Below are 284,677 nucleotides of genomic sequence, written 5' to 3'. Positions count from 1 at the left end.
AATAATAATTATTATTTATATTTTCTTAATTTTATAATAAAATTTAAATATATCTTTGTTTATAATATAATTTAATATAAATTGAAGTAATCTAGGTAAGATTGCTTTAATATTTATATTATAAAGAATTCTATTAATCATTCTGAATTTAAGCTTTTATTATTTAATATTAGTTTGGTTTAAGAATAAAAGCTTTTCTGATTGAATAATATTGTTTTCTTTATTGTATAAAAGCTAGGTAGATGATATTAATTATTATAGAATTATTTTTTAATATTACTTTTTTTATTTATTAAATATATTATTTAGAGTTTATTCTACTTCCTTCTTTATAATTTCTTTAATTAATTTCTTAGACTTTTATTATTTTAATAATCTTTTCTTTTTTACTTATTATTCCTTTTTTGAAGTTATTTGAATTAATTCTGCTTCATTATCTATTTCATCCTTTATTATTCCTACATCTACATTTGTACGCTCTTCCTTTATAACATTTGTATTTGTAACATTTATATCTGTATTATCTATATCTGTATTATCTATATCTGCATTATCTATATTTATATCTCCTTCCTCTTTATAATTATTGTTTTAAATAATTTTAATATATCTATTACTTTTATTATCAATTTTATTTACTATTTATTTATAATATATTTTCAATTCTTTCTTTTTTTGTTAGCTTTAAAAAGAATCATTTAATTCTTCCTATATTTATCAATATTGCTTATAAATAATAACACATTGACCATAAGCATCAAATCAATAAAAATTGGTTTATTAAGATCTTTAATTTAATCAAATAGAATTCAATTATTATTACTATTATTATCTAATTCTTTATTAGAATTATAATTAAAGTTAAATCTGGTTTTATTATTATTAATATTATTTAGATTTAATTGAAAATTAATCGAATTTGATTAAGAATTGATTAAATCTGATTAAGAATTTGATTAAAAATCTGATTTAAAATTTGATTGAGAATTTAATAAAGTATTATCTTTATTTTAATAATTTCGAATTTGATAATCTCTAATATATTAAGCTTTATTATTAATAATAAACTCAAAAGAATAAATCTAACTATTATAATCTAATTTAATACTATAAGAATCATATATATTATTTATACAAATAGAATCTTTTCTTTTGTTTTTTCGAATTTGTTTCTTTTTTAAATAATCTATTATACAAAATTATAAAAAAGAAAGAACTATAGGATCTTTAACTAATTCGTTATATTATAAAATTGAATCGAACATTTATAAATAAATATAATACTATGTTTTTGTAATAAATATATTATAATATTATAATATTAGTTCCTCTTATATATAATAAAGCATAGTATATATATATATATATATAGAGTGCTTTAGTATCTTGAAATTTTAAATATATATAAATAATACTCTCAAGATTAATTAAAAATCGTTTTTTATTTAATATATACTTAATTAATAACTATTTTTTTTAATTGAAATAATTTTTGTTTTTATAGTTTAATATTTCATTTTCTTATATTAATAAGTTCTAAATTAAGTACTTTAAAGTTTTAATATTTTTCGAATTTTTATATAAAATAATCCTAAATACTATCCAACATTAATAAAATTGAAAGGTTTCGAAATAAACTTTATTTATTATTAATAAATTTATTAATATTAGAAATATAATATTCATAACAAATAATATTAATATTTATATATAAAAAATATTAGTAAATAATAAAAGGAATCTTTTTAATACATTTCTATATTAAAAAATAATACTCTTTTATAATAAATATAATAATATCAAATCTTTCTTTAATATTTATTATAATAATAATTCATTAAATACACTTACATTCCTTACTTTTACTTTTAGCTTGAATATAAATATTATCGATAATATATTAAGTATAATGTAAATATATAATTTGTAAAAGTTGAATCAAATTATTAATTAAATCCTTTTATTTATCAGAAATATATATATATTTATTCTCTTAATCTAATTGATTAAATATTAAAAAGACTTTTTTTATTTGAAAATAATATTATTTTCATCATTTTTTTTTTGAAATAATAATTTAACAAATAAAAAGAATATATTTATTAGTATTAATACAAATTATAATAGTTAATATTAACTTATAAATTATTTAAATATATATATCATTAATAATAAAGAATTTTTAGAAATACTTAAAAATGTTATAAAAAGATATAAATATTATAAATATTATTTGGAATCGATTATATTCATTTATTTTGATATTATAATAATTCTTAAAATTAATATCTTAAATTACTTATATATATCAATAGCTTTCGAAAACCAGCCTTTTTGTTATCATATTATTGAAATTATATATACTTTTTAATTCAATTTATTCAACAAATATTAATCTTCTAGTCGAAAAAGACTAGTATATTATTCTATAATTGTTTGTTGGAGATTAATAGATTGAAAAGGATTGAAAGATTATACTAATATTGAATTCATTTGGAACTTTGCTATTGTTTTTATTGTTGATAAATTGTTGATAAATAAGTATAAGGTTTTATAAGAATTTTATTAACAATATATACATTTTCCTTATTATTCTTTAATATATAATAATAAAATTTATATTTATATTACTTTATTAAACAATATACTAAAATATAATATTCATTTAAGCTTTATTTAATATAAAAAGATAATTTTTAATTTATATATTAAAACTTAACCTTTGTATATATAATATCTTTATTTATCTATGTTTTGTTTGTTAATTTATCCCACAAAATTGTATTATTCGCTACTATTATAATTGTAATTATAATAAAATCTAAATTGAAAATAAGAATTTAAATTAGATTCTAATATAGATTTATTATATAATAATTTTCGAATTAATTTCGAAAAATTTCTAATTAAACAATATATAACAATTAATATCATAATATAATTATATTTATTATTTTTCAAATAAAAACTCTATATTCATTTTAATTAATCATAATTTAATATCTAAAATCTATAAATATTATTTATACTTATTAATAACATTACTTTTTCCTAATATAAATCAAACAAAATAAATTTTAGTTTTATATTCAACCCTTTTTATAAATATATTATACAATCTTTAATTCTATCGAATTCAAATTACGAAATTATTAATAATATATTTAAAATGGCTTTTATTTCAAGAAATAGTAAGTTTAAATTCAATAAGATGATTAATAAAAGACTGCCGTATAATATTACTAATAAGTTTATAAGAGTAACTACTCTTATTATAATACTAGATCAATTATAATAAATAATATAATAAGTATAACAAACTATTATAAAAGGAATGCTTAATATAGTTTATATAGTTTATTCTTAAATTAGAAATTATATATTAATTCAAATTAATATTTAAAGCAATTATTCTTTTTATTATATGATTTAATATAATAGCAAACCTCTTATACTATATATTTCCCAAATTTAATAAACTTTTAATTCTTTATATAATAACTTTATTATATTAATTCCATTTACCTTCTTAATTATAAACATCAAAATATAAAAATCCGAATAATTAATATAGGAAATTTGAAAACATTTTTATAAAAAATAAGAAAATAAAAGAGTAGTTTTAATTATTAGTGTATAAAATATTAGATTATGTTTATTAAATATGGATTTGTTAATAATAATAGAAGACAATTGATTTATATTCAAAATAATTCTATTAATTTTATAAGACTGTTAAATATCCTTGGATTTAAATCAAGCTTTATTATATAATTCTAATAATATATAAATTATATTTGGCGATAATGATAGTAGTTTTAATCTTGATTTTAATGATAATTATACTTTATCTAAGGTTCCTAAAACACTAATCAATATCATTTATCAAGAGGAAAAGCTAGAAACGTATGGTTTTAATAATTTGAAATTAGAATTCAATTTCAAAAACATTAATCTTATTTGATTTAGTTTTAATTTAGATTATAATTATTTATTAGATTTTTATTAATAAATGATATTCCCAGTTTAGCTTTCAGTTAATCTTTTGTTAATAATGATAGTAATATATAAATTCTCTTTAGTATATAACTTGGAATATTGAAATTTTATTTGAAAAGTTGAATGATTTGATAAAGATAGAAAGTAATTGAATATTAATATAAATACTATTCTTATATAAAAGTGTGGTATTTTTATATTTGTATTATATAATATTTGTTTATTTATTGGTAAATTAGAAGAACTTTAGATTAAATATGTTATAATATTAGATTATAATAAAAATATATATATTGATTGCTTGGTCAATTATAAAGAATTATAATACAATTTCAAAGGTAATTGATACTTTTAAATAAAAAGATTACAATTAAATGTTTATAGGAAATAATAGAGCAAATGATTTTATTTACTATAAAATAATAATAATTAAGAAATCTTCGAAAAAGTATAATCGAAAGAATGAAATTAATAATATAAATAATTTTAGTAAAGACTTCAATTTTAAGAATGAGAGTTTTGAAAACGATTTGGGCTTAAAGAAGGTTGGTGAAGTTATTATAGTTGTTTTATAGTAAGTGATATTGATTTTAATTAAGAGTATAAATAAAGATAGAAAGAAGAAGAAGAAAAAGAAGAAGATTAAGAAAAGTAAGAAAGATAAGGAAGAAAAATACAAAAAGAAAAAGGGAAAAGAAAATATTTATAAATTTAAAAAATCAAAAAAAAGATTTTAAGTCTATAGATTTATAATTTATAATTATTCAATATACTTTACATTATATTACAATTAAAATATAACTTTTGGGATTAAAATAATATATAATTTTTAAAACCAAAATAATATATAATTTTTAATATTAAATTCATTTAAAATCAAAATATTATATATTTTTGAAATCAAAATATCAATTTTTTATTTAAATCAAATTGAAATCAGGATAGTAATATTATCAAAAGAAATCGAAATTGGAATATCAAAAATATTAGTTAAGATTATTTTAATTATATTTCTGATATTGAAGTTATTAATACATGGAATAATACTATATAGGGTTATTACCGTAGATTTAAAGTGATTTCGTTTTATTATTAAGTTATACTTCAATTTTATATATAAAAAAGGGAACAATATAAATAATTATAGCTTTTTATAAAGCTAAAATTGAAAAGCTATTAATTATTTTTATAAAATTGTAAATATAATATATGATTGTTTGAACTTTGATAGTCCTTATAATTATATACTTTTTGAAAATAAGTTTTTTATCAAATCAAATTTTTATTTATTTTACAATAAATTGAGCTTTATTTTCAATTGTGATAATTGATATAATAATAAACTTTTTATTAATAATATAAAAAGAATTTTTACAAAAATTTCAAAATTAATAATCAATATAATATAAATAGAAAATTAAATATAGGTATTAAAAGATATAAAAAAAGCTCTAGTGTTTATAAAGATAATAATAATAATAAAATCAATTATCAAGTTTATAAGTTCCTTTATAAAGACTATATTAAATATATTTATATAGAATATTATAGAGAAATCGAATAATATTGTAAAACCTATAATAATTATATATTTGTTTTTTATATTATTTTTGAAAATATCAAATTGTCTTTTAATAATATCTAATATATTCAAGATAATATTATAATTAGAATAATTAGTCTTAAAAAGAGATATATAAATATTCATTTTATTTTTTTATTTTTTATTATAAATAGTATATTGAAATCGATTAACGATTTTGAATTTGATATATATATAAACTTAAGGTTTAATAATCGAGATAAATGATTCAAAATTATAAATCTATTATTCAATGATATTATTATAAAAATAATTATTATATTAAATAAAAGGGTTTATAAGAAATATAAAAAGTTAATTTTGTATAACAAAGTCGAAAATGTAAAGATATTTCGATTTTTGAATGTTGTATTGATCTAAGCAATTATATTATGAAACTACGAATGAAGAAGTCTTCAATACATTTCTGAAATAACGATTATTGAAAAGAATAATTAGATAAGATTTATCCTTAAGTTTTTTAAACTAATCCAATACTTCCTTATCAATTAATTCATTTAAATACAATTAGTAGTAGTAGTAGTATTATTGATTCTCGTCTAGCGAATATAGGTTTAAGATTTATATCCTTTAACTTTTTAAGGGATATAAAAATGTATTAAATTAAGAATTTTTAAAATTAATAATTAGATAAGTATAAAAAGTATTTCTAATTTATAATAAGCTTTATAAGGGTATTTAAATATTATTTTCTATTCTATGTAAAATGAATATATATTGTTCTAAAATAAAGCTTATGTTTATTATAAAAAAGGAATGATCGAAAGATTTATTTTAATATTATTAAAAGACTAAAAAATAAGAAGATAATTAACCCTGGTTAGAAATATAAGTCTGGTAATAAGTAAATTGAAAGTAAAACCTAAAAAGTATTAAATATATTAAAAATTCAAAAATCTATTAATGTAAATACTTCAAAGAAAGTATAAAAATAAATAAAAAGAGAAATAAAAAGATATCTAAATAGAAAATATATCAAAATGATATAATAGCTGTTTGAAATAGATATTAATATAAAAGCTAATAAGAGAAAGGAATTTAATAAATTCAAATGATTTTTTTAAAAGCTATAAGAAGTATTTTATTTCTTTTGTAATTATAATTCAAATAATAAATAATCAAAATGATCATCTATTAAAGAATCATTAAGATTGAGTGTAATATATAATATAAAGGAAAGTCTTTTCTTATTTGTAAGAATATTTAAGATTAATATCTATATAATTAAATTTCTTATAATATTAAGCAAAATCCTTATAAAAAGATATAATGATAAGTAATCTATATAATTAATATTGAAAAAGATTAAGTTTAGGAAAAGAATTGATTTTGTATTCGAAATTTCACTTATAATAATTAGTAAAGAGTTTAAGGTTCTATTTAAGTTATTATAATTATTAAACAATTCAATATATTTCTAATAATATTGATAATAGATCATAAATCAAGCTCAAGATTAAATATATTATATAAAGTATTGATATTAGTTAGTATATTGATTACTTTATTGTCCTTAATATTTATATATCTTGATAATTATTTGATATAAATATTATAGATTTGTATTATATTCTAAATTATATAGAATACTTACTAAAAGGATTTTAATATATTATTAATATATAATCGGATACACTTTAAACTTATATCTGTAGTAGTAGTAGTAGTATTTATTAATATTCATTGAGCCAGTATAAGGCCGACCCTGGGAACCTCCTAAGAGATATGAGAACATATTAAACTATAAACTTATTTAAATACCTTAGAAAATAATTTATATATATAAAGATTAAAGCTTATTTAAATAACTTTTTATTTACTAATTGAAATGGAATTAATAGTATTTAAGATTTTAAAGAATTAAATATGATTTCTAAGAACAATAAGTATAAAGCTATAGGAATATATATTTAGAAAAATGTATTTAATATTATAAATCCCCTACTCTATTTCTAATTATTATTTTAAATTAAATATAAGAAGAAATAGAATTCTATTAAAAAAAAAAGAAAAAGAAAAAAAAGAATCAAAAAAGATAAGTATTCTTAATAAAGATAAATATTAGCATAAAATTAAATGATTTTAAGGAATTTGGCTAATACTAATAATTATAATATTAAAAATAAGAAGTAGCTAAAACCTTTTGTTAATAAGGGGGGAAATAGAAGTAATTGTTTAGATTATTTCTCGAATCGAATTAGAAATTTTTAATATAATATTAAATATTTTAGAATCTTTTAATAACTATAAAAGTATTTCAAATTAATATTTTAATATTTGAATTTCCTATAATATTATACAAAATCTCTATATTTTATATATAAAACTAAAATACAATATAATATAATTCTTAACAAATTTAATTTAAAAGAAAGCTTTATTATATAAATAAAATTCTATCTATTATAAATATTTGAAAATATGAATTATCATTTATTCCATTAAAATTACTTTATTTAATTATAAAACTTTTTAATAATAATATCTATTCTATTAATAATAGATTCTAAAACAGATTCTAAATCCCATACAGATTTGTAGACATTAAAGTCGATAAGCTTATCAGCAATCTTATTCCCCTTTATATTTATATATCTAAGGAATTAATAGACCTTAATATTAAAGATTTACATAATATTTTAATAAATGTGGAAGGTTTATTAAAAGAAGTTAAACATATTTCTATATAGATATTATATTATTAATATATTATTAATATAGAGCTAAAAATACTATCTATTGAATAAAGAGATTCTCAAGGTATATTTGAAATCTATATAAATGCTAATTACCTTTAAATCAAAAATATATAAAGTATTATTAATTAAGCCTAAGTTAATAACTATTTACTTTCTGTTTTAATATATTATATACTTATATTCAACAATCTTCTCTTTATCAATAACCTATTTCAAGTTATTTGAAAAAATTGAAACCTTATTAAAGAAAAGATAGGATTATTATTTTTTAAAACTAATAATTATAATTTCTTTATTTATACCTCCTATTAAATCTATTCAATACTTTAAAGAGAATTATAGAGCTTGTAATGTAAAATGAGTAATATAAAGGAGAATTATTCCTAAGTACTGAATTTTGATTTTAAGTTTCTATTATTGATCAATACTTTTATCTTTAATAATAAATAAGAATAAAATCCAACGAATTATAGAATAAAAGGTATTTATTAATTATATATATATAATAAAATGAAGTATAACTTTATTTAGTATAGTCTTGATAGATGGCATACCTATATTTCTGAAGAAAATAAAATAATCAGAATAGTCTTCTATATAGAAAGTATATTTTAAAGAATTAAAATGAATATTTATTTAAATAGATTAATATATTAATTTATTTAAAAGGAGATAATAAGATTATAGCTAATATATTAAATATAAAATAACTTTATTCTATTACCAGATTATATTTCAATTTTGTATATAAAAAAAGGAATAATATAAATGATTATAATTTTTTATAAAATTAAAGCTAGGGGATTGTTGATTATTTTTGTAAGACTGTAAATATAATATATTATTATTCAGGTTTTAATAGTTTTTATAGTTATATGTTTTGTAAAGATTAGCCTTCTATCAAATCAAATTCTCAATTATCTTAGAATAGATTAAACTTTACTTTTAATTATAATAATTAATATAATAATAAGTTTTTTATTAATAATATATAAAAAAGTATAAACCCTTCTTTTTTTAATTAAATAAATTATTTCAAGTTTTTTAAGAATAAAGGTAATCTTATTATTATTATTCTATTTAAGGATTTTATCTATATCATCTACTAAGGCAAGGATATTGGAATCTAGAGATTAAAAGGCTTAATATAAGTAAAGATTATTAATATATTCGAAATATAATGTTGTATCTTATGATATAAGTTTTACTAGATATAGTATACATAATACTGGGGAGAGGGGGGAGCTCTAGAGCATTCCATAGTCAACTCTATAATTAGATATAATTAAGTTCTCTAATTATATTTAAATAAACTAATTAATAAGGAAGGATTTAATTAGTTTTATTTAGTTATTCTTTTTAAAAGTTTTTATTTTAGAAATTTATTGAAGGTCTTTTAAATATTTATAATAATTATAATAATCTTTAGTTTGTAGACAAAAGTTGCTTCTATATTATAAATAAAGCAAATTATTAGGTCTATGATGACTCTTTTAAGAAGAGCTCCCTTATATTGTAGGCTAAGAATATCATTGGTTAATGTGATTCATATCAAATAATAGATTATAATTCTTTCTAGACCTTTTGAGATATAGGAAATAAGTATAATAGTGTTACGAGAGCTGCCTCTAGGATCATGTGGAAGTGTCTAGAGATCTCTCGAAGTGGTTTAGATTAGATTTCAAGTAGGAATTCAATAAGGTTATAATTGGTTGCAATTCTCGTAATTATAATAATAAAACTAATAATTATTCTTAAACACTAAGCTCTATATTATAATGAAATCTGTTCTCTTATATAGACCTTCTTGTTTAGTGTGATTAATATGACTTAATACTAATTTGTTTATACTTTCATAGCTTAGTGTCTATCCCGCTGAGGCAGACTGAGCCAACCACGTGACTTAGTGCCCCAGTCCCGTGCCTATGTTACGTCGTTCGTAACAAATAGATTATTAGGAATAAACTAAGGATTAATTCTTTTTATTTATCTTAAGTAATATAATTACTTTAATAAGCTTTCAGGCTTACAAAAAGAAATCAAGTATTAAATATTAATTGTAAAGTTTATATAAAGAGCAATCTATTACCAACTAGTAGGCCTTAAGTATTTGTATTATAATACAATTTGTACTTAATAAGATATTAAAAATCTTTATAATGTTTTATTCGATTTCTTTTATTGAAATAAATTGGAATTATTTTAGAGTGTTTAATTCAATTTAGTTTTCGAGGGGGTTATATTTAAGATCATTTGAAATATTGAAGTAGTTAAGGATCTTCTTATATAAAATCTCGGCCTTCTTTATAATATCTTTTATAAGGATTCTATTAATATATAATAGAGAAGACTTTAAACTAGGCCCTAGTTTATATTAATTAATAATCCTATAAAGCTTTTTATTATTTTTGATTCTATTTATAATATTCTTTTAATAATCATATTTTATATATCGAACTATTTTGTAAAAGGTTTATATTATTTAAAGGATATCTTCTTTTAAGATATTATATCCATAAAAATAAGCCTGATATATTTCTTTATATTTAGAGGTTTATTATAATGATATTTTATTGTTTCCTCTATTAAGCTTATTAATTATATAAATAATAAAATTCATTATCAAAATAAAGTTAGTTATATATATCTTAATTATTACCTCATTTACAAGAAAAAGAATATTAAAAAGATGAATTATACCAATATATATTAGATTAAAGAGTTTATTTAATTTTATTTTCAGGATTTTATGATAATATTATTCTAACAGAATTGTATCTTGTTCTAGGATAATAATGATCTGTGTTTTATAATTTAAATTATTATATATATTTACTCTAATAATAATATTAATAAAAGGGATATTTGAGAAGGTAAAGTTAATGATATGGTTGACCCTGTATATAAAATTGCTAGGAACATTAATGAAATTTATATTATTATTATTATTATTAGATCAATATACTAGATTCAAGTTTTTATATCTGGATTACATTTTTAGTTCAAATGTATAATATTAAGTATTGAAGTTGCTTTTTATTTAACATTAAAATAATAAAATCAAATAGAATATATAATCTATCGTTTTATTATTATCTAATTATTAATATAAATTAAATATAATGTTTTTATTTATATCAATTTAAAAAAGATCTTTATTATAAACAAGGCAGTATTATTATATACATAAGCCAATACCTTTATACATATATATCATAACCCAAGGGTAATCTAGTTTTTTAGAATTTGTAAGATTCTAAGAATTTATAAGAATATAACAATTATAACTTAAATAATTTTATATATATATATTAATAACAATTTAAAGTTTTTAAACACAAATGATATTAATTTATTGAATATTAAAGATTGTAAAGATTATTGTATATACAAAAATACTTTTATTAATATTAATTTATAATATTTAAAAATTATATTATTAAATTAATTAAATATAGATTCTATTATAAAATCTATAATATCATACTAATATTAACAAATTATCTTTTTAAAATTAAATATACTTAGTTTATCAAAGCTATATATATTATAAAGAGTATCCTTATTGCTTCCTCTTTTTGATTTTGAATATAACCTAGAATCCTTACCTTAAAAAAGAATAAATATCTAGGTTATAGTTGTGAAAGCTTGTATCTAGTTTTAGATTAAAATCTAGTTAATAATGAAAAGAGATTCAGTTTATTTATATTGAATAATAAACTCCTTATATTTATATTTATTAAAGAATATTATGTTTATAAGGGCATTCAATATCTCCGCTTTAAAGCCTTTAATAGCTATATTAACCACTGTATATTAAACTTTATCTACTTTTCAAATAATCTTAAGTTTATTTTTAATAAGGAGTATTATAACACCCTTTTTATATTAAGGAATAGTAAGACATTTATTATATTCCATTTTAAAAGGTCTATAATAATTAATATACTTGGGGAATATTATATAATTAATTTCTAATAATTCCTTATATATATTTATTCGATAATTATAATAAATGTAGAGGGGGAATCAATAATATGTAATGAAGGAACAATATCCTTAACAATTTAGATTATATTAAGCTATAATATACTTCTTCTTAATAAACCTGAAAGAATCATTAATATCAAAAAGAATAAAGGAATGAACTATTTCAATAAATAAAATAATTTAAATAATTTTACTAAAGTATTTGTTAATTTTATAACTAAAGGATTTGATTATAAATAAACGTTTCTTTATTTATACAAAGGTTTTATTAAAAATAAAAACCTTATCCACTACAATTGCACCATTATTTAGATTTATAAAGGAAACGAGGACTTTTATAACTATATAATTATATCAAACCTTAAAGATAATCAGAAATATAATATCTAATATTTATAAAACCTTTTATTAATTATATTTATCATAAAGTAGATTACAAATATTATTGTTTATTGGGGTAATAATTCAGTTTATAATTATAAGCGAAATTATTAGGATATTAATCAAAAAAAGATCTTTAATGATTTCTATAAGTTATTATTAAAAAGCGAAAATAGAGGATTAATTAAATAAAGTAGAGGGTTTATATTTAATAAGCAATTTGCAATCCTAGTATTGAATATAATTCAAAATGAAACTTCTTTTTAATATAAAACTATAAAAGGTTTTTTTGAATTATATATTTCTAAGCTTGAAGAATATAATGTTTTTAGTGTTATTTATATTATTGAACTTGATTATCTTTATAAAGGTTTTAGAACTAGTAATTAATATAATATAGGCTAAAGGTTGGGTGTAGGTATTAAGAGATATAAAGAAAACTATAATATCTATAAAGATGATAGTAGTTATAAAATTAATTATCAAGCTTGTAAGTTCCTTTATAAAAACTATATTAAGTATATTTATATAGAATATTATAAAAAAATTGAATAAGATTATAAGGCTTGTAATAATTATATATTTGTTTTTTATATTATATTTGGAAATGTTAAATTACTTTTTAATAATATTTAATATATTCAAAATAGTATTATAATTATAGTAATTAGATTTAATAAAAGGTATATAAGTATTTATTTTGCTTTTTTGTTTTTTAACTATAGATAATATATTAAGATTGATTAAGGATTATAGGTTTAATAAATATATAAATCTAAAGTTTAATAACTAAAAAGAATAATCTAAAGTTATAAACTTATTACTTAATAATGTTGTTATAGAAATAATTATTATAATGAGTAAGAAAGTTTATAGAGGATGTAAAGAGTTAATTCTATATAATAAAGTCGAAAATATAAAGATACCTCGATTTTAGAATGTTGTATCGATCTGAAACTTATATTTATTAATATTTGGACTATATATTAAAGACTTTATCACATATTAATAGTTTAATTATCGAAAATATAGAAGATTAAATTAATGAGTTTTGAGCTATATATATTTTTTTTATTTTTTTAAAAATAATACAATTATATCTAATATATTTGTTTCTATTAATATACTACTTTAATTTGTTTAAAAAGATTATAATCTTATTATTTTGAAGGAATGTTTATTACTTTTTGAATTCTTTAATAATAGTTTTCTTATTAATCCTTACTATGGGATTAGTATAATATTCGCATATAAAATATAATAATTGAAGTTCGAGTGAAAGGATTATAAATAAAAAAAGTATTGAATTGTTAAATCTTAGTTTTAAGGATTTATTTGCTTCTTATACCACAGCCCCTAATAATTATAAGGGGTAGAGTACAACTGACCAAAAGATATATAATATTAATAATATTAATAATATTAATGTACCCTCCAGCTTTAGTACTAATTATTACAACCTGGCCTATAAAATTCAATCTAAAAGTCCTAATCCTTTTTATATATCATAATTCTATATTATAGAGGGAAAAGGAAATTATTTAGATATTAATAGCTTTATATGATAGTAAGAATACTAGTAAATTATTAATAATCTTGACCAAGCTCTAAATATAATATATAATATATTAAGTCTTTATAGCTCTTTTTATCACATATCTATAAAATGTTAATTTTCTATTAAATTATATTTTAAGCTATTGAAGAGCTGATTATCAGTCAATTTTATTCATTATAATAATAAGGTTAATAATAAAATTATTGCTAATAATATATTCGGGGCTAATGTTGTTATATTTTTTAGATAAGTAAATCATTTTTAGCTTTTTTGATATAAAAAAGATTCTATATGCTTTAGTTTATAATATTCATGATTTTTATTATAAAAATAATGATATTCTCATTAAATAAGTTAAAGGTTTTGTATAAGTAAAAATTATTTGTATAGTTAAAATATGATATATAAAGAACAAAAAAAAACCTTTGTAATATGCTATCCATTATTTTATAATTAAATATAATAAAGTTTTCGAGATAAATTCTAATCAACCTATTGAATAGAAAAGAGTTTACTGATTTGAACAGAAATAATGATTAATTCTAATTAATTATTCAGTTGAAAAATCAATATTTAAATAAGGTATTGTAAACTCTTTATATATTTATTGTTATTATGATAATTAACAATCCCTATGATATTATTATCTTGACACTATAAACAAAATTAGTGATTATATTTATAATTACTTTATAAAAGAGAATATCATGATATTGAGAATTAAGAATATTCTAAGTGAGAGCTATTTATTCTATTCTTTATATAATAATGTATTCAAGTTCTTTAAACATATAGAAAATGAATACAATAGATCTCCAGAAATAGATGGAGAATTAGTTTTTCTTATTTATTTTAAAGAATATAATAATTTTTATTAACTTTTAGATTTATAAGAAAAAGAAAAGGAATAGATATTTATTATAAAGACTATAAATACTATATTTGATTGATATTTAAAATATCCTGGAAAATTGAATAATAATTTTGTTTATACTTAGGGATATATTGGAAATATTAATAGTATTCCTCTTTATCTTTTTTAAGAATATAGAATAGAATTATTCTAATATTATTATATTATATTAATTTATAAAGAATTTATTAATCAGATTATTATCTATAGAAAAGTAATTCAAGATAATAGTGTAAAGAACTTTTACTTCATTTATTATATTATTAGTTGTGATATTTTTTGTAAGTAGAAGAGGAGATTTAAAGCTAGAATCTAGTTAATACTAATTTATAATCTTATGTAATTCTTTATTATTTTTAATTCTGCTTATTATATATTTTCAATACCTATATTCCACTTTTCATATAATATCTTAAAAAATCTTATTGATAATAAAATTATCTTTATTCTATTCAGATTTAATATAATCCTTATAAACTTTAATAAAGACTTCAATTTATTAGAAAATTAAATGTCTATTCTTCTTATTAAACTTTTTAATCATTTAAATGACTAATTTAAGAATTATAATACATGCTTATATAAAGACTTCAATTATTATTATACTAAAAATAGATTATAAGTTCATAAAATTAACAACTTTGATATCAATAAAATCTGAAAACCTAATCAATAATTCTTTAAAAATTCAATAATAATATTATTTGAAGATGATAAAGTCTCTATTCGGGATAATTGTAATTTATATTTTATAATTCAAGTTAATATAAAGATCCTTTCTAATAGAAACTTGTATAAATAAAATATTAGAAAAAATTAAGTTTAGAATATTATCTATTTGATAAATAAACCCTTCTAATATCTTGATATAGTTTATATTATTAATTAATAACTATTTGGTTAGTTTATTATTATAATAAACAATATAGATATTAAATGTAAATATATTATATTATATACTCAAATCCTTTTTAATTTGATATTAATGAATAAATGTAAAATATATTATATAATTTATAATAATATTAATTGTAGGTTATTTGTACATATTTAGAATTATAATATTATTAATATTAATTCATAATGGATTTCTATTATAAATAGGTTTCTATTGTTATATATAAATTTTAATACTTTTACAAATGTATATAAAAATATAAAAATAAACTATCTTTTTATCTTTAATATCAAAGAAATTTCATAAATCGATTGAAATATAGTAATTAAATTTTAAATGATTTTGGATTTTATTATTAATTTAAATTTAGAGTTTTTAAATATAAATAATATCAATTAAGTTTAAATATATTAGTTCGAATAGTATAATATAAGTGGAAATTAGTTTATCTATATTGATCTTAGTAATTTGAAGATTTTATTATTAGTGTTTTTTATCATAATACTAATCATAATACTTTTCATAATATTTTATTATTAAAAGATAAAGAATATAAGATTAATAATAAATTTATTAATACTGTTCTTATTTATAAAAATATTATTTGGAATATTGAATAGTTTTTTCTATTTTGTTATAAAAAAGTAAATGAATTGAATAGTATAACTTTTAACTTTTTCCTATATTTGAAAATATTATAAATAGGATTATTAAATATACTAATAATAAGGTTATTAGATAATAAGAATATATTTGTAATGGAAGTTGATATGGCTACTATTTTACTATCTTGTTTATATTATATAATCATTTTATTATATTATTATTTAATAAAAAAAGGAATCAAAGTGTTTTTAATTAATTATATTGATTCAGGAATGATTTTTATAATAGCTAATATTTAATGAACAAGCTTAAAGACAACTACTTTATATTTATAAATAATATTGAATTCTTTCTTAATAGATTTAATTTATCTATTATTCTTATATTTTAAGATAATGAGATAATTAAAATGATTTATAAGGAAAGGTTTATATCAATTAACATAATAAAGATTATTAATATAATTAATATTAAATAGTTTTTTATGTAATTTATTTAAGTATTGTAATATCTATATTATAAGTATTTAATATATTATACTGAATTGTAATAGCTTTAATAATTAAAATTGTAATAGATAATCGCTATCTTTTTGTTAATGATTTTAGTTTTATTTTTGATATCAAAAAGCTAAAAGAAATGAAGAGGTTTAAGGAATAAGATAATTCAAATAATTTTACTAGTTTTTATATTAATCTTATGTTTTAAGAACTTATAACTAATAAATTTGATATTGGTTTATTTACAGACTTCTTTATAAACTAAAGCTTTATTAATCAGAGTATACCTATTATTAAGGTTTATATAACTTATTGGAATAATAATAATAACATAATAATATAATAATATTAGATTTTAAATAATTCAAGAGAATAAACTTTAAGGATTTGTTATAATATAGCTAAGTTCTTTTAGGAGGTTGATAAGTTATATATTATAATATCAATAGGGTTTATTATTCTATTGTTAATAATTAAAATGATAATAATAATCAAGAATAAAATGACATTATTCATATTATATATAATCTATTACTAGCAAAGAAAAGATATTAAATAATTCAAAAGGAATTGAAAATTATATTTAATTAGAATTTTATAATCGAATGAATTTCAATTATGATTAAAGGAATTACTATTTATTATAGAATTTTATAATAAAACTTCATTTAATATATAACTATGAAATTTCCTTAACTTTAATTACCTTATTAATTTCGAATAAAAAGAATTATAAGAAATAATTGATTTAAGAATATCTATAAAGAATACTGATTTATTTGTTTTCAATATAATTATAAAAATAAACCTATAACATCTAATTAAAAACAATATAATATCTTTAATCTCAATATAAAATGATATTATTAAAAATAGATTATATATTACCTTATACTTTAAGGGATTTTTTTAGAATAAGATATAACAAAGTTATTAATGAGTTATATTAATATTATATTATATACTTCCTTGGTTTTATATTTGTTTTGATTTATTAATGCTTTCACATAATTGATAATAAAGGATTCTTTATTAAATATATTTTTATTAAATATAAAACATAAAGAAATAAGATTATATATCCTATTTATTCTTTACTTTTTAAAGTCATATAGATTTATTAATAATTAGGGGTCTTGAAATTCTATAAACGGATTTCTAGGTTTAAAAAGATAATCTAGAATATACTTAATATTATTAATTATTATTATTATAAGAATAATAAAAATAAAGTGATATAGAAATATAGTGAATAATTTATAATTGATTTGGAATAGAAAGTATCAAGATATGATGACATCAATTTGAGATTCGTGCGTTGTTGAGCAATGAAAAATACAATTAATTCCATTATATTTAATTATAAAGTTGAATATAAAACACTCCGAAACTTCCCTCTTTTTTCAGTTCTATATATACTATATCTAGTACAGCTTATATTATAGAATATAGAGCTGCATTGTAAATATATTAACAATCTTTATTTATATCAAACCTTCTAATTCCTAAATTCCAATATTCTTGTTCTAATAAATGATATAAAAAGGATTTTTAAGTAAGATGATATAAACAAAATTACTTTGATTCTTAAAAAACTCGGAATGATTTATTTAAAAAAAAAAAGGGAATATATTTCATTTTATCTTATTAATAAGAAGCTTATTATTATATTAATCATTATAATCGAAAATAAAGTATAATTTACTCTAAAATGATTAGAAATCTGATTTAATAAAAAACTCATTTTCAAAAGATATATAATTATAAGGATTATTAAAGTTTAAATAATAATATATCATATTTATAATTTTATAAAGACAATTGATAGTTCTTTAGCTTTGATTTTATATAAAGTTATTATCATTTATATTGTTTCCTTTTTTATATATAAAATTATAGTATAATTTAATAATAAAATAAAACCATTTTATATTTAATATAGTAGATATAATTTTGCTGTTTCCTTTTGAGTTAATTAATATACTAATTTATTTAAACAAATATTTACTTTAATATTTAAGGATATACTTCCTATTTAAAAGATTATTTTAATTACTACTTTCTTTAGAAATATAGGTATTCTATTTACTAATATTATATTAAACAAAACTAAATTTTATTTCATTATATATATATAATTAATAAATACATTTTATTTTATCATTTATTGGATAATATTCTTATTTATTACTAAAGATAATAATATTAATTAATAGTAAAAAGCTAAAATCAAAATCCAATACTCAAAGATAATTCTTCTTAATATTATACACTTTATATTACAATCTTTACATTTCTTTTTGAATTGTTAAATTGATTTAATAAAAGGTATAAATAAAGGAATTTTAATTAACATGGTTTATTAATGAGCAGGTTATATTAATGAATAGATTACTTCTTTTTCAATTTACTTTTTTTTTTAATACATATTTTATTAATAATTCATCATGAATTTGAATAATAAAGAAGCTTGTATATTTTTTGTTATTAAAATTATTCAAAAAAATAAGAAAACAAGTATTCGAAAGATTGTAAAGATATATAATATCTTGAATATAATATTATAATAAAGAATAAAAGATTTCATTTTTTGTTTTAAATATTAATCTAGATCGTATAATTTTGTAAAATTAATAAAGGATATAAGTAGTAGTAGTAAATTCATAATCGATTCGATCTATATAGCTATACTAAGACCATGCGATGCGCCTGTATCTGTGTCTAATTGAATGAAGTAGATAGGAAAAAGATATTAAAGGATATTATTATTGAATATATATTTAATATAAATTCAAAAGGGTTTTTATCTAAATATAAAAATATAAAAGATATAGTGAATTATATTCTTGAATTAAAGAATATAAAGAATATTAGAAAGCTTTAGATGTATTAATTTATAAAGTATTAAATCGAATTGAAGATATGTTTTGATTATATTTATGATTTTTAAAAAGCTTTTTATAAAAACTCTAAGTTTATTGAAAAATAATTTCAATTAATTACAAATATATAAATGAAATATAATATTTTGAATAAAGATTGTTATAATTTTGATGGAATAGGTTTTATAATAAAGATTATATATATAGTAATAATTGTTATTAATACTAAAAGATATAATAAAAATAAACTAGTATAATTAGGTAATTGAGAATAGATTATAATAATAATATATGGAAATAAAGAGAATGAAATTCTTTCCTTGTTTCTAATAATTTAAGAATAGATTTATCTTTTCAATTAATATATTAAAATCAATTTTCCTATAACATAAGTTATTAAATCTATATCTAATAAATGAACAAATAATAAGATAAGTTTAGAATAATTAAAACATTTCAATAAGCATATTAAAAATTAAGGAAAGAACAAATATCAAATATTAATACTAAATAAATATAAAAACCATAAATCAATAGCTTTTCAAATATATTATAAAAATAATGATATTATATATCTAAATTTATTATTATACTTAAATTATTTAGCTTAACCATTTAATATTAATTGTTTTAATAATCTAAAATATTTATATAATACTCAAATCGATAAATTATCAAAATATATATTGATTATATTTCAAAGGTTGAATTCTTTATAATTTTAAAACTATATATTAAAAATCAATCGCTTTTCAAAATATGAAATTAAATTTTCAAAAAACAAACTTAATATTGTTTAACTCTAAAATTATACTTTTGAAATTGAATATTCAAATTTATACACCTATTACCTCTTTTTTCTTTTTTAATCTAGATTAATAAATCTTTTAGACCTTTTATGATTCAATAAAAGCTTTTTCTCAATTAATATTAATTAAATCTTGAATAACTTATTATCAAACAAACTCCCTTATACCTATATTTAAAACTATATTAACTTTAATTAAAAATATAAAGAAATCAATTTATAAACATACACTTTTGAATATAAAGATTTATATATTTCGAAAAGCAATTAAAATATTAAGTAAATATCTACATATAAAAAAAGCTCAATTATATTAAAAAGGAATACCCATTAAACAAAAAGCTTTTAATATATTATCTTGATAAAAAGTTGATATTCAAATTTAATATAACAAATATTAAAAAGAAAGAAATTTTAATAAAAAAGTCTCTTTTAATAAAGATTATAATAAATATAAAAAGATAGAATATAATACGAAAACTTATTAAAATAATATAATAGATTCTAGATTATTAGATTCTTCATAATTTTAATTAATTGATTCAATTATTATTAAATAATATTGTTTTGAAAATGTAAATTAAAATGAAAATGATTTGTTTACTAATATAACCTGTTCACTAATGAACCATGTTATTAGTTTTAGAAAATAATAATTTCACCTCCTTTTCAATAAGATTTCAATTTTCCTAAATGATTTTAAATAAGTCGCTAATGGAAAGAAGCTTATTAGATATAGATATATAATATATTAAAACGAGAAGCAAATAGCTATTGATTTAGATTTGATTAATAATAATTTATATATCTCTAATTTAAAGTAATTAGAATAGTTTTAATAGATCAAAAAATAATCTATATTTCCAAAAACATATAATAAATAAAACCATATTTACACAATAAAAGTTCCTTCTTAATTGAATTTATTAAGAAAAATATTATATTATATTCTAACTATATATAGAATATAAAGATTTTGTATAATATTATAAAAAGCTTAAATATTAAGACATTAATTTGGAATACTTTTATAATTATTAAAAGGCTTTTAAATATTTAATACTATATTAGAAATTACTAACTCAATTTAGAAAATAATTCAAATAATTATTTTTATTTCTTCTTTTATTAATAACAAAAGACCTTAACTATTCCTCATTTTTAATATTATAATCGTTAGTATCAATCACATTTCTTAAAACTATTTGATGTTATATTAATATTTGTTTTTATTAAAAATACCTATTCTCTTTTTCTTTCTTTTCTTCTTTTTCTTTTTTGAATAAGATTCTACTTTTTCTATATCTAATCTAGAATAATAATTAAGAATAGAATAGAAACCTATTTAATACTAATATATCTTATATAAATATATATTCTTATGACTTTGTATTTATTGCTTTTAAAAACTATATTTAGTTTTCAGAGTCTTAAATTTTATTGATTTTATTTCAATTGATGGAGAAGGAGTTATTTCATTAGGCTTTGATCTTTATATATATGAATTGCTTTTTGAGGTATTAAATAAGTTTATAATTTAATATATCCCTATACCCCTTAGAAGGTTCCTAGGGTCGACCTTATACTAGCTCGATGGATGTTAATAAATACTATTACTACTACTATTACTACAATGATTTTGAATCGTTGAAAGAATAGCAAATGATATTTTATGAATAAAATATATTACAAATTTTAAAACAAATTTTAAAAAGGCATTTCTTTTATTATAAATTGAAGAGATAATTCATTGATTTAATTTATATCAAATAATCAATTAAGGTAATTCTCATACTTTTTGAAATATAGAAAATGAATATATTCAATCTTTAGAAGTAGATAAAAGCTCTTTCTACATTTTGATTGTGAATAATAAGTATAATAGAAATTAGAATATATTACAATTGATATTAATTTCTTCATAATATTTAATATATTATCAATTATCTAAACAATAAACAATAATTATTGATATTTTAGAGTATCTGGTTTATCGAATATTAATAATAGAATATATTTAATATTTAATATACTTAGCATTTTGTAACTTAAAATAATAGTAATCTTATTAATACATTCTACATTTATTTTCAAAAAGATTTAGAATTTATATCTTTATTAATATTATATAACTTTTAAATTCCTAAAATTAAGAAAATGCATTTTCCTGGATTCTAGGAGTATAGAAATTTTGAAGTTATTGAAAGATTTGAAACTTTTTAAAAGAGTGATATGTATATTAGCTTGAATAAAGTAAATCTATTAACAATATTTATTAATAGATTTAATATTAATATATTCAACTATTTAATATAATTTGTTTGCCTTTCATTTATAACTCGAATAAAAACGTTCAAGATATTATTAAATTTGAAAACCTTAGAAAACTAATATATCAGATTAACATAATAAATATAATAAATCTAAGAAATTTAAAAAAATCTAAGCATTCTAATATATTAGATTTCTTAATAACTATATTATATTTGTAAAGTACAAAGACTTTGATTAGAAAAAATCTAAATGTATTCAAAAGAGATTTTATTAATCTTAAATATACAAACGAAATATAATAAATTTACAAGCAAGTTCGAGGCTTTCAATAATATAAGCTTTGTAATAGAAATTATCGATTTTATAATAAGTCTTATTACAATCGAATTCATTAATGAAAATAGATCAATATATTAGATACTCGAAAATGAACTGCAATAATAATAAATAAGAATTGGAAAAGTAAACCTATACTCGCATTTTTAATGATTCAAGAATAAATTTGTCTTTTCTTACCATATACTAATATTGAATCTCAAATAGATAAGATAATTAAATTTATATTTGAAAAATAGTAAATAATGAGATAAATTGAAAATGATTCAATAAGTTTGATTAATACATTTTAAGTTGAAATTATAGATATCGAATATTGATACTAAAGAAATATAATCAATAAATCTTTTCTCAATTATACTTCAAAAAGGAATATATTATGGAGCATTTTTTCTTTTAACATTTAATTCTTATTTCATATTATTTCATAACTTTAATAAAATAGAAAATTATACTAATAAAACTCGAATACTCTACTTTCTAATTGTTTTTCTTTTAAATGACTTATTTATATCAAAAATCGCTATTTAACTTATTGATATCTCTTATATTTTTGGATAGAATTTATTGAAAACTTATATATATATGATTGGAATTATTCGAAGCTTATTTTGAGAATTTAGGATTTTTAGAATTCTTTTAAGGTAAGTTTCAAAGCTTCAAATATCGGATTTTTAATTTATATAAGAATTATACTCAAACTTAAAATCAATTTTAAATGTTTCATAACTTTTCAATTAAAATTGATGAAAAGAACTCAATTTTCTTTCATAATCTTAAATTTAAATCTATAGAAAAAATATAAAGAAAAAAAAAATAATAATCAGAAAGATAAGATTTAAATAAGAAAAAATAATTTCTATAATTTCAAAACTATTTTCATAAATAATTATTAATGAAAATCTTTCTTGATGCTTTGAATCTTTTGAATAATAAATAGTATAAATTTATGATAAAGATTTTTAATTTAATTTTAATAGTCTTTATTGAAAAGTTATCAAAGATTTTTTTAAAAAAGTGAAACTTATATACAATTCTTATACAAATTAAAAAATCAATATTTTGAAGCTTTAGATCTTCATTCAAAAAAATACTAAAAATCAATTTTTTTCAAAATAAGCTTAAAATAATCTCAATTATATATGTGAGTTTTTAATAAGTTTTATTCATGAATAAAAAAAGGATTGATTTAAAATTATACATATAAGGAACAATTATATAAAAAATCTTTATTTTCAATAGTATCTTGAAATTTTTAAAATTGAAAATTTCTCAAAATTTATAACATGTAGTACTTTTCCCATACAAAAAAATCACTTTTTGAAGTTTTTTAATAATCTCAACTTTAATAATCTCAATTATAGTAATCTCAACTTTAAGAACCTAGAACTTTTTCAAAAAAAATACTAAAAATATTTCATTCATTTTTTTTTAAATTATTTCTCTAATTTTCAATTTTCTTTATTATTTTTATACATTTTTTTTGAAGATTGATTGAAGAATAATAGTATTATATTTAATGAATACAAAGAACCTTTATCATTCCTTAATATGAGTAGAGAAATATATACTTGGTCTGTTTCATGAATTTATAAGATTTTGAATTATATTAATAAAACCATATTACAAAAATCCTGAAAATGATTATCTTGAGATAGTTAATCAAAATGATAATTATAATCCTACTGATTCTATTATTCCAAATAATCTTATTAATTTCATTATTTCTAATAATTATATTGATTATATTTTCAATTGATTTGGAAAATACAAGATAATTTTGCTACAATCTAGTAAAATTAGATTATCCATACTATTCGTTTCTAATAAAACTATAATATAAGCTATAAACCTTAAAAACCCTTTTTTAAATTTATTCAAGAATAATCAAATACTTATATCAACAAGCTTTCCTCAAATAATATTACTCCAGATTCATATTTATATATAAAACTTTGATTATTTTGTTATTGATTTCCTAGATTCAATTATATAAGGAATTTAAAAAAAAGGAAATTGATAATTTCATAATTGAAGGTGTGTTTAAGATTATATTATTATTCAATATTCCTTTTAGTACATATATCCTCAAATTACATTTTATTAATGAAATCAAAAATAAAAGAGTAAATATTAAATTTCATAAGTTATAATTTATTATTTAAATATACAACAATATCAATATAGATATTGTTTTGATGCAATTACTAATCGTTTAATAATTATATTAATGTATTTTAATCTTTTTAATTATTAGTACTCAAAAGGAAAGCAAAACAGGTATGTATATTTGAGATATTATTTAAGTATAAATTTAGTCAATTTCGAATCTATATTATATCTTCTATATATATATTCTAAAGGAAATGAATCTATTAATTAATATGATTTTATCTATTATCAAACCATTATATAATGTTTCGGACATAAAAAACTATTAATTTAAGAAACTATTATATTTATTATTATAAGAAACTTAGAATATAATAATCTATATATAACCTTTACTTTTTATATATTAATAATTAAAACAAGTTATTAAATTCAATATTATAGATCTTTAAATAGATAACATATTTATTATTAGAATTAATAAGTTTATTTAAACTAAGAATAAATAATTTAAATAGATTAATTTTATAATTAAGGTTTATAAAGAACTTATTTTTAATTACCTATTGAAATTCAATTATATTATTCTTATACTTAAGGATAATATTATTTACCTTAATCAAAAGAAATAATGTAAATATCTATAGCTTATCTTAAAGAAATTAATAAATATTTATAATATACATAATAAGATTCGAAAGTATACTTCTATGTATAATTAGTATATTATACAACAAGTTTGTAATATATATATTATAATTATATATTAACCTAAAACATTTTTTAATTCATTAATAATAATATAGACAATATAATTTAAAAAAGAAATTATAATATTAAATAAACATATTGAATAATAAAAAGAAAATTCCATTAAAGAACTTAATTATATACCACTTAATTTAAATTCATTTAAGATTATTATTTTTATCCATACATCTTTCATTAATAATAAGGATTATTTATTCCAATTAGATTATATTATTTCTATAATAATTAAATATAATAATAATGATATTATTTATCAATTATTAATTAAGTGTAAGAGAGTTATATATAGTATTTTAGCTTTAGAATTATACAAATTAGTTTAAGAACTTGATATCAATATAACAATTACTTTTATAATTAGTACTATTGTTGACAAAGAAATTCCGTTAATTCTATATATTAATTTAAAGTTCTTATATAGTTTATTTATTGAGTTAAATATAATTAATATTATAGTATTATACTAATCTTATAAAAGAAAAGAGATTATCAAAGTTATATAAATTAATGAACTAATTAATCCAACTAATATAACGATAAAGAAAAAATTATATTAAAGATTCATTAATCTCATCAATATAAATAAGATTGATATTAAAGTAATAAAATAAGTTGAGAAAGAGTAGAATAATAAAGAAGACAACTTTATTAGATTTCAATAAAGTTATGAATTGAAATTATAAAAAAGAGTTTCTAATATATAAACATTAATTATCAGGATTTCATAAATAACTTTAATTTATGAATTATTATACTATACTTTTTAGTGAATACGGAATATAATAGTTCTAAGTAAGAATAAAAGAGATTAATTCTTTTTATAGTGTTTCTATAAGACCTATAGCTTTGTATATTTAGCTAGCATTTTAGATAAAATATAATATAGATATTTAGGATTTATGAGTACTATAGGTGCTACGTCTTCCGTATTCCTTTCGAATCAACAGTAATAAAGTAAATTGAGGAAAAATAGAATAATAAAGAAAACAACTTTATTAGATTTTGGTAAAATTATAAATTAAAATCATAAAAAAAGAGTTTTTAGTACATGAACATTGATTATTAGAATTTGATAAATAGTTTCAATTCATCAACTATTATATTATAGTCTTTAATAAATATGAAATATAATAGCTTTAAACAAAACCAGAAGAAACCAATTCTTCCTATAGTATTTATATAAAACCTATAATTTCCTATATTTAGTTAGCTCTTTAGACAGAATATAATATAGACATTTAGAATCTACAAATACCATGAAGGTGACGTCTTTCATATTCTTCTCGAACTAAAAACTGTATTAAATAAAAAGATTTATAAAGAATATAAAGAGTTAATTCTATATAACAAAATCGAAAATAAAAAGATAGCTTGATTTTAGGATGTTGTATTAATCTGATTGAAATTATTAAATTGATTCGAAAAGCACAAGACTTTTTATTTTTCTACTACTATTGATAATTCAATGAACATGATATTTTCAATATCAAAACTTACATATATTATCAAACAGAATCCCTACTTTTAAATAAATATATTGTTATTAAATTATATTCATGATTGAAAAGTTCACTGATTTATATTTGAATCTTTTTATTTAAAACTATCACTTTTGAAAAAGTGAATTTGCTTCTTAAAGAATTAAAGAATGCAAGTTTGAAATTCAAAATTTCAGTTTACTTTTTTGATTTCAATCTCTGATAAATTTTTTTTTAAAATTAAAAAATAAATAAAAAGCTCTTTCTCGAGTTAAAATCTATTGAATTTTTGATATAAATTAAAAATCTCAAAATATAAAGTTCAAAATTAAGGAACATGTAGAGTCCAAAATATAATATTAAGCTATACTTGTTGTTATCGAATCCTTTATCCTGAAATATCATCCCTTTGTCAATTTTTATTCGAAACTTGTAAAACTTTTTGCATATAGGAAGTATATAAAACAATCCTATCGTCGACTTTTGTATAAATCGATTTTTATCTGTAAAAATTATAATTATTTCTAATATATACCATATATCATCAATTATTTTACCGAGTAAAAGCCTATGAATTCTAATAACTTTTTATTTTTATCTATTAGAGCAGTAAGAAGCTATTATATTGATCAAAAGCTTGAAGTTTTGATTGAATTATAAATATTTTGATTGAAATTTAGAAAATTTTCTACAAACGAAAGATAGTTTTCTGGAAGAAAATATTTCAATATGTATAAATATAATAAGCCTATAAGACTTTTACTAAAGACTACATCAAGAGAAATCCATCAAGTAATATAGATGAGAGAAACATAGTATTGTTTGTACTAAAAAGAGAAAACTATATCAATATTCAGAATAAGATTATATAAATGAACTCTATTCACTTATTTTTCTTTTTCTTTTCAAAATTCCATGTTTATTGCATCATGTATCCTGAAAATTCTTTATTTGATGTATCTTATATCTAGACATTCAAGATTCATTGAAATGTAGGGTTTCTAGAAATAAATCATTAAGTTTGGTAAACAAGGAAAATTAGTCCTGTAGATGAAGCTGTAGAAACTTGTAAAACGGTGATAAAGATATATAAGGTTGAACATTTAATTGTTAAAGATAAATGCAACTATAAATAGAAAGAATCAGTTCTACAAACAACTTTTATAAAACAATTCATATTTTGCTTTATAAATCATACTTATATGAGCTTTCATTTCGTTTTGTTAACTTTCCAATCTATAAATCTATAAATCTATAAATCTACAAACTGTAACAGGACAAGCAGAAGTACAGATCAACACAACATTCCAAAATCAAGGTATCTTCGCATTTTCGACTTTATTATACAGAATTAACTCTCTATATCCTCCATGAATCCTCTTATTTATTATAACAATTACTTTTATAATGATATCATTAAATAACGAATTTATAACTTCAAATTGTTTCTTTTAATTATTAAACCTTAGATTTATATATTTATTAAATCTATAATCCCTAATAAATCTTAATATACTATTTATAATTAAAAAATAACAAAGCAGAATAAGTACTTATATATTTCCTTTTAAAGTTAATTACTATAATTATAATGCTATTTCAAATATATTAAATATTATTAAAAAATAACTTAATATTTTTAAATACAATATAAAAAAAATACATAATCATTACAAACCTTACAATCTTATTCAATTCCTTTATAATATTTTATATAAATATATTTAATATACTCTTTATAAAGGAATTTATAAGCTTAATAATTAGTTTTATAATAATTATTATTTTTATAAATATTATAGCTCTTTTTATATTCCTTAATATTTATATTTAATCTTAAATTTATATTATATTAATTATTAGTTTTAAGATTTTTATAAAGATAATCAAGTTTAATAATATAAATAATATCAAAAACATTATGTTTTTTAAACTTAAAAATATAAATCCAAGAAAATCTTTTATGATTTTATATTAGAAAATAACTTTATTTTGAATTATATTTAATATTAGAATTATAGATTACTTATTAAATATAAAAAATTTATTCTATTTAATTAACTCTTTATCTTTATTCTTTAATAATAACTTGTGAAAATTATTAAACACCTTTCTTTAATTAATATCCTAATAATTTTATTTATAACTATAAATTAAATTATTATTCCTATAAGCGATAATATTTAAAATCTACTTTATAATGAGTATAATTAATAAAAGGTTTCATAAATATTAAATACTATATTCCTAATTATTTTTAAGATTTAACATAATTATATGATTAAGAAAATTCCTATTCTCTCTATGAATTTAAATAAAAATGTATTTATAATAAATAAAACTCTTATCCTTAATAAAGCCATTATATAAATAAAAAAGCGACTAGTTATAATTAAATTCTTTAATTATAAAGTTAATAAATATTCTAGTAGAATTATTTTAATTATTTCATCTATTGAGATAATTCGTTCCTTTATTCTTTTCAATATTAACAATCCTTTTAGACTTATTAAAAAGGAGTATATTATAGCTTGATACAATTTAGGTTGTTAAGAATATTGTTCCCTTTTTAGGTGCTATCAATTCCCTCTTTATATTTAATATAATTGTTGAACAAATATATATAAGGGATTAATAGGAATTAATTATATAATACCTTCTAAGTATATCAATTATTATAAACCCTTGAAAATATAATATAGTAAATACTCTACTATTTTTTAATATAAGAAAAGCATTATAATACTCTTTATTAAAAATAAATTCAAGATTATTTAAAAGGTAAATAAGGTTTAGTAAAAAGCAATTAATATAACCATTAAAGGTTTTAAAGTGATAATGTTAAAAATTCTTATAATTATAATATTTTTTAATAAATATAAATATAATAAAATTATTATTTAATATAAACAAATTGAATCCCTTTTAATTATTGATTAAATCCTAATTCAAAACCAAATATAAACTCTTATAATAATATAAATACTTATTCTTTTTTAAGATAAAAGTTTTAATTTATATTTAAAATTAAAAAGAGAAAGTAATAAGAATGCTTTTTGTAATATATATAGTCCTAACAAATTCAATATATTTAATTCTAGAAAAATAATTTATTAATATTAATATAATATAGTAGACTTTATAATAAAATTCATACTTAATTAATTTGATAATAATTTTTTTTAGATACATTAAGCTAATATTAGTAGAAGTATTTCTATATATACGATAACTCTTGTAATCTAAGATATCTAATGAATTAACATTATCTATATTTAGAAACTCTAAAGTATTATTAATATATATTTATAAAACCATTCGAATCATAACTATTATATTCTTATAAATTGCTAAGATCTTATAAATCCCGAAAAACTAGATCACCTTTGAATTATAATATAGTAGTAGTAGTAAATTCATAATCGATTCGGTTTATATAGCTATATTAAGATTATGCGATATGTTTATATATGATTTTAATTGAAAAAAAAAAAAAAAAAAAAAAAACTTATCTCTTTTTAAACTTTTTTATTAAAACCTATCGGCAATCTTTTAAGTAATTCTTTTAAGTTATTTATATTATAGATTTATTATATTCAAAAACCTTTCTTTTATTAAATTCTTTAATATATTTATAAAAACCTTATACTTTTTATTCTATTATATTAATCCCTCTCTTTTTATTTAATTTCTTTTAAAATATTATAAAAGTTATAATTAATTATAATCTTATATTCCTCTTAAAGGATTGTTTTTACTCTTTAATATTTCAAGTCCTTTAAGAATTCTATTATAACCTTTAATTTATTACTTATAAGTCTTATATCCACTTTCTCCTATAATACATTGATAATATATAATTTCTTTTTAAAATTTAATATCTCTCATTCCCTTTTCTCCTACTGGATTATTCTATTAATATAGAATATAATATATTAGAATTTATTAGACCATTTTATTGATATAGGGGACAAGATTGTATTATAAGGCTAGGTGGTTAAATAAGATCGAAATAATAGGTATAATAGTATAGGATATTATTACTTTAGTGATATATACTCTATATTGAAGAGTTACTATTTCTTCAATTGTAATTAATAATATACTATTTATTATATAAGGTGATGTTGAAATTAGTATTTTGTAATAATGTTATATATTAATATAAAGTATTATACATCTAAATCAATATATTATAAATGTTTTTCGAAAGGTTTAGCTTTTTTTTTTCATTATATAAAGTAACTATAAGTATATTGATAGGATATCAAATGCTATATTGATATATTTTTTGTAAAATATTTCTTGAAAAAAAGAGGGCCTTTTGAAGAGTTTTCATTCTTCATTTTTCTATATCTAAAAACCTTCTTATAAGATCTTCGAGTACTGAAAAGTCTGAATTATTATAGGAATTTATAGTCTAATCTTTTCTATTAATCATATTCAATATGGTAAGCCTATTATTGATGGTGTTGATATTAATGATTTCAATATAAATACGCTGAATCTCCCTCCCCAATGTTAACAACAATATCTTCCCAACCCGGGTAGGTATCAATTCGGCGACTTCGGGAGGGAGTAGAGAATGATATTCTGATTCGAATGTAGTAAAGATTAATGGGTTTTTCCAAGAAAATCTTTCCTTAGTTTTTTTTTTCAATTATAATATATATATATAAAGATACTGGTTTATATATATAATAATGTCGTTCTATTTATAATAGGAATCTTTTCTGAATTAATATAAATAGAAATGTTATATTTAATTTATATCAATAATCGAGTAATAATAAGATAATAGATTATATATCCTATTTTATTTTATTATTTCAATATTTAGTAGAGGGTAATTTTAATATTTAATATCATATATTTGAATTAAAAATATAATTTAGATATAAGGGCTTAAATCTAGTATGTTAATTTAATAATAATAATATAGACTTTATTATTGTTCTTAGTAATTCTATATATAAGATTAATTATATTATTAATCTTACTTTTTTAAATATTCTTTTTTTTAATATTACTGTTAGAGAAGATATATATAATAACTCGAATTATAAGATATAATCTTATTAGAATAATATTATTATTAAATTTTAAAAACAAAACTAAATAAAATCTTTAATTTAATATATATTAATATAATCTATTTTTTTAATATCTTCTCTCTTATAAACAGGATAAAAATTAAGATATATATAGCTAACTTCACTTCAATAATGAACTCTATTATTTATATAATCGATAAGCCTAATAAAGAAAATAATAAAGTTATATTATAATAAATTCTTAAATATGAAGAGGTATATTAGGCTTATCTCTATAAATATAATATCTTAAATAACTTTGAATATGATTCTTTCAAAAACTAAATTAAATTGAATACTTTAGAATAATTCTAATCTATTTTAATAAAAAAAGTCAAATAAAACATTATTAAGATTTTTAATACCTTATTAAGTATAAATCACATTATAATATAAATACTTAAGATCTAATATTTAACAATAGATCGCCCTTTTTATAAACTTTATAATAAATACTTAATATTCAGTTTCTTTTTATAAGTCTAAAATTTTACTAAAATAGTTATATTATTTAAAATTAATAAAAGGAATAAATTCTTAATTTGTTTTTAACAATCTACTATATTTATTTCTTATAATTCAAAAAGTTTGAAGAGAATTGTAGCTTATTATTTGATATAAATTATGTTAATTAATAGTATTTCTAGTTTATAATATAAAAAAGTTTTTTTAAAAAATTATTATAAATTTAATAGCTTATTTTATTTATAAATTAAAAATCATAATCATTATTATAAATATTCAAAAGACCTTTAATATATTATTGAAATAATCATTATTAAAAAGAATAATGGAATTAAATTTATCTTTAGCTTTTTTAAAGGTAATCAAATCCTTTCTTATTAATTAATTTGTTTAAGTATAATGAAAGAATTCAATTATACTTAATTATAAAGTTAATTATAGGATATCTAAGGGCTTCCCTTTCTCCCTAGTTTTATATATATTATATCTAATAAAATTTATATTATAAAATGTAATATTATATTTCAAATATACTAATAATCTTTACCTATATTAAATCTTTTAGTTTCTAAACTTCAATATCATTATTCTAATAAATAATATAGAAAAGATTCTTGAATAAAGTAATAATAATAAAATTACATTTGTTTTTAAAAAACTCAAAATAATTTATTTAATTAAAAATAAAGTTCAATCTATTTTAAAATGATTAAAAATCCAATTTAATAAAAGGTTCATTTTGAAAAGATATATGATTATAAGAATTTTTAAAGCTTAAATAATAATATATTACATTCATAGCTTTATAAAAATAATCAATAGCTTCTCAACTTTAACTTTATAAAAGACTATAATTATCTATATAATTCTTTCTTTTATGTATAAATCTAAAATATAATCTGATCATAAAACAAAACAATTTTGTATTTAATATATTAGCTACAATTTTATTATTTTTTTTCTAAATAAACTCATATATTGATTTACTTAAACAAATATTTATTTTAACTTTTAAGAGTATATTTTCTATATAAAAAATTATTTTGATAATTATTTTCTTTAGAGATATAGGTATCTTATTTATTAAGGTTATACTAAATAAAGTTATATTCAATTTTGCTATATATATAATTAATAAACACTTTTTATTTTATAATTCATTAGATTTTATTTATATTTATTATTAAAGGTAGGGATACTGGTTAATGATAGAAATCTAAATCCAAAATTTAGTATTTAAAAATAATTATTTTTTGTATTATTTATTTTATATTATAATCTTTATACTTTTCTTTAAAATATCGAATAAATTTAATAAAAAGTTTAAACAAAGAAATGATAATTATTAGTTTTAATGAAGTAATATATTTTTTTTTAATAAGGTTTCAATCTTTTCAAACAATTCAAAACAAGTTATTAAAAAAAAAAGATTGTTGGATATAAGTATATCATATATTAAAGCGAAAAGTAAATAATTATTAATTTAAGCTTAATTCATAACATCTTATATATCTTTGATTTAAAGATAATTAAGATTTATATAAATTTTAAATATATCCCAAGAATTTCTTCATTTAATAAATAATATTTATAACTTTATACTAATAATATAATGATAATCTAATATCTACATGAAAATATATTCAATTTCTTTTAATAAGTCTTTTATATTTATTAAAATATCATATAAGTTTTTAATATTAGAGTTTATTAATCCTTTAGATATATAAGTATAAAGGAGAATAAGGCTATTAATAAGCTTATTAATTTCAATATTTATGAACCTAGTTAGAATTTAAAACTTACTTCAAAATTTATTAATAATAAAATAAATATTATTATTATAAAGCTTTATTTATATTAAGTAGACTAAATAAGATATATATATACAATATGTATAGGTAAAAGGATTGTTTATTTCTGTCTATTCTCTTTATATAAAGAGGGAATTACTATATCTATATATATGTACTACCCCTATTTACGCACTTCGTGTATATATAAGGTAAAGCGTGACATGTAATGTTACGTTGTTGGTCACGTGTTCCGACAATTTATAAGCTTTATATTCATTTTCTTTTATAATATATGAATAATATATAATTTCTTTTTAAAATCTAATATCTTTTAAACTTTTTCCTTCCATTAAATTATTCTATTAATATAGGATATAATATATTAGGACTTATTGAATTATTTTATTAATATAAAGAATAAAATTATATTATAAAACTAGATAATTAAATAAGATTGAAATAATAAATATGATAATATCAGAATACTATCACTTTAATAATATATACTTTATATTAAAAAATTATTATTTTTTCAATTATAATCAATAATGTATTGTTTACTATATAAAGTAATATTAAAATCAATATTTTATAATAATATTATATATTAATATAAAATATCATACACCAAATTAATATATTATAAATATTTTTCAAAAGGTTTAGCTTTTCTCTTCATTATATAAAGTAGCTATAAATATATTAATAGGATATTAAATATTATATTGATATATCTTTTATAAAATATTTCTTAAAAAAAGTAAAACCTTTTAAAAAGTTTTCATTTTTCATTTTCCTATATTTAAAAACCTTTTTCTTTATAATTAAATCTTTTTCATAAAGCCTTTAAATATCAAAAAGCCTAGATTATTATAGAAATTTATAATTTAACTTTTTCTATTAATTGTATTTAATATAATAAACTTATTATTAATAATATTAATATTAATGATTTTAATATGAATATATTAGACCCCTCATTTTAACATTAATAATAATATTTCTTTAATTCGGATAAATATTAATTTGATGATTTTGAGAAGAAATAAAGAATAATATTCTAATTTGAATGTAATAAAGATCAATGAGTTTTTTCAAGAAAGTGTTTTCTTAATTTTTTTGTGTTTTTTAATTTATTATTATAAATTGGAATTTTATTTTATAAATAATAATATTTATAAACTTTTTCTTAATAAATATAATTAATAAAAGATTCTATAAATATTAAAAGTTATATTTCTAATTATATTCGAGATTTAATATAATTATATAATTATAGAGGTCCTAATTTTCTTTATAAATGTGAATAATGAAATAATAATAGTAAATAAAGCTCTTATTTATCATAAAGCCTTTATATAAATTAAGAAATATTCAATTTGTATTAAATCCATTAATTATAGTATTAATAAATTTATTAATAAAATCATTTAGATTATCTTTTTCATTAAACTAAATCGCCCTTTTATATTCTTTAATATTCATAATTCTTTTAAGTTTATTAAAAAAAAGTATAGTATCATTCGATATAATTTAGATTATTAATATTAATATTTTTTAATTCAATATAATCATATGCCTCTTTATATTTATTATAATAACAGAATAAACAAGTATAAGGATTCGATTAAAATTAATCACAAGGTCTTATTATAATATATTAATTGTTATGGCCTCTTTGAGGTAGATTATAATAATTACTTTATAACTTTATAATATAAAAATAGTATGATAATAATTCTTATCAAAAATAAGTTCAAAACTATTTATAAAATAGAATAGATTTAATAGTAATAACCCTATATAGTATCATTTTATATATTGATATCTTAAATATTAGGAATATAATTAAAATAATCTCAACTAATATTTTTGATATTTCAATCTCAACTTTTTTTAGTAATATTATTCTTCTAATCTTAATTTGATTTAAATAAAAAATTGATATTTTGATTTCAAAAATAAATAATATTTTGATTTTAAATTGATTTAATATTCTAGTTTCAAATTGATTTGATATTCTAATTTCAAATTAATTTAATATTTTAATCTTAAAAATTATATATTATTTTGATTTCAAAAACTATATATCATTTTAATTTTAAAAGTTATATTCTAATTATAATATAATATAAAATATATTGAATAATTTTAAATTAAAGATTTTTTTTTAATTTCTTAAATCTATAAATATCTTTCTTTCCTTTTTTCTTTTTGTATTTTCTTTTCTTATCTTTCTTTCTTTTCTTAATCTTCTTCTTTTTCTTTTTCTCTTTCTTTTTATCCTTGTTTATATTCTTAATTAAAATTAGAATATTAATATTCCTATAAATTTGAATTGGATTAATAATTTTCAAATTGAAATTAGAATATTAATATTCTTATAAATTTGAATTATACTAATATTTCTAATTGAGGTTAGAATATTAATATTCTTATAAATTTGAATTATACTAATACTTTTCAAATTGAAATCAAAATAGCAATATTTTGAAAATCAAAACGATCTAAAATAGTATATATTAAACCTTAATCAGCACTTTTGATATTTGAGGTATTAATATATGAAATAATACTATATGAGGTTATTACCGTAGATTTAAATACGAAGTAATTAATATAATTATTATAATTCTAAAAATGAACATGTCTAATACTCCTTTAGTAATAAAACCATTTAGTAAATATAAGCATAGTAAGAATATTAGTATATATAAATAAGTTAGATTGAAATCTATTAATTAAATATTAGTCCGAAATTAGATATAAACTTTTATAGTATTGATATAAATATTCATTCTTTTCTTCAAGAACTAGACAAGCACCTCTTAATAAAGAAGCAAGAAGAAGTTCCCTTTTATAATGAATTCTAATAAACTCAATACTTTAATCATTAAAAATACTATTTATCAACATTAATATAACATTCCAAACTTTATAATGGAATTTATATTCGATTTATTTAATAATATAATCTTCAAATCTATTAGCTTAAGATTAATAAAAGTATTTCTATATATATAATAATCTTTACAATCTTTAATCTTTAATCAATAAATATTATATATATTCAGAAATCTTAAATAATTATTAATATATATATATATATATATAATTATTTGAATTATTTGAATTATATTTCTATTCATTTCTAGGATTTAGTAAATCCTAAGAAATTTAATTACTTTTGAGTTATAATATATAAAAGTGCATGTCAATGTATATAATAATGTTGATCTGTTTATAATAAGAATCTTCTTTCAATTGATACAAATAATAACTTTATATTTAATCTATAATATTAGTTAGATATAGATAAAGTAATAAATCATATGTCCTATCTTAAGTTATTAATATAATGTTTAATAGAAGGTGACTTCAATATCTAGTATTATACTTTTAAATTAGGGGTTTAATTGGAATATAAAGATTCGAATCTTATATATCAGTTTAGTAATAGTAATATACACTTCATAAGCACCCCTACTAAATTTATATACAAAGCCGACTATATTATTAGTTTTATTTTCTTAAATATTTTACTCATTAGAATTATTATTAGGAAAGATATATATTTTAGCTCAGATTATAAAATATAGTTATTATATTTAATTAAACTAATATTACAAAACATTAAGCTTTACTTTAATCATATAAATGATTTCTATTTCTATTGAATATTTCAATCCTTAAACTTCAATATTCTTATTTTAACAAATAATATAAAAAAGATTCCTAAATAAAAGAATAATAATAAGATTATTTTTACTTTAAAAAAACTCGAAATAATTTTTTTAATAAAAAGATAAGTGAACATATTCTTTTATATATTATTAATAACAATTTCATTATTATATTAATTATTATAATCAATAAAAAAGTATAATTAATTTTATAATAGTTTAATATTTAATTCAATTATTATTTTACCTTTAAAGAGCATACAATTATTAGAATTATAAAAGTCAAGATGATAATATATTATATTTATAGCTTTATAAAAATAATTAATAGCTTCTTAATCTTAATACTATATTAAACTATTATTACTTATATTATTTTCTTTTTTAATTATAAAATAAAGATATAATATAATAAAAAAACTAAATCTTCTTATATTCTATATACAAACTATTACATTATTATTTTTATATAAATAAATTAATATATTAATCTATTCGAACAAACACTTATACTCATAATCAAAAGAATACTTTCTATATAAAGAATTATTTCTATTACTATTCTTTTAGAAACTTCAATATCCCTTTAATGGATACTATATTAAACAAAATCATGCTTCATTTTACTATATATTTTTACATAATAAATACCAATTATCTAATAGTTTGTTAAATATAATGCTTATTTATCAATATAAATAGGGAAATCAAATATCAATAAATCTTTAAAACAGAAATTCAATATTTTAAACCTTTTTTTTTCAAATATTATACAATTTATATTAAAACCTTTTCATTTTTCTTTAAAATATAAAATCAATCTAACAAATAATGCTAATAAAAAAACTATTATAATCAACTTCAAAAAATAATAATTCCAATTTCCATTCAATAAGATTTCAATTCTTTTAAATGGTTTTGAAAAAATCGAAAATAAAACAAAACTTATCAAATATAAACATATAATATACTAAAGACAAAACTTTTCAAATATAAATATATAATATACTAAAATAAAAAGTAATTAGCTATAGGCTTCGATTTAATTAATCATATTTTCTATATCTTTAATATAGAAGTAATTAAGGCCTAAATAGATCTTTAATATACTTTTTGAATTCTTTTATTTTTACTTATAAATCTTAATACTTATAAATCTATTTGAAATCTAGAATTTATAATAGAATGTATTCTTAATAAAGTAGATATTATTATTAAGGAACTCAGCTTTTGTTGAAAACAATTCTAATAATAAAACAATTATTCATTTTCTTAAGAATATATAATAAATAAAACCTTTGTTATATAATAAAACTTTTCTTTAAATTATATCTTTTAAGAATAATATTATATTATATTTTTATCATATATTTAGAATATAAGCATTACATATAATACTATAAAAAATTCAAATATTAAAATACTAATCTAAAATACCTCTATAATTATCAAAGATCTCTTAAGTATTTAATATTATTTTACAAAACATTAATCTAATTCAGAAAATAGTTTAAACAATTATTCTTATTTTCATTTTCATTAATAATAAAAGGTTTTAATTATCTTTTATTTTTAATATTATAATTATGAATATTAATTGAATACCTTGAAATTATTTAATTCTATTTTAATATTCATTTATGTTAAAGAATATTCTCTTTTTTTTCAATAGTGTCTTATTCTCTTCATACCTTATTAAAACGGTAATTCAGAATATAACAATATTTTTTTTTTCTATATGTATTTACACCTAATCTCAATTATATTTACAAAAACTATTCCTTAAAAGTATATATTATATTATTCCTTGAAATTATATTTAACTTTTCAAAATTTTGAAAAATATCGACTTTATTTTAATTAATAAAAAAAGAATTATTTAAATAAACTGTTTTACTTTTATATATAGATTTTTTTTATGACACCAAAATAAGTTTATAGCTTAGTATATCCCCATACTCTCCAAAAGATTTCTAGGATTGATTTTATACTGAATTATTAAACGTTAATAAATACTACTATTATTACTACTATTTTGAAATCTTACAAGCTTCAAATTGCTATGCTCTTATTAAGAAGAATTCAATCATTTACTTTAGAATTTTGTAAAGGAATAAATGAATAGTTTACTTTTATTTATCTTTGTATAATAATTAATTACCTTTAAGGACTCTTTAATTCACTTCTTAATTCAAATTAAATATAATAATCCATTCAGAAAACAATTCAAGTCAATATTTCAATCACTTTACTCTAGTAAATAAGGCTCTTTCTTACTTATATACAACTTTCAATTTGATTTATTCTTTCCCTCCCCTTTCAACTTGATTATAAATTGAAGGCGATAAAAAGACAAGATATATTTAACTTAGATTTTAGATTTCAAAAAATGTAACTAATACAATTCGTTCTTTATATTATATATTTCAAGTTTTTATTAGAAATGAAAATTCTACTTATATCGGAACATATAATTACATACTTAAACAAATCATATGATTCTTTTCTTTCTTATAAGAAAGAAAAGAATTATGTTTATATATAAATCATTTTAATTATATTTATTTATTTTGTATAGACTTTTATAATACTTTATCTAGTAATACGAATTCAGACCCCCCCCCTCAAGTAATTCAAACATTTTTTAACCTAAAAAATAATAGTTTGAGTATTAATGATTATTAATATATGAGCTAAATATATTATATTTATAAAGGGTTTGATTTCTAAGAATAAAAGCTTTTATAGTTAATTTAATAAAGGGAGATGTATAAAAATAATCAATTATCGAATTCGATAGTTTGAAAGTGAATTCTTTATTATTAGTTGTAAAGAACCTAATGATAAATAAATTGAGTATCTATATAAACGTAAAAGCAATATTGTATTTCTATTTAATATTATATTTACTTATATTATAATATTGTATGATAATATCTATTATCGATATTATTTTGAAAATATTGTTGTCTATTATAATGATCAAAAAAGCATAAGTATTTGTATATTTTTATTGTCTTTTAATAGTATTTTTAAAAAAAGAATCGAATGATTCAGAGTTTTTCAATTATATAAAAATTAGATTTCGTATAAATAAGATAATCGAGAAGAAAAAGCTCAATGTATTATACTATTATTATTAAAGTGTTTAAGAATTATATAAAAGGCTTTTAATATATATAACTCAACTTATTATAAGTCTATAAATCAAAAAGATATCACGGAATTGAAATGTTGTATGGACACGAGAAAGAAGATTTAGAAAAAAGGCTCTATTAAAAGGTTTTATTTACTATAAGTATTTAAAAAAAGGATTTAGAAAGCTATTTTAACAAGAGAATTAGAAAGAAAATTAGAACGAGAATTAGAAGGAGAATTGAAGAAATTACTCTGATACTCTTCAAAAGCTGTATAATTACTTTCCTTCTTCTACAATCAAAAGACATTTTATTTTTATACTGCTTAGAGTTTCTAATAATCGTACACCAAGTAACAAAATTGATGAGGCTTTAAGTTAGCAAATTAACTTATATATTATATTGATTTTAGAAGCCTAGTAATTTTTTAACATTTTTAAAATACGACTTTTTGAAATGTTTAGTATATAGAATTTTCGAATAAAATTAGAAGATTGTTTTGATTTTTTTAAAAATTTCAAATTCTTTTCAAATTTGAAACTATATTAAATTATATAATCTAATTTACTCTTGATTCGAATTATAAAGTTACTGGATTTTTAAAGTTGGTGTAATGCATTAGTTAAGAACCTTAGAAGTTTTATTAATTCTATTACTTGATGTACGGTTAATATCTGTGATAAAAATTAATTGAATACAATAGCTCTAAGCGAAAGTAGTAGAGATTAATTCTTTTTATAGTATATATATAAGGCCTATAACTTCCTATATTTAATTAACTTTTTAAATAGAATATGATTAGATGTTTAAAACCTATAAATACTATAGATAATATATCTTTTATATTCTTCTTGAATTAACATTAGTTAATAATATTACAAATTACTTAATCAATCACTCGAAACCCCCTTTTACCCCTCTTTACTTTTTGATTCTTATTACTTTTTCTATATTTCATTAATTATATTAAAGAAATCTAATATCTTTAAAAAAGAAAAGAGTTTTAAGTTATTAAAGAAATTAAAGATTTTTAATATATATGAATTATTCATCTTAAATAATCATAATGAAGTATTTTATTAAAGATAATTCAAGAGATAAACTTGGAAAAAGGTTTTCAACTTTAATTAGATTTATTTATGAACTTTTAGTATTTATGTTTTCAAAGGACTTATTAAAAGCTAGGAATATATATAAAAGATTTAAGTCTTGTAATAATTATAAGAAATATATTGAAACTTTTGTTTAATATAAGATTACTAAATATATAGATAATAGACTTATAAATATTAATCTATAAGAACTTGTTCTACAGCAGCACGATACATATCGACGAACTGAGTGGAGGAGGATGTAATAGACTCCATAGCCTTAGTCTATCACACTCACATAACAGCTTCAATAATAATGACAGTATAATACAACCTCTTGACTATAATGTATATAATAATCTCAAATGTATTGAAGAGATTATAATACTTAAAAGGAACTTTAGTAGGCCAATCAATATTAATAATATTAACAACAATGAATAACTTTTTATAAGTATAAAGGTTATAAGTAGTTATAAAGGTATTAAGGTTTTAATTAATATTATAGATATTAGGATTATTTATACAGTAAAAACCCCAAATGTCATCATTCCATGTATTGATACCTCAAATGTCAGATTTATGACTAAAGTGATCTCAATTAGCATTTTGTAATGCTTATTAATCTTTCAATCTAATATACAATCTTTTAGGAATTAATGAAATAAAAAGAAATGAGATAAAATTATTAATTAGATTAGGAACTCTTAAAGTCAAGGTTTGGAAATAAGATCTTTATATTATAGTATATATTCTTTTCGATATAATAATGGGAGTATTTTCTATAAATATAAATATAGGTTATAGTAGGATTATAAATGAGTTGATATAAATATTCAATATAATAATTATAAAGTAGATATATAATAGAATGAAAATGAAAAAAAGAGTTTTTACTCTCTTTTTAAAAAGCATTTTGAAAAGATATTATTTCGAAAATGATAGGATAATGTTTGAGTTGATAGGGATAAAGAAATGATAGAAGAGATATAGGAAAAAGCATAATAGAATACTTAAAAGAATATAGAGGGATTTATATTTTATTATAAGGAATAAAATAAATAATAAATAAGAGATCAAATGAGATAAATAAAGAGAAAAAGATTAAGAAAGATAAAAAGCAAATAAAGAAATATAATTGTTATAAGGTAGAGATAGGTAATTGTAAAGTTATATTATTATAATGATAATATTAATAATAATAAAAATCGTTGTATTATAAAAGAAGAAAAGAGAGGAATTTATATTATTATATTAGATGGAAATAGACTATATATTATTGACTTATAGAATGAAAACGAAATAATTATAATAATATTATTTTCGAAAGTATAAGTATTAGTAGTAGTAGTAGTAGTAGTAGTAGTAGTAGTATTTATTAATATTTATTGAGCCAGTATAAGGTTGATCTTAGAAATTTTTTGAGGGGTATAGGGATATACTAAGCTATAGATTTATTTAAATATCTTAGAAAATAGTTTATATATATAAAGATCAAAGTTTATTTGAATAATTCCTTTTTTATTAATTAAAATAGAATTAATAATATTTAAGACTTTAAAGAATTAAATATAATTTCTAGGAATAATAAGTATAAAGCTATAAAAATATATATTTAAAGAAGTATATTTAATATTATAAATCCTTTACTTTATCTTTAATTATTATTTTAAATTAGATATAGGGGAAAGTGGGATTTTATTAAAAAAAGAAAAAAAGAGAAGAAAGAATTAAAAAAGATAAGTATTCTTAGTGGGAATAGATATTAATATAAAATCAAATGATTTTAAGGAATTCGATTAGTATTAATAATTATAATATTAGAAATAAAAGATAATTAAGGTTTTTTTATTATTGATGAAAGAGAAAGTAGAAGTAATTGTTTAAACTATTTCTAGAATTAAGCTAGTGATTTTCAATATAATATTAAATATTCTAAAATCTTTTAATAATTATAAAAACATTTTAAATTAATATTTTAATATTTGAATTCTCTATAATATTATATGAAATCTCTATATTCTATATATATAATAAGAATATAATATAATAGATTTCTTAATAGATTTAATTCAAAAGAAAGCTTTATTATATAAATAAGATTCTATTTATTATAAATATTTGAAAGTATAAATTATTATTTATTTTATTAGAATTATTTTATTAGAATTATTTTATTAGAATTATTTTATTAGAATTATTTTATTAGAATTATTTTATTAGAATTATTTTATTAGAATTATTTTATTAATAATAAATTCTAAAATAAACTTTAAATTCTATATAGATTTATAAATATTAAGATCAATAAACTTATTAATAGCCTTATTTTTCTTTCTACTTATATACTTAAGAGATTAATAAACTCTAATATCAAAGATTTATATAATATCTTGATAAATGTAAAAAGCTTATTAAAAAAAGTTGAATATAGTTTTATATAAATATTAAATTGTTAATATACTATTGATATAAAGTTATAAATATTATTTATTAAATGAAAAGGTTCTTAAGATATATTTGAGATTTATATAAGCCTTAATTACTTTTAAATTGAAAATATATAAAGTATTATTAATTGAGTTTAAATTAACAATTATTTACTTTTTGTTTTAGTATATTATATACTTATATTTAATAATCCTCTCTTTATTAACAATTTGTTTTAAATTATTTAAAAATATTAAAACCTTATTAAAAAGGAAATAGAATTATTATTTTTTAAAACTAATAATTGTAATTTCTTTATCTATATTCTTTATTAAATTTGTTTAATATTTTAAAAAGAAATATAAGGATTATAGTATAAAACGAATAATATAAGGAAGGATTATTCTTAGGTATTAAATTTTGATTTTAGGTTTTTATTATTGATTAGTATCTTTACTTTTAATAATGAATAGAAATAAAATCTAATAAATTATAGAATGAAAGGTATTTATTAATTGTATATATATAATAAAATAAAGTATGGTTTTGTTTAGTATAACCTTAGTAAATAAGATATTTATATTTTTGAAGAGAATAATAATTAGAATAATCTTTTATATAAGAAATATATTCTAAAGAACTAAAATAAGTTTTTATTCAAATAAATTAATATATTAATCTATTTGGGAAAAGATAGTAAGATTGTAGCTAATATATTGAATATAAAATAGCTTTATTTTATTATTAAATTATAATTTAATTTTATATATAAAAAAGAAAATGATATAGATAATCATAACTTTTTGTAAAGTTGAAATTAAAGAATTATTAATTATTTTTATAAAGTCATGAATATAATATATTATTATTTAGATCTTAATAGCTTTCATAATTATATACTTTTTAAAGGTTAGTCTTTTATTAAATTAAATTTCTAATTATTTTAAAGTAAATTAAGCTTTATATTCAATTATAATGATTAATATAATAATAAACTTTTTATTAATAATATAAAAGGAAGTATAAACCTCTTTCTTTTTAATTAAATAAATTATTTCGAGTTTTTTAAGGGTAAAGGTAATCTTATTGTTATCATTTTATTTAAGAATCTTTTCTATATTATCTATTAGAATAAGAATGTTGAAGTTTAAGAATTGGAAAGCTTAATATAGGTAAAAGTTATTAATATATTTGAAATGTAAAATTATATTTTATAATATAAACTTTATTAAATATAATATATATAATATTAAAAAGAGAAAAGAGTTTTAAAATATTTCATAATTAATTTTATAATTAAATATAATTAAGTTCTTTAATTATATTCAAATGAATTGATTAATAAGGAAGAATTCAATTAGCTTTAGAAAAGCTAAAGACTAATCTTGTTTAATTATTCTTTTCAAAAGTTTCTGTTTTAGAAATATATTGAAAGCCTTTTGAACATTCATAATGATTATAATGATCTTCAATTTATAAGTAAAGGCTATTTTTATATTAGAAATGAAATAGATTCTTAAATTTATAATAATTCTCTTAAAAAAAGTTTCTTTATATTATAAATTAAGAATATTATTGATTAATATAGTTTATATTAAATAATAAGCTATAATTCTCTTCAGGCCTTTTAAGATATAGGAAATAAATATAATAGATTATTAAAAGCGAGTTGAGAATCAACTCTTCTTATTAATCTTAAATAATATAATTATTTCAATAAGCTTTTAGGCTTACAAAAAGAAGCTAAGTATTAAACATTGATTATAAAGTTTATATAAAAAATAATCTATTATTAACTAATAAATTTTAAGTATTTATATTATAATATAATCTATATCTAATAAAATATTAAAAACGTCAATAATATTTCATTCGACTTTTTTTATTAAAATAAATTAAAACCATCTTAAAGTATTTAATCCGATTTAGTTTTCAAGGAAATTATATTTAAAGTATTAAAGTAACTAAGAATATTTTTATATAAAGCCTTAGCCTTCTTCATAATATCTTCTATAAGGATTCTATTAATATATAATAAAAAAGACTTTAAATTAAACTTTAATGTATACTAATTAATAATCCTATAAAACTCCTTATCATTTTTAATTCCATTTATAATATTCTTTCAATAATCATAATTTATATATCAAACTACTTCATAAAAGATTTATATTATTTAGAAAACATTCTCTCCTAAGATATTATATTTATAAAAATGAATTCAATATACTCTTTTATATTTAGAGATTTATTATAATATTATTTTACTATTTCCTTTATTAAACTTACTGATTATATAAATAACAGAATTCATTATTAAAATAAAGTCAATTATATATATCTCAATTACTGTTTCATTTATAAAGAAAAGAATACTAAGGATATAGACTATACTAATATATACTAAATTAGAGAGTTTATTCAATTCTATTTCTGGGATTCTGTAGTAATATTATTTTAATAGGATTATACTTTATCCTAAAATAATAATCATTTGTATTTTATAATCCAAATTATTATATATATTTTCTCTAATAATAATATTAATAAAAAGGATATTCAAGAAGATAAGATTAATAATATAACTAGCCTTATATATATTTATTTATTTATTTATTTATATTAATTAACGTCTGTCTTGAACCTCCCTAAGTGTATTTAGACGTGCTAAGATAAGGGACTATTTGAGCGGCGTGATCGTCGCAACCGAATTTAGCAATTTAACTTCAATGCCAGGGGCTGTTCGCTCCTCTGCAGGTGCGATCCACTTCTGTTTCCAGAAGGGTACGTCTGATCCGGGTTCTTGTTAGGGTAGAGCTTGGTTCCCGGGTGGATAGGCTCGTTGTGGGCTCCGATCCCTATGGTGAAGGAGAAGAAGTGGGAGTGGGTTGCTATTTGTTTAGCCGAGCGGCAAGGCTCTTATATTGTATATTGGGTTTGCGGTTTTTAGGGGTGTGGTATATTCGAGTGATCAGTTGAGTGGTAAGTTTATAAAAGGGGCGGCGGGCTTTGTTGAAAAGATAGCCTTATATATAAAGTTGTTAGAAATATTAATAAAATCTATATTACTATTATTAAACTAATATATTAGATCTAAGCTTTTATATCTAAATTACACTTCTAATTCAAATATATAATATCGAATATTAAAATTACCTCTTATTAAACATTAAAATAATAAAACTAAATAGAATATATAATTTATCATTTTATTGTTACTTAATTATTAATATAAATTAAGTATAATATTTTTATTTTTATTAATCTAAAGAAGGTCTCTATTATAAACAAAACGATATTATTATATATATAAGTCAACATCTTTATACATATATATTATAACTTAAAAGTGATCTGACTTTTTGAGATTTATAAGATCTTGAGAATATATAGAAATATAGTAATTATAACTTAAATGATTTTATATATATATATTAATAATAGTTCAAAGTTTCTGAATATAGATAATATTGATTCATTAAATATTAAAGATTATAAGAATTGTTATATATATAGAAGTACTTCTATTAATATTAATTCAATATATTTAAAGGTTATATTATTAAATTAATCAAATATGGATTTCATTATGAAGCTTATAATATTATACTAATATTAACAAATTGTCTTTCTAAAATCAAGTATATTCAATTCGTTAAGATTATGTATATTATAGGGAATATTCTTATCGTTTTTTCTTTTTGGTTTTGAATATAATCTAAAATTTCTATTTTAAAGAAAAATGAATATTTAGATTACAATTATAAAAGCTTATATCTAATTTCAAATTGAAATCTGATTAATAGTAAAGGGGAATTTAATTTGTTCATATTGAATAATAACCTTTTTATATTTATGCTTATTAAAGAGTATTATATTTATAAAAGTATTTAATATCTTTACTTTAAGACTTTTAATAATTATACTAACCACTTTGTATTAAATCTTATTTACCTTTTAAATAATCTTAAACTTATTTTTAATAATAAATATTATAATGCTCTTTTTATATTAAAAAACAATAGAATATTTATTATATTCTATTTTAAAAGGTTCATAATAATTAGCATATTTAAGGAATATTATATAATTAGCTTCTACTAATCCCTTATATATACCTATTTAATGATTACAATAAATATAAAAGGAAAGTTGGTAATATTTGAAAGGAAAGTAATATTCTTAACAGTCTAAATTATATTAAGCTATAATGTACTTCTTCTTAATAAATCTGAAAGAATTATTAATATTAAAAAGAATAAAGAAACAAATTGTTTTAATAAATAAAATAATCTAGAAAATTTTATTAGAGTATTTATTGACTTTATAATTAAAGAATTTAATTATAATTAAACGTTTCTTTATTTATATAAAGGCTTTTTTAAGAATAAGGGTCTTATTTATTATAATTATACTATTATTCAGGTTTATAAAGGAGATGGGAACTTCTATAATCATATAATTATATTAAATCATAAGGATAATTAAGAACATAGTATTTGATATTTATAAAACCTTTTATTGATTATACTTATTATAAAATAGATTATAAATATTATTATTTGTTAAAATAATAGTCTAATTTATGATTATAAACAAGATTATTAGAATATCAATAAAAAAAAGTCTTTAATGATTTTTATAAGTCATTAGCAAAAATAAAGGGTTGATTAAACAGAGCAGGAAGTTTATATTTAATAAGTAGTTCGTAATTCTAATATTAAATATAATTTAAAGTAAAAAAATTTCTTAATATAAAACTATAAAAGGTTTTCTTAAATTACACATTTTTAAGCTTAAAGAATATAAAGTTTTTGATATTATTTATATTATTAGACTTAATTGTCTTTATAAAGATTTTAGGGCTAATAATCAATATAATATAGATCAAAGATTGAATACAAATATTAAGAGGTATAAAAAAAGCTATAATATCTATAAAGATAATAGTAATCATGAAATTAATGATTGAGCCTATAAATTCCTTTATAAAAGCTATATTAAATATATTTATATAGAATATTATAAAGAAGTCAAATAAGATTATAAAATTTATAACAATTATACATTTATTCTTTATGTTATATTCAAAGATATCAAACTACTTTTTAATAATATCTAATATACTTGAAATAATATTATAATTATAGTAATCAGCTTTAATAAAAAGTATATAAATATTTATTTTACTTTTTTATCTTTTAATTACAAATAGTATATGAAGATTAGTTAAAGAGTATAGATTTGATAAGTATATAAACCCAAGATTTAATAACTAAAAGGGACAATCTAGAGTTATAAACTCACTACTTAATAATATTATTATAGAAATAATTACTATAATGAATGAAAGGATATATAGAAGATATAGAGAATTAATTCTACATAATAAAGTCGAAAATACGAAGATATCTTGATTTTGGAATGTTATATTGATGTGAAAGTATAAGTATTATAGACATAAGTATCAAATAAAATAGATATACAATATAAACAATTCAATAGAATATTAAAAAGGGGTAGGTTTTTATATCTTTTTTTTTATTTACTTTATTCAATTAGATATAGATATAGGTGTATTATATGGTTTTAGTATAGCTATATAGATCGAATTGATTATGAATTTACTACTACTACTAAGAACTTGTTTATAATAATCTTATATACTTTATTGAAAAACATTTAAACAATATATAGAAAAGAACATTACTTTGTTTTCATAAATTAGTTTATTAATATAACATATATTAAAATATTAAAATAAAAGTTAATAATACAATAATAAAGGGTTTTTTTATATTTTAAGTATTGTGAATGGATTAGAAATCAACTTGTAGAATATCAAATCAATGAAATATAGCCTTTTATGTCTACAAAATAAGCTATTCCGGAGGAGGAGTTACTCAAATGAGCTTTCTTGCTCCTGTACATAGATCTGTTTTCTACGACATCAAAATAAGTCTATAGCTTAGTACGTCCTTATACTCCTCGGGAGGTTCTCAGGGTCGGCCTTATACTGACTTTCTGGATGTTAATAAATACTACTACTATTACTACTACTAAATTAAGCTATTCTTCCTATTAGACTTGATTCGAAGTCATAAGCTAATAAGTTCTAGAAATATAAGGATATTATAAATATGATTAATCTCTCTAATAAATATTTAAATATAATTCTGAAAGAATCTATAGAATATTAAATTTAAATTAATAAGAAAATATAATATAACTTTACTGAAATTTAATAGAGTTATTTTATCAAATCTAAATGGTCTATTTAATAATGATTTTAACAATTTTAATAATAAATATAGAAATAATTAAGATAAAAAAAATAATAATAATAATAAAGATAATAGAAACTATAATCATTATTTTAATAATAACAAAAATATAAGTAATAATTATTATAATTAAAGTTATCATTTTATTAATCTTTTCAAGATCTATAGAAATAATAATTTATATAAAAATATCAACAATTCATTCAATTTAAAAATCTTTATATTTAGAGAATATTATTATAAAGTATTTATATTAATTGAAATGACTATAAATATTTTTTCAATTATATTTACAAGTATAATTAGAATCTATTATCAAATAAATCTTAATAATCTTTCTAATTCATGTTAAGATTTATATAATATAATAATTAACAACTTTAAGGGATTTAAACATTAAAGAAATATATTCTTAAAATAAAATAATATTTCATTTAAAAATATATATTAAAAAGAATCCTAATGTAAATCTTTAAAAAATATTTACTATAATAATTATAATCTTTGTTTTTTCGATATATTATTTCTATAGTAATGTATAAGTTTTAATTATATTATATTAAAATTTTATTTATATATAATAACATTCTGAAATATTATAATATAATTCAAAATTCTTATTTTAATATTACTAATTTCATTAATCAATTTAAATAAAATTTTAATTCTTATTAGAAAACATTTTCAAGACGAAATATACTAATAATCATGACTTTTCTTACAATTTAATATTTCTATAACAATGATTTTCCAAGCTTTTCTTTTTGAACACTTTATAATAAATATAATAGAGAATAATCCTTTATTATATTACTAAATAAAAACAAAAACAAATACTACTTTTTTAATTATAAGAAAAAGAGTTATAAATATTACAAATATAACTCAAAAGAGAAAGATTAATTCAAATCAAATTATTATATTAAATGTAATAATCTTAATAATGAGAACTTCAAGAAACAATATAATTAATTTGTTATAAATATCAAATAAAATAATAATCAAAAAGATAAGAATGCTAATAAGGATTGTTTTATTGATTAATATTTCATCGATAATAATAATATTAGAAAAGTTCTCAGAACATTCTTTATATTAATAAATACTTGTAATGATTTTTTAATAGCAATAATTCTCAATAATATAGTAAATTTTTTTTATTAATAATCGAAATATATATTATAAATAATAAGAGATATTATGTAAATAAATTCTTTAGAAATATAATTAATAAAAATATATTTTCAAGATTTATTGTTAAATATAATAAATATTTAATATAAAAGAAAATCAAGAATATTGAATTTAATTAGATAATAGTTTAGTATAATATTAGAGCAACTATTTCTATTAATTCCTTCTAAATAAACTTTCTATTTAATATTATAAAATAAAATATAATAAAAGTAAATATTTCATTTCTACTTTATTTAATAAATATAAATGGATTGAATTTTAAATATATTAAAGATTTTAAGATAATTAAGTAATTTATTAAGTTTTATTATTATTATCAGGTTTTATAATAAATCATCTAATAGATTTAAGTTTTCTTTTCTTAATAAGAATTATAGATTCAATTATATAATACTTATAAATGTTTTTTATATTAATAATAATTATATTCTATATATTATTAATAAAGCTATATATTTTTAGAGTATTAAATAATCAAGTAATATATCTATAAAGTATATGTGAGATAAGCTTCATGAATATTAGATTAATACACATATTAGTTTATTAAATTAAATTATTTATAATATAGATATCAATTTTATTGAAAAGGAATTTTAATAATATATTATATTAATGTTCATTTAGATAAAGATAATCCTTATAAAAGTATATTATGTAATCAATATTATTAAGAGATTTCACATGTTATTATATAGATTTTATAAAATTATTTGTAATGAATATTAATAAGCCTTTTTTATTGTAAATAATTATAAAATCTATTAATAATATTATTAGATTAAATAATTTAGTACCCACTTTACTTATTTTTAATATATTTCCTATATAATTAACAACGATCCTTCAATTCTTCTTATTTAATAATAAACTATTATAATCTCTAAAACTATAATAGAGATTTATAAGCTATATAGCTTTCTAAAAGTATCAAAAGTAATAAATATGTATAATAATTGAAAGATTATTATACTTTATAATTTATTATTAAATAATATTATTTTAATATGGAAAAAGAATAATAATATTATATATAATAAATAAAAATAATCTTTCTTACTTCTGAATATACACAAAATGATATATATACTTAATCTATTTTATAGATCTATAAGATTTCAATCTATATTAATAAAACTATATTATAAATAACATAATTTAACACTGAGTAGGCCACTTTCACCTTAATTTATACTTTTCATATTTAATATATGTTTTATTAATTATTTATTATGGAATCTATAAATAAAAAAGTACATTTACTTTTAGCTATTGAAGTTCTTCAAGAAGATAAAAAACTAAGTATTCAATATGTTGTTTAATTATATAATATACCTTATATAATAATCAGTTATAGAATAGATAGTTTACTTTTGTATACAGAAATTCAAGCGAATTATTATAAAATTACAGAATTGGAAAAGAAAATAATTATTTAATATATTCTTAATATAAATTCAAAAGATTTTTTATTTAAATTTAAGAATATAAAAGATATAACAAATTATATTTTCGAATTAAAAAATACAAAACGCATTAGAAAGCTTTAGATATATTGATTTATAAAATATTGAATCAAATTAAAAATATATTTTAATTATATTTATAACTTTCAAAAAGCTTTTTATAAGGATTTTAAGCTTTTTAAAGAATAGTTTCAATCAATTATGAATATATAAGTGAAATATAATATTTTAAACGAAGATTTCTATAATTTTAATAAAACAAATTTTATGATAAAGATTATATATATAATAATAATAATAATTAATATTGAATGAAATAATAGAAATAAGGTAATATAATTAGACAATCAAGAATGAGCTATAATAATAATATATGGAAATAAAGAGAATGAAATCATTCCCTTATTTCTAATAATTCAAGAACAGATTTATCTTTTTAATTAATATATCAAAACCGATCTTCTTATAGATTAGGCTATTAAATCTATATTTAATAAATGGATAAATAATGAAATAAGTTTAGAATAATTGAAATACTTTGATAAATATATTAAGAATTGAAAAAGGGTAAATATCGAATATTGATACTGGATAGATATAAAAGCTATAAATTAATAGTTTTTTAAGTATATTATAAAGAGAATGATATTATATATTTATATTTATTATTATATTCAAATCATTTAATTCAATTATTTGATATTGATTATTTTAGTAATCTAAAATATTTATATGGTAATTAAATTAATAGATTTATTAAGATATATATTAATTATATTTTAAAAATTGAATTCTTTATAGCTTTTAAAGCTATATATAAGAAATTAATTATTTTTCAGAATATAAAATCAGGATTTCAAGGAACAGGTTTAATTCTATTTAATTCTAAAGCTGTATTCTTGAAATTAGATATTCGAATTTATATATTTATCCTTCCCTTTTTCGATTTAGATTAATAGATCTTTCAAACTTCTTATAACCTAACTGAAGCTCTTTTTTAATCAATATTAGTTAAATCTTGAATAACTTGTTATCAATTAAGCTCCTTTATATTTATATTTGAAATTATATTAGTTTTAATTAAGAATACAAAAAGATTAATTTATAAAAAAACATTTTTAAATATAAAGATTTATATATTTCAAATAATAAATAAAGTATTAAGTAAATGTTGATATATGAAAAAAACTTAATTATATTAAGAAGGAGTACTTATTAAATAAAAGGCTTTTGATATATTATTTTAATAAGAGATTAATATTCAGATTTAATATGATGAATATTAAAAAGAGGGAAATTTTAATAAAGAAGTATTTTTTCATTAATGTTATAATAAATATGAAAAGACAGATTATAATATAAGAATTTGTTAAAACAATGTAATAGATTTTAAATTAACGTAACGTATGGGGAACTCGGACACTTTTTCAATTATTCTACACGCGATCTTGTTCTACGAGCCACACAATCCTCCAATTCCAATTCCGAATCACTTGAACTATTCTCTAGCTCTTCTTCTTCAATCTCTTCTTCTGATTCTTCAATTGGGCGTTTGCGTGGCCGTCCTCGTGGCTTTTTCTCCTTCGGTTTTTCCTCCGCCTCACGTACCATTTTCAATACTTCCTTGGTACTAAAGACAAATTGACCTTGTAATTTGACTCTTTTGCCTTTAGTTCTTTTCTTTCGAGTCTCAATTACCTCCTGAGCATCAGAGAGCTGTTTCCGAAGTAGGGCTATCTCAGCATTTTGAGATTCTACAAGCCTAGTCATTCTCTTGGCATATCGACGAGTTGGCGATGCAGGAGAACCACTGCTTGCTAGAGCTGTATTAAAGATCTGATTTGCTTGCCTTAGTTCTGTTCCATCTGGAGGAGAACTCCTGAGTATAGACAAGTCTAGGTCTTGATTGGGGGTTCTCATTTGTGGAGTAGAAGGTTGCTGGGAGGAGTTAAATGGTAATGAATCGAGTACTTTTCGTGGGGCAAAAGGTACTAAACCAGCTCCTCTCCAGCCAGCTTTAATATTAGAAGAATTCAATGCTTTTTTTCTAATATTTTGAAAGAGTTCTACCCATTCAGCTCTTTGGATTCGCTTTACACCAGCTCGAGAATATCGATCGACCTCTAAAGCATGATATCGTTTCATTGGCCCATACACCGCAATATCAAGTGGCTGAAGCAAGTGAGAGCAATGAGGAGGTAATATAAGTAAATCAATATCATTATCTATACAGAAAGCAATAAAGCTACCTGTAATATGGCTTGAATGGCCATCCATGATCAAAAGTCGAGGTCGGTCACCTGACACTTTCTTGGATTCTGGTTCGAAAACCCTTTTTAACCATTCTAATCCATGGCTATTTGAGGTCCATCCATTTGTACTAGTAGAGAACTGCCAGCTTTGAGGTGTGTCCTTTGGAATCCATGCAGAATTCGTATTCTGAGCCTTGAAAATGACCATAGGTGATAGAGCATTTCCAGCTGCATTGACACATTCAAATGCAGTTATCCATTCTTGCTTGCCAGCTGTAACTTTCCAATTCGATTTCTGAGTAGAATCGACTATAATGCGCGTACTTTGAGTACTTCCAACTCCAAATCCGGTTTCATCCATATTATACATATCATCTAATTCATACTTTCGCTCAATGAGACGCGTGCGAAACGCGTCAAACCAAGCCTGAATATTCTCCGGAGTTGCTTCTTTAGCCCGATTAGACTCTAATTGACGTGAATAGCATGTTTTAAGTTCTGGATGTCGTTTTTGGAATCTATAGATCCATTCGTGGCCTATAGGTGGAATTTCTGTCGAGGTAGGATTTCGAGATGACGCGACCCGAACGCGTCGAAGACGAATTTCGTCGGCCATTTCCTTCACCAACATAGGTGTAGCAGGGAATCCAGTGATGGTAAGTCGTGAAATCCATCGTACAAGAGTATTTTCTTCTGCGTTTGAAAGAATTTGAGCCATTTCGTGGGTTTGGGAACGTGTTTTCTTCCCAGCCAGCCTATCAGCTAGGGTAGACTTAGGGACTTCAAAATGCTCTGCAGCCTTTCTAATTGATTTAAATTCTTTCAATTGAAGTGAAATTATAGCCTTTTGAAGCTTCTCTTCAATTTGAGCAGATGCAGAAGGTGATTGGGTATGCATAATAAAAGTTATTGCGGTTTCAAGTTGGTGATGGGCTAAAAGTGTCCGAGTTCCCCATATGTCCGAGTTCCCCATACGTTACGTTATAGATAATCTTTATTTATAACAAATATCTTGATTCCTGGATTTCGATATTGTTATTTTAATAGATAATTTAAAGAAGATTTTCGAAAATAATAATAATAATAAGATTATTTTCAATTTCAAAAAACTTAAAATAGTTTATTTTATTACAAAAACAAACTAGTTCATTTCCCTTTATATTATTAATAAGGATTTTATCATTATATTAATTATTATAATTAATAAAGAACTTATCTTCAAAAGATATATGACTATTAGGATTATTAAAGTTAGAATAATTACATATTATATTTATAGCTTTATAAAGATAATTAATAGTCCTTTAGTCTTAGTGCCATATAAAGCTATTATTTTTTATACTGTATTTTTCTTTTTCTATAAAATCAAGGTATAATATAACGGAAAGACTAAATTTCTTTATATTTAATATTTAATATATGATTCATCATTTTAATATTTCTTTATAGATTGACTTATATATTAAATTCTTTTAATAAATATTTATATTTACAATTAAAGGAGTACTTTCTATATAAAGATTTGTTTCTATTATTATTCTTTTTAAAGATTTCAAGTTTTTTTTGATTAATGTTATATTAAACAAAACCAAGCTTTATTTTATTAAATATATTTAAATAATAAATATCATTTATTCGATAGTTTATTAAATATAATTCTTATTTATTAATTAAGATAAGAAAGCTGCTTATCAATAAACTTTTAAAATAATAACTCAATACTTTAAAATTCTCTTTTCAAATATTATTCAATTTATATCAAAACCTTCTTACCTTTTTTTATAATATAAAATTAATTCAACAAATGATATTAATAAAGAAATTAATATAATTAGCTTTAGGAAATAATGATTCAAACTTCTTTTCGATGAAGTTTTAATCTTTGTAGATAATTATAAAAAAATCGTAAACAAAAAATAATGTATTAAATATAAATATATAATATATCAAAACAAAAATTAATTAGTTATAAGCTTTAGTTTCATTGATTATGTCTTTTATATCCTCAATATAAAAGTAATTAGAATTTTAATAATTCTTTAATATATTATTAAAATCTTTTTAATTGATTAATATTATTTATAGCTTTGTATTAATAATACTTTAATAATGTAATATCTATATGATAATATATCACACTTATTTCAATGAATTTTTTATATTTATTAAAATGTTATATAAATTTTTAATATTAAAATTTATTAATTCTTTAATTATATTAAAATCAAAGGAAATAAAATAAATAATAAACTTATAAATCTTGACTTTTATAAACCTATTTAAAATATGTAATTTCTAATAAAACTTATTATTAATAAAATAAATATTATGATTAAAAAACGTAATTCTTATTCAAAGTAAATTTAATAATAAAGATAATGATTCATTTTCTCAAGAATATGTCTTAAATAAAACCTTATTCATATAATCAAATTCCTTTTCAAACTAAATCTATTAAAAGTAATACCATATTATATTCTTATTATATATTCAAAATATAAAGATTTTATATAATATTATAAAGATTAAAGTATTAGGATATTAATTCAAAATACTTTTATAATTATCAAAAAACTTTCTATTATTTTATATTATATTATAAACTATTAATTTAATTTAAAAGATAATTTAAATAATTATTTTCACTCTTATTTCTATTAATAACGAAAGATTTTAATCAACTTTTCTCTTTAATATTATAATTATTAATATTAATTGAATTCCTGAAAATAATTTATTTTATTTTAATATTTATTTATATTAAAAATATTCCCCTCTCTTTTTTTACTTTTCCTCTTTCTTCTTCTCTTTTTTTTTAAATAAAGCTTCATTCCTTTTATATTTTATTAAAAATAATAATTCATAATATAATAAACACCTTTTCATAAATATATTTATATTTAATCTTAATTATATTTATAAATACCCACTTTTAAGATATATATTCATCTATTTTTTAATATTTTATTTAATTTTTTAAAATCTTTAAAAAATAATAATTTTATTTTAACTCATAAAAAAGAATTATTTAAATAAGCTTTCTTATTCTTATATATGAATCTACTTTTTATAATATTAAATAAATCTATAGCTTAATATATCTGTCACGGGTTTAATATGGGTTCAATACGTAGTTATATGAATGTCTAAGGCATTCATCCTCTATATAATCAACACTTCTTCATCTCCTTCTTCATTTTTTATAGAATATTATATATTTTATTTAATATCTATTTCTTATATTATGATAATATATTTTATTCTATAAAAAAGTCTTGTTATAATAAAAATAATCTAATTTTGAAAAGAAATTCTTTATTTTTGTTTTTATTTGTTCAAAATAAATCCTTTTATAATTTTCATAATTTTTTATACCTTTTATATCTTTTTATTTTTATTTTTATTTTTATTCTTATTTTTGTTTTTATCTTATCCTTTTTATTTATTATAACTAATATATTAGACACTTTAAATATTAGTTTATTATCACCTATTTTGCCTAAGATATTTAAAGCTGAAATTAATAATGCTTTTAATTAATAGTAGTAAATTACAAAAGAGCTATCTAGCCTTCAGGATCATGAACTTTATAGCCCCTTTCTTTATTAATATTAATATAAAATCAATAGAATTACCTTAATTATTTATATAATATTATTAACTATATACTCGATTCACTCTTTATCATTTAATAAATACTTAAACGAAATTTAATTATAAAGTGTTTCCTTAAAATTACTATAAATAATCAATTAAACATTTAACTTTAACTAACTTAATTATTATAATCTCAAATTATACAAAACTCATTAGGTATTTTTATTCAGAATAAAGCTAGTTAATAATAAACTTTAAAGAACCCTAAACTTCTTTAAAAGGAAAAAATAGAATTGATATTTTAACAAAAGGAATATATTATTTAAAAGTAAGGCTTACGAATCTACTGAACAATTAATCTAATTGTTTTTAATATAAATAAAAAGAAGCTTTTATATTTAATCTCTTTTATTAATGATTATATATGTTAAGAGAGATTGATTAATATAAATAATATTATTAATGGAATTTCGATCTATATTATTAGTAATTCTTTTCTTAACAAGCTTAATGGGCTTTATATTTCAGTTAATATAATATATAAAACCTCAATTCGATTTAATAAACTTAAGATAACTGATAAGATATCTTTTTCGACTTTTTATATTTAATTAGAATACTTTAATATAATATATTATAAATAATTATATAAAATAATTATAATAATAAAAACGAAAATCTTCTATAATCTTTAACAACTACTTATACAAAATTCTAATTCTTATTCTCTTATTAATGTTAATAATTAGAAGTAGAAATTTAAAGTTTGGAATTAGAATCTATAAGAGAATAAATACCTTTTAGGATTAAAAACAAACTTGAGCTTTATATAATATTATATATCTCTAACTAATACATTATTTACTATATTAATATTATTTGATCCTATGAATCTCGATATTTTCAGAAAAAAAAATTAAAAAAAAAAAAGGAATATCAATTTAGTCTTTATTATTATTATAAGAAACCTGGTTATTTAATATAGGATTATAATATTAAGAAATAAGTGAATATATAACAAACAATTAAAAAAGGCTTAGAATTTACGGATTCTTGAGAAGGTTTTGATGGCCGTGGGTTGTATCAAGATACTCCCGCTGATTAAAACAATCAATATTTTAATTAATATTAAAGTGAATTTTATAATTGAAATAATTTCCAGAAATATGATTCTTGAAGTAGTTATAGTAATAACAATAATATTCATATTACATTCTATTCTAAGTAATAATTAAATATATTTCAGAAATTTATTGAAACTAAGTTTTTAATATTCTTAAAAAGTATATCTAATACTTCATTTTATAATATATTAATATTTTTAATTAATAATTATATAAAAAAAGCCCAATCTTTACATTAAATTGCTCATAAAGGTTATTAAGAGATATTAAATAAATAAGATAAACTATCGTTAATAAAGAGCCTTTATAGCTTAATACTATAAATATTAAATCTTTACTCATTAAAATTATTATATTTCTAGCATATAAATCTTCTTTTAATATAATTAGTCTAATTGATAGTGAATATTCCGGAAAAATATTCATAAATTGGTCTTTTGTTATTAATTATAAGATATATACTCAAATTCTATCTTATTAAAGAGAACTTTACTTAGTAAATAGTAAAGTTGTAGATATTATTACTGAATATTTTATTATAAATATAGCTATAAAATTATATTATAAAATCTAGCTATTTTTATTACCAAATTATTTTCTAACATATTAATCATTTTTAATTTACTATAACTTCAATACTATAATTTATATATAAACTAATTAAATATAACTCTTTTTTTTATATCATTCTATTATACTATACAATATTATTCTTAAAATACACCATATATCATTCGAATATTAACGATTCATTTATTACAACTGATTATAAATCTATTAATAATTTAGGAATAATTTTAAATAAAAAGGGTTTTGAATATATTACTATTAGTTAAGAAATTTCTTAAGAAAGTTTATTAATTATTATATATAAAAAACTAGTTCAAAAAGAATAAAGAATATAAGTTTGTTATTAGTAAAAATAAATTAAATATTAAAACAATATTTATATTGAATATAAATTATTATTATACAAGAATTTATAATGAAGGTTTTTATATATAAGCTTAAATAATAAATAATCTTTTGAATACATATATAATTTCAATAGAAAAAATAACTAATTAATATAAACAATAAATTAATCTAAAATGTAATTGTTTACTATTACTTTTAATATTAATATTAGAAATATAGCCATCTTTATTAAACCCAAATATAAAGAATATTTATTAATTATAGGCCTCAAGTTTTATTTCTTTTTATTAATAGAATAATATTCATGTAATAAGAGTTACTTAGAACGAACTTAATTAGGCAGTAGAATATCGAACTATAAACAATAGGGAATATTTTAATATAATTATTTTATTATAAATAATTCATTTTAATAAAGAAGAATACAAGGATATCCTATTTAATAAAAAGGATCTAATTAAAACCCTATCTTAACTATTATTATACTTATATAATTTTATTTATGATTATTATAAGCCGGTTCATTTATACAAGATCTTAGAGATAGATGTTTTTAAAATTTTAATTAGAAAATCTAAATGTAGTGATATGGAAATTTGATAAAAGCTTTCTTTCTAATTATAAGATAAGTTATTCACATTCCTTTTATATTATGCGGATATTTTTTTATTATGTTAAATATGGGATTATAAGATTAAACTAATGTCTGGAAAGAAACCATTATATTTTAAGAACCACTCATTATTATTATTAAAGCTCGAAATTGTATATAAGTGAATTAACGATAATCTTAATAAAAGTTTTATTTGAGAATTAAAATTATATAATATTATACTCTTACTTTTAGCTATTAAGTTAAATAGTAATATATACATATATTAAGATTATTAAGAATTAAATGATATTATAATAAAGAATTATTATTTACTCCCTATCATTCGCGAAATTTTAAATACTCTTTATAATACTATAATATATACAAAACTAAATATTATTATTACTTTTAATAAACTTTATATTATAAGAAATAACAAATGAAAAACAGCTGTTATTATTTATTTTAATCTTTTCAAATTACTTATTATACCCTTTAATCTTTATAATACATTAGTATCTTTTTAATATTATATTAATTATATTCTATTTAATAAATTAAATAAATATTATATAATATATTTGAACAATATTTTTATATACTCAATAAATAAATTGGAATATAAAGAGTATATTTGAATTATAATATAAAAATTAGCAAATACTAAACTATAAATTAATATAAATAAATACAAATTTGAAATTATTTTTATTTATTATTTAGAATTAATAATTATAATTAAAAATATATAGATAAATCCTGAAAAAGTTATTATAATTATATTATAAAAATAGCTACTTTTAATGAAAAATCTATAATACTTTTTAGGGTTTATTAATTTCTATTAATAATTTATAAAGAATTTTTCAAAGATTTATCGATCTTTTTATAATTTATTACAAAAGAATATTAGTTAATTTTAAAATATATTATATAAAAATGTTTTCATTATATTCAAGAATGTATTTATTATAATACTAGTTTTTATATATTTTGATTATAATAAGCGAACAATTTTAGAAATAAATACTTCAGATTGGGCATTAAAGGGAGTACTTTTTTAATACAATTTTAATAATCTTTTATAATTAATAGCTTATGTTTCAATAAAGTATTCTATAATAAAATATAATTATAAGATTTATAATAAAAAGCTTCTTATAATTATTAAGTCTATAGAGAAATAATAATCAAAGCTTTAAGGTTTATAATAGAAATTTGAGATTCTTATTAATTATAAAAATCTAAAATATTTCATTATAATAAAGACTTTGAATTAATAATAAGTTCATTAATCTAAGTTTCTTTTTTATTATAATTTCTATATAATCTATTGACCAGGGTTTAAAACTATTCAATCAAATATTTTAAACTGAAAGAAAAAGAATAAATCAAACTTTATAATTGAAGATAATGAATACTTAAAGAATAGGGAGCATATAGTTTTATTAGTAAATAAATTTAATATTAATCTTTATAATAAATTGAAAACTAATATTTACTTAGTATTAACAAATCTTATAGTATTTGTAAAAGATAAATTAATTGATAAACTAATTAATGATGCCTATAGAAGATTAAATATAATTCATTAATTTATTACAGTAATCGAGAATCAGCATATACATAAATAACTAGTAGAATTTAGAAAAATACTTCGAATTACTATATAAGATTGTTATACAGCAAATAATAAAATATATTATTTAAAAAGATTATAAATTCTATTAAATAATAAATTAAAAGTATAAATCATTTATAAAATGTATTCGTTTAATCTAATTAAGTATCCAGGTTGGATTAAGATAATCAATCTTGTTTTTCGTATATATTAATAATTACAAATACATCAAGAAATTACTTTATATATACAAATATATAATCTTTATATATATACAAAATTATTAAGATTAACCTCATTTGAATTCCTATACCTATTATTAATCCCTTTTTAAATCTAATCTAATATATTAATAGATTATATTACATTACTTTTAAATTATATATATTATAATTCTATATATAAATATATTCTAGTTATTATTTATTAATTAATTAAAATGAAATATTTTATAAAAATTAGAATATTTATAATAGAAAAGCTTATTAATATCTTTATTAATTATATTTATACCTTATATAACCTATTAAATAGTATTATCTTTAATTATAATATATAGTTTATATCCGATTTCTAATTTCAATTAGCTAAATAATTAGCTATAATTCTCTAATATTCTTTAATATTTTATTTATAAATAAATAAGTAAATAAAACGAATAAATTTTATTTTTAAATAATATTTATAAACCTTTATAAATTTTCATCAGAATGATTAAATATAATAATTACTTTTTACTGAATTTGTATTAAATAATATAACTTTGAAAACCACCGGCTATTTATTATTCTTTATTAATTATAAATTTAATCTATATATTAGTACGAAGCCTAATAAACCTTACCCATCAAATATAATTATAGTATAGAAACAGAAGTTTTTTAAGGGTAATAAAACAGTAAATAGAATAAAAAGAATTCTGTCATAATTATAAGTTTTTATTAAACAAACAATCACAATATGTAAAGAAAATATAAATTAATATTATACCGACTCATTACATTATTATATAAACCAAAAGGTATTTATAAATATTAAGAATATAAAAACCTTTCAAAAAGCAAAGAAATTAAATAATTAATGAATAGGGCCATATAAAATTATAAAGGTTTATCCTTATTTTTGTTTTATTCAATTATTAGATAATATTCAAATATTTCCTATTTTTCACTATTCATTATTCACTTTTATAATTAATAAAATATATTTCTTAATACAAATTATAATTAACAAATCAGAATTAATTACCATTAGAAATAGGATTCTTAAAAGAAAAAATAATAAGAATAAATTAGTATAAAAATGAATTTTTAAAGAAATTATAGATAATTATAATGAAGATAATCATTATTATCTAATTAAATGAAAGTATTATACTCCTATTTAGTAATTAATAATAAATTTGAAAGAACGAAAAACTATTAGTGGAGTATTATTATATATATTCTAAAAAGTTTGGTTTATTAAGATAAATATTAAATAATCTTAAAACTAAGACAATCTTATTATTTATATTAAAATACTTAGAGAAAATATAGGAAACTTAAAAATCAATTTATAAAAGAAAAGTCAAATTAATATAAAATATCTAAATTATTAATTCAATAAATTTGATTATTTAATTAATTTATATATAATAATAAATTATATAATGGATTTAGTTTGCTTGGGACAAGTAAGTCCTTAAGGGGGAGTACTGTTACGGGTTCAATATGGGTTTGATATGTAGTTATATGGATGCCTAAGGCATCCATCCTCTATATAGTCGACACCTCTCCACCTCCTTCTTCACTCTTTGTAGAATATCATGCATCTTACCTAGCACCTATCCCTTGCACCGTGATAATATCCTTATATCTTTCCGAAGGTTTCTAGAATTAATCTCATACTAACTTATTCAATATTAATAAATACTACTATTACTACTACTATTACTCAGTTCATATACAAAATTCATTTACAATAATCATACAGAAAACACGAAAAAGCGAGCATCCTGAATTTCTGAAAATTCAGGCTGTGTATATCATATAAAATATAAATAATACTTTCCTGATTATTATATATGAGTTTTCAAATCGATTCAAGTTATTATGAATTCGTTATCACTATTAAAAGAATACAGATTACTTTTACAAAATATTTTTTTAATTGAGATAATATTTAGAATACTTAAAATAATTTTTATTATTATATAATATGAAAAGAAGATTGAGAAATTGATATTTATGTCTTTAAAGATAATTCTATAACCTTTTAATTAATAAATAAATATATTGGATTTATTTAAAAAGTAGATTAAAGAAGTCTTTAATATTTAAATTATTTAGAAATATATTATTGAACAGACTTAATAAGGTGTATATATATAATATATATAAGTAAAAGGATTATTTTTTTTCTGTTTATTCTCTTTATATAAAGAGGGAATCACTATATCTATATATATGTACTATTCTCACTTATATACTTTATATATATGTAGGGTAAAGCGTAAGATTACATATCATGCTCCTAATTATGTGTTCCCACATATATCAATAAAAACTCTTTAAAATAATTTATAATAATAATAATAATAATAAAGTTTAAAATGGAATTTAAAATAGAAATAAACTATAACGTAACTTATGGTGAACCGGGTTATATGGGGAATCGGGTCATATTTAGCCCATCATTAACTTCAAACCCTAACAAATTTTGCTATATATATTAAATCACTTTTTATACCTTTTCAAATTGAAAAGAAGATATAGAATATTATTATTGTATTTCAATTAAAGGAATTTAAATCAATTAGAAAGGTTACAGAATATTTTGAAGTTTTTAAGTCAATTCTTATAATTAGGGTTGCTAAAAGGAAATTATATATTCAATTCTATAAAATAGCTCAAATTCTTTCAAATGTAAAAGAAAATACTCTTATACAATGGATTTCATAACTTATTATTATTGAATTCCTTATTATATTTATATTGGTAAAGAAAATAGTCAATGAAATTCGTTTTTGATATGTTTAGGTTATATCATCTCGAATTCCTATTTTAATAGAAATTCCATTTATAAACTACAAATAGATCTATAGATTCTAAAAACAATATTTAAAATTTAAGATATACTACTTATATCAATTAAAGTCTAATTGAATTAAAAATATAATACTAGAGAATATTCAGGTTTGGTTTGATATGTTTTATATATATTTTATTAAACGAAAATATAAATTAAATAATATATATAATATAAATGAAATCGGATTTGAAGTTGGAAGTATTCAAAGTATATGTATTATAATTGATTTTATTTAGAAATCGAATTGGAAAGTTATAGCTAGCAAGTAAGAATGGATAACTGTATTTGAATGTATTAATGTAGTTGAAAAGGCTTTATCACTTATGGTCATTTTTAAGGCTTAGAATACGAACTCTGTATAGATTCCAAAGGATATACCTTAAAGCTAGCAGTTTTCTATTAGTACGAATGAATGAATCTCAAACAATTATGGATTAGAATGGCTAAAAAGGGTTTTCGAATTAGAATTCAAGAAAGTGTTAAATAACCAATCTCGACTTTTAATTATAAATAGCTATTCAAGTTATATTATAGGCAGTTTTATTGCTTTTTTTATAAAGAAGGATATCGATTTATTTATATTACCTTTTCATTACTCCTATTTACTTTAATCATTTGATATTATAGTGTATAGGCCAATGAAACGATATTATGCTTTAAAGGTCGATCAATATTCTTGAACTAATGTAAAGCGAATTCAAAGAGCTGAATAGGTAGAACTCTTTCAAAATATTAGAAAAAAAGCACTGAATTCTTTGAATATTAAAGCTGGCTGGAGAGGAGCTGGTTTAGTACCTTTTGCCCCACGAAAAGTAAGTTCAGTACCCCACTTTTCGGCCACCCCTCTTTTCAGCCACCTCATAAATCTCACCGCTCTAACCAACCACCTCTCTTCAATCTTTAATAATTCAACAATCACTAAATCAATTGATTCAAAAATTTGATATATTATCAATTATATTATGAATAATAGTTATATCGAAGATAATATTATTATAGCACTTAATGTTATAATAGAAGATATAATTATCAGAAAAGCTAATTTGAATTATAGAATACTTTGTATTACTCTTTAATGCTGTATAAAAGGTCACCTTTCCCATCAAAAAGATGTTCAAAATATATAAAAGATAGCCTTGATACAGAAGAAAGCATTAATTAAACAAATATTAGTTCAAAAGGCTTTAAGTATTAGTCCTATATATCGGCAGATACGAGAAATTGGCAAAACCCTTTTCAAAGTGAAAGGGAATGAGCCTACACTTGGAAAATAATAGATACACAACTTTCTACTTAGAAACCCTAAAATTCGAACCAAAAGACAAATTAGAATCAATAATCAACATGTTTTAGGTGTTATTATCGAAATTATTAGCAAATTCTTCGAAAAGTTGAATTTGCTGGCTATTATCCATATTAAGCTGGAAAACAAATGGAATATGAATGAAGCTGGTATTATAAAAGGCCAGGGCTTGAATGATATAATATTTAAGAGTACTAAAAGATGCTTTATTCAAAAGAAACAGTTTGACATAAAAAGTTGAACCTTTTTTATTGAGTATATCTTTATTATAAGAAAAGCACTATTATCCTTTATTATATATAAGAGTAAAAGTATTCAACAATAATGATTTTCTATTAAGCTTGATATATATAAGGATTGGAAGTTCCATACTACAGAAAATAAGTGGATTATTAATGAAATAGATTTAGTATGGCTAAAAGAGGTTTTTATTCCTCAAATCGCCCCTTCTAATTTAAAAGAGATTAGATTACTTGTTTTGAACGGGCATAGAAGCCATAAAACCACTCAATTTATGCTTGAATGCTTTAAGAACAATATACACCTCTTATTCCTTTCTCTATATATATTATATATACTACAACCTTTTAATTTATCGATATTCTCTTTTCTAAAATATAAATATTAATATGAACTCAATAAATTAGGTTCACTATTTGATTCTATACCTATAGGCAAAAGGAATTTTCTTGTATACTATCAGAAAGTAAGATTAAAGAGTTTAACTCTGAATAATATCACTTTAGGATAAAGAGCTTCAAATTTATAACCTCAAAACTACATTAAGCCTCTTTTGTTCAGATTATTACTTGAAAATAGTAATAAAGAAGTTCAAAGTTTGAATTCGATTTTAGATAATGATTTCATACTTTAATAAAATATAGATTCATCTTTGATTCAATGGGAAACACTACAAAAAGCAAATGATTTACAAAAATATATATTAATATTAGAATCTAAAAAAGAAACAGATTTATACGCTTATTGATTACTTTTTTGAAAGATTCAAAAAGCATTTAATATTAAGAATTATAAAATTATAAAGTCTAAGCATCGAATAAAGGAATTAGAACACAAATTAGAATATATTATACCTAAAAAAAAGAGAAAGGTTAATACTAGTCTAAATTCGAAGTTTTCTAGGATTAAGGTTATATACTAGGCTCAAATCGAAGCCAATGATCATGAAATTGATAAAGTGGACTCCGATAGTATATATAAAATTGACACTATAGAAGATTGTATTGTAGTTGGATAGTTGTTGAATTATTGAAGTTTGAAAATTGTATATATATATTTTATAAGGTGGCCGAAAAGAGGGGTGGCCGAAAAGTGGGGTACTGAACTTACTCGATTCATTACCATTTAACTCCTCCTAGCAACCTTCCACTCCATAAATAAGAACCTCCAATTAAGATCTAGACTTATTTATACTTAAAAGCTTTTTTCCAAATAGAACAAAGTTAAGGCAAGTAAATCAGACCTTTAATAAAGCTTTAACAAATAATGATTCTCTTGTATCATTAATTTATCGATATATCAAAAGAATGATTAGACTTGTAGAATCTCAAAATACTGAGATAGCCCTATTTCGGAAATAGTTTGCTAATACTCAGGAGGTAATTGAAACTCGAAAGAAAAGAATTAAAGGTAAAAGAATCAAATTACAAAATCAATTTGTCTTTAATAATAAGGAAGTACTGAAAATAATATATAAGACAAAGGAAAAACCTAAGGAGAAAAAGCTATAAGGACAATTATATAAATATTTAATTGAAGAATTAAAAGAGGAGATTGAAAAAGAAGAGTTAGAGAGTAATTTAAGTGATTTAAAGTTGGAATTGAATGAATATATAGTTTGTAGAATAAGATTATATAAAAAGAATTGAATTTTATGACCCGGTTTCCCATATGACCCGGTTCATTATAAGTTACGTTACTATTATTAAGTTTAATATAAGAATATATATTAATATACTAAGCTTAAAAGTAATATTTATTTAATATATTAACATTAATAAACTTAGTAGAAAATCTATATCGACATATACACTATATAATATAAGAATTATATTAAACCTTATAAAGATAAAGAAATATAAATATATCAATAATAAAGATATCCTGGAATATATTAATCAAAAGGTAAAGTATATATATATTATAAGGATTAATAAAGTTATTAATACAAAGCTTATTATTATAATTAAGATATGAGAAGGGTATGATAGACTTGACTTATAAGTAATATAATATAAATCGAAATGGGGTTTTTTAATATAAGAGTAAAACATTCTACAGATTAAATTATAGTATATAGAATTAGAATTAAGGAAATTAAGCTAGAAAAGAGGGACGAATATAGGGCCTTTAAGGCCTCTTTTATAGCAAATAATTCAAGAATTAAGTTAGATATAAATTATTCTTTTTGGTTATAAACAAAGAATGTAATTAAAAAGAAGATATTATCTTAATAATAATTATAATTATATCAAAATCTGTGAATATGATACTTACAAATAAACTATTCTATAATAGTGTCTGATTTAAAACAAGTTTATATAATATTATTTATTCATTAAATAAATGCTTCAACTATTAGAAGCTAGATAATCATAAATCAATAATATATATTAAATAGACTAAGTATGAGAATTATATAGAACTCTATTATACTAAAGCCTACAGAAATAAAGAAATAGAGAATAAAATAAAATAAAAATATACAAACTATAAAGGTAATTATCAAATGTAGGACAAATGTAATTACTACAAATTAATGAAGAAATTTAAATATACAAAAAGAATGATATAATTTATTTCTAATACATTTATAATTAAAAATTATAATAATAATCTATTAACCTTAATATATATCTTCAAATATATAAACATTATCTCTAATAATTAATTCATATTTATTAATATATTAGGAATACTTTACAAACAACTTACTTTTATATAGTAATAAGAAGTTGTTTGAAACAAAAGGTTTAGAATCTTATCTTCAAAACACCCTAGTAGTATACTCTTCTTAAACCTGAATTAGATCTCTAATATATTCAATCAATCACTCTATAGCATTAGTAATAGTATTTCAACAATGATTTAATAATATTACAATATACATTATCTATGTTATAATATAATATCAAGAAAAAATGAATTATAATCGTATTCTTCTATCATTCAGAAGTTGTTCAATACTATATATTAACAGTTCAAAAAGCTTAGTATAATCTATTCAATAATTTAATTTATAATAATAAAAAGAGATAATATTTAATACATTAATACAAGAAGGATATAAGGGTTAATATTTTCATAAATAAAGATTTCGATATATATTATTGAACTTTAGGGAATTTAATAAGAAATCTATATTATATTGTCGGAACACATGACCAATAATGTAACATTATATATCACGCTTTACCCTATATATATATAAAGTATATAAATAGAGGTAGTATATATATATAGATATAGTAATTCCCTTTTCATATGAAGAGGGTAAATAGAAATAAACAATCCTTTTACCTATATATATTGTGTATACACACCTTATCAAGTCTGTCCAATATATATCAAATTAAATTTAAAGTTAGAAGAAATTTATATTAAGATCTGAATTATTAATATATATAAGTTTATTTTATTTATTAAATATTAAGTAATTAATCCTTTAGTCATATTCATCTATTAAAAACAATTGAAAAAATCAAATCAATAATATATTTCATTAAAGAATTTCAATCTTTATTATCTTTACTAAGGTAGATTAAAGATATGTCATACAAAAGTCTATACTGTCTATTTCCTTAATCTTTTTAACTAATTACAAATTTATCATTTTATATAAAATAATAATTTGAAGTAGGAGTATTTAAAATTTTATTCTTAATTTTATTTAAATTACAAAAGGATTATAACTATATATCCTAAAAAATGAAAAGGTTAAAGGATTGAATTTTAGATTAAATCACTATTTATTATTAACTATAATTGTGATATTAATATATATTTATATATTCCTAATAAAATCCTTATAAAAAGGTATTAATATATAATAATTTAAGAATAATATTCTCAAGAATCAATTTGATCTAATAGTAGTAATAGTAAATTCACAATCAATTCGGTCTATATAGCTATACTAAAACTATGTAATACATTTATATATGATTTTAATTAAATAAAATAAATGGAAAAAGGAAATAACAACCTATCCTTCTTTAAACTTCCTTATTAAAACCTATAAACAATCTTCCAAGTAATTCTTTCAAATCCTTTAATTTATTTATATTATAAATCTATTATATTCAAAAACCTTTTTCCTATTAGATTTTCTAATATATTTATAAAAATTCTATACTTTCTATTCTATTATAATAATCCTTCTCTTTTTATTCAACTCCTTTCAAAATATTATAAAAGTTATAATTAATTATAATATTATATTCCTTTTAAAAGGTTATCTTTGTTCTTTAATACTTCAAATCCTTTAGAAATTCTATTATAATCCTTAATTCATTATTTATAAACCTTATATCTACTTTTTCTTATAGTATATTGATAGTATATAATTTCTTTTTAAAACCTAATATTTTCTATTCCTTTTCCTTCTATTAGATTATTCTATCAATATAGAATATAATATATTAGAACCTATCGGATTATTCTATTAATATAAAGAATAAAATTATATTATAGAACTAGATGGTTGAATAAAATCGAAATAGTAGATATAATAATGTTAGAATACTATTACTTTAATAATATACATTTTATATTAAAAGGTTACTACTTCTTCAATTATAATTAATAATATATTATCTACTATATAAAATAATATTAAAATTAATATTTTATAGTAATATTATATATTAATATAAAATATTATATATCTGAATTGGTATATTATAAATGTTTTTCAAAATGTTTAACTTTTCTTTTTATTATATAAAATAACTATAGGTATACTAATAGAATATCAAATATTATATTAATATATTTCTTATAAAATATTTCTTAAAAAAAGCAAGGCTTTTTAAAGAATTTTCACTCTTTATTTTTCTATATCTAAAAACCTTTTTCTTTATAGTTAAAACTTTTCTATAAAATCTTTAAATATTAAAAAGCCCGAATTATTATAGAAATTTATAATTTAATTTTTTTATTAATTATATTCAATATAGTAAACTTATTATTAATAATATTGATATTAATGGTTTCAATATAGGTACATTAAACCCCCCTCCCTAATATCAACAATAATATCTTTTCAATTCAAATAAATATTAATTCGACAACTTTGAAAAGGAATAGAAAATAATATTCTAATTCAAATGTAACAAAGATTAATAAAAAAATTTAAGAAAATCTTTTCTTAATTTTTTTGTGTTTTCAATTTGATTTATATATTTATGATTTTGAAGGGAATAAAAATACCTTCATAATAGACTTGAATTATTATTATATTAAGGCTATTTTTAATAGTATTTTCTTTTGCTTTCCTTTTATATTCTAGATTATATTAAATAAATAAATATTTAATGTCAATAAAATATATATAATTATTTTATTACGATTACATTATTAATTTATTATTATAATTTTAAAAAAATTCAATAAAACTTAAAACTTAAAGAAAAAGACAATCAATAAAAAGACGATAAAATATTTTCGAAAATGAATTAATAAAGTAGCGAAGAAGAAAAATGAAATCTAAAAGTTAGAGAAACAAATAAAGAATAAAAGTTATCTTTCGAGAATGATTTTTTAATCTCTTAATCTTTAAATTGACAATAGTATAATTATAATTAAAGAGGGTAAGATAGAGATTCTAAATAATTATTTCTTTGTAATCTTATTAGAAATAAACCTATTCGATATTTGATACTTTCTTATAAATCCTATATAATATTTCCTTACAATTAATAAGCTTTTCATTATTAAGAAATTAAAATTAATAAGTATAATAATAAAATCGAATTTATATAAAGCTTTAGAATCTTTAAGAATATCTAATTTCATTTTTAAATTATTTCTTAAATTTGAGCTTTTAAACTTTTATTTGATTCGATTATATAATATATAGTAGTAGTAAATTCATAATCGATTCGGTCTATATAGCTATGTTAAGATTATGTAATACGCCTATATATAATCCTAATTGAATAAAGTAGATAGGAAAAGGAAATAAAAACTTATCCCTTTTGAAACTTCTTTATTAAAATTTATAAGTAATCTTTCAAATAATCCTTTTAAATTTTTCAAATCGCTTATATTATAGATCTATTATATTCAAAAACCTTCTTTCTATTAGATTTCTTAATATATCTATAAAAACCCTATACTTTCTATTCTATTATAATAATCTTTTCCTTTTTATTCAACTCCTTCTAAAAATTTATAAAAGTTATAATTAATTATAATATTATATTACTCTTAAAGGATTGTTTTTACCCTTTAATATTTCAAATCCTTTAGAAATCCTATTATAATCCTTCATCCATTACTTATAAGCCTTATATTCACCTTCTTCTATAATATATCAATAATATATAATTTCTTTTTAAAGCCTAATATCTCTCATTCCCTTTTCTCCCATTAAATTACCCTATTAATATAAAACATAATATATTAGGGCTTATCAGACCATCCTATTAATATAAAGAATGAAACTATATTATAGAATTAAATAATTAAATAAAATCGAAATAATAAGTATAATAATATTAGGATATTATTACTTTAATAATATATATTCTATATTAAAAAATCACTACTTTTTTAATTATAATTAATAATGTATTATCTGTTATATAAAGTGATATTGAAATCAATATTTTATAATAATATTATATACTAATATAAAATGCTATATACTTGAATTAATATATTATAAATGTTTTTCAAAAGGGTTAGCTTTTCTTTTTATTATATAAAGTAGCTATAAATATATTAATAGAATATTAAATATTATATTGATATATCTCTTATAAAATATTTCTTGAAAAAAGTAGAACCTTTTGAAGAGTTTTTATCTTTCATTTTCCTATACTTAAAACCTTCTTCTTTATAATTAAAATCCTTTTGTAAGGCTTTTAAGTACTGAAAAGTCTAGATTATTATAAGAATCTATAATTTAACCTTTTCTATTAATTATATTCGATATAGTAAGTTTATTATTAATGATATTGATATTAATAGTTCCAATATGAGTATACTAAACCCTCCTTTCTAATACTAATAATAATATCTCTCTAACCCAAGTAAATATCAATTTAATAACTTTAAAAAGGGGTAGAGAATGATATTCTGATTCGAATGTAATAAAGATTAATAGGTTTTTATTACGAACAATACAACATAGGCACGGGACTGAGATACTAAGTCACATGGTTGGCTCAATCTGTCTCAGTAGGATAGATATTGAGCTATAAAAGTACAAACAAACCAATACTAAACCATACTAATTACACTAAGTAAGAAGGTTTATATAAGGGAATGGGTTTTATTATAATATAAAGTTTTGTGTTTAAGAAAAATTATTAGTTTTATTATTATAGTTACGAGAATTGTAACTAGTTATTAATCTTATTGAATTCCTACTTAAAGTTTAATCTAAATTATTTCGAGAGATTTCTAAACACTTTTATGTGACCCTAAAGGTAGCTTCCGTAACACTTTGAGTATCCTTTCTACTTTAAGTATCAATTTAATATTAATTAATGTTATGGCATCTATTAATATATCTATAAATAATTAGGCACAAATACTCGATACCAACAATATTAAGATAATTAATACTCTCAAGGAAATTATTATTAACAAAACACTTAAAATTGTTTTATTAAACAAATATTAAGAAAATCAATAGAAATTTGATATCTTCTTTTTATAACTTGAAATCTACTTTAGATTCAATAAAGACAAATTCATTGAAAAGGAATCTAAGGGTGTATGGACTATATTATATCTTAAAGGAGAAGTAAGTAAGTGGATTCAATTATATTTATAAGACTATTTCGAGTATAATAACCAGAATTGTATACAATCTATTCGAACAATCTTCAACAGTTTTGAAGGATTTAAAACAGAGATTCGTAGAATCTTCAAGAACTCTAATAAGCTAGAGGTAGTGGAAGATAAGATCTTCAACCTCAAACAGACAGGATCAGCATTGAAGTATACTACAAAATTTCGAAGATATACTAGAATAATCAAGTGGGACGAAATTGCCATTATGAGTTACTATCGTAAAGGATTCAAATCAGAAGTCAAACTAAAGTTAAAAAGATCTGCCGAGAGTATAGACTTGAACGACCTAATCTAGGACTCTATCGAATCAAATGATCGTCTTTATCGATATCGATAAAATCAAAGATCATACAAATCCCAGGGAAATCAAAAGCAAGAACGTTATTGCAAGAATAAGGGAAGACTACATTACAATCCACAGAGATATAAAAACCCTATGAAACTCAACGCTATATATTATAAAGATGGGAATAATGATTCAAAAAAGAAACGAAGACAAGAAAATAACTTATACTTTGAATATAGGAAAGCAGGGCATTAAATAGTAGAATATCGAAGCAAAAGAATAGAGGACAAGAAGGGCAACTTTAAGAATAAGTTCGGTAAGGGCCAACTTAATGTCACCTTTACACCACAATTGTGTACTGTTAGTATGACAGGGCTAACCACGCCACCACCAGCTTACAAAGAAAAAGAAAAGGTTGAGTGCCTCTCATGAGTAAATAAAGACCTGTAGTTAGGAGAATCATAGTTTATTCGGGAAATTGACCAATGGAACCGTTGTATTTGGAAATTTGGAGATACAAACGAAGGAACTATAAACGAGGACCTCAGTGTAACAGATGTTGAAGAGAGTGAATCGTATGAGGTTCGGTATGTCGATCAGTATCGAATTCTATGGTTTGGAATTACTACGAACATATTATTTATAAAAAGGATTATTACCAATCATCTCCAATGGCCAGACAAAGGAGAGCTATGAGAAGTGTTTTATTATCATATATCTGAAAGAAATGAGGATCAGGTTTTATTTTTATGTAAAAAAATAAGGGAAGAATATTAAGTTTAAGCTCAAGCTATAATACCACCATCAATTGTGGGTACAATAATGAAAGTCACTTAAGAGAACTATCAATACACCCTATGGAGGGATTTACTTGATAATAGAGCTAAATCAGGGACAAGCACTATCTATTTAGAAGAGAAAGAGCCTCGATGTGTAACATTTGCTGATGAAATCATCCAGAATAGCGAGAATAAGCAAATTATACTATAGCTGAATGCTATAGAACAAGCAGAATAAATATACTATAGAGTCAAGATAAATGAACATATATAATAAGTCATAATAGATTCAAGAGCTATAGGAAATTTTATTGTATTAAAGGCTGCAAAGTACTTAGGAATTCTACTCTAGAAGAAACAAAACCTTTATTAATTGTAGTTAGTTAATAAATAATTAGTAGAATTTGATAGAAATGTTTTATAAGAGATACGATTAGTACGAATGAGTATAACCCAATACTCAGAGGTTATACAGCTTGATATTGTATTATTGAGCCAACAATAGATCATTTTAGATATATTATAATTAAAGGTATACAATTCTAGAATAGATTGGTTATAAGAAATAGTGACATTTGATTAATGTAAGAATGATTATAATAATATGTTCAAGGTGTTTGCGAGATGTAATATATATTAAGAAGAGTTGAATGCGAATAATATTAGTGATGTAGGACACTTAGTTCAGGGTTTTCTATTAAAAGTAAAGGATAGTATACTTCTTTTACAAATGCAGAAGCTAACGATACAGTATGAAATCGCAATTAAGGCAAAGGAGTCTATAATATTAGAACAGTATAAGAAATACAAATATGTTTTTAAAGAATTAGGAATCCATAAGGCTTTATCAGAATATAAGCTATGGGATTATGAGATAATATTAGAGGAAAGCAAAATGCCTGTGTATACTCCAATTTATTCAATATCAGCCAATAAGTTGAAGACGCTTAGGGAATATATCGATGACAATTTGGCCAAGGGATGGATTAGGGAATCCATGTTCTAAGTGGCAAGCCCAACTATGTGGGTATCCAAGAAAGATAATATTAAGAGATTAATTGTGGATTACAGAAAGTTTAATACACTTATAAAGAAAGATCGATATCCACTTTTATTAGCTATAGAATTAAGAGATCGATTAGATGGAGCGATAATATTTATCAAGATGGATTTACGAAACGGGTACCACTTGATTAGAATGAAGAAAGGCAAGGAATAAAAAACCGCTTTTAAGATAAGATATAGGCTATACGAATATCAAGTTATATTATTCGGGCTAATTAATGCACCAATTACTTTCATGAGACTTATAAATAATATGCTGTCACAATACTTGGACACCTGTTGTATATGCTATTTGAACGATATTCTAGTATATTCAAATAATGAGGTTTAATATATCAAAAATATCAGCAATATTCTTGAAAATTTAGTTAAAACCGATTTACTATGTAAACCAAGCAAATATGAATTCCATATTATGGAAACAAAATTCCTAAGATTTACTATGTCAAGCTAAGAGTTCAAGATAAATAAAGATAAGGTTAAGGTAGTGTTTGAATAAAAGCAGCCAAACATTATTAAAGAAGTATAATCCTTTTTGAGATTTGTCAACTTCTACTAAAGATTTATTAAGGGTTATTTAGGAATTATTACACCCTTGACTACATTAACCAGAAAAGATTAAGGAAGCTTCGAATAAACCGCTAAGGTATAGGAATTCTTCGAAACACTTAAATAAATAGTGACTGAGGAGCTAATACTATTGACATTCAATCCTGATAAGCAAATCATAATGGAAACAAACTCCTTAGATTTTGCTATAGACACAATGTTGAGCCAACCAGGTCAAAATAAGAAATAGTAATCAATTATATTCTACTTTTGAAAGCTATCACCAGCCGAATTGAACTACGAAATATATGATAAAGAATTACTGGTAATAGTCGACGTATTTAAAGAATGGTGAGTATATTTGGAAGGATCAAAATACACAGTATAGATGTATATGGATCATAAGAACTTGATTTACTTTATTACAACAAAGTAGTTAAATAAACGATAGGTCAGATGGTTGGAAACTATAGCCAACTACAATTTTAAGATTTCATATATCAAAGGATCAGAAAACGCTAGAGTCGATGCTTTTAGTCGAAAACCAGAATATCAAGAAAATAAGTCGTACGAATTGTACGCTATATTCAAGAAAGAAGGCGAATCACTGGTTTACAATGCACCACAGCTTGCAACTACTCATATATTGAAAGACAATCATCTCAGGAGTCAAATCCAATTACATTACGATAAGGATGCTATAGCTATACGTATACACAAGATAATAAAACCAGGATTCACGATAGAAAACAAGATTATATACTTCCATGGAAAAGTATACATTCCTAGTTGAATGATTAAGGAATTTGTGACGGAATAATACGGATTATTGGCATATGGATATCAGGGAATTGCAAGAACATTTGTAAAATTATAAGAAATCAGTTACTTTTTACGAATGAGAACAATAGTTAAAAAAGTTGTTGGAAATTGTGATACTTGTATACGGAATAAGTCCTTTAGATATGCTCTGTATGGTCAGCTTCAGACCCTAGATATACCTTCTCAGTTATAAAAGTTTATTACATGGGACTTTGTAGTCAAACTATTACTTTCGAAAGACTCTATTATAAAAGTTGAGTACAACACAATACTTAATGTAGTAGACAGATTGATAAAATTTGTATATATAATATTATTCAAAGAAACATGGATTATTGAGCAATTAGTATATATATTCTTTAGGGTTATAGTAAGTATATATAGAGTACTAGATAAAATAATCTTGGATAGAGATAAGCTTTTTATCTCGAAATTCTGGATTATTTTATTAGCATTAATAGGTGTTAAAAGAAAACTATCAACAGCCTTTCACTTACAAACTGATGGTCAGATAAAGAGGACCAATCAGACAATGGAGGCATATCTTGAATGCTATATAAATTATCGACAGGATAATTAGATAAAGCTATTACTTATGGTACAATTCGCATATAACACATTGGAAATGGAAACTACAAAGATTACACTAGTACATACAAACTTTAAGTTTAATCCTAAAGTATATTAAACACTGATACTATAGGAAGTTAATGCCGAATCAGTAATAATATAAGTCGAATAATTAAAGGATTTATAAAAGCAGTTTACTCTTGATCTAAGATTTATATCTTTTAGAACAATAGTGTACTATAATACGAAATGTAATATGAAATTTATGCTTAAAGAGGGGGATAAAGTTTATCTGTTACGACGAAACATCGAAACCAAGAGATCAAGTAATAAACTCGATTATAGGAAACTAGGACTATTCAAAATTAATAAGGTAATAGGAACCATCAATTATCGATTAAAACTACCAAACACAATGAATATTCACCTAGTATTCCATATATCCTTACTCGAACTAGTACCACCAAAAGCGCCGAATATACCATTAACGGAAATCGAACCAGTCAACCCAAACGCCATATACGATGTCGAAATAATACTAGATTATAAATACGTTAGAGATATAATCAAATATTTAATTAAATAGTTAGATTATTTATATATTGAAAATTTATAAAAATCAAAAACGAACCTTAACTACCCTGAAAAGTTGGAGGCGTTTTATTAGCAATATTCGGATTTGCTTAGAAGGAAGGAGAATCTATTAAAACTAGAATCAAAGAGTTTAAAAAAGAAGAGTCGAAAACAAAGGAACCATCACTAGAGCTAATAGTAAAGACAAACACCAACTCCTTTTTCTTCTCTACACACTCTTTTTCTAATAATTTATTTAGTTCATTCAATAAGCGAACATTACAATGAAGTATTTCAGAACCCCGATTACAAAGTGTCTTTTGTTTTTTGCAAATTTCCATACAACGATGGAAGGCTTCCTATTCTACAAAAGCAACAGCTTCCTCCTCGACCTCAAAACGAGCTTCCTCTTGAGATAAAACATCCCAATTAGAAAAAAAAAGACTAGTAATATTACATTTCATAAAACCAGAGCGAATACACTCTCTATAACATTTGGATTTAGAAAATATATGGCATTACAAACCATTCTTTTCACAACGAGAATAAGGTGTTATAATATTTTCTTTATCTTTGATTTTTTGACTTAAACAACAACAATTAAATATTAAGCAAGAATTATTAGTGATAGGTATAATAAAAGGAAATAAAGAATCATTATGATATGGCTATATGGGGAACATATGACTATATAACGCTCGGAACAAGTACTAGAATAAGAAGGGGATAGTGTTACAAACAATACAACATAAGCACAGGACTGAAGTATTAAGTCACATGGTTAGCTCAGTTTGCCTCAGCGAGATAAACATTGAGCTATAAAAGTATAAACAAATTAGTATTAAGCCATACTGATTATATTAAACAAAAAGATTTATATAAGGGAATAGATTTCATTACAATATAAAGCTTTATACTCAAGAACAATTATTAATTTCATTACTATAGTTATAAGAATTGCAACCAATTACCAACCTTATTGAATTCCTATTTGAAGTCTAATCTAAACCACCTCGAGAGATTTTTAGATACTTTCACGTGACTCTAGAGGCAGCTTCTGTAACAGTTTTTCCAAGAAAATCTTTTCTTAGTTTTTTCATGTTTTTAAAGCTAATATTTCAATAACAAATTATATTAAAATTTATAATATATATATAACTCAAAATTATTATTCAGAATTTTTTAAATAAATAAGAATCATTCTTCTTTTGAAATTAGAAAAAGATAAATAATAGATTAAATCCTATTGTTTAATAACTTTATCTAATATTCTGAAAACGCTTTTTGAAAAGGTTATTTCATTTTATTTATTTAATATAATAAAAGAAAATAATTTCCTTTCAATATTTCAAATAAAATTAAAACCTTATTACATAAACTTTAAAAGAAAATAGTTTCTTTTACTTTTTTGTACTATTTTTTTTTACTATTTTTTATATATAATTAGATATATTTAAATGTATTATATAGTTAATATAGCTTAGCTATAGATAGATTAAATCGATTAAGAATTTACTACTATAATTGTATATTTTCTTTATTAATCAATATAAGTTTCTAAAAAAAATCATATAAGACCTAATTTCTCAACTATTTCAAATATCTAATTTTTCTTTTAAGCTTTTAATTATATTAAAGTCATTAAAGAAAAAGAGTTTTTATAATTCAAAGTATAATAATTTCAACCTTAACTGAACATATTTTAAAAAAATCTAAACATTTTAAATGTTCTATTATTAATTTTTTATTTTTATTTTTATAAATAAAAATAATGATTGATTATTAAATTATAAATATTAAGAGAACCTTTATTTTAATTTATTTTCGAAGTAGTCTACATACTAATACAGTCTACGTACTAATAAACTACGTTATATATTTATATTTAATAGGGTTAATTTTTTTTTTATCTAAAATTACTTAAGAAAATCAAAACCATATATTAAAAAGATATTGAAATTATTATTCTTCAAAATGATTAATAATAATTTCTTTATTCAAATCATTTATTTAATTGATTCTATAGTTTAAAGAAAAATATAATTCTTTTAATATTAATTAGAAAACATTAAAAATAATGATTTATAAATATCGAATTTTAATTTTGAAAATTCATTAATAACTAGCACCCTTGTTTTTTAATAAGAAATAAACATAATATTTAATAGATTATTAAATCGAAGACATTTATTATTTGAATATATATAATTACGTAAAGCTTAATTTGATTTAATATAATTGAAGGTTTACCTTCTTAATAATCTTACTACCTATAAGGGTCAAAGCTATATATATACGGAAAATGAGAAACTCTTACCTAATAAGATTTAATTCAAGTAATCTAATTAATTTAACTTCCTTAATATTATAATATAATATAATAATCAAAATAGAAAGTATCTTTTCTAATAAAACTATTTTAATTAAATTGAATAAAAAATAACAAAATAGATAATCATATGGATAAAAATAAGAGCTTTTTAATGATCTACTTTTTAATTATTAATATTCTGTTATCAGGGGCCTGCGAGCCCTCAGACTCCTTACATTGATAGAATGTAAATTTAAGTTTAAAGAAAATATTTTAAAAATATAATTTTGAATAGTAATTAGATTAGAAGCTGACAGGCGAAATCGATTTACCTTCTTTTAAATTAATAATAATAATAATAATAATAATAATAATAATAATAATAATAATAATAAAGCATATGATTAATATTATATAATTTAGATTAGTAATATATCATGAATATAAGCTTATTAAGACTTAATTAATAATAGATTATTAATAGTATTATAAAAGGCTTATATAATTAGAAAAAGTAATAAACAATATAGTAATAGTAGTAAATTTATAATCGATTCGATCTATATAGCTATACTAAGATCATGTAATACGCCTATATCTATATCTAATTGAATAAAATAGATAGGAAAAAGATATAAAAACCTACCCCTTCTTAATATTTTATTAAATCACCTATATTATATACCTATCCTATTTAACACTTATAATTTATAATATTTATACTTTCGAAGATAATATTATTGTAATTGCTTCATTTTTATTCTACAAGTTAGTAATATATAATCTATTTTCATTCAATATAATAATATAAGCCCCCTTTCCTCTCTTTTATAATATAACGATTTTTATTATTGTTAATATTATTATCATTGTAATGATGTAATCTTGTGATTATTTGTCTTTGCCTTATAGTAATTATGTTTCTTTATTTGCTTTTTATCTTCCTTATTTTTTTCCTTTTTGTTTATCTTATTTAATCTTTTGTTTATTATTTGTTTTATCCTTTATAGTAAAATATAAATCCCTCTATTTTCTTTTGGATATTCTATTATACTTTGTTTTATATTTATCTTATTATTCCTTTATTCTTATGAACTCAAACCTTAATCTATTGCTTTTAAAGTAGTACTCTTTCAAAATGTCTTTTAAAAAGAGGGTAAATACCTAAAAACTTCCTTTTTACTTTTGTTCTATTGTGTGCCCATTTTATAGCTGTTATATTAAATATTTGTATCAATTTATTTATAATCTTGCTATAACCTGTATTTGTGCTTATAGGAAATACTTTTATTATCATATCGAGAGGGGTGTATGCCATAATATGAATATCTCGTTTCTAGATCTTGATTTTAAGAGTTCCTAATTGATAAAATATTTATTGGTATAGATTCCTGTAGATTATATGAATATTATAATGACTACTCTATATATCATTACCACCTATAAGAAGGATGTATAAAGGGTTATAGGTAATCCTGATATTTATAATAATGATTAGAACTTTGATATCTTTATGATCACTTATAATCTTTATACTTATAAAAAGTTGCCTATTATTATTAGTACCACTAATATTAATTGGCCCGCTAAGGTTCCTCCCGAGTATCGCGATCTATAAACAATATATATATATAATATTTATAGTAGTATTATAAAAACCTTAAAAATACTATATAAACTTCAATCCTTTATATAAGCTTTACATTTAAAGTTATTATTTTAAAAAATAAATGATTGAAAAGCTGTTATTTTAATCTATATGATTATCTATTTTGTTATTTTTTATTTAATTTAATTAAAATAGTTTTTATTTTGATTATTATATTATGTTATAATGTTAAGAAAGTCAAACCAATCAGATCGCTTGAATTAGGTCTCATTAAGTAAGAGTTTCTTATTTATATATATATATATAGCTTTAATTCTTATAGGCGATAAGATTATTAAGAAGGTAAACCTTTAATAAATAAATTGAATCTCAATAAGCTTACATTTATAATATATTACCAATCTAGATTATGTAATATTAATCACATGATTTATTATTATTATTATTATTATTCATTTAAAAGAAGGTAAACCGACTTCGCCTACAAGCTCTCAATTCAACTACTATTCAAAATTATATTTTTAAAACATTTTCTTCAAAATTAAATTTACGTCTGATCAATACAAAAGGTTTAAGGGCTTGTAGGCCCCTAGTATTAACTAAAGAAATACTTAAATCTTATAAGAGAATAATAATAAGCATGATTTTTAATATAGAAAGTATATCTTCAATTATAAATATAAATATTTATTCTAATAAATTAATATATTAGCTAATTCGGAAAAAGATAATAAGATTATAGTTTATATATTAATATAAAATCATTCAAATCTATTATTATATTATACTTTTATTCTATAGATAAGAAAGAATATAATATAGATAATAATAGCTTTATATAGTATTAAGATTAAATAATCATTTATTATTTTTATAAAATTATAAATATAATATATAATTACTTTAACTTTGATAGCCCTAACAGCTATATGCCTCTTGAAGGTAAGGTGTTAATTGAATCAGACTCAGGAGTATGAGTGTAATTTGTTATAAGATGTAAAATGTTCATATGATTTCAACATTCGTATACTTAATCAGTCTAATATAAGAATAGTTCGATTAACTATCTAGTTACTAAGTAATGAAATGAATAAGACTTCTAATCGATTCTCAACTCATATTGTATGAACACTGATCATTAGGATCTAGTGAACAGCTTCAATTTATTAGCTACTGTATTGTAGTTTTTAGCGAATGCGGGATATAATAGCCTTAAGCGAAAGCAGAAGAGACTAGCTCCTCTTATAGCGTCTATATAAGACCTACAATTTCCTATAACTTAGCTAGCTCTTTAGATAGAATACAATATAGACATTTGAGACCTACGAATACTATGAGTGCTACGTCTTCCGTATCCTTCTCGAACCAACACATATACTGTATTAACTTTAAAATCTTAATGACTCTATAATATTTTCGAAATACAATTTTTCGAAATACTTGATATAGTAGTAGTAGTAGTAAATTCATAATCGATTCGGTCTATATAGCTATACTAAGACCATGCGATGCGTCTTTACTTGATATATAAAACTGTAGAATTAGATTGAAAGATTATATTGATATTTTTAGAATTTTCAAATTCCTATTAGATTTAGAATTGTACTTGATGATGTAGTTCGATTTTTTTTCGATTAGAATTATAAAGTTATTAGCTTTCTAAAGTTTATATAATATACAAATTGGTTTACAGATTTGAAGTCTTATTAATTCTATTATTAGGTATATGATTATATTTATAAGAGTTTTTCACAGCTTAAATCTATAATATAAACTATTAATTCCCTTATTTACAGATTTTCATAATGATTAGCTACAAGAGTTGCATCACTCTATCGGCATTTTTACGATTAGGATGAGAGCAATACTCAATCCAGTAGTTTCAACCAAGTCTATTCACATCGACGTCGACTAAAAAAGTCCATCGAACGAGTACATAAAGTCATAGAGAACTAATAGAAGTCTGACATGTATTCAAGTAATGCTCTCCTGCAATGTATAAAGACGAGTGTGATTCTACATCTGATTTTACTCAGTACCATAAATCTGAGTAATTATTCCGCGATCTGTTCTAACAACAAACGAAGGAAAGGATCAAGAAGAGTGACATAATAATCATTGAGTATACATATCCAACTCTAGACACAGATGTAACAAAGAGACAGAAATATGCTTTTCCTAATTTTTTCTATCTTGTAGTTGTTTGCCCACTGATACACACGACTGCACCCGCAGCCATCGACAAACGGAAAAACGAAAGTCATTTCTGATTGTACTGTACTGCCCTTCCCAAGCTGCCCTTCAACCCATTACCACTCAAACTCCTGTTATGCCAAGAAAACTTAAATAAAAGAGTGCGATGCTAGCTTCTGCATCTTATCAATGCATGCCTGTTCAGACCTTTTCTATGCATTAACCGGAGTCTCCACTCCACGATTCCTTATCAACTCCCTTTCCCACAACAAAACTCCAATAACCACTAACCCGACTCCGCGACCCTTACAAAGAGGGAGACCTGGGTCGAACATTGGCCAATCTTTTTGACATGAAGTCAAAGAAAGCAAATTGACCAGGCGAGCTGCCGACTTCGTAAACGAATCGACTGGCAAGATAACTACCGAAGATAGCACGGAGGTAGTTGTCAGGTACCTATTCATATTAGCTGGGTGATTGTGTCAATGTGGTAAGGACAACTTACTCTCTCCATAATCGTGTCGAGGCCGATCTTAGACAATAGCAACTGCGGCAGGGCATCAAGCAACACTGATTTCCTCAATTTTGCATCTCTCCACAGATCAGATGTTTGAAGCTCCTCGTCAAGTTTAGTAATGGCAACACTGATTGTGTCACTCAAGGTGCTTCGAGGGATTCCGGTTTGTTCATGTTCTCGCCAGATGGCTTCGAATTCGAGCTCGGCGTTCATCTTTATAGTCTCCTGAACTTCTTCAACATATTGTTTGTAGAATTCCGGAGCCTGGCCGTTACTTCCCACACACATGTTTTCTACAAAACTCTCGTCATCAAAACTCAAGGATGCAAGGACTTCCAGAGACGAAGATGTTACACCACCCTTGTTCGCAGAAGCATCCTTGAATAGGATGCATCCTGCCTCTTCCAATCGTAGCTTTGCATCCTGGGTAATGAAAAGATTGGCACCCTCGACGATGTATGGGATGGTTGATTTTCCATCCTTGATGAGTTTGTTGACACTGGAAAGGTCGACGGCCGCTGGACGACCACCGCAGGGAACGAAGGCATCGGTGATGCCAGTGTCACGGAGATGGAATGTGTTCCGGAAAGTTGTACCATTGCTGACTTTATCTCCGTTAGGTAGGGTGACGTTTGTTTCATCAACAAGGACGCGATAGCCTTCGTTAGATAATTTCGAGAGATCGTACTCCGAGATCATAGCACGCTTCGTAGCCAAGCGCTTGAGCTCATCAATGTTGAGACCCTGTGGATCAACCAAAACCCCACTGCCATCGACGATCGATGTGTAAGTTTCGTTGCTCAACAGGATTTCATTGCTTCCCAAGTCACCATCCGGACCACCGGTCTGCATTTTTCGAACTTTGCTAGGGTCCAGTTCCAGTTTTCGATAGATGCCTTTGACGTATTCTCTGACCGACAATGACGTCATGCCGTAACTGTCATGAGGGATGCCGCCTAACTTGGGGGACTTTCCAGTGAAAAACGATTTCCACCACGGAGCATTTCGCTTGCGAGCGTGCTCAGTAGCCCAGTCAACAAGATCAGCAGTGTTTTCATCGGGACCCATGAAAAGAATTTCTTCCTTGCCATAAAGATCAACGATGGGATTCTTGATACCAGGGGACGAAGGCGGTAAGAGAAGATCCATGATACTGTCAATATACTTCTCGAAAGCCACACTGGCTTTGTCTTGCTGATTGGAATCTAAAAGAATGACACCCTTGGAGCCACCCTCCGGAATATCCTTGTTCTTGCGTTGTTGAGTATTGGCTAGACCATAATTTTCGTCAAACATCGAACGAGCATTGATAGAGTATGCTTCACGATTTCGAGATTTAACAATTCGAATACCACCTCTAGCAATATCCCTGAATCTGAGATGGAACCCACGTGATTCGGATGTAATAACCAAGAACATGCCATATAATGGCTGAGGATATTCAATTTCAGGAAGAAACGAAGGATCGAGACGGAAGCTCAATGCAACTTTTGTAGGAGTGTAAAAGTTGGTTTTCAACAGGGAGTTGTTGAAGATGCGGAACGCAGTCATAACCATGTCTTCGTGCTCATTATTGACAGTCCTCGAGATCAGCTCTTTGAGTTCCTTATCGTTGAGAACGTCCCCAGATGGTGAAGGTGGAATGGAGTCCTCACTGTATCCAGGGCCGATGGTAAGATGTGTGTTTGCGAACGAAGCGTATAGTGAACGGACAAGCTCCGGATGATTGCTGATAATCTCGAGAATGTAATCCGCAGTGAAAGTCTCGGTACGCAGTCTGCGCTTAATGGTAGATAGAATCTCGGCATGAGAGCTGTTGTTTGGATCCAATGCAGATACTAATGAGGAGTACTCAGAGCCCAAGCGGTTGAGAAAGTGCTGAACAAAAACCCAAACACAATGACCATAGATTGTTTCCTGAAGACTTAAGCGCCCACTGGCAAACAATGCCTGGAATTTGTTCTGTGGTATGCAGTAAAGCAGGGAAATCTCCTTGGTGATTTGATGAATAGATTGTTCAAGGGTAGGGAATTTCGTTGTCAAGTCGCTTGCAGGCTTGAGATAAAGACTCATGACAGTGATACCATTGCTGAACTGCTCAACATATTTTCTTGAGCTTGTTACACCGTATGAGTGATACAGGTCACTCAGAGCACTGAACAATCCGAGGGCTGTTCTACGTCTGAAAGCCACAACCAATCTCTTCTCCATTGAGTCTTCAATATCAAAGACCTCGATGACTGGCCCAGTACGAGAGACCGCAAGCTCAATGATCTCTTGATAAATTTGCTTCGTATTCTTGGTAGATTTTGCTAGAAACATTCTGTCACTGATGACTTCTAGGCGAGTTTCGCTGGGTGATGGGTTAGAGTCAACGAATTGACACTGATAGACGAAGTAACAGCGTATCGAGGACTTTGTTGGGACGGAACCACTATACAAGTTGCTGGTAGAGCGGAAGCTCTCGACCCGGAAGAGTTGATTCGAGGATGTATCCAAATATTTGGCCTCTAGTCTGTGCTCATATCGTGGGCCACCAATGGCACTAACACCGGGCTCGCTAGTATCAATATATATGGCGTGATCTGAAGATTCCATGTCCAATCTGATCTCTTGACGCTTGTCTTCGCGAGCAAATGCAGCAACCTTTGCAGCATAAAGCGAAGTTATATTGCTGACGACGGCTTCAACGCTCTCGGTCTGAAAGTAGACATCGTCGATCCCAAGCTCATTATAGAACCATTCCAATTGTGCGTCAATGAGTTCAGCTGGTATCCATTTCATTGCCTTGATCTGCTCTCTCACTTTGGAGGATTAGCGTTGTACATTCATCACAGCCAGAGTTGACTTACCTTTAACCATCTGTTCTGTCCTGCCTGCGAATTCTGGTGCAACATATCCAACAGTGGCGGAACGCAAGACGCGGTGACCATTTCCATTGCCATTTCTGTGGGGCATGTTGAAATGTGTTGGTTGTGGTGAAGGTTGTCGACCAGGAGTTCGGATGACCTGGTCCACCAACTTATGGGGAGAACGGGGTGTTGAACTACTGATAGTAGCCATGTTTTCTTCTGTGGAAAGAAAAAACTGTTCGTCGTATGCGGGAAACTGCTGAAGAGCACCCATTGAGTCAGCATTGATAGGGGAAAGAATCGTCGCCATTGTGACTGGTGGTTGTGATGTATCAATCAACACCGTCCGCTAAATGACCTGCACAAGGTATGTGAAAAAGGGAAAAGTAAGTGAAGATAGACCCAAAGGTGAAGCAGGTCATCAACGCCTATCTATATCGGCAAAGCCGGTAAGAAAGGGTCAATTGATGGATGGAAAAGGAGTCAGGAATCATGTTGACAATGCAACTCCTAGATTCCTTGACCGCTTCGTATCTTGGTATTACTTGCATTGCCTGCATTGCTTGGGAAGGAAGCTTATCAGTCGATTCCACTCCAAGAGCAACCTTGATCTCAGAACAGTCCGAGGGCGGTTGCTTGGGATAGAAATTTGGACTTAATTGATCTCCAAGTTGGTAAAAAGGGAACCTGATAGCGCCAAGCCTGTGTTTCCCAGGGCAATGGAGGCGTTTATTTTGATAGGAAGCGATAAGGAAAATTCATGTGGGTTTCAGAAAAAGGATTGGAAGATCTGCGCCACGGATTAAAAACGTACCTGAGAGATAAAAAGTTGTATCACATACACCAGTACCAATTATATGTGGCAAAGGGTTGGTGGTAGTGTGTACTTTCACAAAAGTGTATTTTACAAGAGATGTAAGTTGGTAAGTGATGTTGTAATTGCGTTGGATTTAAGAGTTACTGGAACCACGAAGTGTCGTCAAATGTATGGAAGGCTCCCGGTTAGGAACGGTTGGTTTCAAGAGATTTAGTGAAATTGAAGGCGGCTCAAGAGGTGGATACAAATGTAATTGGGCGATCTAGAAGCCGTATGGCGAATTGCGTGGTGCAAAGTATTGAATGAATAAAGACTTTTTTTTTGTTGGTCCGTATCGTCACGTCGCCGTAAACCTATTTGATCGAATTAGAGGGGATGTTGAACACCGTAGCGGGACTTGGGATACGTACTAAGCAGGGCTGATAATCTAGAAGACGATGAATGATGGGTGTCTTCAAGTTCCAGGGGGTGAAGATAGTCTTATCTTTTGCTCAACCACAGACAATCTGACAGGTAGACGACTCTGAGAGCGGTGACAGTGAAGAACTAAGAATAGGAGGATATGGATTGAAGATGCTTCTTTTCGTCTTGCATTCCTCGTATTGAGTGATGTATGCAGACACAATATGATTGTTGTTGCTGCTTGTTTCAAAGATAAGAAGAGAAAGGCAGAGGGCAAAGGGAAAAGAAAGGAGCAATCTGAGTCAGAGTTCGAGATAAGATGAGAAAGAACTGGAATGCTCTTGTTATTTATATCGTGATGAAGGATTGAGGTTTGATCTTGAGATTGATCTTGATCTTTGATATGCTCGCCCTTTCAAGGTTCCAAACGACAAAGTGGCAGCAGCAAGTGAATCAATTTATAATAAATCATAATTCTCCTACTTTCCCTACTGCCCGTACCTCAAACTCAAAAGTCTCAATTGAGTAATAAAAAACAGTTTCAAGAATGAGGGTTTTTTTTGGCTCGTTTTTTTTACTTCTCCCTCGCTCTTTTCCCCTCATACCTCTCATGCCTCATGCCTCCTGCCTCATGCCATGCCTCATGCGGTGGTTGCTTGCTTTGATTTGCCCTCTTCTGGAATCTTTTGGTCTGGTTTGACATATGTTCAGGTCAGGTTCCAATGCAACGATTACCTACCTAGTGGCTAGTCGCTCGTGTGGTTCGGACGGGAGTTTTGTTGTTGGTGGTACCTGACGATCTAGTAAGGTGTAAGGTACAGGAAGAAAAATCGATCAATTGATGTTTACCGCTCTTTAGCGTCTGTCCTCCCTGTCTCCTTCCCAATTAATGGGTAGGTGGCTCGAGTGGGTAAGCGGAAATCCATTTTTTTTTTTGGCTGGTCGTGCTGGTTCTGCTGGTTCTGCTGGTCGGTAAGCGGTTATTCGAGGCACATCTTAGATATTGCAACCCTGTGGCCAACCCTGTGGCCAACCCTGTGAGCCGATCGAGAGATAGCAGCGTAGGATAATTTATTAATTGACTTAACCGTCTTGAGGTATATTGCACCCCTACCCTGCCGTCTCGGGTGCCAATCTATATTCCATTCATCGAAACTCCAGTGCGGTGGCAGCGTGGCCTGTGTAAAGTCCAAACGTAGACAGACTTCAATTATCCGAATTATCCACTACGGACTACGAGGCACAAAGTACCTTTCCGTTGGGTATCGTCATGTTCCATGTTCCATATCTCTTCCAGAAGAATAGCTATTCTTATGAATCCTATCACTTGATCTTCCTAAAGGGGGTTGGTTTTCAACTTTTCCTTCTCCTTCGAAAGCAAGGAGGAAGGTCTAATTCCTATTCCCTATAAAGTTACTTCCCTCGTACATACTGGAAAGGGTTGAAAACGCATAGAGTTTTCCCAAAAATGATATTGCTGCTTGGGTAACCTCGATGTCAACGAAGCCTATCTCGTAAAAGTAACTGCATCCCGACTCCCGAGTAATCAAAAGGAAGATCTGAGGCAATTTTGGAATCTATTTTTGGGTGAATGCGAGAATGCTCAGTACCGGTCCGTCCGTATAAGCCCCAGTTTGCCCAGCCACGAATAGTTTCTGGAATATAGGTCATCACCAAGCCAAGGATATGCTGTACCCTGATATTTTATAGTATGCTTGGTGCATGTCGTACAATCTCTAGACAGTTTTTTGGGGGGGAAGGGGGGAAGGAAACCAAAAGCCATTCAGAAAGTCCCCCCCAGTGATAATATTTCCAATCAATCTGTCTCCTTGACACCGTCCTTCCGCAAGGCCAAAGGAATAACACTCAATGTGCAGTAGATTATTCATATTTAGAGGTTACCCAAGTAGGTTATTCTTCCACACGAGTCATCATTCACGTTTGGCTGCATGAAGCAAAATCTACCTCAACACTCGGACTACCCTAACTACATACTCCCTAAAAACAATAAGAACAATTACAACAATAACCAAAACAACAAGAAGAAGCCCTTGAAGCCTAAAACAACGGCTCATGGAGAATGAACAAAGTCCTCTTTCTCTCTCCACCACAATCCACAAATTCGCTGTCTAGATTTTGTCACTCCCCCAGTCTCACATGGCGGATCTCCAAAACACGAAGCCGAAATGACTAATTCCCTCACGGATCCCGTGATATTCGTTCTCATGACCATCAGACCTCCAAATTTGGCCAAAACGCCATAGAGTCGACAAGGATATTTCAAAACAAGTTCAAGAGATATTCCGACTAGATTGAACCATATTATTAAAATAGCAATAGTGAGACTCATACACCAACAACAATCACGAAAACGAGAAAGGACAATGAAAGCAGTGCAAATTCATGACCTAAGCGAATCAAAGGTTTGTGAGTAATGGGATATTAGCGCTCTCCATATGGCAGGTTTCAATTCAATCAATTCAGACAAGATTTTCCCATTCATTTCTCCATGTTTCGCCATTGTTCTCCATATTTCCCCATTCTTTTTTTTCCCAAATCACGCTTTCCTCTTTTCACTTTAGCTTAGAAGACTCTTTCGTCAACCCCGCCATTTACTATTCCCCAAATTGATTTCTCTTACCCCCAGGAAATCATTCTCCAACGTCAACCTTACTCAACCTTACTCAACCTTACCTCAACCGTACTCAAAACTTCATCTCCTACATCCAATAGAACATCCCTTTCCGCCCATCTGTCTCCTGACTGTGACAAACGCATCTCCTCATCCCTCATCACCTGTCGTCATTCGGGGTCTGGATTGTATGTTGAGAATTTGTTGGAATCTCATGACTAAGAGTTTGCATTTTTCATTACACATCAGTCCATGCCATTACTTGGGTCCAGAGGTTCAAACAAGGTCAAGAAGACAATATTCCACCATTGAGTCTCACACTTTCCCAGCTTCCCAAGGACCGTGTTGGTTTCTCTTACCCCAGATTGTGTCACCTGCCGCTAAAAACGACTCTTGATTCAATAAGCGCCGATTCACCGTGTTGGATCCTCACCCTAACCTCTTCACGGCACGCAATTTGATTCCCGAATTTCTTCATATAGTACTCCACAGTGTTCTATACTACACCGCTAGGTTAACGCAACCTTTCCATCGTTAAGTAATAGTGCAGTGAACCCGCATATTCAAATTACATTACGTTTCTCTTTGTCTCATGGCTTCCTCAGAGAATCATATTGGTCATGAGCAACAGGATCAGCACGGACATCGAGATCAGCACATGAACAGCAGAGAATATGCTGTGTCCCAAGATGCTCAGGATCCTCTTCGTCAGATCAGAAATGAATTTCTCATTCCTTCTACGGCTGATTTGCAAGCCAGGACTTTGTCAAGTTTAGGTACGAGATTCTACTCCAGGTAGTTGGAATATGTTGACTAAATGGCACCTTAGAGTCTCGAACTTCCTCTCTTGGCGATCCCTGTGTTTACCTTTGTGGAAACTCACTTGGCCTACAGCCGCGTACTACCTCTACTCGCATAGAACAATATCTCAAGACTTGGGCAACTCAAGGTGTATTTGGTCATTTCAAACCCCTTTCTGATTCACCTTTGCCAACATGGCTACATGCAGATTCAAGTGCTTCGGAGAACATTGCTCCTATTGTTGGTGCGGAACCTTCGGAGGTCAATGTAATGCAGACTTTGACTGCCAATTTACATCTTCTCATGTCTGCATTCTACAACCCTGATGCTAATGGCAGGCACAAAATCATATTGGAAAGCAAAGCATTTCCATCAGATCACGTGGGTAGCCCCTTTTGCGATAGTCACCAATCGTTTATGGCGGCTAAATTACATACAGTACGCCGTAGAGTCGCAGATCCGGCATCACAATCTCTCACCTGCCACATCGATGATTACCCTGGAGTCGCATTCAATTACCGAACCCACACTCTCCACAGATTACATACTCAAAGCCATTGAAACCCACGCTAAAGATACAGCGATTTTGATACTCCCAGGTATTCAATTCTATACAGGCCAGTTATTTGACATACCCCTCATCACACGCCGGGCTCGAGATCTCGGCATATTTGTCATTTGGGATCTCGCTCATGCAGTCGGAAATGTTCCACTGTACCTTCATGATTGGGACGTCGATGCAGCTGCCTGGTGTACTTACAAATACTTAAACTCAGGACCGGGTTGTATCGGTGGAATGTTCATTCATGAAAGGAACACTCAAGTGTCCGCTTCGTTACAGAGCACAGAAGCGGGGGCAGGATTTGTAAATAGATTAAGTGGCTGGTGGGGCAATGACAAAAATACGAGATTCGCCATGGAGAATCGATTCGTGCCGATAGCGGGCGCTGCGGGGTTTCAATTGAGTAATCCAAGCGTGCTGGACATCACGAGTCTAAATGCATCTTTGGAAATATTCAAGCTTGCCGGTGGGATGGAAATGTTGAGGGCGAAATCTGTGGAGCTGACTGCTTATTTGGAGGATTTGCTTTTAAATACAGCGATCTTTGAAAAGAGCAGGTTCTCAATCATTACCCCTCGAGACAGAGAGCAGAGGGGTGCTCAGCTGAGTCTCCAACTCGCTGATGGATTGTTGGATGTAGTCATGAAAGAACTGGAGTTGAGGGGAGTGGTCGTAGATGAAAGACAACCCAATGTGATAAGAGTGGCGCCGGCCCCTCTGTACAACAGCTTCGAGGATGTATGGAAGTTTGTGAGGGTATTCAAAGAAGCAATGGACATAGCTTGGAAGGCAAAGCTTGGAGAAATATCTGCCGAGGGCACACGGGAATTAGAATTGACCACCTGAAGAGATAATATGTCATCGCAATGGCAATCAAGTCGATCAAAACAATTACTTCCATGTGTCAAGTGCACGTAGTATAAGCTTTAAGTTATCTGAAAGTTTTTGTCGCACGTGATGCAGTGATGTGGAGTTCGATTTTCGATTTTCGTCCGACTTGATGATCTAATCTGAACCATCTAAATGCTGCTTACGTTTCTGTCAAGTTTACTGACTTCACAGGCAAAGATTTGACCTTGTTCACTAGACCATTCTGATGTGCATCAAGTATGGCGAACGGGCTTCCAAGTGGGTTTGAACCTTTCATATGAAGCTTTGAATAAAGTCTAGCCAATTCCAACCTCCCCATTTAGACCATTGCCTGTTATCTTTACGTCCGACTCATCATATTCAAAACTTGCATTGTCCAAGGCTGACCACTAGTCGTACAACATCTTTCGCCAAGAGTTCTGGGCAATCTGTACTACAGAGCTTGGCCGCTACCCTATGGATAAAAGGAAAATAGGAGAATATTCAAAAGGACACATGCATTACGCAACACTGAGCCAAAGGAATAAATCATCTCGCAAGGCGAATATGCGCTGGTGAGGAGAAAAAAAACTAGACGGTTTTTGCACCTGCACTTGTGTGGACTGTCTACGCTGCACAATGCGGAAAGCAGAAACTGTGCATGTATTTATCAGTTTTTTGAGTTGATTGTAGCACTTGATCATATCAAAGTCTTTACAGCACAGTAGAATATCAAATTAAAATACTAGGGGCTGGGGTTACAGATTCGTGTCTGCTGCATATTACACTAGTTCCTCGAGGGTAATGTAGATAAAGAAAACTTGCTATGGATATTTTGATCTTGCTATTTTGATCTTGACAATTTTCGGTATCGATTATTGATCATGATTAATGGGGGGGGGGGGTGGAACTTGTCCCGGACATACCAGACATGGCAACACTCCAGTATGTTTGAAGAACGTGGATATTAACTTTCAGTACCATGCAGTCCCTGTAACTCAGGCGTTTTGAATCCGCAATCACGTTTCTAACATGGCTTTGTACCTCGAATACCTAGATGAAAATGTGATTGTAAAATTTTGGTTCAAATTAACAGTCTTCACAGTGAGGACAATTGTCTACTTCAATAGCGACTTGAAATACAAGAACACTCAAATCATATGAATATACTGATTGTCCAACAGAGTGCTCTTGGATTTGAATGGTTGCCAATTGCCTCTCGATGTTTCACATATATCCAACTCTCCCCATCTCATCAGCTAGTTTGGAATCCTCTAGTCCCTAAGACATACATTTATTTTGTATCTTTCCCTTTGAACGAGTACAGGGTTTGCTGGGTTTCGATCGTAAAGACAATAGAGATAAGTGAAACTTGTACTTCAATGTCTAGTTTGTGCACATAGTATCATTACTGCGAACTACATCCAGATAGCTAATGGCTTTTGCCAGTAATCTACGCTTACAGCTTAAGTCGAATAAACAAACGAAATTACCATCGATCAAGTGATTTTGGTTCGTGCGGATTCGCAGGAATTTTTTTGATCTCAACCGCGTCAGTTAAAGGGATTCGTACTTTGCAACATTTCAGTCATTAAATTGAATATTATATATGAGCGCAAGAAATCCTTCGATTGTCAGATTTGAGGTAGAATGTTGAGAGATATTAGTATTACTATGATGTGCGTATTCTTTAAACACGATATTATTACTTCCTCATATGAAAGCAGGTCGACATGCAACTTATTGGGGACCCAAAACAGAAAATCATACGTCAGGGCTCATTCGAGCTTCATGAAAGGCTCATTGACATACTAACAAAAGATCAATCCAGACAAATGTTTGCTTATAGCAAAACGATGGATTATCTATGGACCCATGCGTACTCACCTAGCCTTTCCCTGGAGCCATCATGCCCTCTCCAAAGCTCTTTCCCAGACACGCACTGTGCTCTCCCAAACGATCTCTCCTGCATTTACCTTCCTGTAACTCGGAAAAACGTCACCATCAGGTGCACTCTCATCATCTGCCTTGAGCCTGTAAACCCCATTCAAATTCCCATTTTCGTCGACCACCGAACTCCTTGCAGTCTTTACACCCGCAGGTAGTTCTACGCCCGAACTAGCCCCCTCTCTTAATTCGGTAGTTGGACACCTCGCACTAGTTGCCAAAAATAATCCCCTTTCTCCCGCTTCCTCCACACTCATTGCAAATAAGTTGAGAAAAGGTAACATCACCCATCTAAAGAAAGTTGATGGAATGGCATAAAAACCCGTTGTAGAAGACATCAATCTACCAAGAGCCCCAGTATCCACAAATCCCGGACACTTGTGAATGGAACTTATGCATGACTTCGACTTCGCCAGTTCTTCGAAAGCTAGAGTTGTTTGGGTTGTTCCACTACTAGCCGCTTTAATCATGGTGAAATCTTGCTTTACTTCGAGATCGTCGAGATTAATCGATTTCTCTTGCCCCCCCCCCCCCCCCCCCCCCCCCGCTAAGATTGAAATAACTCGGGGGTTGGGGGAGGTTTGCAGCAGGGGAACCAAGTTGTAGGCGAAACGGGAGACGAGAATAGTAACGGAGGGATTGAGGGATGTCAATCCCTTCAGATGATTCTGGACAATATCAATACATGGTGGATAGAGAGGTGGCTATGACTAAATATACATTTCGACCATCGAAGGACAAATAGCCTGCACTCATGAATACGATATCGACCTTTTCTTCTTTCCTCTTAATCTCATCGCAAAGTCTATCCACTTCTCTGATTAAAGAAATCTCGCCTTCAAGGAAGTTTAGTGTTGCTGACGGATTTGAAAGTCTCAGATCGTTGAGTAGATGCCCTGCAGCTGATTCCGATCGTCCAATGATATACGCCTTGGGAGCATTTGCGTACTTGATGAATGCTTTTAATGTACCCATACCAATACCTGATGTTGCACCCGCAAACACGGCAACCATACCAGGAGTTCCTTTAGCTTTGAATGCCGCATTCGAGGCCTGAACAGCATTGATGGCGACCATAATGCTGTCAATTTGAATGGGGGCTGGATATTGAGACATTGTTTGAAATGTAGTAAGGCTCGAGCAAGGGTAGCAGAGCTCACGATCTTATGGAAACAACGGAAGGAGAGAAAATTGAGGGATGAATGATCTGAACGAATAACTTACATGTTAGAGTAGAGTCTTACCTGATATATATAGCCGGAAGCATCATACCATCACAGTCACTTATTATAAGTCTCAATTTGATGTCAAGCTGTATGCATCTCGGATTCATGAAAGTTGGAGGATGAATGCGAGTATGGGCCGAGCTTTATCTCCTAACTATTTATAGATGTCGCCGACAACAGAAAGAGAGAGGAGATCAGGGTACAAGTGCGTCGTGCTGACACACAACACAGGCCTCTTCCAAAGGAAGAGCAAAAGAGCAGATTAAATTGCTGACTAAGAAGAATTTGATCAAAAAAGTGCCAAGAATTTTCTCGGTGAAAAGTGCTTTTAATGCTTTTCAAAAGCCTTCTCCTCATACTTCGGAAGAGGCACACATCACGTAGCATGAATATGAATATGAATATGAATAGGAGTAAGTCTAGTTAGACTTCCAAAGATTGAATACAGTTCTGTTCATTGGATGGCACAAAATGTTATCAAATTATGTCATCAATTAAAGTCTATTCATAAGTTCTGTCGGAAAAACTGCGGTCGAATAAATATTGCCCATCTTGACCGCTATTGCTGAGCAATGTTTGTAACTTTTGATAATTACATTACCTAGCACCTACGAACTGTCGAACGTTGTAACTTTTTCCGTCTTCCACCTTCAAGCCAATACTCCGATTTTGGTTCCAGTTGAACATGGCGACCCATTCTCTTACACGCAGATGTGCTGGACTTACCTCTACAAGTCCCACATCAGTAGTTCAAGGATTTATAAAGACCGCCACAACAACCCGGTCATTCCACCACAACACCCCGCGTCCAGTCTTGGATTTTCTTGTTCCACGTTTGGGTATTCCCTTGCAGTCGGCATATGACCTCAAGCAGAATGAGATAATAAAGAATTCCTTGAGATGTTTCTCGACCACTAGGACACGAAAAGCTACCATGACCACATTCAATCCACAAAAGAACGAAGATGGCACAGAACAGAAGATTGAAATCACATCGCGTGCTGCAGATGTATGTATCATTGCCTTCCTATTTTATGTGCCTAATTTACAATGGAACAATATGCTAATAACTTGCTTACAGCGTTTGCAACAACTCCGCAAGAAAGAAAACAACCCTAATCTTGCCCTTCGAGTCGAAGTCCAGTCAGGGGGTTGCCACGGGTTCCAATATGTGATGTCTCTGTGCGACCTTCCCGCCAATATATCCCGAGATCTCTTCTCGAAGGATGATATCCAAGAAGAATCCTCCCCTGCTCTAAATACTTCATCCACAGATCCAAATGATATGCCTACATCATCGACTCCCTCGAAATCAAAAAATCCGACCACGTTGGATCTTCGCGAAGATGATACAGTATTCAGCTATATTAGTGACCAATCTCACGCTAGTGTAGTTATGGACGTGTTCAGCCTCGATGCCTTGAAGGGTAGCAGAATAGATTACGAAGTCAAGTTAATCGGTTCCGAGTTCAAGATTGTTGACAACCCGGCCGCGACTAGCAGTTGTGGTTGCGGAACAAGCTTCGATATCAAGTTTTGAGTCTGAAGAGGATCGATAAGTGTACTGTAAGTTACTAGATACGATATACCATTTGGGGTTTGGGTTTGGCGTGAATAGCATGGTTTGACACCACGCGGTGTTGAGCAACAGATTAGCGACCACAAGGGCATGCATGTCATAAAAGAATTCTTCCATTTTTAGATGGTCTTACCCACTGCTTCCGGGAGAGTCTTGTATGCGTTGGTAAAATCTCAGAAATATGGCATGTATCAACATGAGCTAAGCATGGGAAGCTTTGTTCTGTGCAAGAAGGGACCTGGGAGGTACCGGAGACAAAAGGTACTACGTAGTCAAATCAATGCTGGAAGACATGAAGAGCAACCAATTTGATAACAATGATTTACAATTTACAAGGAGTGGTGGTGATAGTGATAACGTACACATAGAATACAATAGCACAGGGACAGTACGCAGTACAAGTTGTTTTGCAATAAAATCAAAATGGTATCAATTAATTCATAGAAGTGTATCATTCATTTGGTTTCTTATACGCCATACATGCCAGTAAACGCTAAGCCAAAGAAAAATATCCCCAGTCCCATCACCTGCTTTAGTTCATTTGTCTGACCAAAGCGTTGATCTTCTCCTCACGGTTACCGAGGTCACCACCGAGAACGTAGTGGTTGAACTTTCTTGGGCGGAAACCACCAGTTGGGTTGCTGAGCTTGAATGGCCAGAGGAAGTTGGCAGCTTGCTTGAAGTTGGGGCCAACAGTGAAGATCTCGTGGATCAAATCTTCCATACAGACGATACCGTACTTGCCGAGGTTGGCCTCGATGATGGAGTTGTCGGTAAGAGCAATGCGTTGCTTATCGACCTTTCCGTAACCACGCTTGTAGACGAGCTCACGAACGGTCTTGAGGTTGGGGTAACCATAGGCGATCCATGGCTCGACGACCTTGAGCATCTCGAGGGTAGCCTTGGTCATGCGAACGAAGACACCGTTGTTGATTTGAAGAAGACGGAGGAGCTGGAGGATCTTGCGGGGCTTTGGTGCGATCTTGTTGATACCCTTGATACGGATAACGAAGACCAACTTAGGCTCAGCTGGGATGTAGAAAGAACCAGATTGCTTGGCGACACGAGCAAGACGGATCTTCTCACGCTCCTCATCACGGTACTCCTTAACGTACTTCTCAGCACGCTTGAAGATGACACCACGCTTCTCCTTGTTGGCCTATATGACGAGATAGATTAGCCTCAAGATCATGTAAAGTTTATAAGAACCAATGGCATGTGTTAAACTTTTGTCAGACCCGAAAGATGGTTAATTTGGACAACATCGACGTAAAGTCTAGTCGCAAACATGGTTGTTTATGCATCATATAGAGTAACACATGCCATGTAGTATTGGGGTTGGGTTGTAACACACCTTCTTGACCTTCTCGGTCTCAGCGGCTCTTGCCTCTCTCTCCTTGGCTTGACTCTTGCGCTTCTTCAAGAGAGTCTCAGGGATGAGAACCTGCTGGGCAGTTGGGGTGGTTCTATATCAAATATTAGTCTTGTGTCCCGCATACATATGTATGGAGAAGAGCGCCGAGAGGGAATTGCAGCTATAGCGCAGCATTCTCGCAAAAGGCAAACTCGACTGTAATGATTTTAATCGGTGAAAAATGAACCAGGCTCGACGACCCCTCTTCCCACGAAGGTAGAATCGCAGGACTCAGTTCACAAATATTCTCATCCAACAAAACCTTGGCAAAAAAACCAAGAAATATGCACAGCATAATTGAATGTTTTCATGGTCCTTAGAAGATACCATTGCATTTCCATCCTTGTGCGGCAATTATTTTAAGGGAGAAGATTTTCATCTTCAGCCCCAAGACCCCATACTGCATCTCTCGAAGTGCAAGTCCAAGAACCTGAATCAACGAGGGAGTAGCTTAGGACAGTTCGAGCTGGAAACCATTTTCAGTTTCCAGCTTTCGAGAGGAACGCGACCATATCTGAATCCAACACAATCGATTGACTCTTCGAAGGAGTTTTTGGGGAGATTCTTACGTGGCAGACATCGTGGCGGGTTGTCGGTTTTCGAGGTTGTCGTATCGAAGAGAAAAAAATACAATCCTGAACGCGAAAACTTTATTGCAAATCTGGATGTGTGAAAGTTTTCTCGCTTAAAATGGAGCTAGTAGAGCTAGCTTCGAATTCCAGTGACCGTGCTGACGCGGATATCACGTGGTGTTTCGATTCACGAGCGCCAGAGAACTTCAGCATCAAACTCTTTACTTATATTCTCCAAATCATCTATACAATACGTAAAGAAAAGTCTCAGGTCTTGTTCTAGAGTATTGAAATTTGGGAAATTTAGTCTAAATTAGTCTAAGAAAGTCAAGATTACTTCCAGGTATTTTGCATCACCAGAAACTCAGTATTCAATAATGTCCACGATATATGCCATTGGTTCAAATGGCTCAGGACAACTTGGAATAGGCCACAAGGAGGATGTATCAGTTCCAAAGCCAGTTCTATTCCACGACGATATACCCGAAGGAGTGCAGCAAATCAGAGCTGGAGGTAATCATACTCTCATTTTGTCGACTTCAGGTAAATTATATTGCTCGGGCGATTCATCCAACGGAGCTTGTGCGCTCACTCCTGATTCGCACTCTTCCCATTCGAGATTTCGACGTGTGAAACTCGCGGATGATCCGAAAATTAATGAAGCACCGGTAGTTTTATGTGCAGCAACTTGGGAAGCATCGATAATTGTCCAACAAGATGAAGATGGTCATGCGACTAAGATATATTCTTTTGGGACAGGAAATAAAGGGGAGCTGGGACTGGGAGAATTTTTATTTCGATCATCCAAACCTCAGATGATTGAGGACTTTCCACCCACTGGTTTGCAAGTCGTTGACCTTGCCTCTTCTGTCAGTCATGTGGTGGCCGTTCTAAGTAATGGGGACGTTTATGGTTGGGGAAGTGGCCGAAAAGGACAAATTGGTGAACCAGTCGGTATTGTGCATGCTCCTCGCATGATTGAAGATCTTAATTTTAATGTTGTTAGAGCTGTCTGCGGAAGGGAGTTCACATATCTTTTGGCGGAGTCCTCGAGTGGGCAACATAAAATTTTAGGGTCTGATAAATGGAACATTAGATCTTCAGCACCAGAGAAAATAATGGGTTGGACTGATGTTGGCAGTACATGGGGAAGTATCCTACTTCTACAAGAAAACAAAGCTCTTTTGTGCTGGGGAAGGAATGATCATGGGCAATTAGCCCCACCACAATTACCGCCCGCGCGTCAGATTGCGATTGGCAGTGAGCATGGCCTAGCACTCACAGTGGAAGGCGAAGTATGTGCATGGGGATGGGGTGAGCACGGGAACTGCGGACCAAAAACGAAGAATGGAGATGTGAAGGACACCTGGAATGTGGTGGCATCCTCTAGATACTTGCCACCGGGAGCAAATATCTCATATATTGGCACTGGCTGCGCTACTAGCTGGGTCTGCCTAAATGCATGATAGCCGAAATAAGATGGGCAAATCATTATCTTAACAAGCTACCTGCTTGTTCTTCTCGACCTGTTGATCTCGACGCCAAATTCTAATGTATCCTGGTAACTCACATGTGAGCATGGAAACGCACGCTATATGTCTTCGTATCATGCCTAGGCCTGACTCCGATCTGTACCCCATCTAAGCCACTTCTTATAAGAATCGATCTAAGAGATCACTCGTCAAATATACCGCGAAGCTAATGCTGTTAATAAACTATCAGACTGTGAGATTGGGCCACTTACTTGTGATAGTCGTTGAGTTGGCGCCACACGTTGTGTCGGCACAGTCATGTACTTTTCGTTGGGTTGAACCGAGTCTTCGGGATTACTCTTATTTTGAGTCCCGTGCAATCTACGGCTTGGGTCACCAGCTGACGATTCCTGTGAAGTGTTAGAGGTAGTCTCGGCAGATCTTGACCAAACTTACGTCCACAGTTACATCCCACAATAACATTTCATTGTCCTCATCCTCATAATCAACAGGATCCCATCTACGATCGTCATCGTTCGCCGGCATGAATAGCGCTTGTGATTGGATGCTAGGCTGTGGAGGCGGTGGAGAAGGTCTAGAAACCTTTCTCCTTGTGTTTTCGCGAAGTAGACTCGGGTTTGGACCAACCGGCGCAGCCATCTCGGAGCCTGATCTAGTTCTTTTCAGACTCGATGCGGCTTCTAGAGGCTGCCTTATAGCCGGTTTCTTTGAAACTGCTCGACTTCCGTTTGTGGCTGGCGTTGCCGACGCCGCCCTCGCTTCACCAGTTGTCATAAGGATAAATTCACATTGCATTCCGCCCTCACTATAGGTAAGCTGCATTGGACTAGAGGGGTTGGAGTATAGAGCTCTGATATTCGTGTTGGTTATCCCGGCATGCGCGATGATTGACTTAAAGTCTTTGACGCTGATGACAATATGCAGCTGCTCTTCGACAGTGAACTCGACGAACTCCAAAGTTTCCACGGCTATTGTAGTGCGCAAAGGCTGCTTCAATACTTCTACAGGAGAATCAGTGATTTGAACGATCTGTGGGATCGAGGTGAAACTTGCCATTCCCGGACATGATCTTTTCTGTGAAGCTGGTGAGACTCACGCGGCCATCAACCGAGAAAATATCGAGTTGTTCAGTGCCTGGTCCAAAATGCTCGGCAAGCTCGCGCAGGGTTTTGGAAGAGATCGACCAGCTGTTGTTTGCTGCTTCACTTGAAAATAAGGCATGCAGGGGAGGAACAGCTTCAAAGTTCAGTCGGTAAATCTTCAAGACCCCTAAGTGTGGTGTGTTGGTTAGCAAAAAGAGGTCTCATCGTTGTGGTTCTTGATTTACCATGTCTGCATAGAATCTTTACGACAAAACGACTTTTTGCTACCCTGTCTCCATCCTCAATCGAAACATCACACTTTTCTATGGCAGTATCCTTTTCCTTGAAAGCATCACCTCCGATGCGACCCTTGAAAACCGCGAGTAGAGCCTACCAAACAATCAACTAAAAATCTTTATACTACACAAAATGAAGACATACTTTGTTGTAGATTTTGCAGCTAAACTTTTCCGGTGTTTTGCGACCACTACGCAGTGGCGTATATTGATACTTAGAGAAGAACTTATTTCCCACCAATGTAAAGGAAGCATAAGCGGACTTTGTTGAATTGAGCGTCGTCAAGATAAGCTGCAAATGACATTAGCAATCATATACAATAATTAAATATCTAGACTTACCCTACTATGAGTAGCTTCAATAGATACTGTTTCGCTGAATTTCCCAAGACAAACGAGTGCATCATGAAATCTCCCTAAAGCATCTGGATTGAGTGTGAAAGTTAGGATCGCCATGATGAGTATCACTCGAATTTAATTTCTGCAGGATATTGTAAATGTGAATTGCCTCCCGATTTTATTGTGATATCTAGTATAAACTGGAAGTAAAGTGTAATGTTAATTGAACTGGATCTTCCCCAAGAGTCGACATCACGTGCTATTTATCGCGTCCTGCCTAATTACGCGATTTGCCCCGCGTCTCCATCCATCATCACAAGCACAAATGCTTGAGGATAAGCATCTACAATAGAAACTTACTTTACAAGCATTTAACTCTTATCTATCATTTTCCAGGTCAACATATTTCAAGGTACTAATAACAATCAAAATCAATTAACATTTAACCATCGTCTGTTTACCCGGAGGAGTTGGCCACCGTTCACTTCAGTGCTGCGATATAATGTCTGTGAAGCTCGAAATCGAGGAAAGCCCCAAAGATACCATCTCTAGTCCAGCACGCCACATTACACCTAACGAGCAGAGGAGCATGAACTTACCAGGAGACATACTTCTTCAGATTTGCGAAGAGTTAGCCACTCAACTAGAATTTGGAGTTCTTTTCAATTGTGCTATCTCCGGAAAACAATTGGTTGGCTCGGCGTTGCAGTGGTTATATAGGTAGGTATCTTGTCCAGAAGTCCATTTCCAATACCAAGCTCTTAGCTGATCCCTCAAGGACACATAATGAATACTTGAGAATTATTAGCAGTGAAGGGGAGGCTCCAGAGTGGTCAAAAATCCAAAAGCGCAATTCCAAACACAGCGCGGCTTCGAAGTGGGCAAAATTATGGCAATCCATTGTACGCTCTAGTCTAGGGACTACAGCCTATCCATACTGTCTATACATACGATCGCTCGATCTGACCAATCTTTCGAATCTTCTCGAGGATAGCACCTTCCGAATTGCTGCGATGGATAACTTCTTTGCTGATGAGATGGCAGAGTTTCTAAGTGTAGATGGGACACCCAGAAGACGATCCAAGAGAGGTCCTCAAGTACGACTCAATACTACAAATATTCTCAACCTGATAGGAGAATCTATCACAAGATATGTTAGCGAGCGCGCGGATGAAAATCAGACAACAGTTGCTTTAGAGAATCTTTCAGGGGATATTACATCAGTTGCATTACCAATATGGGCGGGACGCTTATCAAGGCTGAAATCCATGACGATTTGGGACGGGAAATCACTGAATGAGAACGTAGCGACGGTGATATCCAAAAGCTGTCCCAACTTTGACGAGATCCGTATATTCGTGTGTTCAGATGATACCGATCGCAATCCTGCATCATTCATAAAAGGCCTCGGACAGAACAGTCTTCTTTCACTAGAGGTTTTGTCTAACTGCAGGATTGGTCCTTCTTTTCTGACCGCTTTAAACCATCATTCCCAATCACTGAAAAGCTTGAGGCTACAGAGCCTCAATTCGGAAGCCATCAAGAATCTCAACATTCTTCAAAGATGTACTGCGCTTGAGACACTCGATCTAGAGGATAGTCAACATACTGTGGACTTGGAAGCTACAGAGAACGATGTATTTCTTGAAGTCATCGAATGGCTGGGGCGCTGCGAGAAGCTCCGAGATCTAGTTCTAAACAGAATTGTTTGTGCTCCAGCCATTTTAAAGCAGGTTTGTCTACGAAACGATATCCGACTGCAACGGTTGGTAGTCACTGGCCCTTCTCTTGTCAATGATACAGAATTTCATAGAGCGATCTCACACCAGACTGAACTCGAGGTCCTTGAACTCCGAGGTGGTTCGGACGAGGTATTTAGAGTCAGAGATGATATTGATAACCTTCTCACATCCATATGTCAACTTACTAAGCTCAAGGAACTTACCATCATGGAATCGTTTGAATATTTCAGTAGTAACGAAATCAAACGTCTCGCAACAAGCCTGCCGCTTCTCGAAAAGTTTCACTTTTCAGGTTATGGTATTGGAGATGAGATCTTGCCTTATTTATCAAAATTACATAATTTGCGGGATGTATCTATCGCTGCGATCTCTAGTTTCACTCTCGATGGCTTACTGGCCTATGTTTCGACTTTACGGGACACAAACCAAGGTCTTGTACTTTCAGTCATGAGTCAGAATTCCGACCAAGATCTCGCGCCCTTAGAGTTACAACTCATCCGGGAGGGAATGATCGCGAAAGTAGATGGAAAGTTTGACTTCGCACTGCTGAGAGAGGTGGCAGAATCGGAGTTTGATTCTGCATCCGATTAGATTGTATGTATTACCAACAGATGCGAAGAACGGTGTTTGGGGGCAAGTGGGTTTGGTAGGATGTCACCAAGGCGCCAATTGGGTGTTTTGCCTTTACTGCAACAAAGAATCAAGAGAACATGCTGCTAATACGGAAGGTTCATTTGGGAATGGCGCAAAGCTTATGCGGATTATTGCTGGCTATCGCATAATCTTTCTCATAATAGTCTATATAGATAGCAGAAACGTTTGAGAAGCATTTACAATAGCTGCTTTCTCTTCAGCAATGTCTCTAATGAACAGATACTAGATGTTTGAAGCTAAATTGTATCTCATTCGATAGCATTTATACAATAATTTCTAACATTCATTCATTGCATCCCCTGACAAATCACAGCATAGCACTATATCGAACAGCAAATTTGTCTCCAATTATGAATTTTACCAACCACATGCAAAATTCCGTCGACAAATTTTCCAATCTCATGACTCAGCATGTCCGGAGCCTCCAACATCATTAAGTGTCCAATTCCATCCAGGACTTATCAACGACTTTCTTTCCTCTGCCACCCCACTCAGGTCACGTAATGTTTTCTTCACTCTTTCTACCGTTTCAACCCTATCATCCCCACCAGCTAACACCTACGTCGGCAAAGCGATGTTCCTCGCCTCTTTCAATGTATTCTCTTGCATCCCATATTTCGGCCATGCTGCTTTCGCATCCTGGTTGCCAGCTAGCGCATTCGTAGCTAAACTACTAACCACATGTTCAGAAAGAGGTGAAGAGGACTGAACATGAGCAATGACGAAAGTAGCAGCTTCAATGCTATCATAGGCTGTCAACTGCTGCTTTGTCATTTCCTCGGGAAGAATCAGAGGCGTAGGAGGAGCAGGCGCAAGAAGTATGAGGGCTTGGAGTTTTGGAAAAGATTCTCGAGGAGGAATGGATTCCATGGTAGAAGAGAGATGCATAGCAACCTTTCCACCCATTGAGTGGCCGATCAGAATGAATGGGTGATTTGGTGGGAGAAGCTCGGCAATGAGAGTGAAGATATCGTTGGAGAGATCCGTGATGTGATACGCATCTGGATCTTGTGGGCAGAGGAGCCCCAGCCTCGGAAATCAAGAGCTAGGCAATAGTAGTTGGAGGAGAGTAGATTAATGAGAGTAGCATAAGTGCTAGAGGAACCACCCCAAAAATGTAGAAATATTGAGGCTGGCGAGGAGTGGAGCAGTTAATCTCGTAAAGACTTGAGTTTGTCATCATGATTATTGTGTCTGTAAAGAATGAGCTGCATTGAAAGTATTATACTGAGCGATGAATGAACGCCTAAGGTGAGTTGAATGTCTGGATTGAGCTAAAGGTCCGAATCCAATCGAGATGAGTGCTAGACCTGCAGCCAATGTAGATATATACTACCTCCAATGCATAAAGGGGGGCGGAAAGCGGATATAGCAACAATTTTTTGCGGATAAACATGTCCACCATCGGTAGTAGAACGGTTTACACGAACACCCGAGAAAGCGTCTTGGATGTTGGTGAAGACAACAATTCTGAAAGGATATTTTCAACATCAAGGACCACTCCCTCTACTTGGTGACTCTTGTATTGGAATTTCCATATTTTCCAGGGGTTTTCCGCCGTCCTCAAGATTCACCTCCTCAGATCCCTCCTCCTCGACTTCTTCCTCCTCGACTTCTTCCTCCTCGACTTCTTCCTCCTCGACTTCTTCCTCCTCGACCTCCTCCTCCTCAGCCTTGTCCTCACCTGCTTTCATAGCTTTCTCTTCTGCCAGCAGTCGATATTTTCTCTTACTTTTCTTTACAGCACTGCTTTTCCTCTTCTTTTTGGTCTCCCCTACAATCGCAACCCTGCTCTCCTTCCCTTTCTCCAACAACTCAAGCCTTTCTGCTAGCATTTGTCGAGCTATTTTACGATTCTGTGTACGGGAACGGGTGGCTTGAACTTTGAGAACCATACCTGTTGGGATATGTTTCAACTGCACTGCGGAAGAGGTTTTATTCTATGGAGTGGTGAGTTATAGTTCCCGACTTGAGACTCAATGGCAGATGTGCTTACGATTTTCTGACCTCCCGGCCCACTGCCATGCAAAAATACTTCAGTAAAATCCGCTTCATCAATGGGTGGTGGCCGGTCGGGCATCTTTTTCTTCCATAATGGCGTTGTATTGCAAATGCTGCGTTTAATCATTGAGTTTGAATTCACAGCAGTAACATTTTCAAGGCCGGTGCTTCTGGAAACTATTGAAAGTAATCCTCGCCGCATTGTACATGTTGACAACCTACTGATTGCCATAAAATACATTGTTGTAGTTGTAAATTATTTCCTGTATTGTAATTCCATCGCATTGATTAGCATAGTGATATAGTGAGCTTATCGTCACCCCGGAAATTTGATATTCAGGTACTTATTATATTATACTCCGTGCGGGCACTCAAAACCAAAAGTTCCACTTCCATTATTGCTGCATCGTTCCACTTCTTCCCTTCCCTCAACCTCAATTTCTCTCATATTCATCTTCACATCGTAATTTTCTTTGTGTACAATTGAACTCCCCTTCTCTAATTAATCAATTAAACAAGACTTAGAAATCTCAGCTCTTCTCACTGTCAATCAGACTCGAAGAAGCACGCGGTCAAACTACGAGAAACAGAGTCAATTGTACAAATCTCACAACGATAAGGGGTAAAGATGTCTATGTTCGCATCTACATTTCGATGGCTGCAGAGGAAGAGATATCAATATGAGGTATTTGGGCTCGTCAAAATCCAAACAGAATAGATTCTGACACATTCGAACAGGTCACATTCTCATTGTATATGTTGACACCCACAGAGAAATTTATATTTAGTATGTCTTGTAACCTCTCGGCCGGCAGCCTCTTATTCTTCCTCCATTGGTTGCATTGGTTGCATTTGTCCACCTTCTTCTCGAGTCTTCAATTTAAATGCATGTGTGGCTAATATCTTGTTCTGCAGATTCGTTCCTCTTTCTCTTCTTTAGCATGGTCATTATTGCCATGACACTTTATCTCCCACAACACATTACATTTCTTACCAACCGCGCCTGGTTCTACTACAATGGAGATGAATCCGCCAAGTCTGCCCTTACATCTGCGAGTCCGGTGATAGAAGTAGTGGCCAAGGAAACCATTGCAAAAGCTGCCGCGGTTGGAGTTGGGAAGGAATTATGATTTTGGACTCTCATGCAAGAACGTATATACCGGGGGCCGTGTACCAATATCAACGATGGGATGTGAGAAATGAAAAAACACGGCAGTGACGACTGAATTTATTTGTTTTCATACGGGAGTTAATGGTTGCGATGGGATAGAGTAGATGGACATACACCTAGCACTGTTGTAATACTTATTCACGAGGTGGGCATGGAACTTGAATAGATATTTTGTTCGGGAAGCTGCTATATCTGTCTTCATGCTGGTGCTTTATGAGGTCATTGTAAAACGTGTATTACATTCTTCTTGGCGGGTACTATGCGGAATTTTGTCTAGCTGCCATGAGATGCTTCATAGTGTTGTACATCAATTCTCCAACCCCAGGGAAACCTTTGCCCTCCAGATATCTCAAGACACCCAATCTATAGTCTTGCCACGATACAGACAACCCACCGTCATCTTGAAGCTTCTTCAAAGAAATTTGTGTTACTGGCCCAGCGTGTCTTACATCAATTTTATCTTCAGCTTGGTCCTCTAAATCCCTCACATATGTAATGGCAAGATGACATGTTGCTGGCGAGTACGAGATACTGAATAGGGGGTTGAGTGAAAGGGGGTTTTCTAGACTGCGAACGTACAAAGCCGAGGCTGCCATCGTCTGTTCTGGGAGTAAACAGCCAAGTGCATTCACATCTGATGTGAGGAAAGCCCGTGATCTCCACAAACAATTGCAGATATCCATTAGAAAACCATTGAAACGATTGACATATTCCTTGGGATATGACTGATTTCCAAGTACAGTCGAACCCGTGCGTGAAGCCATGGCCATCTCGAGAGATTTCTTGTAGAGGGCCAAGATGTTGCAAATGCGGGAGATGATCGATAAGTTGGAGCTGAAGAAGAGTGTGTAAACAAGTTGAGGCGGGGGGATAGCTATCCGGACTTTGGATGTTATAGCTGGGTGAGATATTAAGAATGCACTCGCTTCGTAAAAATCAAGAATGTTTGAGTGAGTGGAAACGCTTGAAGACTGTTCTAGTATTGCAAGGGCCAGCTGATTGGCGTGGTTTACCAGCGCGGCTAGATCTGTACCATAGTTTTTTGAAGGTAAAGTCTCCGAGAGTATGCTGAGATGCCACTGGCTGAGCAAAGCTTTGTAGAACTTGAGGAGAGCAAGCTGCGACTCATGAGTACCATCTATGACTGCATCTTCAACTAGGGTGAATATTTTTTCGTAGAGGTCTACTGCTTAGTTAGTATTGAAAAATGTTGTATGATTTGTGGCATACCGTTAAAGAAACCAATGGGAGTATAGCTTAACAAATCTAAGATCACATCACGGTTTGTGATACCGTTCCAACAAGGTAGCAAGGATTCTAGATATGAGAAGCATGCCGAAGGCAATATCTAATATTTGTTAGCAGATCGAAGCAACATCTTGTAATCCGACCAACCTTTGTGTATCTAGTGTATTGGAGTATAAGTTCGAGCATATCTGCTATCTGAGTCTCGGAGGATCGACCATTCTCTAAATGATCTTCGAAAAAAGCCAGAAGCCAATAGTCTATGCGTTGCAGCGTAGTCTCCGAAGACCTGAGATGCAGCAACTTCTGAAGCAACGGGTCATGAATACTAGCCACTAATTGGTTTGGGAGCTCAATCTTCTCAAGCTTTTGAACAAACTCATTGACATCTCCTACTTCCTCTAGTGTGATTGAAGTCTTGTAACTGGTTAGAACTGATCGGAAGCTTTGAAACGAGCACTTACATCTTGGGTATACGATGTATATACTTCAGGTAAAAACCCGTGCTTTCTCTCTTTGGTGGTCTTTCGGGATACACGGAACTTTTGATGAGTTGAGACAAGCTTGTCCTCTATTCTCTGAAGATGATGTTCTTGGATCCTGCCGAGCCTTTCCCTCCACTCACGATTTGGATGCTAATAATATCAAAACATGCGTTATGAATTAAAATTTGGTGAGAACTTACCGTAAACACTGAAGCCTTCCCCGAAGTCACATCACCTACGATGACCTCGGGATAGTAATCTTTGTATACCCTCATAAGTCCTACCAGAGCTGGGTCGTGACCCGCTTTTCTTGTCCATTGCATTCTGAAGGAAAATTAGCAGAGCCTTGTACAATATCTTGCTCTAACATACAATGCCTGTATCCTAAATGGTCGAACGTGTTTTCGACGAGTGATAAGGGACAACACGTGACACAGCTGTGACCTTGCGAATGTTAGCTGCGTTGCCATAGTCTAGCAATCTAGGTATGGGTAGACAGTACCTGAGGGCAATAGTATCAAGTAAATTAAACAGTACAGCATAAAGTTGTGACAAAATCTTTGGATTCTCCAAAGCATCATAGACCAGGACTATCCATTTCAACAATGCGGCCTGAGCTGCGTAAGAGGGTTTGGCTTTTCCATGACCCAGGGCTCCCACTAATTTGATGATTACTGCATCTGGAACTTTGCTCGCTGGATAAAGATGCTTGATCAGATTCCCAACACTCCCTTGATCGAGCTCGTTGGGCAGAGTGAGGATGTCAACAAGCTTTTCCAGCGACGCATTAGATAACCCTTCTTCATACGCTCTCGAGCATAGTCTATCCACGTGGATTGAAACCTTTACCGACCGTTGCTTGGCAGGAATACGTGATGCTATATTGATTGTCAGTATTGATCTTCGCTATCATAAATAAATCTTTGGTAGGTAATGTTTGTGGTCGCGTAAGACGCGTTTGGATCTTACCGTTCTGCAAATCATCAAGAATATCATCAACATCAACATTGTATTCGATCCCAGAAGGACTCTCCATAGCTTGTCAATATCTGAGTTGACACAATTTAGGTATAGTCTTATGGTTGTTCGTAAAGTTTTGTGTGTATATTTTTGATGTTCTTGCTTCTTGGAAGGGAATCAAAGAAGGGATGAATATTACCCGACTTACTTACATTGCTATGGATTCCATGGTTTCTTCTCCGAAAGAATTCACCAAGATCCTTTCAAATTTATCTATATAGATATATATGCATTATACATTCAATTCACTGTTTTGTATACTTATTGATATCCTCTTTTATCAATGATGTTTAGCTAATTAAGAACGTTACGAATCAAACTAGATGTCGACAATCAATACTTCTCCTCGAGTGTTTATTATACACAGAATATTCCTATATTTATAGCATATAATTTACTATTCTACATCATCATCATCAATTTGGGAGATTGTATTTATGCAAATAAGAAAGCTGGAAAGGAAAGTAGTACGTAAATAAAGGATTAGCATTACTCGATGTATATGTATGTAGATGGATACTTGGTACCTCGCATTGGGTATTGGCTATGCAGGCATTCCAAATATTTCTACATATACATATTTCGATCATCTGGAGCAATAGAAAAAATCCAAATCGATAGATCCAACCACCTACAGTATCTAGGTATATTCAAAATCGTCCGCATCGTTTCGTCTTGGTTCCTGTGTAACCATAAAATATGCGCAAAACCCAATAGATGGCATATCCCTGACGACTCCTTTCGCGTTCCTCAGTGACCGCCTCAACCTCGAAATTCTCACTCATTCGCAACCTACGCTTCTTTCACCGATATTTATGAATATCAACATTCCAAAAGATCTTCCACATTAGATAATTAGAGATCTTTCCTCCGTTCTACCTCAAAGACGCCAACGTCATTGGTAGTTAGGCCGTTGAGCCTGCACATCCAGGCAAATCTTATCCCAATCTAGCTATGATTACAATTCATACGACATCTTTTGATACTGGACGAGACTTCTCTGCCATACACATACAGTCTTCGGGCTTTAAGCTCTCGATGTATAATGTTGCTATTACATTGCACCGATTGTGAAGTCAATTTTCTTTGCTAGGAAATTTGCACCGCATACTCAAGAAGGCTTTATATGGGTATGGTCAAGAAGAACAACCCCTGCTGTCATTCGAGTGAACAGAATTGACGAAGCCACGCATGAAATGCGTGCCAGCAGATGAATGTACTCTTTGGCAGTCGATCGTTTGAAATCTGCGACCCCGTTCTGGTGCAAGGGGGGTGGTGAATGACAAGCATGTGTTGGTGTTCTACAAGTCTACTCCTTCGGAATGCCCGCGAGAAGCAGATGGGAGCTACTCAACTCCAGAGCACTTCTTTTTTTAATGCAGATGCATTGCGAATTTCTACTCGTGAGCAGAAGGGCTCCTGAGCGTCGACTTGCTGCGCTGGTGGTGTGGCCCCAGACCTCGTTTGTTGTTCTTGAATTCCCGCATTGTAAGGCATTCTGCTAGAACATGTGATGTATAGACGCCAGATCTATACATAGCCCATGAAAAACTCTTTGTCTTGTCAGGCTTGGCTATGTCTCTGCTTTGGGTATGCAAACCATTTTATGAAATTCAGTCAATCGTCGATTTGGGCGAGAACATGGCGTTCGACTAAGCATCGAATTATCGTCTTAGCATACATCTTCATGTTCCAGCTAGAAGCTAGGATGGAAAGATTGAATGAATGTACAAAATTGGCTGACCTTCCTGGTCTTAGTTTACCCTACTTGACATGCAATGCAGGCACTAGCCCTGATCACACACTAAGCATGCCCTGACTCTAAGTTGCCGAGATTTTTGATACCTGCGGAATACAAGACGGAGAACAACTTAAATGTTCTTCGGCAGTTCAACAGCCGGCAGAAATATGGCCTGAATTACAGGAGAAGAATTTTGGAGTCTTTCAATAGATTCTGGTTACTGAATCATTTACAACATCTTCGAATTATTGTTAACATTTGCTCTACGAGAGTAGTTTTGGTGCATCGCATTAATTCTTGTGGTTGCGGCTACTATTCCCTCTGCCAAACAAATTGGTAAATGTTGACAGTCGTTCCAAAGCTTCCATAGTATTAGCAGATGCACCGCGTAATGCCTCATTAGTAACAAAAGATCTCTTTTTGGACCTCCCAATGAATCAACCTTTCATTTATAGTGTGGTTTTGCTCTTCAGCCCAGCACGCGGATGACCCGGTTCGTGCGCCGCCTGCAAGGTTTATGGAGGGGGGGGGTCACACCAATTCGTCTTCATCCTATGATATCTCGTTTCTAGGCTCGATCGACTAGTTTATCCCTTCTTAGCAGGCGGCAGGGTATGGAACCCACACTCTTTTCGCATTGGCGGCAATCTAATTCGGTCAGAGTCAAAGGGAACGGTGTATTTGTGTACTTGTGTAAAAGTGGACTTTCGTCTATTGCTTGATCTTTGAACAATTTAAATGCTATGTTATCACCTTACAAGGAAATAACCGAAGATTAGGGATGTCATCAAACCAGCCATAGAAACGCTGAGCAACCAAGCTGTCGGTACATGCCTTCCTATATCTTCTTCTCTAGCTTTGGCTGTCACAATCTTGGAAACTTGAGGTAGTTGTGAAACGCTGATGAAAGGCCAAAATGTTGATTTCAAAACAGGTCTCAGCTACGCTATGTCGTCCTCACTTGCGGCATCAGGAAATATTACAGAATCAATGTATACGCCTTCACTTCTGTTTACAACATAGTTGCAGTGGGCAATCTAACTGTATATAGCGACACCGACGAAGATTTTATCTCTGCCTCATCAGATATATCAGAAGATCAATCAGATGATAGAAATACCTCAGCTACGATATTGAGAGATTCTGCGGATTTCTTGTCGAAAATACGATCGCTTCGCGAATCAGACGTCCTGGTACTTCTAACTCCAACTGTAGTGCCGATCGGTCAAGACATCACAGACACCAGTGATCCTTTTGAGTGTTTGGGACGGGCTCTGGCGAAGAGACACGCCAAAATCCGGCATATCCCCTATACACGAAGGTGACTGGAATATCCGATTTAGCAAGGTCCATACTAACCAACATAGAAACGGTATTACTTCAACTCATTTAGGTTTCATAAAAAGAAGCCATGTCATTATACTTTGTTTCGTGGATCATCCCGAACATCAGCATCAGTTCGAGATCGCAGAAGTCCTCTTTGCAGTCAGCGATCACAAGCCTTGGTATGCTTAATCTAGTATATTATGTCATTTTCCTGGAAGTTATACTTTGATTGAAGGGTTTCTTAATATTTCCTACGTATTTCCAAATACTGTCAATTCTCAATCCCCTTGGAAGTCTTCCTTTTGAACAACTACTAATTTCTGGGCACATTTTAGCCTCATCATGGTATGCAGTGATCAGGTAAATAAGCAAGATTCGATTCCGTTCCCTACAGTCATCTTAACGTCCGGATATACACCAGAAGATATGGAAGCCGCAGCTGCAGTGATCTTTGGGGAGCGGGAACCCAGTCCTATCATAGGGATAACTAGTTCTGCGTCCGGTATGATGGAGGTAGCTCGACCCAAGCTTTGGGCCGTTGACCAATGGAATGAATCTAGAGATGTACTGAGTGTTCTCAAGCTCTGGAGTGACAATTTTGATGTCCGGTTCTCCATTGACGTTGAAGCTTTCGCGTCTCTACTTCGTCGCCCAGGTTATGCAAGGCATTATGTAGTGCGGGACCCAAGAACTAGCGAAGTTTTAGGTTTCTGTGCTACATATCTTTCATACGTTGATCAAGAAGGTGAAAGACTCATCGCAGCACTGGCGATCATTGTCGTAGGAAAGACGTATCGACAACAGGGCATTGGTCTTAGTCTTCATAATCATGCTATTGCACAGTTCAGAGGCACACGAGGCGTTATTCGTCTTCACCTGGGGAGCATCTTTCCAAGGCTGCTGTACGGGCCACCCCTTTCTTCGTCCGCAGAATTGACTGCGAATGATGAGTGGTTCCACAGAAGAGGCTGGACACTCAACAAGGAGTTAAGAGGTCAGGGACAACGTGTGTACGATCTGATTCTTGAATTCACCAAGTGGAAATATCAGCAAAATCAACGACAAGAAAAATTTAAGTATCGGCAAAGTGTACAAGATGATATGGTTGAGGTGCTTCGTTTGGTCGAGGAAGCATCTATTAAACAGGGTAATATGGGATGGTTCGATCAATACTTTGCTCTAATGAACGGACCCAACGTGAAAGACATTATCATATGTCTGGAGGGAGATCAGATCATTGCAACGGCGCTCACATACACCCCATTCTGTGGCAGTTCCGTATCTTCTAATTTACCATGGGCAGGGCGAATTGGCCATGATGTTGGTGGTGTAACATGCATATGTGTTTCTCGTAAGTGATCTAAATTGCTTCACTATAATAAATCTTTTGATACTAAATGGTCCGAAGCGCAGAGAAACGAGCCACTAGGCCAGGAATTACTTGATGCTTGTATCAAAAAACTATACCAGCAAGGTATGAGGAGAATGTTTTATGACGGCGTAGTAAATGATGTAGACGAACTAAAACAACTAGGTGAGTGTCACTTTTATTCACATGCCTGGAAAGCGACTGACTTTTCAGGTTTTGAGGAATGGGCAAAGTACCGCGACGTTTGGAAGGACGCTTAGGTAAACGGACTAGCCTACAGGACAAGGGTATTTAAACATTGACTTCATTCATTCCTACTGGAAAGTCCACTGAGGGTGCCATAGAGACTCTCCTCTCATAGTGACGAGGGTTTAATTTCTCCGACTTTTTCCCATCAAGTCAAAGATAACAAGAATAACAATTATAGCTCCGTGTTTGTATTACGCATAATCCTCAAAATATCATATCCGACACATTGGGCATTAAAAGGATGACACTAGCATGGACCTGCTGCAGATTTGGAGCGTGTCATACACATGGGTGATAGGCGAGAGCTTGGATAAGTCATGGAACTATTCCTTAGCGATCAAAGCAAAACTGTTACTCGGCTGGGTTCGTACTACACTGAGGACGGGGATAACATTACGGTAAGCACAATAATGCTTGATCTTTAAACTCGAGGCATAGGATATTCAAAGTCCAGACACTCTCCGCGCTTGGTATTCTAATATTAATCATGGTAGATCAGTGAAGTTACAATCCAAGGACTCTCCAACATCGACGCCCAAAATTCTAGGTCACGTAGCACTAGTGTTTGCAATCTTTCGATCTGAAATTAGACTGCATGAACGGGGACATCGAAACGTCGCACAAGATTTTAGAACCTGTGTAACACGTTCAGAACGCCACGTCTGCATGAGATCTCCACTAAAGCCGCTCAAGAAAGTGCTGTGGTTGATCACACTCTTTCTAGGTATACGACCTGCCGAAAAAAGGTATGTGTGATACCACGTTAGTCAGACCTTGATGTACTTGATCAGCAAAAGTTAATTGTTACACAAGCTCCATCGTATCTACTGCTGCCTGACGGCTACGATACCTTAACAAAGAGCCTTCTTGATTTGAGCAGGTGCATAAGATGCGACATAGACTTTGTGGACCGACATTCTACGGTCTCACCTTCTCTTCTGGATCTTGGATGTGGCGTAAAATTCCAGTGATTATGATGATGACTTGCTATACCAACTGGTCTCAAGGCTCAATGTATGGTTACATGTCGGGCGAGGGCATTCCGGCTTGTCACCCGCAATGCTTCTGGAAATACATAACATCCATGTACAAATGTTGCGGCACTGAGATTAATTCTGCGCCGCAGATCGTCAATTCAGGTTATAGCTCCAGCTTCTCTTCAAGCTCAATGCTTATGTGAACATTTGTATGCATCATCTCATACATGGAATCCCATTTTAAAGATATATAGTGGATCGCATTTCGAGAAAAATTTCTTCGCGTCATTTCTCACTATCGGCCAGTCACAACATTTCTTTCTTAGTGGGGCTGCATATTTTATTTTGAGACCCTCGCCGCCCCCATGTTATTGTGGTTCGATGTTTGGTATACCCAAGAATTCAAACTGTAAGCCATGTGAGTAATTGATTCTTTGAGGAGGTTTTGACGCATGTTGCCTTTAAGAGGATTAAATGTCGCTGAGAGCTCTTCTTGGGATATACTTTGAATAGTTACTGTTTTTATGTCATTTGCAAAGCACTTCAAATGTGCGTTCAAGTGGCCAGTACAAGATCCCCATTTAACTATCTCCATAATTTCGATTTAATCTTGCCATTTCCAAGTAGGAATATGATGCCATCCGAAGAAGACAGAGCAAGTTTAATGCGCTATCATGCTAATATGCTAGCGTCACTCGGTATTTGATTCTCGTGCAATTATACTCGGAGGAAATGACAAATAATAATCATGGTAAATTCAATGTATCAGCGTCGATTGAAACGAATCCCGTCCTCCTTAAATTCTCGCTTGTTTAGCTTCCGCGCTACGGTACGGACCGCCGTTAGTCTGTGCGTATGGCAATAATTTCTGTCCATGTATAAGATAGAAAGAACACGGACCACTCTATCTTCCTCATTCACTTTCTTCCATTCCTCTCTTCTACTTCCATTAACTTGTGCTTTCAACTATTTGATTCGGTGCATGTTCACAAAGTTAAACTTGTCCCTTCACATTCCCACTTATGCTTATATTCGATCCACTCACGCTCCGTCTACTCGAACCATTATCTCGGATCTCTACTTCCACATTTACCATTCTAAATTTTCAGATCCTCTACCGTGAGGTCCCACTCATGCCCAGCCATGACCTTCCTAAATATCCATACAGCCTAACTGCAATGCAACCACAGCTCGCTGCCCCCCATACGCTAATGCGCTCCCCTTTCCCAGTCGCACATGTCACTCCATCTAATTTGTGATCTCCTGAAGGGTTGTTAAGAGAATTATTCATTCTTTTCGTTCGTTTACTTCCATTCTCAATTTTGACTCCACAAATTGCTAGGCCGATTTTCGATATGAGAATCCCGTATGTTTCATACGGACCTTCGAACAAACATATCTTGTGTTCTGCAGATTATTTTTAAAGTTTCTTTCCGTGCGATGATCGATTTGATATTAAGGAAGGAACCTGTAATGATCGCTGTCTCCTAGACGTAGCTCGTCTGCAGGGATTTTTCAATGGTCCGGGCTGCATTATAGATCCGAAACGCCGGCTCTGCTTTCCTCTCGAAGTTTCCAATGATTTTAATACTCTTAATATCATCAATATTCTAGAAGAACTCAGCGTTTGTCACAGCATAGGTGTCTCTGATATATTCGCAAATCTAAACATAATCATTGTTTGAATGTTACCCGGGTATTAAAATCTCCTATCCACGATAATGACAACTCATCGTCTGTATCTGCTGAAATTCCCCGCAGCTACCCCAGCACAGATATTCCTCATATAGATATCAAGTACAGTGTTGCAAATACAGCTGTAACTACCACCATTTAGATCTGAAACTAGTGAATCAATATAGCACAGTGTCTCTCAAATCCATATATTAAGCATTCATTGTGCCGAGCGTAGCTCGCAGAGCCAAGCATGCAGCCCGATATAAGAGATTAAGACTCATAGACTCAATATGGATGGATGAGACTTTATTGAACTATCCCCCGCTACCTCTGGAATGTCCGAATCGAATATCAGCACTTGTGTGTTCGAGTTTATGGAAATTTGTGTTGAAGCCTACAGGAGAGATATCATTGCTTTCGCTATTTCATTGTTATCTCTGCATCGTCTCCCATTAGTCATACACCTAAAGCTGCCATAGTATTAAGTTTGTGCAACTATGGCGGATTGATTGTATCATTTGTCATCATCTTGGACTGGCCGACCAGAGCTACGAAATTGTATTCATTAAAACTCTTTCACGGCGTAATGTTTGCAAAGTCGGTGAACACGTCTGTTAAGTTTGAAACTGAATCCGAAAAGGGGAAATTGTCAGTAAAAAAGATGGCCGATTGGTAGAACTATCCGACTACCACCTTGAATATATGGGCCTTGAAGCAAATATTGCAACACTAGCTGTATCCAATTCAGCAGCAGAAACTAGGCTTCAATATCATTGTTTACATATTGCAAAGGTCGAGATAAACGCCTTCAGCAGAATACCGACAAAGTACCGATGGCGCGGAGAGCATATGTGTGGGTATTTGAGATGAGGATATTCGTAATGGCTGCATGATAGCTTGGGAATTTCTTCATTATAGATTCTGCCCATGGTGTATGAAAGTAAACAGGGTATTGAAATGGACATGTCGGGCTAGATTACACACTTCATGTCAAAAAGTCATGTTGGTCGATTATCTCCTTGTGCCTGAGATTTACAGTGTACCCCTATCGCGTATCCATTCACACCCCGCCGACTTTGACCACTGGGAACATCCAATTATGTCACCCCTTATCAACGTTTGCACTTTACAATACTGCTAAACTTGGTGACCATATCTTGCTCACTCTTGTAAAACATCAATCTTCGTGCTTATTTACAATGCAATTAATATGCTGATCTTTTCCACAGCAGTTCTCAGCAATCGACGAGTCAATTCCAAACCCAAGGAGAAAACAACCGAGGACTACAGCACACGGAATGGCCAGGCTTTGATTGCCATTACAATCTCTCGCAGCCAACGCCGCGAAAGGCAGATGGATGATATAGAATAAGAACGAGGAAACAGTCATGACATGGAAGGAAATGAAGAAACGGCAATCGTTCGGCTGTTGCCGGTCCCCATGAGTGATTCCTGGAGCGACTGAAATGCTTCGAAAAATCTGTCCAGATCACCCATCCACCGAGCTTAAGTACCTACTACCAACTTAGAAGATCAACCCTCCATATTCTACTCTGACCTTTCCAACCCATTGACTTCGAGCCTCTGCAAAAGCCAAATTTCGAACCCGTCATGTTCTCGCAGGAAACACCTTACTATCGAAAATCAGCCCACGACCGGATCAATACAATAATATGCATACATTAGAGCCTCTTACCCACCGACGTCGTCCAAGTTCAAGTCAGGGCGCTATCTCATCATCATGCCGTGGTTTCTATCCCTTGTAGAGAGATTCTGCTTGGAGTTATATCCTTACCATACCTCAACCATCGACCTCGTCCACCGCCACCACTCTTCCTACTAAGATTCTATACATGTGTTCTCATTTTTATCCAATAGAAACACATAGGAGCATCACATAGTCAGCGTAGCATTTGGCTATAGATAGACTGAATCGATTATGAATCTCCTACTACTGCTACTATATACTCATTCCACCTCCCACAAAATCTCCCAATATTACCACGACCTCTCTACTTCTCAATCTTCTAGTATCTTAACCTCAACGCTCCACTCCTCAAGAGCAATCAGCCATTCAAAGCATTTGAACCCGAGCTTCTGTTTACATCTCCATCTCCATCTCAATATGAACACAGACCCCCCATCACTCCCCTCACATCCGATATACCTCAACATCAAAACCCACACTACCTATCTCTACAGTCTACACTATACCCTACCAAAGAACCCAGCGTCCCATTCCTATCATCCATCATCCTTATCTTCACTCAACCCAACCCGACGAGCAAGAAAATCAAACGAACAAAAATCCCAAGAACCAAGAACCAAGAACCAAGAATACCAACCCAAGGCGAAGGAGGACGCGCACAAGAAATCAAATCAATACACCCCATATACAAACCAACCAACCACCCAAACCACACAAACAAATTCCCCAGCCTTCAGCCTTCCCAATCCATCAAAACTGCAGTCCTACCTACCATGTAGTCGGTACTTCGTATATCCTTTCATCACTTCACCATTTAAAGCACAATACTCTTTGGATCATTAGTAAAAGTTCACGTACCGTGTTATACTACACAATATTCTGCGCATTTTGGACATTTGGATATTTGCAAATTATAGAATGTGTGGTGTGATGGGCTCACGATGTTCATTGATTTCTGAGAGTGAAAGATTCTTCCACATCTGATTGATCGGGTTGGGGATTTATGACTCTGAGTGCGGTGGTGATTTGAGGAGGGATGGATGGCGGGGGGGGAGGGGGGAGGGAGATGGGAAGAGATAGTTGTGGTGTGTGATGAATTTGTGAGGATGAGTGGCTAGTAGATGTATTTGGGAGAAGTGAAACATTCATTGAACATAGCATAACAGAAATTGCAGGATAGTGAATAGAGTACGGAGTTAGAGTACAATATAGATATTACGCACGAAAGGACAAACATCACGTGGGTAAAAATCAATGACATAGATGAAAGAGATTCTGATAGAAAGACTTTTGTTCCGTTATACATGATCGATGATCGATTTCATTTACCATCACCATCATGATCATGCTTTTTCGCCAGCAACCTCAACCCACTTCTCAACCTCTCCAAAACTTTCCACAAGAACCTGCCCCTCCCTCTCCTCTGCAGTAACCTCCGCATTCCCCTCTCTAACCACCACAAAACTTAGCATTCCAGCTTCCCTTGCGGCTCTCACCTCCTTGATATTGTCGCTCAAGAATAACCATTCACCCACCTCACCCAACACATTGTTCGCCTTGGCAATCTTCTCATAACTCGCCATATCCTGTTTCAGCCCCGCATTGACGGCATCCCAATATCCGCCTTCAAGCTCACTCCCATCATCTCCTTCGAGCCCATTCCAAATGCAACTCCTCAAATCTCCTTCGGTCGTATATCTCCACAACAACTTCTGCGCTGCCACGCTCCCACTACTATAGATACAAATCTTTGCCCCATTGTCTCTCCACTTCTTCATCGTTGGGTATACATCTGGAAGAAGTGGGCACTTCAATTCGCCCGATTCATAACCACGAAGCCAGAGATATCCTTGAAGGGATTTGAGGTATGGGATCTTAAGATCCTGAGCCATGAGATCGCGGACATGAGAAAGAAGTGCGTCAGGAGTAGAGGCGTGTTCAGGCGGGAAGGCAGAGCGATAAGGGAGGAAGGATGGAGAGTCCCATTGAGTTGAGAGTGTTTCTGGTAGAGTTGCGAGAGCGTATGGGAACTGATGGGGAGGTCAGTAATTGAGCATTGCTGTCTAAATTCGTGGCAAAAGGTGATGTGGAAAGTTTCCTGCCAGATAAGCTAATCCGACAAACGCATTGATACATAGAAGTACATGTTTCAAATGTCTCGGGCACCGGCATGCTAATGGCGGGGTAAAGCCAGTATCATGTATATGAGTGGGACTCCGGATTCAGGGGGGCTGGGGGCTTGCTTTGGCAGTAAAACAAAACGAAACAGAACGCTGATGCTATGGAGTGAGATTATTGATGGGACACGGTGCAACCAACCCATCATACATAGATAGGCACCTATAGGAGTTTGGCTCTTCCCCGCAAATGATATGAGCGCTGATCTGTACGTTGGATTGACCATACATATCCGTTTAGAACGTGGCAGACGACCATTTGCATTAGTGTCACGCCATCCTCTCCTCAGCGTAGATGCCATCACACTTGCGATTCAATTCACCCATCTCTTCTACCTTTCTCCACCACTATCCTCTGGTTTAACGTCAATGTTGCAAATAATGACGATCCTCCCCGTTGCTATCCCAACCAATGATAGCGAGGTAGAAGCATTGAAAGACAGAGCACTGGTAACACGACAGCACATCACAAGTCTCACATGACTATGCACAAATCAAATTTCCTGCCCCCAAGATATTTGTCTGCCGGAGCTTACGTAGTACAGCAGTTTTCCACAGTTGTGTAAAGACGTAAAGGCATATATCATCGAGACAGTGATTATCATCACAATCGGAACCGTTGAATGTGACTGGTAACTAGACCAACACAGTAACTACCTGTTTCGCGTAAAGCGCATCCATCGCAAGAGAGAAGGGAAAGAATATGCGACTCATGACTGAATATATAGACTACTGAAGATTGACCAGTAGGAATAATTAGGAAATTGTTGACCTACCAAGATATCCTTGACGAATGAAATCGGACACACCGTGCCCTCTGCAGAAGAAGAATGGATCCATCAGCCTTTTCCATCACACATTCATTTCCTCTCCGAGTTTACTTCACACCCATTTTCCAATCTCACCCACGTGATCCATTGCAATCCGAAGATTCCATTCCCGAGAAAATTCTGCGGACGGATGATGTGTAGAAAAGCAGGAACAGGAACAAATAGGAACCGTAAATCGCCGAGTTAAAATTTTTCATCACTCACCGATATCCAACAATACCACCTTAACTCGTGGTTTGCCTTCCATTTTATCAAGTTGGGAATCCTTCTGTATGAAATTTTACTTCTCCCTCGATACAGTATTTTGAAAAAAATAAAAAATCAGCCCCGAGGTCGAAGAGAGATAGCGGTGAACTCTCGCGAGCTTCTTTCGTAATCTTGGATGGATGGTAAAGACTTAGGCAATGCGTGGATGCGCGCTGGCAAAGATCGACCCCAGACTACCAAGTCTACTTGCTAGAAATCGCACGTTCCGTTCTTTATGCACGAGGGTGGAAGGGTGGAAGGGTCGAGGAAGAACTTGAGAATCTGATTCGTCAAGATGGCGATTTTGACTTCTCACCCGTCCGTCCTGCTTGAATCCCTCAGGCCAAAACTCTTGGTTCGTAAATCGTATGGATGAATTCAGGCTGTTTATGCAAGATGCAAGCCTATGCTGTAATATTCAGGAAAAGCTCTGTGGGCGAAGGTTTCCATGCAGTTAGTAAACGGGGATTTTCGGCAACGAGGTTTGGACTCTGGAGATAGGACCACGATGTGGGATAAGTAGCATGTATGTAGGTACGCAGAACGTGTTCTGTGTCTTGTTGATAATGTTCCGGGTTTGGCAGTGAGCATGAGGAGAATGAGGAGTAAGGTAAGGCAATCACCTTTTTTTTAATAATTTTTTATGATGGCGGTGAAGATATCATCAATTGCGAAGGGATGGGCTTCCTCTCTCTCGTGAATGGCCAGAGACCAAGACGACCGATGATCACATTCACATTTGGGGTTTGAACTGAGTGTTCAGTGTTCACTGTTGAACTTGGATACACCCCCCACTTACCAAAAACACAAAAAAATAAAAATGGTGGACGGTGGGTGTGAATCGATCAACTCTACTCAATAATCATTACTTAATGTTTGATTCAGTTTCATACGATGCACAGAGTACATACATACAATTCAATCGATCTATTCATTCAAGATCCACGAAAGAGCAAGTTTCAAGTTTCTAAAAACAAAATAAAATAAAAAATCCAACCGTGGTTGATTCCAAAGCATATTTATTAATCATCCATAGCTGCATACACTTTTGGGACTAAATCAAGTATGGTAAATCATCATTCATGTCCGTCCTACCCAGGGACTCACTCTCACGTTGGAGGCATGGCATGTACATATCCTTAGTTTCCCGTGATGCATTATGCATGCTAGATAGGCACATATGTATGGGACAAGTGACAGTAAAGATTGCTATCTAGACCCATCTTGGAGCTTCAAGTGTGTCGATGAAGCTCTGGTGGACTCTGGAGTGGTAGGTAGATAGGAACCGATACTATAGGTACGTATCCACGAAGAGTTATGTATGGCTTGGTGGGGGGGGGGGGGGGTTCCTCTGACGATGGATGTATGTCAAGTAGGTATCAGAAAAGATTGATGGTGGATTCTCAATCTGTACGGCATCTGTACGGCATCTGTACGGCGAGAGTCAGATAGGACTCTTTCAGTGATAGCTCCCCGATATGGGGGAGGAGACTCAGGAGAGAGATACGTAATATAGACTGTTCTCCGAGATATGAGTGTGTGTACACTGTACCGTGTCAGTCTGTATTCCTTCTCTCGTACCCAACGTTCTCATCTTGAAGGATTCTCTCGAAGAATTTTCATCATCTTCACACGCAAGTGCCCTTCACCGCTGCTTTCTCCGTCAGAAGGTTTTTAGGGTTATGACAGGTACCGTCATACTTTTCATTTCATCATCCTCTCTAGACTCTATCACCAGTGTGACCGTACCTTCATCTCTTTCTCTGGATTCTGGACGCGGTATCCAAATGCCGCTATTGGCGCAATCTGTGGGGTATATGAGGAACACTGGGACAGACTAGAAAACGATCATGTGATGCGATGCGATGCGATGTGATGGGGATAGATACATAGTAGTGAAAAAGTCGCGTGTTTACTGGGGGGAGGGGATGGAGGGGGTGAAGCAGTGGGAACCGAAAAAGTTAACCTACATTTATTTTGTGGGGGCGATAAGCAATGCGTGATAGCGATAATGATAAAGAAAATGATGGCAAATGGATGAATGGTTGAATGGTTTCCTATCTGAGCTGAGCGGAATTGAGAGCTTTATGACGTTCCAAAATGGGATATTCAGTAATGGAATATGAAGCTTCGAATTTGGAGTTTCCCATTTCATCACAGTACGAACACATCATCAACTATGAATATCTTGTACTATCATGTATGTTCATGTAGATAGCTATGTAAATGTATGTATATGCATTCCAATATATACCTATCTAGGTATGTATCCAATTACTCCAGTTCAGCGAATAAATCCCCAAGACATGCAATCAATATCCTTAACCACATAATTACCGCCCAGTTGTTTCAAACCATGTGGTCAGTATTTCATACAAATTAAATGTTTCAATCACAAATGAAAATCCAATCATTGGACTCCATTTTGCGCATCTCTCATCCTACAGCTGATGAAGCATCACAATGTGCGAGATTTCCAGTGTGGATTCCGGTTTCTCGGGAGGAATATCAAAAGAAATATGAGTCTGTCAAGCAAGTAGATCATACTATATCTGAGGGAAGGTTTTTGGATGGTATGACATGACATTCCCAATGAACGACAGCTTCCCTAGTGAGCAGTGACTAGTGAGATATGGAGAAATCGGCGGAAAGGGTCGTCGATCATAAGTCTCTTGAAGCAAACGGTAATTCATTTCGTGCAGGACTGTTGAGTAACAAGCTCTGCACAGGGCGCTCGATGTACGAATCGGCACGTCTGGAATGGGAAGGAATGCGAGGGTGCAGGGAAATGACTTAATCTTTCATGATAGGTAGGTTAAATGAAGATGTACCTTTTTCCACGAAACACGAAGGATAATAGATTACATGACGCTGTCAATCTCAAGGACAGATTGGATTTCCTCTGTTGATCACGACGGAGACAGATAGTTGAGTTGTCTAGATATCCAAATGAAACAACTCGTCTCTTACCATTCGAAGACTCGACAGTTGTAGTAGGTAACAAGCAGACATAAATCAAGTCACCCAACCCAACAGAGCCATTCTCCAGTCGAAGGAACAAAAAGCATGCCAGCTACTCGCCCTGTGCGACCCATCAGATTACCCCACGAAGACAAGAATGCTGTGTATTAATATACTTGTGACATCCCTACACATTCACATACATTTGCTTCAGCATGTACGATCTTAACTTTCCTGCGAATCATTGTGAAGAGGAAACAAGAAGAGTACGTGTATCAATTGATATTCGATGCACAAAGCATCCGAATTATGGAGTAGGTAACCTTACAAGCAAGGACATAAGCGCGAGTTTCAAGATCAATCAATGATCAATGAAAATTCCCAGGGAAAGAAGAAGAGGATCTTCAAACGAGAGGGTTTAGCATGCACTATTCTGTGGATTTTTCGAGTCTGCTGATTTGCTTGGAGAGTCATGTCATGTCATGTCGATTCGATTTTGGTTTTGGTTGCCAATAATGGATCTATGTGGTCGTGAATCTTGATGCAAAGATCCCATCTTCTCACAGTCTTGGATTGGTCTCATCAGGTTCAGAACGGGGAAGTCAATAGAAGAAGTGTAAACGGGGAGCTCCGTAAATATCGAAAACATTTTGACTACCTATGCAACAACAACAACAGAGGCCAATCCATCCGTATCACCAAGATGTTGTCTGGTGCTTCACATGGTTCGCAAATGGGGTGACTTTTCCACATCATCACGACACAATCGCCCCCTTTGTCGAACGTGATAAGGGTTGAAAGCAGCATCGGAATGTCCTACAAACTAAATTAAGAAATGAGCACCTTGCAAGTTACCTCTGGAGGTCAAACTAGGTAGTTGCGTGCAGAACGCAGTAGTGGAAAAGCATATCACTGGTTTAGAAAGTGTATGGTATGTAATCTGTATACGTGTAACATTATATCATATCACATCCAGATCTACTGGATGATGAAAGGAAAAACAACAGGCTGGGCCAAACCAAGGTCTTTCGCCTCTTCAATAACGTTTTCAATCGGGGTTTCGTTGATGGCAAATAAGGATAAGGACACCAACAACAACAACAACAACAACAACAGTGGTCAGAATCATTCTTTGTCCTTCCAAAAATCCAAATAGATGGTCACACGACCTTTGACCTCAGGTACTAGGTATGTCACACATTTTGGGAACATTGGAAGCAGCGGTATCTTACCGTAAAGAGATCAGAAATCATTATGAGGGCTTGGTAGGTAGTCTGTCTGACAGTGACGGGTTACCTAACTTGTTACTAAGCTTTTCGATTGAATGGATCGGAATTATCTGGAATTTGGATTATGTGTCCTGTTTGTTTGTTTCTGCTTTGTGAAATTACGATGAATCATTCAGAGGATCGCGAGTTTCGTTGTGACTTATGTGTTCTTATGATTATTACTGTTTCGAGCAAATTCCACAGGCGAGAAACCCCCGAATCGGGTTGTGTCATTCCAACACGAGTACATTGTACGGCTACAGTTAGGTGTCTTGTAGCCTTGTAGATACCTAATAAGTCAAGTCATAGTATCAATCTTGATGATGGATGATATCTATCCTTGCAGTGATTTCCGAAGTCATTGATCAATTCCTTGGAGAATCCTCAACAAATTTCAGAATTTATGTCATCTAGCTTCTTCCATGAGAGTCCAGACGTTCAAGTAAAAAACGTGTTTCGATTTAGTTTAGCTTCGCTATTGCCGACACAGCCTTCTCGAACCTCAACACGCGCCTTTGGAGCTTTCCTAGTAGTTAGAGACGGACTCCGGAGTTACATAAGAGATCGTTCATAGGCTTTGTAGCATCGCATGGAAATGTGAATGAATGGGAACAGCCAAGGCACTCACTCGCCATATTCGTCATTCTCTAGCCAAAGCCCAAGCTATAATCTATCTATTAATGCCAATCGAGAACCAGCACCACCAATGGTAACGAACGGTATTTTCCCCAGCTTGCAGGCGTAAAGATAGATAGACAGATAGCATTTGAGAGCGCCAAAGAAGGCACAGTAAAAGGCGGTAAAGTCCCTCTCTTTGACTGCTGGGGGGCAGACGACGGTAATGCAATGCATGCATTTCTTAGGGGCGTGCATAAAGGTAAGATTAGTTATTCATGGGCTTCGGTGTGATATTAATAAGATGATTGGCAGCCAATGGTATATCCATGAGGCGTTTCCAAGGAAAGAACCCGATCGAACCATGTAAGAGCAGCAACTATTAGTGATGAGAATCGTGAGATGTCTCCAATATTCTTAGAATGATTGGATAATCATGATCACTTTTGGTATAGCATTCACTGGATTAAGCGTCTTTTGGGTATGTGGTGGGCACTGGTGGCTGATAACAGCCGTTGCTGCTTTCCACTGATTCTTTGAAGGAGCCCTGGAATGTCGAGGATTTGTTTCCTTTGAAACTCCTTTGAGCGATCGATGATCAAGCTTGAATCAAATGTTATACCGGAGACGGCCAAGCAGTGAATCCTTAAAAAAGAAGGCTTGGGAAATGGTGTTACCATATTATTTACAGAAAGGCGTGGCTTGAAAGAAACAAGAGAGAGAGGAGAGAGAGAAAGAGAGAGAGAGAGAGTGTGTGTGTGAGAGAGAATGAAAGGGTGGGGTGTGAATTGAACGAATGAATGAATGACTGGTTAAATATTAGACTTGGAAAGCTTGGAGGCTTGAGCGTGTGAACACATCCATCCATCCCATTGAAAATCTGGGGGTGAAGTGAATAACAAGTTGACCCTCCGAGCCCCCTCCTTCTAATCATTTCTTTGTTGATATTTGATATCAAACGATAAGGGTCACTCCACACAGAGTATACGGCGTAGATAACTAGATAGAGGTACATATCAGACAGAGAGACAGAGAGCTTGAATCCAATCAGAAGTGAAAAGTAAAAATGATGACAGGAATACCGGTACCGGTACAGGAATATAGAATGATAGATATATGTAGATGCAATGCAACCCTTTGATTTATTTGATATTGTTCAACAGACGCCAGAGTCAAATAATTCATTCGATCCTCGATTCTTTTTCCTCTCCTTTCCTTTCCTTTCCTTTCCTCACTTCACTACACTTAACTTCAACTTCAACTTCACTTCACTCCACTTTCATTCCTCACCTCACCTCACCTCACCTCACCTCGCCTCGCCTCCCCTCCTGTCAGTCATCTCATACATTGTACCGTTTGAAATTTCGGTCACTTGAGCACATTTTCTGAATGTACTAGAAATTTTAAAAACCCAAGTGATTCAATTAGATTTCAAACCTTCACCCTGGAACCTCGCCAATCTTCGATTTACAATCACAATAGTCATCCAAAGTCCACGGCCGTCGAGGTCACCAAGCCTATTTCGAATATTTGGTTTCGTTTGGACTTGGAACTTATTTAGTTTATCTGTGGCCCTTCCCTTCCCTTTTCTGCCCGACGTCAAGCTCAACCAGACGGGTCTCCATCTTCAACACTACTTGACACATAATCTCGCACAAACCTATCTCGTCCAAGATTCCTCACGCTTGTCCTGTACTCATATCACGTATTATCAACTGAGAAAAAGATCTGCGACGGTTTCCCTATAATCATATGCCGCGGATTCTTACATACCGAAAAGGAAGGACAACAAGTTCTTGCAGGACCTACGCAGACAATCATAATATTTGACCATTATTTACGACCCATTTCATGAAAGACGACGAACAATTACGAATAATTACGAACGAAATATATCCATATACACAGACACACGAGATTGATTAATCCCTACCTAGGTACACTTATTATTGCCTCTCTATCCACGACTCACGAATTCACTCGGTACTAATTCACACCCAACCTAGTGAATAGTACTCTACTTATCTATCTACCTATTCATTCATTCAATTATATATACAACTACATCTACATCTACATCTACACTCACCCTCACACTCCCACTCCCACTCAACAACATAGACCTTCAACCTCATCACCACTCCTCTCTCTCAACCAATCACCTGACAGCTTTGAAACCTCAAGAACCCTTTTGCAAGCGTTTCTCATACCTAAGTCTTCAACTCTCCAGATCCACCGGTACAAGTGACAACTACACCTGAACCACCACCTGCGAGCCAAAAGCCACATCAACGCTCATCTGGTTCTAGCCCCAAGCTGATTTATTTTCTTTATTTCTTTATCTATCCAAACTGCAACAAGGTTCCTTCATTTTCCATTCCTTGGAGACCCCTGGCAGGAAACAGGCACTTATTAGACACCTCATCTCGATATCCCTACACCCCACTCCACCCACTCCAAAAACCGGCCTTTGCTTTCGCTTACTGTTCCCTTCCCTTCGACTCATCCTACTTACTCTTCTTCGCCTTTCCACCTGCCGACTCATCCACCTCACACCTTCAACTCCACATATGTGCGTACGATAATACTGGCTACAATCATCGTCGTTCGCAGTTAACTTCCTCCCTTCCCCCTCCCTCTCTTTTACCTCTTCTCCTCTTTCTACACTCTCGACTTCCATAACTCATCAACAAATAATCCCGACCGAGATACCCTTTCCAACTCTTGATCTTGACGAACCCTCTACCACCTTCTCTCCCTTTCCATCGCCCATTCCTTTGAACAAAGCAACAACCACAACCACTTATCTCGTTCTGCGTCACACTGCTTGCTACCACAGCAACAACTACATTCCCGAACATCCACAAAGCTTTGCAGATCCTGTTGTAATCGTCAACCTCAACAAAGGTCAACCGCATTCTTCTACCTCTTGATCAATCATCCTCCTCTCCTGATTTACTTCCCATCGAACTCCTATTGTCGTCAACCTACACTTTCGAACATTGGTAGAAGAAGAGTCATATCTTCTACTTCCTTGTTCTACAAATAAACCACAGTAAACACATGAGTTTCAAGTCAACATTGAAGCGTTTATCACGATAGCCAACTTGATCATCTCCGATCTGTGATACACACGCCGTCAAAGTCTTCCATTGCAAGATCATTCACTCCAGATCTGTGCGAGTCATCGATCACATCTGCTCTACCAGATTCTCACATCACCTCATCTCGATATTGCACAATTGATTGACTTCAATTGTGTGATTGCTCTCTTGATTCGACCCACCAAATCGACATCACACCTCAACTCACCCACACGTACGTTAAGTCGTACTACTCGAGGAACCTTCGAAACCTCAGACACTCGTTCTATCAACGTCTGACACATATGTCAGCATAACGATCTTCAACTCTTTCCTTATTCTATTTTATTACCAGACCTCGAGTCTCTCTTCTTTGTCCCATTTAACGAACAAATTCAATAAATCTCTTTTGTCAAAGCGTATTCGAAATACCCCCTATGAGCCTCTGAACACCCTACTTCTACGATCCGGAGTTATTCACCAGTTATCATTTTCTTTTTTCGGCGGTTAGGATACATTTATATAGCGTTGCGAGTTTGTTTTTATTGCCCATACACCTTTTATCGCCTTGCTTCATTCAGATCGAACTACAACCTCACTTATTCACTCCGACAATCTTCAAGAGCATAGCTCCCCTTGTGCCACCATCGACTTTGTTTAGAGAAGACAAAAGCTTTTACGAATTCCACTTGTATCTCTCGATTCTTTACCTCTCAGGGCCCAAAAACATTTCGGTTGTAACAGTATTCAAAGCTGCACTTTTGTTTTTAAGTTTATCTATTTAATTTGCACACTTCACTCCTATTCGACCTTCATACTTCTTTCTTTACTCACATCACACTTCCCTACTTCAACCCTTCATCACAACAATGGAGTGCTTAAGAGAGAAGTTTTACGACGGAGTCGTCCTTGATGGACGTTTTGAAACGATATCCCCCCTCAACCATGGTTCATTTGGAATGGTTTTCATGGCGAAGGACCTAATTACCAACGAAACCGTTGCTATCAAGTGTTTAACCAAGAAATCTGCCACGATGACAGATGCCGACTCGTCATTTGCCATCGATGAACACTCTGAAGAATTATCCTGCCATGCTCGACTTGGCTCCCACCCAAACATAGTCAACCTCATCCACTCCTTCGAGACCGAAGCCCATGTGTACATTGTTCTAGAGTTTTGCTCTAGGGGCGACCTCTACGAGGCTATTCGAACTGGCACTGGCCCACTCGAAACAGAACATGTCCGACAATTTATGCTACAACTTATCGATGCTGTTGCATACATTCACAGCAAGGGCATGTATCATCGTGATATCAAACCCGAAAACATTTTCCTTACCCAATCAGGAGAGATGAAGCTTGGTGACTTTGGCCTTGCAACCTCTGAGAAGTGGTCATATGAAACCACCGTAGGAAGCGACCGTTATATGTCTCCAGAACAATATGACTCTGCCGGCGCGGGATACTCTCCAGAGCAAGCCGATGTCTGGGCCATTGGCATTTGTCTGTTGAACATCTTGTTCTCTCGCAATCCTTTCACAACACCTACAGAGTCTGACCCACTTTTCCTCGACTTCACTCGAGACAAGCAATCACTCTTTGATGTCTTCCCAACAATGTCACAAGATACCTACGAAGTTATTGCTCAATGCATGAGCCTCGATCCTCGAAAGAGATCACTTGCCGCTGCTCGTGAAGCCATCGAGCGTGTACTTAGCTTCACAACATTTGATGAGTTCGCCGATGACTTCAGTTCTGCCGATCGACGCGGTATTCCCAGCTCAAACCGTGAGCCATTGCGTACACCTTCCATCCAAAGCCCTCAACTCGATGCGGGTGCATCTTTCCCTTGGGCCAAGGCATTGCACGCCAGCCCACCGTTCCGCCAGCTCTCTGCCATCCCAGATGAAGATTATGACTCCGAGGACCTCTTCCCCGGCTCCGAAGCAAGCAACAAGGATTGGTTCTCTATTGGAGAACAAACCCCTTCAATGGAATCAATTCTCGATTCTTCCCTTGGAACTTCGATGCAATCTCTAGCCATCCGCCGCCACATGAAGTCTAGTCCTCCAAAGGCTAGTCTAACCCCCATCTCTGGATCTCTACCAATCGCCATGGCAAAGCCAATCCCATTGCCATCTATGGCATCAGTCTTTGGCAAGAAGACCGACATGGTATCTAAGAGTTGGGGTGATCTCTGGGACGAAGAGATGGAGGAGGAGGAAGAGCTCGACAATCACTTCCAAGCCCGTCAAGAAGCTAACTCGCGAACTTGGAGCCACGAGAGCAAGACCAATGATGACAAGGCTGGCAGATCTCCATTGGAACCTCACACCTCATCATTTGTCAATATACCGAGAGTGGCACCCAGCCGTGCAGTGGCTCATGATATTGACGAGGATTTGGTGCCTGATGGCTTCTTTTTCCACGATACCCCTACTCAACAAAACTCACCTCGTTATTCACCACCCTCAAAGAGGACTGCTTTCGACAAGTGGTCTGCGCTCGGAGATCGTCGAAGGGCATTTGCAGGAGCATCACCCTCTGAAAGATCTATTGATACGTGGAAGACTCAAAGCACTCCACGTCGGGACGTTGGATTAGGGTTTACTGGTTTCGGTACAGGTGGTTGGGATACTAAATCGAATATTGTTAGTAAAGACAAGGGCAGAGAATGTCCATGGGCGCGGGCCAAGGGCCGAGACCATCATCATCAGGACAAGCGAAAGGACAAGCAGTCTGATCTCGGTGATTTGGAGTGGGTTGGAGGTTGGCATGACCTCCACTTGTAGTCATACGCTTTAGCTGTCTTTTTTATATTTTTCTCTCAGACATACTACTCACACAATTGCTTATGGAGGATCGAACATCATGGAAGAAGCTGTGTTCTTGAATATATCAACAAATATTACTATAGGAACGGAAAGGATGTGTCGATATTGGCTTATTGATGAGATAGCTGGTGGAAAGAGAAAAGTTGAGAAAGGACTTTTAGATAGGACTCGCTTTTCTGGTGGATTAGATAGATTATCATCTCAAAAAACTTTTGTTGCGGAGATGAATGGCTTGATAAATACCAGATAATTACCCACTCTATATTTTTGTTTCCTTTGTGGTGTATTTTGTGTGATCTGAAAGAGTTTGAGTCGTATGTTTTTAGATGTAGGTAGGTGCACAGGATGTGGGGGTGCAATAGGTAGGTGGGGGGTGGTTCTCGAGAGCTTTCGGTAGTCAAGTTCGTGGGTGGGCGAGCTTCTTTGTGCTGTGCTGTACTGACCACTTCCCCCCTTCACTCGGTACCATGTATGAGAATAAACGGGATGAGGAGCAGAAGAAGCGGGCGATTATACGTTTCTCAAAAGACTGAGATGAGAGGGATGTTGCGTTGCTATCAGTATCTAGCATGCATTCTCCTCTCTTCGTATGATATCGAAGGGGGCGTGGGATGGTAGGTCGGCGTAGGTAGGTAAGGCTTCTTCATATATGATGCAGATGAACATGTCGTGGCATGAGCAGCGATGTAGTGCAGGCGATGGGCCTCGTAGATGGAGATTGGTTCTAAGGATTAGTGTGAGGATGAAGGGGAGGAGAGGGGAAGGGGAGGGAGAGGGAGGAAAGGAGATGAGATGAAGGAGATGAAGAGGATGAAGATTTGCGGGGCACAGAAGTGAGGAGAGGAGGTGGGTTGACGTGCATGGTGTGGATGATGTGGGGATGGAGTAGAATTATATGGTGGATTCTGGGAGAGGATGAGGATGAGGATGAATGAGAATAGATGAGGATGCAGATGAGAGGAGAAGTTGCTAGTGCAATGTATATGTATTCATAACATGATATCGTATATCGTATATCGTAATATGAACCACTCAAAAACTCAAAAGGAGAAAGAAAGAAAGAAAGAAAGAAAGAAACAAAGAAAAACAATCTGAAAATCGAAAGATTGAAATATTTTTCCGTGTTATATTGTTTTGTTTTGTGTTGTGTTTATATTCTTTTCTTTTCCATTTTTTAATTTTAATCTCTTCGATTTTTGCATTTTCACAAATTATGGGATTTGTGCGAATTGGGGAAATCAATTGGGTGTGGATGGTTGATTTGGTGCTAAAATATTAGGTATGTATGACGGAATGGTAATTTTTTGAATTTGTACGGATGTATTCGACTCGGTTATTTTTGCGTGTTGTACAAGCACGGTGGATGGAGTGGATGGAGTATGGAGAGGGAAGCTAGAGGGTGGGGGAGGGAATGGGTTTGGGTTTGGGTTTGGAGTGAGTTGAGTTGAGGATGATTGAATATCTGTTGCGGTTTGTGGTTTGTGAATTGAAAATTGAGAATTGAGAATTGAGAATCCGGTACTGCTATATTAGAATGGACTGAGCTGAGAGAATTAAAGAGCTCGGTCGGTCGTCATGCTGAATCCAATTCAATCCAATCACTGTCTGTCCCTGCATCACTGATCGATAGATATGATATATATCAACACACAAAGAAGCAATGGTTATCTGTATCGGTCGTGATATTTCTACATCTAAAATATCTAAACTACAGAGAAGACCTGGAAGCCGATGGGGAATTCCCGGAGTAGGGGGATGAGAATGCAAGATTCCTATTCGAAGTAGATATTAGCATCATTGGTATCCATTCGTTTCTTTCTTCAAATCGAGTATATCTATCTACCTATCTACCTACCTATCTATCTATCTACCTATCTATCTATCTACCTACCTACCCCTTCTCACAAGCTCACATTCATTCATTCCTAGGGAAGTGCCTGCAGATAAAAATACAGATACACAATAGAATCTCTATGCTGGCGATCTAGAGATTCCCATTGGTTTGGATTGTTTGGAAGCTGGCTAAAACTAGGTAGCTAGGTAGCTTGGTGCTATCATAGGTACTTGTTCAGAAAAGGAAAGCAGGAGTTCATTATTTCCTTTCTCGGAAAACTATGCTATTCCAAGGTTCTGGAAATAAAAAGGTAGCGATTTCTCTTCCCTTTTCGTCGAAGGCTTTTCTTGATATTGGTAGCATGGTAGGTAGGTAGTTATCATACTTGTATTGTATTTCGGGCTTAAATGAAGTATGGGGCAGAATATCAATTTCATCGAAAGGCATGAGCATAATTTCTTTCTGTTTCGTCACTTTGTCGCCTCGAGAAGCTTCCGGTGTCTCTGCTTACTACTTCGGCTTTGGAACCTCTGGGTCTTGGTGGGGAAGCTGTGTTTCTTCGTGTAATCATCTTTACTCTAATTACAACCCTCTGAGAGAAGCAGAGAGATCCTGCATCTACCTACGCCTTCGGTCTAAGTTTGTAGCTCAACGAAACTAGTGTTAATAGGTAGTGACCCATGACTTATACCCAGCTATTTTTCAATGTCACCTCCCTTGAAAAATTACTCACTAGTATGATCTTCGAGGCCAACGTAGATTCGAAATTAGTATGCCTCCATTGTCGAGCGAGTTTCGAGCATTGTTTGTCACTGGTCGTCAGAGAGTGAGTCGTTGATATTCATTCCAACCAAATTATCATATTCACGCGGGACGTCGATTTCAAGTTGGAATCTGCGCTCTAACATTCGCAGTTCTCACATACCAAGCACTTGGATTTAATTCCAAGCTTCGCCCCGAGTAATTGACTGTCTGTTCTAGGCAATTTAATCATTGCCGCAGTTGTTGTATTGTTGTCACCGACTTTGATGCACGCTTGAATACGTCGGCTATATTCAGATTGAGAATATATGTATGTTTTTCTATGAATGGAGCTCACTGAATTTCAACTAGTAGCCTCCTAGTATCTATACACAGTGAAGTTCATTGCATTCCCGACCCATAACTTCCTAATTTTCTTACAGAGTAACGTCCCTTCATATATCCTTTAGATCCACAGTATTTACCCACCCAACCTTCCCCCAAACGCCATCGCCATGCATATCTATACATTTGGAACTTTTCAAATCATACCTCCCTCAACTTCACTCGCCACGTTCCGTTCTTCTCTCTTCCTAACCACTTCATCAAACATGTTGGCCTTTTGAACCGCCCTCGATCTCTCCCTTACAAAAGCCAACAATCTCAAACATCCACTCGGCGTCATCCCCTCAATCCTCCTCGCCTGTCCTACACTCTCGGGCCTGGTGATCTTTAACACCGATTTCTCATGCATAGAGATCCCATGAATAGAATCATAATCTAAATCTACAGGTAGTCTCAGCATCTCATCTTTTTCGAAGATTCTCTGCGCAGCTTTTTGTTGTATGACATATGGCGCATAGACGGCTTCGATGCCAACCCTATCTCGGATTCTTTGGGTATATGTTAGGATCTCCGGGACACGAGTCGAAAGATCGTTCATTGTGACATCTCGAATACGTAAAATGTCCAAGGCGTTTCGCATAGTGCTATCATTTGATACTTTGAAGCCATCGTTGATCCATACCGGAGCGCTGAATTTACTATTTTCGAGCGCTGATTTGAGACCATCCATCTGAGCGACCTCGTCATTGAAGGCGGACCAGCGTTTTTCTCCTACTACCCCTGCTAGTCGTCCCTTTTCCGTAAGTCGTAAATCGGCGTTGTCAGCTCGGGCACTCATACGGTATTCGCTGCGAGATGTGAACATGCGGTAAGGTTCAGAAACACCTTTGGTGATGAGATCATCGATCATGATTCCGATGTACCCATCACTGCGGGATAAAGTCAATTGTGGCAACGATTGTGATGCAAGTCCGGCGTTGATACCGGCTATAATACCTTGCGCGGCTGCTTCCTCGTAACCTGTAGTACCATTGATTTGACCTGCTAAGTAAAGACCCTGAATTGCCTTTGTTTCGAGTGTTGCTTTTAGACTTCGAGGGTCGACATAATCGTACTCTACACCGTAACCAGGGGCGGTCATTGTGACATTCTCTAGTCCTGGAATGGTTCTCAAGAGTTGTTCTTGGGCCTCCGCGGGTATTGTCATGGAGATACCATTAGGATAGATGACATCGCTGTCAAACCCTTCGGGCTCTAGCCATACAATGTGTCTATCTTTATCGAAAAATCGAACAACCTTGGATTCAAGCGATGGGCAGTACCTGGGGCCTTTCACGGTCTCTCTGATATGAATAGATTTGTCCAGATTTGCCCGGACCACAGCATGTGAAGCCTCATTCGTGTATGTAGCATGGCAGAGCAATTGGTCCTGGACAGACACAGCCTCGTTGAGATAACTGAAAGGTGTCGGTGGCTGATCTCCTGGCTGTACAGTAAGATTTCTAAAGTCGATGGAACCCTTTGCAAGGCGAGGAGGTGTTCCCGTTTTCAGTCTTCCCAGAGTAAAACCAGCGTCTTTCAGCGATTTGCTCAAACCAAATGTTGCAGCTTCTCCCATGCGCCCTGCAGGATAACACTCTAAGCCGATATGAATCTCCCCGCCCAAGAATGTGCCAGTCGTGATAACCACTTGTTTCGTAGGTATAATTTCGCCCGATTCCAGTCGCACGCCTGTAATCTTGCCACTTTGCGCCTCACCCTCCTCCTTCGAAACAATTATATCCGCTACACTCCCGGTAACGATTGAAAGATTCGGATACGCTTCTAGCTCTTCTCGCATATGCTTTTTGTATAGATCCCTATCGATTTGCGCTCTTGGACCCTGACAAACATTAGTCCACAATCTCGAAAAGCCGCCGCCACAATGACACCTACCCAAACCGCAGGGCCTTTCTTCCGATTCAACACCTTAAACTGCACTCCCGCTTTATCAATAATTCTTCCTGCAACTCCATCCAGTGCATCTACCTCCCTCAACATAGTCCCCTTCCCTATTCCTCCAAAACTAGGATTGCAAGAACAAACACCGATATTCTCGAGTTTCGGGGTAATCAATGCAGTCCTAGCCCCGGATCGCGCTGCTCCTGCACAAGCCTCTGCACCCGCATGACCTCCTCCAATAACGACGACATCGTATGGTCTGAAAATACAAAGTCAGTTATGAAGTAGAGGGTTGGAGGATGGAGTTGGGGGGCGCATTCAATACCTTGTATCTGCAGCTACGCTCGCAAAAGAATTTCTTTGGAGAAACCAGCTTCTAGTAAAATTCTGCAGTAAGGGGCGACGATATGCCACCGCAAGGCTTCTATTCATATTGGCATGTCGAATACGTCTTGTGCGATTCTTGAATCAGTGGGAAATTCATGGGCGGGGATTTATTTTTCTATAAGGCTTATCGGAGTTTTTTGGTCTTCGCCGATTGGCTGCACGCGTTTCGAAGGTAATCGATCACGACAACATTGAGCATGTCTAATTTGATATACTGTTACAGGTTGTTACTATCTGAATGTGCTTATCAGGTATGGATTGATTCCTTCGAATTAAATGGGGCAACGATTCAGGCATTTTGGTTTGAGGTCAATATCATAATGAGTTAGCATGTAAGTTTTCAAAAGCACACTTATCATGTATTTATTTTTCATATATTATCAGGTAGAGAAGTATTCAATGAGTTGATAGTGTATTCTAGGGAGCGTGTTTTTGAGAAGTCGATATCAAGATTCATTGTACAAAGGCACAAAAGGGGGGACCAGAAGTTAGTAAATTAAGCGATGAGCATTAGGAGGTGGTGCAATGGAAGATAGGTAAATGAGAAGATAGGAATATAAGCGTTGAAGAAGATAAAACAATACGACAGGATATATAGTTTTGGTAAATAGGTCGAATTAATCTATAACGTCAGAGAAACTTAACCATACTCGCTGTCGTGGAATGAATGCACAAATTCATGCATATCGATATACATATTCGTTACTCTTCGTCTAAATGTCACAGTTTCGACGGAAATCTTTCAATACATATCCGTCTAATTTTCTTCTAACATTGAATTTAGTGTTTCCGTCCCGTTTCATATCGAATCCGCATCAGTGAGGATAGCTAGGTAATTGCTCCAATCCAAGTATATCTTACACATAGCATCTCCCGTTCTTTAACAAATGCTTGCATCTGAATACTCTCATCCCACAAACCTCTTGTCAGACCTTCTTACACGTATTAGTAAGTCTCTTAAAACTCTAATGTGTAGGCAAAACCTGCTAACACCTATTCACACGTACGAGACACATGTACGAAACACTGCTCTGGCCATCAGTAAATTAATATATACCTTGACCTCCTCTCCCCCTCATCTTCGACAACCAAACTCAACTGCTAACTTGTAAACTATCATCTGACGGGAACTTAGGGGTGCAATTACTAAAGTCAAGACCTTCAAATCCATCTTTACATCAAAAGCACTCACCTGAACAGTTGAGATCAATGCTATCACTACCCAACATGAACCATCCCAGTAACAGAATGAGTGAAGGCAATAAGAACAACATTAGCAAAGTTACAATTGCGAAAGTATCATTAAAAAGCAGTTTTCTGAAGGTTACAGACATACAGCAAGAAATGTTCAGCAGGAAGGCGCAGAGAACCTAGAAGTAATATGTGCTATTCATCAATGTACGTAATAGCTATGTCGAATTGAAGCTTCGAGGAAGCAGAACAAGTTGCAAATTTCTCGTGGATGATATGCCTCTCATGTAGGATCACAAAATAACACATGGCTAGAATTGTCTCTCGGAGATGAGGTCTCAAACTACGATAGCTTGATACTGTATGAGGGAGTCAGAGGGACAATGCAAAATTTCATTTGACCACAATATATCGCAACTGACAGTCATCGAAATACATACAAACGAGATGATCGACATGGTTTCCGTTTGTTTTGCAATGTCTCTAGACAAACAGAGCAGCTGAAACCCAAGAAGACTCTTGCTGTGTATGAATCTGTATTGAAAAGGATGTATAGATGAAACAATCAACAAATTACTGTTTATCCTACCGTATCTCCAAGCAAAACATGTAGCAAGTGAGATGAAAGTAAATACAGGAATAGGTCTATAACAAAAGCAGAAGCAGAAGTGGATGGATGAGGTGATGGACGACCTACAACACAAGCGAGAGAACCCCCCCATTCATTTCCTCAAATCCTTCCTTGAAGCATTAATCTCCCTAAGCAATCTTGTAGATAAAATAATACCTATAGAGAACTTATCTGTAGAGTAGCAGCCTGTGATTCACAGGTTCACCTACCTATCTTTCTTGATTCATTTGATACAACGGCTTGAACTCGCGCGAATGACAGAATCCACATGAACTGATCAATGCACTTGAAGGGTTCCCAGTTCCGTTAATTTTCAAAACAAAACGAACAGGAAGAGCGTATCTCGAGAGGCTACTATACAAGATAGCCTGCCACGTATTATATCATAGCAACAAGCAACAAGCAACAAGCAACAAAGATTTATGGTTATTATAACGGATTCATTTCTGTTTAGCCATCAATGATAGCTCTGAGTAGAAGCTACTAACTACATGTATCTGCGACGATAAACTCTAGCGGCCAAGAAACACAATCTGAGATCCGAGTTTTTTTTGTTTTGTTTTATGTATTGCTGGTCCCTCCCACACAGCTGGGCTAACTGCTTCTCCTTCCCCCAGTAATCCAACTCAATTGCTGTAGTCCAGGCGGCCGAATCTTGCCTTAAGAAATGTAACAATATCAATCGTTATAGTACGAGATTTGAGGTATGACCATCAATCGTAAGAACATTTCCGAAATTGCTCCCCAATAATACAAGGCAAACCAGCCCTAACATTGCGAGAACTAACATGGGTATACCAAGCCATCATCTCTATAAAAATGCCACAAACCCTGAAAAGCCCATGCACCAAGTCGTAACCATAACGCTCTCACTGGAGGAAGAAAAAGTGTGCATGATAACCAGAACGCCAGTATTGGAACCCTATCTGTGATGCCATATAAGCCATCACCCGAACTCCATTTGCCATGAGAAAAAAGAAAAGTAGATTTGCACAGGAAGTTACCTTGCTGATCCAGCAAAGCCAGGCGAATCCAGTTTTAAGATCCGTCTTAAATCGTTTTCCATGCCTCGAAAATCGGGATTGCTAGTTCCAGGGAGGGTACCAGAGGAACCTTGTGGCACAGGTGAGGAATGTGTGACTTGGGTGGTATTATTAAGATTATTGCCAGCTGAGAAGTTATTTCCATAGATTTGAGAGAGATTTTGGGATGGCCCGTATGAATGAGCACGCTCAGGTGTTCTTGTGGGAGTTTTCGCTGGGGATACTTCTTGACGAAGACCTGATCGAGCGGATTTGGGGACTTCACCTGAGCTTCGGGAATCACCTCTGAATTTGTAGTTGGCCTGTGGGGATCTTCCAGGTAGACCGCCATTCCTTGGGCCAGTCGGAGAGCTGTGTCCGCAATGATTGGACATTGCGGAATTTGTCGTTAAGCTCAAAGCAGGCCCAAGGTTGCCATTGGTGGATGGCCCCTCAGAAAAAAGGTAAGCCTTGAGTTGTTCTGACTTGTCTAGTGGTGACTGAGAGTGACTTGGCGACACTTGATGTGGCTGCGAGGGACTCGAATTCTTGAGTGCTTTCATGATCCTTTCATTATAAGGAGTGGAGAACGCTGGCCCCAATGGTAATCCGGGACTGTTGGATCCATCCTCCTCCATGGAAAACATACTACTTGCCGAACCACGAGAAGCTGGTATGTTTTTATTACGGAATTGACTGTTGGGTTGCGATGGAGTTCTTGTGTTCCCCGGCGACTCGACTGGGGGATTAAAAGGCCCAGCAGAACCGGTGGCATTTGAGTTGGTACTTCGTGCTCGTATCTTTTCGGCCTTCTCCCGTTTATCTGCTTTGAAGAAAAGATCGAGGGGTGATTCCTCCCTATGTGACACATCCCTAAATATTTGTGCTGAAGATGGAGTTTGTGAGGATTCATCTGCCGAGGAATCTGGCTCTTTGATCGCACTTCCAGTCCTGATCGCTGGCGATTCTGGGACAGACTTTGAAAAGAAACTGGGCATAGGTAAAGCCGACGGGGCGGGAGATGCATGGAAAGTTGGGCCTGCATAGACTTGAGCTGCAGATGGTGTTTGAATAGGTCTAGGAGCAGTTGAGCCACTGGCAGATTGAGCACCGGTCAATGGTGGGGTAGTTCGATCACTCCTACTTGCAACAGGAGACGTCTGAACATTTTTTGGTCTTCTCTTGTTGGTAGACTTTCTGGAGCTATTGTCGGGTAGGGCTGAATTTGGTTTATTTTGAGAGGCTGGCTGGTTCTGCTGGACTCTTCGAGGAGTTCGAGGAGGGGTAGTAGGTTGCTGATCAGAATAAGTCATCGAGGGGCGCATGTTTTGTAAATATGCTTGGCTATTGTAATTATGCGGACTTTGAGGGGCGTTTCGAGGTGAGGCTGTTCCGAAGTCTGCAGTGAAGCTTTGGGGTTGACGTTGCCCTTTGTGGGGAGTCATCGAGGACATCTTAGATCGACGCCTGTGAATGTGTGATTGGGTTGATGAGAGCTGTTCTTTATACAATGAAACCCGAATGATTATGCTTGGTAGATAAGAGACGAAAGCTTCCGCGTGTCTGTGCTATTGCGTGTGTAGATCAGACGGTACGAAATGGTGGACTATAGGTAAGGAGGTGGTCGTTCGTTGGTTGTGTCTCGCAATCTCGTTGAAGAGTAGTATTTTTGGTTGAATCTGTTTAATTTTATGTGGTTGATTGATTGAAGTGAGTTATTCATTGTTTTCGGTATGATGGTTTTGTAATGTGTGATATGTTGTTTTCACAAGAGAAGGGGGAGAGAGAGAGGCTGAAGAAGGTAAATGCGATACAACGACCGATCGCCCTACTCCGTACCGTTTCACTGAACGATTTGTGGATTATTAGTCATCCTTCCAATCAAATCACCAAACCCTCAGACTCTTCAGACAGATACCGATACCGTGAGCAGGATGAAGGCAATGAAGGTAATTCAAAGACATTCTTTATTCATTCGACAGCCTTACAGCTATAGCTACAGCCACATCCCTACGGCTGAATAGTTCTATTTCTTAATCGAGGTCCAAGGAATTATAGTACATAGTACAGTATTAGCGCTCTCCTTTCAAGCTTTGTTTACACCAAGCCTGACAGCGGCCAACAACACACGTGACCAAAGACTGTCATGCCTAAACTAGGTACGGATAGGTAGTTCCAGAATATCAAAATACCATCATACGTCTACAGTAGATTGATATCTATCTGCGTTCAAAATCATACTTATTAAACAAGAAGTTCTTTCATTTTAGATGCTGAGATTAATAAACGTTCTTCCACTACAACAAACACCAACCTTCATTGAAGCCGATTAATACAATCATCAGCTTATCCATATTAAATTCGCAACCCAATTCGTTCGCATCTCATCCTGAAGTACCCCGCCAATACCAATAATTTAGATAACCATCGACACTACGGATATCCCCATCACCATGGCAGACGTAGAAATGGCAGATGCCCCACCAGCTACAGGAAAGAAGAACGGTCTTAAGAAGGCTGGAGGTGGTGAAGGTTCGGAAGGCAAAAAGCGCTTCGAAGTGAAGAAGGTATAGATGCCTCGATTGTTGTTGGTTTTCTGCACAGCTTTAATAAGATATCTAGTGGAACGCGGTAGCTTTGTGGGCATGGGACATTGTTGTTGATAACTGCGCTATCTGCAGAAATCACATTATGGATCTTTGTAAGTTCGAGGGTGCCAAACTGGATACCAACTGCTGACTTTTACAAAGGTATCGAATGTCAAGCAAACCAAGCCTCTGCCACAAGTGAGGAGTGCACTGTAGCTTGGGGAATTTGTAACGTCAGTAAATTCCTTTCCCCTAAAGGTATTTGTTCTAATATCAGACTACGAACAGCACGCTTTCCATTTTCATTGCATCTCGCGCTGGTTGAAGACACGCCAAGTTTGCCCACTTGATAATAGAGATTGGGAGTTCCAGAAGTATGGTCGTTAAGTTGGGGGTTTGGGATTGTATTTGGGATTGAATGGGATATTTGAGGAAGATGGTGAAGCTACGGACATGAATGAAGTATAATATACCAAAAAGAGCGGCACGAATCCCATCTGCGCGGTTCATCCGAGACCCAGTAGGAGACAAATGGAGAATTTCTGGCAGGAATGGCGTTAAGGACACAGAAGTAGAGCGAAACTTTTGGTACAATGTAGCTTTCAATGTGAAGCTTTTTATTTGTGCCAATATATTGTTTGCATTTTGAGGTATTCCCAATCCTGTGACGCCCCCAGATTAAATATCCCTTGAACATTTCTTCAACCAACCGTCTTTCCGTCCACAACAATCCCTTGTGTCGATGCATCCCGTCCACCTAAAGGTAACCATCTAACGGGATGTTTCTTGTAGAAGGGCCATGGAGGCACAACGATGGCGAAGGTAAATGCGGTTCCAAGTAAACCGAAAGCAAGCGCTAGTTTGATATCTTGTTTGAAGAAACCAACAAAGAAGGCAATGGCCTAGTACTATCGATCAGCTTATTTCGAATGGTCATGAATGGATGGAATGGTTTACTCCGGAGATTGCTAATAGAGCTGTTGTCAAGAATTCTGCCAATCTCTGACCTTCAAAGTCCTACACACGCAACCGGGAATCAGCATCAGACCCAGCTTTATGACCTTCAATAATATGATTGTATACGAACAATTTGCCCTTCGGCAAGATCCCGAACCTGGTCAAGAATTTGGTCTGTCATCTTCGTGATTTGTGTGCAAAGTTGGATGACCGATTTATTACAGAAGCAACGGATCAAGCCTTTTACTAGATAAGAACGTCGATTTTGTGAAATGTTACCAAGTTCTGAAGTGTCCCTTGAAGCTTAAGTTGAGGCCACACTTCAGCCTTGTCATGATTACAGGCACCCTTGACTACTAAACGCCTTGGCCGAGAATTGGTAACCAGGCTATTCATAGGAGAGAAAAGAGTCCAAATTGAATCACCTCATTAAATTCTATGATTAATCAATTGATAATAAAATATCAAAAATAAATAAGTTAACATTAAATAAATTCTTAAATAATCTTTAAAATGTAAAAACTATTTGAATATTTATCAATTCTCTAAAAGTTGGAATGGAATATTTGGATTATTGGAGGGCTTAAATTAGTGGTTAATTCCGGCCTGTTTTTCCTCCTACGAATTGCCCGGGGCTAAAAGCATATGGTTAGAGTTTGGGTGAGGGATGAGCGATTTTGGTTCAACAAGATGTACAATTCACTTGATTACCGTTACTCAAATGGGTTGATGTTAAAGTTATCCTATACATCATACTATTATAGATACCTAGGTATATGAGCTGGACGAAAGAAAACCTTCAAGTCTTGGCTAAATCGATAGTAGATAGGATGTGATTGGAGAAGATTCCAGTTCATGCATGGCGATAATCCACGACCAAAAAAGGCTTGGAAGATAATGAATGTATTCTAAGATGTCTGGATATACCAATGAAGATGTTCAATGTCACCAATTCACATTCCCAAATCAAGATCAATATGTCTTCTCGTGGGACCCAGGTCTCTTTTAGACAATTAGAACGCAGGCAACCCAATGAATCAATGCACCAATGCACCAATGCACCGATCCCGGATTTGAAAAGACAACTTGCGTCCTTGGGTCTGTTGAAGAATAGTATCAGGTCTTGGCCTTGGGATGATGATACACAATCATACCACACCAAATGCCTCGATGGCTCCGAGCAGAAGGATCTGCCATGAGGAAGTTGTTCATGTGGGAGAGATGATTGTGAAGAGAAGGAACGAATATCATCTCTTATGATCTAATCTAAAGAGACATGTAAGACTTAACAAGATACAATTGATACCTAACTACCTGACCACCTACCTAACCATACCATACCATATCTATCGAATGTCTGAGAACTGGACGTTGGTAGGTCAATTGTTCATCAACTGTTCATCAATTCTCTGTCAATTCTCCATCAACTCTCTGTCAATTCTCCACCAACTCCCCCCACCAAATTCACTTTTTTCCAATGAATGGAACTTGGAAGAAAATGTAGTAAGGAATAAGAAATTATTACTGTACACCTGGGAAACACACCTCAATACCAGCCATCGTATAAGATTCGTAACCCATATCCATATCCCATATCGTAACTCGTACCGACACTAAAACTAACAAGCGCCTCCACCAAGATTTTCTCTTTCAAGCTTTCTTCCTCCAACTCCACTTCTTGTCCTCCTTGAAAAATTACCTCTCAAACAATATCGGATTGGTTTCGACCTTTCAACTCCCTTTTTTATTTAAACACAACATCTACCATTTCAATTATTATCTTCACATATTCTTTGGCGACTAGCAACTTACCAAATATCATTTATTTGGCCGTTGGCTGTACCCTTAGCCATAAAGCAACCAAGTACGCTTTGGGTTCCCAACACTACATACAGCAGACCGACCTTTTCTTCAACTTCTTTGCCTCGAGAAAAACTTCAACTCAAGACCGGCCACCCATAAAACCTACTTTCCCACCCTTCCAACAACCTAAGCCACGATTAACTTCATTTAAATACTGTCCCATATCGAAATATTCAAATTGTCGCATAAAAGCGGTTATCGAACTCGAGCGTCAATTCATTTCGACTCAGAACGCCTCAACGGCTTCATAAACAACCAACCACCAAATTGGCGGGACTCGTATTCCAAGGCTTTTCCTTCATCCGTCCCCTCCTCGGTCCAGTGAAGATCTGGGCCTACTGCGGAGGCGACAAGAAACCCCCATAATTGCACTTTAAGCAACCCAAAAACAAAATACACAACTGCAGCTATACATACAAATCAAAAAGGGGTAGCGGGTGGACGAGTAGCCATTCTTCACTAGAAATCACACTGTACAGGGAGTACCTGTGCAAAGCCAACTATCAAATTGACGCCAAACAAGCGGTGGGCGCTCGTTGCGACCTGCCTGGACTCTGAAAGCTTTGGCTTCCTAGAAATCTGTATGCTGTTCTTGTTGTAAGCTCTGGAGTCAAATGGCTAATTCACATGCAGAAACCTAACTTAAATATATCTTATCTATAAAATTATAACTCAAAATGTCTGAACACGAAGACACCTCCCTCGATACCGGCTACAGCACGCCGGTGCCAGAATTAGATGACCACAGACATCAATCCCAAGCTCTACCAAAAGCTCGTTCTCGCAGCGGTACTATCGATAGTATGCAAGCCCCATCTCCTCGAGCTCCACAGAGTCCAGACTTAGCGCGTGTGAACAACACACTTCTTCAAACAATCGCAAGAGATTTCGAGGAAGCCATTGTCGACGAGGACTCGAGAGGTGTATCTCCAATGGCCATTCAAATGGCAGAAAGAAGTCGTAGAGGGACCGCGGCCACTGCCGATATCCGTTCTCTGTCGCCACCAAGCTCAGTGAAAGCATTTGCAGATGCAAGAAGGAGAGAACGAGAAATGTCTGTTTCGGACCCGAGCTCTGGAAACGCATTTGCAGATGCCAGACGGCTCGAAGATCATAATGCTCTTCATAGAACAGAATCACGCGCTAGTCACCGAAGCCATCGTACATTTCGTAGCAGACGTTACACTAACGAGAACGATGCAAAGAGCTTCGCAAGTTCGTGCAAGTCGGCAAAGGAGGATGTGTGCTTCCCTCTACATGCTTCTCCAGCCAAGAACACCCTACAAATCAATTTCGAAACCCTCGAGGATTTCATTTCGGAGGAGGAAAATCGTTCCAAGACTCCTGTAAACCACGCGCAACCTCGAATCTTTCACGATTTGAGAACCAATGGTGCGGTGCCCATGATTGTGACATCGGAAGGTACAGTTGTTGATATTCCTTCTGGTCCACCATCAATCAATGAGAAGTTGGATTCATCTAGCCTCGAAGAACTTACCCGACCAAAGCAATCGCACCCAGACACTAATAGGTTTGAATACTTTTCCTCGCACGGAGTAGATAGTATTCACGCATCAGAATTTGGTGATCTCATCCTGCCGGGAGAGGATATAAGAACCCTATTCACTCCTCCACAAGAAGAAGAACAACAAGGAGAGAGTGTTTGGTGGCTGAATATGAACAGCCCGACAGAGGATGAGGTTCGTGTGATTTGCGAGGCATTTGGCGTCCATCCCTTGACCATCGAGGATATCACAGCTCAAGAAACGCGAGAGAAGATCGAACTCTTTCCTTCGTACTACTTTGCTTGTTTCCGTTCCTTTAGCGTTGTAGAAATCGAGGACGGCCAGGAATACGATCCGTTCAACATTTATGTCATTGTATTCCGAGAGGGTCTACTCAGCTTTAGCTTTTCGCCAAACCCACATGCAGGCAGTGTTCGTAAGCGTATCACATTGCTGAAGGATTATTTGTCTTTGAACAGCGATTGGATTTGTTATGCGCTAATGTAAGTTCTCCTAACAAGCCACCGAGATTATGAACTAACAACTTCACAGTGATCATATCGTTGATACCTTCGGCCCTGTTATTCACAAGATCGATAATGAGACAGACATGATTGAGGATCAGGTCTTTATTGCCCGCAGTGATGACATGCATGCCTTTTTACGAAAAATCGGCATGGTTCGTAAGAATGTTATGGGTCTGATGAAACTTCTGGGTGGCAAGGCCGATGTCTTGAGAGGTTTCACCAAACGCTGTAATTCAAATTACCTTGTCACTCCTCATATGGATATTGGTATGTATCTTGGCGATATTCAAGATCACGTTGTCACTATGATGACCAGTTTGGGTCACTCTGAAAAGATGCTCTCAAGATCGCATAGCAATTATCTCGCACAGCTGTCAATCGACAACATCACCCAAGGGAACAACGCAAACAAGGTTCTCAGTAAGATTACTCTTCTCGCCTCCATCCTCGTTCCTCTTAACTTGGTATGTGGTATGTTTGGTATGAATGTTACTGTTCCTTTTGGGGGTGAGGACACTCTCATTCCGTTCTTTACAATTTTGGCTGTATTGGTGGTTTTCTCTCTGGCTTCCTTGGCCCTTGCAAGACGGTATAGATATATTTAGATGTTCGTGGGAAGAATAGTGCTTGAACTCATAATACTGTTCGGAGGGTTTGTAATTTTGGTAGATGTGGTACAGAAATTGGGCTATAATCATGGTGTTACTATTACGGATCTTTTGAATACATTGTAGATGTCTTTAGATTTTGATATTTTAATAATAAACCAGATGTTACCTAGAATATATAATGAGCTGCATGACTTCAGTGATGTGATGATTGATTTGCGCTTCTACATGTCTAGTCGTCCGTCATATTATTTTCCCAAATGTTGAAGCAGGCAAAAGGAATTTCCCACGTGACCCAATCAATGACGCTGATATCGATAATCTTTGAACTCGGCAAAATTTCTGAAGCTCTCTCAAGCTCTTGTATCAAACCATTGACTTTCAACCCCAGCAAACCACCAATTTCTCTGTCGCACACATAGGAACTTTTTCTTTTCCAAACAAAAGCTCAACACGCAACTGCGAATTTCTTCGATAAGCTAAACAGAAAATGGATTCCTCATCTCTTCAGCAAACCCCGGATCTCTCCAAGTTGTCGGATAGAGACAAGCAGGAATTGCAACAGTTTATTGTGAATGAGACGCAGAAGGCTAGGATTCAACAGTGTATGTTTTTCTTTTTCTTTTTTCTTTTTTCGGTTTTTGTTCCATCATGCAAGGGACAATTTTCCCATGCAAGAGCGAGGAGCGTTTGAAAACACAAACACAAACTAGAACAATCATAATAACAATAACAAGAAGAAGAAGAACAACAACAAGCTAATCCCCTCCCCAAACTAGCCGTCCACTCCCTAACCGACGTCTGCTGGAAGAAATGCGTCACAGGCAGTATCCGCAGCGGTAAACTGGATAAGAATGAAGAGAGCTGCACGATGAATTGTGTGGAGAGGTTTTTGGATAGTAGTATGGCGGTGATTACGCATTTGAATACTATGAGGGCGAATGGGGGGGCTTAGGTTGGAGGTATTGTGTCTGGGGGGGGGTGTGAGATGAGGGAAGGGGGATGTATGATTATAAGTTGGATGGGATGTGATGAGATACGGTGGGATGGGATGGGATGACGTTTTGAGGGAGGAGTCGTGTTGGAATAGACATGGCATGTATACTCTCTACTTCTTTGTGATATGATGAGATAAGGAGGAAGGGGATGGAGTGATACACAGGGTATATGTATATGGATATGAATGAGACATGCATGAATGATGTCTTTTGTATGAATAGAAAAATCTAGAGGGGTATGCTATGTGATATGGGATCAATGAGTAACATGATATCCCCCCTCTTGCAGGATCTTGATCTAGATGTGGAGGAAGTCGATGAATGGTGCTTGGCTGTGTTGATGTGTGGAGGGCAAAAGAGTGGCAAAGTCGATGGTACGACAGCACTTCTACATGAGAGGATGTTAGTCCAATATACGATTTGATAATCACTCTTAGGGGCTTGTGGATCTAGAAGTAAGAGCTCAATTCATTACCCATGATGTCCCTTGTGCAGACAAAACTCTTGGGCTTTCATACGGATCTTTTATCCAATTGCACGTCAAAATCATTCCCCTGTACGCAATGCCTCAAAAAACATGAATTTAGTGCAAGTGGCAGATGTAGATCATAAAGAGCCGTCACAAACAAAACACATAGTTCAAGTGTATCAAGAATTGTCATTGACAGGATAATACTGCATTGGTATACACATTTTGAAAATCATCTCATTACGCTAAATGGATGTGGGTATCGACCAATCGTAGAAAAAGCTGGTTGTTTTTTCCAACCATAAAACTTTTTATTTCCCTCAAATCCAGATTCCTAATTCCACTCCCAGTTTTGATAATTTAGACAATGGCGAGCTTGGTGGCAGCAATGTCAAGGGCATCAACATCAGCAGTAAGACGGGCGAAGGCCTTCTTGGATCCATCAGGTCTGTAATCGATATGTTAGCAAGTTCACATCATTGAAAAATTTGAATTGAGCCTACCTAATGAGGGTGTTGATCTTGACGGTGTCAATATCGTAAAGCTTCTTCAAGGCCTCCTTGATTTGAGCCTTGTTGGCCTTGATGTCGACAATGAAGACAAGGGTGTTGTTCTCCTCGATCTTCTTCATGGCGCTCTCGGTGTTCAATGGGTGGATGATGACCTTGTGCTCATCGAGACGGGGTTGGGAAACGATGGAAGTACGTGGGTACTTTGGTGCACGGGAGAGTTGGAGGGTCTTAGGTCTGTGGAAGGTGGTCGAGAGACGGACCTTGCGGACCTTGTGGGAGTGAACCTGATAGAACCATTAGTACCAAATATTAATCTCAAGAATGGACAGGAAAACTTACACCCTTCAAGGTAGCCTTAGCAGCGGCATTGGCCTTCTTGTTACCACCCTTGGCGGCGGCACCTATTAAAACTTACGCATCAGCAAGCGCTCTTGAAGAACTCGCAATATCTGCTACTGCTGGTGCGCATCTCTCGCATTCCTTCCCGTTGTATCTGGAAATATTTTCATATCTCGTAATTCCAATGCGGTCGCAATATTTTCCAAGGACGATATTGCGATTAAGAAATGCGATCAATGCGAGTTTGAGAGAAAGGAGACTGTACCTTTCTTTGCTACGGGAGCCATTTCGACGAATATACTTCCTGAGGGATTAGTATTGGAATTGAGTTGTCGAGGAGTTGATGGATTGCTTCAAGAAAACATTTCGAGAGAAAAAGTTGAATTCACAGATCGTGGGCGAAAATTTCGCTAATCGGACAATCGTTTTGCCGGATACCGAAGAATCGACTATGGACGCATTTTCCATCTAATTTTTCGAAGTAAATACTTTATGAACTAGTTGGGTTCAATCTTCTGTTATTACTTGATTAATCTTGTTTTTCTTACATTCGTGAAGATCTTCTGTTCTTTTCGCTCGTGAAGATTCACGCTGGTTTCAGCATTGATTTGAAGTTCTCAAATCTTTCACCATGGGCATCAACAAGAAAACAAAACTCAAGTCACTCTCACAAGGTCGACCCCCCACGCTGAAGAAACCAGCTCAACGTATTTCAAGCAAAGCTACGCGAACAATTATTCGTAAGCACCATACACTGGAAAAGCAAAAGGCCAAGGCGTTAGCAGAAGGTGATGAAGTTAAGGCGGCGTCACTAACACGTGAGATTGCTTCACAAGGGGGATTGGAAAGTTATCAACGTGCAAGTTTAATCGGGCAGGGCAATGATAGAGGTGGGGATAGTAGCAAGATCTTGATGGATTGGCTAGCGCCTCTATGTAAAGATCTTCGGGGCCTAGTTGAGAAAAAGTCGCCTGTCCGCATGTTAGAGGTTGGAGCTTTGAGTACTACAAATGCTTGTTCGAGAAGTCATACCTTTCATGTCGAGAGAATTGATCTAAATAGTCAATCGGATGGAATCACGCAGCAGGATTTTATGGAACGACCGCTACCGAAGGACGAAACTGAAAAATTCAACATTATCAGTCTTTCTCTAGTCTTGAACTACGTTCCGGATGGCGTAGGCAGAGGTAATATGCTACTCCGAACTCGCAAATTCTTGGAAACAATCTGTCCGGCTGGTGATGGCTTTAGCGAATGGTTTCCGGCATTGTTCTTGGTACTGCCATCGCCTTGTGTGAACAACTCACGTTATATGGATGAAGCGAGACTGGAAGCCATTATGGAGAGCTTGGGGTATGTCATGGTGAAGAAGAAGCTTTCGAATAAGCTGGTATATTATCTTTGGCGTCTACAGTCGCCAACGATGAAACCACGACAATGGAAGAAGAAAGAGATTCGAGCTGGAGGTAGCCGCAACAATTTCTCCATTGTGCTTAAGAATTGATCGCTATAGAGGGGGGAAGGCAGGCGGTCTACATTATACATTGTACGTTGATAGACCGGTTGCAACTGTTCACCACGAATGACTATTCAGAAAGAATTCTATCATAAGCAGCATAGATTCCGATACCGACCGGAATGTCCCGCTTGCTTCCGAATACTGAGGGGTTGTGTAATGCATGGAGCGATAGGCGCAAGATGCAGAACGGGCTCGGACTACAAATTTTATATGGTGGGTCAGCAGCACCCTTGACGAAGATTTCGGCCTCTCCTGATGAAAAAATAGACAGACGAAAGATCGCCAATCAGTTGATGAAAGGGTACTGGTTCGTAATGCGAAACAGTCAAAATCATGAATGGCATGGGGAGATTCGGGACAATTAGTTGAGGTCTTCGAAGGTGGGGGGACTTTTAAGTTTTTACACAAAAATACCATGTAAGGGATGGATAAGAATACGGTAGATATCAGATTCGCCGAGAATTGCAAAGGACCTGACGGGCAAGTGGGTGCACCAAGTTTCTATTCTAAAATAGTACACTGCTTGAAGAGTAAACTCGAAGATTGCAGTCTAGATGGTAAGTTGGAAAGTCTGGAAAACTTTGCTGGAAAGAACTTAACGAATGAGAATCAAAGTAATGGTTGCACCGAAATACAAGGCATGGTATAAAACATTTGTGTTGTGCTTAAAATTGAATCTCGCATGACACCGGCTTGAAAATCCGATAAGCGTTATCTATGGCTGGAGAAGCTTGCTTGGTTTTTAAAAAGGCGGACTAAAACCACCAAATATCAGTCTAGATAGATCTTAATATACAACCCACACACACCCAATTACACCTTATTCTTGATCCTGCCATATTAATTTGCTCGTGTGTCCATTCTCAAGAAACATCAGACGGGTAACAGTGATTTTTTTTCTTTAGATTAACTAAGGTTTACCAGATTTTCGAGTTTCGCCATACTCAGCTTCTGACTGTGGCATTTGATGATATCGCAATAACGAATAATCTATTGCCTCTTCATCATGGCGCCTCCTCCCAATCGAAATCCAACAACTTTCTATGAGTACGAGCATGGCACATCAGGATCCCCCAGAGGCTCTATTAGTAGCAATCGAAGTGTACGATTTGACTCGGGCAATTTCTCGCCATCTGCAGAATCTGATTATTTGGCCTCTGGAGACCAGAATGAACAGAATGAAGGTCTGAGGAGACGAAGGTATTTCGTCCTTCTGTTTCTTTGCGTGGATCATGGCTAATTTTTGTTTTCAAGGTCTTCGATTGCCATACGATTCAACTCCATTGCCAATGCTGGAGGTGTGAATAGTATCGAGAACTTTGCGCGAAGTTTAACACGAGCTACTGCCTTCCACGAAATTACTCCGCGCCGCCCGTCGTTCATACTTGCTGGGGACGGCAGCGGAGAGGGTGATGATCCAGATCTAGAATATGGAGGATTACAGGCGGACTATGGTAGAATACCTCGATCTTCCTTGATCAGAGATCACTTACGGAGATCAAATTCGGATGGTGTGGGTGATGACGAATCTGCAATTGGCGATGAGACAGAGAGCAACCTATCCCGGGTTGCCAGCCACATGAAGCCCGAAGGAGAACGACTTCTTGGAGGCGATCGGGCAAGCGTGCAAGGAAGTGTAAGAGGCAATCAATCCATCTTTGCCATTGCTCCGCATCTATCAACTCCTTTAGCAGGAAGCTATGGAACGTCTTATGGCACATTACGTTCAAGCTTAAACGAGTCATCGATGATCCATGCTGGTCAACTTTGGCGACAACAGCAAGCCACCGGTGCAAATGTTGCTGACGGGGAACACATGCCTTTGGTTGTCAAGGAGGTCGAAGAAGATGGAAAGATCGTACTTGTAGTTGAGGGACAGTCTACGCTTCCACAGACGATCCTTAATTCCACGAATGTTCTCATTGGAGTTGGACTACTCAGTCTTCCTATGGGCTTGAAGTACTCCGGACTGCTATGTGGCATGATATTACTCTTTCTATCGGCGCTTGTCACGTCGTACACGGCGAAATTGTTGGCTAAGTGTATGGATAGAGATCAGAGTCTTTTGAGTTTCGCAGACGTTGCTTATGCAACCTACGGTCGCAAGGCGAATATAGCAACTAGTATCCTATTTACTATGGAGCTTCTTGCAGCATGCGTTGCCTTGATTGTCCTTTTCGCAGATTCCCTTAACTCGCTGATTCCATCTGTCGGAGTCAATGAATGGAAAATCCTGTGCGGTCTTCTTTTGATACCACTCAATTTTGTCCCTCTGCGTTTATTGAGTTTTACCAGCATCCTTGGAATCGTCTCATGTTTTTCCAGTATGTAAATTTTTCCCCGAGTCCATCACATTGGCTAACCATGATAGTTGTGCTAATAATTCTCATTGATGGGTTCGTAACACCACGAACTCCTGGTTCTCTATTGGAACCGGCAACTCAATACATTTTTCCAGCCAATGTAAGTGTTCTAGATATCACTTGTCTCAGTATCATTCGTCATTCAATGTTATCACCAAAGATATTCAGGCTGTCAGGTCTATCGTATTTTCGTACACTTCTTGCTCAAATTGATGCATTCAGGGCGCGGTATTCAAATTCAGATGAAAGAATCATCTCCTCATCAGATGCTTCCGAGAATGAGATTAACATGACATGGTATCCACTACTATATACACTCTTTACTAATGCTATCCTGTCTAGTGGCTCACGCTCCCACTTTCGTTCGGCCTTATGATGTCGCCCTGGGGAGGACATTCGGTTTTCCCCAACATTTATCGTGACATGAGACACCCATATAAATTCGACAAGGCAGTCAAATACACATTCAGTTTCACAGTAAGTTTTGATTTATCTCCAACATCGCCTACATTGTGCTAAATGTTTTATAGTATGTGCTTGATGCTACAACAGCTCTAGCTGGTATATTGATGTTTGGAGGTAAGCCCCGCACTTCAAATTCAACGCTTCCCTTTTCCTCACATCTTAACCTTTGGGTCTATCCTTCTTACACCCAAAAACTACATCTCTCACAGTGAGCTTCGATGTCAGACAGCCACTAATATATCTGTAGATAACGTCATGGACGAAGTGACAGCCAACATTATTGGAAACTCAAGCTACCCTCGCAGCTTATCTCTCATGATTTGCATATTCATTGCCATAATTCCATTGACTAAAGTCCCCCTGAACGCCCGCCCTATTGTGTCTACAATCGAATTGCTCTGTGGGCTTGACTCTCGCGCCATGCCCGAATCACAGGCCCTTACCGGACTCCCAGGCTACACTCGCGGTATAATCAAAGTTGCCATTCGTATCATTATTCTCATCTTGTTTGTAATCATTGCTATTGTCTTCCCGGCTTTCGATAGTATTATGGCATTCATGGGTTCGGCTTTGTGCTTTACCATTTGTGTCATTCTACCGCTATTGTTCTACGTCAAGATGTTTGGAAAGGAAATCACTAGGAGAGAGCTGATATTGGATTACTGCTTAATTGCTATTAGTTCTGTAATGGCGATTGTGGGTACTGTCTGGGCTTTCTTGCCCAAAGAACTTATACGCGCTGAATAATGCGCGCATGGCAAACGACACATTTTTAATATTCTTAGGGAGGCAGCATACATGCTTTGGGAATGTGTTCGTTGCATGGTTCATAAGGATTGATATTGGAGTTCTGCATTATCTATTGATGGTGGTCGGTTGATACTTTCTATGCAGTCGCTCCATACCCAGCTTTTCTTTATCTTGTTTATACATATTTCTTATTCATTCTGAGGGTTGTCATGGAGAGGGATCGCCGGTTATTCTGTGCATATATATATGATGGGGATGAGATGAGATTACGTATATACTTAAGGTTAAATGAGAAATAGGATATACCATAACTTTTTTTTCGTGCAATTTCCTCGTGAATGTTATGTGTAACTGTTCTTTGACTATTTGGTTTCAGGGGGTTCACAGTCAGTAGTGAGCTTGCGGTGAGTAGCGGGGTTGTTGTAATGGAGATGTATGAGTGAGTACCTACTTGCCTGATTGAAGGAACAACACTCATGCTATTTCCGATTCAAGTCTTGGGGATACAAAATCGGCAGTTGTGATAATCTGAAGTCTCTCCTATTACTCTATAGAATTCAATAGAATTCAATAATATTACAACATCTTCTTTATCAAATCTTCCCATCTCATCTCATCTCATCTCCAATACCTGCCTTTCGTAATTGCATCTCTACAGTCTGCATCTTGACCAAAAAAAAAAATCTAATGTATATTTCCAATATATATATATACAGTCTGGATTCCTATTATTACATGCAATCCCATCATCATAATCACCTATTCGTATAATTTCCCTTTACTGTTTCTTGTCGGATTGTCCCTGTCCATATTCCTGTTTCTTTTCCTTTGCCTTTTCCTTCTTGGTAGCATCTGGTTGACCGACAATCTTAACGGCGTCTTTGGTGTAGATGTAGCTCATTCCGCTCCAGATGGTAGTTGTGGCTACGAGGTATCTAGGTCATTTGTTATTATTTTGTTTTTGTAGATTCGTTGGGGTTCTCGTTTCCGTGTAGTATTGAACCTCCTCATCTCGGTTCTTCATCTTGTGCTCCGAGCCCCACTGGTTACAAATACATTCTACGCAATATCTTGCCAAAGAAAGAGTCCAGTACAGGAAAAAGAAGAAAATAACTCACTTAAGCCCCGTCATAGCAATCCCAACATCCCACGTAATCAACGGCAAAGCCGTCGTCGCTCCAATCAATCCCAGCTGCAATGCCGTGTTATACTTACTAATAGTAGTTGGATGTACCTCGGCCGATGGAAGCGAGAAATCCCAATAACGAGAAAAGGTTTTGGGGGGAGGGAGAGAAATCCATCGCCAATAGATGGCGGAAATGGCGAGCCCGATGTCGCGACCGAGGATTATGGTTGCGAGCCAGACTATGACAAGAGGGGCAGTTTTAGTGATATTTTCTTTTCTTGAAGATTGGTGTTCGAAATATTGGGGAGAGATTAACATCATCATTATACAAAGGCACAATAAAAAAAGAAACCAAAAACGTACCAGGCAAACCCCCCTTAATCGCCAAACAAACCGTCAAAATCGTCATCAGCGTCTTATCCGCCATCGGATCAATAACCGTGCCCACCACCGTTTGCAAATTCCATTTCCTCGCAATCCATCCATCTACCAAATCCGTAATCCCGGCATAGGCAAAGAGTCCAACAGCCCACGCATGCTGATCATGCAGAACGAGGTATCCACAGACGGGCGCAGCAATGAGACGAGAAAAGGTGAGGATATTGGGGATGGTGTAGATGTTTTCGTGGGGAGTGAGCGATTTCATGGATTTCAGAACTTCGAGGGGTTTCTTAAGGGGCGTGGGCTGTTTGCTATGATTGCGTTTGCATTAGATCTCTTCATGTTTGAGAGAGGAGGGAAGGAATAGAATCAAATAAGAAATCCATCGTTGCGTATCCAAACAACTTTGAAATACCCCCCCCAACTCATTTCCTATCAATAAAAGTGTCACTCGACCCCTCACAGATCACGTGATATCAATCCCCTTTCCAAGAAAGTCTCAACCCAACTCCCACCCAAAGAGAAAACAATCACCATACCTTTCCTTCTCCCCGCCACTCTCCGTCGAATACCTCACCATCCCCCTCTCCCGTCGTGATCTGTAACCCATTAGCCCCATACCACTCCACTCCACGCGGCTATCACCACCCGCAAAATAAATAAATCCTCACATATCAGAAAAAAGCGCACCGCCATTCCTCCCCCTACACATCGATTTCGAAAGCGTGTGCATTGCAACCCGCGGCATCGACCGCGTAGAATTCATTCCCACCCCCATCCCCATCGCCGGCCTTCCCTTCCACAACGCGAAAAATTGTTGTCTAGCCATCACACTCGACATTCTCATCGCATCCTGATTTTCCCTGCAACCCTTGCGAAAGAGAAAACCTTACTCAAACCCAAACCGCAATAGACTCAATGCAAACGGGAAGTTTGTTTTGTCGAAAAGTCAAAAAGAATATGGTTTGAGTTTGTTTGGTGTTTGGCGTGGGGTGGGAAGAACCTTGATATTAATTCGGATGGAATCCAAAATACACTTTTCCAATCAATTATGGAATTGTCCGAGGGGAAGGTGGGGTGTCTACTCTTTCGGAAGCAAATAGCCGCCACGCGTTTATTGGCGGTAGGTGAGGTATCACAGTGTTTCATCACCATAAATCTACACAATATGAACATGAGCTTAAAGGAATGTTTTTTCTTACTTGCTCAAGTGCAGAAGGGTCTATTGGTAATTTTGTGCATTTTTTGCCTATGGGAAATCATTGAGAAGCATTGAAAATCATCTTGAAGTACAATAAATAGTAAATGTGGAAGAATTTACATCCATGAAAAAGGTGAATCAAAGTATCACTGAAAAAGATTGATTGTAACACGAATATCAAGTTTAAAGTCACTTCCATAAAAAAATTCCCCCAGTTTTTTTTAAGAATATCAATATTTAATTACAAATTCAAGCCTATTTAGGAGCTGCGCGCCCGATTGACCTCTATAAAACTGTTCAATATACAGTTGTAAAAACGGATAATTTCAACAACGCCTACAAAACCAAGAATCAATGACACCCATCGGGATCGTCGTTCAGTAATGGTATAACAATGGTATCCGCCCCGACAATCATTCCGAGAATATTGCTGCTAAATATCTGCAGTACACGTACGCCAGCGCCAGCGACCATGCGTAACCCATATGCACACACACGAACTTATATATACCCCGGCGCCGGCAGTCACCCGTAACCCATACATACGTACATACATGTATCTAAACGATTAAAAACAAAGTAAAAAAGGTTCAAGAACCGGCATTTTAACTGCCAAATGAAGAGACTTTGTCTCATAAGCCATTTTCGAATAACCAGAAGAAAGAAAAAGCTTCCTATCGATACAGAAAGGTTGCAATATGGTAACGATCATGAGAAGTCTCCTCTAAATCAAGAGGTTGAATGTATCGACAAAATATACAAAGAAGTTATGCTCACTCTCCAGCTTCGCGTCCGTTATTAGGATGAGCGTAGTGGCGTAAAGGAGATTTTTTTGACGTAGGAGGAAAGATAGGAGCCGGTTGATGAAGGACATCCGGTTCTGATGGTGGAAGACTAGGGATTCAAAGTTGGCATATTAATTTACCTGCCACTTTTTGAACCAACAGCTTTTAAAGACCGTTTGAGGAAGGCCAAGATTGATGGTCCACGTTGTAATGGGCATGGCCAGTGCTGACATTTCCCGGCGAGGTTTCCATGTTTTGAGGGTACTGATTGCCGGCTTGTGTGTTGTATGGTTGGTTAGATTGCGAAATGGTTCGTTGTGCCTGAGAATAAGCATGCGAAGGAGTGGTTGCATCTCTTGTTTGATAAAGATTTGGGGAAGCGTATGTACTCTCGTTAAAGTTTCTCGAGCCCATTTGGCTCTGGAACATCCCGGATGCTCCCGAATCGTGCGAACTCCTCGAGCTCATTTGGCCTTGGATCATGGCAGGCATCCCCGATACCATTTCGGATACTCCAGAACTGAGTCCTTGCTGACCATAACTCGAAGATCGATGAGCAAGCGGCGTTGCATTCATGTTAGAGATGGAACCATGTCGCTGCTGTCTATAGACATTGTTGTATGCATCAGCTCTTTGTGTATCATACGTGCTTGGAGCTGGTGAGTATTGATTGTAAGAAGAGCCATGCGAACTTGTCGCGGGTAGTCCTCCGGTGTAAGGACTCATGGTATTTGGGCTCCCAGAAAGAATGTTGTTGTAAGAGCTAGGACCTGAGCTTACTGCAGGGAAATTTCCGTTGAATGGAGCGAGACTATATGGTGCGGCTGACATACCCATTGCGTAGTTGTTATTGGAGAGGAGACCGTTAGGTTGGTAGGGCATGCCATGCGCAGATGGTGCGGGTAGTCGCGGCGCATTTCGATTCGAATAGTCGTAATTGCTTCGTCCTGAATTGTGTTGGTAGGCAAGGTGATTTTCATGTACGTCGTCTTCATTTAAGAGGGTGGAGTCGTTAGGAGAGTGCTTGTAGCTTTTGCTATAGATAATGTCCCTACGCGGCTTGACGTCTGGAAATGCATTTTGTGGGATTGAGAGTTTTCCGGAAACGACATCATCGATTGTGTAATATGACACAATGTGATGAGTGAGTTCTCCTACTTGGACAGTGATTGTCTTCTTAATGAGACAATTACCATCCTTCTTGAAGTCGTATGAATCAACTAGCGAACCGACCAATTCACGTTCCATCTCTTTGTTGAGTGGTCCATGCATGGAAGAGTAAACGTTGCCTCCGGGACTAGTGGAACCATTACCATTCTTTCGAATGCCTTGTCTCTTGTCTTTAGCCATGGCTCTCTTTTTCTCTCCTGGTGCAAATGGCTTATTCAACTCTCGGTAGACAAGGAAGTTTCCTACCATGCGACTTGGACTCCATGTTGTACCATCGGTCCACCGTTTTACTCCAGATGATTGTGCTTCGTGTATGAAAATGTTGCCGCTCTTGATGAGTTCAGATCTCTCCTTGTCATGGGGGCGACGGGCAATATGGTTAATCTTTCCAATAAAGGCAGCTTCGAGAAGGATCATTGCAGCTTTTGTGTCGGGGATATAGCCATACCAGGTTGGCTTAAGAGTACCATTTACCGCAACTGGTACAGGCATAGGCATAGAAGCACCTAACGATGCCATCTTGGAGACTGATGTGCTACTATATGGGGTGGGTAGGCTGTGATGTGTACTAACGACAGTTGACTGACAGAAGGAAGAAGGTTAAGTAAGAAAGGGACCGTCGGGAGAAGGTGGTGGATGTAGTAACGTAGTAGTGGTGATATACTCCTGGAGTTGGACGAGTAAGAATAGATTCAAGATCGAGGACGAATATCGAATAGTGAACAATGTATATTGGGAAATATCGAATTTTCGAGCCGAGATAATGTTAAGTGGGAAAAAAAGAAGAGACCCAATGATTGCTGGCACTCCACTGAGTGACAACAACGACTAATAAATATAAAGTTCGGTGGGAGAATAAGGCTGAAAAAAACAAAGTTCAATATTGAACTATGGAAAGTTATTATGTGGAATTGTCAAATTGGTGGAAAAGCTTTTTTTTTTTGTCTTTGGAATTAGGAGGATATTTGATGTTCTTGAGGTCGAAATGACGAGGTACGGGTATATATGTAAACGACGGGGTTTTGAGCTTGGGCTCTCGTTCGATACGTTCCGGTGGATGGATGTTCGAGGTCGATTTCAAGTCCGATTTCGATAGCTGATGGATGCTGAATTGGATGTTGATGTTGATTGATTTGATGTCAGGCTTGCTTGGCTGAGAAGAGCAACGATTCCATTCAAATGGACGATTGAAGAAGATAGTTGGATGAATTGGAAGAAAAAGAGTATAATCTTTTCTTTCGTTCCTTTCGCTTTTTGCTTTTGCTTTTGCTTTTGCTTTTTCTCATTTACGTGTGGGATGATATGGTAATAAGAAGATAGAAGTGATGAACCAAATCTCCAGGATAGAAAGAGCAAATTGGAAGAAAAGAGAGTTTGAGAGAAGTTGCGGGGGAGAAATCGAGCTAAAGTACTGGTCGATATACTAAGTCACGACTCACATGATGTAGTAACGATTTAGTATTTATTAACCATTTAGTAGCATTTTTACTATCATTTAAATAGTAAGAGCAAAAGCAAAAAGCAATGAATTTTATCTATCTATATCTACGCTTGACTTAAGGAGGGAAGGACTCAAGAGTAAACGTTTGAAAAGTGGAGTGGTGGTAATAGACAGACTCCCTAGTAGTATCAACGATTCCAGACTTTTACACTTTATTATTATTGTCCAGTTATGAGTTACGAGTTACGAGTTATGAGTTATGTTATCTTATGTTATTGGCTTGCTGCATTCACGGGTCAAGTCCAGTCCCGTAGAGTCGAGTCGAGTCTTGTCCCAAAGAGTTAGGAATGAGAACTCAGACCCAGGTATCCCGTTCAAAAAACTACTGCTCAGAACCTGTGTCCAGCGGACTTTTTGGATTTCCCGCGAAACCAATTGGTATTTTCTGCCCTCTGCACTCTGCACTCTGCACTCTCCACTCTGCAATCTATCATCTACAATCTGTAATCTGTAATGCATGTAGGTGTGTTATAACTTAAGTCGTGTTAGTCCTGTTAGTCGTCTTAGTCTTCTTAGTCCTCTTAGTCGTGTTAAAACTTATTAGTCGAGTGGGATCCATCTGGTAGGTGAGGTCAAGAAGTGGACATACCAAGACTTGACGAAAAGCAGTACCTAGGTAGTTAGCTATGTATTCATGTATGACTTGTGTATTTCCCGTTAATTAGTGATCAATGATCATATCTGTGCATCACTTCACTTAGTTCTCCAACTAACTCTACATGGGGTCCGGCTATTTTCTGAATGGTTCATCGCCGGTACTAGCATCTTGTTCAACTCTCAACTTGCAAGGGATGAGAAGCTGTATTGCGCCTAAGATGCAGGAACTGAACTCGAAGACTCTTGAGATTGAGAGTCAAAGACACAAGACTCAATTTATTCCAATGTTCAGGGCTATCCGTGGTCCAGGCGTCAAACCTTTAAATTTGAAGAACCTGAAAATAATACACCGTATATACCACACCGTACCCATACCCCCAGCATACACACCCATTAATAAATGAAGATAAAGCACGGTTGGTGAGTTGGTGAATCGTAACGTGTCGACACTACGACTGCTTGGGTCAATACTTGTCTGGGATATAGTCCTTACAAGCGTAGAACGAAATGCCTGTTTGATGGCGATGCATTGCGCTCCATCCTTCATGCCCGCCCTCACAACCAGGTGCTGGGATTTGTTCATTTGGAGGTGGGAAATCTCCGTACAATGCAGTTCTATGCCTGTAATCTAGATGCTCGCGATTTAATTTCATACATAATACAGCTGAGCAAATTATTTCCAATATTAGTTGACAAGGTGTGCTGCGGATTAGCTTTTGCTTTCGTATGTGCAACATGGATTCACAAGAGCCGAAATCATTATACGACATCCCTCTGAACACATGGAACATCACCGCAGAAGATATCGCAAAAGCGCTAGTATTCTATACGTGAATCCTAACCACTCCATAGATAACAATGATACAAACTTCACGCTTGAAAATGCTTAGCTCTTCGTGACATGGTCTTTGCAGGGAGGTGAAGAGCTGCCGCTTCTCGGGTAAGCATTAGTATGAAGAAAGCTTAATACTTATTATACTTATTATACTTATTATGATGCTACAAGGTGCGAGATAATTTAAGAAAGAAAGGCTCTTTCCATTGGTTTCGATTGATAGTCAAGTCGACGATTCAGAAATTCACATTTCGTAGAGTTCCTGTTGTATTTCCTTTGAGTTGCCATTAGGAAGTGTCAAAGATGCAGACGGGGCCACCTCCCGAAAGTTAATGTAGGGAGGAGCACGTTGCAGGCGGGTACCGGTATTCTGCTTATCTGGGATCTGTCCTGGCTTGGCTGTGATCAGAGTTTCTCATGGCAAGGAAGTAGTGGTGCCCTCCGTCGACAAGTTGGAAACTCCTCTTGGCTGTCAAATCTTCAAGGCGGACGACATTCTTAGCAGTGTATGTTCTATTATTACATTTTTTGGTGCAATTTGAAACATCTTGTGATGCTCCAATGGAACAGATGTCCGAACTGTATGAGAAAGACGTTTGTTTCTCGAAACTCTACAAAGAAATTCCACTCCTACGTCTGCACGGTTCGGTGTTCAAGATCGCGGCAGCTCCTACATCTTGAGAATCATTCTCGACCCTCCTGAGCATAACAAGGAGCAAAATGACCCGGTGGATTTTCGGTATTAGGTACCATACCAGGCCTAGTTTTTGATCCTCGAAACGATCTTCTAGGCCTCTTGTACTCTGAGAAACACTAGATAGCGACTGTGCACCCGAAGACGAACGACGTATACGGATTGGAGAGACATTGCGCACGATCCCTAATCGTTAGTGGCTAATGAGTGAGCAATTCCTTGCAAGCCGTTGTGTAAAGTCCTGGTTCGTCTGGTTCTCCCCCTCATTGTGTACCACGCAGTCTACAGTTCTGGGCGCGGTTGAAGTGGTGACTGTTCTGTGACACACAAGATGGTTCTATGATCCTTATATCGAAATAGAAAAAGGAGAGGCTATACGTATACAAACTCTGCGATGCTATTTCTGTGCTTTTAACAAAGATACAATAGCTCTCCATGATCGAATTAAAGTGACTCCACGGCCCTATCAGTCGGTTGCCACCGACCAGCGCATACACTGTAGCCTCATACATAGCACACCCAAAGTGTAATCGTTCTTGGGAATGTTTTATAGTTTTCGATCCCTCATGTTCCAGTGGGCTTCGAACCAGTATAGTACACAAACGGCCAGAAAACATCCGAGCACAAACTTTAACGGTGTATCTATTTGACTTTAGAGCTAACAACGAAGCACACGTTTACCATCCTCCTTATATGGACTTCTGCCCTTTCGCGATGAACCTTCACGGTGTTTTCGGAGACGACTGTGTGGTTTGGCCAGTACGGGTTTCAGCTGCGCACAAACATTGCAATATCTCTCCGCGTTGTTAAAACCGGGCCGTGATTCATATTATTTGCTGGGAATCCATAGATCTGAGTTGAGAGAGACCGAAGAAAGTTTAAGTAGCAAGGTAGTGGACGATGTAGCACAGTAAAGTGATCGATCGTCATTATCTAGTTGTTCGCCAGAATGGAAAGAATGGAATGTCAGTGACCATTGGCGTTACGAGGCTTAGACTATTTACCGCTCTTGGAACTCGTGAAGCGCCACCTACGTAGTGGGTGTGTACGCGAGATATCTAAGTGCAAAATGCTTCTGACTTACCGTGACGATTGACGAATCGGATTGGGTCCGAAACAACCTGAAAAGAATGGCCACTTTTGAAGGGCCCGAGTCCTTGCAAGTTGCAATCGTGAAGATGCCGTAGAAGTATTCCAGATGGTTTTGTGTGCTCTGCTCTACACCGATGTGTGTAACGTACGTTGTACACTGATGGCCCTCGACGATGGATTTTGGTAAATGGCAATCATACTCCGTGCTGTGTTCATGTGGTAAATGTCGATCCCCAATATTACCAAACTCTAATACCGTTTGGTGATTAGAGAATCGGAATTTTCACGATTGACATCAAAAATACGGTCTCAAGTGGAGGAAATGATGAAAGAATTATCAATTTGAAGAGATTAGCTTAACAGCTATATTTCCGATTTCACGATTGACATAAAAAATGGCCTCAAGTGATTTCTATCGACTTGAAGAGATTGGAGAGTAGTTAATTAATACTATCATTATTAATTCTCAAAACATTTACGGTGATTTAACTCAAAAACTCGGTTATTTCTAAATAGGTATAATTAGTCAGCTTATTGACAGTAGATCATAAACTTATTAGATATACATATATATAATTATTCTATAAAATAATACTTATGATATGAATGAATTCAAGACTCTAAAATTTAAATCTCTACTTTATTCAAATTTTTACTATCTTTATACTGAATTTTTACTGAAATCAACTCGAATTAGATATAGAATATAAAATATTACAATTCGAATCCATAGAGTATTATTCAGATGTTATCTTAGTAAGAGATCAGGTACATTCAATATAATCCAAAAACTCAATATCAGAATTCCATCGTTTATTAAGATTTCATCAAAAGATCGTCATTTCAATCTTCACTGTTCAACATCTATCGCTACGGTGATTACATAACACGCATTGCCAGCCCGTTAGGCCTTCGATGTATCTATTCCGTAAGTGTGTGTCGACACGACACGATACCGAGTAGAAGAAAGAACATACGTGGAATGTACGCTTTGTGGTAGATTGCATCGCTGTAGAAATATGAGATTTTGGGTTACTCTACTTTCCTCCCTCGAGCTTTTCTCTCTATTGAATGGACTAAGAAACTGGAGTGAACGAGAAAAGCTGTGATCAAATCTTCATTCGATCATATCTCCCAATAGTGTGTTGTAATGTGAGCAGGGAATTCGAGCTAGGAGATCGACAGACCAGTGGCCTCGAAGTGAAGGTTATCCGAGAGATCGTTTGAATCATTAGTGAAGAATTTGAGACTTCAAACTTCGATTCATCTCCGTCCGATCAACGGAGCAAAGGAGACAACAGTTGGGTACTTGGTTCATCACAGCCAATCAAGCCAAGCAAGCCAATCAGGCACATTTACCCATGATAGCATCGATCGAGTCCCCGCTTGACATAATCATAACCATAATCATCGTTGTATGTTGTAAGTTCTAAAAGTTGTAGGGTGTAGGGTGTAGGGTGTAGGGTGTACGTTGTACGTTGTACGGTGTAGAGTGTAGGGTGTAGGGTGTAGGGTGTAGGGTATAGGGTATAGGATATAGGGTGTACGATGTACGGTGTAGGTTGTAGGTTGTAGGTTGTAGATTGTGTGGCGTGGGTATTTCCCGATACTTGCTCATTTCATACATTTGCTTAATTATGCCCTTAATTATCTAATTACAGCAAAAGCTGCCGCCAAGGCTGGATTTGTAAGCAGGACGGAGTACGAAGTAATGATTGTGATGATATCGGGAAAGGGGGGGAGCGGGGGGTTATCCATCTGGAATTCTCTCGTTCTTTTGCGCCCCCCTGCCCTGCTTCAATCTTTGAAGATTGTAAAGATTATGTGAAGATTGGAAGCTTGGAAGATTGAAGATTCTATTGCACCCAAATTAACTCGAATGTCCACTGTCCACCTATGGTACGTCCTGCCTCCTCCAAATTAGTGTAAAACGTCCCGCGCCAAGTCGAGTAAATTAACGCGCATTTCTCGTGATTCTATTGGCGTACATAAGGCAACGTATAACTCGGCGAAAAGGTCGGAAATTGACCGAAGTTCCATGGACTAGCAAAACCATGATCTACTTGAGCCTAATCAAGATACTCGTGCAAGCAAGGAAGATGTGTGTATTTAGTGCTAACTATCAAGCTAGATGCACATACCACGATGTCATTAGACGATAAGAGGATTAGCCCCCTTTTCTCTTAGTGGTGGAGTTGCACACCAGGTATTTTGAGGCCGCACGAGTATTGGTCTCACACCTCCTTTCAAGGCAGATCCTAGATTAGCGGGGGGTTGTCCACATTCATTTTGCACCAGATTTCAGTACCGACTTCGAACTCCAACTACCGTACAGTGGCCTGGATACCCCCACCAAAGTGTTGTGTAACATCCATCCTCCTACATGGGCAATGGGCGTGTCACTGCAGATGCTCACTTGCTTCAGCTTACCTACTACCTACTACCTACTACCTACTACCTACTATCTGCTACCTACTACCTACTACCTACATCGTACTTCACTTGGAGTGGCCCTTGTCGGGAACCGCCTCCATCAAATAAAAAAAAATCCTCCCAATTTCACTGGGTAGCAGGCGCTTTTCTGCCTCAGTCTTCCATCAAGCGCTGTACCCTGGTGCATTCCGATCTGAGAGTGCACAGCTGCCCAATGGTCGAAGTGGGCAAAGAGGAAAAAAAAAAGTGGCACGAGCAGTATGGGTCGACGATCATGCCCGCGAAGATCCCCGAATCTGTAGGCGAAACTTTCGGTTTCGCCGTTTCGAAAGCTTCCAATTTGTTATCTCGCCATGTTGGCTCTGGGGAAGGAAGATGCCGTGTCCACGTTGTGCAGTTACTGTACAATCTTAGCAATTTTTCCACATGATGCTCCCAAAATTGTCTCAAGGTAATACGGTGTTTGAACATAATGTCCGTGACCTTAAGTGGGCTCAAGATCATGATTGTACAGAATGATGAGGAGAGCGGTCTGTGGGTTGACTGAAAAGGTCCTAAAAGCGAATTATACCAGAACAGGATGCAACACGCCTCGTCCATCTTGCCTGTTCTGACCGTTTTGTTATGGACATTGGTGTAAGTAAAACAATGGACGAACATTGCACAATCATGCCATAGCCATTTTCTTCTTTCAATTCTACATTCTCGCAAACGTTGCGACAATCTGATCCTTTCCAAACACAATGGAATCCTTCGAGACTGCTGGTCATTTGGAATTATCGCATGTTTTTTTTCTTCTCTCGTCGCGCATGATGAAACCTCATCTGGAAATGCCGTGCAAGGGATATGATGTCCACCACGAGGCTGTTTCAATGTGGCAATGCCTGCTGTGTTTACATCAATCAAATTAGACATCGATCTTCAGCAAGTGATGAGAAACTAATCATGAGAGGATCTCATTCATGTCGGGGTCAAATACGAGATGATGGCCCCATGGATTACGACGATGTCGGCATTACAGATCCAATACCGGTGCAGGTGTTATAGAGGGGGGCGCGCTTTGTTTCGCCCCGGACATGTTGTAGATGAGACTCGGGAGAAAGAGAGCCGTTTTCTTACATGAGCGGGTTCTACGAGAATTCTACGCGCATCTAAAATCACTTACTATCATTCCTCAAAATATTAATATGATCATGTGAAGTTTGGATTGAGAATAGTTACACACAAATTCGACAGAGCCTTGTTAATTAAGCGAATCTAATGAATCAATTGTAATATATTTCTACTTCAAATCAGATAAAACTTTATCAAAAAAGCAATGATGACAATTTTGAAATTACTAATCTAATGACAAATCAATCCTTACATCGTGGAATCCAATTTTCGAGAAGTGATTTTGGGATGGAGCGATTGTAATGAGAATAAAAATAAATCTAATTATTTTCACGGTAAGTTTGTGTACATTCACTAGGATACGTTATTTTTATCAGAATACTTCCATTGGTTAGAGTTCTTCATGTTAAATTCTAGAAGCATTATTATTCGAATGGTAAAAATCAAAGCATAGGCACGTTCGCTTTTCGAATGCGAGATGCAACACTCAAGCCGTCAATCATCGTATGTTACACCAAGTAAGATAGGTGAATACCGCGATGTAATTAGCAACCACTCAATCCTACTTCCCTACTGTCTGGCAACTGTGCATCTACTTTCACTGATTTAACATGACACAATCTCGATTCCTCGTTTTCTAATCAAGCATTATACTGGTTGAAAATTTCTCCGCATTGCCTTTAAGTCAGGGGCCTGCCTTCATGTTAAAATCATCGTGGACAGTGCCCTGACGACACGTTTCATGGTACCCTGAACCCCAGCGAGTGTGGATGTCACTGTCCACAGATCTGCATATTGGACTGCGTGCTTATCATAGGGGAGTAACATCCATGAAGTGCCAATACCCAAGCGCACGTGGTACACCGCAGTCGGAACTAAGACCCTCAGCTCATAACGCCAGCGCAGGCTATAGGAAGGTATCCGCAGCTGTGAATACCACCTTAGGCTTGACTTCCGGCAAGGCCAATAGGAAAATCATCGCATCGGAAGATTGACTTGATTAAGGGTATTCGCTGTAATACCAGGGGCGCTTCGATCCATACACATTACCCGGGAAAACCATGGGTACGGGGATAGACCCATCAAAAACCTCCATAATCGGCATGCCCGATTTAGGGACAGCGGCCGGCGCATTCAGATCGGTGAGGGGGACGGAGAACAAAACACCGCATTCCCAATTGCTGCAATTCAACTTGGGCTCCTTTGTTACTCTGTCCTTTACCATGCGGCCCCTTTATTGGTTAGGTTAGCTATTTTCTGCCCGAGCAGCACACCGCGATGGATAGAAAAAGTATCGTGTGAAAACGGAAGACTTGCCATGCACTTTCCGAGAGATTTGCACTTCCAACGTACGCCCATGCGATGGGCTGTGGACTTTTTTGACTTTTCTGGGATCTTACAAATAACATTTTGTTGTGCATCAATAATCCCTCTCTGCGACTTTGACTATCGCGCATGAGGTCCCTTGGAAAAGCACTTGCATTGTACCATTTTGATCGAAAGCAAATCGTGCCAGCAGCCTGTTGATCGTTAAGTTAATGACCTTTTGGAGCTCTTATCCTGGTAAACATCATGGACTCTTCTTACATTTGTGCCACCCTTGCTTTCTTTGACTGTGTGTTCGCTGTAAATGGGAATTTAACAACCAATTCTGACGTGCAAGGTTGAATGACATACCTGGGAAAATACACGCGAAACCTGCGCCCAATTTCTTCTGAAAGCTGAGTCTCCATCACAGTCTCCATTTTGGACCTTGCGGGCTTCTCTGTTCTCCACTTGTATTCCTTGAACCCATTATCGCCTAGTACAAAAAATTTAGTCTTGTTTATCGGCAAGAAGCGACAAGAATGGGTGCTCGTATTGATGACCCACTTCATCCCAGCGGATGCTATTATCCGCGTGATAAGGCAGGTAATGAATTAAAGTCTGGGGAAAGTTCGGAAATGATCCAGATGTCAGAATAGCATGCTTACCCTGTGCTGCCAAATACATTGTTCGGAGAAATCGGTCATCAAGATTGCCCATGGACGCTGTCTGTTGATGTTAGTGTCCGACTCCGATAACAGCCTCATATTTTGTTGAACGAGTGAGAGGCTGTGAGCTTACTACGTATTCAATCTCCAAGGGGTGGTCTGTATGCAGACCAAGGCTCTTTACACAACTACCTAACCCTGGATAGCCGGTTCTTCGTAATTCCGTGCCAAAATGGGAACCTCCTCTGACTATGGTTAAATATAATCAATTGAAGGGGGATTATGGAAAGGACAAACATCGAATGTACGAATGCTAAATGTTTCGTACTAGAGAAGTCAAACCTTCTGAGGCTTTCAATCGTCCGAGGTGCTAGAGTCATCGCATGAAGAAAGTACAGTAAATCCTGTGCAAATGGTGTTAACTGGTCATCGGAAGCTCTCCCGCCATTGGGTAACCTTGGGAGATCAATCAAGAACACGACCTGGTCATCTTTTATCAGTTTAATCCCGATATCAAAGGTAGGCGCTCACATTTTCCAAAATACCACCACTCTCTCCCCAATCATATGGGGTCAAATTTGCCGAGGGTATGACTAGTCGTAAATGCGTAGGATGTGCCAGGATTTGAAGTTTTGAGTGCATGATGTTGACATTGCCTTCCATTGGAGGAAAGCAAAATCGATAAGTCTCCGGTGCCAATGACCTGAAGTTCATTTTCTATAAGATGTCAGCGAAAAGTTTCATTCGAGGTGCAGTGCAGTGCACGACTTTCATCCCAAAGTTCGATAGTAGAGAAACACAAGCCGGAACAGACACTGATGGTCTTGATACTGGATCGCAGTTTCCAAAAGTCTTTACTGCAGCTCAGATCTGAAAACTTTTGCTATTTGTAAATCCACGAACTTCATAAATTGATATCATAATCAAGCTTCAACTTCAAAGCTAATTCGATACGTAAAATCATTCCACCGTATCGAGCGAGTTCATTGTTCCATTGCAGTTGAGTCACTGAGATTGTTGAAACATACAGTCGGCTTTCAAGCTGTCGTCAAGAAGTCCAAATAAACATCTGATAAATCTCTTTAGGAGCCAGGTGATTTTGATCAGCCAGAGAAGTCGGAACCGGCCTCTTTTGATGCCCGGGAAACTCTCTTGCTTCTGTCTACTAAAGTAGCCTTTTTCATCCTCGGTTCGTTGTACAAAAAAGAACTATGGACCACTTGATCACATCGATGCTATTGTCCCGGAAAAGAAGACAAAGATGAGATAGATAGAATGAGAACTAGAACAGAGACTGTTTTTTCGGGTGAACCTGCAAGATAAAGGAAACCCTACTTACTTCGGCTTCGGTCTTTGCTTGCAAGACCCAGATGACTTTTGTAGAAGGTTGGATCTTCGATCTGATCCAATCAGAATCTATCTGAAAAGCACCCAAGATAGCATGTTCAAGGGTTGAGCTTTGAAGAACCTCTTCAATTTTGATGTCATCCTCCCGGGGGAACCCTTGCGCCCAAGTCTTTTTTACAACCCCGAGAGGAAATTGAATACCAGTACCTGATACGTCACCTTCTGAATTGCGACTTCTAGGTAGCTTTCCTGGGATGATGGAAGCTTCAATGTCAGTCTCGGAATTTAGCTCTATAAGACTGGATGGCTGATCGAGTGTGTTATCTAGTCCTTTGTCGGTGGAGTTTCGAGTTGTAGACGCCACCTCCCCATCTTTGACTGTCATTTGATGGGGTATAGGTTCTGAGCGAGAGACTTTTAGGTGGCGACGATCACTTAGTGAAGTTGTCGGCGACGATATTGAAGCCTTTCTTTTCTTGGAAATGGCATCTGGCTCTTTGCTTCTTTGTCTAATTCTTGCTAAACGTTCTTCCTCCATTTGTTTGCGAGTCAGACCATTGAAAAACGTGCTGCTTGGCTGGCTGGACACTACAAGTGGAGTCAGTATTAAAATCACTGGACGCGTCATTTTAGGATGTGAGATTGATACCCACTTTGAGAACTGGTACCGGGTTCGGCATCGGTGTATGTGTTGAGAACAGAATTAGTTTTTGGGAATTTGAAACGAGTTGCGACAGGCGCATCAAGGTCATCGCCATCATCATCTGAATTGGTGAGGTCGACAACCTTCTTCTGATTGATTGGGGCCGGCGATAAGGTTTCTCTCGAGGAGAGAGCAATAGCTTTCTCTAAGTCTTCGTCGCTTTGGAAGTCGAACATAGTTGGTGCGCTCTTTGAGAGAGCAATAGCTTTCTTCAAGTCTTCGTCATTTTCTGTGTCAGCCATGGCTGTTGTACTTGCAGTGAGATCGACAACATTCTTCTCACGGATGAGAACCGGCGATAAAGTTTCTCCCAAAGAGAGAGCAATAGCTTTCTTTAGGTCTTCGTCATTTTCTGAGTCGGACATGGTTGTTCTACTTTTAGACGTGGTTGCAGAGATCGGTTGTGAACGCGCACTGTCGGGAAACGGATTATGAAGTAAAAATATCTTTGTACGGATAGCTGCTTTACCTGCCATAGACAATAGTAGCGAGTTTGTCAGTATCAGAAAGCTTCCTGGTCGCTTATAGCAACGAGCAGATACACGAGGAAAGCGTGAATAGATCAGGCAACGAGGCATGAAAGATATAGTTTGAAAAGTGTGGCCATATAGAAGATTTCACTAATAATTATCTCATATTCCAAATGTCTAGACTCATGGTGACATCGACAAATACCTTCAGAGTTTTGATATAAAAGATACAGATTGTCGATAACCTTGACTGTTTTGGTTTCGTTGATTTTCTCAGCACAGAGGTAAGATGTAGAGAAGTTGAGAATTTAATAAGAAGTAGTCAAGTTTCATACTTATTGATATTCATCTGTGGATATCGTAAATTGAATAAAGAGTACTAGATACTCGGTGTCGTTTTAAATGAATGCCGATCTAGATTTAGCTAGTGTATATCGCACTGAAAACTATTAAAACTTATCTATTTCAAAATTCGATGTTAATTCAACTAAAAAGATTAAGATTATTAAACTTTTTTTTCATATAATTATTCAATTAAATTTTATAAATCCTTTTTTATTAAAAATAATAATAATTAAAGGTTTATCTTCTTAATAATCTTACTATTTATAGAAATCGAAGTATTATTTATATATAAAAAAGTTAATTTACTAAGTCTAAGACTTAATTCAAGTAATTTGATTGATTTAAACCCCTGTATATGATATTCTTAATATTGTAATATTATGAAATTATAGTGTTATAACTTAAAATCGATTTTTTCTAATATTAAATTATCTTATTGAAGTTGGTTTTAATTGAAAGAAAAAAGAAAAAAGAATAATTATATAGAATAAGCTAAAGGCTTTCAATTAATTTAATTTTTATAATGTTAGCTTTAATATTAGGGTTTATATAATGAATTGAAGTTAAATTCTTTTCAAGGCTTTAAAATTTATATAATTAATATGAAAGGGAATATATTGAATATAATAGAGTTTATACTTATAATATTGTTTTAGTATTTAAAGCTTTTATAGTATAATAATATAATTATTGATTTGAATAAAAAAGAAAATATAACTCATTATTATTATACAATAAAAAACGTAATTCAAAATAAAATTATTAAATTATTAAATTTAAGAAGAATGAAAAGAGTAAATATAATGATAATAATAAAAATAATATAATAGTAAATCGACTTCGCCTGTGAGCTTTTAATAAATTACTTTTTAAATTTTTATAACAATAAAAATTATTATATTATACTTTCTTAAAACGTAAGGAGTTCAGGGGCTCGCAGGCCCCTAGTATTTAACCCTCAATTATTTATATAAAAAAATGAAATAATTAAAGATATGAAAATTAGATTCGCTAATTTCTAGACTTTAATTTCATGAAATTAAAGTCTAAAATGATGCTTTTTAAAGTAGATTTTCATTCTTTTATTATTTCTTTAATATTACTTATAAAAATCTAGAATCTTAATATATAATACTTTAATAAATTCTTTTTCTATTTAAAACAAATTGAACAAAATAATCATACTCATTCTATCGATATTGAATTTCGAAAAAACTAAATAATTATAAATTTAGATAATATTTTCGTCTAAAATTAAGATCGACATTCATTTAAAATAATACTAGGTTTATCTCATCCTTAGATCCTTTAATGACTATAAAATTTTGACCTTAATTTCGAGATACAAGCCTTCTTAGGATTATCGAAGAATCTAAAATAATTTAATTCCGGTTTTAGTATGAAATATAATGTTTCAAGCTTTTTATAATTCTTTATTTAAGGAATATAAATTAATATAATTGTATTATTTTTACATAGATTAATTATATAAAGTTTAGTTTTCATATTTATTATATATATCTATTAGAGTTCTCTAGTAGGGAATATGTCGAATAAACTCTAAGTTACTTAAAAAAATAAAAATTTAATTAGCAAATATATTCTAATTTATTTAAGAATAATTATATATCCTAATCAATTCTAAGTAGTAGTAGTAAATTCTTAATCGATTTAGTCTATTTATAGCTAAGCTATACTAACATACGATGCGAATTCATAAGTATATATTAGACTATATATATTATAATCTTTTTCTATAATGTCAAAACTCTTTTTTATCCTTTAAATCTATAATATCTATATATAATATTCTAAAGTAATAATTTTCTTTTCAGTATATATCAAGCCTCTAAATCGCTCGATACGAACCTTAATTCCTTAAACTATAGATCCTCTAATAGTTCCTCTTTATTAGCCCGGGCTCCACCCGGTGTTACAACGGATTAGTAACAGGCTGTAGAATCACTGACTTATAGGCTATAATGGTATTATAGGCCTCAGTGATTCAGCTGCAATATACCGGGGGACATTAGGCATTCAAGGAGAGCCTCAGGTATATATGTAGTATTAGTTATAAAATACTCTAGAAATCTAGAACATAGTTCCCAGGATAGTAGGTTCTAGGAAAGACAGAATATAATAAGCAAGAAGGCTTCATTAGGATTAGTAATGTCCTAGGGGATTAGTTCTAGGATAAAAGGACAAGCTAGGACAATAGGAATCATAGGACAAGTGTTATATGATCAAAAGCTGATCAACTTATTGATCGACTTCAGTACGAAGGTTTATATAGGGAATGAGTTTCATTATAATGTAGAGCTTTATGCTCAAAAATAATTATTAGTTTTATTATTATAATTACAAGAATTATAATTAGTTATAACCTTATTGAATTCCTATTTGAAGTTTAGTTTAAACTACTTCGAGAGATTTTTAGACACTTTTACGTGATTTTAGAGGTAGTTTCTATAATACCCGGCTTAATAAAGGTATCCTCGTAATAATAATATTATTATAACTTTGTTTAATTATATATATAATATACTACTTTAAAAGTTAAGAAATACTATGTTATTAGATCAAATATTTAATCTTTTCAAAATCAATTACTATAATTGTTTTAAATAAATCTATTAATACTTAAAAAATCTTCTAATCAATAATATTTTTAAAATAATAAATGAATTATTCATTTTGAAAAGATTAAATACTCCTAGTCTTTAATTTCTATTTTTATTTTGAAACTTGATATCTTAGATTTAAAATATTAAATTCGAATTAAATAGTAATTCGATTTCTATTAATATTAAAATTCTAATGCTAATAATATAATTAAAATAAAAACTTATAAGTTAATTAATTCGATAAAATGATTTAATTAATATTAGTTTGATTATTAGTAAAAAATATTTTGAAATAATTAGGAATATGTTACGGGAGCTACCTCTAGGGTTATGTGGAAGTGTTTAGAGATCTTTTGAGGTGGTTTAGATTAGATTTTAAATAGGAATTCAATAAGGTTATAATTGGTTACAATTTTTATAACTATAATAATGAAATTAATAATTGTTCTTGAGCATGAAGCTCTATATTATAATGAAACCCATTCCCTTATATAGACCTTCATTCTCTGTTATCCCACTGCTTTCTACTGTGTCCCATTAGACCTTACTCAATGAGACTCAGTGGGACACCTTGGTCAGGTGATATTTAGTTAATCTAGTCATGTAACGACATCGGTCGTAACAGAATAATTCAAATGATTTAAATTAGAATCTTTCTAATTGAATTATATAATAATCACAAATCGAATCAATTTAAAGCTAATTTATATAATAATATCAATTAAGCTTTTTTGAATAATATATTTATTTTTTAATAAACTAAATTAAATGAATGAAATATATTATTGAAATACTATTATCAAATAGATTTAATTCTTTAGCAAAAATATAATTGAAAGTTTTCAAAAAAAAAAAAAATTCTTTTATTTTTATTTTTTATTTTTTTAATATTTGATTAATTCGAATTACTAATAAGCATAACACTAAAAAAATGATATTATTTAGAACTCAATATATATTTATTAATTAGAAACGTTTTATTAATAAATAGAAGTATGAATATCAAGATAATACTAAGTATATTATTAAAGTAGCTAGTGGTTCGTTAGCTGATTAAGTTTTTACATGGACTCAAACGAATCACTAGATTATTAGTCTCTCCGACTGACTGCTCCCACGAGAAACCCCCGTCGGGATTTGATCTCTCAAATCAATTGTATGACAAAACAGCAACAAATGAAACATATAAACTGGAAAAGGTCAAAATCATCATTGGCTGTTTTTATTGGACAGAACATCGAACGATACGGCACTATGGTGTTCATCCAATGTCAAGATTATAATCGTGTCGGCTCAAACATTCAACATCTAATAGCCCTACTCAGCCTTGTTCAATTAATTAAAGTTCGATCAACATGCACCTCTTTCAAACACTTTAATAGACTTTCGATACCTAGCTAGTAACCTCAAAAGCTCCTAAAGAGGCAAGTGTGGCTAGGTAGGGAGTCTCGCAGGTCAGGAAAACAGGAACAACGAAAATCTACACTCATTTCAAAACTCGATATCAATTCAGATAATCATTATTGCTGCTTGAAATCTGATCAAGGATGCTTATAAGCGTCGAATCTATAAATATTATATATATCATCTTTATTTTGAACAGAACTTGATATTATTATGAAGTATCAAGACATACCAAAATATATCAAAATGCATCAAAACACAAGTGTTATCGATGGATAGTTCTCTCTGGTGGATTTGGTGTGCTGAGTTTTCCGTCCTCCCGGAGATAGTATCTCGGGCCTGTGGATTGAATGCGGATCATCGTGCGGAGATAAGAATTTCAGCGAGGTTAGATAAGACATTTATTAGAGAAGACATTTATCTCGATCCAGAAGTATTGCAATGGTAGCTGTTTTATGACCTGGGCCTTGATTTTTCTTCTCTTTGGAACAGGTGTTAACACGTCTTTATGTCATTACGTTTGTTTGGTAGGCCGGTTTGGCGTACTTCGTCTCTGCGTTATACTTTGCCCAATTCTCGGCATATTTCTCAAACTCACAAACCTCCGCCATTCCCTATCATACCAAAATGCCCCTCACCAACATGTTCTTGCGCAGAAAGCCCGGAGATGCCAGAGGGCTTCGAGATAGACCATTCGAAGCCACTCCATGGAACAATGGCCGCATATGCTGAACAAGTTCTGATATGCACGGGGAAGCCAGATTGGCCTTCTCGTATCGAGGAAGAAGATTCTGGGGATAATCTCGCTGCGGACATTAAGGAGTTGATGGGCCGTGGCGGAATGTATAGTGATGTATGATCAACAACAACCCACCTTTCTTCAGTTGAACCGCTGTTAACAGTGTTCTATATAGCCTTACAATAACGTTTCTATTACAAATTCATCCTTTCCTTCTACCGTTGCCTCACATCGACCCGAAATTATAACGAATTCTGCCTATATAGTTCCATCTTTCAAATATATACCATTTCTCCCACGAGTATCGTTCGATTCTGTACAAGCTCTGGTAAAAGGGTACTTACTCCCTACGAAATTACACCCCGCACACGATAATCTATCTCCGATACATAAAGACCGCTTGCTGCGAAGTAAAAAACAGGCAGATTTCCTACCCGCCGTGAAAGACGTGAGAGATATATTGGTATTGATCTGCGGACACGGAGGACGAGATGTGAGATGTGGTATCATAGCTCCAATCTTGCAAGCTGAATTTGAAAGAGCCCTATCCGCGAAAGAAGTACAGGTCTTGCATGGTGCGGTGGAAATAGGTGACGGAAGCTCTACAGAACGATTAGAAGGACCAATTAAACCCACTGGAAAGACTGCAAGAATTGGGTTAATAAGTCATATTGGAGGACATAAATTTGCTGGCAACGTTATATTATATATTCCACCTCATACGAAGGCGAAAGGTGGTGAAGCTCATCCATTAGCCGGGTGTGGGATCTGGTATGGAAGAGTAGAACCAAAACACGTGGAAGGGATTGTGCAGGCGACATTATTAGAAGGAAAGGTCGTAGAAGAGTTATATCGTGGTGGTATCAAACAAGGTGGTGAAATTTTGAGGATATAAACTTCTCTATCTTCCAATAGGAACCAGTGAACTTGTTAACGGAGTGGCAAAGCATCGACACAAACATAGGTGAGGATCGACAACGAACTGTAGCAAGAAGAATGAGACACAGGAAATACCTTCATGACAGGTGAAAAGTTCTAAGATAAAATTAAATCACGCAAATTGCAACGGAGACATGTGAGATCTCACCCCAGGGAGGCAACTCAGGGAGGCAAAGTGTCCACATTCTGATCATTTACCAATTTGATACAACGTACGAAAATCAGTCCTGCATTGACTGTACGATCAAAGATTCAAAGGTAATCGACACATATTGTTAGTAGCATAGTGCTACACATAGGTACTTTGCGAGTCAGAGCTGAAAGTTCTCAAGGCCGAGGCTAGCTCCAAAGCGATGCGTAGGTACTGGTATGCATTCAGTAATCACATGATAAAGTCAGTACGCAATGTATGCAGGTAAGAAGAATTCTTGGAAAATTGCGATCGAGATTGATCATCGAGAACAAGCATCGGTATCGGGGGTCTTGGAACATATGGAAAAGGGGCAGTATGGAATTTCCAATTTCCATTCCACCATTTTATTGATTTTGGTGAACACGAGATCAAGCAAAAGTGGAGTAAGCTTCAACATAGAGCGGTCCAGAAACCACTTCTCGACTCTCGAGCCACTTATTAGCATGAGTTCCCGAGGTCCCTTTTCAAAAAGCAAGTATTTGGTGCTTCATATGCACATCAAATTCTAGAATCAGTCTTCGTATCGTCGTATGAAGACTGCTATGAAGACTGCTATGAATCTATGATACAGCCTATGAACCTATTAGCCACTCATGGCGGGGGATCGCCCCTCCGACCCGAAGGTATCCGCACCGCATGGCCCATCCCTTTCAACTTGGTCAGTCAATTTTGGGGTGGAAAAAGTTGGTCAAGCCACAGAGGGTCACCAATCACAAGTCATTATAGTCACACTTGTATCATTTATAGCTTCCAAGGTTAGCTTCATAGAGATCCGGAATGGCTTGACCATTACCTACTTTAATTGATATAGGCAACGTCTCCGAGCTACGTACTATGTCATGAGGCTTGTGTTTTACAGATCTTGATTGGCTTACAGCTATGTGAGCTCCTACGTCATTGTAAACAATGGAAGCTCGGTTGCTGTAGCAGATGGAGCATGAGCTCTTTCTTCCTAGTACCTACAGTCAGAAGGTGAATCAACCTCCCTTTGTCTGCTAGCTGGAAACAACTGTCAACCAAGCAGATTCTAACTATGACGTACTAGAGCTATCCAGGTAAGGAGTGAATTTGGTCTTAGCTTCCTTTTGGAGAAAGGGACCAGCATATAAACCTCATCTTCTCCCCAACTTTTCAATTGCTTCTCCATCAACATTACATCTCTCAACTCTACACTACAACTTCAACAACACAAACAACTTCAAACCAAACCTTAAATCAACTCTTCAAACCCTTTCAAAATGGAGACTGTTAAGGTAAGTCTCTCTTGTCTACGACACAACATATGCCTACAATCTAACCCACCCTAAGAATACCGCAAATTATATTGCAGAGACCGTTCAAGGTGCCACTGCCACCACCTCCAAGGAGGCCAACAAGCAAGTCGCCAAGGACAGCGATGCCAGCCTCGGCACCCGCGCCAGCGCCGGTATCGATGCTGTTAAGGACAAGGCCGACGAGTCTGGACACAACACCAAGGCTGACGTCCACAAGGGTACGTTCTAGCCTTCCTGGCCTTTGCATCTTGAAGATCATATACTAACGGTTCCCACAGAGGCTGCCAAGCACTAAACTCCTCACCTCGATGGATTTCGCTCTCTGCATTCTATCATAATGACTTTGGCGTATGGGATGGATGGGAGGATTCCTGGGGAGGTGATGAGCCTGAAACTCATGTATTAGTGGTCTCAATACCCTCATAATAACGATGCTTTTATGATACTCAAACCAATCTGTCTTCTACCTTACCTTTGTGATGTGAATTTTAACTGGGCCATTGTCAGTCGGTTCAAATAAAGATGTCGACCACATTTCAGCCAACTACGCAGCTATTGTTCTGGCTAGAAGACCAAAAAAGTTGGTCACTACAGATTTTAACCTACCTCTTGGCTTCTCCACGCGATCGTTGAGGGAGGGTTTTGATGACGTCACATCATGGGAAGCTTCCGCTCCGACCATGTTTACGGATTAAAGTGCACCGCGTTCCGTAAAGTCGTGAAAATTGCCAAAGCTTCACCTTTAACTGGAGCATTCATTCGAACGTGTAGACCGACAGGGGGATCGAGTTGTCCATTGACTTCAATTGTCTTTACCTCTCATTTACAGGAACTCTCCAAATCTTGGCAGATCAGTGAGTTGAACTTGAGTCAATTAACTTTTGCACGCCTTCTACATCTACCATGTCTTCCATAATGGAGCACATCGATCAAACCACCATCCTCTCTCTCCTCGGCGTCGTCGCAATTCTCGTATCCTCCTACATTCTCTCCATCCGCGTTCTTGCACCCACTACCCCTTCCTCCCTTCGCATCCTCTTCATCTGGCACTTCTTTGATTTCCTCATCCACACTATCTTCGAAGGCTCCTTCCTCTACAACTGCTTTTTCTCTCGCATCCCCTTCGATTCATCAATTGCCCATCCAGTCGCTATCTCTAATTTCTTGGGCACAAGCGAATATGTATATGGAGCACAATATGCAGATAATTGGGCGAGTAAATTGTGGATGGTTTATGCGCAAGCAGATCGAAGATGGGCGGGTGCAGATTTGACAGTGGTTAGTTTGGAGTTGTTGACTGTGCTTGGGGCTGGACCTTTGGCACTTTGGATTTGTTGGGGGATTGTGAGGAAGGATTGGAGAGTCAACTTTTGGATGGTGGTGCTTGCTACGGGGGAATTGTATGGTGGTATGCTTATGGGATTCTTCTGTCTGTCAAATGATAAAAAAAGTATTTGCTAACTTTGTACGCGAATAATAGGTTTCATGACATTTGCACCAGAATGGTTAATCGGCTGTAAGAATTTGGATACGAGTAATTTTATGTTCAAATGGGTGTACTTGGTATTCTTCAACATGTTGTGGGTTTTCTTACCAATATATGCAATGTATGTGGCATTCTGTGATATTGGTAATGCGATGCAGTTGAGGAATAGCGTTATCAGTGCAAAGGTAGAGATGATGAAGCGAGAGAAGAAGAAGTGAGGTTAAAGGGAGTGAGTAATATGGGGAGACATCTTGGGCTTGTTAGGATACCTGGGTTTGGGAGTCGTTTAAGTTATATCATACCTCTTAAGACTATATGTTGTATCTACATCTGTTGTATCTACATATATTGTATCTACATATATTGTATCTACATATATTGATCTACATATATTGTATCTACAAGAACAATATAACATTCATCTCAATAGCGGTACCTAGCATCTAGTGAGCAGTTTGGAACGTTCTATAGAGGGTATATGTTTCAACGTAACGACATTATGGAAACCAGATTTTACGGCTAATACTTAAACGAACCAAAATACAACCATGCAGCAATCAGGGCTCAACTCGTTATATTTCATAGTTTGCACCTGAGTATGCAACTTCTATATGATTCTATGAGTGATGTACAAGTGTACGGAATGTAGGTATTGTTGAGTTCAACTGTAGATGCCAATGTAAGTGCTCAGAAGGGGTTTGGTTGACCCTGCGCTACCTATTTCCACGTCTTTTTGGGTTTGAATTCCCTCGGCCCATAAACATGCCGGTATGAAAGGCTACTGTCAATACCTAGGTACAGGTCATCGGCGATCAGGTCTCATTTAGAGATTGGAAGGTGCTGAGAGAACTCCTCCCATAGTGGCTGTGCTAGTATTTCACGTGATCAATTGATAAAGAACCTCCAGCTCTAGCTCTAGCTCTAGCTCTAGCTCCAGCTGTTTTCGAACATTGTGGCTTATCAGCTTCGTTTTTCCTCTCCGCCACTGACGAATCAGCAATCATGGTTGCAACCTCGATCCCTTGATCCCTTGATCTCGGCCGTTATCGTTTTGGCGGCAACTGAGAACAGCCACCAAAGTTACTCCAAACCTGCTTCGAAGAGAAGAGTGAAGACTCAAATAAACAAAGGAGGGCCGAGCGAAAACAACCAAAAACAGTAAAACAGTAAAACAGTAAAACAAAGAAAACTTATACGAAGAACTAGGCTTACTTAATGAAGGTTACCCCACCCACACCCCCTCATCTACTTGTTTATTATCATCATTGTTGGTTCCCCGCTGACGAATGGTTCGATTTATAGTTTATAGTTTATATCTTATAGTTTATAATCCAACCCCGGCTCCATTTGACGACATCATCTGCAGATCTTCATATACTTCATATACTTCATATACTTCATTCTTCTCTAAACTCCCATATTTCATTCTTTATTGTCCACAATTTCGACTTTGGATCGGATCTGATATTGTCCCCATCGACACCTACATATACCTACATATACCCACATATACCCACATATACCCACATATACCCAAAATAGTAACACAAACCTTCATATATTTATTTCATCATGAGAGGTGGCGGCGTAGCACTCAAAGCCCTTCAATGGTTCCTTCGCGGCGTGGAATTCTGCTGTTCGGTTATCATTCTTGGAATCTTTGCCTATTTCCTCGCCAAACTCTCCACCAATAATCTTCCGATCGCTACGTACATCAAAGCCGTCGAGGGTATTTCGGGTTCGGGTGCACTCTATACAGTTCTGGGACTCAGTCTTCTCTGTTGTGTCGCCGGTTTGATGTTCTTTTCCATCATCGCTATTATCCTCGATTTCTGCTTTACCGGCGCATTCATCTATGTAGCTTATGCCACTAGGCATGGTAGATCATGTTCCGGATATGTGAATACACCTTTGGGCAATGGAATCGCGGCCACGAATCAAAGACTTTCTGGAGTGGGAGCCTCGAGAGACACAACTCTACCCAGTTTGTCCGACAGCTGTAGATTGAACACAGCTTGTTTTGCTGTCTCGATTGTCGCTGCGTAAGTGTACCTTCTATTTTTATCCTTTCATTTTATGTGCAAAGAAGCAGTCAAGGAAACACGAGACATCACATTTAACATTAAAATTAGTGTTTTCTTCTTCATCTCACTCTTTGTCGAATTGGCCCTCATCAAGCACCACAAAAAAGAAAAGGCATTCGGTCCATCTCCCAGCAATGGCTATACAGCGGGTAGAACCCGTGGTAGATTCTGGCCAAAACGTCAACGAGTTCACGATGGTGAATACATGGCTGGAGGAGTTGTCTCGGAAAAGCCTGACGCATTACCCATCCACTCTACTCCTAATGATGTGAGAACCTCAAATGCTACAGATGCAACCATGGTGGCACGAACTCACGAAGGATATGGTTCACAAACTGGATATGGACATGCTCCTGTATCCCCAGTCGTTGGTACTCATGGTCATCAGGTTAATGGTGTGGACTATGGTACAGGCCCGGCCATGTATGCACCACCTCATGCAACAGAAATGCCAGCTGAGGGATACAGAGGAAGTCATCAATATCAAAATCCCAATGGTACTTTCTAGGTACTGTCGGAGCGATATTTAGATATATGAGATGGGGTGGGATGGAAAAATGATGCAGGCAAGGACCTGCACAACTCATTGCAATTTGGCCGATTATGTCTCCAAAACTGACAAAACTGTATATATGTTTGTAACGATACCACGATATTTTAATGCGTAATAATAAAATTTCTCATCAACAACATTGGTTTCCAATTTTCGTAATTGCAAGTGATCGCTCTCCTTTGCTCCTCGCTTGTGTTTTATCGTGCCGTATCTAGATACATGTCTCCACAAGATTCCAGATGAGTACTTCGAATATCCATACACCAACATTTTGAATCCGATCCTCAATGTCCTCTCCTTACAAATAGGCCTCTTGACCAATTCGCTTCTTCCATATGTTCGATATCTCATCTACATATTTATTCTGTTCCTTTACACCCATAGGTACCTACACTATTTACCATATCTGAAGTGTGTAATCCATCCAAAACATCCGGGATATCGAGAAAGATGATCGTATCCGAGTTGTCTAGATGATTTGTTTTCGAATATTTGTACGAGTTGGTTATTTCTATTGTTCTTGTTTGATATTGCAAGGTGAAACCTCAAAGTGCTATGGTGTATGATTCTTGAATATCTGGTTGTTTGGCATGTTTCCGACATCTCTGTGTCTATAAACAGCTACAGCCCATTACACGCCCGACCCATCGAGACCGACCATAAACAAATACAGCCCATTACACACCACTCCACTACGATATGAAATGTAAAACAAACATCCTAGCGACAGTGTCGCCCAAAATCCAACCTCAACCAAAGAACCCGACTTCTTTATGCCCACAAGGCCTCTCTGGTGACAGCCGCACTTGCGGTATTCACAACGAGACCATGTTGAATGACCTTGTTGGGTATATCTATATTGAGACGGGGTAAATGGAATGGGTGAAAAATAGAAAAGTCCATGTTATATGTGAAGTTTGTCCATATATCCGTCCCAATCAAAGCGGGATTTCCATCTCGCGAGAAATCTTTCCTGTATTCCCCCCCCGGAATCGAATGATACACTCTCCACTCTTCACTTTTCACATTGAACAATCTCAACACCCCCCCTCCCCCCGCCCTCTTCAAAAAATGACCAAAAACTCTCTACTCCCCAAACAACCATACATTTCTGCAAGAAAAATGCTCCCATCCGTACTAGCAGAAGTACTCAAACAGAGAACTCACGATTTCGCAAGAACAATCACCTCGAAAGGAAAATCAAAGCATCTAGATGAAGATGCACATCCGATGAATGGGGTTATCAATAGGAGGGTTGAGAGAGATGTAACAGATATCGATCATCATGGTTGTCGAGAAGTGGTGATGATGTTGTGGGTTTTTGTTGGTGTGAAATTTTGAGGACTAGGAGAGTTGAATGGGCAATGAGTGATGGGTAATGGAGGGAGCGGATGGAGTGATGAGAGGGGGAGAGGAATGAATGATATTCATACAATGCGACGATTCAGCATATAATTATAGTAACATGGTAATATAGAATACATTTATCCATTGTTTCTTCGCTCTTCAGAAACCACCTAAAACTCTAGACTAGTGTTTCTTGAAAAGAAAAGAAAAACACTTAAAAAAAACTGCACCATTATCGTCCATGGACAAAACACTCGAAGCGCAAATGACAATTGTTGGTTCCGTGGGCTAGGCTTCCTATCAACTAAACCAGACCTTTTGAGGCCATCCCATATCACTCAGCCCGATGATCCTATTAATGAATAAGCGAGGCCAACTTAAAGTACCTACCTAGACCAAGTTGGAAGCTTTACATCTCTCGGGTAGAGTGAATAACGGGGGCGAAGACGGAAGTGAAAATAAAGTTTTTAACAATCACAGACTTGAGAACATGATTCGACTTTAGCACATTCATTCAGAAAACAAAAAAAAGCAATATTTTGAACACGCACGGCTAATGATATTATAGTAACAGAAAAGATTTCAAGGTAAATGTTTTAGATATGTATAACTAAAATTATGTACAAGAAAGAACTTCGAATATGTACAGCGAGAAGTTCCAACAATATTATGTACATGATGAGTGGTACATTCAAGAATGAGCCCGTTTCAAAAGGTGAAAGAGGGCGAAAGTCATGAGCTCTACGAACAAATGAGTTCAAGAGTCTTCCTCTTTAGAGCTTGCCAACACCGGCATGGGCCACAACGTAAGCGGGGACCGAAGAAGCAGCAATCGCAGCAGGAACATAGCCACTTTCCTTGGCCTTGATGGTGGCCAAGAAGGCGGTGGTACCGTAACCTGGAAGAGTTCCCGAGCTTGAAACTGCATTTGTGACACAAGCACGGCCGAGGTATGCGGTACAAGATGATTCGGTTCTAGAAACGGTGGTGAAGATGGAACCTCTAGCTGAGGAAGAAGCAGCTGTGATAGGAGTTGTGACAGATTGGAAGTAGTTGCCCTCCAACAAGACTGCAGCGCCGACACCAATGTCGAAATCATCTCCTGCGATATTGTAGAAGTAGTTGTTGACGGCGTGCATGGTGATAGCATCGCCGGAGCTTCCACCGACCTTGGGGGCTCTGCCAGAGCAGTGGTGAATGTAGTTGTTTACGAGAGTAACGTAGTCTGCGGCACCATAGAAGAGCATTGTCTAGTAATGCTGGCCGTTGCAAGTGGCGGACCAGGAAGTTTGACCATCGAATTCATTGTTGGAGATCGTGAGTCTGCCGGCGGCGTTGTATCCAGTGACAAGCATTTGTCTACCGATGAGAGAGAATTTACAATGATCGATCCAGATCAAGTCTGTGCCAACCTAGAGATGATAGTTAGCATGCAGGCCTTTTGATCACTTTTACCTCAAGATACAAAGCTTACCAACGTGATAGCATCACCACCCCAAATCAATGAAGGGTTAAGGTTGGTGATATGAACATTTTGAATAATGATATTGGAAACACCAGAGAGATAGAGTCCTCGACCAATGATAACACCCGCGCTGCCTACACCAACAATACTCTTGTTGCTCTTGACCTGAATTGGGGTGGTACCAGCATTATCGTATTTGACCGTAGTTGCGGGAGCAGATCCACACCATCCATTCGCATTGATGGCATTTTGTCCACTAGATCCGCAGGTGTTGCTAGTTGGTACACAACCAGTTGCAGTGGTAGTTCCCAAAGTACCGCGGAAATCAAATGTCTTGGTGATAAGGATGACTCGTGGCGATGAGTCTGTAAGTTAAGAGACCAATCTAAACAAGTATATCAGTTGAGGCTCCTATGTCAATTATACACTTTGACTCACTCGGCAGTTGTAGTAGGTGTGACGGGGCTAGCACTTCCACCACCAGTTACCTAAACGAAGTCAGTATGCAAGAAAGGAGCAGTAAACCAATGAATACTAACTCCGTGAGCAGCACCTGAAGCTGATCCAGTAACACCTGCACTATGAGCGAAAGGCAGCAGTGCGGCTGTAAACCAAAACAAGAGAGAATGCATGATTGTGCTCGGTGTGATATTATTGAATGTTGACTTCACAATCTAGGAATTGGTTGCAATGTTGTGTAGTTAGATTTCGTTATTCGGAGGGGCATCTCTTTATATATTGTTGATCCTTCTGCCCCGCATCAACAGATGAGACGGAGGTCTCTCCCGATCCAGCATATTGTAACACCGAGAAACTCACGATGCCTGGTGGATAATTTTTACCATTAATCTTCCTTATTGAAATGCAGGACCATCTGTATGCCGGATGTTAATGAATTAGGAATCCAACAGTCAGGGCCCAGTAAGCCTAGGTATACCTCAGCGGTGCTCAGCATCCTGATGGCCACTGTAAATATTGGCATTTAACTAATCGCCGGTGGTTTCTGGAGCGTATAAAGAGTACAATGTCATCGGAGTCTTATGCCTGCGTGCTATAAGCGCCAACTACACCGGATCAAACCCCCAATCTAGAGTGCCAAGGTGATACCAAGATATGGGTTCAGCACTATGTGGTAGCGGGAAAATCTCTTGTATGATGGAAAAATCCAAATTTCCGCCGAGATCCGTGGGAGGAATTATCTATAGACTAGATGGAGGACAAAAGCTTGCGCACCAATGATATAGGCATTGCTGTTGAAGATAGAGGGCCTGAGTACGTGTATTATTTTCGGCCAATTGCCTAAATTGAATTTCAACACGTCGACTTGATGCCTGAAGATCACTTGACCTCTTTTGTAGGAAAATGGAAATGTGATTGTATATCACTTTCCTCTTTAGAACAGAATGAATCCGTATTACCGTCCTGATAAGAACAACATGAGTACAGAAAATCTAGAAGAGCCAAATTGGTAAACAAGAGTACTAGAATAGTCGGCGCAGGCTTCATAAAAAAGATTAACATATGGGCCATAAACCATTGAAACTGTAGTAATTTTCGACAGTAAATTATTTGTCGTGTATGTTCCCCAGATATGCAGATAGAAATTCTCCGACCGGTACCAATGCTGTCCTACAGTACTACTGGTACCACAGCACGTATTGACACCATGGGATTGGACTTGAGTGGGGGAAGGATGGCAAGTTGCCAAGATGGAATAATTACCCATTGTGCAGAAAAAGGTAAGCATCGTGACCTATAGTGGCACAGCTATTGCTTCAGATAAATCATCACGGGGAGTCTGTACAACGATGGGAATGTCACCGTTTTTGGATTTTCGAGGTCGATTCTCCCGAGTATACTTGTTTTGACGGGAGAAAAGTAATGAGTACCCGGGATTTGATCTCCGGATACGACATTTGACAGCGTAGAACTGATAGACGGAGGAGGGCTGTATTGTTGGCATACCCGTCGAAAAGTTCAACCCCCTTGGCTACTTTCGGGTCATGAAGCCAAGTCTAGGTCGAAATTACACACAGTTTCGTGTGAAGTGATTCCAGAAACATCGTAGGTCGTTTTTTCGGAAAATCATGCATCTCGTTCGAAAACTTAATTGTGTGATGCTGGAATAGTCTTAGAAAGGGTTTCTCCTGCAGATGGTCGAAGTTTTCGAAAGTATGAATGAAGTACTCGGTATAACAAGGTGACTAATTTAAGGCTTTACAAGCCCGAGTTATATCGACAAGAATGGGGGAGAAGCATTCGAAGTCAAAGCAGTATGGTTGATTTTGTACTTCTTCCCCCTTTGATTCTTGGTATTCCAAAGAGGAAAAGGGGTCCATATAAACGCTTGGTATGTATTTCCACATTGAGCGACGGCAGTCTAGACACCTGGGTAGGGATTCCAGCGACTCCTTTGCTGCTGTCAATGCTATTCAATTGTAAATCAAAAGTTTAGCAAAGCGTTGTTTTCCAGTAAATTCCTCAAGTCAGTCATAAATGTTCTGACGCTGATCGAATGATAAAAAGGTTTGCGTTGCAGCAGCGACAGAGTGGAAAGGGTGAACAGTTGGAGCTGCAAGCATCAAGACCAACCACAACCAGCCACAGTACTGCACGTGACGTGGCTAGGGAGCTCAAGCCTCAATTCTTTCTCAGTAGTAACCTCATGAGCTCGAGCTTCTTGAAATCGATCTCTCCTTTTAGTGAAGTTGCTCCTCACTTGTTCGCGCGAGATGATGGAGCAGTCCTGTCGCTCACCTGCTCATTGAGTGACCTTCTAAAAGACGTTTTTGCGATGAAGAAGGCACCTGTACCTTTGAGAGCCTTTCCAGCACTTGAAATCTACTTGCGGTGTTTCTCGTGAATACGCCCACTGAAATCTGATTTGAGCTTGCAGACACTGATGCTTGTGGTTCGCGAATTTTCTCTCTCATACTTCACGGTCGTGTTGCAGGACAATCCAAAAACAAACCAACGCGGTCGGTGATCTGGCCTCCAGACCAAAACCCAAGAATCAATACAATACCCTCTGTCCATTGAATGAGGATGTATGCTCTTATGTGCTTGGCCTCGGTTTCCGTCCCATACTCAAACAATTTAATCTCGTTATTTTAAATGACCCTGAAGTCGAAACTTCATTGTGGTCTGAATTGGCACTGCATAGTAGGTGTCTGCTTTGGAAACATCACATGGACCTAATGGAACATAGAAAATCAATGATACCAAAACTTCTATTATCGTCGAGGCAGATTTTCTCAGTAAATGCGCAAGTGTGCATTTAATCACAGCACATTGTCGGCCATGCAGACCGAACATGTTGGCCCTGATGAGTTTGTAACGAATGAACAAGGATTTGCGGATATTTAATTGGCCTACAACGACTATGCCTGACACATTATTGGCCAGCTTCCTTGATCATTGAAGAAATGGCGTGGTATCAGTTTCCGAACGAAGGTACAACTTTATTGTTCAGCCCCAAATCAAACGTTTAAGTAGGTAGACAGAATACCTCCGAGAAGCTAAGTTGTGTGGCAATAGAATCTGAAATCTACATATACATACTACATTCTTTACTAACCGATTGATCATGTCGAGTCCCGGGTATTCGCAGACCCATCTCTCTTCAAGTAACCGATCCCCCTCCATCTCGGCAAACCGGGCATCCAGTCTACCATCCCGGCCACGCCTCAATCCTTACAAAACACCCGATCGACCAACGTTGAGCAAGTTCCCTACCTCTTCATCTTCGGTCTCAAGCATCAGTACGATGTCGACTGCTCATAGTACATTTTCGATTAGATCTTTTAGACGTGATTCGTTGCCAATCACTCCACCGAATGATTTCAAGGAATCAATGGATCAGTGGGCAACTGCACGACCCCGAAATCTTTATGATTCCCCCATAAGAACGTCAAGGAATTCAAGATCTAGATATCAAGCAGCAGCTTTGCAATCCAAAGTTGCTGAGGGTCGAGATCGAATCGAGAGTAAAGGAGATGATGGTGAAGTTGACTATCAAGATGACGATGATGAAAAAGACCAAGCTGAAATGGTATTGAAGATGCCTGGGGCCTTTCCAACTGACATGGAAGAAATAGTTGTTAACAGGCATATGAGCTCGGGCTTTGCTAATGCCTACAATTCCATGCCTGTTCAGTATCCTATTCTTCCAGCGATACTTCCACAACGTCCAAAGTTTTGTTCTTATGGATCCTCTCGCAAAAGTACCCGAGCAATAAATGACGCTATTCGATCACTTCTCCAGAAACCGTTCAAGCATCATTGCGACCTTACTGCTGGTTACATATATGCATTTGAATCTCACAGGTATGCTCCTTGTCACATAAAGATCGGCCAATCGAGCAGAGCTCCAGAAACTCGCATGCGAGAGTGGTCGAAATGTGGAATGCCAATTTCCGAAATCTCCAGATCTGCATCCATCGTTCCATTCGAAACACCCAGCAGCAATGGCGAAGACGCTTTCTATCATTACACGTTAGTTAAGTCTATCATTTTCGAAGAGTTCTATAATCAACGCAAGTGGTTTGAATGTGAGGTTGGCAAAAATTACCAGCGCGGACCTAGAAGGCATACAGAATGGTTGGAAATTGATGTATAAACTGCAACTCATGCAATAAGGCGCTGGCGTACTTGGGTCGAAAGAGAGAAGCCATTCACATCGCTGGGGAGGCTAATGGCCTATTGGCAGTGGAGAGTCCCTCTTCTCCCTCTTTACCTCCTCTTTCTCATCCACCCCATCAACCCCATCTACCCCCACAATTCTCCTCCGTCTCATCCCATCCCATCCACTCTTCAGATTTCCTCTCTTCTAACTCCTTTCCTTTCCTTTCACATCAAATCATTGACTCCCTCTTGAATATCACATGGATGAATTACCGAAGAATTCATCGAGTATAAACTGGGATGATTGGACACGACCTGGGCTGTGGGAGTATTGGGGGTTCCGGCTAAATCAGCTTTTCCTTCAGGCTTCGAAGTTAAAACCACATGTTGCGAGGAGAGATAAGCAATTTTGGACCATGGGTTGCTTCTTCAAAAAAAAAAAAATCATTCTTTATATATACTCCCGGGTTTACCATATCCTTTGCAATAGTTTTATTCGCTCTGTGATTTTGCTTTTGGTGCGGGCATCATTTTTCTTGGGGAGAATTTGGAGTTGATGGTTGGCGTTTGCAAATGGACTTGTGATTGGCGAATGTCAAGTTTGAGGTGCGTGGTGGCAAGTGATCTAATCTTGTTATGATTCTCTTACATTTTTCTTCATGTGTCTTATTATACTTTTAAAAGGTTCGCTATCGCATCGTTCATCCAAATATAATCAATAACTTTGGTAAATTGACTTCAACAGGTGCCGAAGTATTCCTTTCAGCCGATAATCAGGGTAGGGGAGAAACGTGACCTTTTTGTTTCACCTCGGCAATCATACTTGGGTAGGCACGAACACTGTGGATGTGGACGGAATTGTAGGTACGCACATCAAAGCCGTACCATTTTCAGAACTCAATCATTAATCAATCGATCGATATGCCTGTTTCAAATCCAAGCAGAATTTTTTAGTAGCCTTTAATTTACATGACTGTGAAGTTTCTTCATATTTCAGGAAGATTTGCTAACACGAGTGTTTTTGAGGGCTTGTATGGATATAATTCGCGTCCACATCGAGCCGTCCACAAAGACTTTACACGTCGTATAATATTTGAATTTATAAAACAGTAGGATCACCCATAAACTATACTTGTGTATTTACAACTCTAGATACTACTCAAAGCCCAATCCTCAGATCAACGATGGCTCTACCACCTCCGCTTCCCCAAGGGCCAATCTACCACCCAACGCTGCCGGTATAGAAACGCATGACTCTTTGGCTCAAATTACACATCATCAGAACCCTTACCAAGATTTTCACCACGATACTCATATCGCCCTATGTACGCGGACGAGCAACCCTCCCTACATTCACCAAAACCTACCCCATCCACTCCTCGCTCACCCATAGAATCTTCATTCCCCCCACCTCTCCCCTTCAACCCAACATCCACGGCTGAGGATTCGTCTTCGGTATCCCTGCCATCGACGATGAATTCTGTTCCTATTTCTCCTCCAAACACAATATCCTAGTCATCTCCCTCGACTACTTCAAAGCTCCCAACGCCAAATTCCCTCAACTCATCAACGAATTAACCGATATCGTGACCTCCATCCTCGAAGACGATTCTCTCCCATTCGTCCGCTCTAAAGTAGCTATTGGCGGTTTCAGCGCTGGCGGATGTTGTTCTCTCGCAGTTCCACAAGCTTCCTCTCTTCAAGGCAAAATCCAGAGCGTATGTGCATTCTACCCCGTGTGTGGATTTGTGACGCCGCAATTCGTCTCGATTGCAGCGAGACCTTCTTATGCGCCTAAAGATGGTCTGGAACATATGAGTCCACTATTCAAATATGCGTATATACGTCCTGGAACGGATTTGTGTGATTCGAGACTTGGTGTTACGTATGTGGATAGAAAGATGTTGCCGGAGAAAATTTGTATGGTAGGGTGTGAGTTGGATATGTTGTGGTATGATGCTGAGTTCATGGCGGAGAGGTTTGTGGGAAGGAGAGGATGGAGGGCGAGACCGTTTGGGAGAAGGATGGGGTGAGATGGGAGAAGGTTAGGGTGTTGAGCATGGCATGTTGAGTAAACTTCTCTTTGTTGATCCCATGAGTATAAGGATGAAGGATCCAGGCTATCCAATAGTTTGAGCTGCATTTCGATAATGAGAGGCTTCAAATTTCTGGATTCAACTTGATAATTCAGAAGATTTAAAACGTTGAGATCATATCGAATGTTGGACTGCGCTTGGAGTTTGAAGACTTCCATCGAGTCTACTAGTCTAAACTAGTAGATATTGGTACTCTGAAAGTAAATATTGACATACTAACATTTATCTAGGATTCGAGAATTTTGGGGGACGCTAGCAAAGAGATAAAGTAAAGAGAGAGAAGTTAATGGCAACAGGGAGGAAAATGTATGATGCCGCTGCAGAGTGGTTATTCAGAGAAGTATACCATTAAAGTACCGCCTTCTTACCCTTATACTCTGCAATTCGATTCGTTGCGTTCCATCTACTAGATATAACCAATCTAGGTGTTTTTCGGGTCTTTGGGAGACCTGAGAGAACAGGAAGACACTCGAGATTAAGATTGGATATAAACCATCGAAATTAACTGCTCAAAAATATAGTCTTCCAAGCCTGAAGGACTCTGAGCAATATTAATTATTTATATTTAGATGCTATATTGCCTATCATCCTTTGAGCATTTGATGAGAACTTCCACAGTCCCAAACACGAAATAGTCCTTAGATATTATTGTCTCAATCTATCGTGATGAGAATCTTCATGCCTCTATTCAAGATACTCATACCGTGAAGAACTTTCTATGACGCGAGGATATGATTTTTGAGGACCCTAAACAGAAACAGAAAGTGGATAAAATACATCCTCGAAACCAACATCTTACCCTCCCTCGCTTCACCATAACTACCCCCGTCCGCCGATCCCCTCACCGGCTCAAAATTCTCCGCCCAAGTCCAAGTCCACATACATCTCCATCTACCTATATGTCCACCTATCAATTTTTTACACCACCACAGTCTACAGTCCAAAGTCCCCTCGTATACATATCCCCATCTCCATACCCCCAATATCGCCACCAGAGACATATTCAAAGTGTATTATCATTGTGCCAGCCAAGAAAACCCCGTTGTTTCAAATTCTCGATCCTGGCTTGGCGATCATTCGGGAATCATGCGTTTCCCAAACGAGGTTTGGGTAGCCAGAGCATTGACGCTTCGGCTTGCGGGCACTGCCGAGGGGTGGAAGGCTCTTGGACCTTGGCTTTGACACTGGAAAGTTGTGGGTCAGATCTAAATCTCTAGATCGTGGCGTTGGTGGGAATTTCCCTTTATTTTGGATTCATTCTAGAAGGGGAAGAGGAGAGTGAGAATTGGACTTGAGAGGAAAAGAGTCGGTGAGAATATGAGTAAGAACGAGGCAGAATTCAAGTGAGTGACAACAAAAGGTGGATTTGAATTTGAATTTCTCTTATATTGATATATCTATAGATATATGAATTGCTTTATCTTGCTTTTCTGCCCATCATTGATACCCCCTAAGATTCCATCCTCACATTCAAATTATAATGTAGTAGCTGTGTGCTATACTTCCAGCTTGACCCAAGCCATGAAAACGCCACCATAAGAACCAAAGAAAAAGAAGAAGAGAAGAACACACTCACAGCTACTATGCCGTGTAAATAATAAGAAATGATCTCTTAATCTTTTTGACGCTTGTAAATTACATATCCAATCCATCCCCATTCATATCCATTCATTACACAAAAGCGAGATGGGAAATCTATTCCTCATCGTCTGCACTCCTTGTCTCCACAAAAGTGAGCTCGGCAACTGATCCCTCGATCATATTGAGGTTAACACCATCAATACCTGGGCTTGGCTCACGCTTAGTGACTGCTGAACCGTTGATATCTTCGACGTTGCGGACTGTGGAGATGGAGTTTGTTTGTCCAACTATTGTACTGACATGTTAGTGTTACATTCTATGATTGAGAATGAATAAATAGGAGAGTAACTAACCAGATGGTCCACCACGAATAAACATAGTAGTGACAGTAGTCTTGATCTTGGGGTCGGCAACGCCGTCCTCACGTTTACCCATCTTAGTCTTTGCGGCAGTACCAGCAGCGGCAGCCGTGTTTCCAGTGCCTCCAGCTTTAATGAGGATACCAACACCAGCGTCTTCGGTTCCGAGTTGGACTTCGGGGCTGGTCTTGATGGCACCGGCAGCATAGTTGAGAGCGGCCGTCAAAGTTTGGATATCACGTTTTGCGGCTCTGTCTACATCCGATCTTTCGAGCTTGACAACACGGGGTGCGATTTCCTTGCCCATTCCTTGGAGAGCTGTTACTTGAGCTTCGGTCTTGCCTTCAGTACCTCCCTGAACGGCGGCGGGGGCGGCGGGTGCGGCTGGTGCTGCTTGTGCTTGTGTTGGGGTTGTGGCAGCGGCTGCACCACCGTTTGCTGCGGCACCATTGTTTGCTGTGGCACCACCAACGGCAGCTCCTTCGAGCGCGTTCATGAGGTTCGATACATCTGCTTTCCCTCCGAATGATATTTCACCATCACCGACTACCAAGGCAGGTGAATAGGCGCCAAGGTTGATGTTCAAAGGGAGTGCCGAGATGCTAGTGGCGATCATGGCTATAAGAAGATAGTTGCTCAACATTTTGAAAGTGGGTTGCGAAGGGGTGCTTGCGTTGAAGGCGGGCTGTGAAATAAGGGTAAGTGGGATAAATTAAGTGAACGAATATCTTGAGCGTCAAGCTTAGATGTGTAAATGAAGATCAAGAAGAGTCAAATGGAGCACAGCTGAGGAATTAAAACTCTTGGGTGCATGAGGACAAGACTTCTTATATCAAGAATTCATACTGAAAATGCGTTGCCAATAATTTCAGAGGCCGTGCAATGTAGCTCTAGCCAACCCCACACCACACCCACGGTTCCCAATATTGAGGTTCTGGCCAATCGAATAATTTTCCTATTCAGAGATGCTAACAGTTCCCAGGTTTTGATTGTGAACCTTTTTCGCGTAGGATGAATGCCAATACTTCGTCAAACGCCAAGTGACACCATAACGCGATGCACAGGAATGGTATCAAGCTCTCGAGAGACTCAGCACAGACCAAATGCGAGGAAGCAATTATCTTGGCTATGAGTGTGAAGTCACGGCGATGTTTGGAAATAGCTTTGGTAAGTCTGGCTATGCTTCTTTGACGTTAGCTTTCTGATAATTCCAGTTCTTGGCAGGTTCTAGCGTCGTATGAGAATCCCTTAAAGGTCACAGCGTAAACCCCGAAATCTCTGGAAACGAGTTGCATCTCCAGACATTTCACAATTTGACATAGTATAAACAGATTAAGTTTCCTCAGAAATTCCATTTTGACAAATCTCCCCCAACGTTTGACGTTTTTCATCGCAAGTCTTGGCTGACATTCTGCAAAACCCTGCATATGTGTGTTCTCCCAAGTTCCAACCGCGGATCAACCTCAAAATGATCCAAATTCCGGTCAAAGGAAGCAAGTATAGGTAGATAAAATGGTAGTAGGAACTTTCCTTTCAAGGGGCTAAAGTTTGAAGACGACATTAAGGAAATGAGATGAAAGCAATTCTGTTTTAGTCGACGCCACATTGTTTGGACGTAGTCTTGCGGTCGTTTTTCATACCTAGAAACTAGATATCAAATGTATCTACGTGACTAAGAGTTGGAAAGCCATATCGAGCTTTTTGAACTAGTAATGGCTCAAAAATTGAATGCATGAATTGAACTTACATCCCCTTCCCAAAAATGAACCAAAGCACTGTGGCCCATCACAATCTCAATAATTTAGAGTAGGCACGCGAAGTGCTTAATCTTCCATATCATACCTGATCTGAGGAATCCATCTTTGTTGCTTCATTCTGATACAAAGGGCTTGCCTCAACTTCTCGCACCCATAATTGCCAAGGTCTTTCTACGGTATCATCATTAAATTTTTCGGAATCAGAAGCTTGTTCGGCATTCAAAAACCTAAGAGGGCCAAGGTCAGCAACTCTTTCCTCGGCATTCCTGAGCATAACAGCTTTTGCTTGGAGACCCGCGTTGACTTGAGTATAAATGGCACGGTAGATGGCTTGCTTGATACTTGATCCTACCGTCGTGAAACCGTGATTCGCCATTAAGACGACGTTATAGTCTTGGGTGCTTGATTCCGGCTTGGAGAATTTCTCGGCCAAGGCACTGCCAAACCGTCCAGAGTTCACCAAGAAGTCTTGTCTATCGTTCGAGGTGTATAGCTCCGTGATATCAAAATTAGGTACGTGGTCACCTATAAGTATTCATTATATACATATTCATGCATCGTTCCCGGAAGAGTATCATACCTAGGAACCCAGCCATGTGAAATATCGGTCTCATCTGGACTCCGTTCATCGTGTAGGGTATTACAGCTTCGGCATGACTGTGGATAACGCAATTGATTTCTGAAAATCTCTTGTAAATTTCGCTGTGGATAAACCGTTCTTGATACCCTTTCTTCGCCTTCGGATCTACTGGAGCACCATCGGATACATTATAATGTACCAGGTCGGAGATTGAAGAGACCAATGCTGGCGCGGTCGATGCCGACATGATAAAGATACCTGGGTTGTCCGGATGACGAACAGACACATGACCATAAGCATCGACAACATTTTGATGATGCAAAATATGATTCGCGTGGATGAGGGTTTGAATCTGAAGGGGCTATTGATTAACCTAGGTCAACAATCTTACACCATTCTTGATCATCCAATCTTTGGAGTTTCGAAGAGCCCTCCTCCCAATATCAAGATAGCACCGATTGTCCACGCACTCCTCAGACTATTTGGGAAGTTATGTTCTCGACAGCAAGAGCTTGCCAGCGCCCCATGTCTTTATCCGAAATGTTTGGATGAGTACATTGAGTAGATGCATGAGGACACACAAACTGGGCCAAAACTTACAATTGAGTTTTTCATTTTCAATGGGTCTCACAATGTCCCAAAGTATTACGACCAATCGATACGACTTGACATGAAATTGTGATTTTGTAAGACGATGTTGATGTGATGACAGTGATTGTGTCAACAGCGTTGGGAAATATACACGATATTATTATTTAGTTGTTGATAGTCCATCGGATGGAATCACCCGTGGCAGGATGATAGGTCGGTCACCTGCTTTCAATTCTCCAAACCTCGGTGTCTCCACAATCCGATCTATCTATCTTGTAGATAGCGCGCACCGATTTACTGCAGACCAGGTCAACATGTCACATGTAATGACTTAATAGGGTTAACGGGACCGAAATTGCCGCCCAGCAATATTTCACGTCTTCGTATCTTCATATCTTCAGGTCGTGGTAGAATCGTGAGAGTGCAGAAGCGACAGTATGATGATAATAATCATTGATGGACGACGGCGAGGTGCGAAATGTGTGAGGTCGCTTGGCGTTCTTATTTTAGAAGGTCGCACCAATAAATTCCAGCAATCTGTGTGGCTACCTTCCAAAAACTACTTAAAGAGCCACGACAACAACCATCAGAATCATTACAAGGGAGGATGGGAACTTTTTACTTTTTCTATCATTATCTTCAGGGGATTTCGAGCCTGCACAACATCTCACCTCCTGTCGTTGCTCTAGGAGAAAATCTTTTCTCGGCGAATGATAACCGAGTGGTAGGGAAGTTTATCATCTATCATCTATCATTCGCTACACGGTAGGAATACGTAATGTACCTGACTATCGATTAGCCTTATTAACTTTCTTCATTGACTGCTTGGGGAATCATGTCCTTTCATTTGACTGCCGAACAGGGGATAAGCATAAGATGGGGATCAATATAGTATCAAGCCTCGGTTCTAGCCCATTTAGGAACCTTGAAAACATCGTAGTTCGATACCACAATTGACCTATGAGCATGGAATGTTACCATTTCTTCCAGCCGTTCCTTTCTTATACACCTTCTTCTCTTAGATAATGTCTCTAATACAACCCCAACACCAATGGAGGGTGACACGTTTTGGTGAAGATTGCTTATCACCCATGGCGAATGAGTGCAATTTGGAAATGTTATATCTATGGCTTCGGCGGAAGTCGTGAATCTTCTTTGCATGAAATAGAAGCATCGCTTTCCCTCGCTTTCCCTTGGTATTGAAACTTCGTGCAACAATGACGCCCTCAATTTCTAAAGTTCTTTTGCCATTTGTGCTTCTGGCACCAGCTGCACGTGCAGCCAGTCTGGCTGCAACTCCGTTGGTATGTTCGAATCCAGCATTGAGCTGTAGCGGTTCCAGTACCAATACTTGTTGCTTCAATACTCCTGGTGGCCAAATGGTTCAGACCCAATTCTGGGACTCCAATCCTAGCACAGGTATACAAATTTTCTTTTCCTCCCAACCTCGCTTCACAAGTCAGAAACTAATCATACTCAAGGTCCTTCCAACTCCTGGACAATCCACGGTTTATGGCCCGATCACTGTGATGGTACCTATGATTCAAACTGCGATACCAGTCGTCAGTATTCAAGTATAACCAACATCCTTTCTGCTGCCGGCCAAACATCCTTGCTCTCGTATATGAATACCTACTGGGTCAGTGATGACTCTACCAATGAGGTATTCTGGGAGCACGAGTGGAACAAGCACGGAACTTGTATCAGTACTCTTGAGCCTTCCTGCTACAGTGGCTACACCACCGGTGCAGAAGTCGTAGATTTTTTCAACGTTGCTGTTGATCTTTTCAAGATTCTTCCTACCTACACTGTAAGTAGCTTTCCACTTAAGCGAAAGAAAGAAGTAACTAACATCGCCACAGTGGTTAGCCAATGCTGGCATCGTGCCTTCCACCACCAAAACCTACACCTCTGCTCAAATCCAAGCAGCCATCACCGCCGGTTTCGGATACCCTGCCACCATTCAATGTACTTCTTCCTCTCTCAACGAGATTTGGTACTCCTTTGAGGTACGCGGTTCCGTTGCTACCGGAACCTTCGTTCCCATTGCTCCCGTTGGTCAATCTGGAGATTGCCCCTCTACCGGCATCAAATATGTTCCCAAGTCCGGCTCTGCTATCCCAACTACCACAGCTGGAGGTGGTGGATCCACTACCACCACCGCGACTGCTCCTGGTGGCACTGGTAGCTTCTCTGGATCTGGTTATTTGGAGGCGTATGTTGGAAGCACCAATAATGGATGTTTGATTAGTGCAGGTACCTGGTACACTAGCGGAACTTGTGCTACATACACTGCCACTGCTTCTGGTAAGACTCTTTATTCCCACTCCTGATGAGAAAATGATTGTCAAAAGACCTACCTCAACTCTTCATCTACCATCAAACGAACACCACTAACTCTCCTCCTAGGTACCGGCTTCACCCTGAAGTCCTCTAAGGGAACGTGCGGTATCTCCGGCAGTACATTTTCCTGCGGCTCCGGCGTCTCTACCGTTTTCGGAGTAAGTTTTCTTCCTCCCTTTCCCCTCATTTCCTCTCCCCTTCCCTTCCCCTCCCATGACAAATCCCAACCACCTAACTAACACCCCTCCAGTCCTCCGGTGGCTACCTAACCTACGGCGGCTCATCTACCTTCTACGCCACCGCCACCCCATCCGGTTCTACCCAAGCAACCGTCTACACCTCCAGCCAAAGCGTTTCTGTAAAATTCGCTTGGAGCGCTGTCTAAGTGCATTTTCTTTACTCATCGCGTTGGTTTACTTTGTCACGAAAAAAGAACACGGTCAAGGTGGTGAAAAAGGGAGCGGCTCGAAATTATCAAGGCCGTGAACAAGTGTTGTAGCATAGAACGGCAAGCGCATGACAGGAATCGGTTGTATTTAGGGGACAATTGAAATTTACACGAGAACTGAATCTGATCTAAATTTACACATGAACTTTTGCTTGCCGAATTAAAAAAATTCCCAAAATCTAAAACTAGTAGGAAAGTCTTACCATACAAACCCCCATCCAAGTCTTACACGTACACCTCTTACCACCCTTCTTCACCCCATCCCACATCCTTCTGTGCCCAATCCTTATATACGATAACCGCCTGCTACACAACTCACAACTCACCATTACACCCCGCCGCTTCCTATAAAACCCACAAAGCGCATTCATACATACATATGTACTTTTTTTTTTTTTTTTTCAAACGTCAAAGCCTGTGCCTCCCTCCTGCCGCGCCGCATCGTATCGTATAATATGACCACTCCAATCCAATCATGAGTCACGGAATGCACTGCGCCGCGCCGCATTCACGTCTTCGTACACAATTGCGCTTATATCCAAGCAAACTTCAATTACTAGGAAGCGCTTGTGCCGCACCAGCATTTATCTTATTTTCCACTCCCCGTCCTTACTTTTCGCTTGCTACTTCTCCCCATACAACTTGTATGTAGAGTGGTACATCACACCGAATTCGCCCATAATGTATTATTATTTCTTCGCTGTACATATGGAGAGCCTGACGAGCAGCACATGACCCCTGTAAAAACTTGTTGTCTCCTCTACTCTATCAAGTCTCTGTATCCCTCACATCTCATTTCTCAGAACTGATAGTCTGACTATGTATTGTGTTGGATATTCGAATTCGCATACAAAGTTAACAAAGCAAAATGTCAACATTAGCAATACCAGATATCGATCAGCAGCCCTTTAACCTTAAGCTTAATCGGCGACTACAAAGCAGCTCTTGCATCTAACCCCCAAAGATAATGCTTGCCCCATGCATCTCAATTTTTGAAAAGCGTTTAGAGTTCTTTAATTCGGCATCAGCGCCAACATCACTCCAACGCCAAGCATCCCCCTCCGCCGCCAACATTTATGAAAACCCATAAATTGCCCATTTCCGACCTTTTGCCCCGTAACATATCACCCCGACCTTACTATTTACCCTATGCTCAGTTATCACAATCTATAAAGAGAAGGAAGCTCGGACGTGAATGTGACATACCTAGTATCCTTAATCTACGAACTTTTTATTCTTCAGTAAATTCGATGCAGGGCTGGAATTCTGTGCCATATTGGTGGATCCATATGTGACGTTTGAATTCATGTTTATGAGGCTGATTGGGGACCTCGTGGTCTTGGTAAACGCTGACGAAGTGAAATCTTTCAGAAACACTCAATGTCAACAAGTTTTTCCAGTCACATTTCGCTGGAAATTCCCTTCCTAGACCCTTGCTTATCAAGTCCAGCTTGCAGAATTGAGTGAAAGAAGCGTGAATGAACGGGCTTTTTCTTAGGGCAATAAAGTTATTCAATGTAATTCTGCTGCTGGACTGCCCAGTGAATGTGTTATTTCAACTCACAATGTACTGGCGTAGCTGTATCCGCCGCTTCCCAACTAAAGTATTCGAGATGGAGTCTGAATGTGTAGTGATCTATATAAGAGGCTCTCGTCGTTCAGCTTGAGATGCTATCGTGGTATCAATACGTTTCTTTCCAGATCACATAGATAGCTCGACTTTACTCACCTATTTATTGTGCTTTTTTAATACCACAACCATTTCTCTGTACACTCCATCTTACGCAGCACTAGTTGCGAACCTTTAAATATGGCATCTCCTTCCGGCAAGAATGTGCACTTCGTGGGAAGTGTTTGTCTCCCTGACACAACCACGGTTTATCGTACACTCAATGCTACCTTTCCCACCCAATTAAAGCGTATGCCCGATGGTGAGCCCGGAAACCGAGGGGACTTTGTCCTCTGGCAAAGAAGCGTGTTCTATAGATACCCTTATCTACTTCGCTCTTTATATTTTTCCCTGGCTAAGGATCCAGGCCCGATTCCCATTTCTCCTGAGAAGATCCAACTCATGCCTGTTGGATATGATGATGCTGCCATAGACTCGTATGCTACTTTTTGTAGACTTCGGGATGATGGTATTATACCGAACAGGGTAAAATTTCAGGTTTCACTTCCTACACCCATCAATGTCCTTCACGTAGCAATCGAGCCAGCTTATCAAGAAGCAATACAGCCAGTCTATACGAAAGCTTTACTGAAAGCAGTTCGTCGTATCCAATATGAGATTCCCGCAGAAGATTTAGCTATACAATGGGACGTTGCTGTGGAATTCGCATTTTTGGAAGGAATCGTGTTGCCTCCACCGCACGTAAGTATTGTTAAAATTTAGTGGCATCTCTATAATCTCCTATCTCAAACTCCCGGACGAATACTAACTCGGCATTTTAGTGGATTATGGCTCTGAAAGACAGTATTGTAAACCAGGTCCTTGAACTAGCAGATGCTATAGACCCATCCGTCGAACTGGGGTTCCATTTCTGCTACGGTGATCTCGGGCATCAACACTTCACACAGCCAAAAGACATGAGCTTGTTAGTCGATATTGCGAATCGAGTCCTGACTGCAACAAGAAGGAGAAGATCTGTCAATTGGATTCATATGCCTGTACCAAAAGATCGAATTGATCGAGCGTACTTTGAACCATTGAAGGACTTGGAGAAGAATGATACAGAGTTGTATTTGGGAGTCTTACATCAGGATGACCTTGAAGGAACGAAATTGAGAATTCGAACCGCGAGTGAAGTTGTGGCAGATTTTGGTATTGCAACAGAGTGCGGTCTAGGCCGCGCGGATGCAAGAGAGTTGGAGAGCGTCTTGGAAATTGCAAAGAAGATTACGGAAGAGTCGTAGGAAAGAATGGAAGGGTGTAACAGACATGAGAATCAGTGAAGGATGATCATTTTGGTACTTCAACGTTGCGTCTTAACAATATCTAGTCAATACAAATAGCAGGCCTGACTTCAAACACTGCGTCTTTCGTTGCTTGACCATGGATAGGTTCCAATTATTAGTAGAAATGTATGTGAGATTAATAACCTGTGTGTCAGACAGATCATTGTTGAATCTGTTTCTTCCTTTCTAGGCATGACATGAGTGGGGTCCAAGAATGTCTTGTCTCATATTGTATCGAGTAGAACAATCATCCTCTGATCACCGGTTCTCAACTGCATTCCCCAAGAGTGGTGATTACGATCAAGTAATGGTTAATTGTGGTTGTGGTTGTGGTTTTATGTTTGTGTTTGTGTTTTCCTGGCGAATTTCACTTGAACAAGATTCATGTGCATTATGGTGGACCATTACCCCTGTCAATAGAGGGGTGTAGTGAATTATAAGCTTACAGAAACTACCCCCCGCTATGAAGGAGTAACGCTCAGCTGCTCTTCCACCTCCCGACTACAATACCCCAATACTCCTATACCCCAGATTCAAATTGAAAGCTCCAGTTACTTTCATACCCAATTCAAAATGGCAACTCACGAACAAAAAGAATCTACATCCTCCCGCTCCGTTCTCGACCCCACTACCAGTACCCAAGAAAAGTCCTCCAAAGGCGCTACACCCCTCCGCGCTCTCGATCACCAATCCGAACGCGAGACATCCCAAAATGAAAAGCCAGCTACTATTCACATTGGCACACGCAAATCTGCACTCGCCATGGTGCAAACCGAGCAAGTAAAAGCTGCGCTCGAAAAAGCTCATCCCCTTTTAAACTTCGAGATTACCAAATTGGAAACGATGGGCGACAAGAATCAAGTAACTGCTCTGCACGATTTCGGCGCAAAGAGTTTATGGACACATGAACTTGAGGCTTTGTTATTGGACAGGAAGTTGGATATTGTGGTTCACTGTCTTAAAGATATGCCGACGCAATTACCGACTAAATGTATAATTGGTGCAATTCTTGAACGAGAGGATCCTCGAGATGCGTTGATTATGAAGGCAGGAAGCAAATATAAGAGCTTGTCAGAGCTGCCAGCAGGGAGCGTTGTGGGAACGAGTAGTGTGAGAAGAAGCGCGCAGATAGCTATGAAGTACCCCGAGTTAAAGTTTGAGAACGCGAGAGGCAACATTGGAACTAGATTGAACAAATTGGATGCGGATGATGGAAAGTATTCATGTTTGATTTTAGCTGCCGCGGGTTTGTTAAGAATGGGTTGGGGAGAGAGGATTACGCAGTATCTGGATAGCAAAACAGAGGGTGGCGGTATGTTGCATGCAGTGGGACAAGGTGCCTTGGCTTTGGAGGTTAGAGATGGCGACGAAGAAATCAGCACGATGATCTCTGCGTTACAACATGAACCGACTCAATTGGCCGGGTTAGCGGAAAGAAGTTTGATGAGAACTCTGGAGGGTGGATGCAGTGTGCCGATTGGAGTTGAGACGACCTGGATCGAAAAGGGAAAATTGTTAATGAAGGCTATCGTTGTCAGTCTTGATGGCACAGAGAGTGTGGAATCAGAGAGGTTAGAGGAGATCCTAACACCAAAGGATGCTGATGAGTTTGGATGGTCTCTTGCTCAAGATTTGGTTAGCAAGGGTGCTGCCAAAATACTGGAGGCCATCAATCTTAATCGTCCCGTCATTAAGGAGGGTGGTAACGCATAAATGAAGCGCCGAATGATCTCTTTTTGCACAGACACATAGGCTACAAAAGTAAACTTTTCCTTCACATAGATTTACTGGCTGGACCACCCATAGCTTTCAGGTATGTTCCAAGAAGGCTAAAAGCTGCATACATATATAAATGTAGCTAATACAGTGTCATTGCCCTCCAACCCTTATGTTTGTTGAATAAACTCCATTCCCAAATACACATCCATCAATGTTGAGTTGAATCCCCCGTCTATGCTATGCCCAGCCCGTCCATGCAATCATGCCCTCATTTCTCGTCATGTACTAACTCCCATCGCGCTGCTTATTCCTCAATAAATGCCTTGTAAGCACTCTCGTCCATCAACCCTTCTAGATCCTTAACTCCCTTTTCTCCAACTTCAACCTTGGCAACCCAGCCTCCAGCACTCGTTTCGTCTTCGGGACCCTTATTGATAGTGCTTGGTGCTTCCTCCAACATCTGGTTAGCCTGCACAATCTTGCAGGTGATTGGACTGTTGATATCGGATGCGCTCTTGACAGACTCTACGGCACCAATGGCATCGCCAGCGCCGACCTCCAATGGGACGGTGGGAAGCTCAACATAAACGACGTCACCGAGAGCATGTGCGGCATAATCACTGATACCGATTGTGCCAGTTTTGTTATCGGAAGAAAGGAGAATCCATTCGTGGTCCTTGGTATACCTCTTGTTGAAAGCTGCGGTTGGAGAGAGAAAGTGTCAGTATTGGTGGGATGACTGGTATGAAATGGGTAGAATCGGACTCCAATAAACATTCCCGATAAGAAGGCGAGTATCCTAAAGGCTCCTCCATACTTCGTAGACCACATTGGCTCCGTCTCTTCACTCTGCGCATAGAATCTCTATGACATAGGCCGGGGATCGGAGCACCTTGGATAAGAAGATGAACTCACCAGCTCTAGATACTGAGAAAGCTCGAACAGCTCCAAAAGATGAGGATCTCCATGATGGAACCGTCTTGAATGCGCTGGATGTAATTTTTGAGGCACATGGCCTTAAACTCCTTGCGATTGATTCCATTATCGTATATGTAAATGGTGTTTGAGGGGTAGAGTTTTGGGGTGGAGTTGAGCTTTAGTCAGAGAATCATTAATTCAACGGAGTGAAAGAGAGGTGTGAGATAATAAACTTGAGGATTGTTGATATAGATCAGAAGAGATTGGGCCAATCAGAAGAAATGTCCCAAAATAAAGCCGACAAAAATCCAGGCGGTCTCTTGTCTCTTGTCTCTGTCTCTGTCTCTGCCTCCAAAGACGGGGAGGAGGACAACGAGAGAACCCAATGGCAAGCAAGCTATTGAACTGAATGGAACCCCCACCTGAGGAAAAGGAATCCAAATATCAATAGGAGCAAGAATATCATCAATTGGCTAATAATAATATGTATAAGTTATATGTTTCGATTTAATGTATAAAATGACCATATATTTAATACAGATGTAAGTACTAGGTACACAACAATAACAATAACAATAACAAACACAAACACAAAATAAAAACAAACACAGTATAAATACCCAATTTGAAGACGAAGCACTGGTCGAAGTGTATCTAGGAATAAAGTCTTTTCCCCCTTCTTCTCCTTCAATACTTTGACGATAATATCAAATCAATGATAAACAAACAAACACAACTTCATTCTTTTCTCCTATCCTGTCCTATCCTATCCTATCCTATCCTATCAACAACAAACTCAAAGAACTCGCAGAGGAAGACGCGTCGAAGAAAAGGGAATCCCTCCCCAACTCCCTACCTCCCCTACCTCCCTACCCAGAAACCTTTCTTACCGAGTATAAAGTGTCTCTGGTGTCTCTGGTCGCCCTGCCCGAGTTGCCTTTTGCACGCCCAAGCGCCGAACCACCGCTTGACAATTATTTGCCTTGCCTTGTCTTCTTGCCTTGTACCAAAGCTTGTAAGAAACCCCCTGGATATTCCTCATCAGGTATAACTTCAATCGTCCAAACCAAAATACAATTCAGATCTTTCCGTGAATCTTATTAGTCATTCATCCCTTGACTTCCCCATCGTGGTGGTTTTCATCTACGGCGCTTGTAGATTCATCAACAACTTTTGATACCAAGATAACTTACAAACTACACTACATTACATTACACTACTCTACAATCAGCCGTGAATGATCTACCATAACATCCCAGTGTTGATCTCCTTCTTCCAGCCGCCAATTCGAGATCTCACCCTTATAAAGAATCATAGGTAACCTTACACATTCATCCATCTCTATAATTACCCATAAATCAGTCAACCTGGATCCTACGACTTTACCAGTGAGCTCTCCCGCTCAATTTCACGACGCAGTAGATTCGATGGACGCCGAAATCGCATACGAGAATCAGGGAGCCGACCCACCTCAGGACAATGCTATGGGCGGAATGGAGGAGAGAGCACATACGCCAACGCATAACAGTCGACACTCTGCGTCTGCATCTGCAGATTTCCAAACCCCATCACAATATCCACAAGAATATCCTGCGTCACCTCCACAAGAAGAACCTACAAATGGTCGATATGCTACCCCTCCCACAACTTTTCCCGCGTCACTTTCGCGCCCGGCTTCGGGTTTGTCAGGTCAAGGCAACTATGGCAACGCATATCAAGAACAAAATTCACGGGGTTCAGGCGCGAGTACAGATCAGCAACAGCAGCAACAACGGGGCTCGAAGAATAGTGTCGTCATCAAAGTCGGCATGGTAGGGGATGCTCAAATTGGCAAAACCTCCTTAATGGTCAAATATGTAGAAGGTAGTTGGGACGAAGATTACATTCAAACCTTGGGTGTTAACTTCATGGAGAAGACCATATCTATACGCAATACTGAGATTACATTTTCAATATGGGATTTGGGAGGACAGAGAGAGTTCGTGAATATGTTACCGCTCGTTTGCAACGATGCAGTAGCTATATTGTTCATGTTTGATTTGACGCGAAAGAGTACTTTGAATAGTATCAAGGAGTGGTATAGGCAGGGGAGAGGTTTTAATAAGACCGCGATTCCGTTCCTGGTCGGCACAAAATACGATCATTTTGTGAACTTTCCGAGAGAGGATCAAGAGGAGATCTCAAATCAGGTTAGTTTTACCAATTCTTCGATTTTGTTTCGTTTTGAGGCGTGCTAACAGATGCGACATTAGGCTCGAAGATTCGCAAAAGCAATGCGCGCAAGTCTGATTTTTAGTAGTACAAGCCATAGTATCAACGTTCAAAAGGTAAGAACATCTATATTTCATTCTTACATACTTGCTTGCGGTCTACGCCATATTGTTTATATACCAAACCAACAACTAACAAACCACCCACTTGCAGATTTTCAAGATTGTCCTCTCAAAAGCCTTCGACCTCAAATGCACAATCCCCGAAATCGAAAATGTTGGCGAACCTCTTCTCCTTTACCAATCCGTCGGTTAAATTGCCGTTATAACTTACGATTTGAATCGAATACCTTGTTTCTTCACACCCCTAACAATCTCTCCATCAATTTCAATCCTCGATTTCGCGACCATCATTCATTCTCCTTCTACATTGTGTAAACTCCATCTTGAAACTACCCAATACCAACATTAACATCTCCCACAATTCCAATCGAAATGCACAATGCAAAGGAGAGAATACAAAACCTTCAACACAGGAAAAACGAAGAAATCTTCACATACCACATCATACCAGATCATTCTAGAAATCTGGCAATTTTTCACATCACACACATCTCCAACCAATGGGCATTCGGGCAAGGCGCGCGGGGGAATTGGAAGGGAAAGGGGAAGAAATTCTTGTAATTTTATCTCTCCTACTTTCTATCAAAGTCCATTCTCGTCTTATCTTGATCTGGCACTGCATTCGCTGTATCGCCAGTTCATCTTCATCAAAGAAGGGGAAAGCATAGTATTCATCGGTTTCATAAAAACAGACAGATACAGGCGGGCAGGCATGCAGGCAGGAAGTAAGGAAGGGAGGGAGGCAAGAAATCAAATCTTTAAATGTAATAAGAAAATCTTCGTGTTTCATGTTAGAATGAATCCATCCATACATTCAGTCAGTCAGTAGCGAGTGAAGCAAGCAAGCAAGCAAAGACTTGCAAAATATATCTTGGGCGAGTGTTTTTGAGACGATGATCAAGTGAGATGAATATGAATGTGAATGTAATTGCGCGACGCATTCTCTAGATTATGGGGTATATATGGAGTACGATGCAGGGCATATGCTTGTGTGACCTGCAGATGGGTCTGGACTGCGTGTATATGTATGTCGTGCATAAGTTTTTTTCTTGGAATTTTTCAACTCCTCTATAAATTACCAGCCTCCTTGTCGACACACACACACGTATTACATATATCCACTTTCCCGATCTTCTACTGCCCAAGTGAGCCGGACGAATGTATTATGATAACGAATGAATTTATTAAAGTATACGTTTCCTTTCACTCACCTCTACTCTAGTATTCAAATGCAATGTTGCGAATTCGAAGCTACGTTTGTATGTATGAATGGCATTTTGGAAAACCACAAAAGAATGTAATGGAATGAATATTATACACATCCCTATCACCAATAATATCACCCATAGCACCACTACTAATAACGATAATCTTCCCTGTACACCCTTAACAATATGGTCGCTCCAATTCTTCCAATCTCCGAATCAGCTCAACTCAGAAACTCCTCCAGCTCCAATTCCTCAACTGATACCGGCTCGACAACCCCCAAGCCCATACTCCTAACCCTACTTGCACTTCCACTCTCGACTCTTCTACCGGTATTACTATCAACATCATCGATTCTTATAAGCATGTCAGCGCCGTCGCAATCTCTACAAGATCAAGAGTGGCCACTCACAACCCTGATGACGGCTTCTTCGGGCCACCGAATCCAAAATAACTAGCAAGCCCACTCCCTGCCGAACTTTGATCCGAAGGAAATCTCCTCTTATCTTTCCTTAGGCTCGAAGGCGCGATAGATGGCGGATAGGCGCCAGAAATATGCAAAGGCGTGACTGGCGAGGGATAAGGTTCAGCGGGTGATGGAAATGGTGCTGGAGGTGCGATGCTGCCTTTTCGGCTCGCCATACTCATGGTTCCATCTCCGTCCATTGGAGTCACACCGATAAAGGGGTTCTCTTGATCTAAAGAGAGAACTTGGGCAAGTGTATATTGAGCATCGCTTTCGTGTGAAGCTAAATCGTTGAGTCTAGGTCTCCGACTCCCTTCTTTTCTGATAGTAGACTTCTCATTAAATTCAGAGCTTTGGTCGCTGAAATGCTGAGCAATCCTCGTGCTATTTTTTTCATATTCAGTGTCCCGACTTGCACTGGCTTCCGTTTTCGCTCTGTCAGCTGGAGTGATACAGTCATTCAGAGTGTGTAGACAATCCTCGTAATTTGTGTGAGTCGATTGATCATTATCACTCACATCGACGAGATGTCCACCAGGAAGTCGAAGAGAATCATGAGACATGCTATTTGGTCGACTACCCTCAGCCGGTATGATAGAGGGGCAACTGGAAGCTCTGTGCTGTTTTACCACTGAATTTCTGTTACTTGAGGGGCTAGAGACGACACAGCTTGAAATTCGGTGCTGTCGGAGAGGAGTGGAAGGGCCAGAATCTGCCGCACAATCTTCTAGTAAATGTTCCTGTTCTTCCAATACCGCCAGCAAGTTTCCCTGCTCTTCTCCCGACACTGAACTTACATCACAGTCTATCTCATTGTGCTGCAAAAGGGGACTGCTGATTTTAGAATCATAATCGCAATCATCAAGTAAATGCTCGTCGCACTCCGAAATGGCACTAGAAGCGATGCAGCTCACGGCCCGATGCTGGCGTGGGTTAGGAGTTGATGAGCCCGATGGCATATATCCGTTCTCGTTTTTATTACTTGACGAATTCCCGGGGCTGTCATTGTCACCGCAAGTTGTAATACGATGCTGCTTGACAGGACTTGCAACTCCAGAAAGTAGACATCCATCTTCCATCAGATGAGCCATCACCGTTGAGCTTTTGCGACTAGATTGAGGACTATCAACCACATGGCTTGAAAACCTATATAGCTTAGTGGGAGTGGGCGTAGAAGATCCAGTCGTGAAGTCACAGTCTTCTAACCTATGAGATCCATCTCCATCGCTTTGTTTCGTGCTACCGGAAGGAATCGAAGCACAACAGCTCGATATACGATGTTGTCTGATCGTAGCAGGACTGCAATCACCAGCAAGATCAGGGCAACTCTCTAGGGAATGTTGCTTGCGAGAAGCAACAGGGTTGATCGCCGTACAACTGAAAGCTCGAGATCCCGATGATAATCTAGATATAGGCGAGCCGGATTCACGAGTACTCTCGCCCAAAAGATGACCGTATTTTGAATATTGCATGAGAGGAGTTGAGATATTGGAATCATCCACGATATCCATGATAGAGGGTGAGTAATTGTTTTGCATAACCGGAGAAGGTGAGCTTGATGGAGGTGCGGTCTCGACGGTGCAACTTAGCATGCGGTCCTTTTCTGCAAAGCTTTCAGGAGTGCTAATAACCGGGGTCTCAGGTGTAGCAGGACAGCTTGCTATTCGGTGTTGTCTTATTGACCCCCGGATTTTATATGGATTTCTAGGTATAATGGAACAGCTTGAAATTCGATGTTGTATTGGCATATCTAATAGCCAAGCGGAATCCACTGATTCGGCGCAGCTGTCGATACGATGCGGGTTGGCAAGCTCGGAAAGCGGCATTTCAGTAACACATTCTTTAGAGGTATGCTGCCTAACCATGCCCGAACTAGAGGATACGGTAAATGGTACCACAAGATCATTCGAGACCGGCAACAGAAGATTTTCTTTATCTTCATTAAAGTGAGCGAGACAACGGACGGTTCCCTTCTCCTGCAAACGCCTTTCTTCCTTCGCATAATGATCTAATACAACCTTGGTAGCGGAGTAGTCAGAGAAGTCATGAACATAAGAGAGATTTCCTCTTGCTGGCATTCTAGAGAGCTTTTCGCAACCTTTAACATGTATATAGCTTCCGTGCATTGAAGAAACTGGCGAACCCGGCTCAACGGCAAATGTACTACAGCTGGCAATACTGCCCAGACTGAGTCTCTCTGAACTTTCTCGGGTCTTCTGTTTTGAAGATGTAGTACCATCAACAGCGGCACCGGCATCGCTGGAGTTGATAGCTCTCCTATGCGGCTCCATAAGCATATGATCCTTCAATTCCTCCATTTCACAATATTGAGCGGTGCTCTGGTTATTCGAACCCTGACAGCTATGTTCACTGGCACTCAGAGCTACTGCAGGGACCTCTTGAAGCTCAGAATTTGTATAACGCCTTCCTTTATTGAATATCCTGCTTTCTATACCAGGATTTTCGGCCGAAGGTGCTTTTGAGGCATATCTCATTGGCTGCGATAGTTTGGGTTGTATCCGAGACATTTGTGCTTCATTTGGGTATTTCGCCAGCCCCAAAGCACCTTCTCTAGCCCGGACCTCTCGATCATGTTGCATCATAACACATGGACCACAGAAACATGACTTGATAACATCATTCCCCATAGACCCTAAAATTCTGTATTGGGCCCGAATCCGGGCACGTTGTATAAGAGTAAGACCAACTATTTTTGTTAGTTAGCGGAGGAATTATGAATATTTCCACGAGTATATACTTACTCGACAGACAACAAGCAGCTGTCAAAGCACCATGGATCCAACACATCGAGTTGCAACCATCAGAAGATTTAAAGTTATGTGGATCTCGCCCAAGAGCTACATTCTTCAATCGCCAGTGAGTCTTTCCATATAGAAGACAAGGAACGAATAATCCCTCCAAGGCAGTTTTGTGATCACCTTCGGAATGGTGGCAGAACGGGACCATCCAATCACTTTGTCCTTTATGCTCAGACTTGTTCCTATTCATAGCTAGCTCCGATCTTTGTGGTTGATCGGGAATGGCATAACGTAATTGAGGAGTGACAGCGGGCTGCCTGGCTTCAACCATTGCAGGAGCAGGAGCAGTAGTTGCAAGTGATTGTCGATGGACTGGAGTAGTTGGATCCAAATTATATTTCGTGACTGGAGGATTCTTGGCCAGCTTCCGTTTCTCGCGGCGAGCTGCGATGGTCATTGGAGCGATATTTATGAATGAGCCTGTTCATTCAGGTTAGTAATAGTTCTCCACGTTGTACGGAATTCTCAACTTACGATGCACTTGTTATAGTAATGATTCAATGCCAAAGATAATAATTCTGATGATGTTTGGGTTGGAGTGCAAAAGTGAAGGGGTGGAATATACATCAATAAACACTGGGGTTCTGTCGCTCCTTCTATATAGTCTACCACTGACTAGTAGTTGCCCTTCCTGGAATTTATGGATACTTTGGCAGGTGTGACACTTAAGTTTGGCTCCCAGAGTACGACTTTCACCTGAACTTTGTGGATTGACTTTCCACCAGCAATCATGGATGGTTCATATAATTCTGACACTAGACAGTCAAAAAACTTTTTATTATCCCAACTTGCTCCCCAGTCTCGAATCTAACACAACTATAGCACCAGTATTTATTCAGTAGAACAGTCGCCCCAGTATGACATTCAAATGAACCCATGAAGAGATGCACACATTGCGAAAGAAGCAAAGAGGAAGAAACTGCAATTTATGATAATTGCCCCCCCGAAATCTATCATTACACTTTTGTGAAGGATTTTGATACATTATGTACATTACGACGGGGCAAAAGACACATTATTGTATCTCAATCGAGATCATAAATTTGAATATTTAAGAATCAGATTCTTCCTCAGGCTGGGATCATCGTTAGCATGGCTCATATCTTTCCAATGAAAGACTGTATCTCTCGTGAGCTCAAAGCATTGAGGATGCACAATCTTTTCCATAAGTTCGAATTAGGTTTAGTTTATACCTGGGGACGGTTTGGGTCGACGGTTCCCTTGACCTTGGCAGTCTCGGGAGCACCTTCACCCTTTTTACTCTTGGTAGGGTCATTGGTAATATCGGTGGAGTGCTTTGTATCGGTGTTTGAAAGACCTTCTTGTTTGCCAGATTGAGAGTTCTTGCCTTGGGGCTCCTTTGAAGCAGCGGCCTTGGAAGAGAAATGTTAACCTCGAATGCAATCCTTCAAAGTGTATCAACATACCTTGTCCGATGGCTCTCCCTCCTTTGCTTCTGAGTTATCCTCGCCTTGCTTGATGGCAGCCTTACTCTCTGATCGAGCTTTGTTTCCGCCCTTTGCATCAGGAATTGACTTGCGGACGTTCTTGTCAGTCTCTCCTACAATTTGTTCGTCATCGGAAGTAGCTGGTGTGTCTTGTTCCTTAGCCTCGTCATCACTGTCGGATTCTTCGGTCTTCTCGGACTCTTTTGACTCTTCCTTCTCCTCGGTCTTCTCTTCGGACTCGGCTGGCTTGTCTTCTTCTTTCTCTTCTACCTCCTCTTCCGTCTCTTCCTCATGCTCTTCGTGTGCATGGCTATCCCCGTGTCCTCCATGGTCGTGAGCAGGTTCTGGTTTGTTTGAGATCAGGAACCAACATGACGGGATGGTAACGGCTACTGCTCCGGCAGCCCTAAAGTATGACGTATTAGTTCAGGAATTCTTTCTGTTATGGTCGGTAAGAACAAGGTAAAACATACCAGACGGCATCACCACCGGACTTTGCCTGTCCATGACCTCCACTGGCATAAGCTCTTCTGGCGACTTGGTTGAATTGAGGGCGTGCTCGAATGTTGCGCAAGTTGCGCACAATCGCTGCTCGTGAGAATGCCATTATCGGAGGGCTAAGATTGAAAGGCAGGTATAGTTAATCTAATAAAACGCTATCAGTAACAACTATGCTGATAGATAAAACTTGAGGAAAGAGTTGTGTATGTCAATTGATGTGTGGGAGAAAGGATAGAAAATGTAGGTACGTACTTTATGAGGTAATACAATATTATTGAGTGAATTGAGGTTCCGAAAAAATCCTGGCAATTTATTAGTAGTTGGGCAAAAGATCACGCCAGCTGAGTCTCATTGGAAGCTTCTCTGGAGCAAAGCTTGGTGCAGGTGGAGCTTCCGCACCATTCTGCATCCTGAGGCAATAATTATCAAAGTGACTAAGCCGATCTCCCACTTCCCACAGCCAGAACCGCCAACTACCTACGTGGGCACGTGCTAGAGCCTAGATATGGACCTATCAACAGTACAGACAGTACTGTACGGGATACTGTACGTACTAGCTCAACCCCCACTACTTCTTCCGTCACCTCAAGGACCCATACTACCTAGTACTTTAATAATTATCTACAGAATCAACTTTACAAACGAAATCAACATACGAGTACATTGTCACTGTCTTTACGACTTCAAATAACCCTTCCTAAATAACTATCTTGTCAAGTAAGTTACTAATTGTTACATTTCCTAACACTTTCCTGCTTGGGGATCTTGGAAATTCAAACTCGAAATAAGATTCAAAAGTAATAAGCTAACTGAGCTCTACTTCCTCAAGGCTCCTCCCATTCACACCCGCATCTAAACTAGAAAAACAACAACAAAACAACTGCGAGTGTGTCCAAAATACAAATGGTAGTCTGATATTGCCACAAAACACATTTATCCTTCTAGCTATCATCATTAGGCCTGCCCTGCCGGTCCATAGTGAAGATGGCTTCCAGCTCAATAACCGTCAATCCGACTTCATTGACAGTTGCATCTTTGTTGCCAAAACTTCATGATGCGGATCCAGATTATAGATTCATGTCATTGAATGATCTTTTCCAGGTGTTGGAGAGTGGAAAACCGGACTTCCTCCACCATGATTACAATACAGCGGCAAAGACTGTGGATGGTATTCTTAGAACGTTGGATGATCAAAATGGAGAGGTACAAAATTTGGCCATTAAATGGTTAGTCTGCCAACAACCCTCGATCTAAGTAGAACTCAATTGACATGAAATAGCCTTGCTCCCCTTGTTGCCAAATTACCCAGCAATATAATTGCTCCGTTAATTGAGAGACTGTCGACATTAACAACTGAAAATTCGGTTGACAACTCAATACCTGCTATGGCTCTGCGAACGGTTGTCATCACTTTACCAAGACCGATCAGTGGTGTCACCCCCTCGAAAGATGTGCTCGAAGCATATTCTGCTATTAGCAGAGTTTTGATCCCAAGATTAGTCGGACGTGTCGTTGCTCAAAAGCCAACTAAGGGCCAAAACCTTCCGAACCCCCCACCAGGGATGCTTGATCCTTCCACAAATACCGAAATCGACTCAGATGCTGTTGATGTTTTGATAGAAGTTGCAAGATGCTTTGGCCCTCTTTTGCAGCACGCAGAAGTCGAAGCGCTACAAAGTTTAGTTATCGGCATCTTAGAGAATGAGAAGGCTAGTTCTGTCGTCAAGAAGCGGGCTGTTGTTGCAGTGTCTCTACTTGCTATGTATTTGACGGATTCCGATCTCAGTGGCTTTGTATCTCATATCATCGAGTGTCTTCGTAATCCACACTTGACCCCTGTACAGAGACGTTTATACATTACTATTCTCGGATCGATGGCTAGATCCATACCTTTGAGGTTCGGCCCTTACTTGAAAACTCTTGCGCCATTTGTGCTTTCTGCGCTGAGCGAGCAAGAACTTCAAGATCAGATTGAAAACTCCGCGGAAGATGGTGAAAGTAACCCTGAGATGGACGATGTGAGGGAATCTGCACTTGTGGCACTGGACGGCTTTTTAGCTTCTTGTGGTGCGGAAATGCGAATTCATACAGAAGAAACGATCGCAGCAGCTCTCAGATTTTTGAAGTATGATCCAAACTATAATGACGATGATGACGACGAGATGGGAGGAACTCAATCCGATGAAGATGATATGGCCGATTTCGACGATGACGATGATTTCGAGGCGGACGCTGGATTTGACGACGACGACGACGACGCTAGTTGGAAAGTTCGAAGATGTGCCGCGAAAACTCTCTATACCTTGATCTCAACTAGAGGTAGTGGTGATCTACTCGACGATGGAACTCTATACGCCCAAGTGGCTCCAACTCTTATCCAGAGATTCAATGAACGAGAGGAGAACGTTCGACTTGAAGTTATTGCTACCATGGCATGTTTAATTGGGAAAACTGGAGAGGGTGTCCTAGTCAACTTTTCGCCGGATGAGTCTTTAAACCATGCAAATCAAGCGCCTCCAAGTCGAAAGCGCAGAAGAGAGAGTGCTGGGTCAGCCACTTTTGATACTAAATCTTTTATCTCAAGATCTGCTGGTCTGACATCACCAACTATCGAGCCACTCCCCGTTTCAGGCCCCCGAACAGACCTGGCAAGACTGACCCCTGTGATTGTAAAGGCTGTTGTCAGATTACTCAAGACAAGCCCCATTCCAACGAAGCAAGCTCTCATCAACCTTTTGGACGGAATGGTTTCAGTTCAGGTTGGAGGGCTTTCAGAACACTTTGGTCAGCTTGTGGATCCTATCATAGATTCTATCAAAACATCGGGAGGCTCATCCTCTACTGCAACTACTAGTGGCGGTGCTGCCTCAGCTACTGCAAATACTCTGCGAATTGCTGCTCTCAAGTTGTTGGGTGATATTGCTCAAACTCATTCTTCGAGCGTGTTACAACCACACCTACCTAAAATCATTCCATGTGTAGCGTCAGCTGTACATGATAGGTTTTACAAGATTTCTGGTGAGGCTGTCGGTACAGCCGAACAACTCGTAAAGGCTTTGACACCTCCGAGATCGAAACCAGCGAGATCGACTCAACAAGAAGATATTTTGAAATTATACCAAGTGATCGTCGATCGGGTATCCGCTACCGACGCAGATGTTGAAGTTCGTCAACGTGCTATACATGCTCTAGGTATCATGCTTGCTCGCACAGCAAGTCCCGAAGGCTTATCACTTCTTTCAGAAACTAACCGAAGTTCTGCTCTCACTCTGCTCAGTGATAGACTAAAGAATGAAACCACTCGCCTCGCTGCTGTAAGAGCTGTTGATACTATTGCAGTCGGATCAATTGAGGTTGGTCCAACCACCAAAGGCCAACTGCAGCCACCATGGATTCGAGATGTCTCTCTAGAGCTTGCTGCGCAACTCCGAAAGGCCAACAGATCGCTTCGCGGTGCAAGTCTTGGGGCCCTGAAGAATCTCGTTGTTTCTCCGGCAGCTAGAAGCTCTCTCGACGCTCCGACAGTTCAAGGCCTTATCGACGCGCTTCTTCCTCTCTTAACCACAGTTGATCTTCATCTTCTAGGTCCGGCACTACTGGTACTGGCTACTTTGGTAATGGATGAAGCAAAGCTTGTTGTTACTGACCAGCTAAATCTTGCCCTTTGCGGATTATTAACCTCGTCATTAAGTGGCGCTGTACTTGACGCCGTCCTTCTCTTGGTCGCCAATATCGGAAAACAAGGAGTTGGTCAACCTCTGATGTCCGGTTTATTGAGAGATGTTAGTACTCGCGGAGACTCTACAGTCGTAGGAAAAGCTATTGGCACGCTTTTGGTATTTGGAGGGTCCTCAGTCGGAGTTACACTCGACAACTTCTTAAGCGAATTACAGAATCCCTCCTCGGATGAAGCTAGACAATGCTTAGCCTTGGCTGTTCTCGGAGAAGCTGGATTACAGTTGGGTGCAAAATCACCATTGAATCCATCCACCTTCACAGCTCATTTCAGATCCTCTTATGACAAAGTTCCTCTTGCTGCAGCAATCGCGTTAGGACGCGCGGGAGCTGGAGACACATCTTTGTATCTCCCAGAGATTTTGAATATGATTAAAGGTGGAGATGAATTTTTACTTCTACATTCTATCAAGGAAATACTTCAGCAAGCTGGCAACAACCCTACTGCCATCACCCAGCACACTACTGTTCTTTGGGAAAGATTACTTGCCGCTTCGCAAGCTGAGGACAATAAGGCCGTTGGTGCAGAGTGCATTGGTCGTTTGACAATGATTGATCCTAAGGCATTTATGCCACAATTAAAGGTTTGTTGCAACTGGAAGGTATTGAATTCGCATCCGCTAATGATTTTTTTATAGGGCTATCTGTCTGACTCAAATGCCTCAATTAGAGCTATGGTTATTCAAGCAATCCGTTATACCTTATCTGATAGTAACGACTCACTCGATTCAGTGTTGAAGATCATGTTGATTGATATGCTGAAGGTCATGCTGACTGATACCGAGTTGGAGAACCGTCGGTTGGCACTGACTACCTTGAACGCTGCTGCGCATAACAAAGCAGATCTCATCAACCCCAATCTCAATCAGTTGCTTCCATTTGTTATGAGTGAATCGGTAATAAAGGAAGAGTTGATTCATGAGGTAATGATGGGACCTTTCAAACATAAAGTTGATGATGGTCTAGAGGTCCGAAAGGTAGGATTCTTCTTATAGTTTTAGTTGTGCATCGCTAATCTAGATTATAGAGTGCATATGAAACGTTGTATGCTCTTATGGAGACCGCGTTCTCACGTATGAACATTCTTGATTTTTACGATCGTATTATCGCCGGTTTGAAAGATGAGCACGATATCCGATCTCTCTGCAATCTAATGTTGAACAAGTTGGTCATCCTGGATCCTGATGAGACAGCTCGACGCCTCGACGCAATTGCAGATTGTTTCCGCGTTACTCTGTCGGTCAAATTGAAGGAATCAGCCGTCAAGCAAGAAATAGAGAAGCAGGATGATGCAGTCAAGAGTACTCTCCGCTCAACGCTGAATTTGCATGCTCGAATTCCATCAGCTAGCACAGGAATGGGTGCACAAAGCAGCCAACATCAGACATGGAGAACCTACTTTGAATGGGTAGAGAAGGATTTCGAAGCGCAGTTGAAATCACTGAGGGAAGAGAAAAAAGATTGAATTCATTTTAGTGGAGCGGAGGTGTAAACTTGACTAATAATGCTGATGATATGAATGACGATGAAGACGAATGTGATGAAGATAGCGACGAATGACATTGGCATTGTTACGTATATTGTTTTACAAAAGTAAAGAGGCTTGCATACATAATTTGCAATGCATATGAAGTGAGCGAACATGAAGCAAAGGCGGTTGATTTTAAACATTGGAGTTCAGTTTGAATCCATTTTTAAGCTAGATAGCTCTGTATGAAGCAATTATATTCTCAAATTACATTCTATACATGTGTCAAATATTGTGAGTAGACTGTTAGTGCATCAAAAGAAACCATCACCCGAGGCAGAAATGAGAGGAGTTCTATCTTTCATTTCCCGCTAAAAAGCCACCCAGCTATTGCTGTAATCTACAAAGAAAGGGTTCTAAATTTACATGTGTAACATTGAATAAACGAACTCCTTTCTCGCTATTCAAATATACAATAAAAGATCCACTTTCTTATAATCTTCCTTTCTTTTCCATCCGGGTTTCCATCTTTCCCTTTCGTTTTCATTGGACGTTCATTTTATACAATGCGTTTGCATTGTATTATTTCCCTTCCGTTTCATACACGTTATGCGTCATTCCATTTTCGCCCTTCTCTACTGTTTTAATGCATTAAATGATTTACTTGATGATTCTGGTAACCAATCCAGTGGCGACGGTTCGTCCTCCCTCACGGATGTTGAAACGCTGACCAACGTCCAAAGCGCAAGGCTTCTCAATCTCACATTGCATCTCGACATTGTCACCTGGCATGACCATTTTGGAATCGGCGTCTTCAGTTCCGTCGGGGAAGTGGAGAGCAGCAGCTTCATCAGCAGTTCTGATGAAGATTTGTGGTCGGTAGTTTTGGTGGAAACCAGTGTGGCGTCCTCCTTCTTCCTTGGTGAGAACGTACATGGAGACGAGGAATTTGGTGTGGGCCTTGGTGTGTCCTGGGGCGGAAATGACCATTCCACGTCGGACATCTTCACGCTTGATACCACGGAGCAAAAGACCGGAGTTGTCTCCTGCACGGGATTCGTCACAAGACTTCTTGAAAGTCTCGATATCAGTGACCTTGGTCTTGATGACTTGGTCTCCCTTTCCAACAATCTCGACTTCGGAATCCTTCTTGAGGACACCACGCTCGACACGACCAGAGGCGACAGTTCCACGACCTGGGATGGAGAAAACATCCTCAACGGACATGAGGAAAGGCTTGTCGAGGTCACGTTGTGGGGTTGGAATCCAGGTATCAACTGCGTTCATCAACTCGTCGATTTTCTCGGTTCCGATTTCTGGTCTGCGGCCCTCGAGTGCGCAAAGGGCGGATCCGAGAATGATAGGGGTCTCCTCTCCTTCGAATCCGTATGTGCTGAGGAGATCACGCATCTCCATCTCGACCAACTCCAACATCTCAGGGTCCTCAAGAGCATCGACCTTGTTGACGAAAACGACAATCTTTTGAACACCGACTTGACGGGCAAGCAAAAGATGCTCACGGGTTTGAGGCATTTGTCCGTCAGAAGCAGCAACGACAATGACAGCTCCGTCCATGTTGGCAGCTCCGGTAATCATGTTCTTGATGTAATCTGCGTGACCGGGACAGTCGACGTGGGAGTAGTGGCGGGCTTCAGTGGCATATTCGATATGGGCAGTCGAAATGGTGATACCACGCTTTCGCTCTTCGGGAGCCTTATCAATGGCACCGTAATCGAGGAAATTGGCCATTCCCTTCTCTGCTTGTCTTTTGGTGATAGCGGCAGTCAATGTGGTCTATAGATTCATGATCTAATTAGCATTTATTTGCCTCTGCGGGGCTTTCGAGGTTGATATGATGTACCTTTCCGTGATCGACGTGACCAATTGTACCTGTATAAAATTAGCAAATGCCTTGTGGCATACACATAGGAACAGCCACCATACCAATATTAACATGCGGCTTCGAGCGCTCGAAAGCGGTAGCATATGAGCGAGCAGCATTGATCACAGCAGCTCCATTTTGTCTTCTCAAAGCATGCTGTAAAGGACTGACAGCATTACCCTGACGCAGCGCAGATCGTGCTGTCTGGAAGAAAGGAGTAATTGATCTCGCAAACGCCGGCATTTTGAATGTGAGATTTAGAGGAAAGAAAGAAAAAGAGTGTTTTGAGTGGGATTTACAAATACTGGTGCCACTGACAATATTTTGGTTCCATCTCGAAATATTTTTTGGACCATCTAGGTCGCCGTAGTGGAGTGTGAAGTTGGTCTGTGCGATGTTCTAAGATGACTTTAGCACTTCAAATGTACAGAGTAGGTGAACACAGCTACCTACCTAGATGGATACAAAATAACATGAGTTTAGAATTGTATTGTAATTTGAAAGATACAATGAGCTTCTTTCTTCTGTTTACCCTCTTCCTACCTACTTGCTTGATAATATCGACTCTCAACGACCTCACTATATGAATACACACGTGACATTACATAAGTTTCCACCGATTATGAGATTCGCATTAGTGTTTGCAGATCCACTCCTCACATAGCTTTTCAATATCTGGATTGTTGTTGAGAAAAGACACCGAGAATTCGAGCGTGCAATAGTTATTCAGGCAGCTCTACTAAAATAAAACAAAGGATGAGCCGCTCTTCAATCAGCATCTATATGCCTATCCTACCGAACTCCCAACTCCCGCTATGCTAATATGTCAATATATGCTAAATCACAAGGCAATGTCAAATCTTCTGAACTCTCTCGCACCCCAGAGATCAATTTGGGCAAAAGCGTCCCGGATACCACCCCATGCATCTAATCGCTCCAATTCTGCAGCCTCTACCTCGTTTGTTACCAGGGCACTTGGTTGATATTCGTGCCATGGCCATTCATCAGCGGGACACTTTTCCCACTCCCCTTCAAGCAAATCTGATCCCTTTCCTCTGAACCTAGGAGCATCGGGAACTTTTCCATCACGAAAGTAAGCTCTGACTTTCTCAATGGTACATCTGGATTTCACAGCTATAGTGCAATGTCCTTCGGATTCTTGTTCAAAGAAGCCCGCGTCCACGAACTTTGTGGCCATCTTTACTCCTGCGAATAATGGTGTGACAGGATCTGCGCTGTTGCTAATATAAAGCAGTGGAAATGCAGTCTTAATTGGCTTCTGCCTATGTGCTGGATGGTCATCCCATCGCATGGGGGGATCAATACTTTGAATATCATATCCAGAACATTGTATCATGAGCGACATCCATGCATCCGCAAATGCTGATTGGGCTTCCATGTCTTCGAACATGCTCTCAATCTCAGAGTATGTGTGGTTGAGCTATAAATACAAATTAGAATTTCAAAAGTAATTCGTGCAGTAATATGCTTACTGGGTACTTCTTGTCACTGCAAAGAATGACTCGTTGCGCATCATCGAAATAACTCCATTTTGGCTGAGAGTGTTTACAAACGAACTCGAAATCGTTCAACGGAGGTGTTGGAGTAAACTCAATCCAATCTTCGGGGTTGCGTTCCAGGATATCGAGCAATTGAGCGACAGCTTGAAACCCATATAGGGGAGCGTAGAGCGTCTGGAAAATTTGGTATTTGACGTCTGAATAGGTCACGAGAAAGGGTATTAAGGTGTCCTTTGAAACAAGAGATATCGGGCTCTCTTTTAGTCTCCACATAACAGACTCGAACCTCTCCTCGATATCTGTTACCTTGTCGGTCTTCCTGTAGAATTGACACGCAGACTTCGCCTCGTGGCAGTATCTGAAGAACGATGACCACACCTTGTCTGCATCTCGTTGACTCTCGAGCCACTGCAAAATTGAGGAGTCAGTGTCGCTTATCACGGAATGAATTTTGAAACAAATTGATAAAAAGCGAGGTATAGAATTTATATCGGGATCCCAAAAAGTTTACGTGATGAAAGATACAAATGAAATTTGAGTCCGGGGATCAGGATCAGGTAGCAAAAGCGAAGGATTGTAGTGACCGGTTGAACTTACAATAGGAGCAACATAATTATCAGCATCAACAACACCATCCAGGACAAGTCGGCCTACTCTATCCGGGAACATTGCTGCGAAGGTAGATCCAAGAAGTGTCTAGAGAATTCAGTACTTGCCACGAGACGGTCGAAGGTACATACCCCATAGCTGAAACCCCAATACACTAATTTACCCTTTGTTTCTAAACTTGCATCTTCGGGCTCTCTTTGAATAGGAAGATCAAAATCGGCAGTATTATAGTATGTCGATTCTTCTTTTATACTCGAGGTCCAATCATCCCACGCATCTATGATACTAATCATATCTCTTGCAACACTTGGTGTTCCGGCATGTCGAAAAATACTGCTTTGTCCACTCAAAGAATCCTTCTCCGCGCACAATTTTGCCATAGCTTTTGCACGTGCGTTAAGATGTCGCAATGCTGTTGAACTCGTATTAGCCAGACCGATTGCTTGGCCCGCGGTGTTGAAGAGTAGTCTGTGGTAATCTCCCCGTGCCTGATCATCTCCCACTCCATCATATGTCCCTCCATACGAGAAACAATCGGCTCGTGGTGTCGTTGCTCCAATACCTCGAGGATCAAATCCAATCACATCTTGATCGCCGCCAACAATATTTTGAATCAATGGTCCGGCTGCTAAACCAAACAATGTACCAGAGCCTCCGGGGCCACCTGGATTCAGGAGTAATGGTGATTCGGAGAATTTATCCCCGGTATGATTTCCAGGTATTAGAATTAACGCAATATGTACTTTAGGGTTATCATCCGATTCATTAAGAGGCCGATGATAGTCCATAGGAACTGTGAGTCTTGCACATTTGAACCTCGATCTAGGAACGTCAAAGCATGGATACCATTTAAGTTTCTTACTCGGTATTATCTGTAAAAATGTCAGATACCAGAGTTCATGAACCTTGAGAGGAAATTTTAGACCTCATCAAACTCATAGTACTTCTTCCCATGAACATCAGATATTGGTTCCCCAGACCCAACTAAATCTGATATGACGAACCATGTCCACCAGACAAACAAAATGGTAGCAATAGTGAGGCCTGGCCATTTAGGGGAACCTCTAACAACCTTTACGTTCTTAACTCGTCTAATGGTTTTCGGAAGAAGACTACTTCTTTCCTCCACCTTGACATCTTCAACATCGAAATCTTGAAACGTCTTCATTGTTGACTCCTATAAACTAGCTGGTTCATCGAAACGAGAACTCGCTAAGAAATCAAACTCCAGTGAAAGTCGGTATCGTATTTGTAGATTTAAAAACGCAATAATCTGAAGAGAAGGCGTCAGGATGAACAAGATGGCTTGAATTGGAAGTAAAAGGGAAGTGTATGTCTAAAGCGGTACAGTTTCAGGCAGGCGGGGGCTCGGGGTAAGCGGATAGGTCTCATGAGGAATTACAAAGTTTGAGCACGTAATAGATCGGATGAGCTGTGTCCAATAATAATCCTGGTGATGTTTTGGGGGCTTAATGGTACGTGCGCCGCAACGTCCATCGGGATCAGGTGATCTGAAGGCACAACAAGCGTTTGATAGTGATTATATACTGACCTATATACTGACTGACCTGTAGGCAAGCAATTCACCAAACGATAGGTTGGAGGCCTCCTCATATGCACACCTAGGTTATAAACTCCCAGTGTTTCGGTTGCAGGCGTGGTTTTTCCTCTGCATGCGCGTACCGCACTATGTGAGTACTAACGGCAATGTCTCCCTCCAGACACTCACCGACTTCATGGCGCATGATCAATTGAGACTTGGGAGAATCTTTCATCGCTGAAAAGCAACGCCAGGTCTGCATCGAAAACGCTGAGAGTGACACGGCGCCCCTTAATCGTGACCAACGAACAATCTCCCTTTAGCAAACTAATCGCGCAGCGAGCTTCTAGGTACTGATACAGCAAAGTTCTCTGTGCGATGACACGCATAGATAAACGATATTTAGCGCTTGTCGAATGACACTGTGTGATATCACTTACATGGATAAAAAAGCCACACAAAAATACAAACTAACGGCTCGAAGCTTGATAGTATATAAATAGATGACGGTTAAATGGCACTGTTGCCCTGTGTCGTACTTCCAGCAATTGACGCAGCTTTTGCTTCCCGCCTTCAATACGCATAAGGTCACCAGGGTAGTATCAAATCACTGATTGTATCCCCTTTACAATACAGGCCCTTACATCAGAATATCCATTAACCACGGCCGTGGGAATTCGCATAATCAAGATAGCTGTGGAACACTCAGAATTTCCGCAACCTTTCGACAAATTTGATCTCGTGATGCTCAAAATTTGGTCGATACGAACCTGAAGCGTTTATCTGAGTTCTATGCCCTCCATGTGGCCACTCTAATTATGGCAGCATGTGCGGAGTTGCATGGACTTCGTGGTCTGCGGTCTGCGGTCTCGCGCATTGATAATACGAAAACGAACTAGAATTCATATCTCACACGCGTGTCATCCTTTACAGTTCCCCTAATGGCTTTGACACCATATGATATTAAGTCTGCTATGTGCAAACGTAGATCTGCGTTTGTTTTCATGCAGTTGCAATGCAGTTTGCTAGAATTGGGGGGTGCCCGAAAAAAAAAATGACGCCTGTACTTCCACTCACATCCGATATGGCACAACAGCAATAGAGGTAATCGCAAGATTGTATTCCATCAGAAGAATGTTCGACGTACCAAATACCGTCATTCCATGTCGGTAAAAGTTATACACTTCAGGGCTAGCGCTAATCTACCTTGAGACTAGTCATAGATCAGCGGATATCCCCCTATCTTCATTCTGTTCACACTTCTTGTGATATCCGACTTCATCTGTCAAGATGTATCATTGCTGTGCAAGTTATGTAATGTATGATTGCGAGTCATACATAAGAAAGGCTTACCGTGTGTCCTTTTGCTCTTCGTTGTTCTGGGAGCCTTTGGTTCCAAACCGTAACCAATTCACTAACTAGCTAGGAGGGTGAATCTCAGAGGCATTGTCCAACTCAGCCAGTCACATATTGATGTCCCTATTTTGATATATCTTCTCTACTTTTACAATACAGATAAGATGTTTTTCCTGTGGGACCACCCGAAATGCATGGAAGATCTCGGTCGGTGTCTCAATGCTTGACGAGCTCTTCGTTCATCTGGGCATGGTATGACAGCTTCATGTGAATAACATTGTTTCTACCGCTACCCTACTCGTTCAATCTTGCCACTCTAGTTCGGAAGTTTTGAAATTCCCAATATCTCATTTGTAAGAGGTAAAATTAAGTTACAGAGGGTGCCGTACGAGGAAGTCGCGAAGCCTTGTTATCCTACCGTACGCACAAGGAAGGCGCGAGGTCTCGGTATTTTCAAATACGGTTCGTTAACTCTACAGTTCGCAATTAATCGAGAACAAATGCACATAAAAACAGACCCAAGTGCTCATCCTACAACATCCTAGGTTTCTACCAACACCCAACACCTAGAAAGTATCAGAAAACATTATCACCAAAATGTCTCCTTCGGCTATCATCGATGAGTCCAACGTCCTTTCAACTGTTGTTGGCGAGGCCAAGATTGCTCCTTCTATCCCATGTCCAACGGCGCCAGTAAAAGGAGAATTTCCTTCTGTCGAGTACTACGATCATATTGCTAAGACCTACGAGGGTGCTTTTTCTCACGACATCGGTCTCCAAGAATTCATAGAGAGAACCCTTCTGGAGCTACCCAACAATCCAAAAACTCTCGATATTGGCTGTGGAACTGGCAAGCCTGTCTCATACACAATGGCGGCCCTTGGTCATGATGTTCATGGTGTCGACCTATCCGGCGCCATGGTCGATCGATCCATGAAGTGTGTTCCCACGGGCTCATTCACACAAGCACACATGTTGGATTATACCCCTCAATTCCAGAACGACACTCCTGACTTTGACGTCATCTTTGCTATCTTCTCACTCTTCTGCTTGTCTCGCGAAGAGACGACTACAATGGTCTCAAAGATATTCAGCTGGTTAAAACCAAACGGACTCTTGTGTATCGGCACCATCTGCGCCGAAGACTTCAAAACAACACCTTCGATGTATGATGCGGATGGATTGTGCGCCACGGATGTTGAAATGATGTTCTTGGGATCAAAGTGTTCTACTATGACAGCATTCACAAGGCAAGGTTGGAAGAAAGTTATTGAGGCCGCTGGCTTTGAGATCACTTACACGAAGAGTGATTTGTTTACACCACGACCAAGTGCAGGCATTGCTTCTGATGATGAGATGCATTATTATATTATGGCAAGGAAGATTTAAGAAGATTGGTCTCCTTAGTTCAGTCTAGAGTGTATCAATTGAGCTGAGCTTGCGCGTTTATACCTATCTCTTATTCTCCATTTTGTGATGATATTCCCACCAAAACTACATGCATGCACCCGCCTATATTATGTTAATCTAGTAAATACGGAAGCCATAACCTACCAATTCATTCTTCCAACCTCATTCACCGCCCAATATTTACTCTCAAAAATCCCCCCTCATTTCCCTCCTCAAACAAGTGGGTCCATCCACCATCTCATCGTCGCCAAATCTCTAAAATCCAATCTCTCCTCCCCCCTCTCAAAAAATAAAAAATACTCCCAAAAACCCACAAAAGAAAAGAGAAGAAAAAAATGGCAAAACAACAGGGCGGCCAACCCCCATCATCCCAGCTTCTCACGCGCGTGAGCTCTGTGGCCAATATCCTGTTTAGCGCATTCAAGCCAGTCAATTCGACGAACCGCCAAGCCACCAGAGGCCATCTCCTTGCCAACTCCGCTAAACGAATACATATTGGTTGAAGATGATGCTGGGGATTGGGATACATATGGGGAGCAAAGGTGAAGGGTGGGAGGAGATATGAATGTGATGTCGGGAGATTCATTGCCGGCTACCTATTGTCTTGATTGTGAGATCTTGCTAAAGATTTCTGCAACGTCTGTTTTTTCGTCCATCGGCTCAAGGCATTATTTTTAAATAGAGGATGTAGCATGTGTCAATTCGAATGATGTCTTTGCAAACCTTTAGCAAATAAGCGCATTACAGAGAATATAAATAACATGCGGATAAGTCAGAAATGTTCGAAGTCAGGCTGTGTGGTAGTTGTTGTGCAACGAGTATCTCAAAGTAGGAAGAATCGACCATGGTAGGAAAAGCGGACAATGATTTGTTCTGTAAAATAAAAGCAGATGTCAACCAAACAATCATTATCATAATTATGAAGCCAGAAAAACATCCAAACCAAGTTTGCCGAATTGCGCAAAACACCTCGAATCTCCACTTTCTCCGAACCATTGCCAAATTCCATAGCCATAGCCATACCTGTGTCTGTATCCAATATAACCCCTCTTACCTAAAATCTAACATCTTCCCCAAACCCAATTTCCAATCTCCCACCCTTGACTACCCTTCTTTTCAAGACAATCCTCTCCAAACCCGAAATTAGGTTGGTCATGATACTCATTCTCCACCACGAACAACTCAACTTCCACACCACCTGTTTCCGTTCCCACTTTTTGCAAGATGTCCGCGAAGGCTCTCACATCGTCGACAAAGGCTTCGTCTGCACCAGCTACGATTAGAATTGATGACACGGCGGTGGAAAGACGTGACCACCATGATGAAGAAGCGTAGAGTGGTTCAAGGTAATTATCTGATGGAACAGAAGCCTGATAATCGCTTGACCACTTGTGGTTGATGGGTTTAGGTTAGCCGAGTAATATCGGAATCAATTGGGTGAGATCAAGATGAGGTTGAGAAAATATGAAGGAAGTGCAATTTAAGAACAAAAACTTACAACTTTGACAGAGACGGGATCAATTAGATCTTTATATTTGTTTGCATCGTATGATTTAGAGCCGGTGGCAAATGTAACCCAAGGTGCTAAGAGCACAGCTCCATTCAGTGGTTCTGAGAGACGAACTCGAGGAACACTTTCGTTTGGATGGCCATGCATGATGTGAGACAGCAGAGCGAGGACGAGATTTGCGCCTGCAGAGTCGCCAGCTAGCATTACGGAGGATGGAGGGTAGCTGAAAGATTGGAGATATGTCTGTCAGTCTTGGGAGCTCATGATGATGAGACTTGAGCATTTCCAATAGTCTAAACAGCAATTCATTCAAGATTTCAGCTTTGAGATTCTGAAGATACTATCATCGATGTCATAGATTCATTATTTCAAATCAATTTGATTATCAGAACTATTTCAATGCTTAAAGGGATTGAATGTTCCTAAGGTTTTGATTTCTGGGACGCAATCCGGACTATTGGACACCCACTTTCTGAAATTAAGAGGTAGACTTACTTCAAAGTTTGAACGACATGATTTAGCAACGCGGCAGCTTGTTCCAATTGTCGAGGATAGACCCTACTCGGGGAAAGATCTATGTGCATTTATCAGTATCCACACACCAATGCTCAAATTACAAGTAGATATAAGGTAATATAGCATACCATAAGATAGGAACAATACCGCCAAACTCTTTCCCTCTTTCTCTGCACCATCCACAAGCCTAAACATATATTCGACGGCTTCGGGGGTTGCAGGAAGTGCAAAACCGCCTCCTAATAGACACAAACGATTCAGATCTTGTATGCGACGCAATGATAAGAACTTTGGACGAACCATGGAAATTGAGAATTATCTTCTTCGCTCCTTTTTTGCCTACCCAGTGCGCCTGCGTTCCATCCTCCAAAGTCTCGCTCAAGGGTTCTATACCCCGCTGCTTGCAAACGGTTTCGTATGCATGATCTGTATTTGGAGTGACATATCTTATTCATTAGCGTGTGATGCCAAGTTTCCACCCTCACTATTCATTATGGCAACTCGATAGCGAACTGAGATAAAGACCATTGAAAAACTAAACACAGAGTATTCCAAGGAACACATCAAGCAAATCCACAGTTTCCTCAGCCAGTTTTAAAGACAACTCACAAAATTTGCCTTGGGCTCATTCTCCTACACATAGTCCTCATCGCTGTAAGAAGGACATATCTTTTATAACTTCCCCTCTTCGCATTTCTCGTACGCCATATACCGGTCAGGAGACCGAATAATGTGTTTCCTACTATTTCGGGGTTCTCTAGTTAGTTCAAGTTTGCAATGTTTTGGTACATAAGAAAGGAAGCATTCAAGAAAATGAAGGGGTCGCATACAGATACTCGTGTATGCTAGCACAACATCCAGTTTCTCGGCAATGGATAGAGTATCAGCCAATTCTTTCTGCGAAACAGTCGAGGAGGACATTTTGGGATAAACTTTGTTGAGTATTTGAGAGACTAGATTAATGAGATGAGAAGAAGTGAAACAAGGTTTGTTCAAGAGGGACCACCGATGAGCTAAACAACCCTTCAGCTGAACCCCCCGCATCACTGTACAACATCACCAGGATCGCTCCTGCTGCATACAGTTAGTTGCACGGGCTGCAGCTGGCATCTGAGCAAAGTGGCGTCTGCAATGTAACCTTCAATAGCCATTGAACAATAAGAGTAGAACAAATAAGAAGAGTAGGATAAACAATGAAACAAAGATAAACAATAAGAATAGGAATTAGATGGATGACGAGAATAAATTGAATGACGCACAAAACCTAGCATAGGAAACAACATATCCAGTATACAAAAGCCTTCCGTATGGTGATTTTCTGGCGAGCCATAAATCATTGTCTTTTCTTGTAGATATAAAAATTCATATTTGGGTATCATTGCTCTCTTTTAATTCAACTCAGCTTTTTCATGCCCCTCTTTCGCTTTCCACCAACTTCCCTTCCTTCCTCAATTTCTAACATAGCTTCACGTTTTTTCTCTCCTACCAACTTCAGCGATTCTCTGATCACTCTCGTTTCCAGATTTACGCCATCCTCGGCCCAAGCTTCCATCTGTCTTCCTACTCTACTCTCAATGGCCTGTATCAACTGTACATCTCTTTGGCCTACGAATGAAACAGCTTCTCCTTTTCTTCCAGCTCTGGCTGTACGACCAACTCGATGAATGTAGTCATCTGGATCTCTAGGAATATCGTAGTTGATTACTAAACCCACCTCTGGAATATCAAGACCACGAGCAGCTACATCAGTCGCGACTAGAATTCTAGCCGCAGAGGCACGGAATCGACCCAAATTATCAATTCTTTGTCTTTGTGGAAGTTTAGAATGAAGTGCCGTAACTCGGTGGTCTAGAAGTCGCAATAAGTGGGTAAGGTAATCGGCAGTAGTGGTTCGATTGCAAAAGATAACGATAGATTTTGGTAGATTTTTTTCTGTCAGTAGGAACATGTGCAGATAGTGTTCCCGATGTGTTACCGGTACCTGCAGATGCATTTGATTGAGGGAAGGTGGAATTGCCAAAGCTTGTGTATCCACTTCGCAAACAAAAACTGGAAGCTTTCCTGGTGTGCGGGGCATGTCCTTCAAAGCTCGCACTTCTGGAGTGACTGTAGCCGTAAACAATAAGGTTTGTCGTTTGGCGGGAGGTGGAAGGATAGATAGACATTCTTCAACATCTGGTAGCATACTTCCTGCGCTACCGGATGCAAGTAATCGATCCGCTTCATCAAGAACCACCATGCGCACCCTACGTAAAGCACCAATTGTATCTTCGCCCGAGGTTCGAATATGATCTGCCAATCTACCGGGGGTTGCGATAACAATATGTGGTCGCTGAGCAAGGGCCGTTGCCTGGGGTCGCATGTCCGAGCCTCCTGTTATTAGGACAGCCTTGAGAGATTGGGGAGATGAAATTGCTTTGAATTGCTCGTAAATTTGTAATGCCAATTCTCTGAGAAAGTGATGTCAGCCAGATGATACCATATTCAACACGGGAAGGCCTTACCTCGTGGGAGTAAGCACTAAAGCAAAGATCCCGAAAGGATCTTCAGCCCATTTTTGTAGGATTGGAACAGCAAATGCCACTGTTTTTCCAGAACCTGTGCGACTACCTCCTATACAGTCTCTTCCTTTTAATATTTCTGGTATGCAGCCCTTTTGAATTCCTGTAGGCCGCTTGATAGCCATAGATCCCAGCGATCCCACCAACCATGGCTTCACATTCAGGGCAGCAAAAGTGGTTTGCGCATCTGTAGGAGCCAATATTGCGCCATTGCCAACATTTTTGTCATCGAGAGAATTCTGTTGCGATTTAACCTTCACCCGCGAAGGAACAGATGTGGTAGCAATCAAGGAGATATCTTTTTGCGTTGGCTCCTGGGATGTTCTACGCCGTTTCCGCGAAGCTTGACTGTCTAAAGAATCTGAATCTGAATCGGATTGCGAATTGTCATCCTGCTCATCTTGTTCGTCATCGGATGAGGAATTGTGATTTGACTGTGGGGATAATCCGGGCGCTTCAATTGAAACTCGGTCGACATTCTTGGATCCTTGTATGGATTTTTTGGAAGGCATCTTGGGTGGTCCACGTCGTTTTTGGTGTTTTGAAAAAATTAGAGGAAATTATTTTTTCCCTCTACTTCATGGCTCGCTCACTACCATTTGCTGACTGTGCTATGGTACCTGCCAAATTCGCGCGCGCTAAAAGTCTTGGCGGGGTTCATCGTCTCTCTCAAAGTGTCTGAATTAGGACCAGGAGCTCAACCAATAGGAAGATCTGGATTGATATTTACATGGGCAGGCTTGCAGGTTCTTGGTACTACGACTTACCAATTGTCTAATAAGAGTGCAAGCATCAATAATATCAATTCTGCATACTCATAGAAATGGAAATAGAAATCACGCATGCAAGATTCTCTATAAAAATAGCTCGGTTATCCTTTTCATTCATGAAGAATCGATTTAGTGAATGAACAGAGAGAAACAAAGAAAATGATACTTTCTTTAGTTACAATTAGATTGATTTCGACTCCCGTCTCTTACGATTTTCTCGTATACGAAGTGGTGTATCTCATGCCAGACAAAAAGATATGGGGAAGGGGTTTTCAGGAACCGGCAGTTTGGGCGGTTTACTACACACGATTCAACTATTCCGTAAACAGGCTATTAACAGCCTATGAATTGATTTAAATGACCTACTTGGTTCGGGAAAATCCATCAAGTCATGTTAACATGTAATAAGTTACAGCTATTCAATTATTCATGAATCTAGTCACATTAAATAATGGGAAGCGAGATAGTACTGTAGAATTACGAAGTACTCCTTTTGATTAAAATACGAAGCGACTTGCAGAACTTCTTCACTGCATATGTCCGGTACCGAAAATACTGTTGATGCTAGTCTAATATGCAAATAGATACATCAGAGCACTTCTGGAAATCGGCGCTCTCTGGATGACTGCATTTCTCTGACCACCATCATCTCACCTCTCCTCATTCATGCCTTTATTACGGTACTTTATTCTTACGCCCCCTCATGATTTATACCAGTGATTGGGTTGCACGGAGTATACCGAGTAGAATTCCGTTACAGAAGAGGAATTGTTACGAAGAGAAACATATATATGGCTGAACACTAATTGCCCAATTCGCTATGAAACACCGATGCACTCGAAGGTAAGCAAGCACCTCTAATTGATTGATGAAGGTAGACGACGATGCTAGCGACGACGACAGCTTTTCGAACATCATCCACCGAACACCCGACCTGCCTTTTCATGTTCTTCGGGGAGAGTAGCCAAATACAGCTGTCTCCATAGGAATCTACAATTGGTTTGGCGCTTTGCTGCATGTGTGTTTATGCTACCCAAGCGAACAAGGTTGAACTAATTTATATAGGATAGCCGTTGAGCCGTTAAGAGACAAGACTCAAAAGTCCCTGGAACTGGAGTAGATCCGTAGCTCATCCTATTTTGATCGATAGCCAATCCCCGGGATGCTGTAAAAAAGAATTCATGTTACGTTCTATCCCAACTCGTTAGATTGTGCAGTAGTACTGGTGAAGTGACGAGGTAAGGAGTGAAAATGAAAAATAAAACAGGCATTGAGTAGTATAGATTGGTAACAATGATTTGCAAAAGAAAAGATGAGATCTTTTTTGAATAGAAACATTCAGGGCGGTTGGTTGGGTTGGTTAGTTGAAGGAATACCCGGTAGTTTCTTGGATCTCCATTGCACTCTCTCTACCTCTTAAGCCTCTCTACTCTCTACTCTCTACTCTGCACTCATCCATTCCATTCCCAATTTCCCATACCTACCTTGGTAAATCCAATCGGTCTAGTCCGGTCACTACACTTTTCAATCCTCCTCGCTCTCGCTCTCGCCCGTTGTTTGTTTGTTTGTTTGTTTGTTTTTCCCTTTCGGCTACCATTTATGATAATGCTCATGAGAGTATTTTATTGAACCACTCCACATAACCTTCTCTTCCTGTCTCTTTCGTTTCCTCCTCCTTGCTCTCTCTCCCTCCAAAAACAAAGGTCCAACTGTCTTTTACCAGGATTAAATATAAACTCTTGTCGTACGCGCATCGACCCCAATATTGTATTCCCTTGCAGCTTTTTAACGTGTATGCCATCCAATCCCATTTCGATTTAAGGGCATCAAATCTTCCTTTTGAAACCTTCTCTTATCACCATTACCATCTCTTCTTCCACCATCAATTCATTCCCTTTTTATCGTCAAGGGAAAAGCCTAACATTGTTTGTGCTTGTGGTTATCAGAATTTACTTATAATATACCGACGTTGATATATCTTTGGATTAAAAAAGATTATTTGAAACAACACAAAGGATTATTAAATATCCTTTTCCCCTCTTTCCACCAAATCCCTCCCAAGAACCCTCAATTTACTCTTTTATCGACCCACACTTCGTGACGATAAGCTTTGAAACGGAAACGAGTCTCGGTTTGAATACCTGCAGATTATTTACGAGTACTCTACCCAACATTGGAAACTGGAACTGGAAGTTGGAACAAATTGCCTCAGCATCCTTACGAGAGTTGTCACCAAATTCCTTTTACATAACAAATCTTCATCTACCTACTACCGGCATTCATTCAATTTATCCAACATCCAACCTAGCCCACTTTCCAAGAATCGAGATCAGTCACAAGACGGAACTCGGAACCTTTTCGACCATATAAAAGCATTTCCTTGTTTGCAGCAACGGTCTCTTGCAGCGGTGGACTGCATGTCGATGCAAGATCAGTGCAATAATATAAAGAACACCGGCAACGGTGTGACCCGACATTCGGAACTTAAGACAACGGCAACGACTTCGAATCCTGCCGTATCCGTTTCATTTTTACGCCGCAACCTTTCGACTATTCTGAGTGTAATATGAGTAGACAATACGAAGATCACACTACCGATTCGAAGACCTCGAGCAATCTATCCCTCAACCCATTACCCAACATGTCTTCTCCAGCTCCACTACTACGTCCCCCAATTCCAGGTAGTCGACAAAATGGCGGCGCAAGAACACCTAGGTTGGGCCTGGCCATACCACCTTCTCCTAATGCTAAGCCCGTCAATGCTCCTGCAACAAAAGGTCTCACACTTCAAATGCCTGGCTCGATGCCTGCGCGACCGGCATTACCTCGATTGCAACTAGCCACGCCCATGGGAAGTAATGCTACACCATATGAACAATCTGGAAGGGGTGCAGCTGCACCAGGACAATCTGCAAGTGGAGGAAGCGAAAGTAGTGCGGCACATTCAAGATCAGGTAGCTTTGGGCCGATGGATGGGAAGGGAAGCGGCCCAACATCTGCAGGTTCTCAGTATTCTGCATTCTCATTAGCATCGCAATATGGTTTGAGCAAGCCGCAAGGCACACCCGACCCGTCATCAGCTGTAGGCTCATTATACTCGGAAAGGAGCGAAGGAGGTGTAGGCATGGAGCGGGATGGTAGCATGAATGGACTTGAAGCATTTGACAAACTCAGCTTAGAAAAAGGGAGAACATTAGACGTCGAAGATTTAGACGATGATGGATGGCGGATAGCAAGTATGGAGAAGAGGATTGAGGAACTTGGAAGCTTGGGAGAGGGAGCAGGAGGTGCAGTGACACGATGTATGCTGAAAGGTGGAAAGACCGTCTTCGCGTTAAAGGTAATTTTTTACTTCTCACAACATCCTCTACGCCGCTTACTGATTCTATTAGATTATTACCACAAATCCTGATCCTGATGTTAAAAAACAAATCGTCCGTGAATTAGGTTTCAACAAGGGTTGTGCTAACGAACACATCTGTCGTTACTACGGAGCTTTCGTAGAACCATCGACGGCTACCATTTCCATTGCTATGGAATTTTGCGAAGGTGGTTCTCTCGACTCGATCTATCGTGAAGTAAAGAAACTTGGTGGTCGCACTGGTGAGAAGGTCCTCGGAAAGGTTGCCGAAGGTGTCCTGAACGGTCTAACCTACCTTCATGGGAAGAAGATCATTCACCGAGATATCAAACCTTCCAATATTCTCCTGTGTCGCGATGGTCAAGTAAAGCTCTGCGATTTTGGTGTAAGTGGTGAGTTTGGTACAAAGGGTGACGCAAATACGTTCATTGGCACATCTTACTACATGGCACCTGAACGTATCACTGGTCAATCATACACCATCACTTCCGATGTCTGGTCAACCGGTGTAACACTTTTGGAAGTAGCTCAACATCGCTTCCCATTTCCAGCAGATGGATCAGAAATGCAACCTCGTGCTGGATTGATCGACCTTCTAACATACATTGTTCGACAACCTATTCCAAAATTGAAAGACGAACCCGATGCCGGCATCAAATGGAGTGACAGCTTCAAATACTTTATCGAGTGTTGGTATGTTCAGTCTTAGTTCATTTGAGTGAAAAAAAGTTATACTAACTTCAAATTAGTCTCGAGAAAGACCCTACTCGTCGTGCCTCACCTTGGCGAATGTTAGAGCATCCATGGATGGTCGAGATGCGGGGCAAACGTGTGAACATGGCACACTTCTTAGCCACCGTATGGGGCTGGTGATCTAACTTCATGAATCATTCTACGACGTTGTTATCCCAAAGTCTATCCGATATCAGAGGATGGAAGAGCAAACCAATGTAGACCAAATCTACTTGGCGACGAAAAAGAAGCTAAATCACACCTTGATGATATATTACACACGACCTTGAGCCCTGACGATTCGAGACGATTACGTTATTATATGAAATTCTACCAGATATGAAAAAGATTTACTCCCGAATTTTACCATCATACCATCTACCTATACTTTCCCTTTGTATCAACGACCTCTCTTCACCTCGCAATTCACAATCATCTGCATTTGCCGGCGTCGCCATGTTTTTCTTCCTCTTAAATCGGGTTCGGCGAAGCGGCTTCTTTTTTGGGTATAGGAGAAATGGTTTTGGGGGGCATCAAGAGTGAGCGAAATTGAGCGGTTGAAGGGGATGCGATTTGCGTATGCGAATGAGTAGCGACTGTTGAAGGCTTCTCGTTCCAATTGTACTACTTACATATCCTTAGCTATCTACCTACCAAACATTCTATCTATACATTTATCTATATCTGAATCCCTTATGGCATGACATTATATGCTTGAGTTTTATCATGGCGATACTGAAATTGAAAAGCAGATTATTGGCTGGGTAATCGAGTAGCAATTGAATTTATTAACTTTTCATTAGGTCTCTGTTTTGTATGCCTGGATATGTGATGTAGATTCGTTTTAAAATAAAATGAGCGCATACTTACAATCTCCCCCTCCAAATCAAGGGTTCTTCGGGACTAGAAAGGGCCTCGCTAGTAAGGTTGTCCCCCCTCCCTTCCCCTTTGATCACTTTCTATATCATGTCTTAGCTTCAATAGAATATGATATAATAGGTATCATAGTATAACTTACAACAACAACCTAGATTATGATTCACTATACATCACCTTATTGGCAATCTCATGATTCTCGTCACCACCAACATCACTTTTATAGCCATCTTGAGGTCATATCAAGGGCACAGAATGCGCTTCTGAAGGTTCGCTCTGTGATGGTACATTCGCAAGTTTCAACAAAAGAAGCCTTGTTTCATACTCAACCCGAATATAACTATATATTCAATTCTCCATGTATGACGAATGAAATCAGTCCTTAATCGACACTTGCTCGACATGTAGATCCATTATTCCACTATGATTGGCTGGCTTCAAAAATGCCGATGTTGAATAATCCTTGAACACATCCGAATCAGAGGGGTCTACAACCTAACAAACGGAGATATGAACCTCACTATCAGCAAGAAGATACACCACATCGTACTTATTCCCTATATCAATTCATCATGTCACAAATCGATCTGATAGCAATCATCTTTCCCAAGGAGGGAAAAGCAGATAGAGTGAGCGTTGACTTCCCCGACATGTGTTCTGGTGACGACTAACCCCTAAATCTCACTATGTTGCAGAACTCCTGAACGAAATCTCTACACATACCAAGGCAACTGAACCTGTGACAAAGAAGTATGAGATTAAGAAAGCAGTCAACAAAAAGACAGGGGCTGTAGAAATCCTTATGTTTGAGAGGGGAGTTTGACATCGTTGACGTCATCTGATATATATGGATTATATGAAACTGATGAATGAGTTCATCGTTAGAAAGATAAGGCTGCAATTGCAGCCCATGGATCTTCGGAAGAATTCAAAGCTTTGGGCAAGAAGTTGAAGGATGAGGATCTGATTGCGAAGCCCATGGAATTGAAGGTTTTGAAGCATGTTGGGGGATTCTCGTCGAGGTTGTGAACGCGAAGAGTTGCGGTTTGAGAGGCTTTGGTGGTCGGATCTAAATTCTATGAGGGATATGGAGATGATACAATTGAGTCAGAATATCGGTTAATGGATTCAATCGAGGTAGAGATGTGAGTGTCACACGTGACGGAGTAGTACCTCGTCATGGAACTTTCAAGGGAGATTTGGATGAGAATGTAAAGCAAGAGAATATGTCACTTTTGGTCTTATTTTTCCCTTCGTTGCCATAAGCCTTCATGCTGCATTTCAAATACAGCTTTTGTTTGCCATTGATCGTCAGAAGAATTGGAGGATTGTGGAATCTGAGGTCTTATTTACCAACCTACTTCGATCTGGCCACCAGTTGTGACTTCCCTTTTCGTTTTCATATTCATCATCACAATCTTGATCACCGGACAACCTTACTTTCCAGATTCTTCTAAATCAACATCTTTCACTGAGTTGTTTTCTTTCTCTAATACATCATACTCATTGAGCCTTTTTCCTTTCTTCTTCTTCCTCCACTAACTCATCAAATCTCGCAATCATGGAGCATGAATGTGAACAACAACATTTCTCTCCCTTGGTTTTTACCTCTCCCACGGGAAAGTATTCCAGGTGGAAATTGATACTATTGCACAATTGTCACCAAAGCACGGCAAATCCAACAGTGTGGTATCAATCATTGAGCTGAGAGCTTCATCTCCATCTCCAAAATTGTCTGGCCTCGGCGGTTTTGATGGCCATGGATCCGAGACTCCACAGCTTTCAAAGTTTGTTCCCAGCCCGAAAGTCCAACTGGAATGTATGATGGCAATATCAAAGCATAGTTGATACACGCCGACACTGATACGAATTGAAGGTGCACTTAATCCAAGACACATCATGCTGACAAGAATTTTTAGAGCCCTGCCTTCACACCAGCGGAAACGTTCCTCGTGCGGAGGCTCTCCACTTATTTCCATCACGACTTCTACACAGTCGTGTGAGAAAATGGAAAATTCGGGCATGAAATCATCGTCATCTCACAAGAGGCAACCGGAAAATTCGTTGTGTGATGATTTCCAGGAGGGTGAGGAGTTCGATGTTTGCAAAGCTTACATGGTTTACAATGAATATGGTGAACTGGTTGATGCTCATAGCCATCTTCAAACCAAAAACACCCAAGATTTGTCAGTCACAGAAATATTGAGATTGATCAAAAAAGCATACCACCACGACGTTAGTTCTTCCCGTCATCCTAGGATGTCATGAGACTTGCAGTCCACAGTGCTAGAGTGGGTTTGGAACTTCATGCTGACTTTACATTCAATAGTTCAGAGCGAGAATGAACGATATCGAACAGATCAAGGGCCAAAGCTCATTAAGCTCAGAAAAAGACAACTTAACATCTGAGGAAAAATTGTCATATTGGGAATACAACCCGAGTACATCGACGAAGACTACACCGGTCAGTGGGGATCTACAGTGTCGGTCTGTTCCTGTATACCAAGGACCACCTCGGGTTTTGGAGGTATGTCTTCTCTACTACACGATGAAATCGTGCTAATTAAGATAGATTGGGTGTAGCGACGGGAGTTGGTGTTTCAAAGTTAAGGAAGACCAACCAGATTGGACTGTGGAGGGAATCGATGAGACAGACCACTGGTCTTGTGTGCAAAGAGACATTCAGATTAAGTATGATGATTGTCCTCGTCTGAAACTGCCGTGCTAATTAAGCCATAGGGATTTCATTGTTCCGACTCCCGAGATGGACATGTCCGATTATTTCAGCCGTGTCAATTCTTCACAAACCCAAACCGCCCCTGCTTTTAATGTTCGAAACCTCAATTGCCTACTAGCGCATTCAGATCCAATTCCGCATAACCTATACTCCTTTATCCGTGGAAGAGATGTCTTCGACAGAGTTGAGAGTTACAAGAGCTTTTTAGATGATGTTCGCTTGTGAGTAGGTCCCCAAGATTTACTAGGACTACGGCTAACGGCGAATAGAATTCTCCAACCTGGTGGAGTTGTGGAGTTTTTGGAAGTTGACCCTAGACCAAGATCAAAATTGGCAGGTCATACTACTGTGAATCGTGAAGAATATCATCAGAGCGCACCCCAAACTGATTGGACTGATAATATTGCCGATCGTCTTAGGCGGCCATCTTACGATAGCGAACTTGCAGATACAGTACCCGGTTGGATGGAAAGAGTTATGGAACGCCATAAAGCAATATTGCGTCCACGCGATGGAATTCCTGCGGTCAATCTAAAGTCTTGGTTAGAGGGGGCGGGGTAAGCTAATGAATAGGCACTCTGTCTCGTCATATAAAGAACTAACGTTACATAGATTCTGGGATGTTAAAGAGATTGTTCATCGGCTACCCGTAGGAGGGTCTACAACTACCGGTCAGCGTCTAAACGACTTCATCCTGTACCAGATTGAGCTCGAGAACGATATACCTCAGGTATTCTTTTCCCAGTCATTTTGAATTTCTCGGCTAACTGAATATAGCTTCGTGAGAGGTTGCTACCTGTCGAGGTTGAGGAGATTGAGAGTGGCAATTACTGCCTCGCCTTGCACATCGTAACGGCGCGTAAGCCGCGCTGCCCCCGAGCTGGCGATCTTCTCATGAATGGCACCAGAGAGGAAATGACGGATATGAAATATGATCAGATGGCTAGAGTCAATGAATTGCCAGTGAAGAATCAAGCAGGATGGAAAAGGTTATTCCAGTACAGAAGTAACCTCTTATCTTACACCTTCTGACCTGTTTATGTCTTGATAGATTCGATCTCGGTCGCATTTCCGAAATGATGACATCATTCGATGAACATCACCCAGGAAATATCTCACTCTCATCCCCACTCTCTCAACTAAGGGATGGAGCTTGATATATGCTGGAGTTTAGGCGAAGTTTCGAAGATGTAGGTATAGAGGATGAGGAATAATATGGCTAAATTCAGTGTATGGCTTATCTCAATGGCTAGATTTCATAAACTATGAGCATCATAATGTAGGGAATTTGCTTCCATGACAAACAATTGCAATCAGACATTGGCAAAGTATAGCTCTTAGCCGTTGGCCATTCAATGAAAGAACTGCTTGTTTCAATTAAAGATCAGCCACCAACCATAGACGCCTTAAATCGCAGTTCAATTACTGATTTTTCTGATATATCAATTGGGAGTTTATAGAAAGAATACGCAAACCCCTAGGAAACAAACAGTAACCACCTAGTACTTTTCGGGGCCGGATCAAGCCCCTACATCTCAACGACATTAAGAAACAACAGCATAGATCCCCTCGATATATAGGGAAATTGCCGTTCTCGTTCTGAAAAAACTTGTTTGACAGCAAGAAGGAGCTTACCGCTTAAGCGAATGGTCTACGCGGTATTTGGTAACAAAGCATCACAATTTTCGTGAAATACACTAGGAAAGCTTGGTTTGACAACAACTTATTGTTATTTTCTTGGGCGAGAAAGAAATTATCAGGTATTGTCCGGCGAAGGAGATGGCATGTAATTGGCGCTCTAGATTGATCAGATATGAAGAATGAACAGATGCGCGTGTAACATTTCTTTGCTAGTGATAATTTGAGAGTTTCGTCGCACGTGTGCAGTGATGAGTTGTGCTACTTCTTCTTCGGTAGGTTGGATCTATTGCATTCCTATGGTAGCCGTCCGGGCTGATACGATCTAGCTGTATCCTCGAGTCGATTGATGTTTGATGTGCCTGTGAGCAATGGTCGGAATTACCCTCTAAATACAGAGAAAGTTCTAGAAAACTTGGAGACTAATCTTTCCTGGTACATTTGGGGGATCAAAATTTCAATTACTGGTTGATTAACTTAATAATTCCAATCTAAGGTGGGCGACTGTAGCTTCCAATAGGTTCGGAGAATTTGGCAAACTTGAACTGATTCACCGTGATGGTCTTCTTCATAAATTAAAACGTAACATTTGCAGGTTGACAATATAAAAGGTGCAACAAAGAAACAAAGATATCCCACGTGGGTTCTTGCAGGAGAAACTGACGGAGATATCCACGCCACGACGTAACAATCATGATATCAAGTCTCTTGTCATTGGTTCTAATGTGCTACTGCTTGTTCGGTTGGGGTGATAATGTGGAGATATCCTGCTGATAAAAGGGGAAGGGGTTCTACTTGGAACAACCTTTGGAAATCTGGGTTTCACCGTTTCAAGACTCAGAATTTCTTATTCTACGTGTATACTCCGTACAAAGAAGAGTTCTGGAGATAAACAGGGAGGAATCATCCTTTGGTCCTTACATTGAACGTAGAAGTGATATGCCTGCTCATGATATTATCATCCAGCTGACGGAAAAAATCGAATCATACATAAATCTCGACACCAATCTCTTCAGTTGCTCCTCCCTTTCGATATCCCAACAACACAAAGATTGAATGGTCAATTAACACATTTTGGAAAGAAATATGTTTACTCAATGGCGATTCAAATGCGGAAGAAAATGCGAACCCCGGTATTGTATCCGAGGATCTATTCAGTTGAACATCGTGTCTACCTACATGACTTACCGCACTGATTAAAATCTCAAGAGGAAGTGACTGTTATCTGAACCTGCCTATCATGGATTCACATACTGTTTATTCGCCATTTCTGAGGAGTTGCGATCATGCGGGTCACATCGAAAAACTTGTTTGTCGTAAGGACTCCAAGATAGACTCGATCGATATCTGTCAATACTGTAACGCTTTCCACATGTCATCTAAGGAGTGCGGAAACATACCAATTAAGATGAGTGAAACACTCTCAGATTATACGGTGCCCACGTTGCCCACGTTGCCGAAGATACCGAGATATCTGGATACGATACAGGAAATCGATACTGAAAGTTCGATGACGGTGTCGCAGACCTTGGCTTTTGATGGCTTAGATGGTACTCGGGAAAAAGATGACCAAGCTTATGGTTTTGTTCAGCTTCCGAATTCAGAAAAGAAGATTTCATCGAGACAAGTTCCACCAAGAACTCATGATCATATGTGTAAGATAAAAATTACTTCTGTAACTTACATTTAGGTGGGATACCATGCTAATGTTATGGTAGCTCCGCTTCATCCATCTGTAATCTCTCCTTTCAATTTGATGCCTTTATCTCCCACATTTTCGGATTCTCCAGGTCAGTCTGTTTTGTTCGGCGTATCGAAGATATCAGTGTTGTCGAATCGTCCACGGGAAGACGGAGATGACTATCGTCTTGAAAAGTCAGACTTCATACGCCAGGAATTGAGGAAGCCATTATTTCCAATCAACGAGATACACACACTGGAAAGTCTGATCGATGACCTACTGGATGAAGGACCATCTCTCGAATTCGAGGTTATCACTTATGCCCGGCTAGACAAGATAGTAGAGGAGATTTTGCAACACGTAAGGAACAATTTTCTCAGCCAAGGACCTTCATTTAAACAGATTATGAGAAAAGCACAAAAGCTTCGCGAACAATGGATTGAAACCTTCGGAGACAGATTTCATACGATGGATGATGAGCGATTGAAGTTCATGAAGGAATCTGGCTGTCTTCGGGACATTGAGCTACAAACCACTTCTGAGTTATCCAAATCAGATGGTCCTGCGTGGAAAATAAGAAGGACCGCAACATTTTCGGAGAAGGATGCTAATGAGAATTTCGAGCCAGGAGCGTAAGTTGAAAATTCCTTATGTCTCGCAATACCTCTCAAAGCACAGGTGCCTTTCAATATACAATTGCTTCTCAAGGTACGAATGCTTTTCAATATATAGATGGGGTTTAGAGTATAAATTCCTTTCAATATATGAATACTTTTCGAAGCATAAATATCTTTCAGAGCACAAATTCCTTTCAATATATAAATGGATTCTAAAGTTTAGATTCCTTTTAATACATGAATGCTTCTTAAAGCAAAAAGGCTAACCAGACACTGAGCAGCTGGTTCCTTAATACACATTGCGCCGTCCGCGATGGCATTGTGCCCGATGCGAAGGATGGGTTTACTTGGGGAGTGAATGGTAAACCAGTTGCATTTGCTATGCTTTCTGGGTTTGAAATTAAAGGTTCCGGAATGAGACAATGGGTACACATCATAGAATCGAGAGTCTGCGCATATCACGCTCGTCGGCTCATGTGTGTCGGGAATGTCATCAGACTTCTGCGGGGTCACAAATTGAAAAGTGAAAGGGCACCCAGGCTCGGAGTTAGATATGATGGCCTGTAAGTAAATCTACATGGCACTTGATACATATGCTGATCGGTATAGCTATAAGATTGAAAGTTGGGGTCAAGTTCTCTTGAAGCTGTCAGCGGGACCTGACATCTATCGTAACACTATAACCCTAGTGGAACTCTCAGGACAAAACACAATGGAAGACCTGGATGTAATTCCAACACCATGGCAGATGGACAACTTCATAATTTATAAGAAGATGATTGAGAATGATATCAAGGCACGCGAAGGTGAAGCTGCTTACAAAGAATACAAGTCTTCGGAAGGGAAAAAAGAAGCAGCTCGAAAGGCTTTCGTTTCGAAATTGAAGTCGTACGACCAGCCTGCATTTAAGTTGCTCGATTGTACGACTCACAGACTTGAAAATGCATTTCCGCTTCCACTATCATTCGAAGCATAACTAACCACAACATCTAAAGTATGCTTAGTTTGAGGATACATACAACGCATAGAGCCAAAACGACGTTGTGATTGACATGAGAGGAACGGGTGTTAGAGGAGAGTAGGAGAAAGAGCGAGCCCCTTTATGATTATAACGAGGTATGACACATAATATAATGTAACGAATTGACGAATCAAGATAGATATGATGGTCCTCCGTGATAGCGATTCCAATAGCATTCTATTCTCACCTACTCAGGTAGATTTTCCATATAAAACAATAAAGCCATTTTAGACATTGAAAGAGCATTTGACTGGATTTGATCTTGACCTATCTATATGAAGAAAAGAAAGATCAAGATTGATCACTAACGAGACTCTTCACCAATTCAATTATTCCATTTCCATTCAGAGAATTTAGATATTAAGTAGTATTGTATTTGCATACTATTTAAGGATTTAGTTAAAACTACCCATCCTCATAAAAAATTGTAGTTGATTTATTATAGAATTTATTAGGGTGATCAGAAATGGCATCTTTTTTCTCATAGATATAGCATGTGCATAGGTTATGGGATTGGCTGGTTGCCGTAGTTAGTGCAAAATGAAATCACGTGGCCAATATACCTGGAGAAAAATCTCAATTCATTTTCAGACTTCACTTCTCACCTCACCTTCCCGTCGGAACCTTCCTGGTTTAATAATTTGAGGTTCTTTCCAATTTGAGATTTTAGACCAGCAAGTGAATTTTATCGACAAATATGGCTAGCTTAGAAAGCAACGAACAAGGTTCGTCACCTCGAAAGAGGCAGAAGCTCGATTCTTCTTTAGCTACCCCCATCACTACAACTTCTTCTTCTCAATTGAATATCACAACCAGTTCGAATCCAAACAACAAAATGGAGATTGAACAGCCAAGCCAAAGTTTGGTCTCTGAAGTTCCATTATCTTCCCGACCCGAACATGCTCAAGAAGTTCGATCTGGAATTCTTCATTATGTTAACAAGAAAAACCCTGGGTTTCAAGGTATATTGAAGCAGAGGTGTGTTTGTTTGTCTTTCCTTGCTTTCTCCAGTTTGATGCGATGTTTGCCAATACTGCAGTTGAAGACGATTGCTTTTACAATTTTGTTGTTTACTCCTTCACAACTATGGTGCTTATCTTCCAAATTCCGTTTGAGATGTCCCATTACTTTTATTTGGCTTCTCATCACGGTCAAACGGATTGTAATTATTGCCAGTATGGCTATACGATATTGTTGATATTGTAACTTTATCTTCACTTTGAACTCTAGCTAATTATGGTGCATTAGATACACGGATTTCCTGGTCAACGAAATCTCCTTGGGAGGCGAGGTGGTTCATCTTAAGAATATTAAAGCTCCTCAAAGCAACCAGCGCGGAGTGAGTTGTTACCCCCAAAAGATATCTTAGATCAATCTGCCATTTTCTAGCAGAACGCAAAACTAATGGCTGTGAACAGAATGCAGAAAATGCCATTACCGTTTCAACAGAAATTGGTAAAGAGAACCAACCAACAGTAGGTGGTTTGGAGCAGACTGAATCAGTACAACCTACTTCTACTGGCTCTGCTGCAGCTGAAAGTGCGGCTCTCGCGGATGTCACAAACAACAGCGGTCCTGTGGCTCCAAGCACTTCAGCTACTGCAGTCAGTGATGATGTTACAGCACAGCCATCAGCTGAAGAGTCAAATGTCGTAAATATCAAAGAACTTCGACCTAACGATATGGAAATTCTTGTTGAATACTTTGGCGACGCTCTGGCACTCCAGATCATCGAGTTGGACAAAAAGATTCAGCAGAAGCCCAATGCCAAAGCTGCTACATTTGGTTCCCTAAAATCAGAACCAATTGACGACAGACCCCGCCGTGGACGCATTCATGGCTTTGTGCGTGCGCGTTTTGAGTCGCGTCTAGAGACTGAAGCTTTGGATGACAATTCTATCAGTATCTTCGCAGCTGCTCCACAGCAGCAACAACGTGGCAAAGGACAAAATCAACGAGGTAGAGGTCAAAATAATGTCAGTCGCGGCAACTTTCGGGGTCAACCAAATGGCCAACCCAAACCAAAGGGAAAGGTTGGATGGGAAGAACTTGGTGGGGAATATCTTCACTTCGCGCTTTACAAGGAAAACAAGGACACCATGGAGACTATTAATTTGCTGGCTAAGTTGACTAGGACTGGCCCCAAAGACTTTGCCTACGCAGGTACTAAAGATCGCCGTGCAGCCACCGCACAGCGTGTTAGTGCTTTTCGACACCATGTCACAAGCATGGCTGAGCTCAACAAGACGTTAAGAAATCGATGCAGAGTTGGTGACTTTAAGTATGAAAAGTATCCACTCAGACTAGGCGATCTCGAGGGTAACGTTTTTACCATCACACTGCGCGATTGCCATTTCGGAGACGATACTGATATGGATGATGCCACAAAGGTTCAATCGGCAGAAAAAGTTGTTGGTGATGCTATTAAACACCTGCAAACCCGCGGTTTTCTCAATTACTTTGGCTTGCAACGTTTTGGCACCTTTGCAATCGGTACACATGAAATCGGCAAACTGATTTTGAAAGGTAACTTCAAAGGTGCTGTCGATTCTTTGCTCGCGTTTAACGAGGATGCACTTGCAGCAGCCCAGTCAGGCCAAGAGAGCAGCACCATTGGTAGAGATGATATGGCGCGTGCCCTTGCTATTCATAAATTTCGGGAAACCGGCAGAAACTCCGGTGGCAGGGACTCACTTCCACCAAGATTTTCTGCAGAGCGAGCTATCATTCAACACATGTCTTCTGAGCGCAAGCGCAACGACTATGCGGGTGCTGTACTCTCCATTTCACGCCATCTTCGTACTATGTATGTGCATGGGTACCAATCTTTCATTTGGAATATTGTAGCCTCCAGAAGATGGGAACGCTATGGAGATAAAGTCATTGAAGGTGATCTTGTTTTGGTAGAGAACAAAGCTCCGGAGCAAAAAGATGAAGTTGATGAAAATGGAGAAATTGTGATTCACGCTTCTGGAGGGGACGCCGCACTTACTTCCGATGAAGTGTTCCAGCGTGCACGCTGCCTTTCGGCTGAAGAAGCTGACAGTAGAGCCTTTACGATATTCGACATTGTCCTTCCTATGCCAGGTTATGACATCGAATACCCCAATAACGAAATTGGAGACTTTTACAAGGAGTTCATGGCTAGCGAGCCGGGTGGTGGTCTGGATCCTGCCGATATGCGCCGAAAGATCAAGGACTTTAGTCTTAGTGGTAGCTATAGACACCTTATTGGCCGAGTCAAAGAGGGCATGAGTTTCGAAGTCAGAACTTATCACGATGAAAATGAACAGCTAGTCGAGACTGACTTGGAGACCATCGAGAAGAACAATCCTGAAGATAATGAGCCTTCCCACATTCAAACAACACACGTCTTCGCTAGGAGAGAAGGCGACCCACACGGCTATGCAAAATTCCAAGAGAATAACCGTCATCAGAATGACAATCAACAGGAGAACGGACATCGAGACAATGGCGCTCAGTACAGCCAAGGTGGAAGACAACAAGGTGGACGTGCTCGTCACATGGCCGATGCTGCAGAACAAGGTCGCCAAAATCTGGCTGTCTATGGTGGTAGTGCTCAGCATGATGCTTGGAAAGCACTACCCAGCAAACTTGCCGAAGAAGACAAAGCTGCAGCTGAAGCATGGGAGGTAGAAAAATTGAAGCCTGTCGATGTGGATACTATCAAGCAACCAATCTACAAAGAAACATTCATCCAAACTTCTGCGGATTATGAGGGTCGTCGCACCGGAGTTAGAACTCAACAAACTCTCGGTTCGAAGAATGAGCTTATTGAAAAAAACATCTTGGATAACAGAGTGGCAGATATCAAGACAAAGTCAAAGGTTCAGGTCACTGAAACTCCATTGTCCGAATCTGATGATGACACTGAGACTCAAGAGGGAGGCATGAAACTGGAAGTTTCGGCTGGTCTTAAAAGATCCGCTGATGAGATCTCGAAGGGACCTGTTGGCGGAAGCAAGAAAGATCAAGTAGTCATCAAAGTTGTGGAAGTTGACGATAAGAAAGACGGCAATTCCGCTGTGATTTCTACTGAGATCACAGAAGACACCAAATCATCCGAATTACCTCAACCAACATTTACCGACACTGAAATGACAACCGTACCAGCTGTAGAGGCAGTCACCGAGGAAGCAAGACCTGCTCGACTTGCAGTAATTGTCAAATTTGGTCTCGGCTCAAGTATGTATGCTACAATGGCTCTTCGGGAGTTGATGCAGCAAGGAGGCGTCCAGGTCTACCAACCAGACTTCTCTTCCGGCAGATAGTTTTTTTAATACGTTGAAAGCGTTTGTTACATAGTTGGAGGTTGGAGTTTGTGGCAAAAATTTCTGTGATCAGATCTGGTTTGATTTGTTGCTCATCGAATAGAGAGGTTTATTCTATGATGCATATGAAAGTCATGGACTAGAAATACTGAGCATTGATTTGTTGATAGATAGACTCTATATCTCTGAATGAGGCATGAATAAAAGTACATGTTTTAAGAATGAAATTCATAACACAGTACCTTAATGTAAATTTTGACATGAATAATGTTTCATCCCCCTTGTTCATATCTTACAATTACTTTTCATACCTTGATAATACAATGAGGCGCGAGTGTCCATTATGCTTCAAATTATCTATTCAATATATCGAGCTGAGTGTAATTTTGACAGCTCGATCATACAATTTGACATTGCATGACCAACCCCAAGCCACGCATTGTTTCAACAGTCTGGAGGGACCCGGTGCGTCTGACACATGATGTCCGACTCTTCAAGATAGGCATTATATTGCCGTGTCGTGTGGTTAAGGATGATCTAAAAAGCTTCTGGCTGGAATAATATCCAAGGACACCGAATGAGGTATCGTATGTTCCATCCCAATCTCTAGATCCCGTACAGTTTACACATGCATCTACACCTCCTCTCATCTCTAAATCATTAACAAAAATAAAATAACAGAATCCAGATCACTTCTATCTCGAAATCTTCAAACAATCACACAATACAATACAATCTACACCTGTCCGCCAACCCGTTCCCCAAACACCGAGTAGAAATTAGACTGCGTAACATGGCTTTTCCTTCCCGTTCTCTCATCAAAGATATGGCAGCCCTCTCTTGCCGCATTCGGTGGCGTGTAGAGATGTAAACTCACAGCTACGTTTTCGGGATCGGGATTAGATATCCGGTGGAGGCCGAGATCGTCGGACATGTAGGTTACTTGGTTTGTGGTGTAGGTTGTGGTTTTTATTATTGTGGGGGGAGTACTGGGAGGCTCGGATGAGGAAAATGTGGAGGAGGTGGAGGAGGTGAATCCGGATGCGGAGCTGGAGGTGGAGGTGGATGGGAATGTGTATTGGGTTTCGGAGAGAGTTCCCGATAGGACTTTCATGAGACAATGCGCATCTGCGTGGTCGTGCAGGGGCGAGCCTTTTCCGGGACTCCAGACGAGGATTAGCTAGGGAGAGAGTTGTGGTTAGTTTGGTTTAGTTTGGCGGTATCAAGAGTGGACATGAGAGGGGTAGGGGTCTCGTACCAAATTACTCTTCCCGTTTCCTTCGTCTACTAAATTTCTCGTGTAGCCTCTGCTTAGATCTGCAAATGCGTATTTTCGCCATTCGTCTTCGTGGGAGATGTACCGCTCCATTAGGGAGCGAAGTTGCTGTACATCTACGTCTGCGGATGTGAGGCCGGAGGATGGCCCGAGAATTTGGGAGAGATCTGCGACGAGTTGATGGAAGGAGTCGGGTGGCGAGGAGGTTTTGGTGGAGGAGAGAGAGGTTGAGCATGCGCCGGTTACATCGATAGCTATCGAGGGAGTCATTTTGGGTATGTAGTGAACGATTGAAGGTAATTTCTAGCTGGATAGGTGATTTTCCCAAGGAGTGAGGTTTTTCGAACGAAATGTGTGAACTCTGTGAATATGATGATACAAGCAAGCTGAAGGTATTGAAAGGAGAGGAAACTGTATGTACGTGTATAATAAATACATGAAATAAATAAGATAAAATCCTAAAAAAACGACTAAATGATTGTATGTACGAGAAAAAAAAAACAAATAAACATTCTTCAAAGTAAATTACAAGTGAAGTCAAACTTTTGATCACATCATCGGACATTCTTTCCGGGGTCCTAGCAAGCATATCAAATGCCCCTCCATTCCCATTCGGTTAGCATATAATTAATACTGAGATCAAAAAGTCACGCTCTGCTAATTATAACAACATCCAGCTTCAGACGTCCATCCAGCTCTTCATCGCAACGAAAAACGAAACATAAATCCAGTATTCTATATCCCCCAAACTATCACCATGCCACCAGCCAAGAAAGCCGCCGGGAAAGGAGGAAAAGGAAAAGCAAACGACGCGGGCGATGCGAAAGAAACGAAAGTTAAAGGAGCCCAGCAAATTAATGTTCGACATATACTTGTGCGTCACCTGATTTTTGAATCTTTCCTTTGTGACAAGGAATGATCAGTGGGTGGGATATTGATATGTATATCTATAATAGTGCTCCAAACATAGTAAAATGACGGAGGCTCTCCAGAAATTAGAGGCGGGCGCAAGCTTTGATAGTGTGGCTCGGGAGATGTCTGAGGATAAGGCGAGAGCTGGTATGTTTTTTTTTTCTTGTTCGCTGGGTCACTTTTGTAGAAATTTCCTTCGGATGGGGGGATTTCAGGCAGAGAAGCTGACAAGGAGGTTTATTTTAGGAGGTGCATTGGGATGGAAGGGGAGGGGAGATTTAGATGCCGAGTTTGAGAAGGTGGCTTTTGAGATGGAAGCCAGTACTACGGCGAAGCCGAAGTATAGAGAAGTGAAGACGGGGTTTGGCTATCATATTCTTATGGTTGAAGGGAGGAAGTAGGCAAGAGCAATCGGATGGAGGGGCATACAAATATTGGAGGCGAATTCAAAACAAGAGAGACTTTGGTGAATGGGATGCTCATTGTAAGGGGCGATGAAATTACTAGCTGAAGGGTGTTGGGCGTTGTTTGCGGTATCTCAATGGAGTGCACGAAAAGGTTCTAGATGAGCCTATGGATAGGGCTGAGAACCTAGCTTCATATAGAATTAACGATTATTCTCCACAAACGACGGAAGCGTAAGTCAAAAGATGCGACGCGACCCGTAAAAGGTTGTAAAATAGGCCATTCAAGATGCATATTCACGTGAGTTCACTGTTCGAAAAAAGACGAAATTTTGATGCTCCATAGCCAATGTCATTGCCACCAGTAATCCACGCTATATGTGTGTAAATCCGATTGATACAATGTATGTCCGCTGTAGAAACTCCATCTCTGTGGCGTATTTATTGCTCGGTTTGGAAGTAGTTGAGGAGCATGGTGCGCTCTTGAGACTCCTCACCCCAATCCTTAACGACAACGCAGGAGCAGTTGACAACCTTGCGTGCGTTACCCTCACGGTCCAAAACACCTAAGTATTTGTCAGTGATAGTCCCAGCTAATTGTATACCGGATCTACTTACACAAACCAGCCCACTCGCCCAATTGCTTTCCGTCTGGAACCTTGATCAAGGGGATCTTGTGCTCGGAGCAGAGAGCAACGACCAACTTCTTGTATGCTTCCTCCTCACATGCCTCGTTGAGAACACACATGTGTGCTTGGCGACGGTCGAGAGCCTTGGAGGCTTCACGGAGACCTCTGGCGAGACCATCGTGCATAAGTGCGAGCTTGAGAACACCCTTCAATGCGTCGATAACGGACATTTGTCCCTTGGATGCATCTCCAGAAACTTCGACCTCATCGGCCTCGGCGACAATTGGGGAGGTTGGCTCTTCTACGTCAGACTATGAGGGGATGATTGTTAGCGACGATTACTTCATGTAACATACCCATCCCATTGAATTTTGGTGGGGGGTAGATCCCAGGTATGCGACTTCATTGCGCCAATGGCGCAAACAATCGATGAACCTTTTCGACCGAGAAACAACAAAAAGATCAACTTACCATCTTGATTGTGATGATATCTTTAGGTCCTCGAAGAGTATGTTGATATATTTGGATTTTAATGTATGGAGAAAATTAGCTTCAGAATCTTGTGTTGTAATTATTCTGCGTTTAGCGAGACCCTAGCACAGGCGACCAATTAGGTAATCACAAAAGTTCCCACAATGAATTTTAAAATTCTCCATAGTAAATTTTGATTGAAAATCCCACCACCTTGAAATTTATCCCGAATTTCCTTCTCACGACAACTTCAACGCCCATTCTATAACGAGGTGTGTAAATATTGCTACGATGGCAATTTTCTCAGAAAGTCCTTCATGATTGACAAAGAGGAGCAAATCGATCATCTACTCAACTGTAATTGTGGTATTCTTTGGTTTTGACAATCAACAAGCTTCGGCCTACTTTGTTTAACACCATGAATCCATAGCACTTGAAAGATGTCGACACTACTCATTCTATCATTCGACACGAGCTTTAGAACCCTCTTGTCAATCATGAGGGCACTCTTTATGCTCAAGAAATCTTGGAGGCTAACATATCGACCTTGTAGATACCTCATCTTTGATCAAGCAGATTATTTGAGAATCTCTATCCGTCAAAATGGTTAAGACTTCAGTCCTCAACGATGCGCTCAACGCCATCAACAACGCTGAGAAGGCCGGAAAGCGTCAAGTTCTCATCCGCCCATCCTCCAAGGTCATCGTCAAGTTCCTCGGTGTCATGCAAAAGCACGGTATGTCGACAAATATATTTTCTTATTCCTTCATTCGGCATGATAACTAGATAATGATCTCAATTCCACACGATCAAAGTCCTTTAAGTTGCCGATATATCAAACTGCGCGGATCTTACACGTTCTCTGATTATTATTTATGAAGTTATATGTTTAATCTTTCGCAACATACTAATGTCTTTCTTCAGGCTACATTGGAGAATTCGAGGAGGTTGATGACCACCGTTCCGGAAAGGTCGTTGTTCAATTGAACGGCCGGTAAGCAAAAACTTTAACCCTACTATCCAGAACACATCACTAATTTATGATACAGTCTTAACAAGACCGGTGTTATCTCCCCAAGATACAACGTCAAGATTGAGGACTTCGAGAAGTGGGTTGTCAAGCTTTTGCCATCCCGTCAATTTGGACACATCGTCCTCACCACCTCCGCTGGTATCATGGACCACGAAGAGGCTAGACGCAAGCACGTTGCCGGAAAGGTCCTCGGTTTCTTCTACTAGACGAAAACTACCAATAAAGGAATACAAATTATCATGAGAATTGTAGCCATCTAGGGGACCCAGCTTCCGGGGTTGGAGTAATATCTAGAACAGGTCACTGAATATTCCCATTTCGGCCTTGCTTCACGCATGGTTCGAATTCTTCATTTGAAGAATAGATAGGTCTATTACCAAAAGTCAATTTAATCTCATTTCATAATTTTGTTCTCCAATCATGCAAAGTGATATTTGTTTATTTTCATGAAGTTCTAGCTTGATCTGCACAAACGGCACTTCACATTGGCGAAGTTACTCCATTCGATTAAGCAGCAGACAACTCAGGCGATATAATCTAAGGCGCGCGTATAGCGCTACTGTCAGCTTATGGTAGTTTACCCATATGTTATGTTACATCGGCATTGAGCAAATATGTTGTAGCATCTACGAAAACTGCTGAATGTGTAAATCCAAGATGCATGCATGTAGGTGGCGTAAACATCAATATTATTACCTTATCCTAAGCTTTTTTTGGCTTAACCACCGAAGATATTCTTATCTACCTACCTATGCAAAAATTCTTGGAAAATACATCGAGACATAGAAAGATGAATGAAGGAATACATCGCGCCATACCATGGCTTACTTTACTACATCACAAAATGCATTATACCTGATTTCGAGCGTCCTTGACTCCTAGTAGAATCACAACAAAAATACTTCTAAGGTTTCAATCCCGATAGTGAGCAAGCTTTCGTTGGATCGGATTCGCTCACAGTCTCAGACACGACTCCTTTTTGCACAATCGTTCATAACACGAAAAAGGAGTACTATGGACTGTATAATGTGGCGAAATTAACATAATTTTTGCAAGAAAGGGAAGACTGGAACATAGGCTCGGGGTTATTTATCTAGTGAGAGCCTCGAGTCTGGTTCATATGGTAGCATTGTGGTTGTGGCCAGAACGTCTGAAGGAATCCCCACTACAACCAGCAACTTTGGGACGAAAGTATTACAAGAAATACTCGTAACTCACCAACACTTCAGTTCAGCTAAAGAAGAGATAAATATCTTGCGAAACTTTCAATTCGTCGCCACTACTCACACGCATGCGACAAGCAGTTATATTTTATACTGTATTTCCCTTTAGTCTTAATCAAATTCGTACACGACTTTATCCACTCAACTCATATGCGCGTCTCGTCGGCAGGAAGGCCGCATTCGTTGTGCAAGGATAAATTAACAATTATCCAAAGAACAAGGGGGTCTCACGAGCACCCGGAAGTCGCAGTAAAGAGTACAAAGAGTCTGCTTCTGGCCCAACCGTTACGATGGCTGGACAAACTCGTCGTAGGAGCTCTAGTTCCGCATTTCAACATCGCGCCGAACAAGTGCACTTTGTTCCATTCGCCGGACATGATGAGACAAGAAGACCTTCTCTCAGCGCAATGATAATGAAGACGCGGCGGAAAATGAAGTCTCGCCAATTTCTACTGCTGATTAGCATTCTTACCTTGGCTACATTCTCAATATTCTACCTGCGAGCGCCTTTTCCATACCATTCGACTTCTTTCCCATCTTCTAATCAGAAACCGAAACAGCCAAGCATACCGAATCGAATATCTACCTCCATTGAAGATGTCAAGAAACCGCAGGAAGCTTCGTACCATATTGGTCCTTCGCATCCAATTTATCAATTAATCAAGGATAATGAGCAAGCATTCGAGAATACAAGAGCAAAACAATCGAAGACATTGGAGGAAGCAGTGGCAGAATATAGAAAACGATATGGGATACCTCCGCCTCCTAATTTCGACAAATGGTATAATTTCGCAAAGTCAAAAGGTGTAAAACTCATCGACGAATATGACAACATCCATACATCCCTAACGCCATTTTGGGGGTTGAAACCGGAAACAATCAGAGGGAGAGCACGAGAGGCATTGGGTTTTCCTAATAATCTCATAGGATTGTTGATTCGAGGAGGGAAGGTTACAAAAATTGAGGGAGGGAATAAATGGCAACAAGATGCTACGGTGGGAATGATGAAGCCATTTTTGAAGTACCTCCCCGACATGGATCTCTGCTTCAACATTCACGATGAACCTCGTGTGGTTGTGCCATATGAAGATTTGGCCAGGCTAGTACATGTTGCAAAAGATCAGAATATGCCGAATGCGAATTCTGTTGAAGCACCCAGAAACTCATGGTCGCCTAGACCGATTGATGTCGCTAGCGACGGTCTGCGAGTGCCGGAAGTGAAGACTACACGATTCAACGTTTTTTCTCATCAGCCAACTTGGACCCATTCAAGAATGTCTTGCCCTCCAGATAGTGCCGCGAGGAGTCTCAACGATGGACGAAAAGAGGACAATTACGCTAGTTATGCAGTGACGGAGCTGGGATTCGTGTATAACCAAACTGCGTTCTCAGATATTTGCCAATCCCCTTCTTTCAGCGAATCCTTCGGATTTTTCGATCGTCCCAACGCTTTTAACATCGTGCATGACTTATTTCCAATTTTCTCGCAATCAAAGATCTCATCGTTCTCAGATATATTATATCCATCTCCTTGGTACTGGTATGGCAAGGTACCATATGAGGAAACTCAGGACAGGGCATGGAAGGATAAGAAAGACAAAATATACTGGAGGGGCTCGACAACCGGAGGCTTTAGTCGAGATGGTGGTTGGAGACGGCAACACAGGCAAAAAGTGGTACAAAAAGTCAACGCTGTCGATCAAGCAAAGATTTTGGTCAATCGAGGTGAAGATACAAAGGAAGACTGGCAGGTGAAGAGTGTACCGCGAAGTGATTTTAAAGAAATTTTTGATATCTTCTTCTCCCACGTTGGACAATGCGACCCTGGAGATTGCGAAGCTCAAAAGAATTTCTTCGATGTTAAGGAAGCGGCGAAGCAACAAGATGCATGGAAATATAAGTATCTACTTGATATGGATGGAAATGCTTTTAGTGGACGATTTTACGCGTTCTTGAAAAGCAAAAGTCTGGTATATAAAATGGCTGTCTTCAGAGAATGGCATGAGGAATGGCTCAAGCCTTGGATACATTATATCCCTCTGAGTTTAAGAGGCGATGAATGGGTTGAGGCAGTACGATGGTTTGCGGGAGAAGAGGTTGGGAAGAAAGAAGCAGAACGAATTGCCCTTCAGGGAAGAGATTGGGCAGATCATGTGCTCAGGAACGAAGACCTAGAAGTGTGGTTCTTCAGATTAATGCTTGAGTAAGTTTCATTCTCGTCTACATTTCTATTCAGGTATAATACTAATATCTATTCAGATACGGAAGATTAGTTGACGATGACCGAGAAATCATCGGATATACAGGAACAACAGGATCGACATAAGAATAATTTCATTATAATTAATTATATTCGAATCAGCTATGTATAATACGAAGACCCAGATCTTCTTTTAATTATTCCTGTACGATACGATGTTAACGAAACAAAATGCTAGAACAATCGCATTTGCATTTTACGTGAAGCACTCCCTCCATCACGAGATGAGGTTGAGATGGACGATCAGGAGTTTACGTAAAGACCAATGCATCAATACCTCGATTGCTTGACTCATTGTGGAAACGGCGTGTGCCGGGGTTGATATAGTCGGACCCTTTGTCATGTTTTGGAATGTGTGCAGGAGCATGCATATTACATCATTTCTAATATACCCAGGGCTTTCTTTTCTCTTTAATTCGGATGATTGATTGATATAAGGATTGATACCCTATGTACTTAGTTTGCCTTTATATATATAGGTGTGTGCATGTTTTCGTTCCTATGGTGATAGGAGAAATTTATCAAACAGATATTGGCCAAAAATTAGAGCTTCATACAATTTTATTCACTTTAACATGAGTGTTATGTATATACCATTGACCTCATTCTTTGAAGTTTTCTGATGTAGATCGATGGATGAGTGAGCTTTGCGGCTATCCATGGCATACCGTCTCGACATTAGCAGGAGGAATTCGAAGGAAGTAATCTTTCGCGCATGAATTGACGTTTACCGTATTTGATGAAAAACCAGTTCCATTCCGCGTTTCAAACAGCAGTTCTAGATCTAGTTGTGGTTATGCCGCCTTGGAATCTCGATGGTCATCAAAACTACCCAGTCAGCCTTGAACTGATCAGATAACCACCCGGCCCATTGGTATTAGTCTTTAGATCAATGGGAAAGTAGAACAAATAAACTTGTTACACTCGGTCTGCCCCTATACTAAGGACTGGTGTTCTGCGATGCTTCTTCATATGGATAGTTCTTCATAGCCTTTCAAATACTGCATGGTTCCAGTCTACCAAATGTGTATATCAAACTATAATCGGCTAGTTCTCGTACATCCCTAGTTTGAAAAAGGTGGCCGTAGACTTATCGCTCAACTTCCCCGAATTGCTATGTTGGATTTCAGAGATATGAATGTGATGTTTGTTCTGTGGTAGGAACTATGAGTACAGCCCATCACTTCATAAGGACATGGTATAAGGAGCTGAAAACACGGCCGGCGGCTCGAAAGTCGCGACTCGGCTATTTCGGTCCTCCATTGTCTTTCACATCCTAGAATGAGTATCTTTTGCAATGCGGGCTGCCAAAACGACGGTGTGTTGAGGGAGGAAGCCATGCTCAAATCAACAGAAGGTGTCTTGATATTGATATGGAACTGCAGCTGTGAAGCTACCTAAAGTATTCAGATGGCATGAATGATCAAAATCCTTCTTCGTGGATCTGAAGTTTTCTCGATATGGGTGGTAGGTAGGTAGGCAAACGGTAAGTTTTGGTTGGGAGACGGCAAAAGTCTGGAAAATGATATATGATATTTGTGGAATGAATATCCTGTTTAAATGTGCGAGACTGGATTTTTGATATTACTGCATTCTTACAGGAGTATATACGCGGCGATATATTATACAAGAAGGCTGGTAATCTAAAAGAAGGTTAAGTATTCAAAATATACAAATTGAAGCTTGCGATAGGCGAATTTGAAAACTTGAAACTTGAGAATCCGAACATTTCAGTATATTGCTAGTAATATTGAAGCGGTGATAAGAAACTGTGCACCAGATTCAGAAGATGGGGGCTATGCTGAGGTACTTAGAGGGGGATGTTGAGGATGTGTGTTGAGGAGGTGGGTGGATGAAAGGACGAGCGTGTATTTTTTATGTTGAAAAGTTGAAGCTTGTCATAAGTCCTGATAGTACTGGAACCTAGTCTGTATATAAGCCCACTTCCGTACCGTTATATCAAGAACTAACCACAAAGTGAAAGTTTGCCCCTTAAATGATTAAATCTTGCCACGTTAATGATGGCCAACATCAACATTTCTTTCACAGAATCCGTTCGGTGAACATTATCTTTCTCACATGGTCTGAGGGTCCTAGCTGCTCCATACTAACATCTCCTGTGGAAACACAATACCAAAATTCCCCGAATAATTTTACGGCTACTTTCAGAGATCCCTTGTAATCTTCATCCTCTTCATCCTCAATCTCATCCTCGTCTTCATAACACTCAGTCGGCGCCCAATAACGAGTATCTACGGCATAGACGAATGGGATATCACCTTTCGCTGGACCTTCCAAAACAGATGCAAAGACCTCTTCATTGACTAGGAGGAAGAAAGCATGGGTGGGATTCAAACCGGGATCCATATTGTGAGGTGGCTTAGTATCTCGAACAACAGAGATGTCTTTAAACTTTCTTCATAGTTGTCGGCATCTATCTCGTGGGGTAATGATTGACCTGGTCCACAAAAATGACAAGCACATACATGTTCAACGAGGGCATATCCGCACCCTCTTCCGCTTCAAACCACCACACCTTTCACAAGAATCTGGCGCCATCCGAATCTACACCATGTTTCGATTGTTCCTCCCACGTCTTCATAACAAGAGTATCAAACGCCCGTCTAAAGAGATTCCAGCGAGTAGAGTCGCATGCATCGTAACATGTGCGACAGGCTACTGAGCCAGTATAATTAACAGGACATGATGAAGCGGATTGTTCTAACCACTTCTTGAATCCATTCTGCCCAGTATCCATCGTCTTTCAGATCAGGATCAGAAGCATTCGTAGAGTTCGGGGTTGTTATGTTTGACATGGTACGCTTTTGTGAGAGCGACTGTTGTGGAACTGAAGAGAAGCGCTTGCTCAAACGACGACAGGAATAATGAGAATGAGATTTGCTATATGATTGGGTGAATATTGAAGTTCGTCGGGAGAGCACTGCTTGGAGAGTGCGACGCATTGTTGAGGTAGAGAAAGGGTGCGTAGTCATGGTCAAGGCCTGCATCGATGATAAACAAGACAGAGGTAAGAGAAGTTTCATCCTAGAAATTCACTTGAACAGGGTACAATAAGTTAATAAGAAGGTGAATATACTTTTCTGGAGTATTGGCATGGTAACAAGCCAGCGTTTCTCAACTTGATTGGTGCATTGGAGCTCTCATCTCGTGTTTGAGCCATCTCTTCCTATCGTCCTTTCGAAAGATTCCCTACATCCATGGTCACTTAATTCCTATGGAGCTTTTCTTTCCAGTAACGTTATGATCATGTATCACATCCAAAGATAGTCTTATTATCAGATGTACATTGGGTACTCTACTGATGTTCCAAAAGAGTTATGGAAGTAGGTAATTGCGGTGCAAGAATTACGGTGACCACAATCGAAAGATTGCCGAGCCAATCGTCGTAATGGTCCACCATATCATCCTGGCTTCCGCAATACACTGCACTGCCTCCCGCACGTTTGTCGACGGGACAAATCCATGTCACACCAGACCGCTGAATTGTGATCCCCTTGTTGTGTTACTATCTGAAGCTTCTATGTGGTTCAATGTCACTCAGCCTTCAAATCCCAATGCCAATAATACCGGCAAGGGAAGAGTCCGGATCACCTCGTGTGTCCACACCTTGGCTAAATAAGGTCTATATAGAGTTATCCCCGGTTACGTTGACAGCCACACTTGGCAATCGATCATCCGAAAATTGAGTTCATCATGAAGTTGACATGTCACGTCAAAACATTGTTTCGCCATGAGACGCAGGAACCCATTTCGCTACCGACATGATAAGATCACCAACATCACTCTTCACATACCCATTCATCTGGTAAACTGAGGTACGCTTTCTATCTTTCAATCGATATGCCCCAGTTAATAGCGATCTAATTAGAGCTTAAAATTGCTTAACATTGCTTAACATTGCTTAAATTTGTTACCCCTGCTTACTACAAACCAAATTAAATGAATACGGTACCTCATGCATATGAGAACATCGCTAAGCTAGCGATTAGTACTTCGTGAAGCTGTTGAGTTTTTCTACATGATTGGAGTTTGAGCTTGTAGGTTCTACATTACAAGTGAAGTCATGATCCCGGAGAGCTTCTTCCCGTTTTCTTCTTGTCCACAACTTAGCCTTCTTAATCTTCGAGTATCTACAAAAGCCATCTGGTGTCACTGTAACATCATCGGATGTCACAGAGGACCATTTCTATCTTCAAATTCTCGAGGCATGATTCTGCGTTCTTAGACGCCTCCATTCTTCGTTCCCAATACAAATAATGGTTCCTCAAAGACATGTTTTGGGAAGACCACGCAGTTATGTTATCTCTTAGTTATCTTCTTCTGCTCTTGCTAAGCGAGGCTGTGTGTTGTCTTGATATGTCACTTACTTTTAAGTTTTGCCATATAACCTCGTCTTGATATGTCACTTACCTTTAAGTTTTGCTATATTACCCCGCACCAAAGCTGTCTTGATTAACCCTACTAGAGGAGCTAGTGCTAATGAACATATAAACCGTTCTGCTTCCTTCATTGTTTCATAACTTTCGTCCTGTTCAGTAAGTCAATAAATCAACTGCACAGCGATGTTTTTTTCACGCTTTTTGGCTGGTGCTATTCTGACTTGTAAGTGATGCTTCCCCTGTTTCTCCAATCACCACTAATCGATTAGCATCGGTAATATCCGCTCAGAATGTCTCCTACTGTACGGGTGATGTATGCTTTGCCGTCAATATACCAGCCTCGACTGCTTCGAATGGCTCAGGAGACATATATATACAGATGAGTGGACCAGATACAATGTCTTGGATAGGTATTGGACAAGGATCCGCTATGAGAGGTGCCAATATTTTTGTAATGTACGCCGATTCGACTGGGAACAATGTCACACTCAGTCCTAGGCTTGGTGTTGGGAATGTAGAGCCAAATTCCGACACTTCTGCTCAAGTCACTTTACTGGATGGTTCTGGTATAATAAATGGCCAAATGATAGCCAAATTTCGATGTATGTTCGGAATCCAAACTATCTGGCACCTATTCTAACCATTCGGGCAGGTTCAAATTGTGATAGCTGGAGCGGCGGATCTATGAGCTTCACTGATTCTTCCTCGGCATGGATTTGGGCCCATAAGACCGGCGCTGCATTATCGTCCATCAGTGTTGATGCAGATATCGATTTTCATGACGCAAATGGAGTAGCCACTTTGAATTTACAGACAGCCATCGGCGGAGAAAGCACAAACCCATTCTTGACTGTTGGATTTGTTCCCACGCCCAGCCAAACATCCTCTGGCGCTAGTGGTGCTGCGACTGGGTCATCCAAAATATCGAGAGTGACCATCGCGCATGGCGTTTTGGCTTCCCTTGCCTACGTTATTCTCTTCCCTTCAGGTGCAATCGCAATTAGGATTTTTAGTTTCCGCAATTTATTATGGCTCCATGCCGGTTGGATGATTGGCTCTTATATAATTGTACTTGCGTCACTTGGAATGGGGGTATGGATAGCATACATGTGTGATGTCCTCGATAGCACCCACTCAATTATCGGCCTTGTTGTGGCCGGATGCTTACTTCTTCAGCCTATCACTGGATTCCTACACCACATGTTGTATAAGCGTCGTGGTGGTCCCAATGTTGCAACTTACCCCCATGTTTGGTGGGGTCGCGTAGTTATTACTCTTGGGATCATCAACGGTGGCTTGGGTCTGAGGTTAGCTGACAATAGTAAGAAGGGTGAGATCGCATACGGCCTGATCGCGGGTTTTATATGGGTTTTGTGGGTAGCAGTCATACTTTTTGCAACTGTGAAAATCGGAGGACGACGGGGCAGTGGTATGGATGGATCTGGAGCCTCGGTAATCAGGGAGAAGTCAAGTACGGAAGGATCCTACTTCCACAACAACTCCTCGCCTCCTCAATCTATGCAAGGAGCACATGATCCTGCTAGATTACCTACATCTCATCGTATTTAGACCTCATGGCGTTTTTCAATACGTCAAGCTGTGTTGGTTATGTATGACAGAAGCCACAAAACCTGTCAAGTGGGCTGGATGCTAGTAATAACACAAGATGGATTGGGGGAGGGGAGGGCGGGAGGCGGATTTGTTTTATTGTTTTAGCGAATATTTATTATCTTCACCTTGGACACTGGTTTTTGAAACAGTAAAATTTTGACTAAATTAAATTTATTAGTTCTACCACTTAAAATCTTGATTCTACTCAACTTCTTCAAATGGTAGTGAAATTTCAAAGATTCTCACGTGGCAAAGATTGAGGGATGAGTTTAGCGAGGGTCGATTACATAATGGCACTGCATCCTAGCATCCTAGAGACTACCTAGTGATTCCCAATTGATATTGATCTCTTACAAACTATAAACAACTTATTTCACATCATCAATTTCACTATGGGAGTAGGACGCGTGCTCGTTATCGCGGGTTCTGATAGTTCCGGTGGAGCGTTAGTACTCTGATATCTTCCCCTTCCGCACTTTTACCCCGCCACAGACTAATGACTATCATCTCAGCGGAATCGAGGCCGATCAAAAAGTGATTGCTGCACATGGATGCTATGCTATGACCGCCACAACAGCCTTGACGGCTCAGAATACTCTAGGTGTTGAGGATATTCATTATGTTCCTGCCGAGTTTGTTGGGAAGTTGATTGATGTGTCGATTGGGGATATGGGAGTTGATGTAGTGAAAACTGGTAAACCACCCTATACTTATATTTGACTTGACAATGAGATAATCATGAATCCGGATAGCCCAGATACTGACGATATGTTAAGGTATGCTAGCTTCTGGAGAGACAGTAGAAGTGGTGGCAAAAGCACTAAAGAGACATCACGTGAAATCTTTGATTGTTGATCCTGTGCGTTCATTTTCCCATAACGATGTACAAATTGTCTGACATCCGAAAGGTAATGGTCTCTACAAGTGGATCACAGCTTCTTCCTTCTACAGCAATCCGCCAGCTACGAGAACTTCTGTTTCCCTATACCACTGTTCTCACACCCAATGTACCTGAAGCGCAACTACTCCTTTCCGATGCTGGCAAGTTTGTTGAAGAACCTAAGAACTTGGATGACTTGAAAGAGATGGCGAAATTAGTGCAATCACTAGGCCCGAAATATGTATTAGTGAAAGGAGGGCATCTGCCTTTACAGAAAGATGGGACAGTGGCGACAAAGGAGGAGGAAAAGGAGCTTATGGTTGATATCTTGTACGGAGAGGGCGTCATCACAGAAATCCGGACTAGGTATCAAAAATCGCGGAATACCCATGGAACGGGATGTTCGATGGCCTGTGAGTTTATTCATGTTACCCGGTGAAACACAAGCTAAATGGGATTAGCTGCCATTGCTTCGAACATTGCGAATGGACTACCCGTAGTACAAGCCGTGAGAAGTGCTTGTCGATACATTGAAGCAGGAATACGAACAGCGCCAGATTTGGGGAAGGGCAATGGTCCGATTAATCATTTCCATTCGACTTACACCTTACCTTTTGCTCCGTAAGTCTCTCTTCCCAGGTGATGCTAAGTCCCTGAACTGATCATTGCAGGGGTCACTTTGTGGAATACCTTCTGGACAGACCGGATGTCAAAGGAGCTTGGCGAGACCATACTGAGCATGCATTTGTTAAAGGACTTGGGGACGGGACCTTACCACTGGAGTCATTCAAGTACTACCTTATTCAGGATTATCTTTACCTTGTCTGTCAGAGCATTGAAACTTCTATCTATCCGGCCTAACAAGGTACAGGTGCAATTCGCTAGGGCTACTGCTTTAGCCTCGTACAAAGCCAAAACCATGGAAGGCATTGCTGCAGTATGTATCTAGACCCTTCTTGGACAAGCTGTGTGCTAACTCTCGATACAGTCTGCAGGCATCGTGCTTCACATTCATCGAGAGATGGCGCTGCATATCAATTATTGTGAGGGTTTTGGTATGACGAAAGCAGAGATAGAAGCTTGTGAAGAGAGCCAAGGTAAGCTTCTTCGCGTTGATAAATCGAGTTGGCTCTGACGGTGTCGAAATAGCGTGCACAGCATACACAAGGTACATGAATCTTTCTACCTAATAGCAATGGTATACTGAAAGTGATAGGTATGTTCTCGATATCGGACAATCTGAGGACTGGTTGGCTCTTCAAATATCCATGGCGCCTTGTCTTATCGGCTACGGGGAGATAGCAAAGCGATTACATGCAGACCCAAAAACCAAACGGGAAGGAAATATCTATTGGAAATGGATAGAAAATTACGTTGCAGATGATTATACGGAAGCAGTGAAAGCTGGATCAGGTATGTGAAGAAGTAACCCTATAGCTCATGGGGATTGGACAGTATTGACCATTTGGGCAGCTTTGCTTGAAAAACACGCTCTGCTGCAGTCATTCCACAGGATAGAGGAATTGGTCAAAATATTTGTTCATGCAACAAAGGTACGCATCTTTTGACTACTGTCTGTAATTGGAACACCCTTTTCAGAGATCAATAAGCTGCGTACTTCCATACGCTTCCCCTTGACTTTGAACCTGCCTGCGTTGTAATATGGGGGTAGCAAACACACCTAGACAACGGGCGTAAGAGGAATACCTACCGCGCAGCACAGAGAAAGCCTTAGAAACTAATACAGAGACGAGAGAGGTACACGTAAAACATTTACTAATTGCCTGACAGATGGAGACAGGATTCTGGGACATGGGTGGCGGTGGAGGGAAAAATTGAGATGTAGAATCTTCAAGGTACAGTACCGGGTCCGCAGTAGGTAGCTTTAAGGTAGGTAGGTACAAAGTACGGAGTAGATAGTAAGGACGGCAAAAAAGCTTTCAGACATGGATGTACCCCCGTAAGAGGGACAGATAAAGAAAAATTGCATTCAGAGATTTACAGTATTTGGGAACAATCTGATTGTTTTGATTGGATGAAATAAAAAGAAAAATTCAATTGAAGACAAGATCTTATTTCAGGGTCCAAGAACAAGGAAAATGGATAACACTAAAACTTGATTGGGCTTAGATAAATATATCTCGATCTAGCCCCAAAGAGACTTAGCGTAGCTTCCTTTCTACTTTTTTTTACTCAACCCTCTTCTTCCTCACTTTCCATTACTTTTTGACTTCTTCTCATCAACAACAATAATTTCATCTGCCAGACTTCTTCTCATCAACCCAAGAAGTCATTTTTGCAGTAATCATCAAAACGAAGTTCAAATCTCCATCATAACGTCACACACTCTTTCAACTTCTCACACTCTAAAACCATCGTAAATATGTCATACGGAGGAGGATATGGTGGCGGCGGCCGTGGTGGCGGTAACGGGTACGGAAATGGAGATTCCTCATATGGCAGAGGCAACTCTTACTCCAATAGATATTCAAATGGGTATGCAAAAACCTATGAGTTTAGATATTGTTGATAAGTTGTCGCGCATCGCGTTGCATTGTGTTGAGTGTGTGGGAGATAAGGCTAAGGCCAGCGTTTCGCTTTGAAGCCGAAGCCTAATCTCTCATCGCGATCACAACGTAGCACCATTTTATTCCATTCACTCACTCCGACTTGCTGATATTTACTGACGTGTAATTTATAGTGGATCTAATGGATACTCTGGAGGCGGTGGAGGAGGCTACGGAGGTGGCAGAGGTATGCAAACAAATTTTCGCTCAATGAAAATCATTACTAACAATTTTCACAGGCGGCGGTGGTGGTGGTGGAAATGTCAACGGCTACTCTGGCGGAGGTGGTGGTGGATACGGAGGAGGCGGTGGATATGGCGGTGGTGGTGCTGGTGGAGACCGCATGAACAACCTTGGTGCTAACCTCCAAAAGCAAAACTGGGGTAAGTTTGAGAAGCTGTTGATGAATATTCCGTAGAATAGAATGCTAACTTCCACACGCAGATCTCAATACCATGCCAAAGTTCGAGAAATCTTTCTACAAGGAGGATCCAGTCGTTGCTGCTCGTTCAGAAGAAGATGTTGCCAAATTCAGAGCTCAGCACAACATTGCCGTTCAAGGCCCAAACATTCCAAAACCTGTCGAGACCTTCGATGAGGCTGGATTCCCTGCATACGTCATGACCGAAGTCAAGGCCCAAGGGTTCCCAGCGCCTACTCCAATTCAATCTCAAGGTTGGCCTATGGCTCTCTCCGGACGTGATGTTGTTGGTATTGCCGAGACTGGTTCCGGAAAGACCCTCACCTACTGTCTTCCAGCTATCGTACACATCAACGCACAACCACTTCTCGCTCCTGGTGACGGCCCAATTGTCTTGGTCCTTGCACCTACCCGTGAGTTGGCTGTTCAAATTCAACAAGAAATCACCAAGTTCGGAAAGTCTTCCCGTATTCGCAACACTTGTGTTTACGGAGGTGTTCCTAAGGGTGGTCAAATCCGCGATCTCGCAAAGGGTGTTGAGGTCTGTATTGCCACTCCAGGTCGTCTCATTGATATGATTGAGTCTGGCAAGACCAACCTCCGTCGTGTGACATACCTTGTTCTCGACGAGGCTGATCGTATGTTGGACATGGGTTTCGAGCCACAAATCCGTAAGATTCTTGGACAGATCAGACCAGATAGACAAACTTGCATGTGGTCTGCTACCTGGCCCAAGGAAGTTAGAGCCCTTGCCGCTGATTACTTGAATGAATTCATCCAAGTCAACATTGGTTCTTTGGAGCTCTCTGCTAACCACAGAATTACTCAAATCGTCGAAGTTGTTTCTGAATTTGAGAAGCGCGATAAGATGACCAAACATTTGGAAAAGATTATGGAAGATAAGGATAACAAGATTTTAATCTTCACAGGAACCAAGCGTGTTGCTGACGATATTACCCGCTTCCTTAGACAAGATGGATGGCCTGCGCTTTGTAAGTACTGTTGTGAACTTCCATGTGAACATCACTAACAAGATTTAGCTATTCACGGTGACAAGCAACAAAACGAGCGTGATTGGGTATTGAATGAATTTAAGACTGGAAAGAGCCCGATCATGGTTGCTACTGATGTAGCTTCGCGTGGTATTGGTATGATTAAAACCCCCTTCCCCCTCACAGCAACGTTCAGCAGCCTTTTTAGTGGTGCTTTACTCTCGACGCTTCGGCGCTTCCTAGATTGCGTTATATTGCCCGGGCCCTTTCGTGTCTTTCGGTTCTCTAATTCTAGGGTGTCTTGGATCCTTAAGTGTAGCATAACCGTGCTGCGCTCGTAATTCCAAACTCGACAGTACTTTAACAGGTACCAGATATGGAATTGGCATTTCTTGACTTGATCAAGCTGTCTCCAAGACTCCCATCCCAGAGAGCCTGGATGTGTTGGATCACCTACCCTGGCATAAGCCGCATTGGACAGTTTCATGCCAGTCGCCGAGAGAGTATTGGATGCAATCAAATGCAGCTTCTTCATGAGCCGCCCTGGACCGTTGCTATACCAATTTTTTCTGTTCTTGCTAACCCATCAATGAAGATGTCCGAAACATTACCCATGTGTTCAACTATGACTACCCTAACAATTCGGAGGATTATATCCATCGTATTGGTCGTACAGGTCGTGCTGGACAGAAGGGAACTGCAATCACTCTCTTCACCACTGACAGTATGTCTCCCGTTCACTTTGACGTTTACATTAGCTAACAATATCCCCTAGATCAAAAGCAGGCTCGTGATCTCGTGAACGTTCTCACTGAAGCTAAGCAGGTCATTGATCCTCGCCTTGCTGAGATGACTAGATATGGTGGTGGTGGTGGCGGAGGTAGAGGTTACGGTGGACGTGGCTACGGCGGTGGCCGTGGACGTGGTGGCGGTGGTAAGTTATCCTAAATCCCCCTACCTTCTTACTCTTCCTTATTCCATCAAATGATGGGAGTAACAGAGCCGCTGGTAGGCAATTTTTCATCTTCTAACGCTGCTCCTTTAGGTGGAGGCAGACGTTGGTAAGATGTCTTATCCCAATCGGTCGAAACGGAGTTATAACAACAACGACTATCGATAATCATCCTTGATGACGACGAAAACACGTATACTCATCCCATGGTCGTTTTGGCGTTCTGGTTCTCTTAAAAAAAGGGTAGGGGGGTAGAACTGCCTTACGTGATATCTGCGCACCCTTTCGAAAATTCTTCTGTAATCTGACCTTTCTTTCTCTTTTATTTTATGAAAAAATTGGGTGGCATTGCCATGAATTAGACTGAAGGCTGAGGCTGGGTGGATGGTATTATAGATTGCTTCACATTTCCATGTCCATCTGACGGAGAGATGAAGGCTAGGATTTGTATGTGCTTTATCTTGCGTTCCTTCTTTCATAACTAGAATGCTCTCTGTAGCCAGTTTTAACTAGAAAATATCTCGTATTAGATCAAAAATAGTATAAAAGTATGAGATCGCTTTCTTCCCGATCATTAATATTCTATAAGACCTTATGGTGTGAAAGCTTTTGTACTCTGTTATCTACAAAATGTAGGATAATTCATTGGCCAAGATGGCAGAGCCAAATTGATGCTGTGGATTTGGTGCAAGTTCTTGCCAAAGTCCCAGTTAGTGCATGCGCGCAGATCAGTTTCATCCAAAAAAAGAGGAAGAAGACATCAATCATCTGGATGTGGACGAAAAAACAAGTACACAATTCACTCTTTCAAGTAAATAGAATGCAGTTTGTTTTCTTGATTTGAACTTGAACTTAAATCATTACGAATCTGATTCGACGTCGGGTATCGAATAGAGTGTTTATTTTTGGTGTCCCTGTTTTTTGGTTTTGCTGGAGGTTGTATTTTGGATAGTAGAGTAAAAGCTAGATATGAGCGAGGTATAAGAGATCTCTTTACTTCTTCAGACAAGCTATGGCTCCAAGGTTCTGCTTGCATCATAAGTAGCCATCTTACATGACCTAACTGGGAGCAGTGGTGCTAGAAACCCGACTCAGTCGAGGTACGTCGATGCACCAAGAAAGGATTTCCTACGGTGTAGCGCATCAAAATGGAGTATGTGTACGTGTAGAGTTTATACTTCTTCGCGATAAATTTCGCTGGCTACTGTGTTTATGCAGTGGCTATTAAGGCCAGGGATGGAGGAACTCAAGAGGGTTAGCATTACGGTTGTTTAATTAGCGAGGTGGTCAGGGGGGTGATAGATTTCTAAGGAATAAAAGGTTTCATGAAACGTGCTAAATTTGGTAGATTCCGAGACAAGTTTGTGTTAACTAGGATTCTATGAAACAATTGTTTGTACTGTCAGTCTTTGTTGCTGACACGGGCTTGGTTCTCGGCAAGCTATGTATTGTTGTGGCAATTGTGTGCCTCAAGCTTCATGATTGATCCATGGAGAGAGATGTTGTCCTTACGCGACTGTCGTTGTGGCTTTTGGTGGGTGATGAAGCTTCTTTGGCAGATTCTTGGAAAGCTTGTAAGGATCCCTTTTATGTGGGAATGCAAAGTGATGCTAAATTATCCGAGTCTATGCATGCACAGAAATCTACGTCGCTGTGAGAAAGATGTCCTTGCAAGCGATTGAGGGTTTTGGTGCGTTATGATGAAGTGTACATATACTAAGAAAGCCGACATCAACTAGTGAATTATTGAACGTTTGGGGCGGCAACGAGTTCGATAATCGATAATATAACTACCGAAAAACCCAAGAGAATCGTCAAACTGCTCTCATCTGTTGGTGCTATTTTGTGAGGCATTCAAAACGCAGATGCTAAAATGTGTACAGGCTGTGATTTCGAGAGACAATTTTACGAATGAGTAACGTCTCTGCGGGCGATGAATATTGAAAACCCGGGCTTATCTAGCCTCGTGAAAAGGGGGCAGTTTATTCCCTGAGTAAAGGTATCTTCAAAACTGCAACATTCAAGCCACAAAAAGTAGACAAGAGAATCGTCGTTGACTATATATTTCAGAATGGAATCTTATTCAAACTTATTCATACGACAGCAGGCAATGTAAAGACTTTGCAATCTGGTTCGATGCCCTCGCTTCCCATAATAGCACCCGAAGTTTGGGGTCAATTCAAGTAGGAACAGACTGTGATCTCAGTGACAGGCAAGCTCAACAACATCAATCATCACATCCAAACTATTGTTGGCTCGCATGGTATCCCTACAGCGCTATTTAGTCTGGGGGAACATATCTCTAACATGAAAGTTTTGTTTCACAACCCTATAACTCAGAACTTTGTCGGGAAGAATATATGGCGGGTTCTCTCACAGGAAGAAGGGGCAGAAAGCTTCGGCGAAATGATGGCAGATTTTGAATACAAGAATCAAAATATCGCAATATTGCCACAGACATACGCAAATGTCTTATTACAACTTGCTGCGTTTGAAGCACATGCTCAAACTCAAGGGTTTGTGGATCGGTTCGGGCTTTTCGTCGATGGCATGTTCATGAGCATGGATCAGCGAACAAGTAAGTTTGTTACAACAAAATAACAGAGATTATTGCCTTGGTGAGATCAGTATGTGGGAGCGTGAGGTAAATAAGAAGAGATTGGAAGATGTTCGAGCTGATGCCTGTAATGTAATTAGTAGTAATTGGTTGTATAGCCCGCTGGGAAGTTGGAAACCAAGTCGGCTCATTTCCCTCATCCAAAAAGAATGAGACGAGTTTTAATTCAAGGGTTCACAACAGATCCAACATTGTATTCACAAGAGAAATTTGGTTGTAATGGAATGTCAGAACAGTTGAATGTAGCAAATAAAACCGGACTACCTAGAGATAATAACTGACGTGATGTCTCTTTGAGCTCGATTGTTTTGTATGACCCAGCGAGCCGCTATGCTATTGAATTTACCAAAAACATATCTAGCCGGATGCAATATCGCAATCAGGACAAGTCGGACAATTCAGACAATATCCATCTAATTCTCGGTACCGAGGAGGAGGGTCGGACATTCCTTTTCCGGTTTGTTGATCGCCTACCGGTATTCATCTTGGCAACCAACACAAAATCAACGTACAATTCCTATGCCAGCTTCGCCAGCCAATACGCGGCGGTTACTAAATCTTTTCCACCTGGTTGTGGATGTATCTAGTACGCCGACACTAATCTGGAGCTTGGTTTAGCATTTGATCTTTGTGGCAACTTTAATCTTATGCTTCAACTGAGTGAGTGGGACCAAAGGGTTTCTTCGGTTCAAGAAGTGGAAGTACGGATCCGTATATGAGAATGAGGAATCCTTGACTTGCCATTGGAACTTCGAATAATTGAAGGTTCACTGGTGGATGTTGCATTTATCAATATAACTTGGCTTGTGTAGTACCAATTTCTCAACATGTGGCGCAAGCAGACCGTTTCGGATCAATCTGTGTTACAAGATGTAGCCATCAAACAGAATCCGTCCACCTGGAAAACAACGCAATATACATCGTCGGGACCGAATCCAACATCTGAGGCATTATTCTAATTTGTTGGTGTTCAGCTCCTTCGTGTACTCAATTTTTAGTATCAAATGTAGAAACATCCAACTGCGCCGTCGTCATAAGCGACCAATCATTTCACATCTGACGGCCCGCCTCGCGAGATATGGGATGAACTTCGGGACCGACAAGATGTCGATATGCAACATTTTTTTTTTTGGAAAGAAACTGTCCATTGGCTGACATTGGTGCTATATCCATTGCTTTGCGAAGCACATGTAGTTCTAGATGCTTCGCCCGACTCGGACAAACAGATGGTAATATATGGAGCTTGCCCCCATCATGGAAGTCAAAGGGGAATGCTTTTCGCCAGTGCTGACAGCATTTTAGATGCAGTCTTTGATAGTATATGCTACGTTTTCCTCGCAATCACAGTTATGTTGATTTTTTTGGCTCTGGTTTCTTTCTTGTTGCTCCTCCTTCCGTCGAGCCGATACAAACTTCCATATTGTTGCACAAATGCTGGAAAGGGGGCTCAATGATATTCCCCCACCTGTGACATTGAATATCATGTTGCCAAATCCTCATGACACAATACCGACACAAAAATACACAGGATACATTCTTGAAAGCTTAGCAGTGCGGCAGCAAGGAGTTTGCTACGCCGTGATTCTTTGTGCTACTGATGTTGAAACTTGGACTTGGGGGCCTTCAGACGTATGCATTATGTGATATACAATATTACAAAGCATATCATCAAGACTTTGTAGTTTTTGAACTTCAGCCAATTTCCTCATACCTTATTACTGAATCTGATTTTGGCACTCCTCGTTCCCGTTATGTCTTGCTTTCAGTCTCTCCTCTCACAATAATGCTATGCCACCAACTGCCGCAAGTAGCAACCATTGGTCCATGTTGTCTAATGCAACATTTGAATCCAGCATTGTTTTGTTACATCAGTTTCCATCCATACACCATGTAAATCTTTACATTATTTCATTACAGATCAAACAATGAGTCTCTCAACTCCGGAGACCAAAGCATTGCTAAATGAATTCAACTACAAATGTAAGTTGAGGAGCGCTCCGGCAGTCTATGCTCCCACTGTTGTAGCGAGCCTTCCCTCTTTTCAGCCTTCAATAATGAACGTTTAATCTCTACAGTCACACATTGAAAAGGCTCATTCTATTCTCCGGCATGATCGCCCTCACTTTTATAAATTCCGAATTCTCCGTGTACAAAAGTAGTATACATGATACCCTCACGTGGTTCGGACACAACGGCAATCAAAATACTCCGACTCGGGTTATTTGGGCGGGTCAGCTATACGTACAAAACCCTTCATTGTTTACTATACGGCAGATCTAGAAACAACTTCCCATCCAGAGGTGGGCGCATACACGACTCCTTATCTCACTTTCCTCGTAACTGACATCAATCCACCTTTACTTCAAAACGATATATCCACCGTCGGTCCATTCCCCTAGCACATCCAAGCACGGTATTCTTTATGTGAGAAAAGGCCGCAATAGTCAATAATTATCGTTTAGACTCTTATGTACTCCGTCTTTAGCCTTATCCGCGTCTCCTTTTCTCTTAGCATTCCTGGAGAGTAGTAGATCTCTCTGCAAAAAAGAAAACAAAAAACATACAACAGTGGGGATTCGCTGGTGGTCACCCACCCAACTACTAATCCACCGATCTGAAGCTTGTGTATGGCAGAGCGGACGGGATGCCCAATTCTCTTCAGTCTGTGGTCGTATGTGATAGACATTGACAGGGTTAAGTATATGTAGCAGCAGATGAATGTATCTGGCAATTATTACAGGAAGAGCTAAGTAATCCATTGGTTCCTCCTCATCAGCATGATGGGACCCTCTATCACTCAATTCCAACTTTGGTCTCATGTCTTTCTCCAGCTCCTTCGCACCATCATGCAGCGTATTCAATGTTACCCGCAATTCTTTTCCTCCCTAGATCTTCTATGCAACGTTTCAATTAGTTTTTTCCTTGCCCTTTCGTTTCCTCCTCCGTACCGTAGTTCCTCTATCCGAGATCTTCGAACGCAGATCATTGGAGTTTTCCTGCAATGGCCTTCAGTTGCGCCATCAAATTCTGCATATCATTTTTGATGACTGCGATGATATCACTTCGCATGCTGATAGAAGCAATCTAACACGCCTGGTCTCGTTGAGAAGAGATCTAACTAGGTATCAGAGAACTCCATCGCGTATCCCATGTATCGTATCGCTATCATACTACGACACACAGCCTGGAACTGCACCATTCTTTTGTTGGTTTTTTTTAGTAAGTTGTTCAAATACTTCTTCGGATACATATTTGGCAGCTTCTGCATAACATTTGGCCCGATCATCTGAAGCCACTCCAAAAGCCCGTTGTGAATGGGTTCATCATTTATGCGACATAGTACAGCCAGTTGATGCATTGCTAGTAAAACTCTCCTTCTTCCTTCCCTTCTACTTTGATTCATCTCACATCTCTACCATCTTCGTGATTAGGCGAGATGCAAGTATGAGTTTGAGCGTATCCAGGCCTGGTGTTGAATCGGAATTAGCATGAAAGTTGCAAAAACGCAGCTGATTAGGACGACTGGTATTA

At 35.8% G+C, this 284,677-nt stretch overlaps 67 protein-coding genes across 67 annotated transcripts; 36 read left to right on the top strand and 31 right to left on the bottom strand.

Moving 5' to 3' along the window:
* Positions 1–88,041: 88,041 nt before the first annotated feature.
* Positions 88,042–91,414, bottom strand: EAF01_005359 (uncharacterized protein; the record flags this gene model as incomplete). The annotated part of the gene is made up of 3 exons (XM_038913614.1): positions 88,042–88,191; positions 88,241–91,056; positions 91,105–91,414. 3 exons carry the CDS (start codon positions 91,412–91,414, stop codon positions 88,042–88,044), a joined length of 3,276 nt encoding a protein of 1,091 aa, XP_038771700.1.
* Positions 91,415–94,141: 2,727 nt separating this feature from the next.
* EAF01_005358 (uncharacterized protein) lies at positions 94,142–97,274 on the top strand. The gene is made up of 3 exons (XM_038913613.1): positions 94,142–95,731; positions 95,785–96,137; positions 96,196–97,274. The coding sequence occupies exons 1-3, from the start codon at positions 95,548–95,550 to the stop codon at positions 97,162–97,164; spliced, it is 1,506 nt and encodes a 501-aa protein (XP_038771699.1). The 5' UTR covers positions 94,142–95,547; the 3' UTR covers positions 97,165–97,274.
* Positions 97,275–99,074: 1,800 nt separating this feature from the next.
* Positions 99,075–100,230, bottom strand: EAF01_005357 (uncharacterized protein; the record flags this gene model as incomplete). Its single annotated transcript, XM_038913612.1, has 2 exons — positions 99,075–99,782; positions 99,835–100,230. 2 exons carry the CDS (start codon positions 100,228–100,230, stop codon positions 99,075–99,077), a joined length of 1,104 nt encoding a protein of 367 aa, XP_038771698.1.
* Positions 100,231–100,964: 734 nt separating this feature from the next.
* On the top strand, positions 100,965–102,319 carry EAF01_005356 (uncharacterized protein). The gene is made up of 2 exons (XM_038913611.1): positions 100,965–101,349; positions 101,422–102,319. Exons 1-2 carry the CDS (start codon positions 101,026–101,028, stop codon positions 101,878–101,880), a joined length of 783 nt encoding a protein of 260 aa, XP_038771697.1. The 5' UTR covers positions 100,965–101,025; the 3' UTR covers positions 101,881–102,319.
* Positions 102,320–102,321: 2 nt separating this feature from the next.
* EAF01_005355 (uncharacterized protein) lies at positions 102,322–103,913 on the bottom strand (the record flags this gene model as incomplete). The annotated part of the gene is made up of 3 exons (XM_038913610.1): positions 102,322–103,078; positions 103,274–103,385; positions 103,903–103,913. The coding sequence occupies 3 exons, from the start codon at positions 103,911–103,913 to the stop codon at positions 102,452–102,454; spliced, it is 750 nt and encodes a 249-aa protein (XP_038771696.1). The 3' UTR covers positions 102,322–102,451.
* A 369-nt stretch (positions 103,914–104,282) lies between these two features.
* EAF01_005354 (uncharacterized protein) lies at positions 104,283–105,371 on the top strand (the record flags this gene model as incomplete). The annotated part of the gene is made up of 1 exon (XM_038913609.1): positions 104,283–105,371. One exon carries the CDS (start codon positions 104,283–104,285, stop codon positions 105,369–105,371), a length of 1,089 nt encoding a protein of 362 aa, XP_038771695.1.
* Positions 105,372–105,579: 208 nt separating this feature from the next.
* Positions 105,580–107,232, bottom strand: EAF01_005353 (uncharacterized protein; the record flags this gene model as incomplete). The annotated part of the gene is made up of 7 exons (XM_038913608.1): positions 105,580–105,603; positions 105,650–105,787; positions 105,834–106,399; positions 106,452–106,667; positions 106,726–106,870; positions 106,922–107,068; positions 107,119–107,232. 7 exons carry the CDS (start codon positions 107,230–107,232, stop codon positions 105,580–105,582), a joined length of 1,350 nt encoding a protein of 449 aa, XP_038771694.1.
* Positions 107,233–107,469: 237 nt separating this feature from the next.
* EAF01_005352 (uncharacterized protein) lies at positions 107,470–109,745 on the top strand. The gene is made up of 2 exons (XM_038913607.1): positions 107,470–107,835; positions 107,894–109,745. The coding sequence occupies exons 1-2, from the start codon at positions 107,618–107,620 to the stop codon at positions 109,446–109,448; spliced, it is 1,773 nt and encodes a 590-aa protein (XP_038771693.1). The 5' UTR covers positions 107,470–107,617; the 3' UTR covers positions 109,449–109,745.
* A 324-nt stretch (positions 109,746–110,069) lies between these two features.
* On the bottom strand, positions 110,070–110,417 carry EAF01_005351 (uncharacterized protein; the record flags this gene model as incomplete). The annotated part of the gene is made up of 1 exon (XM_038913606.1): positions 110,070–110,417. The coding sequence occupies one exon, from the start codon at positions 110,415–110,417 to the stop codon at positions 110,070–110,072; it is 348 nt and encodes a 115-aa protein (XP_038771692.1).
* A 584-nt stretch (positions 110,418–111,001) lies between these two features.
* EAF01_005350 (uncharacterized protein) lies at positions 111,002–111,639 on the bottom strand (the record flags this gene model as incomplete). The annotated part of the gene is made up of 2 exons (XM_038913605.1): positions 111,002–111,451; positions 111,508–111,639. 2 exons carry the CDS (start codon positions 111,637–111,639, stop codon positions 111,002–111,004), a joined length of 582 nt encoding a protein of 193 aa, XP_038771691.1.
* Positions 111,640–111,905: 266 nt separating this feature from the next.
* Positions 111,906–112,884, top strand: EAF01_005349 (uncharacterized protein). Its single transcript, XM_038913604.1, has 3 exons — positions 111,906–112,197; positions 112,251–112,299; positions 112,428–112,884. The coding sequence occupies exons 1-3, from the start codon at positions 112,141–112,143 to the stop codon at positions 112,640–112,642; spliced, it is 321 nt and encodes a 106-aa protein (XP_038771690.1). The 5' UTR covers positions 111,906–112,140; the 3' UTR covers positions 112,643–112,884.
* Positions 112,885–112,940: 56 nt separating this feature from the next.
* On the bottom strand, positions 112,941–115,449 carry EAF01_005348 (uncharacterized protein; the record flags this gene model as incomplete). Its single annotated transcript, XM_038913603.1, has 8 exons — positions 112,941–113,866; positions 113,914–114,031; positions 114,079–114,345; positions 114,393–114,563; positions 114,614–114,737; positions 114,786–114,857; positions 114,916–115,291; positions 115,383–115,449. 8 exons carry the CDS (start codon positions 115,447–115,449, stop codon positions 112,941–112,943), a joined length of 2,121 nt encoding a protein of 706 aa, XP_038771689.1.
* A 2,628-nt stretch (positions 115,450–118,077) lies between these two features.
* EAF01_005347 (uncharacterized protein) lies at positions 118,078–121,507 on the top strand (the record flags this gene model as incomplete). The annotated part of the gene is made up of 9 exons (XM_038913602.1): positions 118,078–118,166; positions 118,226–118,495; positions 118,542–118,679; positions 118,836–119,851; positions 119,909–120,034; positions 120,083–120,156; positions 120,214–120,516; positions 120,623–120,864; positions 120,932–121,507. 6 exons carry the CDS (start codon positions 118,078–118,080, stop codon positions 120,127–120,129), a joined length of 1,686 nt encoding a protein of 561 aa, XP_038771688.1. The 3' UTR covers positions 120,130–120,156; positions 120,214–120,516; positions 120,623–120,864; positions 120,932–121,507.
* A 4,316-nt stretch (positions 121,508–125,823) lies between these two features.
* On the bottom strand, positions 125,824–127,734 carry EAF01_005346 (uncharacterized protein; the record flags this gene model as incomplete). The annotated part of the gene is made up of 3 exons (XM_038913601.1): positions 125,824–126,510; positions 127,434–127,474; positions 127,692–127,734. 3 exons carry the CDS (start codon positions 127,732–127,734, stop codon positions 125,824–125,826), a joined length of 771 nt encoding a protein of 256 aa, XP_038771687.1.
* An 8,795-nt stretch (positions 127,735–136,529) lies between these two features.
* Positions 136,530–138,452, top strand: EAF01_005345 (uncharacterized protein; the record flags this gene model as incomplete). The annotated part of the gene is made up of 1 exon (XM_038913600.1): positions 136,530–138,452. The coding sequence occupies one exon, from the start codon at positions 136,530–136,532 to the stop codon at positions 138,450–138,452; it is 1,923 nt and encodes a 640-aa protein (XP_038771686.1).
* A 3,158-nt stretch (positions 138,453–141,610) lies between these two features.
* EAF01_005344 (uncharacterized protein) lies at positions 141,611–143,787 on the bottom strand (the record flags this gene model as incomplete). Its single annotated transcript, XM_038913599.1, has 3 exons — positions 141,611–143,296; positions 143,350–143,614; positions 143,681–143,787. 3 exons carry the CDS (start codon positions 143,785–143,787, stop codon positions 141,611–141,613), a joined length of 2,058 nt encoding a protein of 685 aa, XP_038771685.1.
* A 2,777-nt stretch (positions 143,788–146,564) lies between these two features.
* EAF01_005343 (uncharacterized protein) lies at positions 146,565–148,040 on the bottom strand (the record flags this gene model as incomplete). Its single annotated transcript, XM_038913598.1, has 1 exon — positions 146,565–148,040. One exon carries the CDS (start codon positions 148,038–148,040, stop codon positions 146,565–146,567), a length of 1,476 nt encoding a protein of 491 aa, XP_038771684.1.
* Positions 148,041–148,543: 503 nt separating this feature from the next.
* On the top strand, positions 148,544–150,479 carry EAF01_005341 (uncharacterized protein). The gene is made up of 5 exons (XM_038913596.1): positions 148,544–149,153; positions 149,209–149,287; positions 149,337–149,407; positions 149,463–150,068; positions 150,120–150,479. The coding sequence occupies exons 1-4, from the start codon at positions 149,040–149,042 to the stop codon at positions 149,559–149,561; spliced, it is 363 nt and encodes a 120-aa protein (XP_038771682.1). The 5' UTR covers positions 148,544–149,039; the 3' UTR covers positions 149,562–150,068; positions 150,120–150,479.
* On the bottom strand, positions 149,876–150,312 carry EAF01_005342 (uncharacterized protein; the record flags this gene model as incomplete). The annotated part of the gene is made up of 3 exons (XM_038913597.1): positions 149,876–150,076; positions 150,132–150,191; positions 150,262–150,312. 3 exons carry the CDS (start codon positions 150,310–150,312, stop codon positions 149,876–149,878), a joined length of 312 nt encoding a protein of 103 aa, XP_038771683.1.
* A 1,196-nt stretch (positions 150,480–151,675) lies between the features above and the next one.
* EAF01_005340 (uncharacterized protein) lies at positions 151,676–154,807 on the top strand. The gene is made up of 3 exons (XM_038913595.1): positions 151,676–152,575; positions 152,628–154,002; positions 154,052–154,807. Exons 2-3 carry the CDS (start codon positions 152,672–152,674, stop codon positions 154,629–154,631), a joined length of 1,911 nt encoding a protein of 636 aa, XP_038771681.1. The 5' UTR covers positions 151,676–152,575; positions 152,628–152,671; the 3' UTR covers positions 154,632–154,807.
* Positions 154,808–155,001: 194 nt separating this feature from the next.
* Positions 155,002–155,599, top strand: EAF01_005339 (uncharacterized protein). The gene is made up of 2 exons (XM_038913594.1): positions 155,002–155,239; positions 155,414–155,599. Exons 1-2 carry the CDS (start codon positions 155,125–155,127, stop codon positions 155,587–155,589), a joined length of 291 nt encoding a protein of 96 aa, XP_038771680.1. The 5' UTR covers positions 155,002–155,124; the 3' UTR covers positions 155,590–155,599.
* An 862-nt stretch (positions 155,600–156,461) lies between these two features.
* EAF01_005338 (uncharacterized protein) lies at positions 156,462–157,239 on the bottom strand (the record flags this gene model as incomplete). The annotated part of the gene is made up of 4 exons (XM_038913593.1): positions 156,462–156,549; positions 156,605–156,897; positions 156,953–157,014; positions 157,218–157,239. The coding sequence occupies 4 exons, from the start codon at positions 157,237–157,239 to the stop codon at positions 156,462–156,464; spliced, it is 465 nt and encodes a 154-aa protein (XP_038771679.1).
* A 344-nt stretch (positions 157,240–157,583) lies between these two features.
* EAF01_005337 (uncharacterized protein) lies at positions 157,584–158,456 on the top strand (the record flags this gene model as incomplete). The annotated part of the gene is made up of 1 exon (XM_038913592.1): positions 157,584–158,456. The coding sequence occupies one exon, from the start codon at positions 157,584–157,586 to the stop codon at positions 158,454–158,456; it is 873 nt and encodes a 290-aa protein (XP_038771678.1).
* Positions 158,457–159,272: 816 nt separating this feature from the next.
* EAF01_005336 (uncharacterized protein) lies at positions 159,273–162,356 on the top strand. Its single transcript, XM_038913591.1, has 6 exons — positions 159,273–159,671; positions 159,726–160,795; positions 160,843–160,934; positions 161,177–161,311; positions 161,365–161,413; positions 161,547–162,356. The coding sequence occupies exons 1-6, from the start codon at positions 159,478–159,480 to the stop codon at positions 162,044–162,046; spliced, it is 2,040 nt and encodes a 679-aa protein (XP_038771677.1). The 5' UTR covers positions 159,273–159,477; the 3' UTR covers positions 162,047–162,356.
* A 362-nt stretch (positions 162,357–162,718) lies between these two features.
* EAF01_005335 (uncharacterized protein) lies at positions 162,719–164,675 on the bottom strand. Its single transcript, XM_038913590.1, has 5 exons — positions 164,228–164,675; positions 164,096–164,194; positions 163,539–163,867; positions 163,168–163,414; positions 162,719–162,984 (listed from the first exon to the last, which is right to left on the bottom strand). The coding sequence occupies exons 1-5, from the start codon at positions 164,401–164,403 to the stop codon at positions 162,828–162,830; spliced, it is 1,008 nt and encodes a 335-aa protein (XP_038771676.1). The 5' UTR covers positions 164,404–164,675; the 3' UTR covers positions 162,719–162,827.
* A 1,032-nt stretch (positions 164,676–165,707) lies between these two features.
* On the bottom strand, positions 165,708–167,231 carry EAF01_005334 (uncharacterized protein; the record flags this gene model as incomplete). Its single annotated transcript, XM_038913589.1, has 1 exon — positions 165,708–167,231. One exon carries the CDS (start codon positions 167,229–167,231, stop codon positions 165,708–165,710), a length of 1,524 nt encoding a protein of 507 aa, XP_038771675.1.
* A 4,037-nt stretch (positions 167,232–171,268) lies between these two features.
* EAF01_005333 (uncharacterized protein) lies at positions 171,269–171,647 on the bottom strand (the record flags this gene model as incomplete). The annotated part of the gene is made up of 3 exons (XM_038913588.1): positions 171,269–171,397; positions 171,424–171,557; positions 171,581–171,647. The coding sequence occupies 3 exons, from the start codon at positions 171,645–171,647 to the stop codon at positions 171,269–171,271; spliced, it is 330 nt and encodes a 109-aa protein (XP_038771674.1).
* Positions 171,648–174,017: 2,370 nt separating this feature from the next.
* On the bottom strand, positions 174,018–174,634 carry EAF01_005332 (uncharacterized protein; the record flags this gene model as incomplete). The annotated part of the gene is given in 2 exon segments (XM_038913587.1): positions 174,018–174,418; positions 174,436–174,634. The coding sequence occupies 2 exon segments, from the start codon at positions 174,632–174,634 to the stop codon at positions 174,018–174,020; spliced, it is 600 nt and encodes a 199-aa protein (XP_038771673.1).
* Positions 174,635–175,977: 1,343 nt separating this feature from the next.
* Positions 175,978–179,365, bottom strand: EAF01_005331 (uncharacterized protein; the record flags this gene model as incomplete). The annotated part of the gene is made up of 10 exons (XM_038913586.1): positions 175,978–176,209; positions 176,295–176,497; positions 176,565–176,601; positions 176,655–176,778; positions 176,951–177,011; positions 177,084–177,195; positions 177,248–177,432; positions 177,482–177,667; positions 178,290–178,885; positions 178,951–179,365. 10 exons carry the CDS (start codon positions 179,363–179,365, stop codon positions 175,978–175,980), a joined length of 2,151 nt encoding a protein of 716 aa, XP_038771672.1.
* Positions 179,366–184,351: 4,986 nt separating this feature from the next.
* On the top strand, positions 184,352–185,477 carry EAF01_005330 (uncharacterized protein; the record flags this gene model as incomplete). The annotated part of the gene is made up of 2 exons (XM_038913585.1): positions 184,352–184,696; positions 184,758–185,477. The coding sequence occupies 2 exons, from the start codon at positions 184,352–184,354 to the stop codon at positions 185,475–185,477; spliced, it is 1,065 nt and encodes a 354-aa protein (XP_038771671.1).
* A 1,475-nt stretch (positions 185,478–186,952) lies between these two features.
* On the top strand, positions 186,953–187,283 carry EAF01_005329 (uncharacterized protein; the record flags this gene model as incomplete). Its single annotated transcript, XM_038913584.1, has 3 exons — positions 186,953–186,967; positions 187,023–187,206; positions 187,267–187,283. The coding sequence occupies 3 exons, from the start codon at positions 186,953–186,955 to the stop codon at positions 187,281–187,283; spliced, it is 216 nt and encodes a 71-aa protein (XP_038771670.1).
* Positions 187,284–187,723: 440 nt separating this feature from the next.
* Positions 187,724–188,859, top strand: EAF01_005328 (uncharacterized protein). Its single transcript, XM_038913583.1, has 2 exons — positions 187,724–188,396; positions 188,469–188,859. Exons 1-2 carry the CDS (start codon positions 187,892–187,894, stop codon positions 188,690–188,692), a joined length of 729 nt encoding a protein of 242 aa, XP_038771669.1. The 5' UTR covers positions 187,724–187,891; the 3' UTR covers positions 188,693–188,859.
* Positions 188,860–190,046: 1,187 nt separating this feature from the next.
* Positions 190,047–191,066, top strand: EAF01_005327 (uncharacterized protein; the record flags this gene model as incomplete). The annotated part of the gene is made up of 2 exons (XM_038913582.1): positions 190,047–190,516; positions 190,607–191,066. The coding sequence occupies 2 exons, from the start codon at positions 190,047–190,049 to the stop codon at positions 191,064–191,066; spliced, it is 930 nt and encodes a 309-aa protein (XP_038771668.1).
* Positions 191,067–193,231: 2,165 nt separating this feature from the next.
* Positions 193,232–194,555, bottom strand: EAF01_005326 (uncharacterized protein; the record flags this gene model as incomplete). Its single annotated transcript, XM_038913581.1, has 4 exons — positions 193,232–193,708; positions 193,933–194,197; positions 194,362–194,411; positions 194,463–194,555. 4 exons carry the CDS (start codon positions 194,553–194,555, stop codon positions 193,232–193,234), a joined length of 885 nt encoding a protein of 294 aa, XP_038771667.1.
* A 2,954-nt stretch (positions 194,556–197,509) lies between these two features.
* On the top strand, positions 197,510–198,541 carry EAF01_005325 (uncharacterized protein; the record flags this gene model as incomplete). The annotated part of the gene is made up of 1 exon (XM_038913580.1): positions 197,510–198,541. One exon carries the CDS (start codon positions 197,510–197,512, stop codon positions 198,539–198,541), a length of 1,032 nt encoding a protein of 343 aa, XP_038771666.1.
* Positions 198,542–199,515: 974 nt separating this feature from the next.
* On the top strand, positions 199,516–200,579 carry EAF01_005324 (uncharacterized protein; the record flags this gene model as incomplete). The annotated part of the gene is made up of 3 exons (XM_038913579.1): positions 199,516–199,655; positions 199,699–199,784; positions 200,062–200,579. 3 exons carry the CDS (start codon positions 199,516–199,518, stop codon positions 200,577–200,579), a joined length of 744 nt encoding a protein of 247 aa, XP_038771665.1.
* Positions 200,580–202,017: 1,438 nt separating this feature from the next.
* Positions 202,018–203,225, bottom strand: EAF01_005323 (uncharacterized protein; the record flags this gene model as incomplete). Its single annotated transcript, XM_038913578.1, has 2 exons — positions 202,018–202,510; positions 202,577–203,225. 2 exons carry the CDS (start codon positions 203,223–203,225, stop codon positions 202,338–202,340), a joined length of 822 nt encoding a protein of 273 aa, XP_038771664.1. The 3' UTR covers positions 202,018–202,337.
* Positions 203,226–204,418: 1,193 nt separating this feature from the next.
* Positions 204,419–205,534, bottom strand: EAF01_005322 (uncharacterized protein; the record flags this gene model as incomplete). The annotated part of the gene is made up of 3 exons (XM_038913577.1): positions 204,419–204,864; positions 204,920–205,271; positions 205,520–205,534. 3 exons carry the CDS (start codon positions 205,532–205,534, stop codon positions 204,419–204,421), a joined length of 813 nt encoding a protein of 270 aa, XP_038771663.1.
* A 764-nt stretch (positions 205,535–206,298) lies between these two features.
* On the top strand, positions 206,299–208,383 carry EAF01_005321 (uncharacterized protein). Its single transcript, XM_038913576.1, has 5 exons — positions 206,299–206,929; positions 206,992–207,320; positions 207,373–207,817; positions 207,920–208,011; positions 208,104–208,383. Exons 1-5 carry the CDS (start codon positions 206,728–206,730, stop codon positions 208,236–208,238), a joined length of 1,203 nt encoding a protein of 400 aa, XP_038771662.1. The 5' UTR covers positions 206,299–206,727; the 3' UTR covers positions 208,239–208,383.
* A 1,728-nt stretch (positions 208,384–210,111) lies between these two features.
* EAF01_005320 (uncharacterized protein) lies at positions 210,112–211,214 on the top strand (the record flags this gene model as incomplete). The annotated part of the gene is made up of 2 exons (XM_038913575.1): positions 210,112–210,672; positions 210,753–211,214. 2 exons carry the CDS (start codon positions 210,112–210,114, stop codon positions 211,212–211,214), a joined length of 1,023 nt encoding a protein of 340 aa, XP_038771661.1.
* A 615-nt stretch (positions 211,215–211,829) lies between these two features.
* Positions 211,830–212,969, top strand: EAF01_005319 (uncharacterized protein; the record flags this gene model as incomplete). The annotated part of the gene is made up of 1 exon (XM_038913574.1): positions 211,830–212,969. The coding sequence occupies one exon, from the start codon at positions 211,830–211,832 to the stop codon at positions 212,967–212,969; it is 1,140 nt and encodes a 379-aa protein (XP_038771660.1).
* Positions 212,970–213,279: 310 nt separating this feature from the next.
* Positions 213,280–214,017, bottom strand: EAF01_005318 (uncharacterized protein; the record flags this gene model as incomplete). The annotated part of the gene is made up of 2 exons (XM_038913573.1): positions 213,280–213,674; positions 213,891–214,017. 2 exons carry the CDS (start codon positions 214,015–214,017, stop codon positions 213,280–213,282), a joined length of 522 nt encoding a protein of 173 aa, XP_038771659.1.
* A 1,303-nt stretch (positions 214,018–215,320) lies between these two features.
* EAF01_005317 (uncharacterized protein) lies at positions 215,321–216,419 on the top strand (the record flags this gene model as incomplete). The annotated part of the gene is made up of 3 exons (XM_038913572.1): positions 215,321–216,082; positions 216,146–216,220; positions 216,318–216,419. The coding sequence occupies 3 exons, from the start codon at positions 215,321–215,323 to the stop codon at positions 216,417–216,419; spliced, it is 939 nt and encodes a 312-aa protein (XP_038771658.1).
* A 1,236-nt stretch (positions 216,420–217,655) lies between these two features.
* Positions 217,656–221,114, bottom strand: EAF01_005316 (uncharacterized protein; the record flags this gene model as incomplete). Its single annotated transcript, XM_038913571.1, has 3 exons — positions 217,656–217,788; positions 217,845–220,605; positions 220,661–221,114. The coding sequence occupies 3 exons, from the start codon at positions 221,112–221,114 to the stop codon at positions 217,656–217,658; spliced, it is 3,348 nt and encodes a 1,115-aa protein (XP_038771657.1).
* A 654-nt stretch (positions 221,115–221,768) lies between these two features.
* EAF01_005315 (uncharacterized protein) lies at positions 221,769–222,772 on the bottom strand (the record flags this gene model as incomplete). The annotated part of the gene is made up of 4 exons (XM_038913570.1): positions 221,769–221,792; positions 221,911–222,090; positions 222,145–222,571; positions 222,639–222,772. The coding sequence occupies 4 exons, from the start codon at positions 222,770–222,772 to the stop codon at positions 221,769–221,771; spliced, it is 765 nt and encodes a 254-aa protein (XP_038771656.1).
* Positions 222,773–223,650: 878 nt separating this feature from the next.
* On the top strand, positions 223,651–227,866 carry EAF01_005314 (uncharacterized protein; the record flags this gene model as incomplete). The annotated part of the gene is made up of 4 exons (XM_038913569.1): positions 223,651–223,892; positions 223,946–226,985; positions 227,040–227,378; positions 227,429–227,866. 4 exons carry the CDS (start codon positions 223,651–223,653, stop codon positions 227,864–227,866), a joined length of 4,059 nt encoding a protein of 1,352 aa, XP_038771655.1.
* A 663-nt stretch (positions 227,867–228,529) lies between these two features.
* On the bottom strand, positions 228,530–229,994 carry EAF01_005313 (uncharacterized protein; the record flags this gene model as incomplete). Its single annotated transcript, XM_038913568.1, has 3 exons — positions 228,530–229,663; positions 229,731–229,759; positions 229,814–229,994. 3 exons carry the CDS (start codon positions 229,992–229,994, stop codon positions 228,530–228,532), a joined length of 1,344 nt encoding a protein of 447 aa, XP_038771654.1.
* Positions 229,995–230,592: 598 nt separating this feature from the next.
* On the bottom strand, positions 230,593–233,048 carry EAF01_005312 (uncharacterized protein; the record flags this gene model as incomplete). The annotated part of the gene is made up of 5 exons (XM_038913567.1): positions 230,593–231,192; positions 231,245–231,679; positions 231,869–231,967; positions 232,012–232,752; positions 232,806–233,048. 5 exons carry the CDS (start codon positions 233,046–233,048, stop codon positions 230,593–230,595), a joined length of 2,118 nt encoding a protein of 705 aa, XP_038771653.1.
* A 2,325-nt stretch (positions 233,049–235,373) lies between these two features.
* Positions 235,374–236,165, top strand: EAF01_005311 (uncharacterized protein; the record flags this gene model as incomplete). Its single annotated transcript, XM_038913566.1, has 1 exon — positions 235,374–236,165. The coding sequence occupies one exon, from the start codon at positions 235,374–235,376 to the stop codon at positions 236,163–236,165; it is 792 nt and encodes a 263-aa protein (XP_038771652.1).
* A 1,082-nt stretch (positions 236,166–237,247) lies between these two features.
* Positions 237,248–239,133, bottom strand: EAF01_005310 (uncharacterized protein; the record flags this gene model as incomplete). Its single annotated transcript, XM_038913565.1, has 6 exons — positions 237,248–237,574; positions 237,685–237,878; positions 238,341–238,451; positions 238,513–238,658; positions 238,822–238,954; positions 239,043–239,133. 6 exons carry the CDS (start codon positions 239,131–239,133, stop codon positions 237,248–237,250), a joined length of 1,002 nt encoding a protein of 333 aa, XP_038771651.1.
* A 472-nt stretch (positions 239,134–239,605) lies between these two features.
* On the bottom strand, positions 239,606–241,285 carry EAF01_005309 (uncharacterized protein; the record flags this gene model as incomplete). Its single annotated transcript, XM_038913564.1, has 2 exons — positions 239,606–240,662; positions 240,717–241,285. The coding sequence occupies 2 exons, from the start codon at positions 241,283–241,285 to the stop codon at positions 239,606–239,608; spliced, it is 1,626 nt and encodes a 541-aa protein (XP_038771650.1).
* Positions 241,286–242,874: 1,589 nt separating this feature from the next.
* Positions 242,875–246,355, top strand: EAF01_005308 (uncharacterized protein). Its single transcript, XM_038913563.1, has 3 exons — positions 242,875–244,883; positions 244,936–245,597; positions 245,654–246,355. Exons 1-3 carry the CDS (start codon positions 244,110–244,112, stop codon positions 245,775–245,777), a joined length of 1,560 nt encoding a protein of 519 aa, XP_038771649.1. The 5' UTR covers positions 242,875–244,109; the 3' UTR covers positions 245,778–246,355.
* A 729-nt stretch (positions 246,356–247,084) lies between these two features.
* Positions 247,085–247,541, top strand: EAF01_005307 (uncharacterized protein; the record flags this gene model as incomplete). The annotated part of the gene is made up of 3 exons (XM_038913562.1): positions 247,085–247,172; positions 247,208–247,329; positions 247,398–247,541. 3 exons carry the CDS (start codon positions 247,085–247,087, stop codon positions 247,539–247,541), a joined length of 354 nt encoding a protein of 117 aa, XP_038771648.1.
* An 870-nt stretch (positions 247,542–248,411) lies between these two features.
* On the top strand, positions 248,412–250,512 carry EAF01_005306 (uncharacterized protein; the record flags this gene model as incomplete). Its single annotated transcript, XM_038913561.1, has 8 exons — positions 248,412–248,747; positions 248,842–249,039; positions 249,085–249,203; positions 249,252–249,470; positions 249,519–249,806; positions 249,862–249,979; positions 250,027–250,238; positions 250,301–250,512. 8 exons carry the CDS (start codon positions 248,412–248,414, stop codon positions 250,404–250,406), a joined length of 1,596 nt encoding a protein of 531 aa, XP_038771647.1. The 3' UTR covers positions 250,407–250,512.
* A 1,783-nt stretch (positions 250,513–252,295) lies between these two features.
* Positions 252,296–254,161, top strand: EAF01_005305 (uncharacterized protein; the record flags this gene model as incomplete). The annotated part of the gene is made up of 4 exons (XM_038913560.1): positions 252,296–252,542; positions 252,606–253,200; positions 253,467–253,748; positions 253,795–254,161. The coding sequence occupies 4 exons, from the start codon at positions 252,296–252,298 to the stop codon at positions 254,159–254,161; spliced, it is 1,491 nt and encodes a 496-aa protein (XP_038771646.1).
* Positions 254,162–254,903: 742 nt separating this feature from the next.
* Positions 254,904–258,498, top strand: EAF01_005304 (uncharacterized protein; the record flags this gene model as incomplete). Its single annotated transcript, XM_038913559.1, has 3 exons — positions 254,904–255,184; positions 255,455–255,545; positions 255,625–258,498. 3 exons carry the CDS (start codon positions 254,904–254,906, stop codon positions 258,496–258,498), a joined length of 3,246 nt encoding a protein of 1,081 aa, XP_038771645.1.
* A 220-nt stretch (positions 258,499–258,718) lies between these two features.
* EAF01_005303 (uncharacterized protein) lies at positions 258,719–260,299 on the bottom strand. The gene is made up of 2 exons (XM_038913558.1): positions 259,757–260,299; positions 258,719–259,678 (listed from the first exon to the last, which is right to left on the bottom strand). Exons 1-2 carry the CDS (start codon positions 260,042–260,044, stop codon positions 259,235–259,237), a joined length of 732 nt encoding a protein of 243 aa, XP_038771644.1. The 5' UTR covers positions 260,045–260,299; the 3' UTR covers positions 258,719–259,234.
* A 232-nt stretch (positions 260,300–260,531) lies between these two features.
* Positions 260,532–261,087, top strand: EAF01_005302 (uncharacterized protein; the record flags this gene model as incomplete). Its single annotated transcript, XM_038913557.1, has 3 exons — positions 260,532–260,648; positions 260,731–260,833; positions 260,933–261,087. 3 exons carry the CDS (start codon positions 260,532–260,534, stop codon positions 261,085–261,087), a joined length of 375 nt encoding a protein of 124 aa, XP_038771643.1.
* A 444-nt stretch (positions 261,088–261,531) lies between these two features.
* EAF01_005301 (uncharacterized protein) lies at positions 261,532–262,193 on the bottom strand (the record flags this gene model as incomplete). The annotated part of the gene is made up of 3 exons (XM_038913556.1): positions 261,532–261,656; positions 261,709–262,030; positions 262,191–262,193. The coding sequence occupies 3 exons, from the start codon at positions 262,191–262,193 to the stop codon at positions 261,532–261,534; spliced, it is 450 nt and encodes a 149-aa protein (XP_038771642.1).
* Positions 262,194–262,393: 200 nt separating this feature from the next.
* Positions 262,394–263,628, top strand: EAF01_005300 (uncharacterized protein). The gene is made up of 4 exons (XM_038913555.1): positions 262,394–262,462; positions 262,744–262,926; positions 263,115–263,184; positions 263,240–263,628. Exons 2-4 carry the CDS (start codon positions 262,794–262,796, stop codon positions 263,427–263,429), a joined length of 393 nt encoding a protein of 130 aa, XP_038771641.1. The 5' UTR covers positions 262,394–262,462; positions 262,744–262,793; the 3' UTR covers positions 263,430–263,628.
* A 370-nt stretch (positions 263,629–263,998) lies between these two features.
* On the top strand, positions 263,999–267,286 carry EAF01_005299 (uncharacterized protein). The gene is made up of 2 exons (XM_038913554.1): positions 263,999–266,649; positions 266,706–267,286. The coding sequence occupies exons 1-2, from the start codon at positions 264,737–264,739 to the stop codon at positions 266,770–266,772; spliced, it is 1,980 nt and encodes a 659-aa protein (XP_038771640.1). The 5' UTR covers positions 263,999–264,736; the 3' UTR covers positions 266,773–267,286.
* Positions 267,287–268,749: 1,463 nt separating this feature from the next.
* EAF01_005298 (uncharacterized protein) lies at positions 268,750–269,073 on the bottom strand (the record flags this gene model as incomplete). The annotated part of the gene is made up of 1 exon (XM_038913553.1): positions 268,750–269,073. One exon carries the CDS (start codon positions 269,071–269,073, stop codon positions 268,750–268,752), a length of 324 nt encoding a protein of 107 aa, XP_038771639.1.
* A 326-nt stretch (positions 269,074–269,399) lies between these two features.
* Positions 269,400–269,669, bottom strand: EAF01_005297 (uncharacterized protein; the record flags this gene model as incomplete). The annotated part of the gene is made up of 1 exon (XM_038913552.1): positions 269,400–269,669. The coding sequence occupies one exon, from the start codon at positions 269,667–269,669 to the stop codon at positions 269,400–269,402; it is 270 nt and encodes an 89-aa protein (XP_038771638.1).
* A 744-nt stretch (positions 269,670–270,413) lies between these two features.
* Positions 270,414–272,712, top strand: EAF01_005296 (uncharacterized protein). Its single transcript, XM_038913551.1, has 4 exons — positions 270,414–270,542; positions 271,202–271,329; positions 271,376–271,708; positions 271,759–272,712. Exons 2-4 carry the CDS (start codon positions 271,290–271,292, stop codon positions 272,673–272,675), a joined length of 1,290 nt encoding a protein of 429 aa, XP_038771637.1. The 5' UTR covers positions 270,414–270,542; positions 271,202–271,289; the 3' UTR covers positions 272,676–272,712.
* A 397-nt stretch (positions 272,713–273,109) lies between these two features.
* EAF01_005295 (uncharacterized protein) lies at positions 273,110–275,436 on the top strand (the record flags this gene model as incomplete). The annotated part of the gene is made up of 12 exons (XM_038913550.1): positions 273,110–273,162; positions 273,230–273,411; positions 273,494–273,576; positions 273,626–274,010; positions 274,059–274,218; positions 274,269–274,419; positions 274,469–274,534; positions 274,586–274,694; positions 274,747–274,765; positions 274,814–275,010; positions 275,071–275,150; positions 275,389–275,436. 12 exons carry the CDS (start codon positions 273,110–273,112, stop codon positions 275,434–275,436), a joined length of 1,533 nt encoding a protein of 510 aa, XP_038771636.1.
* Positions 275,437–275,980: 544 nt separating this feature from the next.
* EAF01_005294 (uncharacterized protein) lies at positions 275,981–278,642 on the top strand (the record flags this gene model as incomplete). Its single annotated transcript, XM_038913549.1, has 8 exons — positions 275,981–276,093; positions 276,299–276,351; positions 276,404–276,547; positions 276,609–277,577; positions 277,626–277,733; positions 278,173–278,301; positions 278,353–278,511; positions 278,623–278,642. The coding sequence occupies 8 exons, from the start codon at positions 275,981–275,983 to the stop codon at positions 278,640–278,642; spliced, it is 1,695 nt and encodes a 564-aa protein (XP_038771635.1).
* A 2,194-nt stretch (positions 278,643–280,836) lies between these two features.
* On the top strand, positions 280,837–281,427 carry EAF01_005293 (uncharacterized protein; the record flags this gene model as incomplete). The annotated part of the gene is made up of 3 exons (XM_038913548.1): positions 280,837–281,107; positions 281,136–281,218; positions 281,245–281,427. The coding sequence occupies 3 exons, from the start codon at positions 280,837–280,839 to the stop codon at positions 281,425–281,427; spliced, it is 537 nt and encodes a 178-aa protein (XP_038771634.1).
* Positions 281,428–284,677: the final 3,250 nt, after the last annotated feature.

Source organism: Botrytis porri, assembly GCF_014898465.1.
Source record: "Botrytis porri strain MUCL 3234 chromosome Unknown BPOR_006, whole genome shotgun sequence".
Lineage (NCBI taxonomy): Eukaryota > Fungi > Ascomycota > Leotiomycetes > Helotiales > Sclerotiniaceae > Botrytis > Botrytis porri.
Note: the sequence above shows the minus strand (reverse complement) of the source record. Positions and strands in the feature narration are given on the sequence as shown.

Bases quoted from the DNA above. Each gene is read 5' to 3' on its own strand.
- EAF01_005358 (XM_038913613.1), top strand. From the start codon at position 95,548: ATGGCTTCCTCAGAGAATCATATTGGTCATGAGCAACAGGATCAGCAC. The intron at 95,732-95,784 runs GTACGAGATTCT...ATGGCACCTTAG, and splicing joins CAGGACTTTGTCAAGTTTAG to AGTCTCGAACTTCCTCTCTT. The intron at 96,138-96,195 runs GTGGGTAGCCCC...AATTACATACAG, and splicing joins AAGCATTTCCATCAGATCAC to TACGCCGTAGAGTCGCAGAT.
- EAF01_005356 (XM_038913611.1), top strand. From the start codon at position 101,026: ATGGCGACCCATTCTCTTACACGCAGATGTGCTGGACTTACCTCTACA. The intron at 101,350-101,421 runs GTATGTATCATT...ACTTGCTTACAG, and splicing joins TCACATCGCGTGCTGCAGAT to CGTTTGCAACAACTCCGCAA.
- EAF01_005352 (XM_038913607.1), top strand. From the start codon at position 107,618: ATGTCTGTGAAGCTCGAAATCGAGGAAAGCCCCAAAGATACCATCTCT. The intron at 107,836-107,893 runs GTAGGTATCTTG...TGATCCCTCAAG, and splicing joins GCGTTGCAGTGGTTATATAG to GACACATAATGAATACTTGA.
- EAF01_005349 (XM_038913604.1), top strand. From the start codon at position 112,141: ATGTCTATGTTCGCATCTACATTTCGATGGCTGCAGAGGAAGAGATAT. The intron at 112,198-112,250 runs GTATTTGGGCTC...ACATTCGAACAG, and splicing joins GGAAGAGATATCAATATGAG to GTCACATTCTCATTGTATAT. The intron at 112,300-112,427 runs GTATGTCTTGTA...CTTGTTCTGCAG, and splicing joins CACAGAGAAATTTATATTTA to ATTCGTTCCTCTTTCTCTTC.
- EAF01_005341 (XM_038913596.1), top strand. From the start codon at position 149,040: ATGGCAGACGTAGAAATGGCAGATGCCCCACCAGCTACAGGAAAGAAG. The intron at 149,154-149,208 runs GTATAGATGCCT...TAAGATATCTAG, and splicing joins AGCGCTTCGAAGTGAAGAAG to TGGAACGCGGTAGCTTTGTG. The intron at 149,288-149,336 runs GTAAGTTCGAGG...ACTTTTACAAAG, and splicing joins AAATCACATTATGGATCTTT to GTATCGAATGTCAAGCAAAC.
- EAF01_005340 (XM_038913595.1), top strand. From the start codon at position 152,672: ATGTCTGAACACGAAGACACCTCCCTCGATACCGGCTACAGCACGCCG. The intron at 154,003-154,051 runs GTAAGTTCTCCT...ACAACTTCACAG, and splicing joins TGGATTTGTTATGCGCTAAT to TGATCATATCGTTGATACCT.
- EAF01_005339 (XM_038913594.1), top strand. From the start codon at position 155,125: ATGGATTCCTCATCTCTTCAGCAAACCCCGGATCTCTCCAAGTTGTCG. The intron at 155,240-155,413 runs GTATGTTTTTCT...TCCCCAAACTAG, and splicing joins GAAGGCTAGGATTCAACAGT to CCGTCCACTCCCTAACCGAC.
- EAF01_005336 (XM_038913591.1), top strand. From the start codon at position 159,478: ATGGCGCCTCCTCCCAATCGAAATCCAACAACTTTCTATGAGTACGAG. The intron at 159,672-159,725 runs GTATTTCGTCCT...TTTGTTTTCAAG, and splicing joins GAAGGTCTGAGGAGACGAAG to GTCTTCGATTGCCATACGAT. The intron at 161,414-161,546 runs GTAAGCCCCGCA...ATATATCTGTAG, and splicing joins TGGTATATTGATGTTTGGAG to ATAACGTCATGGACGAAGTG.
- EAF01_005335 (XM_038913590.1), bottom strand. From the start codon at position 164,403: ATGAGAATGTCGAGTGTGATGGCTAGACAACAATTTTTCGCGTTGTGG. The intron at 164,195-164,227 runs GTGAGGATTTAT...GGGTGGTGATAG, and splicing joins GGTGCGCTTTTTTCTGATAT to CCGCGTGGAGTGGAGTGGTA. The intron at 163,868-164,095 runs GTATGGTGATTG...ACGCAATCATAG, and splicing joins AGTGGCGGGGAGAAGGAAAG to CAAACAGCCCACGCCCCTTA.
- EAF01_005328 (XM_038913583.1), top strand. From the start codon at position 187,892: ATGTCTTCCATAATGGAGCACATCGATCAAACCACCATCCTCTCTCTC. The intron at 188,397-188,468 runs GTATGCTTATGG...CGCGAATAATAG, and splicing joins TACGGGGGAATTGTATGGTG to GTTTCATGACATTTGCACCA.
- EAF01_005321 (XM_038913576.1), top strand. From the start codon at position 206,728: ATGACGCCCTCAATTTCTAAAGTTCTTTTGCCATTTGTGCTTCTGGCA. The intron at 207,818-207,919 runs GTAAGACTCTTT...CTCTCCTCCTAG, and splicing joins ATACACTGCCACTGCTTCTG to GTACCGGCTTCACCCTGAAG. The intron at 208,012-208,103 runs GTAAGTTTTCTT...ACACCCCTCCAG, and splicing joins GCGTCTCTACCGTTTTCGGA to TCCTCCGGTGGCTACCTAAC.
- EAF01_005308 (XM_038913563.1), top strand. From the start codon at position 244,110: ATGAGTAGACAATACGAAGATCACACTACCGATTCGAAGACCTCGAGC. The intron at 244,884-244,935 runs GTAATTTTTTAC...TGATTCTATTAG, and splicing joins AGACCGTCTTCGCGTTAAAG to ATTATTACCACAAATCCTGA. The intron at 245,598-245,653 runs GTATGTTCAGTC...ACTTCAAATTAG, and splicing joins AAATACTTTATCGAGTGTTG to TCTCGAGAAAGACCCTACTC.
- EAF01_005303 (XM_038913558.1), bottom strand. From the start codon at position 260,044: ATGACTCCCTCGATAGCTATCGATGTAACCGGCGCATGCTCAACCTCT. The intron at 259,679-259,756 runs GTACGAGACCCC...CTCTCTCCCTAG, and splicing joins GAAACGGGAAGAGTAATTTG to CTAATCCTCGTCTGGAGTCC.
- EAF01_005300 (XM_038913555.1), top strand. From the start codon at position 262,794: ATGGTTAAGACTTCAGTCCTCAACGATGCGCTCAACGCCATCAACAAC. The intron at 262,927-263,114 runs GTATGTCGACAA...GTCTTTCTTCAG, and splicing joins CGGTGTCATGCAAAAGCACG to GCTACATTGGAGAATTCGAG. The intron at 263,185-263,239 runs GTAAGCAAAAAC...TTTATGATACAG, and splicing joins GTTGTTCAATTGAACGGCCG to TCTTAACAAGACCGGTGTTA.
- EAF01_005299 (XM_038913554.1), top strand. From the start codon at position 264,737: ATGGCTGGACAAACTCGTCGTAGGAGCTCTAGTTCCGCATTTCAACAT. The intron at 266,650-266,705 runs GTAAGTTTCATT...ATATCTATTCAG, and splicing joins TTCTTCAGATTAATGCTTGA to ATACGGAAGATTAGTTGACG.
- EAF01_005296 (XM_038913551.1), top strand. From the start codon at position 271,290: ATGTTTTTTTCACGCTTTTTGGCTGGTGCTATTCTGACTT. The intron at 271,330-271,375 runs GTAAGTGATGCT...CTAATCGATTAG, and splicing joins GGCTGGTGCTATTCTGACTT to CATCGGTAATATCCGCTCAG. The intron at 271,709-271,758 runs GTATGTTCGGAA...CCATTCGGGCAG, and splicing joins AATGATAGCCAAATTTCGAT to GTTCAAATTGTGATAGCTGG.